This window comes from Sphaeramia orbicularis, chromosome 4 (genome assembly GCF_902148855.1).
Source record: "Sphaeramia orbicularis chromosome 4, fSphaOr1.1, whole genome shotgun sequence".
Lineage (NCBI taxonomy): Eukaryota > Metazoa > Chordata > Actinopteri > Kurtiformes > Apogonidae > Sphaeramia > Sphaeramia orbicularis.
Window position 1 is genome coordinate 23358673 of NC_043960.1, and position 256624 is coordinate 23615296.

The 256624-nt window shown below is 37.3% G+C and overlaps 2 protein-coding genes across 3 annotated transcripts; one reads left to right on the forward strand and one right to left on the reverse strand.

The window, feature by feature from the left end:
- The first annotated feature begins 57864 nt into the window (after nucleotides 1-57864).
- Nucleotides 57865-119056, forward strand: tbl1xr1a (TBL1X/Y related 1a). The gene is made up of 16 exons (XM_030132150.1): nucleotides 57865-58150; nucleotides 80223-80289; nucleotides 99353-99454; nucleotides 107843-107988; nucleotides 108076-108301; nucleotides 109193-109325; nucleotides 109798-109939; nucleotides 110415-110478; nucleotides 112740-112837; nucleotides 112928-112988; nucleotides 113069-113190; nucleotides 113385-113459; nucleotides 113554-113681; nucleotides 115064-115229; nucleotides 116613-116714; nucleotides 117825-119056. Exons 3-16 carry the CDS (start codon nucleotides 99397-99399, stop codon nucleotides 117849-117851), a joined length of 1548 nt encoding a protein of 515 aa, XP_029988010.1. The 5' UTR covers nucleotides 57865-58150; nucleotides 80223-80289; nucleotides 99353-99396; the 3' UTR covers nucleotides 117852-119056.
- LOC115417931 (uncharacterized) lies at nucleotides 109700-230728 on the reverse strand. 2 transcript variants are annotated; one of them, XR_003935224.1, is made up of 19 exons: nucleotides 230567-230728; nucleotides 223121-223162; nucleotides 221157-221230; nucleotides 220631-220699; nucleotides 220247-220352; nucleotides 216179-216317; nucleotides 202809-202874; nucleotides 199372-199495; nucleotides 179269-179368; nucleotides 176819-176877; nucleotides 172723-172787; nucleotides 156068-156202; nucleotides 136434-136476; nucleotides 134748-134862; nucleotides 133329-133428; nucleotides 132469-132538; nucleotides 128830-128933; nucleotides 125356-126200; nucleotides 109700-109715 (listed from the first exon to the last, which is right to left on the reverse strand). XR_003935224.1 is itself a non-coding variant. In XM_030132149.1 (18 exons), exons 1-18 carry the CDS (start codon nucleotides 230697-230699, stop codon nucleotides 125999-126001), a joined length of 1746 nt encoding a protein of 581 aa, XP_029988009.1. In that variant the 5' UTR covers nucleotides 230700-230728; the 3' UTR covers nucleotides 125243-125998. The 2 variants fall into 2 exon arrangements, 1 of the variants encoding a protein (XP_029988009.1); XM_030132149.1 differs by lacking the exon at nucleotides 109700-109715 and having other exon boundaries at nucleotides 125243-126200.
- Between the last annotated feature and the right edge of the window lie 25896 nt (nucleotides 230729-256624).

Genomic DNA, 256624 nt, shown 5'->3' on the forward strand with positions numbered 1-256624 from the left:
TCACTACATGCTCTTGGATCTACTGTGGATAGGGGCAACCAGGAGGAAATAGTGGATCAGACCCGGTAGAACCAAGTAAGCTTTATGCGCATGCTTCATATCTTCTCTGTTTTGCGAGACCATTACAACAGCACATACAGGCCTGGCATTTGTACTACATCAATTTCAGTTGTTTTCAGTGGTTTCGTGTGGACTCAGATATTTCCTGAAACGACTCCGTGTTTACAGAGCACTTTTCTGAAAACAACAAAGAAAAAGATCACATGGGAAAAGATGCAGTTTCATGTGGACATGGTGTAAATGGACCAAACACCATCTCTGCTAAAGACAATAAGAACTGGAATAGTCTTCCAACTACTATTCGAGAAATCTCCACCTTTTCTTCATTTTAAAAAAAGAGCTTAAAAAAAAAAAAAAAAAAAAAAAAAAAGTTAAAATCAAATCAAACCTGTGAACATTTGTGATGTCTGATCAGCATTTAATTTCCATCTCAATAGTTATTCTGTTTGGCAGTTTTATACTGTATTTATTGTATTAATGTATTATATGATGTACACTTGTGTATAGTAATATGTTGGATATATTGTATTGTCTCGTTTGTATGTTTAGTCTGTCTTTAAGCCTATAAAACCATTTGTATCATATTTGCTACACCAGGCACTGAGACCGCTATCTATTTAACAAGATCATTCATTCATTCATTTTCTGAACCCGCTTTATCCTCACTAGGGTCACAGGGGTCGCTGGAGCCTATCCTAGCTACTTATGGGCAAAGGTGGGGTACACCCTGGACATGTCACCAGTTCATCACAGTGCTGAACATATAAAGACAAACAATCACTCTTACATTTACACCTAGGGGCAATTTAGATTAACTGATTAACCTATCAGTGCATGTCTATGGATGGTGGGAGGACGCCAGAGTACCCCGAGAGAACGCACGCAGAGATCAACACTTTCCTTTGAATCCTGTTGTATATGATCTGATACATGTTTTCTGCTTTTATTTATTTATTTTTTTTCAATACGGCCACTATTCTTAAATCATCCACGCACATTTTGCAGAAAAGTCTTTTGTAATTTGCAAAAAGTTATGTTAAGAAGATTTTTTTTTTTCTTCATGTACTAAAACAATGAATGGTTACTCGATAATTGATTATTTTTAGTACAATTAAACTGTTAAAAACGTATGTATCAAATTTGATACTGCTGATATATAAGGTGCTTTATAAAAATACCCAATATATCAAATGGCCATGGCGGGTCGTCCAATAACCAAAGGGTTGGCAGTTCGAATCCTGCTCTGTCCTAGTCATTTGCTGTTGTGTCCTTGGGCAAGACACTTCACCCTCCTTGCCTCCAGTGCTGCTACTCACACTGGTGTATGAATGTTTGGTGGTGGTCAGAGGGGCCGTAGGCGCAAATTGGCAGCCACGCTTCCGTCAGTCTGCCCCAGGGCAACTGTGGATACAAATGTAGTTTACCACCATCAGAGGGAAAATGTGAGAGTGAATGAATAATGGATCCACTGTGTGCTTTGAGTATGCGTTCATAGAAAAGTGCTATATAAATGTAATCCATTATTATTATTATTATTATTATTATTAAATGTGATACAAAAATATGTAACGAACAAAATGATATGGCAAAATGTTTTGCTTGGATTTTGCTAAAACGTCTAATAAACATTAAAATTCCAAAAAAAATGTGAATTTTGTGGCTAGTTTTTGATGGATCAGGTTTTACAGGGTTAAATGTTGAGGACTACGGATGGAAAATAGCTTCCAGTTAAATTAAATGCATGTTCATAAATATGCATTGTCCTCATCAAATAAACAAATAAAAGCAAGAAAAAGGTGCATCTGTAGAAATCAGTGCCTTTTATAGTTTCTTGAGACTTTTTCAGGATGCAAAAATCTGTTCTGGTACATGAAAACATCCTGCACACAAGAATGGAAAACAGGAAAAACTGGAAAAGAATATATTTCATTCTTGAGTTTATCATCATGTTGTGCCAAACATTTTATTGTATTTGTCATTTTTACACAGGAGTTTGATGTTTAACCCATAAATATTCAAACAGCCACTGGCAACCAAAACCATCTACTGATCTAAGCTGTTTAATACCTGTTAATCCATTAATCCTATCAATATGTGTAAATAATTGGTGTAAAATACAGTTTATCATCTTTTCATGGTCATCAGATATGACCCATTTGGACGTTCAGAGGCTCTGTAGTTACTGTGGAAACACCGTCATCTTCTACAACATTGATTCACCAGTAAAACCCATGGAGTTGGATCAATGACAGTGGATGGAGGTGCTTGTTTTTACATTCAGTTACTGATATCTTTGCTGAAAAAGTCATTTATTCTTCAGTTTTCTGTGTATCTGATTGAATAACCTTTGAATTTACTCTGAGCTTTTATCAACATCTGCATGATCAGTGATTTAAATATTGGGAAATATCTGATTTACACTGAAAAAATGCAAAATACAGAGGATAACATTCACATCATCATTTCATTCTGTTAGAAATTTATGTAAAATTCATCACTTCTTTATGAAATTTTGTTCTATGGTCAAAACACTAATGTATTTGCAATGTCACAGCAAACACAGCAACTGACCTTTGTTTCTTTGTCCGCCAATATCTAATCAGTTCATCCTGGAGTCCACGTGAGTGTCAAGGCGTTCCTGAAATGTTACAGTCATAAGAATGGACAGACATGAGGTCTGAGTTTAGAAATTCTTTGGAAATGAGCATGAGGATGCATCATCTCATCCCATGTATTCACAATCAGACCATTCATTGATTGTGCAATAATGGATTTTCCAAAGTCTGGAAATGTAACCAAATTCTAGAGGTGTAACAGGCTGTAACAAGTAACATTTGTGAGGAAAGCTGGGTGAAATTACAGATAAATAGGTACATTCATTTAACCCATAAAGACCCAAACATCCACTGGCGACTAAAATCATTTACTGATATAAAAAGTTAAACAACTCTTGATCCACTAATCCTATCAATACATGTAAATAATTGGTGTAAAATGCAGTTTATCATCTTTTCATGGTCAGCAGATATGACCCATTTGGACGTTCAGACACTCTGCAGTGAATGTAGAAATGCCGCCATTGATTCACATTGATTCACCAGTAAAACCCATGGAGTCGGATCAATGACAGTGGATGAGGATGCTTCTTTTTTGTTTAGTTAAGTTTTAATTCAGTTTTAGTTACTTAAAAAGTTTTCCTCTATTTTCTCTGTTTTTGATAAAATAACCCTCAACCTTAATTTGAGCTTTTATGGACATCACTCATAATCAATAAATGAAATGTAGGAAAATACCAGATTTCCGCTTAATAATGCAAAATATTGAGCATAATTATAGAATAAATGGTGATAAATCACTTAAGAAAAGTAAAACATATCATGTGGGAACTGTCACTAAAGTAGCACTGGGTCTTTATGGGTTAAACATGAAACTTAAACAGGGATTAAAGCAAAAATTTTTCATCTGACTGAAAATTTTCTTCTGGTCAAAATCATTGGCCACTATTAAAAATGATGCAATACAATACTACTATAGCGTACAAGTTTATATAGTCAAATTTGGCAATACTGTAAAACACACTGAATGGGAGAGTGTACAGGTGTAGAAGATTAGTAACATGGATAGAAAAAATGTCATGAGTGGTATTGGTGGGGGGTCTGGGGGTCCTCCCCCAGAAAATTTTTGAAGCTTCAGGTCAATTTTGGTGCTCTCTGGTTAATTTTAAAGGGTATGAAAACCTTTGAAGCAAGTGAAAATAATAACTAGAAGAAAACCTTACTGCGAAAAATGAGTGAAAAACTTTTTATTTAATAATTTAGGAACTCCTAAAACATAACTCCTACTCCAACAGCACATGAATTTTGGGGAAAATATCTGTGTAAATGTAACCCTAACCAACTAATCATTTATTTTTTCTGCTTTTATATTTATATATATTCCGTTACAGATACTCTCTGAGGGTATTTAAAATACAGTGGCTTTGCAAATACCAAGGGTGTTACTCATTCATTCAATTTTATCTTCGTACTGTACCACACAGATAGACATAAGATGCTAAACGGGTCAAAATAAAGCACTTCTGCAGTTGGGCGCGTAACTGCGTAAGGCCGCGGCGCGCACAGCCGCACGTACAGGAAGGGCACATACACACAAACACACACACTAGTCATATACCGGCAAGAGGAGATAAGCTATGAACCCAAACATGAAGGTCCATGTAGATCAGTTCTGTCTTCTTCCCTTTTCGCTGTGGTTCTTTCATAATGAAAGCTACTTGTTAGCACTAAACTAAAGTTAGCGTCTGGAGGCTGAACTTCGGTAAAGCTGAACTTGTCCATGTGTTTCTGAGGCACAGAATGAGCAGCGTTTCCTTCCAAAGAGAAATAGTCATCAATCTCTCCTCCCGACATAAAAATAAAGAAGTCATCTTATGATCATCACTGTTAAACCTATCAGCCCCCTGTGCGTGGCGTGCCTGTGTTAAACACCTGCAGACCCAGGACAGCAGACCCAGGACAGGATTGCGACTGGACTCCGTGAAACACGTGGGGAAGTTACTTCAATATGACTTTTTTCCCCCCTCAATTTTTCCATTTGACGGAAATCCATCGTGGTGACGGAGAACTTTAATCCCTGAACTTAAATGAAAATGCCAATTTTATTGTTTGCTTGGTCTCATTATTCTTTGCTCTAATATAATTTCTTATTGTTTGCTGAAAAGATGGAAGAGAAATCATCTTTGAGAGTTGTCTGAAATCCAAAATTATATATAAATATGTAAATATGACAATGTCTGAAAAGGGTGGTGGTGGGGCTATTAACTAAGAGGCTTTTATTTGGTCCCCTTTTGCAGAGGAATGTAGTGTATTTTTTGGGTTAAATATTCAGAATAAAACATCAACTACATCTGTAACACCTGCACGTGTCATCTTGCTATTGGATGACATTTCCTCCTCAGAACATAAAGTACATTCTGATGTTTCACCACACTGCCTCTCGGTCACAGCTAATTGGATTCCGTGCATGTTTTTTGTGTTCAGCTTTTCGTTTTTGAATGATGAAAGTCAGCCTGTAATTTATACTGCAGAGACTCATTTAGGCTATGATGTGATGCATATGAGAGCACAGAACTATCAGAGTCCTTGGTGCATGTAACTACTATATATATTTTATATATACAACTGCATAAAGTGTCAGTACAAATATCTATGTTGCTAATTTAACTTCTTTTCCCACTAGGATGGTGGTAATGGTACTGTTTTCTACATCAAATAGCTTTTCAGTAATGTGATCACAGTAGTGTTGACAGAAGCTCCATTAAAGCTGTCATCTGAACTGTTTGAGTATGTGACGGTGACAAACCAATCATTGCAGATTCCAACTACAGACACATGAGCTGGAGTTTACATGATGGGAAGATGACAGAACGCCAGCTAATATCTAAAAGCTCCCAGCACCGAACAGATTCATTACACATATTTTTACATAAGCACATGAGTATGATTTCCCATATGTAACCTTTCACTTACACCTATTTGCACTGACTTTTAATGCAAGTGTTTGACTTCTATTTATTCTATCTTCTGTTTGTGTTTTTAGTAATGCTGTCAAATGATTAAAATGTTTAATCAGATTAATTACAGGGTTGCTGTGGATTAATTTCGATTAATCGCAATTAAATAGCATTCATTTTTGATCTATATTAATAGTGTTTCATTCTGCAAGAGCAAACAGACTCAAGAAAGAAGGGAATACATATGCACTTAATATGTGTGTCGCAAGCTGGGCGACACATTAGCCGAAGTGCTAGCAGAATCCCTGACTAATGTACAGTTGCAGAAAAAATTATCAGACCATCAAAAGTCATCAAAAACAATGGTTATGCAATCAAGTACTAACTCCTGTGTGTATCATGTGACTAAAACAGACAGAAAAGAAAACATGGAATGCCTAAAAGCACTGTTTTTGCAGTATGATGCAATAGATATTGATGTAAGAAGTGAAGTGATTTTGGTTATTATCAAGAAAACATGGAAAATGGATAAATATCAGCTCTGAAATCCAACTCTTATGAGCTATTTTTGTTATCATTATATTTGTCCAAACAAATGTACCTGTAGTTGTACCAGGCATTAAAATGAACAAGAAACTGAAGAAAAAAAAGATGGTCTAATATTTTTTTCCGCGACTTTATGCTTCGCATTAATGTGATATTTTAAGATGGACGTGCTTCGGTGAATACTTTATGTTGGTCAAATGTTCCATCTTTAGTTTTTTTTGTGCTCATATTTCCCCCCACAGGGCCAACGTGCTGTTTAGTGTCTTCCATCTTTATGGGTTGGTTCTGCTGAATGTCACTACTGGATCAACTGCTTATTTGATTGTTCACAATGCTAAATCTACTTGGGCAAACTGCCCCAAATGCGTTGGCAGAGACGTTCAGAGTCATTGTGTACCGCAGATGCGTTAATTGCATTAAAATTTTTAATCAGATTAATCATGGTGATGGATTAATCCGCATTAATGTGTTAATTTTAACAGCCCTAGTTTTTAGATACTACTTATCCTATTATTGTGTATCTGTTTTTATCAGTTTTAGTATATCTTATCTTGTATATCTATATTTTTTTTTTTTTACTAGTTTTATCATATCTTGTATGATTACCTAGATCAGGTGTTCCCAAAGTGGGGTATGTGTACCCCCAGGGGTCACTGGAAGAAGCCCAGGGGGGTACTTTAAATTTTTTTTGGGAAAAATACATTAAATAAGTCATCATGTACCAAATACGAAATCAATTATGAGAATTAATGCTGAAATATAAAACACAATAAATACATTCATATAATAATTAGATTGTCAATCATGGTAACATTTTAAGAACATTTCAATTTTGTACTTTTCAAAGTGAGTTTATTTGAGTTGACAAGTAATTATTTTTTGTTGATGAAAGGTTCATTTATTAATTAATGACAAATTTATAGATGTTTCTTATCAGTTAAAGAGGGCACTTTTCAGTTTATATTTTGCACACAAATTTACTTTAATTTTTATTTTATTTTTTTTAATCTTTTATATATTATAGTTAGATACATGTTGTTTGTTTACAAAGTTTTGAAAATATAAACAGACACCTTTGGCACAGGAATCAATTTTGCCAATTTTTTTTCAATCACAAATGCTGAAGTGAGAGTTGGGGGTACTTGAATAAAAAAAACAAAAAATAAAAAAAGTATATTTTAAGGGGCACTCCACTGTAAAAAGTTCAAGAACCACTGACTTATATATATCATTATAAAACACTTTGAGCACTTTGCATTGTTGTAAATGTGCTATTGTAGCAGCTGTACATGAGCATTGTCAATGATTTTCCAACACGATCCTTCTTCTTTCGTTGCCGTTTATTCTGGCACAAAAACAAAATTACATGTCTCATGAAAACCATGCAGTCTGCTCTCACTATCAGGCTAAAAATTAAAAAAAAAAATTAAAAAATCACAGTTAGCTAACACCACAACCAGACCACAAACATACACAAAGAACATTGCCACCCAAAAAACACACTCAACCAACACAGAGCCAGTCATTACACTAACACAACGGTACATAACAATCATTCAAATATGACATAAAAAAATATAAAAAATGTAAAATAATGATGGGACCAACATGTGTGTACTCACCAGGAGGAAAGGATAGCAAAACTGCTGCTATCTCCCTGGGGTGCACGACCCTAGTTTGCAGGGGTGTGGTGTTCAATGTCCCCAAAATAAAATTGTAATTAACACAACAAAACAGTCTGCGATGGCAAGTGGAATCCTACACTATATACATTAACTCTGTTACGCTGTGTGTACACTGTAAGCCCGGATAAGTAGAGTTTACTCAAAAAATTTGAGGCAAGTGATTGCACTTAAATGATCTGAGTAATGATCGACTAATTAATTGGTTTAAGTAGGTTCAACTTTAATGCTAAAAGTATTGAACTTAAACTATTCAGTAGAAAACACTAAAAGACAACTTATTTGTACTTTAAATCTGTTGTAAAATCAACCCCACTATCCAACCATTCAACTCAGCATTTTAGGTTCGACTGACTAATTTTCTCAATTGCAGTCAGATTAATTTATCATTGATTAAACAACTTTTTTTTAAGTTAATCAAACTCAAAATCCTATTTCTGACCAAGGTAGTTACGAAATTATTCAATTTCATATTATATAGCATGAATGGAAGTTACCTCAAAGTTATTTGCCAGTAGAGGAAGTACTTTTATTTTGACAAGACATTAAGATTTTCATTGTAAATAGCTATTTCAGATGAACAGGAAAGGGATTGTTCTTCCTCTGGCTCTGACTCATGGTGCAGCTCTAAAAAAAATACAAAAACAAACACAAAAAGGCCAATAAACACTGCCATACACACATTAAATTCAAATTAACACTAACACCACAACCCCGCTGAACCCCTGCACATAAAAATAACACATTTTCAACAACATGCCCAATACCCACAATGCAATGCGAAGATAAAAAGGTGCGGTCATGACTAAAACTTAGCGATTTAATTCCATTCAACTTAAACTTTTTCGTACTTTCAACTATGTCTACAAATTAGTAGAATATACTTAACATTTTATAGTAACATCATAAAACTTAAATCATTTAAGTGCATTGTAATTAAAGCATTTTAGTAAATACAAATTCCGGGCTTACAGTGTAAATAAACTTGACCCTTGACCTTCACTCAACTCAAAAGTGTAATGGCATCATATTGAACATTAATATTCTGTAATTTATTTGAGATGTGAATGAGTCAATAATTATGAGTGACTGTTGAGATGCTGTACTTATGACTTTGCAAACATTTATTATGTACAGTACAGAGCTTGGAATATGCATGAACAGGCTCATAAATTAATATATGCAACCATCTGAATGTGCTACCTGTGGCTTTTCAGCTTGTCAGATTTCATGTCCTGCACATTGTAGGGTGGTGCGATTTGGATATATGTCTTTTTTTTTTTTTTTCCCCTTTTGTCTTCCAGTTGAGCAGCTGATTATTAGCTCTGTCTTCATTAGGGTGCCTCAGGGTCGACTGGGACTGAAATTAGACAGTGCTGGTTTGGCCATCCTCCACCCCCCCCCTCTCTCTCTCTCTCTAAGACAATTATTTTATCCTGTTAAAGCTTCCTGTCAGCAACTGAGAATATACTGTAACTGCTTGTAGTAGCTTCCAACTGAAATCTGTTAACACTGTAGTTCATACTCCGGATTTCTGCAGCGCAATGAGAAATGCAAACAGACATCTTATCAATTTGCTAATGAAAGCACACAGCAGATTTATGAAATAAAACACCCCCAGTCTGTTACTGCATGCAAAAAATGTGAGCAATAGTCATAGTAGAGATTTTAGATTTACAGTAGAAACACCATTTATTTTCAGAACCTTTATTTTTGCAAAGCATGTTCCAAGAATAAGCACTGCAGCTATTTTTAAAGACCAACTTGGAGCAGATGGGGGTAAATTTTTTTGACATGTACTGTATGCATATTTTTCATCCTTTTGATTCTCCTAGAAATAGCAGCCTCATTCACAGCAAAGGTTGCTATAGTGTTGCCAAGGAAACTCAGGATATGTCTGTTATTGGCTCAGCTGTTTCCAGGCAGCCTATATTACTACACGTACACACAATAATGTGCTTCCATTTATCCAAACGCAGGACATATGCCACAGGGGTGAATCTGATCAACACATTCTAGAGCTGGAATATGAAGGCAGTGTCAATCTGTCAACATCATAACACTACATAGTAGAATAAATATGTCTTTTATAAAGATTAAATAAGATTCTCATGTATAATTAGCAGATTAGAGCAAAACCTAGAATATACAACATTAAGCAGTAAAATCTTTCCAGTGGGAGATTAAACAAATTAGGTAATTATGAAGGCCAGATGATCACGGCTAGCTGTTAGACTTTACCAGATGTCTGAAAAACACACAGAATTTGTAAATTTCAAGGTGTAATTCAAGGAAATCCCTTTTGAGGAAGGCAAGCATAATATTTCAACACCATGAGCGTCATTAGATGCTTGAAAACTACAGTTTCAATGCATTTTCATCTCTTATACTTAATATGCAGGATTGTTTAGAATAGTTAAAGGTACAAGGTTCATTTATTGTCATTCATTCAATGTAGCACATGAAGAACAAAATGTGTACTCAGGTCCCAATAATAAGATAGGAATAGAATAAAGTAAATAAATAAATAAGAAAGGGGCAAAGCATGCAACATTTTCCTTAACCCTTTATCGGGCAAGTGACTATTTTTGGTAATTTCCACATACATGACATAATGACATCAACAGTTCTAGTGAGGACAGTGAGTCAACAATCTCAGGTCCAATGTGGTCTACAGGGTCTGTAAGGTCCACCTCTGCATGAACAGTGAGTGTACCTGCTTTGTTAGGTACCATGAAGTAATGGTACTAATGTAAGGAATGATGTTCAAAGGGAGAATGTGGATGTGGACAGGGGTCTGGATCAGAAGTTATAATGTTCTAAAACACATGTTCCTTTCACCTTACATGTGTTTTTCTTTGTGTATTTTTTTAGATACACTTCTCAATTTTGTACTTTTTTAAAATTTTTTGCCACTTATGGGTAAGGGACCAAATATGGTAACGTCATTGAGCTTGATTTTCTACATGACGATAAAAGATTTTTGAAAACTTTCACAAACGTAATAAAGTCTTTTTATGTGCTATGATGTTCAAAGGGATAATGTGGATGTTGACATGGGATGGATCAGCATGTATGCAAGGTTATAATAGTTTTGGATTTTTCATTATAGGTTAGTTTTATTTAGTTTGGACTTTTTTTCTCTAATTCAGTTAGTTTTAATTAGTGTTTAGAGCAGGGTTGCTAGTTTTTATTAGTTTTTGTTATTTTCTAAATGCTTAGTTTTAGTTTAGTTTTAGGATTTTTTTATATATATCTTTTATCTTCTTCGACGTCATATTCAAATAAAAATCCCAGACAGGACTCTGCTGCTTTCTCCCAACTTTAGTCTCCATGTTTCCAGGTAGAGTGGGGACCAGAAGACGACTCTAAACCACAAGGGACGAGAAGAAGATAATATCATATGGTGCCAACAGCTAAAATTGCTTGAGGGAAATAAATTGATTTCGTATCAATCCAACATTGACAAAGATGAAAATAAAGGGAATTTTCTCCATAATTTTTATACGTTTTAGTTAGTTTTGTAAACACACAATACAGCTTAAGTTAGTTGTTGTTTTTTTTTTTCTTTTAATTATAGTTTTTATTTATTTCAGTTAACGAAAATTTTCTTAGAATTCTAGTTTTCGTCATTTCGTTAGTTTTCGTTAACGATAATAACCTTGCACGTATCTTGGTCTAATGTTCTTAAAAGTGATGTTCTATAATATATGTCCTTTCACTTTACATGTGTTTTTCTTGTATTTTCATATATTTATATATACAGCTTGGATTTTTCTTTCTTTTTTTTGCCCACATTCGGGCAAGGAACCAAATATGGTAACTTCACTGAGCTTCATTTTCTACATGACAATAAAAACATTTTGGAAATTTTCACAAAAGTAATAAAGTCTTGTTATGTCCTCCAATAACACATTAAGGTTGAATTTTTGAGTTTCAGAGTATTTCCATGAGTGCCCTATAAAGGGTTAAAAGAGGCGATATGTAGAGCCCAGTCATCATCTCTGGAACTCCATCAGTATATGGTATGTTATGTACCTGCAGACACCCTATGCTCTGTCTGGATTTTTAAAAATTTACTTCTGCTTGTGCTGTGTTTGGGTTGTTTCTAGGCGTCGACCTTCAGGCAGTGAGTTTGTAATTCTAGTCGATGATAATAACAGCATTTTGCAGCATGCATGGCTAGAATAATATAAAAATGAATTGAAGTTTTGTCTGAGACACAAAACTCTGGGCAAAGAGTACTCATATGCCAATAGAAATTTCAGCCAATGATTCACACAGCAGAAATGAATAAGCATGTGTTTGTGAATGTGTGAGTGTTGGTACCCCGCCCTAAGAAAGGGAGGGAAGGGGTATTATTTTTGGTTTGGTTTGTTTGTTTGCTTGCTTGTTAACACTAGCAGAAAAACTATTGGTTCAATTCCTACCAAATTGGGTTTATAGATTGCCAGTGACCCAGAATAGATGTGGTTACATTTTGGGAAAAGTAGGTCAAAGTTGAATTTTTTATGAATTAAAAAAAAAAAAAAAATCTTCTTTCATTTACTTATAATGTGCAAAATTTCAAATATCTATAAAACATCAATTTTGTTTCAATTTACTTCTAAATTAGCACATATATAGAGGCAATTGATATGCTGACATCAGCACATGCATAGATGTGATGACATCAGCTGGATCGATGCCAAATAAGCTACAACACGAGCAAGGGGCAGGGTTTGTTGTGCCTGGCACCACTTATTTGTGTTTTTAGAATACTATGACAGAATTAGGAAATGATTTTCTTTTTAAAATTCATGGATTTTTTTCTTGTTTTATTCTTGTCTACTTGCCCTCTCCATTAAAAACTTCAGTTTATAAGCATAAGCAAGAAATGCCATCATCTTTAAATAATACATGATGTATGATAAACAGAGAGTTTCAGACAAGCCCTATGATCAATGTGAACTTTCTTGTTCATTTTAATGCCTGGTACAACTAAAGGTACATTTGTTTGAATAAATATAATGACAACAACACAAATAGCTCATAGTAGTTTAATTTCAGAGCTGATATCTATCCATTTTCCATTGTTTTCTTGATAATAACCAAAATCACTTCAGTTCTTACATCAATATCTATGGCATTGTACTGACAAAAACAGTGCTTTTAGGCATTCCATGTTTTCTTTTCTGCCTGTTTCAGTAACATGACACACACAGGAGTTAGTACTTGATTGCATAACCACTGTTTTTGATGACTTTTGATGGTCTAATAATTTTTTCCACGACTGTATGCATTTACGTTACTGAATAACACCAGTGTGTAACAAAGTAAACCTGTTTAGTTCAATGTATGAACACACAAACAAGTAATAGTTCAACATTTTCCACTGTAACTTAATATTCATTTAATTAGATCTTTTTTGATGGTCAAATAATTTTTTTCTTTGACTCTATCTATCTATCTATCTATCTATCTATCTATCTATCTATCTATCTATCTATCTATCTATCTATCTATCTATCTATCTATCTATCTATCTATTTATCTATACTCTAGTGTAAAAGGAGGTTTGCAGAAAATGTCATGGTGTTGCAGTTCTTTTACATTGATGCATTTACAGATATCATCCACTACAGGGGTTGGACAAAATAATGGAAACACCTTCACCTCAAGATGATAATGCCCCAATCCATACAGCTAGAATTGTTAAAGAATGGCATGAGGAACATTCTAATGAAGTTGAGCATCTCGTATGGCCGGCAGAGTCCCCAGACCTCAACATTAATGAGCATTTATGGTCAGTTTTAGAGATTCAAGTAAGACGTCGATTTCCACCGCCATCGTCTCTAAAAGAGTTGGAGGGTATTCTAACTGAAGAATGGCTTAAAATTCCTTTGGAAACAATTCACAAGTTGTATGAATCAATACCTCGGAGAATTGAGGCTGTAATTGCCGCAAAAGGCGGACCTACACCATATTAAATTATATTTTGTTGATTTTTTTAAGGTGTTTCCATTATTTTGTCCAACCCCTGTATGTCTTCATGCAGGACTAAATGTCACATCCTTTGTAATTGTAGACAAATACCAATGCCCACATCAGCCAAATCAGACTGATATAATGTGCTCCAATCATGGCCAAAAAATATGGAAAAAAAAAAACAAAACAGGAACTTGAACATTTGTGTTGTGTTAAAGGTCCTGTACAGACTTTCTGCGTGATCTTAAAAAAGTCTCATTTTTATATATATGCCTGATCGTAGTCCGAAATTTAAAACAAGATTATCAGCACCAAAATAGGTTATTTCCAAATGCTATTTCCAGCATCCCTGGCCGGGTCAGACAAGACTGGACTGTTTTAAACACTGGTGTGTTAGCCGCAGGGCTAGCTCTGTGCAGTCGGTAATCTGTTTTATTTGGAGCATTGTTTCAGTCCAAACTAAGGGCTTTGGAAGGTGAGACTGAAATGGTTCTGTTTGGAGTTGAATGTTCATGCCGGGGCCTGGATACTAAACTGTCCTTCAGGAACAAGACGATTCTAAAAGTAGAAAAGTGTGAATGCAGAAGGCTGAAGCAGCTAGAGCTGAACTGCTAATGCAGAATGAGGAAGATGTTGAATGACTGAAGTCATTTCTGAAAATGACTGAATACTTTGTGGAAAAGCTAGTGCAAATATATATTATTGGGACACGTCTTAAACACCAGTCTGTGAGTAACACTTAGGACACAGGTGTCAAACATGCGGCCCGGGGGCCAAAACCGGCCCGCCAAAGGGTCCAGTCTGGCCCGCGGGATGAATTTGCAAAGCGCAAAACTTACACTTAAGATATTAACAATCAAGAATGTCAAAGTCGTTTTAGTTCAGATTCCACATACAGACCAATGTGATCTCAACTAAAAGAGTAGCATAATAACCTGTAAATAATGACTCCAAATGTTCTTAGTTTAATATGAAAACATAGTATTACAGTACATCTATAAATAAGTAATGACAACTCCAAATTTTTCTCTTTGTTTTAGTGTAAAAACTTACAGTGAATGATGAAAATATTAACATTTACAAACTATTCTTTAACAATAAAATGCGAAAAACCTGAAATTTTGAAAGTGAAATTTTAACATTATTCTTCCTGTTATTAAATATTATTTACCTTTGTAGATCCAATCCATAATATGCATGCATAAATGGTAAGTTGAGGTGTAATATTGTTAAAATTGCACATATTTTTCTCAAGAAATTTCATTTTTTTTTCAGATTAGTCACATCATTTTTGTTTGGATAGTTTGCAAATGTACATATTTTTATAATTTAATTTTGATTGCACTTAAACAAAGGGAAAAATTTGGAGTCGTCATTATTTACAAGTTATTATGCTATTATTTTACTGGTCCGGCCCACTGGAGATCAATTTGGGCTTAATGTGGCCCCTGAACTAAAATGAGTTTGACACCCCTGACTTAGGAGCTCCAGAGTAAAACAGACATAGAAGCAGGAGTCGGGCTTTCAGAGTTTTTTTTCACTTTTGTTTTCATGCTAGTAACTAAACTACACCACAAACAGACTTTATGACGTTGCTTGTTGCCTCATTTCAAATGTCACTTTGCACTTGCAAGGTGCTGTCTTGAAAAAAGAAATGCAGAGTTGTAAAGAGGATCCACTCTTCAGTCATTAGCTTCAAAACACCTTGGCCAGAGTTACGCCCTTACCACAGTAGGCGCTAGTGCTCATGGGAAGTGGAGTCTTTGTCCCTTAAAAACACCACAGATTACCGTCCAAAGTGTTGCTGTAATCCACTTCAAATGAATTCTCTGTACAGGACCTTTAATGTGGTTTTCGGGACCGTAATACTGATTACAGATGGGCCTTGTCAGAACACAGGTTTATAGGTTTCTTAAATAAAATCAACATCAATGAGACACTGAGAATCTGGTGTGAACTCTATAAAACAGGACGGTTTTTATGTTATATGTTAATTTTGTCCCATAGAGGGAAGCTTGTTTTTCTTTGGTGTGGACATAAATAAAATCATGGTTAAGACATATTGAGAATATTACTTGTAACTGGAATGTCTGCCTGCAGAGTTTACAAAAAAGCCTAGCAATATATAAAATAGCATTTTTATATGTTATTTTATGTAATGTATCAATTCATATCAGTCTAATTCACTCTATTCACTATGTGGACTGCCCTTCATGTCTTAAATCATTCATTGGTTCACACATTTTTTTTTTTTTTTTTCATTAATAATTACTTTGCCAATAACTCATAATGACAGAATGTGACTGAGGCCCAAAAGACATTACATTTGAGAAATGAGACCGTAAAATAAGAATCTCCCAGTACTTCTTAAATCATGCTAAATCTACTTCCATCCATGTGACGCAAGAAAAGACATTAAGTTTCAAATGAGAAACGAAAAAGCTCATAGGCAGAATATTAAAAGTCTCTGGTGGAGTTTGATGAGTTTCCCATATTGCCCAAGTTCTTGGCGGCCATTATCTGTGATGTGATGGAATATTATTTCTGAAGATGACAACAAATTTAAGTATCTGAACCGTCTGAGGAGCTCTCCTGTTCCAGACATAAGCCCTCTACTTATCTGGGCTGACTGTGATCTAAAAAACATACAGAAACATTATAGGACTTACATCATGTCATGGGATAAATTCTATATATTTTTACTATATTAGAGTTATTTCTGCAAAAACATTCATATTAACAAACTCTCTCCAACTTATACTGCTTGTCTTGAATAGTCTTCAGAAGAATCTTGTAATCATGGTTTTCAAGCTTTATAATTTTTTGTTTCAGTCACTTCATAGCACTTTGTATGAACAGAATAGAGATATCCAACAATATTATGCCTGTTACTATATGTTTTGTGCCTTTTTTGATCCACTGTGATCTGTAAGCTGTAATGCACATGTGTAAATAAAACACTGAAGCAAAATATTGAGAAAATTACTCTTATTTTTCATATAAAACCCCAGGTTGCTCACACTGTAAAAAATGACCGTACAATTAACACCAAAAAGTTAGAAAATTGCAACATTAAAAAACTCTGTGAAGTGAAAATACAACGCAAAGTTGATTATTTGAAAAGATTTTTTTGTTAACGATTAAATCAAATCTAGCTGTAGCTTTTACAGGAAGAGTATGTTAACAAAACCAGATTTGTACATAGTAATTATATATTTCTAGTGTTTTGAGAAAATAAAACTGTAAATTGTCGTTTAAAACGCAAGACCATAATGTTGAAATAACAGCCTACTCTCATTGTTTTTAGTAAAAAAGTAATTTTAAAAAAATGTTAATTTAACACCTCAAACCTGTAAATATCACTGAAATCTAATGTTAAATCTACATGTTACTCTGTAAATATGTTTACTGTTTGATGTGTTTTTTACAATATTGTTCTGGTAACCACAGCTGCCAGTTTTTTTTTCTGTAAAAACAAGTGGAATTTTTTTTTTTACAGTGCATAGTTGTTCAGGTTAATCACATTTTTTTAAAGGATAGTTTGCAGATGTGAACATTTTTACATTTACATTTATGCATTTGGCAGACACTTTTTTCCAAAGCGACTTACAGGGAAAACCAATCAAATCAATCAATATTTACATAGCGCCAAATCATAGCAAAAGTTATCTCATGACACTTTACATATAGAATTGGTCAAAACCAGACTCTAAGCCAATTTACAGAAACCCAACAGAATCCTTTTTTTACAATGTAATTTCATTTTTTCATTCTACAACATAAAGAAAAGTTTTGACATTATTTATAACTCATTATGTTGTTATTTTACTGGTCAGGCCCACTTGAGATCATATCGGTCTGTATGTGGCCCCTGAACTTAAATGAGTTTGACATCCCTGGTTTAGAATAAATGTCACATCATCTTACTCTAAATCAAGGCCCAAACAGAGTGAGAGAACACAAAAACAAAATCAGTATATCAGCTCCAACCTCTTCATCTGATGCTTTAATTTTGCTTTTTTGCAGTTTAAAAATTCATCATAATAACAGAGCAGAACCTCACCACAAAAAGGATCATGATTGTTTAAAAATGACTACTGTTTACATACATCTTTTGGTTATTTGATGCCAACTTAAAACAAATGAGTAAGTGCAGGAAATAAGAAAAACAGGGTTTCTGCAGGTATCAGCAAATCTAACTAAATGCTTTTTAATGCCACTTTAAACAAATTTAATGCCCACGTCCGACTGCAGATACAGGTTTATATATAGTTTTATGATGGTTTACTGTTGACAGGCTTTAACCAGGTTCTGAATAGCTCCTCCTCCAATCACTTCTGCTGAAACGTGCATTTTCCCATTTTTCTGACATTTGCTAATATTCCCTCTGCTCTTTCACCGCGGCATGAGCACACTCACAGCACGTTGCATTCCAAGCATCCAGTGTTGTGACTTCATGCATCGGCCATAAACAACAGCCAATTAAAGGGTTCTGCCTGTCAGTCATCACTTTATACTTCCAAACAAAATTATTAAATGTTTATATAATCAAAATAAATTGTGAATAACAATGTTTGGGTTTTTTTCCATCAAGTGTATTTAATTTTTTAATCCCTCTGAACATCGAAGTTAATGCTTTTTAATGCCATTTAAGGCCTTAATTTTCACAAAATCCATTTAATGACTTTTAATGCTTTTTAACCCTGTAAAGCCTGAACCATTAAATCATTGACAGAAAATTCCAGTTCTTTGAAATTGGAGCCTTTATTGGTTTTTCTGAACAACCCCCAATTTTTTTTTTCAAAATATCAATTTCTATGTTTGAGTTAAAATTTTGTTTCATATTTGATACATTGGGTCTCAATGCTCAAATATTATTATTAGGGATGCACCGATTCCGATACAAGTATCGGGCATCGGCTCAAATACTCTGTGTGTGTACTCGTGTTTGTACTCGTAAAAGTAATCCGATACACTGCACTGATACCTCTTATGGTCGTGTGACATTCACAGTTAAGTGCAGCAGGTACGCAGTGGTGGAATAATGTGTGTGGAGTGTGAAGAGTATGGAGATTTTTCAAAATGAATGACGGTGATAAAAGTAACGCTGACTGCAAGTAACATTACAGACACAGACAGATACGGACACAGCGTTCTGTCTGTCCTCTGCGTACATTCCATCTGTTTTCCAGGTGCTGGCGGATGAGTACCCAGATGGAGAATACCAGCGGGAGTACGGAGCGGTGCAGACCACCACCAGCAGAAGTGAAAATGAAACTTATGGCTCATTTCTCTTTTCTCTACCTGCTGAAGCTAAGCTTTTGAACCTTACTAATGAAAACGCTGCAATATTAGTATCACATTAGTGTTACTTCTGTTGTCTCCATGTTTGTTATTACTGACTTTCTTCTTCTTGTTCTCAAAAAACTTTACTCTTCTTCATGGTATTTGTCCAGTATGGTTAATTCAGAGCGGTGCCCCCTGGTGGATTAATTGAGAAAAGCTCATTCCAACACATTAAATGTCAGTAGCAGCACTTTGTTCCAGTCAGACTAATGACAACGACAATAAAGCACATTTACAAAAGGAACTAAGAACTGGAATGGGATTATTAAGTACTTGTATCGGTACTCGGTATTGGCAAGTACTCAAATGTAAGTACTCGTACTCATACTCGGTCTGGAAAAAAGTGGTGTCGGTGCATCCCTAATCACTATTTTTGAACAAACAAAAACATAATATAACACAAACATGTCTAAGAAATTGGTAATTCCTTTTCAAAATTGGCAAAGTTCTTCCTCCTTCCTCATTAATGACAGTCTTGCTGTGTCACTGGAAAGGCCTCTGGTGAATGAATTCCTCCCCCCTGGTGGATTATCTGTGTATTGCATGTATCTAATTGTGTACATCAGGTTTTTCAAGAAAAAAAAAATCACACTGAACATGTAGAGGGCTTCAAAACTCATGTATCTAATATGATGCGTTTGGTGTTATAGGGTTAATGACCTGCAGAAACCCTGAAAAAGTGACAACACCCTACAGATGTCAAATAACACAAGAAGGCAGTTGTAAACCTTGTAGACGTGCATAGAGCAAACCAGTGTTCATATCCAATTTCAAAGAAAGCAAATTCTGTTTTTCTTTTGTTTCTTTTCCTCTTTCTTGTTTTACCCGCTTTCCTCCATCACTGACAGTGCTATTCCAGCCCCACATAACAGCCCAAAGCTCTCCTTAACATTAACCTTCAAAGACAGATCCAGAATTGCATCTTAATCCCCTCAGCGCCCAGTAGATGATGAGTTGTTATTTCTTAAAAATCTGAAGTAAAGCCAAGGGTCCGTGGGGCTTTGTCAAGCTTTGGTTGGTTGAGCTTGGTTAATATCACTCCCTCATGTTGTACTGTTGGAATGCAAAAGAGTGGTTAGGGGATTTAAGAAGCAAAGAGTAAAAAAAAAAAGAAGAAAAATTAAAGTCAATTATAGTTGGTCAAGAGGGGCAGAGGAATGTGTTAATTTTAGTCAGAGATGAATACATGATGAACACATACTTATGTTCAAATAATGTGAGAAATGCAAGGCTATGCATAAAGTGTATGCACACATGGAGTAGTAAAAACCTATCAACGCAGCACATATGCAAAAGGACTGTCTTGTTAAATGATACGGTTTCTGAAAAATTCAGTTTCCACATATAGGCATAAAATTGGTTTTGCTTTATAGATAGATAGATATAGACTTTATTTCAAATATAAGTCAGCAAAAGAAATGACCAATTTAAACAGGACACTCCGATATATGGAATTAAATCAGCCAAAAAAGAAAAACAAATGTCACACAAATGTATAACTGTATTATTATAGGTCTTTAACAATACTTTACCCAAATGCCCCCCAGTCACAACCTTTGCCCCCCCCCCACCCAGATTTGGGCAAATCTTTGGGAAAATTCAGGAAACGAAGAAATATGAAAAATCCATCAATGAAAGCGTACATAACACATTTGGATACACTTATAATACAAGTTAGTGTACCTAAGCCTACAGATGTTGTCAGTGATTATATACATGTGCATGTAGTGGAAGCCATTGTATACATACGTTTTGTCTGATTAGTTGGTTAGGCTATTAGTTTTATTTTGTTTTCAACATTTATTAACTTGCATACATTTGCATTGCTGTTTGTTTGCTGCATGTTTTTCTGATGAGTTTAGAGAAATATGTGAAAGTAGATTGTACCTATTAAATAATCATAACAGAAAGTCTGAGTTGTTCATGCTGTAGTTTTTAACAAGTACCTTGAATACATTAAGTATTACCTGATTTTACCTAAAATTGCCCTCTATATAAAGTGTAACGGATAGGCTATACATTAAATATATATAAATATATACATATATTGTAGCTGGGATAGGCTCCAAGCGACCCCCGTGACCCTAGTGAGGATAAAGCGGATTCAGAAAATGAATGAATGAATATATTGCAGCCGCTAAAGCGCAAAATGTTAATTTCGCACTATGCGCAAAATTTTTTTTGTCTGCCCCCCCAACATTTTCTTTGCCCTCCAGTTGCCCCCCCACTTTTAAAATCCTGGTGCCACCACTGTCCAAATGTTCTGCCAGTGCGAGTAATTTATAATGGAAACCATCCAGATTTCCATACGTTCCCTAGGAGGTCACATTATTAATACACTGAGCCCGTCAGTTCATCAGTACCGCTGAGTTTGAACCTTGTGAACGTGTGCCTTAATGTCTCTATATGCGAAGAACTAATTCTCCAAAGAGACCCAGGATATTCAAGGCAGCCATCGTGCACATGCAGATTCTTGGTTAAAAGCGAGCATATCTCTAGGGTAAGAGGAATGCAGTGTGTGAATGTCCTCACAAAGACAGAGACGTGAGTGTATGTGTAAATACTTTGATCTTCAGAGCTCTTTAGAGTTAAGCTCTTCTCTGCCTGACTTCTGAAAACGGCAGCCTGTCATGGCAGACGCCGAGGACTGGGTGTAGGGAGACACAGTACAAAGAGACCCACGGTGCCGCAGAGCAAGTGCAGTTCATTGTCACCTGCCAAAATCTAATCTGACATTCACCGTGACAGTACAAGCGATCGTAAAACTGATGAAGGCAAATAAAATATGGCATGTCAGCGAAGGCCACTTGTAGTAAATGCCAACATAAAGGTGAGATAAGAGGTTAAATTCCCTGATATAAGTGTGTAACTAAAGCTGGAAAGGACTTCACCACTGGTCCTCATATTATAAAAAACAAAAGATACAGAGGAAATAAACTGCACTGTCCAGTTTGTTTAATCCTGACATGGCAGATTCAGAAGAAATTACGCACCGGCCGCAGCAATTATTTTCTTTCAAATCCACTTCTTATCAGATAATCAGCTGTGATTGGTCCAACCCATTCTAGGCTGAAGATCTGCTTGAACAGGCGCAGGGCCAGATGTATCTGCCAGACTAAATGAAAGGTGAACTCTCAGGAAGATGTGTCTGGTCTATGAATGATGGAGAAACACAATCCAGGACACCTGAGACTGCAGTTTGCATCCCAACTCCTGCAGATTTTTAGCTGTGATAATAAAAGAGCTTAGGTTAGGGTTAGGAACAGGCCACGGTTTGGTTTTCAATCTTTTTTCGCATCTTCTTAGACACTTTTAGAGTAAATTCTGGTATATTTTCCAAATGTTTACTATGTGCCTTCGGTGTCTAAACCTAAACATAAAAGCTGTTAAATATACATCATTTCTGTCACAGATGATATCATGCCATGCATATCCCTGTAATGAATAACACTGGTCTACATTTAAAAAAAAAAAAAACAAAAAAAAAAAACACAACAATAAAAGTAGAGAAACTTTTGAGTCACTAGTAAAGAAAAATTATGTCCAAAATGCTGGTTGGCTGTAGTAGGTTGTTTACTAGGGGTGTTAGAAAATATTGGTTCTGCAATATATCGCGATATTTCATGTCACAATACTCTATCGATATTAAAAAGTACTGTATCGATATTTTTAGGTATTTATTCAAATGCAGATATGGCGGAGGTTCATTTTTTTTGTTTTTTTTTATTGTTTATATCTTATTTATTACTATTTAACACTGTTTTATTAAATAATGGTTATTTTACGCATCCTAAAAGCACTTTTACCATCTGAGAGGCAGATGGTAGTTCCTTTGGAAACAAGGAGAATTAGAAAAATTTTGTAATATAGCATTAGATCCTGCTCTGAAATAAAAATGTGTTAAATATTTGTACATACAGGGTGGGGAAGCAAAATTTACAATATTTTGAGGCAGGGATTGAAAGACAGTGTATGACCAATTAGTTTACTGAAAGTCATGAGAATTTATTTGCCACAAGAAAATGTACAAAATAGAAAATGTTTTTATTCTATGTGTCCTCCTTCTTTCTCAATAACTGCCTTCACACGCTTCCTGAAACTTGCGCAAGTGTTCCTCAAATATTCGGGTGACAACTTCTCCCATTCTTCTTTAATAGTATCTTCCAGACTTTCTCGTAATAGTTTTGCTCATAGTCATTCTCTTCTTTACATTATAAACAGTCTTTATGGACACTCCAACTACTGTATTTTTGAAATCTCATTTGGTGTGACGAGTGCATTCAGCAAATCACACACTCTTTGACGTTTGCTTTCCTGATTACTCATATGGGCAAAAGTTTCTGAAAAGGTATGGATAATAGTGTTAGGTATGATTATGACATAAATATATGTTTGGTTTCAAAACAATTGACGTAGTGCCTGCTGAGAAAAAACAACTAAATGCTCATTGTAAATTTTGCTTCCCCACCCTGTATTTCTGGTGTAATTCAATCCTTCTGGGAAATAATCATTAAAAAAAAAAAAAAAAAAACACAGCCTTTTTAACAGTATCATTATATATTGTGATATATCGTATCGTGATCCTAGTATTGTGATTTGTATCGTATTGCCAGATTCTTGCCGATACACAGCCCTATTTTTAACCGTGTTTCTCTGTCCCGTTCAGCCACTTGTGTTCATTAATACAACCAACAACTGAACATTTTAGGTAATCAGCTCAAAGTTTGGACATATTTTCAGTATGGACTACAACCGCTGCTGGTGACAAACAATTATGGCGTACTCTGAGAAATGCCGGAAATCTTGACCTTATATGTGCAAATGTTGTGACGTAACTAGTTATAGACGTAACAAATTAAGCAGGAATTAAAACGGGTTGTGGAAATCCACTTGATTTTTGCCAAAATGAATATAAAGATAGCTTTGCAGCACCTGGAGGGTTTAAATTCAAACTTTTTGAACTATTAGGATCCAAATACACAAATAAATGTACCAAAGACTAATAAAAGTGGGTTTAGTGGTCAAAGTAGGACCCCTTTAAGATCCTACAGTTTCAATCTTTTTTCACATCTTCTTGGACATTTTTAGAGTAAATTCTGGTATATTTTCCTAATGTTTACTATGTGCTCTCAGTGTCTAAACGTAAACATAAAAGCTGTTAAATACACATCATTTCTGTCACAGATGATATCATGCCCTGTATATCCCTGTAATGAATAACACTGGCCTACATTAAAAAAAAAAAAAACCCCACAAGAATAAAAGTTGAGAAACGTTTGAGTCACTAATGAAGACAAATTATGTCCAAAATGCTGGTTGGCTGTAGTTTCTAAGCTACAGAATTGGGTCAAAGTGTGAAATTCTGAGAATTAATGAGAGAATGGGTTTTACTTAAAGGGAATATTTGTCTCAAAACTACCAGATCTACTTCAAAACACAGTCTGCACATTACAATACATTCACTTAACAGGTCCTTTCTAGTGGAATATTTATAAATCTGTTGTATAAATGTGCATAACACAATATATGTGTGTCATAGCATGTAATCATATACATGGAAAACATGAAATAACCAGCACTTTTGTCATTTGTTTCCAATTCATCATATAAAAATAGATAAGATTTAGCACATTCAATTTCTGAAGCAGAATTTTTATTAAAAAAATTGTAGACTGGTGTAATCTTGCTTGGTGCCGAAAATGAGTAAAACCACAAAGTCTAAAGAAGAACAATGTTGCTGGAAATGTCACAGTTGAATTGAACCCAAACTAGGGATGGGAATTGCGATTCTGATTCCTTTATTGTTTTTGCTTATTAATCCGATTCCTTATTGATTCTCTAATTGATTTTCATTGGGTGAGAGTACAAATAGGTTTGTTTGCATTAACTATATTTTATATTTCCATCTCTGCACAGAAAACATATCATATACAGCATGGACAAATATTAATAACAGATGACGCTGGGCCCAGTTCCGGGGGGTGTGTGTGTCATACCATACGACTGTACAAAGTGAAACTTAAGATGCTTTACTAATTCCTCTATGTCTCCCGCTTTTGTGCAGCTCATTTTCCTTTTCCCTACCTTTGGAAACTTTTATTTGAGGGGGCAGGACGTTTGTTGCCCCCCCCCCCCCTAGAACCAGGCCCAAATGATGCCCTGGTGTTTTCTCTGCCACTAGATTCACAAGCATCACTAAGTAGCATATCAAACACCTGACATTCCTGCAAATGAATCACATGCTGTGTGGACAAATGTTTTATCACATTAGAGGGATCTCCCCCCTTTGAAGAAATGGAAGCTTTGCAAGTGTTACAAGTGGCCCTGGTGTCATCTTTTCGCATGAAATATAACCATACTTTGGGGCATTTCTGCCTTGACGCCATGTTGGCTACATTCTAAACCAAAACAATGCAGCGTACGTGTGACATCATCACACATGTGCAACCAAAGTGGAATCGATAAGTGGAATCGTTAAGTAGGCAAACGATTCCAAGGAATTGAGCTACTGGGAACCGGTTGTCAAAAAGAACTTAAACACAAGAGTTGCATTGGGTTATATATAATATACTTGAGACATTAAAACACTGCCACATGCTTATGCACATACTGTATAGAGAAATGTTTACAATAAACGCATTTCAGACTTAGAAGCATTGATACATGTTCTACAAACCGTTTATATCGTAGTGGTTATGTCCGTCTGGGTCATGATCATAAAATGTTATCTTTAACTTGGCAGCGATCTTTGATAGTAAGACTTACCTTGATAATTGTTGGTAGTATTGGTTATATAATATATGTTGGTAGCTCATACATTACACATGGATCTTGTTGTGACTGTGGGAAATACCCAGATCTCTGAGTCACAGTATAAAGTGACACAGACTTTTCCCTCTTAGTTGCTTGTACTTCATACAATAAGACATGAACACAGCATTAGCCTAATTATAGCCCTGAGCAACAGCAGCTTCCCTGTGCAGTTGTTGACACTGAAAAAGCCATTGGTAACTCTTAAAGTGTCCACTTCCAGACTCGCTGTTGTCATTTTCCCCGGGCTGAACATCACATAGTGCACTTTATCGATCCATTTAACCAGGACAGCTTCAACCACAGGTGCACATTCGTTTTCTGTCCTTTTTCATTTAACCCATAAAGACCCAAACATCCACTGTCAAACAAGAGCATCTACTGATATAAACTGTGTAAAACCTGTTGATCCACTAAACCTATCAATACATGTAAATAATTGGTGTAAAATGTAGTTTGTCATCTTTTCATGGTCATCAGATATGACCCATTTGGACGTAATGAACGAGGAAACACCGTCATCTTCTACAACACTGATTCACCGGTAAAACCCATGGAGTTTGATAAATGACAGTGGATGGAGATGCTTGTTTTATGTTCAGTTAGTGACATATTTTACCGAAAAAGTCACATTTTCTTCAGTTTTCTCTGTTTTTCATATAATAACCCTCAACTTTAATCCAAGCTTTTATGAACATCTACATGACCAGTGAATTAAATATAGGAAAATACCTGATTTTCACCCAAAAAACCCCCGCAAAGTAAAGAAAATATCATGACAACAAATGTTGATAAATCACTTAAGAAAAAAAATTGTTTGGGAGCTGCCACAAAAGTAGCACAACATTAGCATCATATATGAATAGACCCCGAATGAGCACAGTGAAGCAAAAGCATCTAGTGATGGGAAGTTCGATTCTTTTTACTAATTCGATTCTTTCAGTTTGTTCATCCGTTGTGAATCAATTCAGGAACAATTCCTTTGATTCACCAATTTAACAAAACAAAAAAAAAAAAGACTGAGTCTTAATATCTCTCTTTTATGTCCACCTATGAATTTAAAAAAATTAATAAAAAATTTCCACTAGTATATTAATGTAGTATTATTTTAACAATAGTTAATTGTATTTAGTACTCTTTTGACTTTTCATCCATTTTTTAAATATTTTTTGTAAATGTCTGCCTGCCTGCCTGCCTGTCTGTCTGTCTGTCTGTCTATCTATCTATCTATCTATCTATCTATCTATCTATGAGTGATTCCGACAAGTTTATGTGATGAATAGATAATAATATTAACAAAGAGCCGCTGAATCAACTCAGTTGCGTTCGCAAATCGATTCAACTCATTCACTTAAATTAATCGATTATTTTCGTTCACAAATTGCCCATCACTAAAAGCACCGAAACTGCATATGTACAGGAATGATAATATCCTTGTTTTTTGAACAATGATCAGTATATGAAGCAACACGATCAGTTTTATGTAAGACAAAAAAAAAAATAAAAAATTCCCCATGCAGGGCCATATAGACAGATCTGAAGCTCACATTCTTCCTCATCCAGTCAGGACTGTTGTTTGTACAAAGCCTTTTTGACTAAGGGTGTGTTCGTAGTGAGCATGTTGGAGCAGATTATCTGAACTCCAGTGACTGCGTTTCATAACAGCGGTTTGCTGGTCCACGTGGGAACAATGCCAGTTGAACTTGGGTGGCAATGATTTCTGAACGACTGTCTCCGTTCCTTTTCAAAAGAGCTGCCGTGTGGTTTGTTCAAAGTGTTAGGGCGAACTTGAGAAGAATTCACATCAATGTGCAGGGGTTTAGGAGGTATAAGGAGGCAGCTGTTGACATTTGATAGTCTGGAGTTTGTCATGCTTGGAAAGTCTGGCATAGCAAAGCGAACAGAGGGCAAACCACAGTCTGGATACATGATAATTATCAGATATTTTTGTATCATTTTACCTTTTCAGATTGAGGGAGGGGAAATCTTAACCCATAAAGACCCAGTGCTACTTTTGTGGCAGTTCCAACTTTTTTTTTCTCTGTATTTTCAACTTTTCTCGAGTGATTGATCACCACTTATTAAGTTATTATTTATGTTTTCATTAGGGTTTGTGTGTTTGTTTGTTTGTTTGTCTGTCTGTCTGTTATAAGTAAGTAATGGAAGATACTGGCACAAGGAACAAATGATTACATTTTGGTGGTGATCGGCGAAGGGGGCTGATCTGCCTTGGCGGAGGTCTGCATTCTCAGAGTACTTTTATAGTTAAATTACCCTCTGTTTTTTTCTGTGAAAATCATGTATTTTCCTATATTTAATCCAATGATCATGTAGATGTTCGTTACATTCAGAGTAAATTCAAAGGTCATTGTATTAAAACAGAAAAAAAATGGAAAAAGTGGCTTTTCAACAAAATATATCAACTGAACATTAAAAAGTGTGTCCATCCACTGTCATTGATCCAACTCCATGGGTTTTACTGGTGAATCGATGTTGTAGAAGATGACAGTGTTTCCACGGTAACTACGGAGCCTCTGAACATCCAAATGGGTCACATCAGATGACCAAGAAAAGACGATAAACTGTATTTTACACCAATTATTTACATGTATTGATAGGATTAGTGGCTCAACAGGCGTTAAACAGTTTAGATCAGTAGATGGTTTTGGTCGGTGTTGGATGTTTGGGTTTTTATGGGTGAAGACATGAGATTGAAGTTCAGCTTGTGCAGACACAGGTGCTAAGAATGTCATTCGCAGGCCTACTTTTTTTTTTTTTTTTTTTAACTTTTTACTTTTATGTTCATTTCAGACTAAGCTCTAACTCCGTGCGTTTACATGACAACTTTTATTCCTGGTTTAATCTGAATAAACGTTAGATTCTATTTAAGATGCCCATGTAAACACCTTATTCCAGTTGAAAAAAAATAGTTCAGATTAAATTTAAATCCGAATAAAGTCACTGGTTTAATCCCCTTTTTATTCCGAACTAAATTATTCCTCGGACATGTAAACCCTTTATTCCGTTTGGACTTTATTCCTGCCATTCTGCTCATGCTCGTTGTCTTGTCCTGTCGCGATGACGCACACATTCTGCGCTGGTGGAAGAATATGCAATGCAGTCTAGTCTTACCAAACTGTTCCTGTGGGCTATTCTGATGGGATCTACCAGCCTCTAAAACCCTGAAGGAACAGTTCATCACCTGTTTTTTTATTAATTCATTTGTCATGCACTAATGAGTTTGATAAGTGGGCAAATCAGTTTGCACTGCAGTGCACTGATTGCTTTGTTCTCGCAGCCCTTCTGTTAGCTTAGCTTAGCCTAGCTTAGCATAATCGCTTCTTTCCTATGGTCAGACGTAGCCAGGCTTTTATGGGTGATCCGTAGTATTTTATGAGTGATTTTGTGAAATTCAGTTCTCCCTAATCATTACTTTAGTCCACTGGGGTCAGTATGATCACAAATTGAGGCTCAAATCATGGCGATGTGACTTACTGCACTAATAAAATCTTGGGAAATAAAAACTAATGCAAAGCTAAAACGGTAAAGGAAGGGCTGCGAGAACAAGGCAACGTGAGCACTGTAGCACAAACCCTTTTGCTCACTTATCTACCTCATTAATACCTCATGTAAACCTTTATTCGGGTTTAACATTTCCATGTAAACAGAAGAGAAAATACTTCAGTTCCGAATTAATTTCTTCTGGAAAAATAAATTGGATTTAAAGAACATCATGTAACCGTACCCACTGTGAAGTACCTCGAGATAATCATGCATTATGAATGGTTCTATATGAATAAAATTGATTTAAGTTGAGTTGAATGTCAGAGCTTTTTCACTTTCACTATAGTAAAGAAGATCATCCTATTTTCCCCTTTTTTTTTAAACAACTATCTGCGCTTCTACTGGAATAAACAATATATGGACATTTGCCACCAATGTGGCTTGTAGCAGGAACATGAGGATAATTTTATTGGGTCCTCCAGCGGTGGTCAACTCCTCATATCCCTGGTTTTAAGACAGCTCCAGCACCATGTGTACTGTATAAATGAGCCCCCACCCTCTTCCCCGTTAGGACCAATCATAAACAGTGCTCAAGCTGTTTGCTGCAAGTAGGCAAGCAAGCCGAAAAGAAAAGTTTCCATGTGCAGCAGCCCACAAGAGCCACAAATCAGAAGGACTGAAAAGAAGCAGCTGACGTTTGTTTCCCCCAAAAGAGCCACTTCTTTTTAAAGCATGGGTTCTCTTGAAATTCCACCCAATCCAGATTCAGGATGAGGTGCTTGCTAAGGAGAACCATCTGTGACAAAAGAATGTGAGGCTTGGATAACATGGGAGTCTTTTTTTTTCACCCTTTTTCCTTGAAAGGGTTTTATGGCAGTTCTTGTTCTGCCAAACATTCCTGAATGTATGATTTCCAGCAAAAGCATTTCCCCAGCCTCTAGGCATTTGAGACACTCCTCTTTCTACATGTTTTAACTTGGATATTTATCAAAAAGATCTTTAAACATCTCCAGTAGTATTGGAACCCCTACTAGGAAACGTCCTTTGTGCCGTCGTCTTGCACTGCTTGCGACTTATATGTTGTGGTTATCTGCAAAACAAGCTGACCAAGTAGATATCATGTTGTAGACAGGTCCACTTAGACTCCTCTTATATACTAAAAACACAATCACAAAAAGAGAGGTGGAGATCCGATTCATATATATGTCTTTTTCTGAAGAAAAACAACGATCAGCTCAAAATTTATCGGTACAAAGAAACACAATTATGGGTGTAAATACAAAAATACACGTTTATAATCATATGGATATATTGTGTACTGTTGCAGTTGTATTTTTTCTTAATTCTGTTACATTGTGTTTTAAATACTTCATTTTGAGACGGTCATTACTGTGTAAGAAGTGAAATTATGTAAGAATTTTAAAGGGGAAATGTCTGGTGATCAAATCTGCACTATAATTACAATATTTAGAAAAAATTAAGAAATTTAAAGGGGAAATTTCTAGTGATCAAATATGAACTATAATTAGAATATTTAGAAAAAAGTGTCTGTTATTTATATTGTTTTACCCTTTTAACACTACCATTATAACAAGTTGCCATAAGTGTCATCATGTTTTTTTTGTTTGTTTGTTTGTTTGTTTGTTTGGGTTTTTTTTGCCAATAAAAGCATCAGAAAATGTCTTTTACCCATTCTTTTTGTTTTCAGGAAGAATTTAACTTTCAATATCTGGCCATTAATCAACATTATTAAAAAGAATGAATGCCTGAAACAGTGTGTTTTAGATAAAAAAAAAAAAAATAGACTTGAAGGTTTTAGCATATTTATGAACTGTAAATGTCCATAATGAAACTTTTTGAGATTACAGAAACAAACTTTCAACTATTTTACATTTGCTCAAACATGTTTTATGTTCTTAAACATTCTGTATCTACGAGGGCCGTTCAATAAGTTCATGGCCTCACCCAGAAATACTGGTTGTTATAATACAGGATGTTACATTCTTTCGTGATGGGATAGTGATGCTTGAACATCGATGGACCAAGTGCATTGCTGTAAATGGAGATTATGTTGAAAAATAAAATATAAATTATCAGTCTGTGTTGTTCTGTTCTGGGTGAGGCCATGAACTTATTGAACGGCCCTCGTATATTATGGCTTCATTTTTTTATTTTTTTTTTCCGGGTGTTTTTTGACCTATGTGGAAGTCGCTGAAAGAGTTCCTTTCTACTTGTAATAGTCCCACATTGCTACCGTAAAGTGTTATGTAGTGTTGGAAATCTTAGGATCTCAGCTCTCCGATGCCATTTGAATTTTGTAAATAGCTCAAACAGTTTAGGAGTTAGAGTAATTTGAATGTTGTAATGTGCAAAATGTAGCGCCAGAGAGATTACCATAGTTAAAGGGTTAATATGACATCTTAATCTGCCAGTGTAATCTGCTCTTAAAGAATTATCTTTGAATCACACCTACAGTAAATGTACTCATTACTGACTCATTTTATGTCAAATTTCAGGTTGTATTGGTTCATGAGTTGGTCACATGGGTTTCCAGCATAAATACAGCTAACAAATGTCTGAGAGAAATTCAACTATCTGGCACCACTAGGATGTTTTACAAATGATTGGTTTCAGCAGATCTTGTTTCTGGTCATAGACTGTATATTCATAGTGGACTAACTCTGTGATGTCATGCATTGCTCTATAGGCTGTTGTTCTGAAGCCTCATGCAGTGTTATTAACAAATTATTAATTATTATTATTATGATTAACGAAACAACGAAAACTAGAATTGTGCACAGTGAAAGTGAAACTAAAGACACTTTACTAATTCCTCTATTGCCGCATTTCTACTACGTGGAACCGGTTCGACTCAGCTTGGCTTGTCTCCTGTTGTTGTGCACCTCATTTCCTTTCCCTTCTTACCTTCGGAAACTTGTATTTGAGGAGTTACGACGTTTGTTGCCCGCACTGGAACCGATCCAGCGTTCACTCTGCCGCTACATTCACAAGCGCCGCTAAGTAGAATATCAAATACATGACATTCCTGTAAATGATTCACATGCTGTGGACAAATGTTTGAGCATATTGGAGGGATTCCACCCTTTTGAAGACATGGAAGCTTTGACAGTGTTCCAAGTAAGTGGACCTGGTGTCGTCTTTTTAGACCGTTTCTGCCTCAACGCCATGTTGGCCACGTTCAGCGTGCGTGTGATGTCATCGCGCATGCACAACGAAGGCAGAATCAATAAGCAGAATCGTTAAGCAGGCAGGCAAACAATTCCAAGGAATCGGGCTACTGGGAACCGGTTCTCAAAAAGAACCGGTTCTCGATTCCCATCCCTTGTTAAGTAGGGCTAATTGGCATTCAACTTCAGAATCACTGATTAATTACAGTGAGCTTCAGTTTGACATTTGACTTATGGATTTTACTTTTGTCACATAATAAAAAAAAACAAAAACAGATTACATTCAGGATGACTGAACCCATTGACGTCGTGCTTGCAAGGCTGAATAATAATAATGATAATAATAATACATCGGTTTTATATAACACTTTTCTAAGTACTCAAAGACTTTATTGTGGACCATTTTAGTTGTGAGACCTTTTCAAGGACAAAACATTTGTATCTCCATTTGTCTTTTAAGTTTTAAGGCTCTACAGCTACAGTGATTATGCCTTATAAATGGGCGTTAAAATCCATCCTCTGGAAAGTCCCCAGTTATGATAGATTGGCTTAGATTAGTAGTTTAGACCAGTTTGAACATAGACTGAAATAAACCCTACTGGTGTTGTCAACCAGCCAATAGAACAGTGAATCATCTATTTTGCGCCTTTCTTGAAATCACATCTGTCTGAAGCAGATGCCTTTGGAGCTTTACCAGACCACGATGAGAGAAGTGAAAATTGGAGGCTGCTGTTGTAAGGCTGATATAAAAGCTGTGATGGTGGAAAATAGGAAAATACAATAAAAAGTAAATAAAAGCAGAACTCTTACATCATATCTCCGGCTAGCACATAGCGTCTAGCTAACAGTGAGCACTGCAGAGAACAACTGGACTCAAGGAATGTCTGATGATCACAAGAAGATGGTATTTAACTTTTAAGCTCATTCCAAACTCAGTTTTGGTCATAACTGTGTCAACACTGGTTTCAAGATCCTAGCGGTGCTCTAACTGGGTTTGACAAATCCTGGAGGAATGACCTGGCAAGGTTTACAGAGCAGGGTCTGGTCTGAAACCGTATCCTTGTAAAGGTAACTATAGAAAGCCTATTGTTTACTAGGATAAAACAGCAGGATATTGATGTTACATAATGGGGACAGTCTATTGTAGAACACAATCAGTCATCAGCAAGAAAGAAATGACATTATAATGAACTATAAATAAACTTTTACAGAGCAACTGAGTCATAATGAATATTGTATCTTGAAACTAAATTTTGCTAGACTGATGATGTATTGCATCATTATGAGTCTCACCTTTTTAGCACAGTTATAAATTCATTTCACTAATTCCCAACTGGGAAAAAAAAACTTGACCAAGGGGAATAAACTGCTTTGAAAATCCTTGGTTTAGATTTGCGCATTACTCTTGTGTAATTGCTGCTTTTTCCCTCTGTCCTCCAGGAAACACACACACACACACACACACACACATATACAGACATCCTGTGTATTACTCAGTCCTTCCACTTGGTCTTTCTCAGTCAATGTAGGTCAGTGTTGTAAGCAGGCCATCTGGGCTATCACTGCCCTGGCTCAGCTATGCATTGCTTGGCACTCTTATGCCAATGAGATGCTTTGTTTTCAAGCAGATTTATTCGTGTAATAGCGATAGCATGATCTGTCTCCGTCTCCTGTCCTGAAGAGTACTGTCTTTATATAGTCATAATGGCAGGTTATTATTTTCTCATTAAAACTGTGCTCACAAGGCCGGTGTAGATGGCTCGGATAAAAACCGCATTTGACAGAAAAGCCCTTCCCTTATAACCCTGACTTCATTTATATGCACAAAATGTTCTAGTTTTGGTCCTTATTCTGAAAAGGCAATATTCTTAATAAGCTTTTCACATGGCTTAGGAAAATGAAAATTCAACTAATGTTCTTGTTTACAAGCTGCTATACGTACTGCAATTAAAAATACAACTTTTTCAGAGTTTCCACTGGTGGCAGATAGCCTCCCTTTTTTCCATGTGTTGTTCAGCGGTGTGAGGTTAGTGTTATGGTACTTGCTCATGTCCTAAAACCTGATGGTATCCAAGTCTTTCATAATGTTTAGTCAATGATGTACTTCCTCTAACTGGAAACTGTGTTTTCCTTTGAGCGTCCATCTCCTCCAGAGAGGATCTTTGGCTCAGCCTTATCTTACTGACTGGAAATTCAAGAGTCAATCACAACCATTTATTTATCGGCTATGAGGTCAGTGTAAGCTAGGTGTTTTGGGGGTTTTGGGGTCTTTCCATGAAACTGGGTTTATTTTGGTATCTGTTTTAGACCCAATAATAAAAGAGACATTTATACATATTTCCCCCCAGGATGTACCTAATGATGACCTCAAATAAATGCAAAAAATTATACTCTTGCTCTGAGCCATCCCAAAATTAATGAATTTTTAACCCTTTCATGCATACTGGTCACTACAGTGGACAGCTATTCCACAGCTGTTCTCTTGTATATTCATGGATTTTGTTTTTTTGTTTGTTTTTTTTACACATATCTTTATTAAAGTTTTAAGACACTACATATCTTTTCTGACATGAATTGGTAACATTATGTAGATCTCTCCTGAGCATAAACCCCCAGAATCACAAGCCCTCCCCATAGTTTTCACACAATTTATCAGTAAATACATGTTTCTGTGCGTCAAAAATTAAATGTGTGGTGTCCAGCTGAGTGGACATTTTTGCAACTTCAAGAAAGATAGGTTCATAACAATTTTTTTTTTTTTCATTATTATGTTTTTTATGTTTTGTTTTGTTTTGTTTTTTATTTTTAAAATTATTTTTATTTTATTTATTTTTTTAAATTTATTTTTCAGAAGAAAATTTTCAATTGCATTGTTTTTCTCATGCCTAATGAGGAATAAAAACACTTAGGAAAAAAATTTGATTAAGGTTCTCACAATTCGTGCATGAAAAAGTTAATAAAATATTGGGGCCAAAAATAGGATCAAAACTGGGACATGAAACGCTACCTTGGTGTCAGTGCATTTGATCTGAAAACATGGCTCAAAATTGTCTTATATATGACTATAAATAAAGACAGTGTGTTAAGTTTGAGGATTCTAGTGGTTTTTCTAATCTAGACATGTGGGTTTTTCATGAATCAGCAGTCTCATTCTGGTTTTGCATGTAATCTATCATGTCCACTCATGTTACATGCGGAACCTGCCCATGTAAACGCAGTAAATTGCGAGTGATTTTGCAACAGTGGTTATTTTTGAGAAACACTTGCATAATTAGTTCGATTTCCAAAATGTACCTGTGAGAGAATAAAAAGATATTTTTTTAAAAATAGTAGCGTGTAATTTTTGAGTCCTTTTAACTGTGTTACATGTGGATTTTTGTATAAAAAATAATATAAAAATGTGTTTTATCTGAAAAATTGTTTATTGTATCTCAGTAACTATTTATTTTTTAAATAGACCCAAAGTGCTTCCAAACTTGCTTCATAACATTAGTCTACAGCTTGTTTAAATTTTTAACCCCATGTCCTGCTTTTAGGGACCAGTTTCATAGAAGCACCCTTTTTTCTATGGCTGACAGACAATAATAGGTCTGTATCTAGGCCTTGAGCTGTGGTTGTGTGACTTCTCCCAGCTCCTCAGTCAGTGGGTTAATATGGCATCTACTTATGCTGTTATGATAATGATGCCTTATAAACATGATGCCTTATTTCAGACTGAATTCAACTGGTTAAGTCTGGGAGAATTACTGTGTTAATCCCAGGTCAGGAAAAAAACAACAAAGACATGCAGTATTCATGCATACATTTTCAAAGAAACCTCCTGAAACCTGAATAATTTCATCCTATCATACGGGTGTTAATCTAAAAATGCTCAATTTAGAAAAAAAAAAAAGAACAACTGGAAATATCCACCTGGGATATGCTATTTCCACAATACACATTTTCAGTATAATAGCAGAATGTAATATAAAACACCAGCTTCCAGTCTATTTGTATATCGTTGCTGTAGTGCTCCATACACACTGTTACTGTTTCTTGACCTGTTATTTATAGTTCTTGCTTGTAAAGTTTGAGTATGAAAAAAACCAAACGGCAGTAGAGGATGGAAATGGGTTAACAGTATTATCTATCTGTGGCTGGGGACATCACCACACATAGCGTGTCAAGAGCCACTGAAACCTGAAAAGTTTTTTTTTATCTTTTCTGATTGTGTGACAGATCAAGACATTTTCATTTCACAACTGTGAGATAACAGCAAAGACTCTCAAATGTGAATCTCATGTGTAAAACATGAGACTCTGCAGGTTCAAGCAAAGACAGAAAAGGACACAGTGACTGCTCCTTAAAAGGGAGACCATGACATTTCAACCTCCTCCTTGTGCTTCATGTCATAAATCCCACCCCTTCAATGTTATTAAATTGGATCCAATGAATTTGACTTAAATTTTTTTGGTAAATTTCATGAAAATAATTTACCATCTTTCTGATGGCTTTGTTCTTACTTATTTCATGTTATATAAATGGATGATTGACAGCTGTAGTGACCAGTCATGGTCCAGAATCTGGTGCATGTAATGCCGCGTTTCCACTATGTGGTACCGGCTCGACTCAACTCAGCTGTTTTGCGCTTCCATTACTCAAAGGAACCTGGAATCTGGTACCCGGTACTACTTTTTAGTCCTTGCTAAGCTGAGATTTTAAAACAGGTGAAGAGATACTAAAACATGTAAACACTGCAGACCACTGATTGGTCAGAAAGTTGGCTCTGCGTCATTGCGTTATCAATGCGCAACACTCCATTAAAAAAAAAAAAAAAAAAAAAAAAACGGATTCAGAAGCTTACAGTAAATATACCGGTAGGCTAATTCATGATGACACCATGGTCGATCGAGGAGGTTCAGACATTTCTGTCCTTGGTGGCCGATGAAAAGATTCAGCATGAGCTTGACGGAGCACCACGCAACAAGTTTAGTTTATCAGCAACTCTCTGAGCAGACATCATGGAAGTTACACGCAGCGTCACTATGACGACCAGGTACTCTAAAGTTGGCAGTATCCTGTTATGGAAACAGTCTCCAGGAATAGTATCTGGTACCCAAGCTGAGTAGAGTTGGTACCATGTAGCATATGAGGCCAGAAACCAGTCAGACTATATAAATATGGATGCTGATGTTCTGTTTCATCCCATTGCCTTGCCTATGAATTCAAGAAGTGAATATGTCTTCATTCAAAAGGCATACTATCACGTGATGTTTCTACTCAGGTCATATTGATTAAAGAGGTGGATACTGACCTCTGTGTCCACCGCCAACAGGATGTCCTGCACTCAGACTGATTACTGAACTTTCACTGTTAAACTAAAAAGCACTATGTGCCTTTGAAAATGCCTTGAACTGACATGAATAGCAGCATTTTATTTCCCGACTATGTCTGTTTTATTTAGTCAGATTATATATCACAACTTCAGCCATACACTGTTCATTAGGTTTCATGTTGTGGATTTTAGGATCTTTTTGGATGCATTCACACCAACATGTGCATTAAATTTCCTGCACAGCTACAGCCAGCAGAGAGAACAGCTACAAGCCAGCGTTAGTAGGCTGTGAAATTACCTTAATTTTGTCCACTGTGCTGCCCATAACACACATAGTTGCAAACACATCACCGCAGCTGCACACACACCTCACTTCTACATTCACTCAGTGTTTTTGTATGTGAGGGAAGATGATTATGATCAGGTTTTTGCTCATTTCACACAGTATACAACGGTGCAGTCATGCTCTGGGTTTGTAGTGGCGGATGTGGAACTTTCTTAGCATCCGATTCTCTTTATATTCTTTTAAAAAAAAATCCTGGTTGACTGTTGGACCTAGTAAAGAGAAGACTGGAAACTGTGGTCCTAAACACACAAAACAAGTAAGTCACGCTATCTCCACCTCAGCAGCATGGGAGGAGAAATGTAGTGACCCAGTTGAGAAAATTTGCCCCCCCTTGTAAAAACAGTCATGTTGCCATCTGAGGTGGGCAGTCCACTGATGTGTCAAATCAATGGCAATAAGGATTAGGGAATGGGTATAAGAGACTGGGTGGAGGACCCAGGAGACTATGTTCTGGACAAATACTGTCAGACAGCAGTGTATTTTTTTCACCTCTTTCTCAATGGAATGCTACAAGGACAGCTGCTCCACCATGAACAGTCTGAGTCCAGTTAACCCTTGGGTGGCAGGAGATGTTTGTACCCAATGAATGAAGACGAACAAACAACTGCCTCAGAGGACAGCCTTCCAATATCAGAGTGTAAGTACCACAAAGTGCAGGTGCCAGAGAAGGAGTATTAGGTTGAGTTAAGGTGTAAGTAAACTTGACTGAGCTGTCCACACAAGAAATGAGCCAAAAAAACACTTTCATGGCCAATAAGTCTCACTTGTCCACATCATATTTCCTCTTGGTGGATGAAAACGGAGAGAACAGTGATGAAGTTTGTTATCCTCTGTAGTACATTAGAAGAGGGCAAAAAAAAAAAAAAAAAAAAAAACCTGCATCTCAGCAAAAACTGCTTCTGAGAGGTCAGAAGAACCAGAACTGAAGCTGTGGGGACTATAGACATAAAATTTTAAACATTTGGTCTAGTATTATGGTTCACTGAAAGCTGACAGGACAAGCAAGTGAGTAACATCAGTTGTAAAATTCTTAGAATCAGAATCACCTTTATTCGCCAAGTATCTTCAAAAAAAAAAAAGGAATTTTTCTGTTTGTTTTTTTTAACTATGCTCTCTCTGTACAACATAGTAAACAAGCACTAAAAAACACAAAACTAAAACAGAGTTTGAAAAATAAGAAACTGTTGTACAAAAGAGTGTATAAACATTTAAGTTAAGTTGTGCAATTTAAAAATGTGCAATGGAAGAAATGTGCAAAGAGAAAGAAGAGCAGTCAACAGGTTGAGGTTGTACATGAGGTACATGAATTATTGTTATATTGCAGGTTTAATTGTTCATCAGTGTGATGGCCTGGGGGAAGAAACTGTTCTTGTGTCTTGTTATTTTGGCGTACAGAGCTCTGTAACACCGACCAGAGGGGAGGAGTTTAAACAATAACTAAAAGTAAATAGGTTGTACAAATTTTCGCAAAAGCACTTTTTTTTTTTTTAAACTTCTATTTATTCAATTTTTATGATAACTTTACAAACAGTAAATAAACAAACATAAACAAAAGTTGGTAAAATTTAAATTACAATGATGCTATAAGACTGGTTTATGTAATGTATGCTTGTGCAACATCACTAGTACACTGAGGCAGTACATAATGTTTGCACAATAGCTCATATATATATATAGTAAGATAAAGCACATAAGTATGTGAATCAAGAATGTTATGTCTTTACAATCAAAGTGAAAAGGAAGACAAGCAGAGAAAACAAACAAAAAGTGATCAACGTCCATCATGTTATGTGTTTAAGTCCAAATTATACTACACTCCCAAAAGTTCCAGTGGCTTCCTCCATTTCTGCAGCAAAATATGAGTCCTTTTATTAATATAGTGTTCTAGTTTTACTAGTATCACAACTTCTGAGATCAGTGGTTTCCACATAGGAATGGAAGGGGTGTCTTCTCCAACCCATTCCACCATTATGGCTTTCGTTGCTAGTATTAAAAGTGACTGGGTCCCATCCTCATTTTCTTTTAGAAAAGCAGGGACCTTCCCTAGCAGACATATCAGTGGGTTTACTGGGACCTACTGACTTATAGCTGCACTAATACTTAAGCATACTGCCTTCCAGAACAACTGAATGTATTTCGTATTCCCACAAAGCACAACATTTTTAACTGGTACAGCACTAACCTTAGGAGGACCCAATGAGATCTGTCCCTCTGAAATGTGAATAATCACAGAGTGAAAATGTGTAGAAAGCCCTGGAGTATTTGTCTAGTATGTTTTGTGAGTCACCTTTACTCATAAAAGGAGCGTATGGGGATAATGTTTGGATAAGAGCTAACCGATTGACCATTTTGAGCATTCATGACACCATCATTGTCAACCTATTAAAATACACTATATTGCCAAAAGTATTGGCTCACCCATCCAAATAATCAGAATCAGATGTTCCAATCACTTCCATGGCCACAGGTGTATAAAATCAAGCACCTAGGCATGCAGACTGCTTTTACAAACATTTGTGAAAGAATCGGTCGACAGCAACTTGGCCACGAAGTGGTAGACCACGTAAACTGACGGAGCGGGGTCAGCGGACGCTGAGGCGCATAGTGTGAAGAGGTCGCCAACTTTCTGCAGAGTCAATCGCTACAGACCTTCAAACTTCACGTGGCCTTCAGATTAGCTCAAGAACAGTGCGCAGAGAGCTTCATGGAATGGGTTTCCATGGCCGAGCAGCTGCATCCAAGCCATTCATCACCAAGTGCAATGCAAAGCGCCGGATGCAGTGGTGTAAAGCACGCTGCCACTGGACTCTAGAGCAGTGGAGGCGCCTTCTCTGGAGTGACAAATTGCGCTTCTCCATCTGGCAATCTGATGGACGGGCCTGGGTTTGGCGGTCGCCAGGAGAACGATACTTGTCGGATCGCATTGTGCCAAGTGTAAAGTTTGGGGGAGGGGGGATTATGGTGTGGGTTGTTTTTCAGGAGCTGGGCTTGGCCCCTTAGTTCCAGTGAAAGGAACTGGGAATGCTTCAGCATACCAAGACATTTTGGACAACTCCATGCTCCCAACTTTGTGGGAACAGTTTGGAGCTGGCCCCTTCCTCTTCCAACATGACTGTGCACCAGTGCACAAAGCAAGGTCCATAAAGACATGGATGACAGAGTCTGGTGTGGATGAACTGGACTGGCCTGCGCAGAGTCCTGACCTCAACCTCATAGAACATGTTTGGGATGAATTAGAGCGCAGACTGAGAGCCAGGCCTTCTGTCCAACATCAGTGTGTGACCTCACAAATGCGCTTCTGGAAGAATGGTCAAAAATTCCCATGAACACACTCCTAAACCTCTTCCCAGAAGAGTTGAAGCTGTTATAGCTGCAAAGGGTGGACCGACGTCATATTGAACCCCATAGAATAGGAATGGGATGTCACTTAAATTCACATGCGAGTCAAGGCAGGTGAGCAAATACTTTCGGCAATATAGTGTATGACAAGCATTCCCAGATCTATCTTAGGAAACACCTTTGGACCTGGGAGAAGAGGGGTGTTTCTAGTCATTTGGCGATGTTTGGACCACGGTATTTGATGCAGCATGAAAGGGATTTGTCCAACAATAATCATCTAGGTCCACCAGAGGAAAGCAAATGATACCAGGAGCCAGTGAAGAATCCACATAGTCTGTCATAACTTCCATCTGAGGAGCAGACAGGCTGTAAAGCTATCCTTTGGTAGACATTCCAGGTAATAACTCAATGGCAAATATGGACAGTGAGAAGGAGATGAGGTGGCTCTAGTTTCACTGAAAACCTATTTACGGTCTAGAGAGCAGGAGGAATCAGGAAATTCAGAGTCAGGGGATTAAAGCAGGGAAAAAAAGCAGGGATAGAAATGGAAATCTCAGCAGGAATGAAAAAGGTGAGAGGAAACTTTGATGGAAACCAGTTTGTAAACATTCCATCCACCAAGCCGCTGTACACCCTGAGTAAAGTCTATTTGAGGGATGTATTGACTTAACTAAGGGATTCCCAAGACTAGGTGGTTGATGGGGATCATTTTGCAGGAAGACACTGAGGGTCTTTAAGGACATGAAGCACAATGCCTGAAGGTTAAAATGGAGACCACATTGGACCTAGGGGCTTGCCGAAATAGCCAGAGGGGCTGTTTTGGCCAAGGGAGGTGTGGAGCTTGGTTGGGAACTGGGGACAAAGGAGGAGCAGGGTCTGGAACAATGCTAAACTAGCAGTCAGGAAAGGAGCGAGTAGGGACTGGAGAGTGATTGGGTGCCAAGTCCTGGATTTTTACACAAGAGGTCACTCTGACAGTTCCACCTGTCAAATTATAACTTCATTTTTAAACTTTCTTGTTTGCCTTTATTCAATATTTGCATAATACAGCATCACGTACTGTGAGTCAAGTAGGTGCTTAATGTTTACTTAATTATTTATTGGGCTTGGACAGTGTCCCACATTAACCAGATTGGAAAAAACGATCATAAACCCTCATCCCTCTGTTAGTCAATGAGATATGTGCCAAGCTTAAAATTCAAAAGAGGCTATTATTTCCCTTGTGATTTCTATATTTTAGATTGGATTTCATCATAAATGTTGTTCTTAATATTTTTTAATCATGTAACGTGAGGGTCCGATGGTGGTTAATGGTTCATTCTTTATAAAATGAGACAGCAGGATGGAGATGGATTTCTTCTTAAAACAGTCCTTTACTTTTCACATACAGGGTGGGGAAGCAAAATTTACAATATTTTGAGGCAGGGATTGAAAGACAGTGTATGACCAATTAGTTTATTGAAAGTCATGAGAATTTATTTGCCACAAGAAAATGTACATAATAGAAAATGTTTTTATTCTATGTGTCCTCCTTCTTTCTCAATAACTGCCTTCACACACTTCCTGAAACTTGCGCAAGTGTTCCTCAAATATTCGGGTGACAACTTCTCCCATTCTTCTTTAATAGTATCTTCCAGACTTTCTCGTAATAGTTTTGCTCATAGTCATTCTCTTCTTTCCATTATAAACAGTCTTTATGGACACTCCAACTATTTTTGAGATGTCCTTTGGTGTGACGAGTGCATTCAGCAAATCACACACTCTTTGACGTTTGCTTTCCTGATTACTCATATGGGCAAAAGTTTGTGAAAAGGTATGGATAATAGTGTTAGGTATGATTATGACATCAATATATGTTTGGTTTCAAAACAATTGACGTAGTGCCTGCTGAGAAAAAACAACTAAATGTTCATTGTAAATTTTGCTTCCCCACCCTGTACCATAACTACTGCCACAACACCTCCTGACACATCACCTAACATGAACGAACCAACCAATCAGGAGCTAACAGTACTTACATCGGTAAATGTAAGTGATTGAGAAAGGCAGATTCAACAGATTATTTTAGCTGCTTGTATACAACAAATGAAAATAATTAAATGTCTAAATAATAATTCTGCAAAAACAGTTATTTATTTATTTATTTCGTTCGTTCATGGTTGTGCATTTCATCAGTAAACATTCAATAATCATCAAGTAAACAAACATGTACACACCCATGCTTGAAAAGGAGCAGGATGAAGAAAATCTTATATTTCCTGCCCCCTTCTAAATAATAATAACCATAATGGTTAGCCATACACAACTAGCTATAAAATCATACTGTATAAAGTCAGACAAACCAACTAAATACATCCAAAGATAGTACCAAATGAATACAAAACCAAGTGCAAAACTACATATCCAGAAAGTACAAAACATAGGTAAATATAAACCTGATGAAATTATGCAAAAACATTTTACCAGTCCAAAGCAAGTAAATAAATAACATAAATGTAAATAGTTATTTGAGTAAAAACTGTCAATATATTTTTAACAAATACATGAATTAACTTATTCCCTGTAATTTATTCCACTGTTAAACCTCATATTTCTTCAAAATAAATTATTTTGACTTCTGAGCCTTACAATCATATAAAACACAGGTGTGGAGTGGTGTGACTGTCAGCTATACTGACCAGCTGCTACCAAATACTCCTCATATATCAACAACAGGATTTTTTCTTCTTTTTGAGTTCTTGAACAAAAGACCTTGTTTGAGGTAAACGCTCAGTATTTTTACCACTTAATTTTTGTATGAAAAAACAAGAGTTTGGGTACTTACATCTGGATTTTTTTTTTTTTTTTTTGTAAAAATCTAAAGTGATGAGCCACCTCTTGGTCAGGCAACAGCAAACAGATTTTCGAGTGTATTTTAGAGATGCCGGTGCAGGGTAGCTATGGATTAGACACTGAGCCTAGGGCAGTTGATCTGACAGAAAGAGCCTTTCACTGAGGCCCCCTGCTACTCCAACATCTAAGCTTTTTACACATCTACACACATATACACACAAATCTTCCTGTGTGCAGTGGGAGGAAAGATACAAGCACCAGCCTGGAATGCTGAACCCAAGTGTGGAGAATTGATTGGAATGTTGTGTAGGCTGCGTGTGTCTGTGTGTTTAAATGAACCAGGGTTTGTATCTGAATGTGTTTGTAAAGAGGGAGGTTTGTGGACTTATGTCTGAGATAGTCATTGTGCATGTCTGCAAGTCTGTCTGTGAGGAAATAAATATAACGTGCACATTTTAAAACATTAAATATACACCGAAGAATGGAAAAAAAAAAAGTGAAAGTCAAACTATTTGTATCCAAGGACCATATGTGTGCAGCATTCTGATAGCTCGTAAAATGCCACAATCTGCTCATTCAAATCAATATATGTCAGCTCATACTATTATCTGGAGGCTGCGCTTAGAATTGAAGCATTCTCCGGTCAATATTAAAACAATACAATGTCCGCTAAAACCATTATTTAAACCCACGAACTGCAGAGTTAAGAGTCATCGGTACATGTAATGTGGGACTACATGTATTTCCTCATGTAGCTTAAATTGAGATAAATCACACCCCAGTTTACTTGTGATTTTATGCATTTACTGCCCATAGTTGTTCACCTTTTGTTGTATTTACTTAACATTTTGCTATATGTAGTAAGCTCTCAGAGCCTAAGCCATCAGTCCAATCTCACTGTGAAAATGGCCATATTGGTTGAATGGTGAAAGGGATGAAAATGACCCATGTTTACATATCTGTGTTGATCTTTTGGAGCCATTTGTATAAGTGCAGGAATGAAGATAAAGTGACATTCAGGTGAAATCATTCAAAAACATTAAATTCTCAGAGGGAAGTGGTTGAGGATGAATATTGTGGAATAAAAAAAAACATATGTGGACTAAAAAAGAGAACAAATCATTGTGTCCTATTCCTGAAGATGAATACTATGTTTATTTTTGTAGTGGATGTTTTGTTGTTGTTGTTGTTTTTTGTTAGGGTTTTCAAGTGGTTTTCTTCCCAAAAGTGCCCTAACCATTGGCACAGCATATATGCAACAATTAGTTGTGTTGTTTATTGCTATCAGCAGTATGTTGCATTTCTCATTTTCATGCACACATGTCATTGTTGGAGTGGCAGGGTATTTATGCAAACGGATGTGCAGTTTATTGTGTGTTGAGCTAGTTCAATTGCATCCCCCAGCTTTGTACTTAACCAGAATTTGAATTTCCTCATTTAATGCTCAATCTAAACCTCGATTCTAACTGTGTAAAGATCTTTTCAAATAAAGCTTTCAAACATGAATGTATTTGTGGGAGAAACAATAAAGTCACTGTTGCAGCATGCCAATTTCTATTTTTTGAGTATTTCCAGTGCTAAAATGCTAAAAAGCTAGTGCAGAGTTGGTGTATTCTAGAAAAAAAAACAAAGCTAGTTTTAGTTGCTGAGTTAGTTTAACCATGTCGTCCACCTTCATGGCTATACCCCTCAATAAATAGGCCTATTTTTCAAATATAGCGATATTTTTTTAAGCAGCTTTGCTTGCAAACGGGGTGGCTAGTCTGTGTTTCGCCTATCTTAGCTAAAAGACTAGCACTTAGCTGTTTCCCTCAATGTCAAGCATAATTATATTAGTGGGAGATATTTATTCACTATGCCCACCAGCTACTTGCCATTTTTTTTGAGCATCAATAGTGCAAACCAAATCAGCTAAAACAGGAAAATAAACCTAACATAACTTGCTGAGCAGCTCAAACCATATTCTCCAGTTACATATCTAATGTACTCACATGAATCTGTTTTTATACTTGCCATCAATCTAAACCCTTGTCAATATAGTAGATCTCTTTTCCATATATTGCTTAAAACACGGTTTTCAAAATCTCTGTGACGGGACATTTTAGAGACAATCTGACAGATTAGTGTTGCTAAATGACACACATTTTTACTCTTAAATTCATTTTGTCTTTAGTCGAACCATAATGGATTATCCAAAACAAAAAGCTACTTTATTTTGAAATAAATGTTGGAATGGCAATCAATTAAAGTTCGCTCAGTGACGGGACATTACTGTGTTTTGACCCATATGTGAATATTTCATATTTGTCTGCAAACGATTGTTAGCATTTATGTAGCCTAGCTTAGCGTAACAACTGGGGTTGGGGTTAGCATAAAGACTGAACTCCTCCAACCATGATTATATCAATAGAGGACCTCAGGTTTTAATAACCCATATGTGAATATTTCATATTTGTCTGCCAAAGATTGTTAGCATGTCTGTAGCCTAGCTTAGCATAAAGACTGGGGTTGGGGTTAGCATAAAGACTGAGCTCCTCCAACCATGATTATATCAATAGAAGACCTCAGGTTTTAATAACGCTTCATATCTGGTTGTTATCCCGTTACTACCTGCCAGTTTCTTGTTTTTAATATCAACATTACAGATTTAAGTACTTGTACGGACTGGTAGAGGCACTGTAGAAAAAGTGAAGCTAGCTATTTCCCCTTTTTCAAATCCTGCTGAATCAGTCATGTCATGTTCAGCTACGCTCACCACATCCTCCTGCACTATATTTTAATCCAGACATATGACCGATATCAGCATTGACATATATTTTAGGTGTGTATTTGTGATTTCGTCTGCATACACACTGTTATGCATAGTGTTCGTACAGTGCACGTGAAGGTGTGCGTGACAGTCCGTCCTTCTATCTCCAGCTGCATTTGTAAATGTGTGAGATATGCATCTTAGTCAGTACCACTGATATGATATGATACAGCCACACTAGACAGGCCATCCGTGCCCATCCCCCCACCCTGCTATTTCTTACACTCTCCGTCTGTCCACCTATCTCTGTCTCCGCATTCTGACCTGCATTCGGTTAGTTGTTGTTTGGCCCAGGGCCTCATCAAGAGCACAGTAGATATGTCTCTCATATGGCTGCTAGAATAAAGGCAGCACTGTATCCTACAAAACCAATGATGATGTCAGCTTGTTATTGACTCTCCCAGGTCTGAATGACTGAGCAGAGGATAGGGGGTGGGGTGGAATCTATCTATTGCAGTGAGGTGACCAGCCAGGCACAAATGAGCTTCAGTGTGTGTATGTGTGTGTGAGTGTGTGCATTTGTGTGAGTGTGTGTCTGTGTAGTGTGGGGGATGGGTGGGATCCTGCAGTCCTCGTTTCCGCAGACATAATCTGTCCCAGTTGCTGCACACCTCTTACAGTTTACAATAAGCTCTCTCTCTCTCTCTCTTTCTCTCCGTGCCCCTCCCCCACTTCTCTCGCTCTCCTCTTGTGTAGAAATGGATGATTCCATTTGAGTAGTGAGGCGAGGGATGGACATAATAGGCAGGAAGAAAGAAGAAAAACAGAACAACCATAATAGAGCTTTCACTTTTTTTTGCCTGCAAAAACTGCCTGTTGTAGGCTACAGGATGTTGTGTTGGTTTTTAATTCAAACGCACATAGAAATAGTAATGTTTATGTAAAATTCAACGTCTTACTTTATGTATGATTATATTTTTTAACTGTGCTGCTACGTGATTGAATTTTCATGGCCTTGAAACAGAAGAGCCATTTTCCTTTGTGTTTTCTTTTATTTACCAATACAATCAGTTGATGGTTCTCATGTTCTTTGTGTTTTTCAATGTAAACATACGCGACAAGGACAAAAATATTGGGACGCATCACATGTACAGCTTCTGCTTGTATTCCTGTTTACTTGAAATCATAATAAAAAAAATGTTCATGTCTGCGATTGTCAATAATTATCATGATGAATGTCAAATCTATATTTTAATAAGATGGATTTCTCTCCCTGGGTGAGAGTTGAAGAACCAGTTACTTGTGTTTTAAAGTCATTATTTACATCCAGTTTTATTAAGATAGATAGATAGATAGATAGATAGATAGATAGATAGATAGATAGATAGATAGATAGATAGATAGATAGATAGATAGATAGATAGATAGATAGATAGATAGATAGATAGATAGATAGATAGATAGATAGATAGATAGATAGATAAGCTTTTTAGTATTTTGTAGGTATTTTAAATGAAAATGTTAACAAAATGAGCATTAAAGACAAAGTAAAATGTTTATTGGGATCATATTTATGGTAATATGACATTTTATTATTATTATTATTATTATTATTATTATTATTATTATTATTATTATTATAATTATATCTGTGTTTTTTGCTCGTCTTTGGAGCCATGCCAACCTTTAGCAATGAAAGATCTGAGCTCAATGTGTCCCTATGCGTATGTCCATATCGCATATATCTCATTGTTAAAATACATATACTTCAGGATATCTACTGTATATCATCTGAATTCTCCCTCAGCTGAAACTGAGTGGCAAAACATGCAGCAAGTTGACTGTATTTAGTAAGAAAACAGTTATCTGCTTAAATTAAACCTCATTTATATCTGGTATTAAAAATATGATATGCATCTGGATACGTTATCTTGGAAATACACCTGGTATTTTATTTTTAATATGTTCTCATTACCATTATTGAGATTAAATCTCTGTCCTGCATTGTAAAACCTGTGTGTGAGTAATTTAAACTGCTGGAAAATCATGATACGAAGTTGTCAGCAATTTAATTTTGTTATGACAAAAGCCTAATTTTAAAATTTGTGTTACCAGGATTGCTCATCTTCATTATCTGCATTTGAGTTTGTGTCACTGTCAGTGTCTGGCTTGGCACTAATGTTAAAGTAGGCAAAACATGGATGTATAAAGAAACAGAAATGTAAAAATATATGTGAATATATAATGAATACACCCATGTTGCAAGCTCCCTATATGGGTTGCACTTACACCTGTCTAAAATCTGTACTTAATGTGAGCCAGACGACCTCCTGATGTGGTCAAACAGATCTAAACTAAATCCAGTCATAATACATCTAGTGTTCACATGTTGTTTCTAATGTGGATAACTTAGACACATAGAGACTGCAATTTAGGCTACATTCAGACAGCAGGACTTAAAGGCGTCATATTTTGCTAAACCCACTTTTATTAGTCTTTGGTACATTTGTTTGTGTATTTGTGGACCCTAATAGTTCAAAACGTTTGAATTTGAACCCTCCAGGTGCTGTAAAGCTATCTTATTCATTCATATTCATTTTGGCAAAAATCGAGTGGATTTCTACAACCCATTTCAATTCCTGCTTAATTTTTTACATTTTATAACTAGTTACGTCACGACATTTGCACATATAAGGTCAAGACTTCTGATGAACATTTCTTTAAATACGCCATAATTGTTTGTCAGCAGCAGCAGTTGTAGTCCATACTGAAAATATGTCCAAACTTTGAGCCAATTACCTAAAATGTTCAGTTGTTGTTTGAACGGGACAGAGAAGCACAGCCAACAACCTGGAGGGGGCGGGGCATGAAGTGGCTCATGTGCATTTAAAGGGCCAGCGCTCAAAACAACCTTTCTGGTGTCATTACTCAGAAATAGGGTTGAAGATGGACCTGTGGAGTTGAATTAATGAAGAATTCAGACCCAAGCATAGCATTTACAGTTTATGTAGAGCACAGGGAAATGTTTTAAAATGCATAATTCCATTTTTAAAAAACGCAAAATATCACTCCTTTAATGCACAGTTCGTATTTTTGGGTGAAATCCGATTTTTTGTGTGCTCGTTTACATAACACATTAAATGTGACTTCTATCAGTTTTGAATATGAACTGAATGTGACCCTGAAATGATCCTGACATAATACATGACCACGCAGGCACACACTGTGTTTACGGAAGTAAGTATGTTTTTCCTGCAGCAGAATTGTGATGTTTGTTGCACTTCAATTATGTAAAGGTCAGATAAATGCCGTTCAGACTGAAGTCGAATATCAAAATATCAGACACGTATCAGATTTAGGACCACATATGAAAGTGGCCTGGGTCGGATTTGAAAAAATCATATTTGTGCTGTTCAAACAGTCTTTAACAGATCGGATACAGGTCACATATGGGCCAAAAAAATCGGATTTGGGCCACATTTGCCTGCAGTCTGAACGTAGCCTTAGTATCAGGTGGAATTGGGCTCTAAAGGACCCCAAAGTTGCTAAAGAAACCAGTGGACCAATGGACAATAACTTACAGTATATCACTTGGAATTAGGTCAATGTCTCCATGTATCTGATTACAACCTAACATATGCTAGTACACTTTAGGTTTGTATCATTATGAAGCCATTAGCTTCGATTTGAAGAGGGCTGGCAAATGAATTAAATTGTGACACAAAGTTCAACACATCACATTATTTTTTGCATAAAGTAAAATGTAACATGTTAGCTTACTGGTACATAAAACAACATGTGTTCTTTGTTTTGTTTTTCCATTGGTGCCTAAAGGCAACCTCTTTGCAGAAAAAAACCCCACTAAGTCAGCAAGTGAAAATGCAAAATAAGCATTTCAGTATGTAAAGCCACAAACATATTGACTATATTTATTATATTCAAGTTGCTTCATATTTGTAACTCATCTTATAAGATCAACGATATGTAGACTGAATCATCAGATCAATTCTCATGAAAAACAATAAATATTTGATTTCCTGTTTTTTCTGTAGAATAATGAAGTAGCTGTCTGAAGCATTGCTATTTTAACATTTTTGTAAAGTACCTAAAATTATTGGAATATTTAAAAGAGTTCTGACATAATGCCAAATATGTAAATTTACTATATTGCAGAGATATGCACTGAATTGATTCACAGTGACAGGCCAAAGTGCTGCTGTGAGCTTTATTGTGATCAAATAGCCTCAAGGGATGTTAACTTTTAACTTAGTGAATGGGATAAGACATCACTGACTGGTGACCAAATGAAATGGATCCAGTTGATTAATTATGGATTTCTCTGGCAGTCGAGGGAAGCTGTAATCATAACTCCGACGTTAATTTTATCAGTGTATGAAATTCATAATGCAAATGTGGCTCATAGCAGTGGCAGAACAGCATTCATTTGAAGCTGTGTTGACAAGGCTTAATGCAGTATTTGCCCTTCTTTCATGTTATCCATGTGGGTTTTTCTTTTGTCTTTTTACTTCTTTTTTTGTTTGCACACTTTGGGATTTATAACAGATCGCTTCCTCTCCTCCCTCTACGATCACTTCCCTGTCTTTTCATCTCTCATTCACTCAGGAGAGTATTTAAGTGTCTGACTTGGATTTCCTCGTTGTAAATGTTAATGTGTAACGAGGTGAGCTGGGATCGATGAGGATATTAAACCGACCAGACTCTCTCTATCTTATCAGCCTGATGAGGCAGAACACACAGCGATGCTCCCTTTGTCCCTTGAACGCACAAACACACACTGGTGTATACACAAAGGATACCAGTCATTTTCTTCAGTCGCTCTGCTCTCCACCCGTACCCATATGAAAGCCGACACACAAACGCACACCATGCAATATCTGTTTCTCTCTGTCCATCTCTGCTGCGTTAAATAATTTAATCACTTAACAGCAACAGCCAACCACGCTATTCTAGTCTCCAGGGTGGAGGGTAAATTATAGCTCAGAAGGTAAGAGAAAAGCCATTACTGTAAGGTCTTATGAAGATGTATTGTGGAGCCATGCTTTGTTGAGACCTTGTCATTGTCAAAGCACTAAATATGCCAGAGGTGGAGTGAAGAATTACATGCCCTTTGAAGTAGATATAGTATAGTGCTTATATGGGGTTTTAACGGCTGATGCTGTTATTCTTAGATGCAAAATGGCCAAAGGAAGTGTATATGTGTATGTTTATGTGTACAGTACAGTGCACACGTTCAGTAAATTAGAGCTTATAATTGAATTACAGTAAGAATGATGAATGCACTCCTATATGGTCATAAACACAGACTGTGGATGCACTACTACGATGTGTCTGATAACAGATTTGTCTTCACCGAAGCGGCATATAATACCTCCCAGCTAAATTCGATGATGAGTCACGAGTTGTGTGTTGCTTTTGCGTACTTTCACATTCCACTCAAACTAGTTTTTTTGCATTCCTTCCATTCATTTACGCAGATCACAGACAAATACATGTGCATGTCCAGACAAACACACCCATGTTTACTACACCAAAAGTATGTACTCAGTAGCATTATCATTATGGAAAATGGCTTAAAATGACTGTGTTTCCATAAGCAAGATGTCTGCGATGTGTAAATACAATTCAGTCCATGACAAATCAATGTGAAATTTCTAATAATTCTGATTTGTGCAGCGGATTTAAATTAAGGACAGCTACGCTTATGAGTCATTCATTAAAACAAGTGTGAACAGCTGGAAAGATGTCATGTGAGAATAAAGAAATGCATTTACAGACCTAACAGTGTAAGAAATTTTCATATCAAACCTTCAGTTAAATAAATAGTCCAATACAAGGTAGTAAATGTACATGAAAAAAAATATCCCTATACTCTAAGGCCCTGTCCATATGAAGGTGGTTTCGGTCGTATCCGCAAAAGTTTTGTATCGGATAGGTCTTTCGTCCACACAAAACCATTGTTTTCAGTCTCTGAAACCGCAACTTTTTGAAACTAGGTCAAAGGGTGGATAAATTTGAAATCGCCGGTTTCGTGTCTTTGTCTGTACGACCAAACCACAACTTTTCTCAAACGATGATGTCATAGCCCCACGTCTCTAACCTTTCATCCTGGAAGCAAGACGCCACTTCACAACAACAACAATAATGGCGGACTACAGAGTAGTTCTCGTGCTACAACAGCTATTGAGCTTATTGGAAATACTAAATCAAAATCTTCGGCTATTCCTTCATTACAATGGGCAAAAAACAACCATAGCTAACAACATTCACTACATGCTCTTGGATCTCCTGCAGAGAGTTGTTGTTGTTCTTCTTCTTCTTCTCTAGCCTATGGTTTGTATACAGTGCGCAAGCTTTATGCGCATGCTCCACGTCTTCTCCATTTTTTGCAAAAGCATTACAACGCCACATACAGGCTGGGGCACCGTAAAGGGGGGGGGGGGGGGTAAAGGTGACAAATTCATGGGGCCCAGCATTTGTGGGGGGCCCACAGAGTAGTGGAGGGGGTCCAGTGGATACAGGTTAGAAGTTGTGAAAATTTTGTGTAAGATCCGCTGTATAATAGAGGCATAGAAGCAGGGAGTCGGAGATTGAAAGCATGTAAAGTTTCACTTTCGTTTGACGCCAGCGTTAGTTATGTTGGTTATGGACTGCACCCCCACATATATAACTGCTGCCCCTAACGCACATACATACCCCACCCCCCCGCATTCAAACAGATCAACAATGTACTGAATTTTATGAAGAGTCCACAACGTTTACCTTTTATTGGGCCCAAAATTGCTAGCAGCACCCTACCATGCAGGCCTGACATTTGTACTACATCGTTATCAGTCGTTTTCAGTGGTTTTGTGGATGCAGATATTTCCTGAAGCAACTCTGTATTTACGGAGCACTTTTTTGAAAACGACAAAGAAAAAGATTGGATAGGAAAAGACGCGGTTTCGTGTGGACATGGCCTGTACTCTGTTGGGTCAAAACACGGTATTTAAAATCTCTCTGATGGGACATTTTAGAGACAATTTGACAGATTAGTGTTGCTAAATGACCCATATTTTTACTTTTAAATTAATTTTTGCTTTAGTTGGACCATAAGGGATTATCCAAAACAAGGAGCTACTTTATATTGAAATCAATGTTGGGATGGCAGTCAATTAAAGTTTGCTCTCTGATGGGACATTACTGTGTTTTGACCCTATTACATTTCAAAAATCTTTCAGGGAGTGAGTTTTATCCAAAAGTAACTTGTGGACAAAGATGCAAAACACTCTCCAGCAGCAGTGCGTATACTGTAGGTATACCGTAGGTGTGCTTTGGTTGAACAAAAAGTCATTACCCAGACAGCGATCCACAAAACCCAGAGGCATCACTTCATGATTTGCCACTGAGGAGCTGTTTCTGTTTTTTATTCATTCAGCAGTGAAAGGCCACAAAGCAACAGAACCACTTACCACTACTAGGGTATCTATATTTCCTCCCGAAACAAAACAAGCAGAGGAATTTAAGTGTTTAAATGAGAACACTGTAGAATGATCACCATCATCAAAATTCTAAAGGCCCACTCGTACTGTACACCTCCCAGCTATGTGAGAGTAAAGGGTGAGGGAACACATTAATGCCCCCGTGTATAAAAGTCATTACCCATCCTCCACTCTCCTGTTACAGCCACGCTAAAGCTCACACAGCACACCACCCCAGGGCCTTCTGTCTGTGTGTGTGTGTCTATTTGTCTCAGCCTCGTGCCTTTTGTGCGCTGTAAGTATGTGTTGGTGTGTGTGCAAGTGTGCATGTTGATGAGCGTATCCTTTCATTTAATGTATACGTGCGCGCATGAGCAGCTGCCTCTTTTCATTGTTTACGTCTGCAGAATCTGTATTTGTGTGCATTTCAATGAAACTCAAACAATATCTCCTACAGCTTCCAGTCTGCATGTGATGTGTTTATGACTGTAGAGCGTTGCATTGATACCGCCACATCACCTGCTCCAGTGCTTATCCTCTACCATCTACGACCACCTTGGAAATCACCATTTGATTGAAAGCATTTATCTTAGTAAAAATAAATAAAATAATGTTTTGGGAGTATTCACGCCTGTACCATGAATGTATTATTAGAAATGAAGTGAGCAGACATATTAGAACTGTCATTGAGAAACAAAGCTTTTTATGCGGCAAGTTTTTTTTTTCATTATTAACCTGCAGTACTATGTATGGCCACTGGGGGAACAACACACTTAAGTCAAAACCAGTCATCGGCTACTGTCAAGGGATGATGTGAGCCACGCATGCGTAGAAGCATTTATCTCTGTCGGCTATCTTTTACGACTCACTACGCCAACCATGCTAGGACAAATCACAGTTGTATGAGTCAAATTATGTAAAAGTTCAGAGACTTTACCTTATCTTTCTAGCCGTCAGAAGTGATTTCGAGAGTTATCTTAAATGCCTGCTTTTGGTTTCTTTCACAGCTGAGAGCTTATCCAGCTGATAAAGGTTTTGATCTAAATCTGGGGGAAACTGAGCAGTGGAGGGTTATTGCAGCTCTATGCCAACAATGCGACCTCGTGAGATTGTCGTAGCAAGTCGTTTGTCCCAGCGATATTGTTGTAGTGAGTCATTTGTAATAGCGTGGTTGTCGTAGCTAATCGTTTGTCCTAGCAAAGTTATTGTAGTGAGTCGTTTGTCGTAGCGTGGTTGTCGTATCAAGTTGTTTGTCCTAGCAAGGTTGTCGTAGCGAGTCGCTTGTCCTAGCGTGGTTGTCGTATCAAGTTGTTTGTCCTAGCAAGGTTGTCGTAGCGAGTCGCTTGTCCTAGTGAGGTTGTTGTAGCGAGTTGTTTGTGTTAGCGAGGTTGTCGTAGAGAGTCATTTGTCCTAGCAAGGTTGCCGTTGTGAGTCGTAAAAGATGGCTGGCAGAGAGAAATGCTTCTATGCGTGCATGACTTGCATTGTTCGGAGACTCATATTGTTCCTTGACAGTTACTTTAGCTTATCATGGAATGTAGCATGTTATTCATTCATTAATTCCATTCATATCACAGCAATCAATAGGCAAAAGCGGGGTACAGTCTAAAGATGCTGCTAATTCATCACAGGGCTAGCATGTAAACACTTAAATAATAAAAACATCCAAATGATTTGATGTATTCCCACAAAGTGCTTAAACGTGGCTAGGAGAACAAAAGCTAACAAAGAAACTGCAAAAGACTACTTGATTTATTCTAATTTTAATTATGAAATCATGAGGCATGCAGTTTATAGCGCCACCTTCTGATCACACTATGGAGCTCAGTTTGGTTGCTCCAACTTTATTTATGCAAATATGTTTAGCGTTTCAAAAGTTTTATGTTTTATGGAAACACAGTATGATCCATGTGGAAATTTGTATTAAAAATGCACAAAAAAGTACATGTTAACAGAATCAATACAAATAGAATGGTGGAAAAATCATTAAAGCTGGATTTTCTATAACTACTTTTTTTTTTTGCTTCGTAGCCTATGTTTGAAATTAATGAGATGACTGAAAATATATTAAAATATGTCATAGAAGTGAGTTATACTTTCACTATGTACAAGTATTTTAAATAGTGTATTATTATTCATTCATTCATTTTCCGAAATGCTTAATATTCATGAGGGTGGCGGAGGTGCTGGAGCCCATCCCAGCTACCACCGAGCCAAAGCGGGGTACATTCTGGATGTATGTATGTATGTATGTATGTATGTATTTATTTATTTTATTCATTCATTCAGCATTTATTTATTTATTTTTAACCAGGAAGTCCTTTGAGACCTGGCCAAGGGGCTGAACTTTTGATTCTGTTGGGTTTCTGTAAATTGGCTTAGAGTCTGTTTTTTGACCAACTCTATATGTAAAGTGTCATGAGATAACTTTTGTTGTGATTTGGCGCTGTATAAATAAAATTGGATTGATTGATTGATTGATTTGATTGGTTTTTCCCTGTAAGTCACTTTGGAAAAACGCGTCTGCCAAATGCATAAATGTAAATGTAAATGAACTGGTGCTACAACAATAAAAAATAGCAATTGGACATTACAGTACAATTTAAGATAAGATAAGATCAGATAAGAGTTGATAAGATAAGACTTTATTAACCCCACCATGGGGAAATCGCAGTGTTTACAACATCAAAATACAATAAACAAAGAGCAGAACACAGGCAGAGCATCCAAGAGTGAAACAAAATATAAAAGAACAGCATGTGCACATTTTTACTAATTTATGTGTTAAAAGCGCCTTAAATTCGAGGAAATGAGGGGGGAATAAAAATATATATAATTTATTTATGTGTAGATAGATGTGGATACAATCATTTATTTTTGTGCAGCTTCCATTTTAATCATATTTTTTTTAAAATGTGGTGTTATTTTAAAAAATTAAGGTTTAGATAAAAAAAAAAAAAAAGATGCTCCAAAAAATGAATCTGTGACTGTTTTTTTTTTTTTTTTTTTTTTTTTTGAGGAGGAGATACCGCCAACCCAAGCCTTACTACACCATCCTTTTCCATACTGCGACACCCATTTTGATGTTTATGTGACTGGAGTGTGCTTCCTGCAGAGAGGAGCTCAGGCCTACCTCATTTTCTCCTGGCGGGTCAGCTGCTCTGTGTTTCAGTCTGAAGCCGTTGGCTGCTACTGAACCGTTTGGCTCTTTTCTCTACTAGCGAGCAAGCCTACAATCTAGACCCAACTGTCCATCCAGCTCAATTTTAAGGGGATTTATTACAATATATGCCCGTGTATTTAAACACATCGGTCATTGGGGATTCCCGGCACAGTTCGGCCCGGCGTGTAGGCCTTTATAACGCTTTTTTCGAGGTTTAATTAGAGCTAGAAAACAACGGTTGGTGGAGGAGGAGGAGATTCCATATTAGGAGCACAGAGGAGAAGGCACCCCCCTTGTGTGATTTGGAGCTTTTGGTGAGTGTTTATCGGCTTTTTTACGCATTTATTGCCGTTATAAATTATATCTCCGCGTAGAGTCACCGCATAGCAGCGTAAATACAATGTTTGGGCTGGTTATTGTGTTGTTATGAGGCTTTATTTTTATATTTTCTGTCCGGGTGGGGGATGGGCAGCGTCAGCGCGTGTGTAGGCGCGCGCGCACCGTGCAAGTAGTGTTCGTGGGGCAGTTCGCGTGCGTGGTTTGTGATTGTGAGCGCGCCCTTCCTTCCTGTAACTATTACAGTATTAGAATATATATATATATATATTTATAAAAAAGAAAAAAAAATTCTTATTCATTCATAACCCTTAAAGATTAAATTCTCTCCTACATATATTTAATTATTTTAGAATTTATCCTAAAAGTGCGGTTTGTTTTGCCCCCCCCCCCAACTTTTTTTTTGTTAAATAAGTATAAAATAAACGCTTTACATTTTTAATTCACGCCTACTTTTATTCCTTGTTCAGTACTTGTTCATCAACAACTAAATATAAATAAATTGTTAAAATAAAAACGGAATCTGCACTTTAAGCTTTTATAGTATTTTGTCCCAGGCCCATATCTGTTATTACTATTATATAAATTTAATTCTACTGAAAATACTTAATGTCATATATATAACTTAAATGCACTGGGGTGTTTTTTTTTTTTGTATTATTATATTTGACTGTAACCAGTAATACATTACTACATTCTGCCTTAGCCAGTCTTATTCAAAGATTACTAGAGTACTGTGCAGCTGGTTGCTCCAAAGCCATGGGCGGTGTGGGGGAAGGGTGAATACACAAACATACACACACACCAAGGAGGGCCACATGCCAACCTTGTGGAGCTCAACTCAATGACACAATGTACCAGTCCCAGATAAGCCCTCAGTATCTGTGCTGGGAAGGAATGAGTAGTAATACAGGGTCTGTGTGGCAATCAGGATCCACAGGTTATTGGGGTTAAGGTAGTCTGGAACCACTGGAATTAAAACTAAATGAATAGTTTGTGAACATACAAGTCCAGATTTTGGAGTGCATTGTTATAGCAGCCTTCTTCAGAACATTGAGGATGTGTCTGCGTACATACATGTGTCAGCTGACACTGATTCTACAACTTACTGCTATAAAATGGGAAAAACATACAAATACTTATCACAGTAGCAGACATGAAATCTACAGTAGGCCATGTTCATGGCTTGACCTCTTGGTTGGTCAGGTCCTGTTTTGATATCTTCTGTTCACATTTATGTTGGCCCTCACCATCTTCGGAGCCAGAAGTGATCATTTTTGGACTAAAGGGATGACACAGCGGTAAAATTTACTGATCCAACGCTAGCCGCACCGCTGTCACACTGCTAACTACAAAGTGTTGTGTTAAATGCTACCAAAGAATTTCAGCTACTTGCCACATTGACACATAGCTGTAACATCAATGTTGTCTCCATGCTATGAATAAAAACACTAATTGACAGGCTAGTTGGCAAGCTTTACCAGCAGGCTGGATATTTTAAGGAAGTAGTGATTAACATTATAGAACATCTACACTGTCTTATAGTTGTGATACTGTGTTTTAACTTTTAACCACAACTACATTGGATGTGTCTGTCAGGAAAATGATCATAAATGTCTTACCAGCAGATGTGCTGTCAATCAAACATGGGAAAACATTTGATAGTTGTAGTTCTGTTTTTTTATTAGGAGTCATTTGGTGTACATTAAGATACTCATGCACTGGCTTCATTTCAAGTGCTGCTTATTTCCCCTTGGCTGGCGCTTAAATCTGCTTGGCCAGTTGAGTATGCTGAAGATCCCATGTACGTGCAGTTTTCAAGATCATGTGAATAGTGTTTAACGTTGTGTTTTAGTGATGTTATTTTGGATCAGGGTTACTGATTAGTTATTTCCTCTTCCACAGGTGCAAAACAAATGTGTGTACTAGCAGTCAGCTGGCCACCAGCCTCTGTAGTGTTTTCAAATGCAGCTTTTTGCACAAGATTTGAGACAACACATATTCTCTTTTTTTGTTTGTGCCAGATCATTGGAGTTGGCTTGGTGTGTCACGCAGGGCCAATAGACCAACCTTCACAGATATATATTTTTTTTATGTCTATGGCTGCATGCAGTTAAAAAGCAGTATGTTTTTTACACATGAGCCTGGTAACTGCTCAGATCAGAAGATAATACCAATAATAATGTATTTATTTGCAGTACTGTCGTTTATACCAAACTCAACATCCTGATGTGGTTTCAATGTTTGTCCTGAATATATCAAGATTTATGACTTAAATAAAATCAGGGTCACACCTGTATGTTATATGAATCACTTTACAAAGGGTTAGAATGTACCCTAATCTGACTGGCAACATACTTTCTTACTACACTTGCTTGCTTTTGTGTAATGGATAGTCCCTAATAACGTCTACGTAGAATATGATATTGGCTCAAAATAATAACTGTAAAATTTACCCTCTGCAAATGTTAAATCATCCATAACACTGTGTGTGTGTGTATAATGGCTAAATTATGCTTACATATACACATACCACATTGTGTATCAAGTGCAGCAAGTTTCTCGTAATGAAATCCAGTCCAAATGTCATAGTGATGTAAGTCACTGTGACATTATTTGATTTTAATGTAACTCTGTGGTTATTCTGTAAATACCTGTGAGAAGCAAGCCCCTTTTCATGTAAGCATGTAGCCCTTTTCATTAATCTGATGGAAACTGAATGTGTAGCTTTATGTTAGCCATATTTGCAGGATGTATCGGAATAAGGCTGAATATTTTGTGGTGGGGCAGGATTGTCATTCTTCTTCATTCCACTCTCTGTGCCTTATCTCAGGGATAAGTAGGATAGCGACACACTGCTTTAATTGCCACTTTCTTTTGTAGAGATTTAGCCATATTACCAATACCACACACACACCATATTTCTGACACTTTTGCAAATGCACCACTGCAGCATCCCCTGCTCACTGCTACCTAAGAAGTAGCCAAACATTCATTCATTCATTCATTTTCTGAACCCGCTTTATCCTCACTAGGGTCACGGGGGTCGCTTGGAGCCTATCCCAGCTACATAGGGGCGAAGGCGGGGTACAGTAGCCAAACAATCAAGATGATTTTCACTTCTTTTCCATAACACTAGTGCTAACGTAAGCCACTTTTACACAGTGATCCTGGAAAAAAGGTGAGATGGTGATTCAACCTTTTTGCCACCATTGACCGATTTACACAGCAAAGCCAAAGGAGTAACAAAGGTCAGATAGGCTGGACTTATAACTTGCGCGTCGGAAATACCCCAAGCATAGTGGTGTTGGCTCTCAAAACAACAATGGTGGATGAACAGCGCAGAGCGGTGTTTATTTTAGTGACAACAACTCGTGGATCTTAGTGTCTCTCCAGTTCGACATCTTTCTGGTCGCATTGATATGTTTGTTTACTGTACACGGCCTTATTTTTAAATCCCCCCCCGTTGCAGGTGTTGCACACGCAAATACGTCATCAAAACCAAAACCTTGGTTGCGGAACAAGAGGTGTTCCTTTTACATGGTATTCCAAAATCATGATTTGGCCTTTATCATGACTATGTTACTACCTCCAGAGGCATTACAGAGCCAGATGATCCCACCATTTCGTTTACACAGACTTCGTTTTGGAATAAAGGTGAAATATTCCCAGAACAGAAGTGTAAAAGGGGCTAGTGCGAAGATAGATGTTGTTATATGAAGGTAGCATCATGTCTGAATTTTTACCCTGGTCTCTGTTCTGTAAATGTGATTCTGCATAATAAAAATATAGGATTAATAAAGAGTTGTAATACCTAGTGAACCATAATAAACGATAATAAAACAACGTGTAATATGATACCTGATTCATGACGTCTATGGGCATACTTTTAAAGGATATCTAAAGGCGACCTTGCACTGTGCGAGTTTAGAGATGATTTCTCACTTGTGCGACTATTTCTGGGATTGGGCCCGATGTGCCTCTAATCGTGTGTCGTGCTTCGTGCAGTGTACATGGGGTAAAGAGAAGCGATTAGCACCTCACGACCAGCAATCGTGTGTTCGCAAGGAAAACGGAGCTGTTTGAAATCCTTCTCGCTCCTCGTGAGTGTATCGTACTGTCAAAGCAGTGCCACGAACCGATGTGCCTCAAATTCTCACACTGTGCATGCACGAACACAGACGCGTACAGTAGCGTACAAGCTAACAGTAGCTGGCTATTGGCCTAGTGCAGTTTAGCTGTTGCAGCTTACCTCTAGTTCCTGCTGTAGGGTTGACAGCCCATACTGTCCACGTCTGGCCAACCAATGCCTGCACCAAACACATCGTTGTCTTTTCTTCTTTTTTGATTCCCCGCAGATAATGGCACATATTACCAAAGCAGCTCGTTGGTTTTTGTTTAGCACTACCATTTTGTGACTCACGCCAATGCACAATCGTCTATGCACTTTTACGGATTCCTTGGTATTTTAACGTTGTATTTCCGGATACAACACTCAAACGTGTCGTGCGTCCTGTGGTGTATGGTCCTACAGTGTGAGCAGTCAGGTCGCATACGAGCGTCGGTCCGTGCAGTGTGAGAACAGGAATCGTGAGCCTGACTGTACGACTGATTTGCACAGTTTGAGATGGAGCTGCGTGCAACGATCGAAATAATCGCACAGTGTATGGCCGCCTTAAGTGTTTTGCAAGGTGTGTTCTCTACTGTATTTAAGAGCAGAATTTTTGGATTAAATAAAAAGTGAGCACTTCCATTACCTCTACCCTCACCGTACCTTGGTTGTTGTCAGCTGTTTTGGTTCTACGAGCAGATCTTTGACCAACAAACTCCTGCTAACTATGCCGCTACTCAAGTTGTATTGTTGGCAAATACATCATATTAGGGGAGAAAGCGGCACCCAAGGTAATTTGTCCAATCATCAGAGTTGCATATTAGGGTTTTCAGCTTTAGTAATGGGTTGTTGGTGTAGTACGGTCCTAAGTTATGAAGCTCTGTGAAGCTATGTTGAAGTTTTGGAAACGCAGCAGGATGACATAAAGTCACAAAATCTGTACAGTCTCAGCAGTGAAATCTTTGGGTCTGTATTCTATTGTATAATGCTTGTCATTCATTTGATCATTGTTATGTGGTGATTACCTTAATGTCAGAGTAGCAAGGTTTCCGTACTGCGACAAGAATGTTGCAGAAAGGATGTTAATGAAGTAATGCTTTATTCAATGTCCAAATCACATTTCAGCTTGAGACTGACATTGTTATTTTCCATCATCATTGACCACAATAGAAATTTTACATGGGCGAGTAGGCCTATCTGGATTCTGATATTACAAACCAAATGCTTATGTACTGAACAAATATTTGAATAGTTGACTGGGTCCAATTCTTGTAAATTGTGATGTATTTTGATTGGCTGTCCGTGTTTCCATTGTTCCTGAAACTGATCTGAAACTGATACTAACAATATCCTCGGCTAGTGTTGTTTTAGTTGTGGTGGGGCATCTGTCATCCAGTAGTCAGAGCAATCTTGAGAAATGTGTATGGGTAATTGTTATATTCATCTCTTAGGTTGGGGATGTTCCTTATTTTAATACAAAATAATGGAGAAGTAGAGGTAGCTTTCCTAATCTCAGTGGGCAGATGTGTAACTAATAGCTTGATCACCATTGAGATTAACAGGTTTAAATCAGTGTAAGAAAAACACAGTAACAGAAATAATTTTCAGTCTGTAGAGCAGCGTAGGGTATTTCCTCTCATGATATAAACAGAGATTTAGACTTTTAATGTGTCTGTGAAAGCTTTAACTTTAACAGCTTGATGACACCATAAATATTGTGTACTCCAACTCTGAAATGGGTTTCATCAACAACAAGTGTATGTAATGTTATTTTTCTGATGTGCAAGACTGTAATTAGTCTTGAAAGTAGACTTCTTTTTCTGCAGTCAGTCTCTAAAGAGTATCATTATGGGATCCATTTGTCTTATTACTTTACGGCACTTGCTGTGCCATTGTTTAGGCCTTGCTGTATAAAAAATAAGGGGGGCTTCCAGCTCTGTAGTGGTGCTTGCAGGTTGAAGAACAAGTCATAGATGCCCTGCAGTCTTACTGCTGCTAAAAAAAACATCAGAAAGAGATGGAATTGAAATAGCCTGCTGCATGTGGCTACAGCAGTATCAGTAACAGTGTAGTGTGGACACTATTGTATTATTTTTGAGGAAAAGGTTGACCATCAGTACATGTAAAATTGTTTCACTTACCTATATATGAAATATAACTTTGCCTGACTTTAGTGACTTTGTCCATTGGTGGCTTCACTGACTCCATAGGTGCATGGTACTACAAAGCTTTAGCTGCACAATTTTCCAAGGTAAAAATAGGCCTAGAAGTTTTCTCTGTAGGGAGCTTTAGGAGCCATGACTGCCACCCTAAAAGTCCAGTATTTTTTTCCTTTTCACACCATTATTAGAGCAATAAAGTGCTGATAATTACCCCGCCTATAGTGATCTAATTTTATATTCTAGTAAATATCATCATTGGTATACATTTTCCCATTGTCTTTATGATTTATTTTGTTGGCCTAAAACACAAAATGTTCCAGTGCTTTGTTGTTTTACCTAATTTCATTCATGCATATAGATGTTGAAAAAGAGTTATTCATTGTTCAACTGCTAGATTCTGAAATGTGTTTACTAGTCCAGTGCCAAGAACTAGCATTTTTATGCTGCTTTTGGTAACTGAATTACAAAAACTATCCAGTAAAACAAATGAAAATAAATTTGTAAATCAGTGAATGAATGAAGACGCCTGTCTGATCTTATGAAAGCATTATCTAAAGAATGCTTTGAGGGAATTTCCTCAGAATTGGGATGAACATTCACTTGGACTCAGGGATGAAGTGATTAGATTTTGTCACAAAAGGTAAAAGGTCAAGTTATCTCTGATCTATCAAACATGAGAGAATTGCATGAACACATTGTGATTCATGTGATTAAACTTGCAGTTCTTGTTTTAATCAGTGAAACCTCTCCAGATTTTTCACTTTCGGCTTTTGAATTTAGCTTTGTGGAGACATACTTACATTAATAGGCCTAAAAAAACAGTTTATGGAGTATGCTTATTGATTATTTGAGAATACATTACATTTAAAAAAGTGTTATTTGCAGGTGTAATATAAACAGTTTTAGCTTATACTGGATTTATTTGTCATGGCTGGTGTTTTTCACAGCAAATGTTGAGCACAAGAATATGGTTAGTTACAGAGCAGGCAGCTGATTCATGTTATCCACACAGAACACATTGATTAGCCTGCCTTATTAAATCACAGAGGAAGAGATGTGGAGTAGCACAGTTATGTAACCAGTGCTCATCAGTGTTGTGAATTGAGAAGGGAAAGACAGAATGGACAAAGAAGTGCAGTGAGTGAAAATGTCTTCCCTGGTTAGGTAATGGCCTGACATGAGATGGAGATGCTCCGTTTTTGGAGTTGACATAGATCAGTTTGGCTCCTTGCCCCATTTGGTGTAAAATGTTTTATCGAAACATGACTAGCTTGTTTATATGTTTGAGCTGAAAAGTGGGAAATATGCAAACCTCAAATGATGTGGAAGCAATTATAACCTCCATTATTAACTATGTTCTAAAGTGGCTTTAAGTGGTTATTTGTAAAGTCTGTCGTTAGTTAATGCCATTTTCATAAATATACCAAACTGCAGGATGAAATTGGCAAAACAAATGTACATCCCGATGTGTGGAAAAAAAAAAACTGGTCCACATTTTGGATTTGGTCTTAAACAATAATCACAGAACATGTAGGATGCACTTATTTGAGAGGTGCAATTGAAAACATCTACACCTGGTGATCTTTGAATATTTATCCTGATATTAGTTTGTCATCATCAGCAACCGCCATTCTCCATAACAACATCTCATTATATGAAGCTGGTTCAGTGGTTAGTGTTCGGCTTCAGGGTCAGATGTAGTCCAAACATTATAACAACCTAATCCTCACATAATAGGAACACACACGGCTCTGTTTATAGTACATTAGGTGTCTGCACGCTTTAACATGTTAGAACTCATGTCGGTGCTTACACCTTCATGGTCATACATTATGAGCTGCATGAACAATGTTCTATTTGAATCCACTAAGCAGCCAGGGCCTCTGTGGTTTTGCACATTGTCCCCATGTCTGCATGGGTTTCCTTTAGGCAAAGACTGATTGTTTGCCGTGACAGCTATTGGATCTATTATTCACATCACATTCACATATGTTTTTTTTTCACATGTTATGACTAATAAGCTTTCCACATGTTGTTGACGGGTTTAAGGCACCATTTATTGCCAATACCCAAATTATTATTCATTATTTATGGATATTTAACAGTGCGATGTTTGTGTTGTGTGTTATGTCTTTAATTATAGCTTTTTACTGATCAGATATAGTGTTTTTAATTTAATTTTACTGCTTCTACAATAACAATAGCTATTCTATTGTAATGTTAACAGACAACCTTATGTTGAGATGAGTATGCTTATTTTTATGTTGCAAAATTATTTTGAGTGTATAAAAATACAACTGAGTTAAATGTGTATTTGTAATGTAATTGTCTCTGTCAAAATGGAGAAATGACTGGGTCAAGGTCTTGGTACTGGTATTGAAAATATTAAATGATACACAATCCTGATCAATCAGACTGGTGAATATCTGTGTAACGTCCGACTGAGCCCATGTGTGAATGGAGCAGGTCATTGCCCAGAGAATCGACAGCTATATTGTTGCCCTTAATCTGGCCTGACGTGTGATTAAGCATTAAGCCGCTCATAAATTCGTTGATATGTTCAGTTATTGACATGACACCAGCAGCTACTGGCAACTTTTATTGTGTAATGTTTTCTTGCATGTTACCTTATGCATGAGCTGATGTTAATTATTTAACACATTTTGTTGAATTAGTGAATCATCTGGTTTGATTTTACAATGACCGTTTGGTTGTACATTATGTCTCACATATGACAAATTTTACTATTCCATTAGTATTTTATTGGCTCTCTTGTGTGACATTAGTATTAACTGGATCTTCTTCTAGTTAGAAAAATGTGTGCGAATTTCAACAGGATTATGGGAAGTGTGTGTTGTTTTTGCTCTGCTTTTTGTGATATAGCACTTCACCTTTGTTTTCACTATTGTACATCTCATATAAAGGACCAAAATAGCTGTAATGCATTGTGGAATATCAAGACAAGCCTATAGTGTGATTTATCGCAATGCAATGTTGTTTACTAGAACAACTAGAACCAGCTATACTAATCCTCCCAGTCTTTCATCAGCCTTTTACATAAAAAAAAATGTAATTGGGCTTATGATCTTTGGACTTCCAAGTGTAACAGTCTCTGCAGAGATGTAGGGCTGGGTGAAATATACCTGATGTATCAGGGCTTATTTAAGTGCAAATTGTCCCATGATTTTTTGATGGTTTGGCTCCTCTTATTCTCTCTTACATTTCTCTGCCTCTTACAAATGCACATCCATTTAAATGGGCCAAGTAAATGGGCCAGTGTATTTTACAGAGAGCATTGCATCAAGGGTTGCTTGCAGCACAGATGTTGCTAGGCTTGCAAATTTATTAAAGTCAGATTATATCTTTTCTTCAAGATGAAAAGGGTTTGATTAGGGTATTTTAACCTGAAGGAGTTTGTGTAACGTGACTTGTTACCATTATGAAGCCATGATATCTGAGATGGAGTTCAGATTGTCTCCAGATGTCTATTACTGTAGAAATAACCCAGATCATGCACGATGAGCTCTGAAAAACTGAGAAGTGAAACTACAAGTAATGCATGGAGTTTCCTCACTTGTGTGTAGTATATTATAAAGGAAATTGTAGATGTACTTGGGTCTTTTGTTTTTTGTGGAACACATTGTCTCACTTTGCCGTTCACTTCATTGCAAACATGACTAAGTACCAAGTCTGTCAACAACTACTTTAAATTAGATTATATATTGGAATTGTAAACAACTACAGACACCCAGTAATCAAAATTAATATTCTATTGTGGTGCACTTCTGCCACTGTTGACCTTGTGATACCTCATGTGGGTCTGGGCCTCTGTACTGGGTGCAATGCATGGTGGACACGAGTAACACGCTAGTTTGCATGTTTTAATATGAACTGTAGGTCAACCTGAAATAAGACAATGATTCAAAAACAGTTCTGCTCCAATGATGGCAGGGACTTCACAGTTCAAGAAATCAGTCTGTGCAAAACTGAAAACTCTGTTTTGAAATATTTGGATTTTGGTCAGTAGACAGTAAAATTGTGAAACCATGGTATGAAGTTATACCATAAGCAAAGCTCAGACAAATAATCGATTCTGGCGGACTTTAAATTGGACTGTCATAACACCATGGACTGTCATAAATATTGGCGTAACTATATTTTTTATATGGTGTAGGCTAGATTTCACTACAGCACCGGTAGATTTGTGCAGACAAAACTCTACTACATGTAATACACTGACTTATCGGCTAATATATAATAAACAAATCTGTAGGCTATCGGTAGACAGGTCCAGGGCGTACCCCACCTTCATCCTGTTGGTTGAAGAAAAGCCCGAAGGGTTGAAAAAAAACAAAACAACTCGCGCATCACTACCGGACATACCTCAGAATGAGTATGCACAGAGTCCAAGTGAAATTTATAGACGCTTTAGTAATTCCACTAAGCCTCCCGCTGATGTGTAGCTACTTTTCTTTTTCCCTACCTACGGGAACTTTAATTTTAGGGGGCAGCAGCACGTTTGTTTACCCTCCCCAAGAGCTGATTGGCCCGATCTTGTGACTAAATCCAATCCGATCTTCTAAAAAATGCCAAATCGGCAGCCGTTACCAATCTTTAGATCAGATCGGGACATCCCTGGTATTTATAAATGTTGTATTGGTCTTGTTGACAAATTGCATCAGAATACATTTTAACAACACTACTAAGTACTGTTTGACTGACTTGTCAGTAACTACCTAAGTAGGCTAATTAATTTAGACAGTAGTAAGTACAGTGGTGTCCATGTTACTGACAGCTCATTATATGCATTGGTTTTGTTTTATCATTAAAATATTTTTACATCTGTGCAGTGGCTACATTTTCAATTAATTTTGGGATATTTGTTTTAGGCTTGTTGCTTTATTACATCCTGATTTGTAGTTTATATCTGCCCCAGTGTTATAGGAGGCACTATGGTTCATATATTCTAGTTCTGGAAGTTGTTTGTGTTGGGTTAGATATTCATTCAAGATGTACTCCAACCTTTATTTTGATAAATACATAACAAATTGTGATATTTTATATGGGTTTGGTTTACAATTGATATTTTTACCCACTACTAATAAATATCAAAGTATACTGTGTTTCTACTAAAATATATTTCCTATTCATTGTTCATAACGCCCTGTCCTACTTTGAGGGAATCATTAGCAACACACTGATGTAAAATTAAAAGCTACTGACACTGTTGGCAGTGACTGCAGAACAGAAAAATGATCATGCATGTGGTATACTTTCATCTTAAGACGTGTATTTGAATAAAAAGGACACAATTAAAATGTATCTTTCTGCATATATTCAGTTAATTTGTCCAGAAAATACACAAATCTTTGTGTACTGTTAGAAGCTGTGAAGCTTTTATTGCTTAGACACGCACACATACTACACACAGAGATAAGTGGTCACATGGTTTGTGCGGCAGCCCCAGGGGTCAAGTTCAACGTTGTGAAGAATGTGTCTGTGCTTGGTTACCCTCCCCCCCTTTACCCACAAGGCTTTGAAGTTCACAGGCCTGCAGCCCCTCTTCCATCCGCTGCAGAGAACTGGGTGTGATTATTTGTATCCTGCAGCTTCTGTCTCAGCCCCTGGGAAAGCCCCAAATCCCTGTTTAGTTTGCCACATGAATTCTAGGTATTTGAGAGTTTGATGCTGTTAGACATTCATAACATTCACCATATTTTAATACTGCCTCAATGTAAAACTTCCTTCTCCAAGGAGTTAATGGGTTAATGCCGGTTATTACCTGTGGTGTAGGCTTTGATTTATTATTCCATATGGATATCCCCAGTTGTGCTTTCATTGCTGAGTATGGACTATTGTGTGTAGATATGCATTTGTATTCATGGTTGGAAAGAACAGGTTCACAATGGAGGATGCTTGGTCTAATAGGGGTCTTAAAGGAGTGATATGTTGCTTTTTTAAATGGAATTATGAATTTTTAAACATTTCCCAGTGGTCTACATAAATGGTAAATGCTATGTTTGGGTCTGAATTCTTTATTAATTCAACTCCACAGGTCCATCTTCAACCCTATTTCTGAGTAATGACACCAGAAATGTTGTTTTGAGCACTGGCCCTGTAAATGCACGAGCCATTTCACGCCCCGCCCCCTCCAGGTTGTTGACTGTGTTTATCTGTCCTGTTCAACCAACAATTGGACATTTTAGGTAATCTGCTTGAAGTTTGGACATATTTTCAGTGTGGACTACAACCGCTGCTGCTGACAAACAATTACAGCGTACTTGGAGAAATGTTCGTCAGAAGTCTGGACTGTATATATGCGAATGTCGTGATGCAACTAGTTATAGACGTAACAAATTAAGCAGGAATTAAAACAGGTTGTAGAAATCCACTCGATTTTTGCCAAAATGAATATAAAGATAGCTTTGCAGCACCTGGAGGGTTCAAATTAAAACTTTATTAACTATTAGGGTCCAAATACACAAATAAATGAACCAAAGACTAATAAAAGTGGGTTTAGCAAACTATGACCCCTTTAAGAGGAAAAAAAAATGAAAGAAAAAGAGGCATGTATATAATGGTTCTTTGCTCATGTTTCTTGCCTTAGTGCAAAAGACTCATCTGCTTTGACTCTAGTGAACCTTGAGAAGGTGTGTGTGTTGTAGAGCTACACAAAAGTCATTGAATTGTCATTATTGTGGGAGATATTACGATAGAATCTATTTGCTTTGTTTATAATCCACTCACACATACAAGCGTTTAGTAAAACAGATACACAAAAATACAGATAAAATATGCAAAATAACTTTTATCACTTTTATTTGTGTTATGTGTATGGTATTTGTTGATACTGGTGTTTAATATTTTAGACCCAGGGCCTATTGAGAAGTTGGCACAAATTCCTAGTCTTTGTCAACCATGTTTGGGTCAAGCAATTTGTTCAAAAATGACATCAAAACATGTTGGTGACTCTCAGCATAATATTTTATTGCATAACTATTTTGGTACAAATATTTACACTTCAAACAGAAAATCTACCTGCATGTGGTACTTGGTGGGTGTAAATTTCAGAGCCAGTGTGTCACCTCCTGTTATGAAACCTAAATGTAGAAGTAACTTTAGGTAATTTGCACCAGACTTTTTTAAAATTTGAGCTCCACAATCACTGAGTCACTCACAGCAGTGTGGATGTCCTGTTCATTTACTAGTAAACTGTGGCGGGAATGCTCTCTTTGCTCATCGTCTCATGGTAGCATTGTAAAGGCATAATGCAAAAGACAAAGAATTTATTCAGAGTAATTAGAAACAAATGAGACTGATCATATCACTTTGGGATTTGGGTTGCTATATAGTGTTAGCGTGCTGATGGACTCCAATGTTTTAAATTACAAGAGGATGCTATTTTTTGCTGTAAATCATCAATTGTATGAAAATGTATCCTACTGTAGCTGTTTATTCTTACATGTGTAGTTGCCTGTTCTCATCACAGCATGTTTTTGCCAACATTTCTGTATAACCATATTTAATGTAAAGTATTAGTAAACTTTTGCCCAAAGTGCAGCATAGGTGGCAGTTATGTACCTTAAATGCAAGTTGCAGCCCACCTTTAAAGAAAATATGTCGGTGTCAGTGATGGTTGCAATGCATCAGTGGATTCAGATAGCTGAAATATTGGTCAGATTTAGTATCCCAGTAATAGCAGTGCGATCTTCTACAGACTGTCAGTGATTAATCAGTTGGCGCTGATGGGGCTTTTTTTCTTTACAAATATTAACAGCAAATGTAGCCTTGGTTTCAACTAATGGTTAATACCAAGTTTCTAAGCTGGAACTGCTGATTGTGACGGAAAGTAAGTGCTTAAAAATATAGCTAGCTGGGTGTTGAGTTCTTGATGTATTTATTTCTGTAGGCATTAATAACTTTGGTTTAGGGTACTTTCACCAAAACCGATTTTTTCGGAATTTCCATGTCCCAGATGACAACAAGAGCCAAACGGTCAGTCTTTGGTCTTACTAAAAGATTTGGCCATGGTTGGGATCAAACTGAGCCATAGATCAGTTCATTTACAGCATCTAATGCCTTTTGGATTTTTTGACCATTGGACTAATCACAAGGAGCTAAGCAAGTTACATCAGCGGTAACAGAATCATCCTAGGGTAACCTTTGATCTAAATCAGAAGACTAAATATAAATATATGCAACTACTATGGAAAAGTGTAGCTACATTCTGTGTCAAGAGCTGTGGGATTATGAATGGCTGAGTATGCTCAGTGATCTGCAAAACAGCTGTCAAAAACATATTTATACTCACTACCTTCCTGAAAGCACCTGTTAGGCTAGTAGCCAGAGTCTGCACCACAGGGTACATTTTCTACAACTTGCAAAGTCCACAGAGGTGAGTCGAATACTTCTTTCCTGACAGACCACTGAAAGGTAATTATGGCATTTTTGTCCAGTGACATCAAACAACATCAAAATTTAAGCTTTAAGAACATACTGGGAAGTCACAACACATATCTAAGATGATGGCAGGATGTATTTGTCCACTCCAAAATTGCAGTGTGGAAGCAAAGTGAAGTAGATCAAATGAATGCAGTATCAAACCTCACCTAGATGTTCAGTTTAGCTGTTTGCAATAAAGTCAGAGGTGATGATTTTTCAGCAATAGTTCTATAGGGTGATTAATCTGCTTTTATTGCTCCAAATTTTTGTTTTATTACTATTTGTCGACCTCTTCATTGTATGCTATTTCAAAGACGGCAATAAGGACGGTGGTTTCAGGGCATATGCCCGTCATGGGAATCCCTTTCACAGCTGAATGGTGGGTGCATGTTTCACTGTATTGTGAACTGATGAACTGTCTGATGACTGTTGACCATTTGGTACAATGAAATATTGTTTCAAACATTCTTGAATTTATTTCTAATTGTATTGTTACTAAAATTCAGGGAATCAAAGTCTTAGTTAAAGAAACGAAAGGAGTCCTGTTGCAGGTTTTATTTAACAGGTTGTCCATAATGCCTTAAAATAATATTGCACTATTGGTATTTTTATCCACATACTGTATTATTGTTTTTGTTATTATATTATTTTTAGACCATCTTCTGTAGGAAAGGGAGTATGGAGAAATAAAAGCTATTTAACCCCAGAAATTTGTGGTGATTTCCAAATTAACTGGTCATTGAGTAGGAGAACTCAAGAAGCTTTTTGTTAAGATTGGCCATTTTTTCAGCAGAAGGGAGACCTGTTTGCTCAGGCAATCTGGCCAAAAGATCATTTAACCTTTTTAAATCCACAGTCTGAGTTACAACTTTCTCAGCTCTTATAAAACATAGGGTAATAACAACTTAACTATGTAAAAACTGAAGTGTTTTAATGAATCACCAAGACTGTGGCAGTCCAGTAAGTCCAGCTGAAGTTTATAATGAACCAAAAGTGGTTTTACAATCGTGTTTTTATACCACTGGTGGAAAGCATTTATGTAAATCAGACTTACTGGATATTGGAGCTCAGAAGCTGGACCAGATTATGTATTCAGCAGCAGCCAAATGTGTTACAAAAAGTGGACTAAGCACCACAACATTAAAGGATTATTAAACACTGACTTAAATAAGGTCACTTAGCTGCATTAATGCAACAAACAATTCATGTAACACACTCTGTAGCTGGTCCATTTACTGTGAATGTTAGCTGAATAGGTAAGTTTTGACAGGGCTATATTTATTTAATCAAACAATTTGTATGATTGTTCTGAAAAGTAAATCATATGAAAAATTAAGATTATAATTAATTTAAAAAAAAAATATCTACTGTAGTTACCTAATTGTTGCCAATTCTGCTTAAACCTCTCCATCTTATTTTTTTAAATGTAAAGTACACTCACATCGTCCCTGTGGTGAAATTCAACCTCTGATTTTAACCCATCGTAATACATACAAGGAGCAGTTGGTAGCCGCTGGAGGTGCTTGGGGACCAACTCCAGATCGATGTCAGTACCTTGGTCAAGGGCAGTGACAGGACAGTTAACCTAGCATACATGTTTTTGACAGCATAGGGATACATGCAAACTTTCATGTGTTTCCAATTGGGAATTGAACTTGGAACCGTGTTGCTGTGAGGTGAAAGTGCCAACACTATATGAGAAATCATATAGAATAAAGCAAAATTAATAGGGGTGGGATTAAGTTAGTTTTCTTCTTCCCACTCCTTTTGGAGCGTAAATGAATGAATTTGAAATGTTGAACTTACATGTATTCTGTGAATGTATTTGCATTATCAGATACTGTATGCAGGGCTTTTATGTTGTAAAATGCTTACTCATTTTCACTCATACATTCATCGAAATAAATGAAATGAATGAAAATAACCCAGGCTGTGAATATCGAAATCATCCTGTAGCACACATAGAATTAAGGGAATAACATACTTGTATTGCTGAGAACATTTCCAGATAAATAGACTTGCCAAACTGACTGACTTGGCAGAGCCTGATAGGTCATCTGACCCAGACAGAAGTAGGTCTTTATGTTCACACCAGTATGTATGTAACACATGTGTTTATTGAATTAAATCACATCCTCTTGCAGCTATTTAATTAGACATGCTAAAACCACAATAAGATTAATTGTGCAGTTGTACAATGTGCTCTGCTTTTTAAAATAATGAGCCTAGAGTTTTTTTTTCCTCTTTTTCTCTTTTTTTTATTTTTTTTTATTTTTTTTACCGTAGGTAGCTTAGCCGAGCTTGTATAAGAACAGATAAACACACTGTTAATAATTCCTTACACTTTTGCTGATAAAGACATGACCACAAACTCAAAATCCCTGTCATCTGGGCAAGTTTTCTTTCATGCATGAGACTGTGCTAGTATGCTTGTTCAGAGAGGGGACAAGTGGAGAGGTATTTTGCTGCTAAATGTCATGGGATCTTTGCAGTGCTCTGATGTATTGTATTGCATTCTGATCAGGGATTGCCTGGGTTCAGCTTTGCCTCACAACTTGACGTGTTTATCTGAAGTGCGGGATTACATCTATGCTTTGGTGGAACTCTCATGAGGCTTTGGAGTGGCCCATATTAAAAGTAAACTGATCTCATCAAGGATTTGTGGTGTTAACATGCCCTTAGTGATATGAACCATGTTTATGATGTGGTATTGTTGATGGAAAGCTTGTGGTCTATTTTCCCTTGAAATTATCACATGTGGTGATTTTTATGTCCTCTGGAAGGTGTGAAGTTGCAGTTGTGGTCTACTTATTTATCATGATTATGGCTGAGATGGATTGTGCTGACTGTACTCATATTCTCTCAAACACTAAGACTGGTAAGTGTTTGAAGAAATATTTCCATTTTAATAACATTAATGGGTGCTGCATTGAGGCTCATCACAGAAAACCTATGTCTGAAATAAGCACCACAAGAGGCTATCCAGGTTAGTCGATATAAACACTGTCATTGCTGACTAACTCAAAAGATTCACTATAGAATGTATTTAAGGAATTCAGTTCACTTGCTCACATCACAGTGTCTATGCTAAAAGCACCCCTGATGCAATGGTATAATATTTAACATACCATATCACACCCACACCCATTTAAAGGGATTATTGGTGGAGTGCACTAGGGATGCAATGGTACAGGTTATCTATGGTTTGGTACGTATTGCGGTTCTTGAGTCACAGTTCACGGTATGGTTCGGATGCAGAGCCCGGCTGAGTGCCGAAATGCAACTGGGAGCTGATGGAGAGCCTTAAGGCTCATTTATGTTCGCTTTACGTACATAAATAGGTACGTCTGTTTCTAACGTTGTCATGCGTCACTGCCTTCATTCTTCCATGCGTCCTGGACATTGAAATGAGCATTTCTCAATCAATCTACCAGAAGGCACCGCTCTTAATTACCATACAGACCAAGTGTCACGAAGAAGAACAAAGTTTTTTGAGAAGAAGAAGAAAGTAAATAATAACAAACATGGCGACGACAGAGAAGGTTTTACTAATGTGGATACTAATGTTGATATTGAGAAGGGTAGTTGTCATAAATATGTTGGTAGTTTTTCACTAACACACACTTATTCTTTGAAAAGTTCTGCTATTTATGGAAATTATTCTGTTCAAATTTCAACACTTCCTCCATGATTCCTGTTGATACTGCTCCATATTCTCCGTCTGGGTACGGATCCGCAAGCTCTCAGAAAACAGACAGAATTATGCATGGAATGTATGCGGGGGACAGACAGAACGTTCTGTCCGTATCTGTCTGCGTTTTTAGTGTAGAGCACAAATGAGACCTTACTCAAAGCTGGATCTGAATTCCGTTGAAGTCGAACAGGCTGGGTGCAGCGCGTCCAGCTCCAACCAATGACGGTAAAATTCCGTAAGTCAGTCGTCTTGCAAAGCTCTAATATAAGCATGAATTGTTCAGAAATGTCATTTGAAAATGACAAATGAGCCATACCGTGATACATGCTCGTATTGAACCGCTAGAGACATACCGATCAGTATGATGGTACGACGTGTACTGTTGCACACACACAATGACTTTCTATTGTTAATGTGGTTCGACTATTTTTTATTGGTCGCATGGTTTAAGCCATGAAACTAATGGTTCATTGTTCATTTCAGAGACTTTGTATGCAAATCATTGTAATCTAGACATGGCCTCATGAGAATTTGTGTCTATAAAAGTATCCGTCTGCAGTGTCAAACCTGAAAATATGAAAATCACCTAAAGTCAGTCCTGTATACTGAGTTAAAAAAGGGAGCCATTGCAGAGCCTGATGAAAACACAACTAAAACACCTTCTTGCACTTATTTTTTACTTGTTCTTTGATTTGTGATGAGCTATGTTTGGGGAAAACAGATCTGGGTCTAACCTCAGTGTCAACTCTGCCATGCTAGTGTGTCTTACTATGTTCATGCTGTTGAATCTTTGTTTTGGAGTAAAAAAAATGTGAGTCGGCATGCATTTTTCTGTTTTTACCCTTAGAAACTCTTTTGAACTTGTATTTGAGACCAGCAGCTCAGGGCTCCGGCAGTAGGCTTAGTTATACTTAAATGCACTTAGCTTTAAATAATTCAGTGTGCCAAATATTCGTGTGGCTAGCCAACCCTCACATACTGTACCCCTCCTGGGCTGTATGAAAATATGTGGATACTCAACTCTTTCCTGTGGAATGGTAAACTGATGAAAGCAGAGATACATTTCATTTCAGGCTTTATCCTGACTCAGAATGAGGCAGAGGTGGCACTGTATCTCCCAGACTAAATGCGTTGTAGTGTATTTTAAGAATAATAATGAGTTAAGAAAATGGAAATATCAGGTTGAAACTGATACTTTATCAAATAGACACTTCAGGTACAAAATCAAATTGTTATCCCCAATCTGCTATTTAGACAGAAATATGTTTTTCCCTAGAAAAAAAAGAGTTCAGTAGCCTCCTTTCTACAGCAGTAGAGTAATATTTCTATTTATTATACACGTACAGTGCTGTCATATCAGCATAATGCCACGACTGTAGTTCCAAATGACAAAGTTCACCGAGTGTAGTGTTAGAACATAATTTTTCCATGAAGGGCCCTATCTAAGTGTACTGGAAATATGGAGCCATTTTTCATCATTGCTCGTTTTGGATATATACCAATATATGAAAAATGATTGTTAGTTGGAAATTTACAAGAATAATACATTCATATCTAAGTGCAAATGAATGCAACAACAGCCCTACAGCAGATGGGCCTCTTTCCGATTTCTCCCAGTCCTGGCAGCTTTCTGTATATCATTTCCCCGTACAAAGCACAAACAAACATGATTTTATGTCAGTGGCAATAGTGAATATAGCTTTTCTTGTAAACAATTGCAACGTCACCAAAGACGTGTTAGCAGATCCTTAATGAGTCGTGACATTTTCCAGATTTTAGAAAACAATGGAATATTTTTTCCGATGTTAATATGTGCTTGGTTTGTTTCATCTCCCTTTTTTAGGTATGTATTTGCAAACTAGAATTAAAATGACTTTGCACTTATCCTCATGACTGTGCATTACTTTACCTGCTCAAGTACTTACATCCCTCATTCCTGTTATATCCTCCAGAGTAAGCCAAATTCTCTGGTGGTTAATGCTATCGTGTCACAGCAATAAGGTTCCAAGATCAAGTCCCAATTGGACCAGGGCCTGTAAGGAGCTTGCATGTGCCCTTGACCAAGGCACTGACATAGATCTGGAGTTGGTTCCCAGGCAGCTTCAGTGGCCACCCCTGTGAGGGTGTACTAGGATGGATTAAATGCAATTGAATTTCGCAGTGGGGACAACTTTGTAATTTGTTGGCTCCTATAGCCTCAAGAGTTCACCAACCCTAAAGACAAGATGAATACAGAGGTTGAAGGGAAAGGAGAAGTAAATAAACAAGCACTGAGGGAATCGGTGTCACAAAAATAGAGAAGGAAGCAGTGAGCTAGGCGAAGGTGCCTGGTTTGCAATGCAGTGTTATGCAATCCACTGACAATGTAACACCACCTCAATCTGCAGCTGTAATAATAAGGGCAGAGGTGAATAGGAATGGGTAGTGAAACCCAGGAGAATATTGTTCAAGACTGTAGAATGGATAAGCCTCCCTGGTATGAGTTTTGCTGTCAGTACCGGAACTGAATGGAGAAAATAGATTATTATTGCATTCACATTATCTCACCAACTCTGCTTCTGATTAAGACATGGGTCTGTGATGCATTTTTTCTATTACCAATTCAGATGAGAGATTTTTCTGTCGCAGCCTGTGTGTGAGGGGAGGAGACAACTGTCTCACACATGCACATACACACACAGCACTACTGTCTGTCTTTCAGTGTGTTGTGCAGACACATACACCGGCAGACCTTGCCCTCAGTGATAATGACAGAGAAAATCAAATGCTCAAGTGTTTTTGCACTTCATTTCTCATGAGGTGATGCCTTCAATTGAAACACGTCATTTGTATGTATGGATGGAAGCGATAGCAATCTTTTGGAACACGCAGCCAAAGTCCACCACATATAGAACATTTTCATCTGCCAAGCTTTGCTTTCTAAATTGCAAAATGAAGTTATTCCTGTGATTATGTGTTGAGTAAGAAAGCGACCTTTTTGCCTCTTGAAATTTATTAATTTTGAATGTGCTAGCAAAGAAATAGTGATTTTAATCAAGCTATGACTTCAATTTGAGTAGCCAGAAAGCCATAACCCCATAACATTGAAAAAAAATAAAGACCTAATTTTTTTGTTTCATACTGCCCTACATTACTTTCTCTTAGTGCTATGTATGTTATGCATGCAACTTCATGGAGCTCTCCAATGTAGTTAATATGAACATTGATTAATGATGAAGAAACTATTATCCAGCTGACAGTCAAGCTATGGGTGCACGAATTCAGTCTAACGTGGTAATAAGAGCATCAGCTGAATTCATTCCTTCAGATAACATTACAGTATACAGTTTTGTATAAAACTGAAGAAGCCCTCGGCAGTTTGTTTCAATTTGGAATCATTTCAATGCAACACAAAACAATTCAGTAGCTGAGAGCAGATGCTTAATTCATATAAATAAAGTTATATTCAGGAAACGGCAAAGGGAATCCAAAATCTGTAAAGAAGTTATATCTGTGATTGTAATAGAAACTGTTAAATTCCCTTTTTACTATTTTCTTTCAGTTTTTACAAGTACGTTTGTTTTTTCTCCAGGCCCTAATGTTGTGTAGTTGCTGTAGAAGCCTTAAACTGACTCTTTTGCCTCTTGTGCTGTTTGTTGCAGGTTCTGAGCTGATGGTATTCGGGCCCTGAGTGAAAATAGTGGTGGTGAAAACAGACTTACTACTGTGGTGAGTGATGTTTTTACCTCCCTTTGAACCCTGCAGGTCTTCTAGTTTATGTATTTCTGAGACCATCTGTGTATTGTAGCTTAGCATTTACATTTTAGAATCTTTTTGTCTCACAAAAACTTGTTGTATTGTGGTGGGCACTAATTATGGTGGTTTCTTAAAGTTTGAGCTGAAGAAAGTTCCAGGTGTTGTATTGGTTTTCACTGGAGTATCAAGGTAGCAGATATAAAGAAAATGTACACATGGTTCAAGTTGCAAGATTAAACTCAGTGTTCCAGGTTTTGATAAAAGATGCAGCACAGTGCAGCTCAGCATGACTGTTTTATCTAGATTTTAGAGGAAACACACTGTTTGATTTAGTTTAGTGTCGGATGTTGGTGGTCCAGCTTCCCTATTTTGGAACCACATTTTCCAGTTGCTTCCTGTACTTTCTTTTATTCATTGGAATGGTGTTGTAGTTACCCCAAAAGTGTGGAGGAACAGCCCTCTCTTCCTGTTTTGCACAGTGAAAGAATCCAGCAGACTTCCTGCCAGCTCTACTTGACAGTAGACAGTGTAAAATACAGGACAACAACCACAGAAGCCATCAGTCTCCTTGGTGATGATCTTGTTTGTTTACATTTGGACACCCGAGGACTTTGTGCCTGACTTGCTGACATTGTTCATTTGTTTCTGTGGTTGAACCAAGATTCTTAGCTGTGACAGCTCTGCTGCTGCTCTCACCCAGTCTGGCAACTTGCTGTGTTAATGTCCGCCCAGCCTCATTGGCTTCATTTTCCCTCAGCTCTGTTTGTTTATTTCATTCTGTGTTGTAGGTCTTAGAGTTAAAAATATGTGTTAAAAATAGCTTAGAAAAGGTTGTTATTGGTACTGGCTGAATTTGGTACCGATACTAACATAAGGCTCCTGAACTAGAAACACACTTAAAAATAATAACTCAAAAGCTAAAAATCACTCCTGTCCAGGCCCTTCTCTTTTTTTTTTATTTTATTTTATTTATTTTTTTTGTACAGTTAGTTTGATGTTCAGTTCCATATTCATTAATAAATTTGCCTCAGTTTGATGCACAATTTCTTTGTGGTATTTATTACTTTAAGATGTTCAGTTCAATAGTTATCTACTTTCTAATAAAGTTAATTTCAGTTCTATGTTAAATGACAAAATTGGTGGCATAGGTAGATGACAGAGGCAGATTCATTAGCTCTCACCTTTTTAAGAGGAAAGTCATTAAACTAAATACATTATAGCACTATCCCATCTCCTTACACCATCCAACACCATCTCCTTTAGTATTCATTTTAATTGGGCCCAGTAGTGGTATAATACTGTATTTGCATACTGCATACTGTATTTTACATAGAGCATTACATTATCGGTTGATTGTTGCAATGATGCCACTTGGCTAGTGTTACGTAAAATCCATTATTCATAGAAATCACATTACACATGATTCCTGTTGACCTAATTTTATTTCTCACTTTGCCCTTGTACCACATGTGAGTTGAGACTGTCCCACATTCATCTGTCTCTGTGAGAGTTCAATTTGTACTTGAAACAAACGCACACATGCATCTGTGTCACTCCAACAGCAAGCCTATGCAAATGGTTAACGGTGTCTCTCAAAAATCACTAAAATTTCACCTCAACATTTCTGTACTCTGGAAAAAAGGAGGAAAACATAAGTCATAATTAGTGGTTATTTTGTGGTTTAATGTAACAAAAACTATAAAAACAAAGAGCTGGAACTCTGGTGCTTTTTTGACAAGATCTTTCAGTCCAAAATGGTGTAGCTGCTATGCACTAATGTTGCCTTTGAACAGTAAGTAGGTTTCACTTTTCATCAGTGTAAGTTGTTTTACAACAGCAAAGGGTATAGACACAGACCTTAGAGATAGATAAAACTGTGGTACTTTTTGAGAACTGCTTTCACTTTGTAACGGCAGAAAAAAAGCTCTGTTGCTGTGCAGTTTTGTTGCAGTAGAATTATATATTGAGTTTTAGTTGTTGGCCATATAATGAGAAGAAGAGTAGATTATTGGTCTTTGCAGAGGCCTGTGGTCTCTGAATGCATGTCTGATTTGTTGTGATAGTAGTGTCTAATGTACACATTGATGATGCGATGATGTGAACTTTATGAGTCCCTTCAGGGAAATTCACTTGAATTTGTTCATTATTGACCAAAGGTCATTGTGGTAAGTGGAGATGTGCATATTAAATCAAAGCATAGTGGCAGTAAAGTAGTCAAAACTGTTTTCTATTTGAAGTGTTTAGTCTGTCAAATACTGGTTAAGGTGTACAGTCTGAGGCAGTGGTGATGAAGGAGCCTCTGAGGTGAGATGTCCATTGCAGCTTTTTCTCAGGTCATTTACTACAGGCAAGTCAAGGCAAGTTTATTTATAGAGTGTATTTCATAGACAAAAGCAATACAGCGTGATTTATACAAATACAAGGAACATCCAGAGGGAAATTCAAAGTGCTCAAACAAAAAAAAAGATTAGAAAATTAAAAATATAGTTAGAAGTGGATCCAGAATGCCTTAAACAATGATAGAAAAGAAGGAAAATAATTTTTATAAAATTTATATTTTTAAATGAATATACAAAAAAATATACAGTCCTATACTTATGTTTTGAGTGCATTAGGAAAATAGTGTATGTTGTAGACCTCATTCACAGACAAATAAAAAGAGAAAATATCTGGATTTAGAAATGCCTACAGTTGCTGAATCTAAGCTCTACTAGCAATTTGTGTTTTCTGCAGCATTGCAGTTAAATGCTGCTAATCCATGTTTATTCTGGACTCTGGGTTTGACTAGCTGAGTCTAAGGCCATGTCCACCTGAAACCGCATCTTTTCCTATCTGATCTTTTTCTCTGCCGTTTTCAAAAAAGTGCTCCATGAACATGAAGTCGTTTCAGGAAATATCTGCGTCCACACGAAACAACTGAAAATGATGTAGAACAAATGCCAGGCCTGTATGTGGCGTAATGCTCTCGCAAAAAATAGAGGAGGAGATGTGGAGCATGTGCATAAAGCTTGCACGCTGTATACAAACCATAGGCTACAGAAGAACAACAACAACAACTCTCCATGGTAGATCCAAGAGCATGTAGTGAATATTGTTAGCTATGGTTATTTGTTGCCGAGTAGCCGAAGATTTTGATTGAGTATTTCCAATAAGCTCAATAGCTGTTGTAGCGCGAGCACTACTCTGTAATCTGCCGTTGTTGTTGTGAAGTGGCCTCTTGCTTCCGGGGTGAAAGGTTAGAGAGGTGGGGGTATGACATCGTTGTTTTAGAAAAGTTGCGGTTTGACCGTACAGACGAAGACATGAAACCGGTGTTTTGTAATTTATCCACACTGGGACCCGGTTTCAAAAAGTTGCTGTTTCAGTGACTGAAAACGCCGGTATCCGATGTAAAACTTTTGTGGAAACGACCGTCTTCGTATGGACTGGGCTTAAGAGTCCTACTCTGTTTATATTCCTTCTAAACCTCTTGTACTGTGAGAGGGATGATCTGACATGTCTGTGATGGCCTCCACATGGGAGTATCATGATGCTTGGAATATCAGTGTTCATCTGTTTTTGATATGTTATCAGCTTTATGTTTTGCAATGAGGAATATTCAAAGCTGTTTTGGACTCAATCTAATGATGAACAACTCTTATCTCTGATTTCATGCTACCTCCTTGTATTGTTTTCTACACGAAAAAAGAGATTGATAATTTCAGGAGCTCAGACTGAAGGGCAATACAGAGCACATATCTCCTCACTTTCCTTGTTTTAGGAAGAAGGTTGCTCATGAGTGCAAAGTCTATTTGTTCAATTTTATTGATGCGGTCATGTACTGTAGAAATAATGTGGCTCCCATGAGGCATTTGTATGAAACAGAAGAAGAAAATGATTGTCTTTGAAATCACCCACAGTAGTGAATCATTTTGCCTACAAATGAGCTTGCACGCTATGTGTTTTGAGGGAATGAGCCTTTTTTTTTCCTCAAAACACACCACAAATATGCCAGTCTCCTCAAGAAAGTCAGAAATTCCACACCTCTTGCAAAGGGCTTGTCCCTGATTGACCCTGATACTTTTAGGGAGAGAGGAATTCAGACAGAATGTTGGATTGTTAATTGCAGGTTTGTGGTATCATCTGTTTGGGTTGATGTGAACCTATCAGTTTTACCAATTTGTATCTTTTGGAAGGAGTGGTATTAGTTTAGGGTCAAATTAAATGTGGAGTCAGTGTCAACTTGGATTTTGTTCATACGTGGGAGGAGGGATTCACTTTGGTTTTTTTTATTGCTTGTTTACATTTTCAAATATATTCTTTTGTTATTATGAAAAATAATATTCCTGTTGAGTTACATACCCAGTGAGAATCTATATTACACTAAATTCCTGTTTATATGCAACTTTAACTGCTTTTCTGAAAGGATTAGCATCAGAGTATTTGCATACATCTCAAAACATGTTATTTCCACTGATTAAAAGTAGGTATATCTGACAAGCAGGCAAAATGCTAAGTGTCAGAGACTGCAGCCAAAACCACAATGGTTTCAAATATTCTGAATGTGTATATATGGGTGCTTCTATGAAACTGGGTTCATTTTGGTACCTGACACTTTTCCAGCTTTTTAGACCCAATAATAAAAGAGACATTTAGACATATTTCCCCCAAGGATGTACCTAATGATGACCTCAGATAAATGCAAAACAAATTATTCTCTTGCTCTGAGCCATCCCAAAATTAATGAAGTTTAATAAAATATTGGGTCGAAAAATAGGAACAAAATTGGGACAGGAAAAGCTACCTAGGTGTCAGTGTGTTTTATCCTGAAAACATGGCTGTAAATGGTCTTATATACTGCTATAAATAAAGACACTGTTAAATTTGACAATCCTAGTGGTTCTTCTAATCCATACATGCAGGTTTTTCATGAATCCTCAGTCTCATTCCTGGTTTTGCATGTAACCTATCGTGTCCACTGGCGTTACATTCGGAACCTGTCCATTTAAACACAATAAATCATGAGTAATTTTGCAACAGTGGTCATTTTTGTGAAACACTCTGCCTTGCATAATTAGTTTGATTCCCAAAACATACCTCTGAGAGAATAAAAAGATCTTCAAAAAAAATAGTAGCACACAATTTTTGTGTCCTTTTTACCAGTTTACATGCAGATTCTTGTATAAAAATAATATAAACATGTGTTTTATCTGAAAAATTTTATCTCTTTTATCTCCATAACTATTTATTTTTAAAATGGACCTAAAGTGCTTCCAAACTTGCTTCATAGCGTTAGTCTACATCTGGTTTGAATGTTTAGCCCCTCTGTCTTGTTTTTAGGGACCAGTTTCATAGAAGCACCCATATATTCAAAGAATGCTCCCAAAACCTGAATAATATCATGTGTTTTAGTCAGAAAAGTGGTTCATTTGGAAAAAGATGTGGAATATATAAGAAGTATGCTGGTGAGTGTGTGTACTCAAGACGGTAACAGAGTTCATTGCTTGTAATTGTCTTATTCGGACTCAACTCACTCACCTATCCACTTCCACCTCAAACCCTTAGCTGTTGATAAATTGGCTCACCGCGTTCATCTGTCGCACTGCATTCACTGTCTCAGTCTGTTCCCGGAAATAGATGCTCACCCAGTTCTTAGGTAAGAGCATGAGGATTAACAGCTTACTACAATCAAACCACTCAAAACAACAGACAAGCGAGCTTTAATCCATGATGTCATCACGTTGTACAACCACCAGTAGGAAGCCCATACAGAAGAAATCCATCAGGATCAACCTGAACTCACCGAGAAACCTGATCTGAAATATTCAAACTACTGTCTGTTTTGTTTGATGGATAATGCTCAGCTTTGGTAATCTTTGTATAATAATAAGACTTTGTCAGATGATGCTCCTGACATTAATCAACTGTGTGATAGCATTGGTTTAAACTTTTCTTGCTGAAGGTGTAATGTTTCTCCTGTACTTCTGTAGCTCTGTTGGGTCGTTGCTGATCTCAGTGTTTACCTTTACAAAGAAGGTTATGTGATCACTCTCTGTCAGATGGCTAATGCAGAAATTATAGCGCTGATATTTCATGAACAAGCAGGGCATGGTATCCTTTTATTTTGTAGATATGTTAAAAAAAATCTGACATTTCTTTGCAGTTTGTAACATTATGTGGTGTATGATTGAGTTCCTGTGCTGTGGGGTCTTAGTGATTCCTATTTTCACTGCAGAAACACAACCTTAAATGTTCACCCATGAATGCATAGTGGTTATTACCTCTGCCAGGAGGTATTGTGATTGCTTTGCTTTGTGTGTTTGCGTGTTTGTTTGTTAGCAGGATAACTCAAAAGTGCAGACCTCGACCAAGATCTGTCTTGGTGGAGGTCTGCGCTCTCCAAGTGCTTTTCTTGTTTTTAAACTATCTCCAATTGTTCCTTTTATACTGTGCTAGCAAAATAGATTAGATGCCATCCAATATCAAAAAGCATTGCCATTTAATACCATTTTCTTTGTTTGAGTAATAAATCTCATCAGCATCATTGCCTTGAAACTAGTTTGAGTGGAAAATGCTAGGGGCTTGAAACATGAAACTAAAGACTAAATCCACATTGGGGTAAACACAGGGCTGGGTGTTTTTTGATACCAGTACCTGGGCTTGAATAACAGTTCCTAAACAATACTTACTTTAATCTCCCATTGTAATGAAATGAAATTTAAAATACACATTACATTACCCGTAGGGAAATGGGTATATTTTTCATGTTATGAAACTGATTCGAGTGTTTTAAAAAGCAAAGTGAATAATAGCACTCTACCTTAATGCTTCATGTAAATTTCTTTATATTAAAATAGGAAATTAATATAAAAAATATAGGGAGCACTTTCGAGCTGAGGCATAAGAATAGAAAATATGCAGCCACAATTTTTGGACCAACATACTGTATTTCCATTACATTACTCAGTGTGGCTGGTTGCCATAATGGCAGATTTAAACAAGTTTTAGCATTGTCTTTAGCAGGACGGCAGCTACAAGGGAGGCATTAAGGGCAGAACAGGAAGCTTAGAACTAGTGCCGCAACAACGAATTGATTAAATTGATCCAAATTGATTCTTAAAAAGAGTTGGCAATGGATTTGGCAACCAATTTGTTGGGTCTTGAGCACGTTAGTATTGAGGCATGCACTGTGTAGTGTAACAGAGGAAAACACAAAGCAGCATGGCTGAGGCTTCAGATGCCGGACAGCCCCGTTTGACCAAAATGTAGTGTACTGTTTATGTAACAAAACTTGAATATGGAGAAAAAAATGGCCAAAATCCCACGGCGCAGTATGTTTCAGGCAAACAGGGCTGCTGTGGCCACCTGGAACATAATGTAAACCTTGGTTAAGATAGCCTACGTGTCGTGATTACTTTAGCCCGCTAGCTAGTTAGATACTATTTTCGTAATTAATGTTTTCATCCATCTCCGTTTATCAGGCCACCAGAGTAACGTTACCTATTGTTAACTAATACATACAACACTAGTTTGATAGCCTTTAACCGGAGCAGGTTGAAGATTATAATTTGTGAGTCTGTAGCCATAACAAGTCTAGGTAATGGACTAGAGCTCGCTAACTATACTCGAAGCTATTGCAGGGATGTAATCGTTAGTGACTTGTCTGCAGCCTGTTTTGCTTTGGGTTAAATACGATCTTTGAGAATTGAGTCTTTTGTGTTTAGCCAATGAATTGATTAGTTATTAAAATAATCTACAATAATCTATTTATTAAAATCATTGTTAGTTGCAGCACTACTTAGAACTGCTAGTTAGAATTTCCAAATTGAAACATGGTGTTAAGATTTCTGTCACATAAAGATAAAGTCTATTTGAAAATTGGCTGCTACTTCTTTGGCTTAGCTTTTTAAAAATGTCCTGCATTGCATCACGATGACACATGCACATATTGATGCAGCAATGACTCTCAATCGACCAGTCTTTGATCTACATGGTTTTACATCACACTTTTGTGACTCCTGACCAATGCAATACTAAAAACAGTACCTACTAATACTGGGTTGTCTTTGCTCTCATAATGGAAACACAAAAAACTCTTTGCCAAGTGCAGGTGAGTTGAGCCAATACCATCAGTGGAAAGCAGCATAAGCAAGCAGCTGTTCCTGACATGGATAACAGGCTGGACCTTGCAAAAGGATTGTGTAAATGATTGGGATTGAGACTTAGATTTAATCCGAGGACCACGGCTGATTCATCGGACCACTCTGAGCTGCTGCATTCAGATGGACACGAGCTGCCTAGAGCTGCTTTAACGGTCCGTCAAGTGAGGCACGCTGGCAAGGCCTGCATGCTACCATCTGTTAGCTTCAGACTGTTACCCTCACTGACCTCACAGAGACCATGTGAGGCAGAGCTAGGCCTGCCAATGCAGTCTGTCAGTCCCAGATACCAGGGGCAGTACATAAGAGCCACAGTCAGAATGGGCTTTGTGTTTGTCCTGTTTGTGGTCACTGTATCTAACTGTACTGCACAAATGTGGTTCTGCTAATTTTGTTTTAATATGAGTGAAAATCACAGGCTTACTCGCAATACTCTGATACTAATATACCACTCATGGTGCTATGTAAAAACAAATATGTTCCAAAGAAATCATCTATAATATTTCACAACATTAGCAACCAATAAAGTAGAAGTGCTAAAATCAGAGGTGTTCTTGTAATGCAAATTGATTATTATCAATACATCATTTTTTGCAGAACAGAAAAATTGTGTAAGGTTGTCAGTCAATTGCAGTTTACAAGACATGCTTCAGGTGTTTTAAGAATGATGTGATTGGCGAAAGTGACAATTCTTATCTTAAAACAGTAGGATAACAACCAGTGCTGTTCAACCAGTTTACTAAAGATGATTAAAATGTATGGTATGTGTTTTTTGCTGCTAAGCACTTCAATCAAAACAATAGCAGATGTCTGTTGCTGTGCATTGCATCATAACTCTTTCTCTTTATCTCAGTTATTTCTTCTTCATCGTCATCTGTTCTGGATTCCTTTGATGCAGCATGCTTAAAATACTAAGGCTGTGATCTGTCATTACTATATGATTTAATATTTTCATCTTCACTGTTGTTAAAATTAATATTTATCCATGCATTTTTGATATGCATTAACATGACTGATTCCCTATTGTTACATCTTCCAACTTTTCTTGTTTCTCCTACTCATTAAAGATCTATGGTTGATTACCTGCAGGTTTTAGTTTAATTTAAAGATAGATGCTGTCATTACAACAGACATGATTGTCAGTAAATATGTCATATGAGAAGAGTTGTTTACAAACAATCCTTATCAGGTCAAGAAATTAATTAAAATGACAGACTCCAGCTGATCAAACTCTAATACTTTTGGTATTGTGGATTTGTACATCACACAGAGGTCACTATAGTACATCTGACAGCAGAGTTTTTTTTTAAAATGAGCACAGAACTTACTTTATTTAACTCTATTCTATCTACATTGTATTGTAATTCATTGTAATTATTTTTACCAGTGTTTATACATTTCCTACAAACTGACCCTGCCTGTGGCACCCATGTAAGTGAGAATCTGTTTGTCATTTGTGAATCAAGCTGAAGTGAGAGACAATACTAAGTAGCAGTGTTGCCCTAAATCATCCCATCCCCCGCTGCCTGGATTTCTTTTTTGCTACTTTCTGAAAATAGCGCCAAACTGTCAGGTCACAGACAGAAGCTTAAAATAGCACTGAGCCCCATTTTCACCTGCAAAGCAGCAGCCATCGCAACTTTGTCTCCTTTCTGCTATGTACAAGTACCTTAAACTTAAAAGATGGCTGCTGTTGGTCACAGACCTGCAGAGACTGAGGAACATGCATGATTCAGTGAGGGCTGCTCATTAGAGCGTCTTCTTGCTTCCAGGGAAGTTTTAAAGGAGTCCTTTCACTGCTGTAGCCTGTTAGGTAGTTTCCCTATGTGACTTGGAAAAAAACAGATGCCTGAGGTGACAAAAGAACACACTTTCTTTAATCCAGTAGAGGTAAAAAAGGCTCTGATAAAAGTTGAAGTAGTGATTCAAGTTCATTACTTCAGTGGAAGTATAGATGTACAGGCCCTGAAACAAGTAGAAGTAAAAACTAGGTTCCTAAAGGACATTTCTACTAGTGGTTTCTATGTAAAGCCAACAAATGGAATATAACATAATAGGAATTGTAAGATCAGTCAAATATGTTCAGTATCCTTCCATAACAATCTACAATCTTGAGTTGGTTCTAAAACATGTTTTGTGACGTTAGGTACAGAAATCTAATGTGTTCATTTTTGAGTCTAAGGCTACGGTCAGACTGCAGACAAGTGTGTCCCAAATCCGATGTTTTTTTGCCCGTATGTGACATGTATCCGATTCGATTTTTTAAATCCAACCCAGGCCACTTTCATATGTGGTCTTAAATCCAATACGTATCTGATATTTTGCGATACAACTTCAGTCTGAGTGGCTAGGTCGCGTTTATCCAACTTTTAAATCATTGAAATGCAACAAACATCACAATTCTGCGTCCCAGGAGGAGGAGCGGTGGGAAAAACATACTTACTTCCGTAAACGCAGTATGTGCCTGCGTGGTCACATATTATGTCAGGACCTCTTTTGCACATGTGGGTCACTTCAGGGTCGCATTCAGTTCATACTCAAAACTGATAGAAGTCGCATTTAATGTGTAAAATGAACGAGCACAGAAAAAAATCGGATTTCACCCAAAAATCCAAATTGCGCATTAAGATCTGCTGTCGGAACGTAGGCTAAGGTCCTGAGAGATCACATTCAGATATTGGACCTAATCCTAAACCTAAGTCCAAGTGTATGCTAAATTTTGTACCAATGTATCAAGCCATTCCTAAGTAAAGCAAAGATGCCTGAAAACTATACTTATGCACAGTAATGAAGTATTTTTACGTCGTTACTTCCCACTCTGACCGTGACCTTTATGTACCTGAACATGTCCAGCATCTTTATAACATGCCGCTTATACGATGCTGTGTCAGTGCTGTACTATTAATACATGCATCATGATAAATGCACAGTTAAATTTGTTGTGACAGTAAGCAATGCTTCACCAATATTGATACAGTGTTACTTTATTTTAATCATATCCTTGTTGCATGTTTCACCAGCCTGCATTTGAGCTGTGAAGGGGTTAATGAATAATGTACGTCTAGCTAATAACTGAAAGCAAACCTGAATTACTTAGTGATATTGATTTCATGCTATACAAACACAGCCTCCCTCACTCTCATCAATATTTTGTCAGTGTTGTCCTGTCAGTAACACGTCATGATGTGGGAACAGCCTGCACACGTGTGATCGTGGCATCCCGATTTGCTTATGGCGATGAGTGATTGTCTGCGTTGTTCCCTCCCCCTTCCTCTGCTGTTCGGCTGTGACTCGCCTTAAGATTTACTGTAAGGCCGGTTTGCCAATGGCAGCAGTCACAAGGGGAGAGGAAGAGCACAGGAGGAGGAGGAGGAGGAGGAGTGGGGAGAGAAATGCAGAGACAGAGATTCCCTTCTCCTCTCCCATCCCCCACGTTCTCCCACACTGTCAACACAGGGCATCCTGGCTGTAGCCGGTGGCTCCACAGCGCCACTGCAGTGGGATGGTGGAGGAGGGTTTTGCAATGCATGCTGGTCCTCAGGCAGACTGCTGTCAGCTAGGATCTAAGCACTGGCTCTGAGTGATATGTGACTCAAGAGGCTGCAGGTCTGAATGTAAACCAAACACAGCAGCCGCGGCGCATACTTGGCATCATATCATGTGTAGTTTAGATCACATTAGCTGTTGTGTTTGGAGCCTGTGTGTTACTCTTCAAAGCTTTAACATAATCTGTCACATCAGGTTATTAGATTCTGCTTCTCTTTGGACATTTTTTTTAGTTGAACACTAATGGAAATGATCTTGTTTGAAAGTGTATAGATCTAGATTTAGCCTTGTTTATTTACCTGACGTGGACATAATAGTAGCATTTGAACTGAAAAACACAGTATGCTTGCAGTGAAATACTAATTTACAGCTCCTGTCCACGGGAGGTCTTTTTATTAGAAAAGACGGATACAGATAGAATCTATATTATGAAAGCTAAGTGGCCTCTGTGTGCATGCATTCTTGTATGTGTGTCTGGGGATTCACACAAAATCCGGAAAGAGTTGATATCTGCAGTTTGGGACTCTTATGTATTTTTGGTCAAGGAACAGACTAGTGAAAACGGCAAGTTGATCGGACCAATATTTTGGGAGATATTAGTAATTTTGGAATACAATAGCCTTACAATCACAGTGCTATACCCAGAACACTTTGGTGGTGACTGCTGGACAAATACGGTACAGCATGCACGAATACACAACAGCATAAAAACTACCACATCTAGAACCCGTGGATCCCCATGGGACAACACGCTGGTTCAGGTAATAAAACCCTATAATGTATGAGAAAACATCACATGTGAGAACAGCATTTATGTCTCAGCCTCAATTAAAGCCATTAAAATTGTGTTGTGGTTTCAACTTTGATGGTAGTTCCACAGTTTTGCTTTTTTAACAGAGAGGTGTGATTCAATTTTTACACCTTGCAATGTGATATTTAGTTTACTGTGGTTTAGAACTGGGCAAATTGACTGAAAAAATTAAATCTAGATTTTTAATTTTTTTAATTTTTTTTTTGCTTTGTTATGGATGATTTACTATTAATTTCTGGCAACATGAACCAAAGACAAAACATCATGCAAAAAATACACTTTATTTACTAAAACTATATGCCATATCTGGCTGGATAAACAAATTCATAATTTATATATTATAAGAAACGAGGTAGCAAGAAAAGTCACCGTAGGTGTAATCTTCAAATCAAGCAAAATCTCAATTAATTGAATCTATTCAATATATTGTACAGGGTGGGGAAGCAAAATTTACAGTATTTTGAGGCAGGGATTGAAAGACAGTGTATGACCAATTAGTTTATTGAAAGTCATGAGAATTTATTTGCCACAAGAAAATTTACATAATAGAAACTGTTTTTATTCTATGTGTCCTCCTTCTTTCTCAATAACTGCCTTCACACGCTTCCTGAAACTTGCGCAAGTGCTCCTCAAATATTCGGGTGACAACTTCTCCCATTCTTCTTTAATAGTATCTTCCAGACTTTCTCGTAATAGTTTTGCTCATAGTCATTCTCTTCTTTCCATTCTAAACAGTCTTTATGGACACTCCAACTATTTTTGAAATCTCCTTTGGTGTGACGAGTGCATTCAGCAAATCACACACTCTTTGATGTTTGCTTTCCTGATTACTCATATGGGCAAAAGTTTCTGAAAAGGTATGGATAATAGTGTTAGGTATGATTATGACATCAATATATGTTTGGTTTCAAAACAACTGACGTAGTGCCTGCTGAGAAAAAACAACTAAATGTTCATTGTAAATTTTGCTTCCCCACCCTGTAGGTACTGTAGGTACTACAGGGGTTTACAGACTGTGAAGCTAGCTGATACCAGTTTTATTTTGTCTGTTTTGTTTTTAATATTATTTACTCTCCCTTGTGTAGTAGAAAAACAGAAATCTTCATTATGTAAATAAATGAACTTTCTGCCTTTTGTCACACTCTAATAATTTTGGTGAAATTAGTTCTTGTCGGCCAATCACTGATATTGGTCGATACAGACCCAGTCTATTTATCTGTGAGACGGTTTGACAGTGACAAGTTGGCTTTAAGTTAGTAACACATGCACAGTGTAACATGAGAACACTCACATACTTTGTCTACAACAATGTACATAAATGCATTCTCATCATGCCACTAAATCAGCATAGTTGTTAATGCTTTGTCCATTACAATATTGTGTTGGGAGATCAGAATCTGAGTCACTGCAGTCTTATTTTAATGAAGTAAAACCGAAACAGTGTGTGTGATACTGTTTCATTTTGCCTCCTTCACCACAGTAAACAGCAGCAGTACATTTATGTCCACAAACACACAGTAACCACAAAGAAACATGCTGAAATGTTTGCAGTATGGAGCTGTTGTAAATTGGAAGTGAAAGCAGCCCAACAGCTGCATATGATTTAATAAGAGGCCTAATTTAGAGCACAGTGTGTCTGCAGTGTTAGTGATGGCTCAGTACAACGTGACCAGTATAACGAGGCTTCACTTTATAGTAGAATTAGGATAATAAAAGAGCTTAAACCTCAGCATTATATAACTCTATTGTTGTTGCCATCAATGTCTTTTGTACTTGAACTGTTTTTATAAGCAGTCCTTTCTCATTCCTAAATGGTGTCACTTAGCATCGAGCTGTGTTTGTAGCAGTGGCTGTGATTGTGATTGTGATTGTGAGTTGTTTCCCTGGTGGTTTCTGTTATTTTGTTTACCCCCTCTAGATCTAACGTCGCAGCAGCCCACTTGCTGACACTTGTCTCTGTGGATAATACAGTTCTCCTTCACTAGAGACACAGGGTCCAGGCGCAGATAAATATCTCTGAGCCAACATGCCAGAGAACAACATCCACTCTTCTGCTATCTGGGCCACAGAGTGGTTCTGTGTCTCCTGGGTCACTGACTGATCCCCAAACAGCCTCACGACAGCTACCAGAGTCTCTTGTCAAGGTGATGCAACTAGCTCTAAACTTGCTGCTCTGTTTTTGATCAGAAGGCTGCTGCTGTTGTGTGAGCAGAGATTAGAGTTAATAAACATAAAATCAGTATCAGTAACTATAACATTTTAAATTGTTACAACACTATATCATAGGGCTGAGCAAGATATTGACTTCTTATTTTCTCCTGTCACTCAAGGGTCCGATCAAGCAAAAGGGAATGTCAACATGAAAAAGTACATTTGCACACATCATTTATCAACTGGGCTTATTTTTTATTTTAGCTAAAGATCTCTATTTTATGGAACTGTTATCCTTTTTAAAATGCCACTTACACAGTAAAGGAGAAGTTCCAAACCTTCTGCTAGGCTGCATTAAATTAACAAAAACAAATGCAAAAGACTGTCTATTACTTTGAGAAATTAAAATTTGAATGATAAAGTTTGTGAATTCATACACTGGTCACATTTAAAAAGACTATCTGTGAACTGTTACCAAGAAATTACTCTTTATTTGTAATTTACCTACATCAGTATGGACCACCACAAGTTGTAAGTGACACTGTTAGTATTAAATACATTAAATAAAGCATTGTGATTATATCTGGCTTGTTGCTTTAAAAATAAGTCAACATTTTGGGTGATGCATACAATGGTAAAGAGTTGTCCACATGTTACTATGGCAACCTGTCCACATGTTACCACATTGTCATGTCAATAAAACAGAGACTTTTCAATATTTTACTCCAAAATATATTTTTCAGCATAGTTGAAAATAATATCTAAAAGGTTTTGTCCTACTTCATATCAATTTCTGTCAAGAACTGCATGTTTTGAATCTTTGCGTAACGCTTAAAAAATTGATGTTTGTTTCAAATCCATGTGTTACCTCAAATATATATAATACATGCATATAAGTTACTTTGTTTACATGACAGAGACTGTTGAACATGAAATGTGTCCACGTGTTATTGCTTGATTGGACCCTCAAACATCAACACCAGCAGATCTCCAAACCGTGTGGTGACCCATTCTATCTGTGCTAATGTAAATTACACATTACACGGTAAACCGAAATGTAAATATGATACAATAGAACATAGTAATTACCAGGATGTACACTCAAAACAGTCCAAATATGGAGTGTGGACCGCTGGAGATTTCTCACCCTCACTAATTGGTGTGCTAAAAATACAGTATAATACAAACAATTAAAAGTTAGTTCCAGGTACTCTGGCTTGTTCCCACCATCCATAGACACGCACCCCTAAAACACCCATAGGTGTGAATGTGAGAGCGAATGGTTGTTCATCTCTTTATGTCATTCCTGTGACTGTGAACTGGCAACGCTGCATTTGCCTGTTGGTAGCTGGGATAGGCTGCAGCATCCTAGCAACCCTCCTGAGAATTAAGTGGTTTGGAAAATAAATTAATGAATGAGTTGGGGAATAATGCAGCACATAATGAGCATAAAGGTACATTTAATAGTGCAAATACCAATTAACCATTAGAAGCAGCAGCAAAGAGTATTGTGTTTGCTGTTTACTTTAAGTGTGCAACAGCTGGATTTATTTGGGCTGCACAAGTAAGCACATGATGTATGCAGTGTTCTACGTGGAAGTATACGCATTCTGAGAAACACTGTAGAACTTTCCAGACATGCAGCGATTATTTTTGGTAGATAAGGAAAAGTATTTTTGAATAATAAAAAAGATTAAAACCTCATAGTGTTTGTTATTTTTTGGCCACATCACTCAGACCTGCTATATTACCTCAACATAATGCAGTTTTAGAATATTACGTAGCTGGATCATGTTTACTGTTGCAGTAGCCAGGTGTCTATCAGGTTTCTGTTAAAGCATTAATCCCATCTTCCTTTAAATATCAACTTCACAGTGCTAAAGCTGTCAGCGTGGGTTGTCAGAAGAGCTGTCATTGTCTGAACCTGACTGCCTCAGCATTATTAAGGCCACAGGTCCTGCAACATGTTTTGCTTTGAGATGATTAAAATCTAACATCCTGGGAAATGAAATGTAAGCCAGCGATCCTGGTACCCAGGGGACAGCGTTCCATCCACTTAAATGCCATTAAATGCAGAGAGTGGGTTTCTTCTGGGAGAGGGGGCACATACTCAGCTGCAGGCGTTACATGGCTGATTATTCTCAGGGGAAACAGGCTTTGAGCTGCCTCTGATTTGGAATGAGCCCGTAGGCTGTCAGAGAGTGTAAGAGCGGTAGTTCTCAGCCTTTTTAGATTGTGAAACATCAGATTTAAAAAAAAAAAAAGAAAAAGAAAAAACAGTGTTGAATGATGAAAATGTTGTAATGTGGAAACACACTGGCTACATTTCAGCAGCAGAACACACCCTGTGTTAACCAGCTTCAGCTTATTTGGGCTGTGAAAGGTTATGTAATTGTGTCTCGGTCTGCCCACTTCTTCTGAATATGAGAGATTCTGATGTGTGAGAACACCAGGGAGAAATGTTGTTTAGGATCAGTGAAACCTGTTGTGATGTCTGTTTGTTGCATCCACAATGTGCCACCGGTACCCACATGGATTGTCTCTGCACCGAGCTCTGATCACAGGGCTTTACATTTTCACCTGCTGTTATATATCCTGCGTATGGTTGTTATTTTTGCTGATGCTGACACCTTTGCTTCAGAACTAGTGCTTAGATTATATGTTCTCTAATGCATTTGTTTTTAACAAAAAGCTACATCACACAATATAAATCTGTATTTTTTAGCTCAGTCTTTTTTATACTCTCAAAGCAGTTTTAAAACTGCTGCTGTAACCTTTCCAAAAACTTGAGATATTGTCAATGAAATTGTACCAAAGCCATTTATACACTTGCATTTAATGTGAACACATTCCTCTTGTGCAATTTATGTCATCAAAACTCAGTTTTCACATTTACAGAACAGCTACTCAAACAATATTTTGTGCATTCAGGGCTTTTCCCTCAGAGATTGTGTATGTAAATATTGGATCTTAGGTAGATTTACAGAGATACATAACAGTATCATAAAACACATTAGATCTTAAATGTTAATATTAAAAGTGTAAAAATATTGCAGCATTTGATCTATATATTTAATATATTCAGTAGAAAATATTTCATGTTCTTTTCCATTGTGTTATCTTTTACTTTATCACATGTAAACAAAGCATTATCAAAAACGTGACAGCAAATCTGATAAGTGTAGTACTTTAGTCCTGCAACTCCTGTGGATTAAGTGGTTCAGAAAATGGATACATGGATCTTTTTTGCTATTTTTATGTTGAATTTAAAGTTTTAACACTGAGTACTGGACTGAAGCTGAGCTCTACGTTGGCATGATATAGTGTGAATAAAGTGATGCTCTACTCACTGTTCAAAACTAAACTTCCCTCTATATTTTTGATTCATTGTAATATATAGAATATAGCCCAATGAAACTATGGCTATATCAGTTCTCTTCTGTTGAGTTAATTAATGACACTTTGTGTATTTTTGACATGTTAAAATGCAAAGAAGAAACACTCTCTTTACATATGTCGAAATCAGATTGGAAGGCTCGTACAGTCAGTTTGTCTGATACCAGATTACAGTAAATGGGTTTCTCTTTTGCATGGCAAGTAAAAAAAATAGCCTATTATTTGGGGAAGCTGACTACAACCTTACTGCTTACTTGTTGCTTTGTCTTTGTGTTGTCTGGTTGGGCTGTAGATTTTGCATTGCAGTGTGTTCTTTGTGCATTTACACCTGTATATAAAGGGGGCTTTGTGGAGTAGTTGATCCATGTTGAACTTTGTGAGTAAATTGAATTTATTGTCTCTGTTAATGAAGATGGTGACATGGTGCCCCATAAAATTTCTGCTCCTCTGAGATAGGATGGTGTTATGCAACTAAATATTGGAACAACAGTAACATGGTTAGAGGTCTGTTTTTGTTTTGCTTTTGTTTTTTGCCTCTGCCAAAGAAGTTATGTTGATGTAATTGTTTATCTGCATGTGTCCATTACTGATTTTCAAAGATCTGGGCCACGGACTAACCCATTCAACAGTTGAGCAAATTCATAGAAATTTAACTTTCACCACATTATAAGATAGAGTATTTAATTGCTCACAGAATTGCACTTTATAATAATATTGACCTTGAACAGATTTACTTCGCAGGAAAGCCTATAGATTAAGTCAACCCTGCAAACTTCCATTTAAGCAGATCCTGCGTTTGGATACGTGTTTGCCTATCCTCATTATTTCGCAGCCAAAATAGCTATTATGTTGTCCATGCTGAGACTGAAAAGGCATCAAAAATTGAATTTAACCAGATAACTGTACTGGTCTGTAAATCCCATTCACTGAACAGCAGGGGACAGAATGAGGAGTCCCCATTCACTAATGAATCTCTCTGTCTTTTCTTTTGCAGGCTAGGTGTGTGCGTGCTGACCTCATGGTGTAACAGGAGTAAAGATGAGCATTAGCAGTGATGAGGTCAATTTCCTGGTCTACAGATACCTACAGGAGTCAGGTATTCCCCTAAAGTCCCCTTATATTTAATGTCTTCTTATCAACGAGCAGACTGAGACTTCAAGAGGGCTGAACTGGATTGTTTTAATGAATCTGTTTCGTGTGCATTTTAATATTCCCTGCAGTTAAATTTTTTTTATTATATTCAGCTGTGTGTGTTGGTTTTAGCTGCAACTACCTTCCAGTAATTTTTCCAGGAGTCATTCTGGTCTGATGCGCTTTATGTGGAGCATCTATTAAGAGTGCCGGTGGTTCTTTTGTTTATTATTACTCTGTTAATAAGGTTTAAGGGCTGACAGAAGAGTTTGATGTCTGATTGATGGCACTTCTGGACTCCCACCGAACGGAAGATTTAGTAGAACATTTGTGCTGTGGTTGTGGTTCGGGAGACACAATAACAGGACCCTTGAGCAGTGTTGTCATGTAATGTTTCGATATGTTTTAGGTTACTTGTGGTGGAACAGACCATAGTTGACTCACTACTTCCTAGTCTTTGATATACATGTGGATTATACATTAAAGTGAAGCACAGTTTTACTGCCAAATTTTTTTTTGCTCTAAAAATTTTAAACAATTGCGATACCTAATAATCCCCCAATTCTCAATGTAGGCTTACAGTGAAACGGTGCAGACTGAATAGTGTTGGTTGATGTAAACAGAGCATGTTAAAAGTCTGCAGTCATGGTTTGTGCAGCATCGGAAGATCACAAAAAGACTCCTGTGTCATTTTCATGTGAGCATTTTGATTCACCTGTAAAATATGATGGTATGTTTTGGTTAAATGAGCTAGAGTTTGTTTGTTTTCCAGTTTTGCAGTTCTGGTCTGGTGAGAGCTCAAAAATGAATGCTGAACGGCTGAACAGACATTTGTGATTATGATAGGTTGTGTCAAATTAAAAAAAAAAAAAAAAAAAAAAAAGTGTCCCACATTAGCAGTCTGTGTTAATAGCATCATGTTGCTAAATCTAGCTTGTTTTGCTTGAATAAGCAATGTGACAACCTGTGATTTACTCCTGAGCGTATGTCTGTATCATGAAAGATTACATTTCAGCAGATGGAGGAGGAAGATGGGCACGGTGAGCACTGGTTGTGTATTAGAAAGTTAATGTGTGTTTTGGGGCGATAGGATATGGCAATAATTTGAGACCGAAAAACGTAGAAAACACATGTAAACAAAGCATTATTAGAAACGTGACAGCAAATCTGATAACTGTAGTGCTTTAGTCTTGCATGGCCCACCCTATTTCAGCAGCACTGAAGATGGTGCTGCTCCACTCCTACTACTTCTTCTCATTATTTAGTGTTTATTGATGGTTGTGAAGCCAGTTTAGAGATGCATTGGTGCCACCAGGTGAAGTGGAGTTTTGTTTGTTTATTTATTTTGAATATAACATCAAAATCATACAACAAAAAGATTTATATTAAAAGAAAGGGAAACATTCAAAAAGGATCAGGAGGAAGTTTAACTTATAATCTCCTGCCCCCTTACCCCATCCTTCTACCTACCCTAAATTCCCATGTCAGATCCCATAAGTAACTCAAAAATCCTGCACGTATCGGAGTAAATTCCTGACTAAGCACAAAACACAAAAATTCTATACATATCAAGGATAGACTGTCCATTTTGCAACAGCATTTCACATCAAAATAAACTGTCCCTTTCGTAGCAGTAATACACGTATCAAAAACAAAAATAAACTATCCGTTTCATAACCATAATGCACAAATCAAAATAAACTGTCCATTTCTTAGCAGTAGTATTACATATCAAAAATAAACTCTGTCCATGTTGCTCAACTTTTAGTCCGTGGTTTTGCCAGTCTCATTTCTCCCCATCTGCATAGTGGAAGTTCAATACTTACTGGTAGGGCTGCTCAATTATAGAAAAAAAAAAAATCACGATTATTTTAGCAATAATTGAAATCACGATTATTAAAAACGATTATTTGTTAACCTTAAAGTTGTTTATTTTTTTCTTGCAAAACAATGTAAGATATACTCTTTAAACATAAATAGAGCTTTTAACCATTAAAACAAAGTATGTTCACTTTTGTACGAAACAAAAAAAATCTTTGAATGCAAATAAGTATACTGTAAATTCAAGTATGTTTCCTTTTGTAAACAAATAGTACACTGGAATTAAACTGCTCTAGACTTGCCATAGAACTGGAGCAATAAAAAAAAAAAAAAAAAAAAAAAAAACTCACGTAAAGTGCAAATTATAAATTCAAGTATGTTCAGTGTAGTATGAAACATAGTAAATTCAGTGGCGTGCCGTGAGGTTTCAGTTAGGTTAATACGGGAGTTGCAGCATAAAGAGATTCGGAGACTGAAGATTGCATTGCGGACGAAGTTGTAGACGGAGTTTTTTTTTTATGTGTGTTAGTTTTTCATAAGATTATGATAAAGGTCGCGGTGGTTAAACTTTAGATGGTTAAAAAGGTTTGCTGTGTTACCGGTCGGTGCGGACACACCTACGAAACACTTTTTGCACGTAATGGGTTTTTGCTCTTCATCAAACCCAAAGTGATTCCATACAATTGAATTTGACTTGCCTTTTTTGTTTACCAAGCACTCTGCTGCGATTCTCCTGCTATTTTTCCAGACTGCTAGGTACAACTTTCCTCTTGGGGTGGACCTGCCGGCTAGCAGGCAGCTGTAGCTTAGAGGGGGGCGGGGCAGAGCAGCTCATGGTAGCTTGTGTGCGTGTGAATTAAACAACTCAAAATTAATAATTGTTTTTTCTCGATTACATAATTTTTGTAATCGTTGCGTGTAATTATTGAAATCGTAATTGAATTTCGATTAATTTCACAGCCCTACTTACTGGTAAGATCTGGTATAGTGGTCTGGTGTTTGGCTTCCTATCAGACCGGATTGAAAAGTTTCACACAATAGTAGAATGAGCTCATCTGATACAGCTGCTGTGCTTTGGAATATAGCATGTAGAACGGAACTCCACCAAGTTTACCAATTCAGCCAGACCTTAACTGTGTAAAATTAATTAAAACAAATTAAATGCTTAAAATAATTAAATCACATTTCTGTTTTTTCTTTGTGCATCTGTTGTCACACTTTATGGGTCAGCTCAGCATTTTTTTGCATTGGGAGTAGGTTTAATCCTGCCAAGAGACAAACCTGAGTGATTGTGTTACCTCTGCCCCCAATAATGTAGGATAAAGTCTACTACAGTTCATTTCAGTTGAATAGTATTTGTAAAAGAAGCCTCTCCAGTAATATGAAACACTTTTCTGAGATTAGTTTGAGGGAGAATAATAGGAAGTCCTGGTGGAAAAAAATGTAAAAGTTCTAGAATAATGTTTTATTATAAGCACACAATTGATTTTTCCATTAAAGAAAACTGAGAAAGTGTTTAATGTGATTTAATTTTTTTGCAATATCGTCCAATCCTACTGAATTTACAACCCCCTGCCTGCCACATGTTTTTTCATATATTTAATAATATCAGAATTGCTTTCAAATGAAACTTTGTGTTAACAGAACATAATTTAGATGACATTCCTTGCCAGTGTGAAAGGAGTGGTATTTTGTTTTTTAAAAAACACTTCCCTGAGGTCTACATAAACTGTAAATGCTATGCTTGGGTCTGAATTCTTCATTAATTCAACTCCACAGGTTCATCTTCAACCCTATATTTGAGTAATGACACCAGAAAGGTTGTTTTGAGCACTGGCCCTTTAAATGCAAATAAGCCATGCCCCACCCCTTCCAGGTTGTTGGTTGTGCTGCTCTGTGCCATTCAACCAACAACTGAACATTTTAGGTAATCAGCTCAAAGTTTGGACATAATTTCAGTATGGACTACAACCGCTTCAGCTGACAAACAATTATGTCGTACTTGGAGACGTGTTCGTTGGAAGTCTTGACCTTATATGTGCAAATGTCGGGATGTAACTAGTTATATACATAACAAATTAAGCAGGAATTAAAACAGGTTGTAGAAATCCACTCGATTTTTGCCAGAATTAATATAAAGATAGCTTTGCAGCACCTGGAGGGTTCAAATTCAAACTTTATGAACTATTAGGGTCCAAATACACAAATAAATGTACCAAAGACTAATAAAAGTGGGTTTAGTGGTCAAAGTAGGACCCCTTTAAAATAACATATGGCAGCTGTTTAGGTAGCAGTGTGATTGGAAACCATGGTGTGATGCCCATCTTTATATACCCGTTTGCCCCAGATCCTGACAGAAGGTTAAGTCTTGGTTTGTCATTGGGTGGCAGTTGTTAGTTTTCTGCAGTGTTGACACAACAGTATCAGTGTGGTTCAGTTGTGTTTATGCTGCTGGTGGTCAAACAGCCCTGCATGTCTGTGTCACAGTTTGACGTTACACTTTACAGAGGAAGGAGAGATTGTGTCACGCCTTGTCTTAAAAACAGTCCATGTCACACATGTAAAGGCAGGCATATTCCTGCAGAGCAGCCGTGCAGAGCGCTGACCTGCACGGCAGCAGTACATCTGGATCTATGTGATAAACTGTTAGTTCAGACACAGAGAGCCATTGATACTTAAAGGGGTCATTCATAAATTCAGAGGGTAGGGAACAGAAAATCAGTTCCAAGTTACAAATTATGTGCTGATCGCTCCCTGAACATGCATAAATATCTGTAAGGACCATATATACAGTAGGTAGTGAAGCTGAATGCATGGCTAATACTGCAACAGTGTAAAAGAATGACTGCGGTAAATGGTCTCACTTTAAGGGGGGAAAAAAATGACACCAAGGCGAAGTGCAATGCATGTGGGAAGCTAATTAGGTGTTCATTGATTATTGGGACGGGTAGAGTGAGGGGAGAGTAATCAATGGCATTACTCTCATGGACACTGAAAAAATACATATAAAAAACACATAAAAATGCAAAAATAAATTTCCACATCACCTGCTGACACAGATGCATTATATTCACTTATTCAATCACAGAATTAACTTCACCTTAGACCAGTGTTTTTCAGCCTTGGGGTCGGGACCCCACCAGGGGTCGCCTGGAATTCAAATGGGGTCGCCTGAAATTTCTAGTAATTCATGAAAATAAAATAAAAACTTACTAATAAAAAAATATATATGGTGAGTTGAGAGAGACAACAATACATAAAAGACATGACAAACTCTGAAGCTTAAACTGAAGCACTGTGGTACTGTTTCTTTTAAATGTTAATTGTGGTTGGTTTCAGATGCTGCAGCTCTTTTATAATTCATAGATTGAGTTATTGTTTGTTCAGTATTAATTTGCAGCCTTTGGACTGACTGTACAAAATTCTGACTTTGTGCACTTATCTCAACCTGGCTTTTCTGCCTCTGTCCACAATAATATACATTATATAGCCTTAATGTCATGGAAAATTAGCGTTTATTTGCAACATAGTATAGTAAACTATTACATGAGCAAAAACAAATACATTTTAGCAAAATAAAAAAAAGTCTGCGTTTTGAATGTCTGGGGTCGCCAGAAATTTATGATGTTAAAATGGGGTCACGAGCCAAAAAAGGTTGGGAACCACTGCCTTAGACTATACCAGTTGTTTAAAAATATGCTGCATTGTCTATCTAGTCTATGTATCCGTATATTTCGCAGACTCTTTATGTCTTCCACAACTTAGCACAGTATGATACAATAACAAATACAGAGACAGTTTGAATTTGTGTTTTATCGATTGCAGTCCTGGGTTGTGCTCCAGTCATGTTATCATGCATTATGAGTGTGTTACTCTTTTGTCTGAAATGCAGGGAAACTGTTGACCCTTATAAACCCAGGCCAGTATTCCACTGCTGATGTGTGAAATTAACCTAGAGCTGCAACTGATTAATCGATTAGGTGCTTGAAGCCAATGCAAAAATTCACGATTCGTTTAATCGACTTGAACCGATTGAAGGGAAATATTCTATTGCAGTTTCCCTGAATTGAAGCTTCTTTGTTTGTCACAATAAGCGTCCATGTGAAACAGAACAGTGGAACCAATGTTTAACAGCAGAGAAATGAAGGAAACAAAGCTTTAATTCAGGAGAATTGTGGTTGAATGTTTTTTTTTTTGGATCACTTTGAGTCGATTAATCATTTCACCTCTAAATTAATCTCTTTCTCTTTATGAAGTTGCAGAAACCTCTACGTGTTGGTGCATTGAATAAAACTGTTTTTTTTGGGGGGGAGGGTAGAATAGTATCTATTTCCCAAAGCATGCTCCCTTTACAAATTAAAGTCTGTCATGTTACAGCAGTTCAGTTTCAGGAAAAACAATGTGTTCTGATGATGGATGATGCCACATACCATAGTTATCATCATTCTATTCACTCTATAGGTGCAATGATTATGTGAACATGTGTAACACATTACTTTTTTGTCCTTAATCCGTAAAAGAAAATATTCTGATCAAGTTGTTCACATTTTCATTGCTCGCTATCTCAAAAGATCACATATCATGCTAGCAGTTCTGTCTTGTAACTTACATCGTATCCCATTGTCAAGCTCATGTGAGTACTAAGGCTACGTTCAGACTACAGGCACATGTGGCCCAAATCCGTTTTTTTGCCCATATGTGACCTGTATCTGATCCGTTAAAGACAGTTTGAACAGCACAAATCTGATCTGTTCCAGTCCAACCGAGGCCACTTTCATATGTGGTCCTAAATCCAACACACATCTGAAGTCGCATTGTAAAATCTCAGTCTGATTGACCAGGTCACATTTATCGAAACTTTTCGTCATTGAATGCGACAAACGTCACAATTCTGTGTCCCAGGAGTGTTACTTTCGTAAACACAGTGCGTGCCTCTGTGGACCTCTTTTGTGCATGTGGGCCACTTCAGGGTTGCATTCAGTTCATATACAACTGATAGAAGTCGCGTTTAATGTGTAATATGAATGAGCACACAAAAAAATTGGATTTCACCCAAAAATCCTGCTGTCTGAACGGAGCCTAAGTCACTGCTCTGTCAGTCGGGCATGGTCAGCGACATGTTGCCTTCTTCATGGGCTGTTCCATGAAGTGACGAAAACTCTGTATTGTCGGAATACCTGGGCTGAGATGAACCGGTAACTGACTGGTGTGCAGCAGAAGCAGGCATTATCGGCCAGTGCAGGGTTGCGTCTCTAGAACAATGGCAAAATGCTAACCTTACGGCTACACAAACAACAAGCGCGAACGCCTGTTTTCCACTTAATCTGCTCACTGACTCCTGCTTGTTTCCTAGTGACGGGTACGTCACTTACATCCGGCAATGACTGCTCCCCATGGGTTCTGCCCATGGGTGAAACTTGTATAATAAAAAGGTCCTGTGTGTCGCATCTATGGTGCTTATAAGTGATATGCAAAGCACAATTAATGCCGTAAACATGACCAGTACAGGTACGCTTTAAGCAAAATTAGTATTTAACTAATATTTCTGATTTTTACATGTGGCCATAAATACCATTATAAATAAGTTTATTTATTTTATTTTTTTTTCAGTTTTGGGCTGGTTACAGATATCCAGCTCTGTGAACACAGCCCCCTTTCATTCCTTTAAACATCTTGTAGACAGGCAAGCGTCATAGTAAGGAATGCATGATCCTAAAAATCTAGGCCAGTACTGATAATGACATAACAGTTTGGTGGATAGCCAATGCCTGTGCTTTTTCGCTTTGTTTTGACATTGTTTTGCTTGTGCTACCAGGCTAAAATCACATTTTATGTCAATGAATTTGATGTCAACTATACTTTAAGTTTTCCACACATGCCATCAGAGTTGCACACAGTTCAGCACACAACACTGGCCTTTTAGCTGTAACAAAATAGAACTGAACAGCAGATTAAAATCAAATGACTATCGTCTTACTGGTACTGATATTCAGCCAATGGATCACTTCATCCCTATTTATAACATCAGTGCATTTCCAAAAACCTGTTGATATCCTCTTTCATAATGCTTAAATGTAGGCATGTTTCTGGTTCCAACCAGAATTTTGTCTGCTATTCTTTTGGGCATGTATCTCTAAGAGATGTTTGTCTGTACCCCAGCTGACAGCTGGGAGCTGTGTGTCATAAAAACCCCAAATGAGCCTCATTTTCTGAATGTGATGTATACACGTCCAAAGAATGCTCCTAAAACTTAGTAATATCAGCATGTCACATGTTTTCGGAAGAAGCTTGGGATATCCAGATGGAATATGCTGTTTACACAACACCTGTCACATTCAGGATGTTTGGAATAACAGTGGAATATTAGTGTGTATGTTAACGTAGTGACTCCTGCCATTTCTAAATAGATCCACACTGTAAAGAAACATGGAGAAATTAATGCTATTATTGTATATTTTAACTGGTATGTTAAGAACATTTTATGTACAGTGTCATATTTTTTCATGTAGTCTTTGTGTTTTTCTGTCCTCAGGGTTCTCCCACTCAGCATTTACATTTGGTATAGAGAGTCATATCAGCCAGTCCAACATTAATGGTGCTCTGGTTCCCCCTGCTGCCCTCATCAGCATCATCCAGAAGGGCCTGCAGTATGTCGAGGCTGAAGTCAGCATCAATGAGGTCAGAACACACACAGACTCTCATCAAGCTGCCCTGCTCTTCTCTCCACACTCTCCAGTCTGACTGATGGTCTCTCCTGCTCTGTAGGACGGCACGTTATTTGATGGGCGGCCGATCGAGTCTCTGTCCTTGATTGATGCCGTGATGCCGGATGTGGTTCAGACCAGGCAACAGGCATACAGGGACAAGATGGCCCAGCAGCAGGCTGCTGCTTCTGCACCAGCGTCGACCACTGGGGGCAGCATTGCCGGCAGTGCCAAGAATGGAGAGAATACTGCCAACGGGGAGGAGAACGGAGCCCATGCCTTAGCTAGTGAGTTCAAGCCTTTCAGGGTTTTAGCAGCAAACTGACTTTTAACCCTTGCTTCAGGTAAAATGTGTGAATTTTGTTGGTGGGCAAAAATTGACCCCTGTCTAAGGTGTGATAAAATACACATTGTTTACATCTTTTTTTTTAATCCAACATTAGCCAGTGTCATTGTTGCAACTTTTACACTTTTTTTTTTAAATTTATGGTTAATAGGCCTAATAGAAAAACCTTGTTTTTGAGGAAAATAAAAGCACAAATCATAATTTAAAATGGCTATAGTTATGATCATTATATTAATGTTAATATTAATAGATGCAAAAGATTATTATCTCTTCTGCCATTCTTCCAGTCTTCCAAACTATAAATTAAATTTGATTGTCTCAAAAGCATAAAATGTACTGTACAACAAAAGAGTATGGAAAGATCAATGGTCAAACTTTTTATTCCATCTTCAGGTACAATTTTTTTTTTGCTCGAAGTCTTTTTAATTGATATTTATGCAGAAACTGTACAAACTAAATATGTTACAGCAGATACAATATTTTAATCAGGTTTTTTTTTTTTTTTAAGTTTTGTTTAATGTATATATCTTACTCAATTCTGTGGTAGACCTGTCTATCAAACTACACTTAATCTCATAACTGCAGCTTTTATACTTAAGTTATAAAACACATTCAACACACAGCAGACAAAAATCACTATGCTTTACTGAAATGTTGATTAATTATTTCTGTGCAGAGCATACCATTGGATGTCCATGTTTAATTTGGAAAACTAGATGAAATAAAATCATACTTCAGAGATCAAATGTAGAGATCAGTTGTACCCCAGGACATCAGTAGGAGAACTTCTCTGCTTCCTACTATTGTTTGACCCATCACACTGTGCTCTTAGACAACCATGCAGACCTGATGGAGGTGGATGGAGACGTAGAGATCCCTCAGAACAAGGCCATGGTCCTCAGGGGCCACGAGTCCGAGGTCTTCATCTGTGCCTGGAATCCAGTCAGTGATCTACTGGCATCAGGGTTAGTCCAAACCATTTTTAACCTAATCTGATCATTTAGAAAAGATGGACAGAAATATTAGAGTTGCCAACAGTGAACTTTGGATGCTTTTATAATAATCAATTTTTTTTTTTTTTTTTTTTTTTTTTTTTTTAATGTATGGTCTCTTCTTTAATGTGGCAGAAATTTGTAAAAGTCAGATGGAGCAATAGCAAATGTTCAAAGGATTTGTAGGGGTTGGTATCATTGGAATTATATTGACTATATATAGATTTGGTGATTGATTCTTGTTTCAATTCCAAAATAAACAGTACACTAGTATTTACTAAATGCATTCAGTACAAAAGTATAATAACAAAAAATTATTAAAAAAGTTTCTCAAATCAATCTGCATAATTAAATATTACACCACTGGTTCTAGTGATGTTGATGGCTGTACAGTGTATTAGTTGTGTTTTTGTCTATCTAATTGAATCACCTTTGTGTGTCGCAGGTCTGGAGATTCGACAGCTCGGATTTGGAACCTGAGTGAGAACAGTACAAGCAGCTCGACACAGCTGGTCCTGAGACACTGCATACGAGAAGGAGGACAGGATGTCCCCAGCAACAAAGACGTCACCTCACTAGACTGGAATGTAAGGACACACATGCACAATCAATCACCCAGTCAGGGGTGTATCAAATTCAAAGTAAACAAAGTGAAAAGTGTAGAAATAGTCGGAACTGTCTTAAATAAACTGCTGTCCAAAAGTCATTTCAGGGTCTTAATATATACTTTACCTCGCACAAGCTGGGGGAAATGTTGAAAATGTGGCTCTAGAAAGTGAGATCGAATTTCAAACGCAGATTACTACAAACAGAAGAGCTCCCAGTGCAAACTGAACACAAGCGATAATGACATCTAACAGAGTGCAGTGTTCCCTCAGCTGTGAACTGGAGCCAAAGGCAGAGGCACACATTTCCTGGAAAGTCTCCACACTGATGGAAATAACAGGCCTCACCTAATTCACTTCAGTTTTTTTTTTTTTTTTTCATACTAGCACTAGATCACAACATATGCCATATTGTGAGGTTTTACATTACTGATGTATGTGTGTGTGTGTTTGACAGAGTGAAGGCACGCTGTTAGCAACAGGCTCCTATGACGGCTTCGCTAGAATATGGACAAAAGATGGTAAGGCACTTTTGATTTCTTTAGATATATGTGCTGTTTGTGGAAGTAAACCTAGATTTCAGTTTGCCAAATATTTCTGAAAAAAACAAAAAAAAAAAAACAGGATTGTAGTTTTAAGCCTTTATATGGCCATGTGTTGCCAGTTTTTTTGCTCATCTCACAGTCGCAGAAAAAATTATTACTACCAGCAAATAATTCATACCAAATTGGGTTTATACAGTTATACAGTTTATACAATTATTAGACCATCAAAAGTAATCAAAAACGATAGTTATGCAATCAAGTACTAACTCCTGTGTGTATCATGTGACTAAAACAGACAGAAAAGAAAACATGGAATCCCTAAAAGCACTGTTTTTGTCAGTACAATGCCATAGATATTGATGTAAGAACTGAAGTGATTTTGGTTATTATCAAGAAAACATGGAAAATGGCTAGGTATAATTTCTGAAATTAAACTCTTATGAGTTATATTTCTTGTTATCATTATGTTTATCCAAAAAAATGTACCTTTAGTTGTACCAGGCATTAAAATGAACAAGAAACTGAAGAAAACAAGGGTGGTCTGATATTTTTTCCCATGACTGTAAACTCTAGTCCTAATGGGTCTTTTCTAACCTTAGACAATGCTGCCACCTAGCGGCAGATGTATATACTGCTCATGAATCCGTTTGAGTGATTGCTTTGAACTCATTGATCCTGGTCACGCATGGCTTTAACATGCAGTTTGATATGACTACATGTGTGAATCCACTAAGATCCAAACACTCAGACCACATATAGAAGTGCTCTAGGACACATATGGCCACATTTATTTAGCAGTGTAAACACAAACACATCCTGGACCACACTATCCTCTGAGAAAGTGTGCAAGCTAGAGGTGGATGGTAATGTTTTTTTGTTTTTTTTATGACAGATAAAATAATGATAGTTTGGAGCAGAAAGAAGTTGATAACTGATTAAAAAGCTGATATCTTTAACACCTTTTTAACATATTAGACATATCTGAAATGGACTACTGTAATTTAATTAAAAACAAGGTGAGTCTTGATTTGAACGCTACATCAAGGTATTACATTTCTATATAAGTCAGAATCAAGTAATTAATGAAAAAAATGTAGAGATGAACATTTAACTAATATGCACTTTTTATCACTTGACCTATTCTTATTTACAAGTATTTTCTTTCAAATATGACAACTATTGGCCCCAACTTCTCTCTCACCTAAGGTACTGAGTGCCTTGTTAACCCATAAAGACCCAAACATCCACTGGTGACCAAAACCATCTACTGATCTAAAATGTTTAATACCTGTTGAACCACTAATCTATCAATTCATGTATATAATTGGTGTGAAATGCAGTTTGTCATCTTTTCATGGTCATCAGATATAACCCATTTGGATGTTCAGAGGCTCCATAGTGAACATGGAAACACCATCATCTTCTACAACATTGATTCACCAGTAAAACCCATGGAGTTGGATCAATGACCGTGGATGGAGACACTTGGTTTATGTTCAGTTAATGAGAGATTTTACAGTAAAAGTCATTTTTTGTTCAGTTTTTTCTGTTTTTCTAAATAATAGGCTTCAACTTTAATCTGAGCTCTTACGAACATCTACATGATCAGTGAATTAAATATAGGAAAATACTTGATTTTCACTGAAAAGCCAAAAAATACGGAGGATAATATTGTCATAAATGGTGATAAATCACTTAAAAAGGATTAAATATAGAGAAAACATCATTTGGGAACTGATGCAAAAGTAGCTCTGGGTTTTTATGGGTTAATGCTATTGCTGGGTTCTGTGTGAAGGAGGATGGGTAAAATGCAGACACTGAATTTCCCTACGAGGATAATAAAGTCAGTTAATCTTCAATCAGCCAAACTGATTACATGGTCTATTTTTAGTGTAAGTACATATGAGTAGTGCTTAGACACTGTTTTGGCGGGCTGCTGCTCACATACACGGAGAACTATCAGCTGATCATGTCTCTAAGTCTGTCCCACGACACATTCATGTTCAGACTGCGGGAAAAAATGTGGACATGTGCATCCTAGAGCATCACTGATGTCTCCATGAGTGATAGAATCTCAATGCCGATCCTTCATACCTTTCATTAGAGCTGTCCACTTCTGATCAAGTCACTAAAGAGACATGTTCCTGCCAGATCTGAACCAGACCATGGTGTGTTACTTCCTTTATCATGGCTTTTATCTTGTATTCTTACACAGTGTGTTTTTTTTACACTTTCAGGTAACCTGGCCAGTACACTCGGCCAACACAAAGGTCCTATCTTTGCTCTTAAGTGGAATAAAAAAGGCAATTTCATCCTCAGCGCAGGAGTAGACAAGGTAAACCAGGATCGTCTTTCTCAATATCCAAACCAATTCAGGAGTGTGTCATCAGTGCCAGCCCTAACTTTACATGCGCATTTATCTTAGACAACAATCATATGGGATGCCCACACAGGAGAAGCCAAACAACAGTTTCCTTTCCACTCAGGTAAAACAGCTTCCTCACAGCTCTATGTGTGTCTTGTCCCATGTCCTATTGATTTATTCACTTGTCCCTCTGTTCCACAGCTCCAGCACTAGATGTGGATTGGCAGAGCAACAACACATTTGCCTCTTGTAGTACAGACATGTGCATCCACGTCTGTAAATTGGGACAGGACAGACCCATTAAAACATTCCAGGGACACACAGTAAGTGGTGTGGAAATGTGTGTGTGTGTGTGCGCGCAGTTGTCCTCCCACAGTTAAAAAGACTGCCATGATGTTGTTTTTTTTTTCTTTTTGGGTGGCGATGTTACAATGTATTTCGCAAAGTCAGGCCAATTGGACAACTGAGCTCAGATCCTTTGGCTTACACTCATTTGCTATTTTTTCTCTGCTTTTAGAATGAAGTCAATGCAATCAAGTGGGATCCCACAGGGAACCTTCTGGCCTCCTGTTCAGACGACATGACGTTGAAGGTGAGCTGCAGTACAAACTGTGCATATGTGAAATTTAACAATGCAATTAAAACAGGCAAAGGATTAAGTTGTTGTTGCTTTTGTGTTTTTTCAGATCTGGAGTATGAAGCAGGACTCGTGTGTTCATGACCTGCAGGCCCACAGTAAAGAAATCTACACCATCAAATGGAGTCCAACTGGACCTGGAACCAACAATCCCAGCGCTAACCTTATGCTAGCAAGGTGTGCTGCCTATTATCCTCATTTGATTAACAAAGATCTATCTTCTCATTTATTTTCGCTGTTTCCAAACTTCACACATAAACCTCAGATTTATCAGATATTACACAGATCATCATTTAATAACTTGAAATGTAACATAATAACTGAACGTCAACAGTCTTGTAGAGCTGTGTAACTGATGGGTAATATCAGAAACGTACAGCTGTGCAGACTGAAATAAATGACTCCACATGCTCCATTCTTCACTAACAGAATGTAAATGTGACCAAATGTAACTTCAGTAGCACCAGCGCGGTGAAAGAAGACCAATTTATGAAACCAGAACCGGAGTCACAGAGAAAGGTGTTTGGTTAGATACAAACATCATTTGATCTTGTTCACACTGACGACTCAAAGACATGGTGGTAGAGAATGAATGAATATTTTTATTTTGGTTAAGTAAAAAACACACATATAAAGAACATACAATTGACACAATTAATAACAGAAAAAGGAAGAAGCTGAAGCCAGAGGCTTATTTATGCTTCTCCCATCCATTGAATTACGTGAAATTGCAGCAAATAAAACATTAACACAAATTAAGTCACTTAGAGATCATTTTACTTCCATTGCCTTTGAGAATTTGACAAATTAAAGGTTTTTTAAAACTCAACAAGCTACACAATTTCAATCTATCATTCAGTTGATTCCATAATTTAACACCAATTACAGAAACACAGTGATATTTGACATTTGTTTACATGTTTCAAACACAAACAACCCTCTTAAATTATATTTCCCTTCTCTTAAATTAAAAAAAAACAACTACAAACAGGAAGACTTTTGTTCTTAACACGAAAAATGATTTCCATTGTTTTTAAATATACAATATCAGGAAATTTTAAGATACCAGGTCCTACAAAAATGGATGACTTGATTGAAGATGACCAGCTTTTTTTATTACTCTAATAGCATGAAGAAGTACAAATGTAATAATGCCTGGTTGGAGAAAAGATCATTCTCCACCTGGTTGACACGACTGTAGGGGAACTCAGAACGATGGGAATTAAGACATTGGAGTAAATATATACATTTTCCTAAATTTGAGGAGTTAGAAATTTTTGCCAGTATGGCTGTGAAATAGGCCATGACATGGGCACTGAATTCTGTTAAAAGAGTCTTAAAAAGTCTTAAACTGGACTTGTACAAAACCCTGTTAAATACTGTTGTTAAAATAGTGATCTAGAAGAAGAAAGATCACGTCAAAATGTCAGCGCATGATCCTCATGAACCCAGTCCCACCCGCTCCATCACATGTTTAATCCAGTACACTTACACATCTCTGTTTGCTCTTTGGTTGTTGACCTTTAACCCTTTGTGTCTCTGTGTGGTTCTGTCCACAGTGCATCGTTTGACTCCACAGTCCGTCTTTGGGACGTGGAGAGAGGCATCTGTATCCACACGCTGACTAAACACCAGGAGCCAGTCTACAGTGTGGCTTTCAGCCCAGACGGTCGGCATCTGGCCAGCGGCTCCTTCGACAAATGTGTGCACATCTGGAACACGCAGGTAAGAAAAGAGTCCTGCATGGGAACATGAAGGTTTGAAATACAAGAAGATGCAGAAAACTTAAAATTTAGAATCAAAAAAGTGTGTAGTGATCGTATTACTGATTAGTCTTACATAAGTGTCCAAATCTGTAATAAAAACACAAGGACATGCAGTAATTTTCCTTTTAACCTCCCTGTTTGTATAATGTTTCACATCCACTGTAAGTAAAAAGCATTCACCACCTTGGATGTTTTTATTGCTTTTGTAAATGGAATCAGTTTCAATATACTGTCGGTTTTGAACAGAATTTTCAAAAAATGCTCTTAATTGTCAAAGTGAAAAACATTTCTACAAACAAATGTGCATTACTTAAAAATATATAATATACAATAAGTAATTGCATAAATACTCACCCCAAAACAACACAAAAACACAGTCAAATTTGTAGCTTTAAAGTCTGCTTTATGGTCAGAACAGAAACTGTTGTAGCTGACAATGTAAATAGATTAAATGCTGAAGATATACCCATAATAAACTTCTATTTCTTTAGATGTACAAGTGCTTAAAATCCTTGAAAATGCTTCAATTTGAATGTTGTGTTTTCTAGGTCTGAAAAGTGCTTGTCTTTTATTTAGTCTACTCAGGGCTTTTTTTTTTTTTTTTTTATTCTGATTTTTATCTTTTGCTACACTGTCGGTGTTCAGTCGATTCAGTTTTAATCAAGTGCTTAAGTGCTTGAAAGTGCTTGCAATTATAACTCTGTGATGTGATTTATTTATTTATTTTTAATATTAACTCAAGGTAAAGCTTACAGAGAGGTGATAGATTTTGAAAAATAAAACTTTTTGTCAAAAAAGAAAATTAGCGGGTGCACTCAGGTCGACTCCAGGTACATTTTTATCTTAGTCTAGTGGCTTCACTTTTTTTGGACAAAACTGTGTTCTCCTTTAACCCATAAAGACCCAAACATCCACTCTCGACCAACAGCATCTACTGATGTAAACTGTTTAAGACCCATTGATCCACTAATCCTATCAATCCATGTGAAATAATTGGTGTAAAATGCGGTTTGTCATCTTTTCATGGTCATCAGATATGACCCATTTGGACTTTCAGAGGCTCCGTTGTTACCGTGGAAACATCATCGTCTTCTACAACATTGATTCACCAGTAAAACCCATGGAGTTGGATCAATGACAGTGGATGGAGACACTGGGTTTATGTTCAGTTAATGATAGATTTGACTGAAAAAGTCATATTTTCTTCAGTTTTCTCTGTTTTTGACATAATAACCTTCACCTTTAATGTAGCCTTAACGGGAGAGAGTGATGTCCTTAGAACCAGAGGTTGTCATGGCGATGGCCCTGATGCTCACATGTGGTCTTTGTCCACTCTATGCAGACGGGTGCTTTAGTCCACAGTTACAGAGGGACGGGGGGAATCTTCGAGGTTTGCTGGAACGCAGCAGGAGACAAAGTGGGAGCGAGCGCGTCAGACGGATCTGTAAGTGGCCTTCCCGAACTTGCACATTCAGCTCCATCTGTGAACACACACACTGATAACAGGGTTCCTACGCAAGTATGGAAAGTATGGATTTTGATTTTATACATTTTCAGGTCTGGAAAAGTATGGAAAATGGAAACAAATGTATGGAAAAATATTCATGTTTCCAAGACTGTTACTCTATTTTGTAAAACATCAAATTATGAATACCTTATAAAAAAAAGAAATGGATCAATCTGTTTTTTAAGGTGCTTGCTAGCTCAGCTAAAATGTTTGTGTGAGAGCACATACAGTAGGCTACAAGTCCCAGAAAACATTTGGGCAGATTGACAAGTTGAATGCCCAGCCTTCTGCTCTTATCCTCCTCCAACCCATTTTAAGGCCCGCCCAGGTGTCGTCATGTTTCACTGCTGCTGCGACGGACAGGTGATGTCCACGCACTGTTCATGAGCGAGCTACACTGGAAAAAATCAAAATCTTACCAAGTGTATTTTTCTCATTTCTAGTCAAAATATCTCATTACACTTAAAATAAGACATAATCACCTAAAGAATAACTTTTCAGTGAGATATAACAACTTATTTATAGACAGTAGAGCTTGAAAATCTTAATTTCAGAAATCTTACCAAGATAATTCTCACTTGTTCCATTGGCAGATTTTTTTCTTTTTGCTTAATTCAAGATAATTTTGCTTAATTCAATAAAAAAAAAAAAATCTGCCAATGAAACAAGTGAAAATTATCTTGGTAAGATTTCTGGAAATAAGATTTTCAGTTTTCATTGACTCAAAGTAAGTTCTTATATCTCACTGAAAAGTTACTCTTTTGGTGATTATGTCTTACTTTAAGTGTGATGAGACATTTTGACTAGAAATGAGAAAAATACACTTGGTAAGATTTAGATTTTTTTCCAGTGTATTCAACATGCCTTGTATGATCGTTGGCAGAACTCATAATGGGTAGATGTAAATTCTCTGACGACTGGCTCATAAATCCCAAATATAAAGACTGGTTGGAATTTTTTTACCAAGACGTCTGGAAAAAGTATGGAATTTTGAAATTTCAAATGTGTAGGAACCCTGAGATAAACACGTGTTCATCTCTTCCCCAGGTGTGTGTACTAGACCTTCGGAAATAGTGCTGCTGTTCGCTGGAAGCCATGGACCGACCATGAATGTGTACATAGCCAAATGACTGTCCCTGCCTGCCCTGCGTACTGCTCACGCTTACGACTATGGCCCCGCCCACTGACAAGACAGGAAGCAGGAAAACAGGAACAGGAAGCGAGCACTCGGCACAGCAGGTCCAGACACGGGGATGATGAACACACGGACGGACGGATGGATGGACGGGCAGACGGACGTGGCCCTCTATCTGTGCAGACTCTATCAGAGATGCAGAAGGGACGCGCAGAAAAAAAACAAAAAAACTCATAGACAAAAAAAAAAAAGTTCCAGATCCGTATATGTACCAAAATTTGGAAGCTATTTTGCTTTTTTTTTGATCTTTCAACCATGCTCATCGTCATCAAAAGGAAAAACAATGAAAAAAGTGTTGATCTTTGTTACTAGTTGGATCTCATTGTGCAGACATATCAACTTCTCCACCATACTATAGGATGGCACTTAGTTTTTTTAAATTTCCGATCTCTCGTTTCAATGTTTTTATATTTTTTATCTTGTGGGGATGGGGGAGGGGCCGCTCAGCTCAGAGTTTTATCCAGTGGAGAAGTACATAAAAAACCATACTGGGACATGCACACCAAACAGTTCTCAAACAGTGTCCTCTTAATGATTTCAATCCTCAAGGCTTTTTCTTTTTTTTTTTTTTCTTTCGTCTTTTCATGGGTGTCACTAGCTCTTTCTCTGCAGCGGCGAGTGGTTCCGATGTTTACCTTGAAATGCAGTAAAATCATCTGTCTCCATTCAACTCGGACGCCGGTACATCTAGACGCTTCGACATCAGTTTAACAAAAAAAAAAAAAAAGTCTCTAGATGTTTTCTCTCTGTAACTGTTAGCCGTCGCAGCTCGAACTGGCGAGAAGACGACTGTTGTTCGGAGCAGCTGGGCGGAGTCTGTCCGCGGTTAACGCAACAGGAAGTCGGATTCCTAACAGCTCTTTTGTAGTCCTACAAAACATACATGAATAATAACTGTGTTACACTATGAATAGAGTCCTCGTATTATTACATAGACGATAAAGGCTCAGTTTTTTTTACCTTCAAAGGCCTCAAATGGAAAAGCAGATGCAAAGTTGGTCGTGACGCTCTGCAGGCAGAAAGAATCAAACCGGAGAGAGTGGAGCCGAAAAGGGTCAAGAACTGATCAGCTGTAGAGTCGGGGGGGGGGTAAGAGGATGTGTTTAGTCATACATGTAGGCTCGCTACGATGTCAGACCAAATATGGAAAAAAACAACGTACGTACTGTAATATTGGGTATTATTCATGAAGAGCGGACGGCACCGCAGGTGTGTGTCAGACTTATCAACGGCTGCAACAAAGTCAGAAAATCTCAGAGAATAAGGAAATAACATTAGTTATATTTTTAACCCTTTAGGCGCCAGTTTTTACCCCGGCCCCCGAAGGAGAGGCAAGGGGTATTGTTTTTGGTTTGGTTTGTTAACACTTTAGCAGCAAATCTATTGAATTCATACCAAATTGGGTTTATAGATTGCCAGTGACCCAGAATAGATCTGATTATATTTTGGGAAAAGCAGGTCAAAGTTGAAATTTTTTATGAATTTTTAAAATATTTTTTCTTCTCCCATTTACTTATAATGGGAGAAATTTCGAATGTCTATAAAAACATCCATTTTGTTTCAATTTACTTCAAACTTGGCACATATATAGAGCTGACATCAGCACACGCATAGACATGATGACATCAGCTGGATCGATGCCAAAATAAACTACAGTACGTGCGAGGGGCGGGGTTTGTTGTGCCTGGAACCACTTGTTTTTTTGGTTTTTTTTTTTAATATTACATTTTGATATCAAGATTTCAAAATGCTGTAACTTGGAAGTGGTTAGAGATAAAGACATACTGTAAACGAGAAAGATGTTGGATATGACTCAAAGTTTATGATGGGAGCAAATTTACACATCTAATTTGCATATTGTGTCAGCGGCCATATTGGACTGCCTAACTTTTAGTAAAATTGAACATATTTACATGAAAGTTTTCTTTGTGTTTTTGTTTTTTGGTCGTCTTCTCCATAAAATAAATGGGTTGAAAGTAAAATGCAGTTAGTTTTAGTGGGTTTTTAGCCAAATCTGCCCTTATCTGTTAAAACTAAATAAGCTTTACTTACGATCTTACTAAACCGGCTCGGAGACCACGCCTTTCAAAGTCAATTTTCTTCTTCACTTTGAATAGAAACGTGCCCTGAAATGTTGTTTAGACTGAAGGGGCACATGTCCGCCATCTATTGGTGGGAGGTGGTAACAACATTTGGCAACTCCACCTGGAACTGTAGTCTGTTTCAGTCAGTTATGTCAGTTGCTGGAATGTTGCAACTTTGGCGCTTAAAGGGTTAAAAGCTAAAAGCAGGATAGTAATAGTACAAGTGGAGTCCTGTTTATTAAAGCTACGTTCTGACTGTTCTTTCCATCAAAGTGTGAACAGCATACATCACAAAAAAAGTTTTTTTTTTTTTTTAAGTTGTTACATTTAGTTCTAATTCAGATCCAGATTTACCTGTATCTGTTCAGGCTAGTTATGCTACCATTCTGCACTGTTGGTTATCAGTCTGGTTCTCTTCTTTTCTCTTGTTCTCATTTAATCACATTTTATTGTAAATGAGACTAAACCCAGACTTCTGTAGGCTCCATGTTCACCTCAGTAAGACTGTTGTTCATGGAGTTCACACTACATTCTAACATAGGCCATGTGCAAAAAAAAAAGATCTGAACAAAAAATGTGAGTCATAAGCCCAAACGTGATCATAATAAACCGGAGAAACATAGAATAAGCTCAAGTATCATCAGTTTTTTTAACCAAATTCTCGCTGTTGCTCTTCAGTTCACCGCTTCGGCTCCGACTCTCTTCGAGGTTTGATTCTTCAGTGCTTTCAGACAAGGTAGTATTTTGTATTTTTAATTCTCCAAACATTTAGCCACTAACGCTTGCCGTAGAGAGCGCATCATCAGACAGGAGGAGACAGACACGCATCAGACAAACTCCCAAAAAAACACTCAAAAACATTTATCAACCCTAAGAGAAGATCTGCATTAAAAGCAATATGTGGACATTTGAGGTTTTAGTCTGTTTTTACTGCCCAGGTACTAGAGGTTCAGGACCATTTAGAAGCATTCAGAACACGCAGAGACTGAAAACAGCTCAAACAAACACAGGTTTTTTTTTTTCCCCCTTCATCGCAGCAGGAAGATGAATAAAAACAGTAACGTCGTCTTTATCTTCACCTGGGCTGCTCTTCTTCTTCTTCTTCTTCTGGAGGGTCCCGAAGACATTTTATACTCTTTGAAAGAAAAATGGAAAAGTTACATTTTAGTAATTTCTTTGTAAATTTGACAAAATGTGAACTGATGATTTCTCGGCAGTGTTATTTTCCATGTTCTGTCCGTTTTTTTTTTGTTTTGTTTTGTTACTTTGATTCTGTTTCAGTCAAAGGTCGACTGTGTAAATGGAAGGCTGACTGAGCTGAGCCGTCATCCTGAAGGCACCTTTTGCCTGGGAAACGCTTCCCCAGGAGCAAATTACCACTAAATTTGTCTATGTTTGAATAAATGAAATGTTTAACTTTTCCTTTTGGCTTCAATCTTTTTGGGAAGCGTCTGTCCCGGAATGTTCAGAGGCTGCGATCGTCGTCTCTGCACACGGATGAGACGGTTCGCAAACTCTTCGCGCTTCATGGAATTGTAATTTCGTCAGTCAAGCCAAGGCTCTGGGGATATTTCGAATTGTTTTTCTTTTTTCTTCTTTTCTGCAGCTGGAATCGTATGAGCGTTTTGTCAGGAAAGTTGCTCTGGAAGCAGAAATTATCACTATGTTTTTTTATCTAAATTTTGGGGAAACTGGGGGATATAAGGACACAAACTGCAATATGTAAGGAGATTATTACGAAAAGAATTTGTGCAAATAATCTTTGATGCCAAGTTATTTATATTTGTCATAAAATAACCTCACCAAAATGTAGTCTTACATTCATGATGACCCAAAAATCCAAATATTATTACTAAATCTAAGTCTGCGTGAATGTCTAACTACAAAAGCATACAAATAGGAACAAAAGGCTGCCCAGCATCATGGATTAAAGTCCTGGAAAATTAAACCCAACAATGCATCAAATCAACAAGAACAATTTGCTTCCTCAGACTAATTTCTCTGCATTTGGCATTTTGTCCTCTTGCTTTTGGAAAAAAAAAAAAAAGGTTAAACAAGAATGTAAATTCAATTTATTGTGTTAAATTGAACAAAAATAAGCTTTAATCAGAAATATTTTCCCTTTGAAATGACAGGAGGCTCCTCGCATTACTGTACAGTGTTGGATTAAACTGATTATTTTTTAGGGTTTTTGGCTCCGTTGTCCAATTTCTACATTTGTTAGAAAATAAACAGTCTATGAAATAACTAAAACAGTTGCATTGCTCAATATGTTTTTACTTCTCTGTTAAATTTCACATTCACGCCAGTATCAGAAGTAGGTTTGACTAGAAGTTCAGTTAAAATTGCAGACGTATTTGGATGAAATGGACTTGAATCTGGTTGAGTTTAAGTTTATTGTCTCAGTATTTGGGACGTCAGGTAAAGGATCTAATGGATGTTTTGCGCAAAAATAAACTTTTTTTTTTTTTTTTAATGTCTGTTGTAAGATCCGAATTCTGACACAAACCCTGCCTTTTCTGTGGACCAGTTCTGCCTCCAGAGTACCTCTCCTCCCCACAGACCCTCCGTCGCTGCTCACTTCACTGTCCCCTGGAATAAATTGGACATTTCTACCCGTTCAGATTTGACGTCTTCCAGTTCAGAGTCCTGTGAACTGTTAACGTTTCCCTCTTTTGTATTTCAAGCACTTGAGCCGACGAGCTTTCAAAGCGCAGTCTGTGACGTGTCCACGCTCTGCAGAACCACGGCCAAAGTCACGGAGTCGGCCTTGAACCTGTGCTGCCATAACCATGACCTCCTGTCAGCCGCGGCATTCAGTGGCTCTAAAAGCCTCTAGGTTATTATTATTATTATTATTATTTTTTTTTTTTTTTTTTTTGTTCTTTTTGGCAACTTTGCATCCCATCGATCTGTTATCATTCAAGTCAGATCAGTCCAACTAAAGTCCAGAATAAAATCTATTTTGATAAGACTTTGGGTTTCTTCATTTATATGTGTGTGTGTGTGTGTTGGAATACAACCGACAATCACAATCCACTGTTAACATATGTATTTATTTCTGATCAAAACAGTATTAAATATAACTGGCTTTAAAACCCCAGTTAGACGTGGCTCATGTGAACATGTTCATGCTGCCACCGCCTCATGCTTTGTTCTATTTGCACATTTTCACAGCAGGAAGTCTTATTTTTGCACTTATCCGCAAACTTTAAGGTCAAAGGTCATAGAAGGGAGTTGATGTTTCTTCCAGGTTGAACAAAATAAAACCACTCAAAGATTAAATATACTAATCAGCAAGTTTTCCAGCCATTCACTTCATTTATTTCTGGTAAAAACTTGAATACCTTCACGTAGTTAAGTCGTCAAATTCACTCCTAAATATCGCATTCATTCCAGCTGGTGTCATAATACTAACCAGAAAGAAGGAATTCACCACAAAAAACTTGATTTCCTGTGCTTTTTTTGCTCGCTGATGATCGAAATTTCAATAAATGTCATGTTTCTGTGAAGCCGCTCGACTTCTATGAGTAAAAAGGCTGAAACAAATTAACTGAGTAGCAAAGATGTATAAATTTGCACTTAAAAATGCAACAACTGAAGCTGAATTTTAAGCATAAATCTTTCAACACATACTTAGTTTCTTTCATTATCTGGTTTTAAGTGGCACAGTGTTCCTAATTAAAAGATTAGAAGGTGCGTAGCGCCGCATTATGTAATAATGGAATCATTTTTCACCTCATTATGTAATAATGGCGCATTTTGTAACAAGTGTTCAGAGAACGCAAACCTCCACCAAGCATCCCGGACGCTGTGCATGTGTGGATCGACTATTTCTTTTAAATTAAACAGTTTCAAGGTTGTTCCGTACAGCAGAACAAGTTGAAGCTTGGTACCAGCCATGTGTATGTCAAATTATATTCAATTCAAATCAATATTTGTTGAGTTAGAATGAAAAATGTGTCATAAATGGGATTTTTAATGTTAAGTTGAAATGTCCACAGAGTCCACATTCCACAGTGGATGTGGACAATTTTGTACCAGATACAAGATATTATTATAAGCTGCGGGTGGATCCAATTGAAGGCTAATCGGAGTCGTTTTGAATTTTTTATGGATTTTCGAAAATTGCTCAATGATGAGAGATAGGAAAATTGTAGATTTTGTGACCTTCTGTGACCTTGAACTTTGGCCCAAAATTTAATGGGTTGGTCCCAGGGCCTAGGCCTATCTGTGGGTACAATTTGGTAAAGATGGTTGGAATAGTTTTCCCGTAAATTTGCTAAAAAAACAAACAAAGTGACCACAATACCTCCTGGCAGAGGTAATAAACTTTGCCTCATTTTGTAATAACTTATTACATATTGCAACAGTTATTACAAAATGCAGGTGTACCACTTTTTGTGAAAGAAAATCCTGGGGGGGCGTTGTTTTTATTTGTTGGTTTGGTTTGTTTGTTTGTTTGATTGTTAACACTTTAGCAGCAAAACTAGAATGAAAACTTGAATTCATACTAGATTGGATTTATAGATTGAAAGTTGTCCAAAATAGATGTCATTTCATTTTGGGAAAAGTAGGTCAAAGGTCACATTTTTAATGAATTTTTTTAATCTTTTTTTTTTCTCCCATTTACTTATAATTGGTGAAATTTCAAACGTCAGTAGAAGCAAAACTACTGGTTGAATTCCTACCAAATTTGGTTTATGAATCTAAAATAGATGTCATTACATTTTGGGAAAACTAGGTTAAAGTAAAATTTTTAATGAAATTTTTTAATCTTTTTTTTTTCTCCCATTTACTTATAATGGCTGAAATTTCACCCATGTATAAAAACATCAATTTTGTTCCAATTTACTTCAAACTTGGTACATGTATAGAGGTAATGGATACGCTGACACCAGCACATGCATAGACATGATGACATCAGCTGGATCGATGCTAAAATAAGCTACATTACGTGTGAGGGGCGGGGTTTGTTGTGCCTGGCACCACTTGTTTGGTGCATTATTTAATAAACCATCAAAACTGAAGCCTTGACTGGAAAAACCATCATACCAGCAAAACAACATTTAGTATTCCAGCTTAATTACAATTCATTTAAAAAAATCTAGTCAGATGTTTCATTGGTCGAATGTAAATCAAATGTAACTGTATTTATTATCATGGAGAATGTGCTGAACTACTTAAGTATTACTGACAAAAAACTTACTAGTGGAAATTTGGAAGACACAATATGTAATAAGTTATTACAAAATGCGATGTTATTACATAACGAGGTGAAAAACGATTACATTATGACATGTTACATAATGTGGCGCTACAAGGTGCTTCTAAGAAAAAAAAAAAGTGCCTCAACAGAAATGACACTGAAATAGAAGTGATAATATCGAGTTAAAAATAGAATTCATGTCTTTTGCATTCTCTGCATAGTGCATCAATAAGAACAATCTGGACTGAACTGGACTTGTCTATATATGGACAGGTTTCCTACAGTACAGGGGTTTAGGCTCTATGTGTTGCAGGCGTTAAAAGAGTTTAATACTCATCGATGATGCATCTTTATATGATGGGTCTATAAGTTCAGAAAGTGTACAGACATTCCAGTGTAAAGTCAAAACAAGCAAACAATACAATTGTTGGCCTCTGAATAATTCACTACTTTCAGACTCAAATAAAAAAACCTAAAAAAGTATTCTTAAAGTGAAAGTGAACGTCTCGTGGTGGGTTTTTAAGGCGACACAGTCCACGTGGTCAAACGCACGTGCTCAGTAGCGACCTCAAACACAGAGCGGTGTGCGTCGCTCAAGCGCCCGAATGAAAAGAGAAGCTCGATGAGTGTGAAGAGAAACTGAAAGCACTTGTAAGAGTCTCATTTGGCAACTTGAACTGGTCCAGGTCTGTGTGGGACCCGTCTGCTGCAGGTCCGGTCCCGTGCGGTCCGGTCAGAGCAGGACGGACATGTTGACCGCCGCTGAGCTGTCGGTCAGGCTGTGGTTGTGCGGCCACTCGCTGTGAGGAAAGTAATGGGCGACGTCAGCCACGGTCTGCAGCACGTCGTACACCACCGCAAACAGGAAGTAGGTGGGAAGGAGCCAGCTGAGGCTGAAGACGAAGTCACCGACCGGCAGAGGGACGGACAGGTTTCTGTGTGGACGAGGACACAAAGGTCTGACACTAGAAAAAAAAAAACTGGGTTCATTTTGGTACCTGGGACTTTTCTAGCTTTTTAGACCCAGTAATAAAAGAGACATTTAGACATGTTTCCCCCCAGGATGGACCTAATGATGACCTCGGATAAATGCAAAAAAATTATACTTTTGCTCTGAGCCATCCAAAAATGAATGAACTCTAATTTAATATTGGGGCCAAAAATAGGACCAAAATTGGGACAGGAAAAGCTACCTAGGTGTTTTATACACTGCTATAGATAAAGACACTGTGTTAAATTTGTTGATCTTAGTGGTTTTTCATGATTCAGGGTTCTTGTGTAACCCATTGTGTCCACTCGCGTTACATGCAGAACCTGACCATTTAAACACAAATAAATTGTGAGTGATTTTGCAACAGCGGTCATTTTTCTGAAACACTCTGCCTTGCATAATTAGTTTGATTCCCAAAATGTACCTGTGAGAGAATAAAAAGATATTCAAAAGAAGAGAAGCGTATAATTTTCAGGTCCTTTTTACTGTGTTACATGCAGAGTTTTGTATAAAAATAATATAAAAATGTCTTTTATCGGAAAAATAGTTTCTCTTTTATCTCAGAAAATATTTCTTTTTCTAATAGACCCAAACTTCATAACATTAGTCTAAATCTGGTTTGAATTTTTAGCCCCTCTGTCCTGTTTTTAGGGACCAGTTTCACAGAAGCAAAATAACTAAATAACTGAACATTACAAATCATACAATTAATGAAAACATGGAACTGATCCTCAAACTAACTGTGAAACCTTTAGGTCTGGTGACAAGACTGATGTGTTTTAAAGTAAACTTTTTCAGCTTCATTAACGTCACATTTTATAGAAGTAAGTATTTAGGTTTAGTTTTTTGTTTGCTGTGAGTGGGTTATTTCCCACTTCTTTTGTTTTGTTGTCAGTGTCTGTTGTGTTTCGAAGGTATATGTTTGGTTATTAGAAGTGTTGTGTTTTTCTAACAAGTTTTATTATTATTATTTATTCCATTTTTATTTATTTATTTTTTAACTTTAAATGTTGTGGAGCTTGTTTTACTGTGTGTTTTAGTGGACTTATTCCCTCTGTGATGGAATATGAGATGCAGGGGTTTGAGTTCTATGTGTATATACTTTGTAATCAAATATGGAAAAATATTTAAAAAACAAACAAAAAAAAAGAAGTATTTAGTTTGCATGGGTTCACAGTCTAGAACAGGGGTGTCAAACTCATTTTGGTTCAGGGGCCATATTTAGCCCAATGTGATCTCAAGCGGGCCAGGCCAGTAAAATAATGACTTAATAACTTATAAATAATGACAAATCCAAGTTTTTCCATTTTGTTTTAGTACAAAAAACCCCAATTAAATTCTGAAAATATTTAGATTTTTAAAAAAAAGATGTGAATAACCTGAAAAAACAGAAATTTCATTTGAAAAATTTGTGCAATTTTAACAATATTATGCCTGGACTTATTATTTATACATGTACATTACATGTACATGTACATGTTTATGTACAGTTTTACATAAACAAATGTTTATGTGTTACATAAACATTTGGTAACAGGCAGAATATTGTTAAAATTTTGGAGTTTAGAACTAAAATTTGAACAATTTCTACAATATTCCATCTGTTATTATTAACACAACTACAAATCACAGTGGATCCATAAATGAACAAAACATTTATTAACAGGCAGAATATTGTTAAAATTGCACATTTCAGGTTGTTCATCTTTGTTTTTAATTTACGTATTAATTTGCATTTTATTGTGAAAGAATAGTTTTGTAAATGCAAATATTTTCACTGTGTAATCTTATTTTTTTCACTTCAATTTTTTCTACATAATTTTTCACAAAGAAAAGTTGTCGTCATTATTTATGGGTTATTGTGTTGTTCTTTTTACTGGAGATCACATTGGTCTGTCTGTGGAACCTGAACCAAAAGGATCTGGACAACCTGGACTGTTCAGGTTCAGTTTTGCACTTTCATCCCGCGGGCTGGAATGGAACCTTTGGCGGGCCAGATTTGGCCCCCAGGCCGCACGTTTGACACCTGTGGTCTAGAACATAACACTGATTAACTTTTGTCTCCTTCAGTCACAGTTAAATTATTCATTTTTATTTACATTAAACATTAAACAAATTTTTGTTAACAAAGTAAAAAAAAAAAAAAAAAAAATCTAAATGTATTTTATTGTTATAGTTAATAGACACTATACATAGATACAAGACCCAACTGATAATTAATAGATAATTGCACATTTTATATTTTTATTTGGAAACATATTTTCTCAGGGAACAGTCTGGCTGAGTTTATGTGTATTATTCAAGCAAAATTTTAAGTTTCAATTATTCATTACGAAAAACAAAAAGAATGGTTATAATATTAATGTTTAGTTCGATAAACGTTATGATTGAAACATTCTGTTGTAGTTTGGGGCTGGGTTTTTCTTCCTCTAAAACGAATGAATTATGAATTCTCCGTTCCAGTTTTGCTTAATCCCGTGACATTTTCCACTGGAGGAAAAGCGGTTATGAAAAGCAGATATGAGTTCATGTTTGGACTTTTCAGACACACACAGTGTCACAGACAAACTTACTGAAACCGGTCTTCTCTGGATTCTCGTAACATGATGAAGACAAACAGTCCCACTTCAGTGTTGAGAGAGAACGACACAACTTTGTCCAGCATGACGACAAAACCCTGCGCAGCAGAGAAATAAGTGTTGACTGAGTGGGATTATTAGTTCAGATTCAGTCCATAAACACAAGCTGTAAACTGTAGCCATTTAAAAGGTTAAACAGATTATACAGGGTGGGGAAGCAAAATTTACAATATTTTGAGGCAGGGATTGAAAGACAGTGTATGACTGATTAGTTTATTGAAAGTCATGAGAATTTATTTGCCACAAGAAAATGTACATAATAGAAAATGTTTTTATTCTATGTGTCCTCCTTCTTTCTCAATAACTGCCTTCACACACTTCCTGAAACTTGCGCAAGTGTTCCTCAAATATTGGGGTGACAACTTCTCCCATTCTTCTTTAATAGTATCTTCCAGACTTTCTCGTAATAGTTTTGCTCATAGTCATTCTCTTCTTTCCATTATAAACAGTCTTTATGGACACTCCAACTATTTTTGAAATCTCCTTTGGTGTGACGAGTGCATTCAGCAAATCACACACTCTTTGATGTTTGGTTTCCTGATTACTCATATGGGCAAAAGTTTCTGAAAAGGTATGGATAATAGTGTTAGGTATGATTATGACATCAATATATGTTTGGTTTCAAAACAATTGACGTAGTGCCTGCTGAGAAAAAACAACTAAATGTTCATTGTAAATTTTGCTTCCCCACACAACAGCCCTGAAACTGCATCACTTTAACCCTTTGTATACCTGACACTTAAAATGTAAAGGTCAGAAGGTCAAGGTCAAGTTTATTCATATAACACATTTACAATAACGCAAAGCACCCAAAGATATAGGATATAAGTAAAAATAAAACATAAAAACATATATAGAAGATATACTAAAATGGATAAATAGTATCTAAAAACACAACCAGAAGATAAAACAAATAAAAGTCACACACTTGTATTAAATGAAAGGCTCTCTGTTTCATTGTACATTTAATCTTTCTGGGGTAAAATTATGAACCTTGTTTTTAAAATCACTGGCAAGGAAATTCCTCTAAGTCCTAAAATGTGTTTATTGAATATTTATCCAAAGGACCTTATTCTGCCTCTGCTTTTGTAGTAGTAGTAGTAGTTTTATTTTGAGTACATAGAATCATCAATCAGATAACAAAGAATCATACAACATGGTAAAAAAAAAAATAAAAAATTCTGCGCTCAAAAAGGAGTGGGAAGAAGTATAACTCATTGACTCCCACCCTCTTTTTACAAACTAATAATCAAATTAGATCCACTTCCTTTTCTTTGCTAACACACATTTTCCTCTGTATATTTTTATAATAACACAAAACATCCATACAAACCATTCATATACACTTTTTTAGTCACCTCACACACTATCAGATTGGCATAATCAACTGATTTTAATATAGACTATAATATTTATATGCACTTTTTTATGTGTGTGTGTGTGTGTGTGTGTGTGTGATAAGTAAGGCAGATAAGTGAAGCTTTGGAAAGAAGTTTGACGTCCGGCTTTTCTTGGGAAACCTGTAATCTAAGACTCACTGTAAAACTGTAAAACATCCATAATATGTCAGAATATGTCAGTTATGTTCGTTGCTATGTTTACATGGTATTATACATTAAAGTAGTGTGTTGATGCACAGGGAACCACCGGTGCTAGATGTAGTTTTAATGCTGGGGAGAGCTGACTTTTGGGAAAATATGTTCGTCTATATTTTAAAAGTAGTGACATAAAAATAGTTTGGTAAATCATTCTTTAACCTCCAAAGACCCAGGAAATGTCAGCATAGTACAAGCTTTTTTTTGTTTTTTTATTAAATAAGTACCTATATTGGAAACATCATGATGCAACAGTTTTTTCATATGCAGTTTTTAAAATTTTTATGGAATGTCCTTTGTGGTGGACAGTTGTGTTTTGTTTTTTTTTTGTATAAAGTTGTGAAACTCTTGTCAACAAATGTGAACAGAAAACCCATAGCTGAGTCTGAGGAGGTTAAAATTTAAACAATAATTAATTTATTATTACTGATATCTAGGGACTGAAGTTAGTAAAAGTGTTGTTCCTGTTTTTAACTTCATTTCCCATCATGCAGCTTGGCACTACGATAGAAAGACCCTACTGTATTCCAAAAGTACTAATATCTCCCAAAATATTGGTCCTATCAACTTGCCGTTTTGCTAGTCTGTTCCTTAACCAAAAATAAACAAGTATGACAAACTGCAGCAGACAACTCTTTACGGATTTTATGTGAAGCCCAAGATACACACACAAACACACACACAAACACACACACAGAGTCCACTTCATTTTTAAGATAGATAGATAGATAGATAGATAGATAGCTCAAGGCTAACTTGAATGAGAAATTCCATATACATGCTAACGATTAGCATTTACACATTAAAAAGATTTACAATGTCCCTTTAACAGAGACATTTTTAGTATTATTTCCTATAACAACTGAACGTAAAAATACTCACAGGTAAATGTTTTCCATATAAACTGACTGTATTTAGTTCCTTCTTAGGTCTGAACTGACTACGGAAACACCGAAAGTACAAAATATACATTACTGCATCTTATTCTGACCACCAGAGGGCTCCCTTTGCTTACGTTTATCAACAGAACATCACAGATCTTACAATTTCCAAAAATGTTTCATTCTTGATGAATATTGGGTTTTTTTGGAAGCTAGAGGTCATGTAAATCTGATACCTCCAGTACTACTTCACCAGGGTTGACTATCTTACCTTGGAAAAGATAAGTTATGCAACAAAGAACAGACTTAACAAGTTTCAGGAAATATGGACCATTTTCTACAATTTTCTTGAGAATCATTGTTTTTTTTTTTACTTTTTTTTTTATTTTTTTTTTTTTTATTTCTTGAGAATAATAATATACCTGTAGATGGTTGGACAGACAACACAAATAGATTTTTTTTTCTTATTTATTTGATTGTGTGTGTGGTTTTTTTTTTTTCCCTGTAATTTTATTAGTTGTTTCTTTTTTGGGGTGTATTTTGTATTTTTATGTACATATACAGTCATGGAAAAAAATTATCATACCATCAAAAGTCATCAAAAACAATGGTTATGCAATCAAGTACTAACTCCTGTGTGTATCATGTGACTAAAACACACAGGCATTCCATGTTTTCTTTTCTAAAAGCACTGTTTTTATCAGTACAATGCCATATTGATGTAAGAACTGAAGTGATTTTGGTTATTATCAAGAAAACATGGAACACTTTTAGATATCATCCCTGAAATTAAACTATTATGAGCTATTTTTGTTGTTATCGTTATATTTATCCAAACAAATGTACCTTTAGTTGTACCAGGCATTAAAATGAACAAGAAACTGAAGAAAACAAGGGTGGTCTAATAATTTTTTCCGCAACTGTATACTCTCTATGTGCCTTGTATTTATTGAGATTTTCTTTTATTAACCAAGAGAAGAAGTTACAAAGAAATAACATGTTAAAAAAAAAAAACAAAAAAAAAAAAGTGTTGACTTAGTGGTTTCTGCCGATTCGCCTGATGTTGATCCTGAGTGTATCAGTAGTGCGTCATTTACCCTGGGATCGCACGCCGCCACGATGAAGATGACAACAAACCCCAGCAGTGACACGAATCCTTTAGCCACGCTACGACAGAGGCAAGAGAGGAAGAAGAGCATGAAATCAACTTAATAAGTCAAAGTAAACATTAGCAAAAGTGTTTCCGATACATTATGTCGCGCGCCGAGCCTCTTCCTCTTCATTTCTGCGACTGAACAAATGAGCGAGCAGATAGAAAATATAGAGCAGATTAAAGAGGAAAGCAGGAAGGCGAGAAGAAGAGAAGCAGCGGCAAACAGCCTGTGAAATAGTCTGACTGGCTTTAGGGGAAATGTGATGGAGGAGCAGTGGAAAGCCTTCTGCCTGAAGGACGTTTCCTCAATAGTCTAATATACTTTTTATGTTTGCTTTAAACTAAAATTATTCCAAGACAGTGACATTTTTCATATAAGTAATAACTCTGGCTGGAACAATGATTATTGGTGCTTAAATAAAAAATGACTCGGGATGTGTTGAGTAGATTTTTTTACTTCTGACTAGTGAGAAATGAATGTTTGAAGCTCCGACTTTTCACTTAGTGAGGCAATATTTGGGGAAAATATCAAACGGAGAAACTTCAGGACCAAAGTGGAGGATAGATAAAGTAACAATGGGTGTTGCTGTTTCTGGAACCATGATTTAGTGTGGAAAAGCTAAGTGTGTTTCTGCATTTGTTACTAAGCAACCAGCCCAATATCAAACTGCCATGTACATCCAGTTAAGCAGCAAAATAGGAACATGTAAACAGCACAAGGAGTTGTCACTGTCCTATTCCCTATGCCCTAATTTCAGGAAAAAAAGGATGAGTTTCATTTATAAAAAAGAAGCTGACACTCACCTCAGAGCTGAGCAGACATGTTTGTTGGGCAGATGTTTTTCCCAGGCTTTAGACAGGAAGTCCAGTCTGCCGCTCCACACCGAACTCACCAGACCATCAACTGAAAGCAACACATCCACTCACAACTTCACTGTTTTCAGTCATGGACTCAAGATTGTGAAATTATGCTGCGTTCCAGGCAGTTTTTTGACTTCAAACCGCAACTCATGACTTTGTAACGTTCCAGATAAGTCACGCCAAACTGCCTGAGCGCAAGGAATTCTGGTAGCTATATGTAAACAAACCAGCATGGTGGACTGTTGTTCATTTACAATCATTTCTATCCCAGAGGTGCTTGTTCCTTGATTATTTGAGGGAAATAGAGGCGTAAAAACGGTGCATACCTTTTATGCTGTTACACTTTTTATGTTACGTTATTACGTATTGTGATCGCTTTGCTTTGTGTGTTTGTTTGTTTGCGTGTTTGTTTGTTTGTTAGCAAGATAACTCAAAAAGTTATGGACGGATTTTCATGAAAATTTTCAGGAAATGTTGATACTGGCACAAGGAATAAATGATTAAATTTTGGTGGCGATCAGGGAGGGGACGACTGATCTGCCTTGGCAGAGGTCTACACTCTCCATGTGCTTTTCTTGTTACTTTATCTATCCTCCACTTTGGTCCTAAACGTTCTCCTTTATTGATATTTTCCCCAAACATTGAGTTACTAAGTGAAAAGTCAGAGCTCCAAACACTCATTTCTCACTGGTCAGAAGTAAAAAATCCACCCAACACATCCCGAATAATTTTTACCTCCGCCAAGGACAGCGGATGTTATGTTTTCATCAGCGTTTGTTTGCTTGTCTGTCTGTCTTCTGTTAGCAAAATAACTCAAAAAGTTATGGACGGATTTTGATGAAATTTTCAGGAAATGTTGACACAAGCACAAGGAACACATGATTACATTTTGGTGGTGATTGCGGGGGGGGGACTGATCTGCCTTGGTGGAGATCTGCTCTCTCCGAGTGCTTTTCTAGTTCATATATTTGAATACGTATTTGGTATTAATTTATTCTTGTCCTAACACTAGAACAGTTGCTTATTATGCAGAACATTTGCAGATAAATTACGTTATAGCATTAAATACCTTGTATTAATAAATCATTTGGCATAAACACCGCATCCATGGAGGCTGCCATTGTTGTTTCACAGGCTATGTGACGTCAGAGCTCAGAACTGGGAGTACATCGATCTAGTACGAGTTCACGGGTGGGAAGTCACAGGTTTGACTGCCATTCCAGTGCATTTTCACCGGTAGAAGGTTGGAAAAACATGAGTTACTGGTTGCCTGGAACGCAGCGTTAGCTTCTGCACTACTGGTTACTGCTGTATTAACCCCAACGCTTCTTTGCTGATTAAGAATGATGACGTTGAACTTACTCGTGTGCTTCATGGCCGATCCCATCACCAGGAAGGACACAGTGACACTGATGGCTATGAAGACCTGGATGAGCCGGGCCACCCACGAATACACGCTGTAACGCTCGGTAATGATCTACGAGGAACAGTGGGGGGCGCAAAACAAGGACAGAGACGGGGGGATACACACCGATCAGCCATGACATAATGACCACAGAAGGGTGAAGGAGTAATACTGATTATGCATGGAATGCCTAAAAACACTGTTTTTGTCAGTACAATGCCATAGATACTGATGTAAGAACTGAAGGAATTTTGGTTATTATCATGAAAACCATGGAAAATGGCTAGATATCAGCTCTGAAATTAAAGTATTATGAGTTATTTTTGTTATTATCATTATATTTGTCCAAACAAATGTACCTTTAGTTGTACCAGGCATTAGAATGAACAAAAAATTGAAGAAAACGGGGTGGTCTAATAATTTTTTCCACGACTATAGATTGCCAGTGACCCAAAATTGATGTCATCACATTTTGGGAACAGTAGGTCAAAGTTAAATTTTTTTTAAATGAATTTTTAAAATCTTTTTTTTTTCCCCATTTACTTATAATGGGCAAAATTTCACATCTGTAACAGCAAAACTACTGGTTGAATTTATACCAAATTGGGTTTATAGATTGCCAGTGACCCAGAATAGATGTGATGACATTTTGGGAAAAGTAGGTCAAAGTTCTTTTTTTTAATTAATTTTTTAAATCTTTTTTTCTCCATTTACTTATAATGGGTGAAATTTGTAATATCTATAAAAACATCAATTTAGTTTCAATTTACTTCAAACTTGGCACATATATAGAGGTAGTTGATATGCTGACATCATCACATGCATAGACATGATGACATCAGCTGGATCGATGCCAAAACAAGCTAGAATATGTGCAAGGGGCGGGGTTTGTTGTGCCTGGTACCACATGTTTTAGCTCGTTACTGGTTCAGTAAATTCATTAAGATAAGATAAATGAACGTACAGTAAAGTCAAAGAATAAACTGCAAGATACCAGCTATTATGAAGACAGTAACAGAAAAAAAACCAATAAAATTTCAGATTATTTCAAATTAAAAACATTTAGAAAAAAACTAAATTTTCATCTAATTCTTTAACTTTTGCTATTTTATGATGCTTTCAGAACCCACATTAAAACTGCTTACAGCTTTGGCCTATAAGCTTAGCAGTATGTCAGAAATAACACGGGTCTGTTTAGAAAACTGAAAAAAAACAAAAAAAAACCACCTGAAAACTACAACCTCTTCTCTGCTGTTGTTTTCCAAACAAACAGAGGATTTCTCACAAAAAGGAAATAAAATTCCATCCACCATTAGATTTGTGTTAACACTGTGAGTAATGTCTGTGTTGTGCCAAAAGCATCAGAAATGTAATTTTACAGCATCTGGTTTCATGTAAATATCTGCAAAAACTGAAACCTCTGCTTTCTAATCTGAACCACGATCTTTAAATATTCACTGGACATAAAAATAAAACAGTAAAATGAGGCTCGTAGAGGCTTCATTATCTCCACTGACCGTTTGGTATTTTAGGTATCAGACTCTTAAGTGCAAATTGAAAAAAAGATGACCCACAAGAACATTTTACAACTGTCTGAATGTGAATATCTTTTACAGAAGCATAAAAGGAGTGTGCAGTCGTACCTTAGTCAGTGGAATGGTTGCGATCTCTCCTGCCTTCTCCGATCTTGGAATGAGGAGAGGGTGGAGACAAAGAAACAGAAGATGTCGGTTAGTTTATCTGCTTCCTCGAGTGGCTTTAGAAATATACAAACTGAGGTACAGTTGAGTAGTGTGAGCTGGATTGGGTTCTTTACATCATGACCTGCCCTCGGAGGAAATCCACTATTGTTGCTCGTTTTTGGTCTCTTAAAATCTGAGGATATCAGGTCAATCCACACAACAAAACAGAACATATGACCCACACATGGTCTCAAATGGCTTCAGTTTGTGTAAAAGAAGAGCACACGCTTATTTATTTTACAGAAATTCTGTACACTATATTGCCAAAAGTATTGGAACACCACTCCAAATCACTGAACACAGATGGTCTGGTTCCTTCCATGGCCATAGGTGTATTAAAGTCAAACACCCAGGCATACAGACTGATTCTACAAACGTTTGTGAAAACATGGGTCAACTCTCCGGAGCTCAGGGAATTTAAGCGTGGTAATGTGATAGAATTCTACCGGTGCAATAAGGCCATTCATGAAATTTCCTGGTTCCATGGTCGACTGTTAGTGGTATTATAACAAAGTGGAAGCAATTTGGAACAACGGCAACTCAACTACTAAAAGGTCAGTCACGTAAAATCACAGAACGGGGTCACAGCATGATGTCGTCAACTTTCCACACAGTCAGTAGCTACAGCGCTCCGAACTCCATGTGGCTTTCAGATTAGGTCAAGAACAGTGCATAGAGCTTCATGGAGTGGGTTTTCATGGTCGAGGAGCTGCATCCAAGCTCTACATCAGTGTTTTTCAACCTTGGGGTCGGGACCCCATGTGGGGTCGCCTGAAATTTCTAGTAATTGATAAAAATTTTTTAAAAAGTACAAAAAAATATATATATATGGTGAGTTGACAGAGACAATGCCAATCCATAAAAGACATGACAAACTGTGAAGCTGAAACTGAAGCACTGTGGTACTGTTTATCTTTCAAATGTTCATTGTGGTCAGTTTCAGATGCTGCAGCTCTTTCATAATTCATAGTTTGAGTTCTTGTTTGTTCAGTATTAATTGTCAGCCTTGTAAATCCCAGCTGGACTGACTGTACATATCCTGACCAAGGAAAATAAAATTCTCACTTTGTGCAGTAATCTACACCTGGCCTTTCTGCCTCTGTCCACAGTAATATACATTACATAGACTAAATGCCACCTAAAATTAACCTTTATTTGCAACATAGTATAGCAAACTATTACATGATCAAAAACAAATTAATTTTAACAAAAAAAAAAGTCTCTGTTTGGGTTTGCCAGAAATGTGTGATGTTAAAATGGGGTCATGAGCCAAAAAAAGGTTGGGAACCACTGCCCTACATCAGCAAGTGCAGTGCAGACTGTCAGATACAGTGGTGTAAAGCACATGCCCACTGGACTCTAAAACAGTGGAGGATGTTCCCTGGAGTGACCAATCATGCATCTCTGTCTGGCAATCCCATGGACCAGTCTGGGTTTGGTGGTTCCAGGAGAACAGAACTTGCCTGACTGCACAGTACCAAGTGTAAAGTTTGGTGAATGGGGGATTATGGTGTGGGGTTGTTGATCGGGGGTTGGGTTTGGCCTCATATGCCGCGTTTCCACTACGTGGTATCGGCTCGACTTGACTCAACTCGACTCGGCCTTTTTGCGTTTCCATTACGAAAAAGGACCTGGAATCTGGTACCCGGTACTAGTTTTTTGGTATCACCTCCGTTGAGGTTCCAAGACTGGGGACTAGATACTAAAACATGCTGTGTAAACACTGCAGACCACTGATTGGTCAGAGAGTTGTCTCTGTGACCCATCGTTTTACAAAAAACAGATGCGGAAATGGACAGTAAATATAGCGGTAGGTTAATCCACATGATAACAGCCTGCAAAACTACACCATGGTTTATTGAGAAGGTTCAGATGTAAAAATTCAGCATGAGCTTGACGAGACAACATGCAACGAGTGAGTTTATCAGCATTTTTGAGCAGACGACATGGAAGTAATGCACCGTATCGCTATGACGTCCAGGTACTATAAAGTGGGTAGTATCCAGTAATGGAAACGGTTTCCAGGAACAGGACCTGGTACCCAAGTCAAGTCGAGCCGAGTTGAGCTGGTTCCATGTAGTGGAAATGCGGCATTATTGGCCACCATAGTCACTTGAAGTAGCCGAGCCACACAGGTAGTCAGAGCTAACAGCAGCAGCCATGAGCCGTGGACAGATGTGGAGGAATGAGGAGACTGAATGTCTCATTGACATTTGGTCAGATTCCCATATTATGAAACTAGCTCCGAATGAGCTGTTCTTGACAGTTAACATTATTTTCGTAAATTTGTATCTGTAAAAATAGAATACATATTCTGAAAACGATAACTCCATATTTATTTTCATCAACACCGGCCATCTCTGACTGACCCCGCCCCCAACTTTTTTGTCCAATGCCAGCACAGCTCGTCACATGTGCTTCTGTTTACAAATTTTGGTCCACCAACAAAAAGGTGCAATGAGAATGCGATCCGACCCAAATAAAAAAAAAAAAAAGAGTCTGCATTCAATCCGAATCAAATAAGCGAACCAAAGGACTTTCCAGATGTGAATACACCCTGAGCGTACTCGCATAATTTGACTAAGAAACTTTTTTCCATACATTATTAAAACTTTCACACAGTCTGGAAAACCATGTTTCAAAATTCCATGCTTTTTAAGACTTTCAAGACCTGCACAAGCACCCTTCCTTGCGGAAAGCCTTCCCAGAGGAGCTGAAGCTGCAGCTGCAAAGGGTGGGCCAACCCCATATTAAACCCTACAGATTAAGAATGGGATGGCATTAAAATTTATGTGTGCAAATGTGGTCCCAATACTTCAATATAGAAGTTCCATTATGTTTAATCTTGCGAGCCAGACTAACAGGAATGTGTAAACTGATTTATCAATGAGAGTAGGTGCTACGAGAATCACACTGAACCTATTGTGAGGTATTGATCCACGATGCATTTGATGGATCTGAATGAGTAACAGCCCGGTATCATGCCACCGTCCTCCTCCACTCCCACATTTCCTTATTTGATCCTTCTTCCTCCTATTCCACTGCAGATTTTTCTCCATCATGCTGAGTCACAGCGAGGGTACAAGAGGAAACTAAACTAATTACACAAACAAGTCGGACCACAGTGGTGTTCTGTGCATCATTCTTAAATCACCAGAGCTAATTTGGCTTATAAATATAGGCTGTTTGTTACTGAATGGCCTTGAGCAAATGTTCCAGAGAAAGGAAGACGGGTAGAAAATGACAGCAAAATCCACGTTTTGATGAGAACAGATGTAGCTGGTGTGATGAAATATCTGTAGATGCACCAGAAATGCATCAAAATGGCATCGTATTGAAAATCCTAACTCGCTCGGTTGATTTAGAAACATGAAGGAGTGACACAGATCGAGGTTTTCAGAGGTCCAGCTGTGTGGGATTCTCCCAGAACAGCTGTGGTGATGAGTTCACAGGGCTTATCACACATTTCTCTGTCAGCACATTTAGCTCTTGTATTCTCCTCTGAGCCTGCTGTGGTTACAAAAAAACAAGTTCCTGAGCTCAAGGCCATGTTGAAATCATTACTTTCATAATATATCATAGAATATTTTTTTAACCTTATTTTAGTTAACAAAATGGTAAAAGTAATTTAAAAAAACTCATGCTAACCCTTTCAGAGTCTCTTCAGGTTCTGTGTAAGTGTTGTTGTGATTCTCTATTACACAGGTGTCCCTGAATTGAGTGGGCCGAACTAATTCCTTACCGTGGCTTTTACTGTGAAATTACAACAGGAGCAAAATGTAGGGAACTTTCTGTCCACATTCTAAAGCTGATACTGATGTTGTATGACCTGAGGTGTCAAGTTACAAAGTACAAATACTTTGTTACTTTACTTAAGTAGAAATGTTGGTTATCTAAATTTTAATGATAATAATAATAATAATAATAATAATAATAATAATAATAATAATAATGGATTGGATTTATATAGCACTTTTCTAGACACCCAAAGCGCTTTACATTATTGACCCATTATTCATTCGCTCTCACATTCACACTCTGGTGGTGGTACTTTACTGGAGTAATTATTATTCAGCCGACTTTTTACTTCTCCTACTTACATTTTCACGCAATTATCTGTACTTTCTACCCCTTACATTTTAAAAATAGCCTCATTACCCCTATTTTATTTCGGCTTGTTTTCATTCCAGCTTGTCATCGTTCAAAAAAAAAACAAAAAACTATCCAGATAAATGGCGCCATCCGGATAGAGTGAATTTGATTGTGGTTGGATGAGAAGTATAAACATATACCATTCCGACACCCTATTGCAGGGGTGTCAAACTCAGATCTTCGAGGGCCGGTATCTTGCATGTTTTAGATGTGTCCCTCTTCCAACACACCTGATTCAAATGATCTGCAGAAGACTGATAATGACCGTCAGATGTGCTGGAAGAGGGAAACATCTAAAATATGCAAGATACCGGCCCTCGAGGATCTGAGTTTGACACCCCTGCCCTATTGGTTTGTATGCGATCCATCACACCTGACTTTTTGCTCCATTCCAATACTTATATTCAACTATATCTTCTGCTCCATGAAACACGTTAATGCTCATATATGGTTCTTTAATATATTTGCATTGGACTAAAATGCGTTCATTTTCAATGGGCATATATAAGGCTGAATCAGGTAGACTAGTGCATCCCAAATGTTTCAACATTATCATTTTAATACAACATTATAGTCATTCTGGCCTTAAGAAAACTGTTTTTTGTGGTGCCCGTCGCCTAAGCTTTTGTCCTAATGGCATTTTTCCTCCTTACATTTACTTTTATACTTTAAGTAGTTTTGAAACCAGTACTTTTACACTTTTACTTGAGTAAAAAGCTTGAGTTGATACTTCAACTTCTACAGAAGTATTTTAAACCATAGTATTTATACTCCAATGTCATCAGAATAACAAATGTGAATACTTTTGACACCTCTGTGTCATTAATGATAAAACTCTTGAAACTTGATGTTTGTGCCACTTTAATATAATACAAGTACATATGGTAATGTGTGATGCTTTGTGCGACAGTAATCAATCTATTCGTAGCACTTTTAGTAATAAAAAGATGATAAAATGCAGACAAGCTTTTAATAAGGGGACTGAGGTCAGAGCTTCATTGTGAAACTCATATTTAAAGTTAAGTGCTGAGTACAGGTAACGTAAGGCCATTGATTCATTCATTTTCCACAATTACTTCATCCTGTGGAAGATCGCAAGAGGGCTGACGTCCACCCCAGCAACCACTGAGTGAACTGATAAGATCAAATCTGAAACATTTAAGTAGAATTGTCATAGACAGATGTGTATGCATGCACCAGACTCAGCTCATCTTCTCTAATATAATTCTGCAAAGAGTGTCTTCAGCTCCTCAGATCCACTTTAATTCTTGGAATTTTAAGTCTGAAGATTTGGCTGATACCTTGGATAGAATCACTTCCATGTGAGTCAGTGTTTTGGTCGTGTTTGAGGTTTTACATCAAATCAGTGACACTAATAGCAAATGAATCGTGTAATTTAGTGTCCTCAAAGCAGTTTTAATCCATTCTGAATCCATTTTGTCAAAGACTAAGTGGAAAAACAATGATTAAATATATGGGTGATTCCAAGATGAGACCTTCAAAATGATCTCAACAAGCCAAACACTAACATTAAACTTCGGAGGAACTGGAGAAGCATCGCACCATTCGATAGATGTGTTATTACATGTACAACAACAGAGGTCTATTGAAACTTTATTTAGTACTGTTCTTGGAAATATTCTTGATTTATTGACAGCAGCGACACGGTGGTGCAGAGGATAGCACTCGCAGAAAGAAGGTCCTGGGTTCGATTCCAACCCCAGTCAATGGGGGTGGGACCTTTCTGTGTGGAGTTTGCATGTTCTCCCCGTGTCTGTGTGGGTTCTCTCTTGGTACTCCGGCTTCCTCCCACCATCCAAAGACATGCACTGGGTATAGGTTAATCAGTTAATCTAAATTAGGTGTGAATGTGAGAGTGACAGGGACATGTCCAGGGTGTACCCCGCCTTTGCCCATAAGTAGCTCCAGCAACTTTAGTGAGGATAAAGCGGGTTCAGATAATGAATGCTGATTTATGTATTTATTATAATTTAAATAATACAGACCTGTTAATAATAATATACACTTTATTTTTTGTTGATTTATCAATGGGCACTATATAAGACTACGTTTCCCATGATCCCTTGCGTCTCTCATAATTTTTGCAAACAAGATGGTCATTGATGCTAGTAATTGGTAAATGTGTTACAATAAGAAGCAATAATTTATGTTGTTTGTTGTGTTTTATACACCCATCTTGAAAATGAGATGAAGAACTGTAATTTTCCCACTTTGACGACCTGTTCTTTTTTTATTATGACCGTGAGTGGATTTGGTACAAGGTCAAAGAGTAAACTTTCTTCAGAGGTGACTTTTTAAATAGCTGTAACCCATGAGTAAATAGCTCAAACATATCGTAGGCTGTGTTCAGATAGCAGGTGGCTGTCCCGGGGCAAAGTGTTGACTCCATGTTTGACCTCTGAGAAGTGCTTTTTGTTGAACATCTCCTTAGACTGCACCTGGTGCATCTGTTGTCATCTGAACGCCCTCGATGAAAGCCAACGCGGCTCGTCGTCATCCATCCTGATGAAGAGCTGTCACGAGGCTGCAGCGAAGCTCTCTGCTCTCTTTTAACAGTTTGACTTGCTTCAGTTTACGACAGAGTGACTCACTAACTGTTATTCATGTCTTCCTTAAAACATTTATAGATGAGAGGATGAGATGGAGTATGAAGGTTAAATGGCAAAGCAGCAGAGAATAAAAAATAGGAAAGAATAGAAAGATGAACTAATATTTTGCGGTAGCTCATGATGAACTGTCTACTTATACACTTTATGTCCTTTGCACTCATTGTGTATACTTGTCCATAGCACTTACACCTGCATATACTGCATTGTATCCATTGTACATAGTGTAAATATTATTAATACTGTATATTCTGTGCTTCCTATATTTGCTGCTATTGGACTTCCAGCTAGATGCTGAATTGCATTTTGTTGCCATGTACTTATGCATGTGTCATGACAATAAATTGAATCTGAATCTGAAATAGTGTTCAAAAACCAGCTCTATGACTGTATTTATAGCTTTTTTGATTTGTCTTTATTTTTTATTTTGCTCTTTTTTGCTCATGTGCTTTGTTTGTACTCCACTATTGCTGCTGTCAATTTGGAATTTTCCCTTATCTTTACCTCCGCCAAGGAGGTTATGTTTTTGCCGGCGTTGGTTTGTCTGTCTGTCTGTCCGTGTGTAAGATAACTCAAAAATTTATGGACGGATGTGGGAGAAAATTTCAGGAAATGTTGATACTGGCACAAGGAACAAATGATTAAATTTTTGGTGGTGATTGGGAGGGGGGCACTGATCTGCCTTGGTGGAGGTCTGCGCCCTCTGAGTGCTTTTCTAATTTCTTATCTTATCTTATCTTATCTTATCTTATCTTATCTTATCTTAACTTATCGTATTTTATCTCATCTTATCTTATTAACCCATTATTGGATGCAAAGTATTTACGTTTACCTTTACAACCACTTATGTGTATTTACTGGATGAGAAATACATGTGAGCCAAAGTTTTTCAGATAACCCTCAGGTTTTATGGGACTGTTTTCACACAATACTCATGTTTTTCAGTCCAACATGGCTATAAACACGATCATTTTTATTTGTAGTAATGTGCTCAGTGCTCATTTTAGGAGAGTCTGTACTGGATGAGAGGGATTATGGAGTTTAGCCAAACGTATCATATTTGATACATGAGTTTTGAAGCCGTCTACATGATCAGTGTGATATTTTTGTTTCTTGAAAAACCTGATGTATCCAATTAGATACATGCAATACATAGATAATCCACCAGGGGGGAGGAATTCTCTTTCCAGTGACACTACAGGATCGTGATTAAGGAGGAAGGAGGAAGAACTTTGCCAATTTTGAAAAGGAATTACCAATTTCTTAGACATGTTTGTGTTATATTATGTTTTTGTTTGTTCAAGAATAATAATATTTGAGCATTGAGACCAGATGTATCAAATATGATACAAAATTGAAACTCATACATGGAAATTGATATTTGAAAAAAAAAACATTTTTTTTGGGTTGAAGGACCACTAAAGGCTCCAGTTTAAAAGAACTGAAATTTTCTGTCAATGATTTAATGGTTCAGGCTTTACAGGGTTAAATGACAAAACAGCAGAAAAAAAAACAGGAAAGAAGAGAGGCAAACTCATTATGACTGGACACACGTTTACCTTTCCAACCACTTGGAACGTGTGGGAATTTTTAGCTAGTGTGATGTTTGCCAGTTTTTATCTTTAAGACTGGTCACCGGCTGAGAAATACATGTGAACAACACTCAAGTTTGATTGTTTTTCAGAAGGTGCATTAGGTCACAATGGGTTAATATGTCCAACATGGCTATAGTTTTGATACATTTTATTCTACGTCAGGTGGTGCTTGTTGTTGGAGTCTATCTAAATATTGGAATACGAAGAATTTCTTGCACCAGAAGTCTCTAAATTGATCTTTTCTTGCTTTGCTTTACTATTCAAATACAACAAAATGAGTCAAATACAATGAAGCATTTTTTTTATGTTTTATGTGAAATATTTCCTCTCTCCTGGCTCAGAAGACGGCTCTGCTCTTGTGGTGAAAGATAATCACTGCTCAACTGCAACTGCAATGGCTTATATGGAATTGAATCTCTAAAATACGGAGAAAGAAATCAGTTTAAACCTTCCTATTTAAATGTTGACCCTAAGCTACTTCACATTAACTATTTTGACTACAGTTTGCTCCACAGAGTAAAATCAATACTGTCAAAGGAAGAATAAGATGCACTGAAGCCCCAAGTAGTAACATTCAGGCCCTTGAACATCAGGCTTTGAAGGGCTGGTAGAGGTCTTCAGGCCTGGAATCTCATCCACAACAAAATATGTGGGCAAAATGTTGAGTGTTTTCAAGCTTTTCTAGGTCCTTAAAAATAGCTTCTGACAACAGGTCGCTAAGTGCTTTTGCTGGAGATGCTCTGGTCCAGAAATTGCACAGAAGAGTACTCAAATCAACTGTTCTGTGGCAGCTTTTTAAAATGTAAAACCTCCATTCACTGATTGTTATTTGTCTCCATTGTATTTACAGCAAAGAATAGAGAAGAAAAATGACCAAACTGTGATGATTTTCAGACATGAGCATCACGTTTATATAATTTTAGTGACACATGGAGTAAAGGGGTATAATTTTGACAAGAGCACAATATATATATATATATATTGTTTGAGCATCGTCATCGCAATATACGTGTGCACAATAGTCACTTCGCAGATTCTGCAAGGTAGGAGGCAATTGAATTTTGAATTTCAACATAGGTACCTGACACACACTGTGCGCAGTCATCCACCAATCACAATCATTCTTAATCAGTTTGCCGAAGCAGACCACGCCCCTGCACGTAGAGTGAGTCGCTGGTAACAACATTGAAAAACTAGAAAAGCACTCGGAGAGCGCAGACCTCTGCCAAGGCAGAGCAGTGTGCCCCCCCCCCCCCATTCACCACCAAAATTTAATAATTTGTTCCTTGTGCTAGTATCAACATTTCCTGAAATTTTCATCCAAATCCATCCATAACTTTTTGAGTTATCTTGCACACGGACGGACAGACAGACAGACAGACAAACCAACGCCGGCAAAAACATAACCTCCTTGGCGGAGGTAATGAGCAACGAACAAGAGAAAATCACCAAAAACGAAGACTTGGTACCAAAAAGAAGAGCAACATCGGTTATCTGGAATTATTTCAGCTACAAGAAGGAGGATGTTGAAACACGTGTTCTATGTCGACACAAGAGGAAACACAACTAATTTGTTTGACCATTTACATTGGTGCCACACAGCTCTTATATCCTCCTGAGTATTTTTTCATATCGCAATATATATCGCACAGTTAAAAAAAAAAAAATCACAATGTTGTTTTTTTCCAATATCGTGCAGCCCTAATTTTGACTAAGCTGCAGAAAAAGCAATGGGTCAAATTAACATGGAGACTACCATCCTTCATAATATGGAGCCAATCTGGTGTTGATCAAATTCTGCCTCAATTTTGAGTTGGAGCTGATGAACCTGTTAAAAGTCATTTATGCTCTACACCAGGGGTGTCAAACTCATTTGAGTTCAGGGGCCACTTTCCCCCCTATATGATCTCAAGTGGGCCGGACCATTAAAATAATAACAGTGGAAAAGGAAAATTACATTATGATAATACTGACATCTACAATGTTTCCTTAAAAATTAATAACATGAACTTGAAACTTGAACTTGAAATGTCTTAAGAAAAACAACAGCAGTTTTAACAGAAACAATATTCTGCCTCAGTTTATCAGTTTTTCATTTACACACGTGCATTACAACTTATATTACAATTACAAATACACAAAACATTAAGTAACAGGCAGAATATTGGTAAAATTGCATTTACTTCTCTTAAGACATTTCAGGTTGTTCATATTTGTTCAGGTTATGCCTGTTTTTTTGTACAAAGATAGTTTGTTAATATACACATTTTCATGTAGTTTTACTTTTTTACACTAAAAGAAAGATAAAATCTGCAACTGTCATTATTTATAGGTTATTATGATACTACTTTACTGGTCTGGCCCAGTTGAGATCTAATTGGTCTGTCTGTAGAACTTGAAATCAGTGTAATTTTTGCATTTTATAAATTCATCCTGCGGGCCAGATAGGACCCTTTGGCAGGCCAGATTTGGCCCCCAGGCCGCATGTTTGACACCTGTGCTCTACACACACACAAACAGCATCTATTCTTCCATTTGTCCACTCTGTTGGAATGAGAGTTTCACAATAAATCCACTAGAGGGAGCCACTCTGAATGAACAAACTGGTCAAATGACAAGAGTAGAGAAAGAAAGTCAATAAGAACAAACATGGCGACGACAGAGGACATATTAAGGGTTAGTTGTTCACACAGTCGCTATTTGAAAAGTTCAGCCATTTCTGGAAATGATTTGCTTCCAATCTCAACACTGCCCCCTGCAGTTCCCGGTGATACTGTTCCATATTCCATATTTGGTCTGTATCTGTCTGACAGAGATACGGACAAAACGAACATAGATTATGGACCGACGGCTCCATGCATATCTGTATATCCTCCTGAGACCCACTAATGCATTTTTGTCCTCTGTAGTGGACAAGAGATTCACAGCTTTACTTTAAAATAAATAATTAAAAATATCCACTGAAAAGGACATTATATTAAAAAAAAAAAATGTATCTGTAAAAACTGTTGCATCATGCTGTTTCCAATTAAAGCAATTATTTAATGTAAAATGGCCACAATGTTTACTTACTGGGTCTCAGGAGGATATCTACCTAACATAGAGCTTACAGTCGTGGAAAAAATTATTAAACCATCAAAAGTCATCAAAAACAATGGCTATGCAATCCAGTACTAACTCCTGTGTGTATCATGTGACTAAAACAGACGGAAAAGAAAACATGGAATGCCTAAAAGCACTGTTTTTATCAGTACAATGCCATAGATATTGATGTAAGAACTGAAGTAATTCTAGTTATTATCAAGAAAACCAGGGAAAATAGAGAGATATCAGCTCTGAAATTAAACTATTATGAGCTGTTTTTGTTGTTATCATTATATTTGTCCAAACAAATGTACCTTTAGTTGTACCAGGCATTAAAATGAACAAGAAACTGAAGAAAAACAAGGATGGTCTAATAATTTTTCCTGTGACTGACAAAGAATGCAGAAGTACATCACTTGTAAACTTCTTGTTGCCAGTAGGTGGCACTATGTCTATAACATGACCTACAGATGTGTTCTGGCTGGGACAGTTACCAACTATGACAAGTCCTTGGGCAATTTTGAAAACTTCTGAATGAGTTACAGAAATTTCTCATTTCATGGCACTACATTGAAATCTACCATGTTGCCATAACAGCGGCCTTTAAGAAAAAAGGCACACTTTTAGTGACTTTACTAACTATTCAAAGGTGTTTAGAAGAAAACGACCAAATTAACTACATTTATCTTGGGTGAAAGGTTCAATATCTAATATTTGCAAAAGCTTGCGACAGATTAAGAGCTCTAACAGCACTCATCTTATAGAAAATCTTTATTTAACTGTAAATTTAGACCACGTGTTTCAGCTTGTGACTCGTGGTCACCTTGGAAGCAGGTGAAGGTGCTTCTACTTATGGGGCTTTTCCACCTGTATTTTTTGTATGTTAAATTACTGCATTTCAAAGGTAATAGTAGCTAATATTGCCCACCGTTACTGAAAAACTTTGGAGTGAAAACAGATCTGTGTCCTCTGTAGAAATCAGTGCACTGGGCCTGTTATGATGAATGTAGGTGACAGAACCAGACAATAGCTTAGTAATAGAGTTACCCAACATCAACTCCAACACAAAGAAATAGCTGAGGCAATAAGAACATAAGGCAAAGTAATCAGGGTGAACAGTCAAATGTAAAGAAATTAAAAATTATAATTACCCTATAGATGAAAAGCCTTTTCTACATGCTGTTCCAGGTTGCAGGTGCACGATGAATAAAACTAGATTTTCCACATTCAGTGAAAACAGACAGCACCTGCAACCTCATGCATCATTGGCTAGGTTTAGGTTACGGCTGCAAAAGGGTCTGGACATGATACATGTGCGTTCCAAATGTCATACATCTACGTCAAACCTGAAGTAGGGGGCCTCAAATTTGTAGTTTTATAGGGGGTACTAGCAAGACAGTTTAGTCTATCTATGTCCAAGATCCATCTAACATAGAATTCTACACAACTTCTTACATATGAGCAAAGATTCCCGGGTTTTCAAGCATGTTTGGCCTCTAAAAATGCAGAAAAATAAGAAATTCTTCAGATACAACAGAGCTTAATAAAACTACAGCTTGAAAACAAACACATATTGCATATATATTAGCAGAAATCGACCGATTCATCAGTTTGACCTTGAGGAAAATTAATGCACACCTCAAAAGATAAAAACAACAGCCATCTACATTTTTTAAAGTCACTTTGATGTTCATTTCCACATGTATGGTTGCTTTTAGTCTAATGTACAAATCAGATATATTTAGGTATTTATTACTTTGACTAAGTGTTCATTACAAGACTCACCCTGTTTTTAATAAAGTCAAGTCAATTTCACACATGGATAATGTGTTTTCAATGTTGATGTGAGTGGGGAAGGATGATATTAGACAATTGATTTGCCTCCTGCTTATCCCTGTTTTCATTACCCCGCCCCCCCGAAAGGGAGGCAAGGGGTATTGTTTTTGGTTCAGTTTGATTTTTAACACTCTAGCAGTAAAACTATTGTTTCAATTCATACCAAATTGCGTTTATAGATTGCCAGTGACCCAGAATAGATGTCATTATATGTTGGGAACAGTAGGTCAAAGTTTCAATTTTTATGAATTTTTTTAATCTTTTTTTTTTCTTATTTACTTATAATGGGTGAAATTTCACATGTCTGTAGCAGCAAAACTATCAGTTGAATTCATACCAAATTGGGTTTATAGATTGCCAGTGACCTGGAATAGACTTGGTTATATTTTGGGAAAAATAGGTCAAAGTTCAAATTTTTTATGAATTTTTCAAATGTTTTTTCTTCTCCCATTTACTTACAATGGGCAAAATTTCAAATGTCTATAAAAACATCAATTTTGTTTACATTTACTTCAAACTTGGCACATATATAGAGGCAACTGATATGCTGACATCATCACACGCATAAACATGATGACATCAGCTAGATCGATGCCAAAATGAACTACAATATGTGAGATGGGTGGGGTTTGTTGTGCCTGGTACCATTTGTTATATATTGGCATGTAAAATACAAAAAAAGGTTAAAAAAGGTGGCGGTAGTTCATATCAAGTAAAACACTAAACACTAAAACAGTAATTATTTAACATCCAAGTAAATTGCATGTATTCATTCATATAAACGGCTTTAACAATACAAAAATATTTTATTAATGCTACTTATGTTACTAACAGACTATTAATTTGACTATACTGCTAATTTTGAGTAGTTCAGCAGTATATTTGATCAAAATTACATCAATTGTCACTGAATTTCTTAGCTTAAATGAAACTGTACTTGCCTGACTTACTGATACACACATCTACATGTAGTTACTGGTAAACACAAATGCTAAGGTTTTTTTCCTGAAAATGTTGATAGTAACAGTCCCAAAAACATCAAAAAATGTGATTAAAATTCTGGGAAATATATTACACTCTGCACTCAGTCCATTCATGTAATGACGTCCACATTTTGTAATAATGAAGTGAAAATATTCTGCATTTTGTCAGGTGTCAAGTAAATAATGCAGCGTTGTTACATAATGTAATAGATGCTCGAGGGCTGAGATTTCTGCATAACCTATTCAGTTTGCATTACAGTAGATAATATCATATTTGTGCTCACGTTTTCCTCAATACATTTTTAGTATTTTGCCACACGTCACACTCATCCTTCATCACCTCTACCCGAGCAGTTGCCACTATTGCTAAATCCCGAGAGCTTAGAAAACTGCAACTTGTCTAAAAGCCAGTCGTTTCAGATCCCGGTGACAGAACACATGAGGCCGTCACACAGGCTGACGAATCCCCCAGCCTCACTTTGATCTTTGTTATTACCTCCTTCAACCTGAAAAGGCTTTAAAAGCACATAGCTGCTCTAAAAGACTCAACAGACAAGTAGAACAAGGTTAGGGGACAGGGATTTGAAGGTCTGTAACAGCCAAATGCTCCTAACAGATGCTTTCTTGAAAACTCAGACCATGAGGGGGCAATGTTGGTCTATGAAAGCCTCAACGAGAGCTGAGCGGAGAGAAAGGAGGACCTGTCACTGAGGTTGTTTCAGCCATGTGGGTCACAGGAGCTCTGCTTTTTAAAGAGATGAACAATGAACGCTGATGGGTAGGGGGTAAAAGAATAACACAGAAATAAAAATTCATGCCAAGCAATCAAAAAGACAAACGGTTGTTCTGCAAATCAGTGGAATGAAGGAGGATTTAATGGAATGGGAAGGTCTGAGCCAGGCCGCTATTAGAATTCAAAGATGCTTTGAAATAATCACATACTCGCTACAAGAGATGTTAATTGCACACATTCAAACCATTCTGTGCTGATGTATCATCGCTGTCACCTTTGGGTGTCAACGAAACAGCACGGTATGTAATTCTGATGATAAAAAGCTAACATACTTACAGAAATTAAAGTGGGACGCTTTTGTTAAATACTCCAAATGAGACTGAACAATGTAAAAGCTGATGGAAAGTCATTAAAGCACTGACCACGTATCAGTGGGTTTAATGTTTTTTAACCTGAGATGACAGGATGATCTTAGAGTGAAGGGAAATGACGCTGCTGAGGGGTTCTATTATCCCTTTTTGACATGGAATTGCTAAAATGTATTTCAGTGGAGTTGCTCTTACAGGGTTCCTACAGGTTTCTACCTTCTAAATTTAAGACTTTTTAAGACAAAATGTACTGTCCTTTCCACAGCTGTTCCCCTCCACTCCTGTCAACCAAGTCGATAATGATCTTTTCTTCAACCAGGCATTATTAAATTTGTACTTCTCTGTGCTTAGTTTTCGCTTGTGAGCCATCCCTTAAAGGTGCAGGAGACTTTTGTGACCAATTTTTCATCAAATCTGTAAAACCTCAGCCTAAGTATCATGAATCTGTAAGTCTTTCTGTGATTACTCACCTGAATCTCTTGCATTACGGTGAACATTTTCTTAGTGCCATTCACCATAAACAGAGTCGGGAGGTAACTCGGGCATCTTTGGAATTTTGTCGCGACGTGCATTGTGGGAAAGGGAGGTTCACACAGCCGCCTGACAGCAGCAGATATATGGATGAAACAAACATGATGCGGAAATGGCTGAAACGCAGAAACAGCATAGAGGGAAGGGAGCTCCTGCTGTTTCTGCGTTGTGTCTGTAGCAGCTGCTGCTGTCAGGCGGCTGCGCCAAACTCCATTTCCCACAATGCACGTCGCGACAAAATTCCAAAGATGCCCGGCTCTGTTTGTCAACACATGGTTTGTTTATGGTGGATGGCACTAAGAAATTGTTCACCGTAATGCAAGATATTCAGGTGAGTAATCACAGAAAGACTTACAGATTCGTGATACTGAGGATATGACTGAGGTTTGACAGATTTGATGAAAAATTGGTCACGAAAGTCTCCTGCACCTTTAAAGTTTTCGCCTTTCTCGGGCGATGCGCATGACTAACGGCTGCACATGTTGGGCTGAATATTCTGTGATTATTTCTCACTGGCGACTCTAAAGTTAGTGATAATTAGTTTCTAATTTCAACATAAACTGTCAGGTTGGAACAAGTGGAGCTAAGCAGACTAAATTAACTTCTTTGCAGCTTGGACATTTTCCAGACACATTTAAACACAATACAGCCAACAAGTTAATGGCAATGTAACTTAAGAACGAACATATTACATTTAATACCATTTAAAGACTTTTTTAAGGTATTAAATGCAGATTTGTAAATGGGTGCTTCTATCAAACTGGTCCTTAAAAACAGGACAGAGGGGCAAAAAATTCAAACCAGATGTAGACTAATGTTATGAAGCAAGTTTGGAAGTACTTTGGGTCTGTTTTAAAAATAAATATTTACTGAGATAAAAGAGAAACCACTTTTCAGATAATGCACATTTTTCTATTATTTTTCTATTATTATTGTAAAATCCATGTGTAACACGGTAAAAAGGACATAAAAATTACACGCTACTATTTTTTCAAATATCTTTTTATGCTCTCACACGAACATTTTGGGAATCAAGCTAATTATGCAAGGCAGAGTGTTTCACAAAAATGACTACTGTTGCAAAATCACTCCAAAAATCACTCAAAAACCTGCATGTTTGGGTTAGAAAAACCACTAGGATCGTCACATTTAACACAGTCTATTTATTTATAGCGGTAAATAAGACCATTTCAAACCATGTTTTCCAGATCTAATGCACTGACACCTAGGTAGCTTTTCAATCCCAATTTTGTTCCTATTTTTGGCCTCAATATTTTATTAAAATTCACTTATTTTAGGATGGCTCAGAGCAAGAGTATAATTTTTTTTGCATTTATCTGAGGTCATCATTAGGTACATCCTGGGGGGAAATATGTCTAAATGTCTTTTTTATTATTGGGTCTAAAAAAGCTGGTTAAGTGCCAGATACTAAAATGAACCAAGTTTCATAGAAGCTCCCAAATTCAAGACTTTTAAGACTTAAAGACTCTGCGGGAACCCTGTCTTATAAGCGTCCCACATCGGACGGATAACAAAAATTTTACCATGAAAAGTTATTGCCCAGATCGATGGTGTGTTGTTACAACTGATTAATTAACTGGGCTGAGAAAGCTGCTCTTTTGACTGTATTTCATTTGATTTAAATGACAAATTGCAAATTCCTGCACTATATTTAAGGGTCAAAACATGGTATTCGAACTCTCTAATGCGACATTTTAGAGACAATTTGACAGATTAGTGTTGCTAAATGACCCACAATTTTACTTTTAAATTAGTTGAACCATAAGGGATTATCCAAAACAAGGAGCTACTTTATATTGAAAGAAATGTTGGAATGGCAATCAAAGTTCACTCTCTGACGGGACATTACTGTGTTTTGACCCTTAAAAAGGAAAATATCGTATGATTTACTATAGTCACTGCATTTGTCAGACTGTTTCAGTTAATAAAGATTCAAGATACAAATTGTATGACTACACTATGAAATATTGCATAAAGCTTAGTTATAGACTGAGTTCTGTGTGTAATATAATGCTGTGTCTTCTGTGTATGAGTAGAATTGCAATATTTAACCCGAACATTTAACAGAAAATCTTTTTTTTTTTTTTCTTGGAAAATAAATATCATGGTTTTGAGTCTTTTTAAATAAGTGACATCGCGACTTTGACTTTCAGTGGTTTTCAGATTAGAAAGGTTTATGCTGTTGGGATGAAGCTGCATTGTGATGGTGTCACTTTGAGCTATTTTCAGAATTTGTACAAATCACTCCTTTCAAGTGGAATATTACACAGACCTATCATTTGTGAGTCAGTGTCAGGGCTGTAAAAATAAATGCCTTGTTACAAGACATTTAGGATGTGAATGTTCTGACTGAAAAAGAGTCTTTCAAGTACAACTTTGCATTTGAAAGACTATCTATCTATCTATCTATCTATCTATCTATCTATCTATCTATCTATCTATCTATCTATCTATCTATCTATCTATCTATCTATAATATAAATGGCTCTTTTTTCAGTCAGTTTACTATTTGCTTTCTTCTTAATCAGAACCAAAGAAATAATTAAACTATTTAATTGATTACACAGAATAATTATTTTACATTTTCACTGTGCTAAATCATGTCGAATCATTTGCATCGCATTAGTGGAGTAGGGAAGAGGTACAAAACTTTAATCTGATAAGAAAAAAACGTAGCTCCTATCTAAATTAAAGCTAGATTAATGTGTTGTGTCATTGGCAGTGCATCGAGGTGTGGATCCCAGTAGCATCAGTGATGGACATGCACATTACTACTGTCCATATGTTTAGCTGTACGCCTCCTCCTGCTGTCTGCAGATGACAACTCTGTAGCTTTAGCTCAAATCTGCCCAGGCAGTGTCCTTTTTAGCTGGTTAATGAGTGAGACATCCTACTATATAATGCACGTTCTGTGTCCGTCCGATGTCCACTCGATGTCCGCTCGATGCGTGATCGATGTTGCATCACAGGAGGGCGTTTTAGTCTCTCATGCTATCGTACAACGGCACAATGGGTACAATGCCGCTAGTTTGATAAATAAAGACTTTGGTGATATTAGGTGTTAACTTTGGAGGGGTTATATGTGGTATTGACATGGTATTGTTATGTTTTCTCCATAAAACAAAAGCACAGTTGGTCATATTAACCCTGTATCTCATAGTCCAGTCGTTTATTCTATAAACTAGTCCAGGGTTTCCCACAGAAAGTAATGTTCACATTTCTTTTTTTTCTTTTTTTTTTTTTTAAATTTCATTACAACTAACTGAAATGCACGGCATACAGTAGTGATATAAGTAACATAACTTTATACTTTCATAAGCATCATAGTTAAAGGACAGATTGTGATTTCAGCATCAAACTCCTTTTTTTTTTTTTTATATATATATAGCTGTGTTTCTACAACTCTGAAATTGCATTACCAGTTTTCATCCTCAACTCGGCCTTGGTGTTAGATTTCAGTGCCCTACCAGACCAACAGATTGAGTTCATCACTTTGCAGAGATGTGAATATTCATACAACTGTACGCTACAGCAAGAGGCCAGTGATGAAAACACCAAACAGGACCAAACCGGACCAAACACGACCAAAGTGAAAACAGACTCACTGCTCCAGGGAGATGTTGTTGTACAACAGAGGGGAGGCAGACGCCAGAGGGACCGGTGGGCTGCTGGGGTCAGGGGTCATCATGTGCCTCTCAGGTAATGAAGTCTGTGGGACGATCTCCAGCACCGCCCAACACCTAAAACACACAAAAACACATCCATAAAAGCACATTAGAATTAGCACAACATGAAGAGAAACATTGTATTTATTAGAACACACACTGTTGATGTTTGACCCCAATTTGTTGCATCTTAAGGTGATTAACAACTACCTGTAGAGCTGTGCATGTATTTATATTTGTGGAATTGTATAACTAAAGCTCTGATAGCAAACTGTCTGGCTTGCAGCAAACAGGACACACACACACACACACACAGTAGCTACAGCAACAGTATTTCACCACTGCAAGGTAATACATAATTCTTGTGAAGTTTTTCAAACATTAAAGTTCTACTAGCGCGTTGACCCGTGGGGAACTGTGGGCTCTAGATGTGGTAGTTTTAATGCTGGGGAGAGCTGACTTCTGGGAAAAGATGTTTGTCTATATTTTATAAGTACTGACATAAAAATAGTTTGGTAAGTCATTCTTTAAAATTTAAACAATAATAAATATATTAATACCGATGTTTAGGGATTGAAGTTAGTAATTGCGTCGTCCCTGTTTTTAACTTCATTTCCCATCATGCAGCGTGGTACTGCACTTCCTGTCAACCATCATGGATATAGTAACGTGATTGTAAGGCTACTGTATTCCAAAATTACTAATTTCTCCCAAAATATTGGTCCTATCAACCTGCGGTTTTCACTAGTCTCTTCTTTGACCAAAAATACATAAGTATGCCAAACTGCAGCAGACAGCTCTTTCCGGATTGTGTGTGATGCCCGAGATACACACACAAACAAACACACAGAGTCCACTTCCCTTTTTTAATATAGAATATGATAGGGCACCTGATTTAGATGTCCTTTATGAGGTATCATACGCTGCAAATATCCCTACTAGAAAGAAGAAAAATGTTAATGTGATCAAAAATATTAATATGATCAAAAATGGTCCTGTATTAAGAAAATCTACCACTGGGATGAGCACATTTTATTTGGCTCCTTGTTTTCAAACTAGAGTAAAACTATAGTCACTAAAAAAAAAAAAAAAAACAAAGCTGGCAATAAAACTAAAAAAATACCAAAACATATGCAAGTAGGGAAGTAAGTCATGACACAAGCAATTATTTAAGACATACAGTCGCAGAAAAAATTATTAGACCACCCTTTGTTTTCTTCAATTTCTTGTTCATTTTAATCTAAAGGTACATTTGTTTGGATAAATATAATGATAACAACAAAAAATAGCTCATAGTAGTTTAATTTCAGAGCTGATATCTAATCATTTTCCATGGTTTTCTTGATAATAACCAAAATCACTTCAGTTCCTACATTAATATCTATGGCATTGTACTGACAAAAACAGTGCTTCTAGGCATTCCATGTTTTCTTTTCTGTCTGTTTTAGTCACATGATACACACAGGAGTTAGTACTTTATTGCATAACCACTGTTTTTGTTGATTTTTGATGGTCTAATAATTTTTTCTGCGACTGTACTTATTGTTAATAGACAAGCTCATTCTAACATTAAGGAAAACAGTCGTGCTTCTCTGCTGTGACATTATGCGAACCAGTGTTTTACTTTTTTACTGGGTAAATTTGGTTCAGTCTTAGCTTAATAACTTATCAAGACAAAGTTCGACCCATTTTCTTAAAAAAACACTTAAAACACTTTGCTAATGAAAAACATGTTTGACAAGATTATTGTTCTTTCAAAAAAAATTAAAATTAAAAAATAAATAAATAAATAATAATAATAATAAAATTAAATTAAATTAAAAAATATAAAAAAAAGAAGAAAAAAGAAAAGAAAAAAAAAAAAGAAAAAAATACCTATTTCCCTGAAACAAAGCTTTTTTTTCACTGCCTTGGCATTCCTTTATTGCAGTGCAGTCCATGATAACACATAGTTTGGTTTATTTCACATATCTGCCTTCAGGATTCTTGCCTATGTACGTCCTTCAAGATGGTAGTCACACTGAAAAACTGAAAAGGTAGATGTTCTTAATATATGTTTCTAAAAAGACCTCACTCTTGTGTTCTCCACGGTCACTGTTCAGAGGAAAGCGGTGAAAATAAAAATCTCTATCGTAACTCATTTTCAAGTGACATCTTTTGGTGCTTAGTCTGACACACTGACAAACTGTAATAAACACAAATATTACATTTCAGATTCCCCTGATTATTATGATGCATGTTTGTAATCATCAATGACGTGCGGTACAATATTTGTCAAGATGATCAAAGATTCAATTGTAAAAAGAGGATGCAAACTAACACACACTGCCTGAATGTAGGCGGTCATGTTATCTGTCAGTTTTCATTTATGGACCCATAACAGATTAGAATGTGCATATGAGGTACATGTCACATGTCAACACGGCAACGCGATATCTAGATGCAAAGTTGTGACAAAAAAGTGCAAGTAAAATATCTTCATACCTGACAACTGCCATCATAGTTTCAATGTGTCACATGGGAGAAAAAATCCCCTCGTGTAACCTTTCTCTTTTTCTTTGACATCGTAATGACAACTATTACCAATGGAAAACGCAGTGTATGAAGTGGGGTTGACAGCAGAAGCAACGTACAACTGTAACAATGATTGATCCAGTTCACACAAGCCTCTCAACACGGCCATTAAAACACCAACTCACACAAATGAACAACTTCAAGTTCCCCATTGTTTTAAAGGGCTCATATTTTGGTAAACCCACTTTTATTAGTCTTTGGTACATTTATTTATGTATTTGGACCCTAATAGTTCAAAAAGTTTGAATTTGAACCCTCCAGGTGTCAAAAAATCAAGTGGATTTCTACAACCTGTTTAAATTCCTTCTAAATTTGTTGTGTCTGTAACTGGTTATATCACAACATTTGCACATATAAAGTCAAGACTTACAATGAACATTTCTCCAAGTGCAGAGAAACAGGACAGAGCAGCACAGCCAACAACCTGGAGGGGGTGGGGCGTGAAGTGGCTCATTTGCATTTAAAGGGCCAGCGCTCAAAACAACCCTTCTGGTGTCATTACTCAGAAATAGGGTTGAAGATGGACCTGTGGAGTTGAATTAATGAAGAATTCAGACCCAAACCTAGCATTTACAGTTCATGTAGACCACAGGGAAATGTTTAAAAATGAATAATTTCATTTTTAAAAAAGCTAAATATCACTCCTTTAACAGATGTTCATGATAAACATAAAGTTACACTGTTTTATGAGTCTTCCAACAGCGGTGCTGTGATGGAAAGGAAAGTGATAACAATTCTAAGGCCAATAATTGACAGGAGCCCTGGACTTTAGAACTTAAGTTTTTAAAAAAAATCTATTTCCATAAAAGAAAGTTTGATTCACAAAGCACCAATCAATATATTTGTTCTTTGCATTAGTTTTGTTTTATTTTTGGAAAAAATAATAAAATCCAATCAGTCTCTCCATTATGCTACTACCTGGAAACCAAAGATGATTACATACTCTGCACAGCTACAAAAAAAGAATGGCATCAAGTTTTTTTCATTTTTTCCAATTTTTCGCAGACCATTTTTGTCTCAACAACAATTATATGATAGGTCAGAAATTTGAAGTGGGTGGAGTTAATTCAGAAAATCTGAGGACTGCACTTGAGTTTCCTGCAAAGTATGAAATGTCCTGGCGAGAACGAACTTAGTTCTTTCGTACCCATATGAGACAGGGGCCTACTGAGGTAGTGTTTGTCATTAAAGTGCAAAACTCACCCTGTCCAGTAGGATGCGCAGTTGCGCTTTGAATAACCACTTCACTTACTTCACTTCAAAGCACATTCTGTAAGGATGTCTGGAGCTAACCAGAGCAAGTAAGTAAGAAAATCCGCAAGTAACATCAAATATACTGGTGTATGGGTATTAATAATCTGTTGTAAACAGACTTTACACCTTGGCAAATGCCTGCGAGCTGTGAGAAGTGACTACCTGTTGAGAAATTACATGTGAAAATCCCGGTGAGTGTACAACATGTTCGTTATTAGCCGGAAGCTAATGTTATGCTATGAACTTGACATTCTTATCAGATATCATTCTAAAAAACCTTTCGGGAGTTACATGACCTTGTCATAATGTTTTACCTAGTGTTTTACCTGCTCTGGTGCATTTTGTATCACTGCAAATTGTGTGTAATGATTAGAATAAGCTAATGCACTAACACTAGCTGCTGATGCTAATCGCTAACGTGCTCCATGCTCTTATCTAGGCCTGAGTTAGCATGACTACAGTGTGGAAGCACGTGCTCTTTGCACTGTTAATAAGTTTAATGATGAAATATACAGCCATTCGGTTGGAAGATGGTTTTGGCTGTAAAATCATAAATATTGTATGAATACTGTTAAAATTTAATTTCATTGTTATTGTAAAATACAGTTAAAGGCCATCAAAGTTAAAAAGGAATAAAAAAAAGTTTATTCTGATTAAGGAAATGTGGTTAATTTACAATTTCATGTTAACCAGTGTTTTATTAGTTAAAAATAGGAATTCTATTGTTGTTTCGATACCACGTGTGTTACTACTAAAACTATATGGTAAATCATCATAACTCTGTAAGCTGACTAAGCTTAAGTACCATTCATTCATTTGGATACAACTGTCATGATGACATTTGAATGTTAAATTTTAATGCACTTCAGACAGAAACATAATTATAAAAGAACCAGAACTGAATGTTTACTTTCTGCACACTTTGTGTAGATTGGTTTTATAGTGGTCTTCAAAATCTGATGGTGAGTCCAGCCCATGGTGACTGCGAGGGGTGTTAACAGTGTGGCCAGCCTGAATCCTCTGCCGCAGAAGAACTTCAACTTGAACTATTTCCATTGGATCCAGATACGACACAACAGCACTGTAATACACTACCCGGGTAGCAACAGTAGCAAGGGTTGCAACTAAAGACACTTCATCAACCAAACTGAACTCAAATCATACTTTTTTGGGGAAAGAGCTCCATTTTATTTTGGGGTTTTATTGTTGTATTTTTATTTTCATAACATTGTACTCAAACAAATGCATTTCTCTTGTGGTGGAGTAATAAATCACCATTGTTCATTTTTCTTAAATCTTGGCAATTAATTCCAACCTATCATCTCCTCTACCGAACCTAGTAGATGTGAGTGCCTCACCTGCATTGGTCCACTCTAAAGGTGCTACACTTTGTTTCGCCATCTCAAGAAAACAAGCAAATTTCATATGTAATATTCTTTAAACAAAAGGGCCTCCTAATGCCACTTTAGTATTTTTGCGCATTCATTTATATTTTAAAATCTACTTATGAGAAGATTTTCCTACACATTAAACCTCTGTATGACTTCTGTCACCAACTTTTCATCAAATCTATAAAACTCGTGTCATAGCCTAAGTATCACAAATCCATTACTCTTTCTGTGATTACGCACCTGAATCACTCCCCTCACGGTGAAGAACGTTGAAGTGTACTCCACCACAAACAGTCCATTTGTTTACATACCAAACTGAAATGAGGCTGTCACTCGGGTTTTTTCAGAATTCCATGCAGCTGCAGCAGCAAGAAGCAATTGAAATCAGTTTTGTGTTTGTTGCTGCTGCGGTCATACTGCGGCTGCGTCGAATTCCAAAGTGGCACTTTAATTTCTTCTCTAACATGACGCTCCATGAGACAGTCATTCCCAGATTTTGTTATTAGCGCCTCATATTTGTGATTGATAAGCGATGAGTCCTGCAGATCTGACGTCAAAGCTGAGACAAGGATAGAACACTGAAGGTGATAGAAACTTGAGCAAGTCTTTGAAGGTTTATTCAAAAACAAAATCATAAGACCGAGCAACTGAGGATGAAATACAAGTTCTTTGTTTGAAACCAAAGGCCATAAAGTTCTTCTGCAGAGTAAGAGAAAGCAAGTCATGGACAAGTAAGTTTTCTCGTCCATCTGCGGCAGTGGATGCTGGTCTCTGTGAGCCGGCAGTGCAGAGTGCAGCTCCGAGAGATTTATCCATTCATTTGTTGTGGCTACGCTTGAATGCACCCAACAACATACCATTTCTATTTTATTCTACTAGTCTTTCACTCTGCTGGGTGGCTCAACAGAATTATGTCCCCAACGATAATTATCAATCAAAATTATGGTCTGAAAAATGGAGGCAGAGGAGATTGCTTACTGGGACGTCAAGCAAGGAACAGACGCCCGAAAAAGGAGGAGTGTGAGGAGAGAGAGAGAGAGAGAGAGAGAGAGGTGAGGTAGAGCGAAGGTTGGGAGAGGATTTGCATCTCTGCAGTGAAAGCCTTCACAACTTCAGACATCTTCAATTAACAAACGGTGCCGATCTGTAGCTTTTTGGCGAACAAGTAAATCCATTATATCTCTTTACGAGTTCACTTAAGGGTTTGAGCTTTCAGATTATATAAAAGGTTTATGATCTCTGGGATTCGTGCGGAAAGGGGAGGGACTGAAAGATACGTGATGAGGAGAAGGCAATTAATCTTTTAGACAATGGCTAAATTCTCTTCTCTTCATTTGTATTTAATTGCTTGTAAAGTCTTAGTGATTAAAACACGATAGAACTCCAAGTTAATAATTTATCAGGCTCTCAAAGATGTCTTAAATAAAGTTGAAATTAAAATGCTTTGCAGGAGAAGACCGGACTATGGCGAAACAAAACACTGCTCTTCTTTCGTTAAAGAATTTTGTTCCATTGTTCTGCACTAATTATTGCATCCATCGAGAGCATCTGCTGTACGAGGAGCAGAAACTCATGACGTTCATACAACTACTATTATGCACGATCATTGCCCTGATGCACACACTGCAAAAATCAAAATCTTATCAAGTGTATTTTTGTCATTTCTAGTCAAAATATCACACTGGAAATAAGACATAATCACCTAAAGAGTAACTTTTCAGTGAGATATAAGAACTTATTCTTAGACAACTTTTGCTTCTGATGGGCCAATTGTTAGTTCATTACATCATAGCATGTACAAACAAACTTAATGTAAGCAGTTGCTCAAATCCATTTACAGTCATGAAAAAAATGATTAGACCATCAAAAGTCATCAGAAACAATGGGTACGCAATCAAGTACAAACTCCTGTGTGTATCGTGACTAAAACAGACAGAAAAGAAAACATGGAATGCCTAAAAGCACTGTTTTTGGCAGTACAATGCCATAGATATTGATGTAAGAACTGAAGTGATTTTCAAGAAAACATGGAGAATGGCTAGATATCAGCTCTGAAATTAAACTACTATGAATTATTTTTGTTGTTATCATTATATTTGTCCAAACATGTGTACCTTTAGTTGTACCAGGCCTTAAAATGAACAAGAAATTGAAGAAAACAAGGGTGGTCTAATAATTTTTTTTGCGACTGTATTTGCAATGTGATGAGGACTGACTGAGAGAGGAAAAAATATAATAAATATAATGACTATTATCAGATCTGTGTATTTTGCCCATTCTGTTACACACACACCGCACCTAGCTTTAACATTGAGCACATTAGGAGCAGTGTGGTACCATTGAAGGTGTTTGGGAACCTATTCCAAATCATAAAGACCTCAAGGGCGAAGGCACTGACAAGAGAATAAACCTACAAATACCCAATGTGCCATGGAGAGAAAAGGCAAACTCGGCGATATCGAACTCCGAACTTGGTAGTGTTAACCACCAGAGTTTAGAGTTTGAATCCAAGATGAAGTCCATGTTCATGTCTGTTTATGTAAACAAACAAATAGCAGACACTGCATCTATAAGTGAAACAAAACACAGTACAGACTCTCAGCAGAGCTTTAAAACATGATGACTTTGATAAATTACTTGTCAGTGTGCTGAACAGCCTTTGAGATTTTCCTTCCATCAACCACGTGTCTGTAGCTGAGAGATCCATTATGTCAAAGAATGTGGTGGTAGTGGAGGAAAAAATCCAGTACTAGTGATCCTCAGGCTAACCTTCATCATTTGTATAGTTATGTCGAGTAGTATTAGTCATGTGGCTTCAAACAAAAGACAAAGCTGTCGACTGCCATTGCAACTCTACTGAGGACATAGAAAAAAAAGTGGTGCCAGGCACAACAAACGCCGCTTATTTTGGCATTGATCCAGCTGATGTCACTGTGCGCTTTGACTATGCGTTCATAGAAAAGCGCTATATAAATCTAATGCATTATTATTATTATTATTATTATTATTATTATTATTATTATTATTATTATCATTATTATTATTATTATTATGTCATGTCTTTGTGTGTGGTGACGTCAGCATATCAATAGCCTCTATATATGTGGCAAGTTTGAAGTAAATTGAAACAAAATTGATGTTTCTATAGACATTTGAAAATTCGCCCATTATAAGTAAATGGGAGGAAAAAAACGATTGAAAAAATTCATAAAAAATTTGAACTTTGACCTACTTTTACCAAAATATTACCACATCTATTCTAGGTCACTGGTAATCTATAAACCCAAATTGGTGTGAATTCAACCAATAGTTTTGCTGCTACAGCCATTTGAAATTTTGCCCATAATAAGTAAATGGGGAAAAAAAGATTCTAAAAATTCATAAAAATTTTTAACCTTGACCTACTTTTCCCAAAATGTAATCAGGTCTATTCTGGTTCACAGGTAATCTATAAACCCAATTTGGTGTCAATTCAACAAATACTTCTGCTGCTATACTGTTAAAAAACAAACAAGGAAACAAACAAACCAACCAAAAACAATACCCCTTGCCTCCCCTTCGAGAGGTGGGGGTCATAACAAATATGTCATGGAGGATAATGGCCAGAGAAGCAGACAAAACAGCTTCCCCCTCCAAATATCCGTCAAAGTAGGGTTTTACACAAACCAATGAAAGGGCAGTGAGTGTGCAAACGTCTCTCATGGTAGGGGATAGAGGGCAGAGAGGCCCAAATGAAAACAGCACATAGGTGTTAGCTGTGCCATAGGTGGGGCAAACGGGGCAGTTGTAAGTGATAGCAGTGGCAGTAAACACTGCCTGCGGGGAAAGACTCAGCTCAGCGGGGGTGAGTTTCTTCTGGGAGAAAGCCTCAGACACTGTACAGAAGAAGATAAAAGAGCCCTTCACCTTTTCTTGAAGGCTTAAGTTTATGTTGCTGATAACAGCTCAGTCGGGAGCGGATGGATGGTCGTCTCAGGGGCTCATTCCCCCTACAGCTACCTGAATGTCACACAAACTGGCTGGACATTTCTGACAGGTTTTTTCAGATTACTTACTGATTGAATACTGTACAAAAGTATCAAAATAATAGCCCCTTTTCCACCAACATTCCCAAGAACTTCAATTAGCAGGAACTGTTTACCCAGGTAAATGTAAATGTGGTTTGTGTTTCTACTGCACCTTAAAGTTCTGGGATTTATTTATTTTTTTAATTTATAAAAACATTTGAGCCTAATTTGTTGTTGAAATCCAGCAGTATTTCTTCTGAGCATATTCAGTAGGGTGGTCCAATAATTTGAGAAAAAAATAAATTCAATGAAAGAAGTCTAGGCACCTTCCCAAATTGTTCCAAATGTCACTTTATTTTATTTTGCAAAGTTTTAGGTTGATAGATTCAGTGAATGGCAGTGCTCAAGATAGGTCAACCTCTCAATGTATTTTCGATATTGTCATATTGTGATAAAAAATAATCACAATTTTAGAGAACTTCTTTTCTCTCAGATGATTAACTAAGAGTGTCAATCTGACTCAAAGTACATTAAATAACCATTTGCTAAATTGTATTATCCAAAACAAAAAAGGAAACAATTAAAATAAAATATTTATATTTAGAGGGCTAAACTGACAATGCATATACTCATACTTACAGATCTTTGTTTTTCAGCCACTTGTCATGTACTTTCTCCAGCTTTTCAACGGCATGTTTCTTCAGAGCTGTCGGAATAGATGCATTTTGCCACACAACCAAGAGCTCGTCAATTGTCTAATGACTGGCATTTCGGATGGATTTGCTCTCCTTCAAATGGTGGTGGAAACACTGCAATACTTGCTTTACAGTTGGTAATGGTTTGTATCTTGTAATAGTCTCTCTGTCAGCATAGCCAACCAAATAAATTTCATTAGTTTGTCATGTGGATGCCATAGTGAATGATCTAAAGACAAGAACAGTGGAGAAGACGAGGTAGGACGGTTAGAGGAAAGATGACATCTTGAGCACTGCCTTCTTTTCACCCTATCACTTAAAAATTTCGCATAGATACACATTTCATTGAAACACACAAATTGAGAAGGTGCCTTGGTTACTACAATGAAGTTGGATTTTCTGAACCACACTAATATTCAGCAAATATGCTCTTTGGCGTATTTGGACGGACAGACAGGAGGTTGCAAAGCACTTGTTGGGGTGAACCATTTACACAAGGCTCAGCTGAAAATGGAGTTCATCGTCCATCCACGTCTCGTAGCTTCTCCTCTTTTGCTCTTTTTTCCAAATGATCAAAACAAAAACAAATGGTGACGCTAGTAGAAATGGAATGAAAAAGTTTAGAGCTGCAAAGGGAAAGTTGGCACGTTTCCGCCTGAATTACCCAGGTAAAAAGCTTTCCCTCGTCCCTGTTTTTTCTAAATTCAGGGTAAAGTTAAAGTTCCAGCGATGGAAAAGGGGTTAAATACTTTTAGAACTTTGTGCAGTTTTTGTACCTTTTGTTTAGGGCACACTTTAACTGGTTCATACTTTATAATACTGCAACATCCTTCTTGCTTAAGACTGTTTCGTACTATTGGACACTTTGACGTATGTTTTGCACTACTTTGCACCACTTTCTATTACTGCTTTGCCAGACGGGGGCATTTATTTTCAGGGATTCTTTTTTCTGTGTGAAACTCGTAATAAAGAAATCAGTACAGCAGCTTCATGCAATCAGGCTTCATGCACTCGTCTCCTCAGCGGGGCCTGTAGCCGACTCACTGTCAGTTCAACGTGTGCTCATACATCTTTCGGATTCAGTAATCTACTAAATGAACTCTGATCATATAACCACAAACATAAATCACCTTTAAATAGTATTTTTCCACCCTCCAGCAGCAATTGTTTTTACATTTTATGTACCAATTTGGTGTGAATTCAACCAATAGTTTTGCTGCTACAGACATGTGGAATTTAAGTAAATGGGGAAAAAAAAAAGATTTAAAAAATTCACTAAAAATTTTAACTTTGACCTACTGTTTCCAAAATGGAATCAGATCTATTCTGGGTCACTGGCAGTCTGTAAACCCAATTTGGTAGGAATTCAACCAATAGTTTTGCTGTTAGAGTGTTAACAAACAAACAAACCGAACTAAAAACCTCCCCTTTGTGGGGCGGGGTAATAAGACAACATTTGGAGATAAAACATCTTACTTCTAAATCAAAATGAAACACTTGTAAATGACTTTAAATGCTAGAAAAATAGCATTTTGCTAACAAAACGATCCACAGATGCACCATGTCGATGACTCTTAGCACAAAAGAGCAGTTTTCTGTATATATTACATTACTGTGCTGTTGATTAAAATGTAACTTGTTGAACTACACTTTCAGAAAGGCCTGTTTAAAAGCATCAACACAAAAAACTTCAGAAAAATATATAGGCCTATATAGATTTCCTTCTCTTTTACCATTGGAATTTTAGTGACAACAAACATAATGAATAAAAAGTAACACCACAGAACAATAATACAGTACTGTAAACTCAAAGAATAAAATTATATTATAGCAAAATTACACTGCAGTGGCAAACAAAAGTGGGTCTGTAGGGGATGAGAAGATGGTTTATAGATCTTGCCTTCTGTGAAGTTCACATCAGTTCATCCACATTACAAACAATGTCACCCCTAGATAGAAAACGAGGAAAATATGACCTGATATCGTCCAATATATCTGCATCTGCTGCCTGGTCCTGGTCATTACACTCTGTGATCTTATGTTCTGATAAGTCTCAGGCACACTCGGTGTTCAACTAGAATAAGTAAGAGTTATTGAATGAAGTGTGTAACAGTGTGTAGTGTTTTTCGATTTGCCAAAATAGTGCAAAACAGAAATGTGTACTTTTAATGCATTTCTACTTCAGGCCTGGTTACCATAGTTAACACTGCAATACTTCAGTTTAACATTCATTTTTCTTGTGTAAGTAGCAAAACCTGCGACTTTAAAAAATAATCATGAATCGATAAATGGAGCTCCCCTGTGGAAAAAAAAAACCTGGCATTATAGAGCACTGCTTTGACACACAACGCTGCTTTTATAATCTGGTGTGTGGGTTGGACACACAACAAAAAACAGCCGCCTGGAGCTCATAAATCTCAGCAAAGAATCCCAAAGGAGAAAGACTTATTGTGTGGAGCTGTTCTAAGTTGTTTTGCCAGAAGCTGATCAGCAAAGTACACTAAAGGTCAGATACAACCAATTGTTAGATGTAGCTTAGTGGAATTTGTCATGGGTGTGCAAAAAAACTGTCTCATGCAGCTGTGCAACAGAGCTTCGGCTCCAGCTTAAAATGGACTTGACTGTTCATTTCATATAGCGTTGTGCTGATGCGGTAGGACAGAAAAGTCTACATGTTTAGTGTAGTATTTCAAGTAGCACCCACTATATGGGTGCATAAGAAATAAAGCCCCCTCCCCCATTCAGTTCCATCCATTATGTTTAAATGCGATATCTCAGGAACACTTTTAGTAGACAGATTTGGCATGAATGTTCACTATAAAATATTCAAAGGTTTAACATTAGGGTCACTGAAATTATCATTGTTTATGTCACATATAGAATGTTTAATTTCCCACCATTACCATCACTACTATTACCACTACTATTACAACTATTACCCCAAAGGGGAGGCAAGGGGTATTGTTTTTGGTTTGGTTTGTTTGTTAACGTTCTAGCAGCAAAACTATTGGTTGAATTCATACCAAATTGGGTTTGTAGATTGCCAGTGACCCAGAATAGATCTGATTACAATTTGGGAACAGTAGGTCTAAGTTCAAAATTTTTATGAATTTTTCAAATCTTTTTTTTCCCCATTTACTTATAATGGGTGAAATTTCAAATGTCTGTAGCAGCGAAACTATTAGTTGACTTCATACCAAATTGGGTTTGTAGATTGTCAGTGACCCAGAATAGATGTGGTTACATTTTGGGAAACGAAGGTCAAAGTTCAAATTTCTTACGAATTTTTACAATCTTGTTTTTTTCCCCATTTACTTATAATGGGCGAAATTTCAAATGTCCATAAAAACATCAATTTTATTTCAATTTAGATCAAACTTGGCACATATATAGAGGCAACTGATATGCTGACATCAGCACATGCATAGACATGATGACATCAGCTGGATGGATGCCAAAATAAGGTATAATACGTGCAAGGGGCGGGGTTTGTTTTGCCTGGCACCACTTGTTATTACTGTTACTATTATTACTACCACGTCAATAAATAGGTTTTTTCAAAGTAAGATCAATAATAGATTTTTTCAAAGTAAAGTCAATAAATAGATTTTTTCAAACTATTATTACTACTACTATTATAGAGCTCATACAGGTACGTGAATGTAATAATCTTTCTACTAGTAGATGGTATAAACGGCCATTTTTATAACTTTTTGAAGATGAGTAATCACATTTATATTGATGGACAGACAGAGCAGGGGTAAAAACTGACCCAGAAAGGGATGAATCACTAGTATACCATTTAATATTTTAAAACACTTACTTTTTTGGACCAGTTTGTGTATTTGGCTGCACTTTGCCATTATGCCACGTGCTCCTAACCACTTGATGTGATACCACCACCACCAACAACTTGATCTTTTTCCACAAAATGTTATTTTATTTTATTAAACCTAACTGAGAACCAGCTTTCGGTGTTAACCTACTACATCCAGAATGATAAAATAGATGTAAATATTGGTATCACTGTCGTGATCTTACGCTGAATAGGATGCTACACCTGGAAGACTCAGCATCCCAGTAACATTATAAATATAAAGTTTAGTATAAAAGCTGCAGTCTTCAACCTAAAATCGGAGCCACACATTCAGCAGAAACTACAAAAAAAGAACACAGTTTGTAACAACTCAAATAACAGTAAATAAATACTACAGGTCATGTCTCTTCACATTTTACAGGTGCAGGATTTGGAGGAAAAGTGATCTTGCTCTCACACCTTAAGCAGTCTGCTATCCCTGAAATGCACCTGCCCGAGACCCTTCAGCTGCAAAATAAGTTTCAATTTTCAGTGAATCTCCAGTCCTCAGCAGACCGTTGCTATTCCAGATGGCCTCCTTACACACTGAACCAGATTAACTCCATCAGCGTCTGCTGCTGCTCCAACTCCTGCCTCAGCTCTCAGAGGATCTTGTCCTTCAAGACACTTCAACACTGATGTACATCATCCAAAAGAGCTCCTTAAGAAAGCTCATTATCAGACGCCTGTGATTCATTACACGGATCAATGTTCTACTGCTGAACGTGGGCGACACTTTAATAGTGCTACAACAACACACTGTAAGACAGCTATCAATTTGTCATCATACCATATTCATATTGTTATTTGCCGTAATTCTGTTGCCGTGTAACTGCTTGTTGCATTCTTTTGTGATTAAGTAGTTTTAATCGAAACAGGACCCAAGTCTGTGGTCAATATTTATAAAAAAAATATGAATAAGATACAAAAAAATAAGTAAATGGTAGTTTTTTCTTCACTGTTGACTTTGTTCTGGTACGCAACTTCCTCCTGATGCTGAGAGTTCTGAATATAATTACTACATATAACTGCTTTAACACACTTATGACTGCCAAAACCACCAACAAATCAATGCCACGTATCCACAGATTGCATCACTCATTGAATAAAGTATTAGCAGGTATTGTATTGTACCATCACATTTTTTCCTTCATCAACAACTCTGTGTTATTTTGACCAAATGTCAAAATAAGTAGCTGTCTTATAATTAGGGATGGGAATCGAGAACCGGTTCTTTTTGATAACCGGATCCCAGTAGCCCGATTCCTTGGAATCGTTTGCCTGCCTGCTTAACAATTCTGCTTATCGATACCGCCTTTGTTGTGCATGTGTGATGATGTCACACCCACGCTGCATTGTTTTGGTCAGAACGTAGCCAACATGGTGTTAAGGTAGAAATGGTCTAAAAAGATGACACCAGGTCCACTGGTAACACTTGCAAAGCTTCCATGTCTTCAAAAGGGTGGAATCCCTGCAGTATCCTCAAACATTTGTCCGCGCAGCATGTGATTCATTTACAGGAATGTCACGTATTTGATATGCTACTTAGCGATGCTTGTGAATGTAGCGGCAGAATGAACGCCGGGCCCAGCTCAGGTTCCGGTGCGGGCAACAAACGTTGTACTAAAATACAAGTTTCCGAAGGTAGGGGAAAGGAAATGAGGTGCAAAACAATGGGAGACAAGCCGAGCCGAGTCGAACTGGTTCGATGTAGTGGAAATGCGGCAATAGAGGAAATGGTAAAGCGTCTTTAGTTTCACTTTCACTGCACGCCCCCCCCCCCCGTACACACTGTATATGTTATATTTTCTGTGCAGATGGAAATATAAAAGACAGTTAATGCAAACACACCTGTTTGTACTCTTTTATTCCCTCACCCAATGAGAATCAATAAGGGAATCGATAAGGGAATCGATAAGGAATTGGAATTGGATCAATAAGCAAACTCGATAATGGAATCAGAATTGATAAATTCTTAATGATTCCCATCCCTACTTTCAGTTCTTTCCAGATTTTGTGTCAATCCTGAGACACACATACACACACAGAGGCCACTTGGCTTTTATAATATAGACAAGCCTCATAATCAAATTCATCCATGCTCACATTTTTATTTATTCATTTAGGAAGTTTATTTGATAGGGACAATGCAAATTACATAGTATAACTTTTGCCTGTTACAAAAAGCTGTAGTAACAACTTTGTATGTATGTACTTTTAAATGCAGTAATGACTTCAGCATCAAACCATGTTTTTGTTTTCCTGAAAAAGCAACAGTTCTTCAATGCGTCTCTGGCTAAAATGTCAGAAAGTGATTAGACGGGATGAGAACTACTAAGAAATGACTTTTAGTCATAGAAAAGTCAAAAGGCTCCATGGCATTAGTTTTCCTCACCATGGGAAATTGGCAGATTGACTCACTACACCCTCTAGTGGTGACATAAATTCCCTGGACCGTCAGAATGAATGGAACACATACAATTCAACACATTGGCATCTTCAGCATGACTTCACTCTTATATCCTCCAGAGACCCAGCAATGCATTTTTGTCCTCTGTAGGGGACAAGGGTTTCACAACTTAAAAAATAAAAGCTGTCCACTGCAAAGGACATCCCAGAAAAAAAAATAATTAAAAAATTCTATCTGAAAAAGTGTAGCATTATGTTTTTTCCAATCAAGACAATTATTTAATGTAAAAAACTTTCCTGGGTCTCAGGAGGACATGACTCTGGAGTGTTCAGAATAGCTAAAGTTAATAGCTATTTGGCTGTAATAAAGAAGGTAAAGAGCAAGACAGTGAGAGACCATTGAACTCACCACAGGATGTTGAGCAGAGTGCAGGTCGTCAGGCCTCCGAGAACAGCTCTACGAAACCACAGGATCTGAATATAAGGCACACCACATGCTTAAGGATAATGGTATCATCATTAAGTATTAATTAGAAGTATAATCATTAAGACATTTGGATTATGTTTAGGTGTGGAAATGGAGAAGTATTTATGGTTTATTACCCAGATCAAACAAACATCCATCTGTGGGCTTGACTTTGTCTTTGTAAGTGTTGGATTGTTCATATTTTTAGTCTTTAGTAATAGTCGGGAAATGTTTGTCACAAATTATCAAGACAAAAACAAAACTCATTCCACTTCAGGATTGATCTCATTCATTTCCATTCACTGGTTAACAATGAACAGTGAATTCAGAACACATCTCACTGATCAAGTCCTTGTTGAGTACTCACTAAAGTAAAACACATAACTGAATTGGATTAAATTTCAGGTGCACGTGTGTTTCAAACTATTCAGGACTCTGTAGTAACTGTTTCAGCCTATTGAACAAACCAAAAAACGTTCTCTATTGACTCCACGGTTTTAGACAACGATCCACCCTCTAATACTGTCATATCAGTACCTGGACTCTTGTATGTTTTGTCTGTCTTGTGTGTCATTTCCTGTTTTATTTTGTTAATCCTCCTCTTGTGTCATGTCTGGTGTCTTTGCTTCCTCTCCCTGATTGTTTCACCTGTGTTGATTACCTGTCTCCGCCCTGATTTGTTCCACCTGTGTCTCATTGTCTTCCCTCCCTTCTGTGTATTTAAGCCCTGTGTTTTCCCCTGTCCTGTGCCAGTTCGTATTCCTTCCTTGTGTTGTGATTACCTACCAGCGATTCCCTGAACCTGTTCGTCTGCCTGTCTGTTCGTTCCTGACCCGGTTTGTTTCCTCGTTTCCTGAGCCTGCCTGATCCCCTCCTGATACCTCTGCCTGATTCTGCCTCACTGGTTTTGACCTTTTGCCAGGACTCACGGTTAGTACTGTGCCTTTCCCCCATGTACCGTCGCCTGTTTTTTGGACCCTCTGTGTATGACCTGGTTTGTCCCCTGACTCTTCTCTGCTTTATCCTAGTCGGGTTCCCCTCGTGTGCTCCCGACCCGGGCAGAGAGATTCCCTTGCTGGTTTCAGACGCCGTGACGAATTCACACAGTCTAACCTGCGAAGACTCCTTAAGGAAACCTTTTTGTGAACTGTTAATTCTGTCCGTGTTTAATAAACACTCTTTAACTTTATTCCTGTTTGTTGGTTGTGCATTTGGGTCCAAGTCTTGTGTCTCTGGTTCTAACAAATACCACACTCATTTCATTCCATCAATACCGTATGAAGGACTACTGTGGCAAATTTATACTGAGGTTTTGCAGACAACAACAATTCAACGAGGTATTGTGCTGCAGTAATAATAGAGTATGCCCTCGTCCTTATGATTTGGATACTCTTTCAGGCATGATGTGAAATCTAAATAGAAGACTTAATTTTGATTGAATTTGCACTTCTGAATACATCAGCTCAGATGAACCCGGCCTCCAACAAAATATGTGCATTATTGTTCTTAGTCTAACATTAGAATGTGATGTTTTAAAATAATTTACCAAATGCGTCTTGCATTAAAACATGCTGAAAGTAGTTTTCTGTTCAAGGCGTTGATTCGACACAAAACATCAGAAAGACAAAGGGCCAGATTAACACAGCCATACTCAATAGTAGTTTTTTTTTTTTTTCTTTTTAGCACCAAATGCCAAGTTAGTGTTGGAAAGGAATGAACAGAGTAACTTTCGTGCCTGAATTAACTGTTTTGGAATGGGAACTCCCACAAATACATCTGCAAACTGTATGAGGAAAGTATGTAAATGAGGCAGACTTGATAACAGTTCCTAGTGACCACATCTGCTTTTCTGAACTGGTTACACGCTAGGATTTTAACCCTTAGGGGTCTGAGCCTATTTTGGCTGATTTTGAATACTTTTGATTCTGCCTTTATATACTATATAAAAGTTTACTAAACCCATGTTTGTATCTTTTTTTTTTCAGCACACCTTCGTCTATCTCATCTACCTATTATTTTTCATGCATGAATTATGAGAACCTTAATCATGACTTTTCCCCCCTGTTTTTATTCCTCTTTAGGCATGAAAAAAATGCAACTGACAGCTTTTTATGGACCTGTTTTTTATGGAGCTGCAAAAATGTTCACTCAAATGGATATGATGCGTTTAATTTTTGAAGCAAAGAAACATGTATTCACTGATATACTGTGAAAACTATGAAATATAAACACTTTTAATGCGGCTAATTTGATGTTTTCTCATATTTAAACATACTCTAATACTACAGGGTGTCCCATAAGTCTCCACACATAGGAAAAATAAACGTTTCTTGACATAAACCATTTTTATTTATATAATATGCTCTATATGACTGCCATTTTGTCGGGAACACATTTCAATGCGTGTCCTCCACTGCTGAAGAACTATAAAGAAGAAATATAAAGAAATACATGTTAGAACCATATATGTATGCAATGTATTATGTCTCCTATGTATGGAGACTTAATGGGACACCCTGTAGTTATTACTCACTTCATGGAGATAATATACAAAAAAGAAATATTTTGCTAAAGAAAAAATGATAATTACAGTCTATTAACAATTGATTTACACTCAAACATGTTACTGCAGATCAGGTTTATCAAGAACAGCAAAGTTACATTTGCATAAGTGTCCACTGTGTTGGCTGATAAAGAACTACAGGGTGGGGAAGCAAAATTTACAATGAACATTTAGTTGTTTTTTCTCAGCAGGCACTACGTCAATTGTTTTGAAACCAAACATATATTGATGTCATAATCATACCTAACACTATTATCCATACCTTTTCAGAAACTTTTGCCCATATGAATAATCAGGAAAGCAAACGTCAAAGAGTGTGTGATTTGCTGAATGCACTCGTCACACCAAAGGAGATTTCAACAATAGGTGGAGTGTCCATAAAGACTGTTTATAATGGAAAGAAGAGAATGACTATGAGCAAAACTATTACGAGAAAGTCTGGAAGATACTATTAAAGAAGAATGGGAGAAGTTGTCACCCAAATATTTGAGGAACACTTGCGCAAGTTTCGGGAAGCGTGTGAAGGCAGTTATTGAGAAAGAAGGAGGACACATGGAATAAAAACATTTTCTATTATGTCAATTTTCTTGTGGCAAATAAATTCTCATGACTTTCAATAAACTAATAATTGGTCATACACTGTCTTTCAATCCCTGCCTCAAAATATTGTAAATTTTGCTTCCCCACCCTGTAAAACAACAAAACCCATGAATATACAAGAGAACAGCTGTAGAATAGCTGTCCACTGTAGTGACCACTATGCATAAAAGGGTTAACCTACTATATAAACACAAAAGGCCAAAAAACACACAAAAAATATAAAATCCGATTTGAAAATTTTTTTTTTGCATAAATAACACAAAGATGCTTAACAAACCTTTTCAACGACTTTAAAAGTGAATAATGGTTCCAAATATTAGGTATGTAAAATCAAAATTGTAATAAATTAAAACTATACTCGAATATTTGACATAAAAGCACATCTTTACTTAAGTGTTTTCTCACAGGGCTGTGACCGTGGATCCCTAAGGGTTAAAACATCTGAGCCTCCATTTCAGACTAAATTACATTCATCCACTAAGTCCTCCAGTTTTGCCACAGAAAACTCGTTCTGCAGCCTCTTTAGTCTGTGTTGCTGTTTCCATGGAGAAACGTGTAAAACCTGGTATTGGTAGAACATTATTAAAATAAACTGGCTGCATCCGCTCATATGTTTGTGAATCCTTAGTAAATTACCCACTGAAAAGCAACCTGTGTGGGTGCTTTTTGTGGACTGCCTAAGTAAATCTGGCCCTAATCCTACAAAACACCCTTGGTTATGACCAATAGGGATGTGTGAAGATACACTCACTTGAACAGTTGGTTTTGTTTTACAACCGCCTACTGTTCCAGTTAACCAGAACTCCTTCAATTCAGTGCACGGAGCATACAGACAAACAGGCAGAACAGGTTATAGCGGAGTTAAAAAACACTTACCTGTGTCTTGTTGTGTGAGATCTGTGAGAAGAGCAGTGGCATCACATTTACAATCCCTCCTGTTGAGACAAACACAGTATAGCAGGTATTCACGCAGACTGGATGGAGATAAAAGCAGTGGCGTCGGCCTTGTCACACTGTGAAATCTGCAGCAGTGATCGAACCAGTGTTGGCAGTGAAGTACAAAGTTTTTATACTGTATCTACCTTTAGAAAAAGTTTATCCACATGTTTATACAGAAAAATAGGAGCATATGCTTCCAATTGACCTTTAATGTATGACAGTTCCCAGTATACTTAACTATATCTTGATCAAAAATACAAGTATGGGTCAAATAAAACAATTAAGCATCGTTTGACTCAGCTGGCCATTATTTAATGGTGTTTTTTTTTTTTTTTTTTTTTTTTTTTTAACATATTGGCTTTTTGATTTTAAGGCTGAGTGGTGTGGTAAAAATTGCCAACAAAGAGCCTCTGTTCCAGGAGTGGATGAGGGAAGTGGGAAAATTAGCGGCATATTAAAGAATGTCATATAGGATGCAGGACAAGACAGAAAAATATCTTTTGAAATGGAGCAAATACCTGGAATCTTTAGATTTCAAAGACTAAAGGTTAAGAGGATTCAAACTGAAAATACAATGATGATGACCTTATGTATGCATGTGTGTATATTATGACTAGACACCTGTATGTAGATATTTATGATGTATGTACAGGGTGGGGAAGCAAAATTTACAATGAGCATTTAGTTGTTTTTTCTCAGCAGGCACTACGTCAGTTGTTTTGAAACCAAACATATATTGATGTCATAATCATACCTAACACTATTATCCATACCTTTTCAGAAACTTTTGCCCATATGAGTAATCAGGAAAGCAAATGTCAAAGAGTGTGTGATTTGCTGAATGTACTCGTCACACCAAAGGAGATTTCAATAATAGTTGGAGTGTCCATATGTAAAGAAGAGAATGACTATGAGCAAAACTATTACGAGAAAGTCTGGAAGATACTATTAAAGAAGAATGGGAGAAGTTGTCACCCCAATATTTGAGGAACACTTGCGCAAGTTTCAGGAAGCGTGTGAAGGCAGTTATTGAGAAAGAAGGAGGACACATAGAATAAAAACATTTTTCTATTATGTCAATTTTCTTGTGGCAAATAAATTCTCATGACTTTCAATAAACTAATTGGTCATACACTGTCTTTCAATCCCTGCCTCAAAATATTGTAAATTTTGCTTCCCCACCCTGTATATATTACATACATGGATACTCAAAGTTGATGGTTGTGGGATAAAAAGCCACTATATTGATAGTGGTTACAGGTGGGTGGGTAATTTTCCAAACATATCATATCATCACATCAAATATTAACAGAGCATTGGTAAAAGGAATTAAAAAATGCAAGTCATAATAAAATTGCCAGAAAAAAAGTTAAAATTAATATACATAATAATCGTACTGTAATGGACGTTCTGGGTCCGACACATGTCCCGATGTTGCACCACGGGAGGGCGCTATTGTACAATGGCACCACGGGTACAATGCCGCTAGCAATAATAATAATAATAATAATAATAATAATAATAATAATAATAATAATAATAATAATAATAATAATAATATTATTCAGGCTTCCACAAAATCTGGTTGTAAAGGCTGAATATATTTGACCCATTTGGTCCAGAGTTTAATAAAAACAGTTTTTTTAAGATGAAAAGAAAAAGTAATCCTTTCAATTAAATAAAAGTCATTCACTATATCTCTCTACTCCTGTATGACGGGGGGTTCAGGAAGCAACCATCATCTGGTGAGTGCTTTTTTGCAGGCCATTATCAAAATATTAAGCACATGTTGTCTTCTAAACATTGGTTCAATTTTAGAGTTCGATATTGCATTCCAAAACTAAACCCTACTGGGGGGAAAATAACCCAGTTCTTTCTATACGCTGTGTTACTCACTCTCACAGATCAATATTAGGTTGATTTGATTCATTTTACCTGCACCACAGTGGGTAGATTTAGAGTCTCACCGTAGATTAAATACTCTTTTTGAAACCAGAATGAAACTGAGCTGCTCTGTGGCACTCACTTCAGGTGTCTGCTCAAGGAGATGTGGATTGTATAAATGTATGGGGGAAGATGAGTGGATAATGTGTTTTTCAGATCATGAATGCAGGCCAAAGTTTTCAGGTGTTTCCAGAAAAAGCACCGCGATCTTTGTTGGTGGCGCTTCACATTTAGCTTCAAATCGCCCACTTTTGTCTATTTCTGAACTATGTGCTTTGTATCTTCTGATGTACATGAACATTTTGGCCACAGTGAAGATGGAGCAAAGGTTGGCAAAAAGGAGGAAATTCAGAAGGGCACGGAGATGAAAAGATGAAGATAAAACGACAAAGAGACACAATCGGAACAAAGCTGCCAGAAGAAAGTACAAAGTGGATTCTCACCCAGAGCCACGGTGCCCATTAGGAAAGGTTTGCCCATCTGACTGAAGTCACTGCTGCTGTGAAGGCCGACCTCTGACCCCACTGCAAATGTCACAGCCACCTGAGGTACACAGAAAAACCACACATATACTTCAAGTCTGCAACAACAGCTGCAGGCTGAGGCTGATACAGTACAGTGAGGAAGACCATGCAGATCATGGAACCAGGGTCTAAAAGTAACACCTACAAGCACCAAATAAAGGAAAATACAGGGTTTAAATTAGGGCGGCCAAAATTAACGAGTTAACACAGATTAATCTATCATGCTGCAAATGAAAAAAAAAAGAAAGAATACTGGTAAAAACAATCTCATTGGTGGAGGATGTAACATAAAAGACCAGGTTGTTTACAACAGTTTGAGTACAAAATTCTGCATATACAAAGCACACTTGAATGCACCATGAGTTTCCTTTGCTCTGTTTGTCAAACTACATGTGCCACAGCAGCAGACTGTCAGATTTGGGACACAGGCTATATGCTGCATTCAGGGCAGGTCGTAAATTCTGCCCAGAGAAGAGGAAAGAAAGCGATAGGAAACATTCCACTATGGCAGCTTTGACAGTGACATGCAGTGCTTGGTGACTGGTGGAAAAAGCGGCAGCAAGTCGAGTTGAATACTAGTATATATGATGGATTATAGGCTTTAGAACCTAATGCACAAAATTAGAGACCACTTCTATATATGACTGTGGGAAAAATACAATGTTAGACTAATTCTGAAAGAATGTATGTGTGTGATTTGTGTCATGGTGACATTGAGTTCTGAGGTACAGTATGTGTGTGATCTGTATCTGTAGTGTCTCCTCATGGGGGAGCCAAGGACATCATTAAGCAACAAGTGGTGCCAGGCCCCTCGCAAATATTTTGCCTATTATAGGTAAATGGGGAGATTTTAAAAATTCATAAACAATTTGAACTTTGACCTACTTTTCCCAAAATGTAATGAGATCCATTCTGGGTCACTGGTAATCTATAAACCTAATTTGGTATGAATTCAACCAATAGTTTTGCTGCTACAGACATTTGAAATTTCACCCATTATAAGAAAATGGGAATTTTAATTATTATTATTATTTTTTTAATTAATAAAAAATTTAAAGTTTGACCTACTTTTCTCAAAATGTAGTGACCTCTATTCTGGGTCACTTGAAATCTATAAACCCAATTTGGTATGCATTTAAAAAAAAAAAAAAAAAAACTTTTGCTGCTACAGATGTGAAATTTTGGCCATTCTAAGTAAATGGGGGAAAAAATATTTTAAAAATTCATTAAAAAAATTTAACTTTCACCTTCTTTTGCCAAAATTTAGTGACCTCTATTCTGGGTCACTGGAAATCTATAAACCCATTTTGGTATGAATTAAAAAAAAATACTTTTGCTCCTTCAGACATGTGAAATTTTGCCCATTCTAAGTAAATGGGGGGAAAAAAATATTTAAAAAATCAATAAAAAATGTAAAGTTTGACCTACTTTTGCCAAAATGTAGTGACATATATTATGGGCCACTGGAATTCTATAAAGCAAATCTGGTATGCATTCACCTAATAATTTTGCTGCGACAGACATTTGAAATTTCGCCCATTTTAGGTAAATGGGGAAAAAATATATAAATATATGAAAAAATCAGACTTTCACCTATTTTTGCCAAAATGTAGTGACCTCTATCACTATCACTGGCAATCTATAAACCCAATTAGATATGACTTCAACCAATTGTTTTGCTGCTATAGACATGTGAAATTTCGCCCATTATAAGTAAATAGGGAAAAAAAAATTAATTAAAAAAAATTCATACAAAATTTAAAGTTTGACCTACTTTTGCCAAAATGTGGTGACCTCTATTCTGGGTCACTGGCAATCTATAAACCCAATTTGGTATGAATTTAAAAAATTGTTTTGCTGCTACAGACATATGAAATTTTCCCCATTATAAATAAATGGGGAAAAATATTTTAAAAATTCATTAAAAATGTAAACTTTCACCTCCTTTTGCCTAAATGTAGTGACATCTATTCTGGGTCATTGGCAATCTATAAACCCAGTTTGGTATGAATTCAACCAATAGTTTTGCTGCTAGATTGTTAACAAATAAACAAACTGAACCAAAAACAATATCCCTTGCCTCCCCTTCACGAGGCAGGGCAACTATGCACAAATCAGACATTGTTCCTGTGGAGAGGAGCCATAAACCTTATCACCAGACACATGCCATAGTCAAAGGAAGCCATGAACCACAGCATGACATACATGAAACATTGTTATGATGACCAGTGGGTGTTATACCTTTTTCCCACTCTGTAAAGGAAACAACAGTCCTTTTTCTTAGTCAGTCACCTACTGCAGCATTTTTTCTATCAATGACCAAAAAAAGATAAAAAAAAAAAAAAAAGAAAACAACCTCAATATATTCATAAAATGTGAAAGGGCATGGGAATAGGAATGTAAATGTGCTTTCTGTACTAATATTCCACAGGCCAATCACTGATTTACTAAGTCACATTAAGCAATTAGCCGTTTTCTCCTCCCATCTGTGCAACTGTCATTGTAGCTCAGAGGATTTTCGGTGGCACAGGACTAATAATTCGGGTAGGCAGCAGTGATACAATGCTCATTTTGGTTGGAGAAGTTTGAGTGGAACTGTTTTACCATGTGTTCTACCTTTCTTTTGTCCATGTTTAGAACTTATATGTAAGGGAAATGAAATGCATGTGAACCGTCTGCACTGAGAATGTTTTTAAGAAGGTTCTGATAAATGTGAAACTTGTTTATTTACTTTATATGTATTTAAAGAAACTTGATTATTGTAGTTATATGAATTTGTATGAATTTAAAGTAAGTTGACCACTGTATTTGTATGAACTTAAAGAAACCTGATCATTGTATTTATATCAATATAAAGAAACTCAATTGTACTTGTAATTGACACATCTATTTAAAAATGACTGTTAACATGAGATAATTTGCATTACCTGTCACATATTACTGCAATTAGTATTCTACAGTCTTTCTGTGTAAATATGTCATGTTACAGCGTGGACACCTGTGGCTTATAGTCAGGTGTGGCCTATATATGTACAAATATTTTTTTCTTTTAAAATTTGGTGGGTGCAGCTTCTATTCAAGTGCGCTCTATAGCCCGGAAAGTACGGTATTTATCTGCAAAAACAATGCTCGGTGTCTGCTAATGTTTAGTTGATTGAAATTACATTGATATATAATTGTGAAATATATCTGACCATTTATAAAGTTTGCTAAAAACTACTTTTTGGGAGGAACTGCTAATTGAACCAGGTCCTGTATAACATGTATATTGTTCTTGTTTTGTAATTATGATGAATGTTTTTTAGTTGTTGTTTGTGTTGTTTTGTGTGTGGGTGTTTTTTGTAATTTGTGTATTACAGTATAAAGACAATTGTGATGACCTATGTTGTGGAAATGTTCAACTGATAACCCACACACAAAGAGGAGGAGAGAAAGTTAGAGTTAAAATAAATAAATGTATTTATTGAGAAGTCAATCACAGAGTAACTCTGTAAGTGAAGTCTGATTAACCATGAAAATATTAAAGATTATATAGACCAAAATCCAACCCCCCAATGGTGACACCCAAATGACAACCCCATATGTTAATCATACCACTCCATACCAGTCCTTCCGGTTCCGGGGGGAAAGAGGCCATATTGGCCTCTTACTCTTACCTTGTTTAAATAATATCTAGCATGCAGGCGCCATCACATATCCAAACATTTAGGTGTTTGGGTTTTAACTCAAGGTAAGAACTCTGTTCCCGAGTTGGGGGTGTTACAGAGTGGTAACCATCACACATAAGCATATGCATGAAGAATGACTCAGCATTAAAAGAAGATGTACTAACAGTATAAAATATTAAAAGTATAAAATACAAAGAGTATAAAACATAAAAAGTAAATTTTTCCACCACACCTAAGCCAAAGCTAATGGAGCTCCAAAGAAATGAAATGAAATGAAACAGTAACTAAAGTGGTGGCCATCTGACTGGATTTAAGATAAAGCTCTGTAGAGTTTATTAGATCCAGCATGAGACCACATGTAACTTATTTACTTATTTTAGTTATATAGTTATTTATTTATTAACATATTTATTTATTCATTTACTTATTTATTTAATTAGTTAGTTACTTATTTATTTATTTATTTAATTTATTTACTTATTTAGTTATTTAATAATTTATTTAGTTGTTTATTTAGTTATTTATATATTTATTTAACTGGTTTATTACTTATTTAGTTAGTTATTTACTTTATTATTTAGTAGTAGTTAGTTATCTACTTATTTATTTAGTTGTTTGTTTACTTATTAAATTATTTAGTTAGGTATTTACCTATTTATTGAATTCATTATTTATTTAGTTAGTTATTTATTTAGTTGTTAAATAACTAACTAAATAAGTAAATAACTTATTTATTCATTTACTTTATTATTTAGTAATTTAGTTATTTATTTAGTATTTTATTTACTTTATTTGGTAGTAGTTATTTACTCTTTTATTTAGTTATTTACTTATTTAGTTATTTGTTATTTATTTACTTTATTATTTAGTATTTTATTTAGTTGTTTATTTATTTACTTTATTATTTAGTAGTAGTTAGTTATTTATTTACTTATTTTTTTATTTAGTTGTTTATTTACTTGTTAAATCATTTCTTTATTTATATATTTAGTTATTTACCCATTTCGTTCTTTATTTGACCATTTATAAAGTATGCTAAAAACTACTTTTTGGGAGGTACTGTTAATTGAACCAGGTTGTTTTTGTTTTGTAATTGTGATGAATGGTTTTTAGTTGTTGTTTGTGTTGTTTTGTCTGTGGGTGTTTTTTGTCATTTGTATATTGCAGTATAAAGATAATTGTGATGGGTGTGGACTCCAGGAAGGATAGCGATGGCCTCAGCTGAAGCTAATGGAGATCCAAAGAAATGAAATGAAACAATAACTAAAGTGGTGGCTATCTGACTGGATTCGAGATAAAGCTCTATAGAGTTTATTAGACCCATCATGAGACCACTTGATGAAATGTTTAAGTTTATTTTTCCTCAAGAGGCAGACAAGCATATTTAACACTTTTGAAAGATTGTCTGGTCTAACTGTGAGCAGGTTTCAGGACGACGGAACACATTTAGCTGAAATACCGACCGCATACACAAACACACTCACTGTCCTCCAGCACACTGCAATATTCTCCTGCTGTCATGGAAGCCAGCAGTATTAGAGGTTCAATGACAACTTCATTAGGAGGTGAGGGTCTGCAGTCTTAACCAATTATAAAGCCTGAATAAATGTCACGCTAATTATTTCTAGAAAGCCGTGAAATTGTAGTCGATTCTCTGTGAATAATCTACCTTCGAACACAATCCCACAGCTCGGTGCATGAGTCACTTTAAACCGTGTGTGTGTGTGTGTGTGTGTGTGTGTGTGTGTGTGTGTTCATCCACGAATATGTGACTGTTGTAACGGTCGGAGCTTCGCTGAGATCCAATTCACAATGACTTAATGGAGCTCTTATGGAGGTGTATGAACGTCACATGGGCTTATTTCATTTAGCTGGAGGTTTGTGATCGCAGCCATCAGTCAGACGTCGGGTTGATAGAAGCAGCAAATACAGCTCATTGATTTGGATGAAATTATTCCCTGTGCTGTCCACAACGCTCCTCTATAAAGTGTTTTCATAATTAGTTAGAGCTTCAATATAAGGGGGAGGGAGGGGGAACTTTGTCCCTAATAAATAGAAAACACTGCTGATTTTAAATTAAGAACAAAAATGTATGTTAAACCTTAAAGACTTAGAACTATCTTGTGGTCACCACCAAAAGCCTTTACTAAGTATTTTATATCACCATTTATTACAGTACATTTTCCTCTGCATTTTTTATTTTTATGTGAAAAGCAGGTATTTTCCTAAACTTACAGATCATGTAGATGTAACAGATGTATACAAAATGTGAACCCTTCATCATTTATTTATTTAGTTGGTCATTTATTTAATTAGTATTTCATTAATTTATTTATTAGTTATTTATGTAGTCATTTATTTATTTAGTTGGTCATTTATTTATTTATTTAGTTAGGCATTTAATCATTAACTTAGTCATTTATTTATTTAGTTGGTCATTTATTTAGTTTATCATTTATTTATTTAGTTAGTCATTTATTTATTTAGTCTATCATTTAGTTCGTTAGTCATTTATTTATTTAGTTGGTCATTTATTTATTTATTTAATCATTTATTTTACTTAGGTATTTTGTTATTCATTTATTTATTTAGTTGGTCATTTATTTATTTATTTAATCATTTATTTTACTTAGGTATTTTGTTATTCATTTATTTATTTAGTTGGTCATTTATTTATTTAGTTAGTGACATATTTATTTAGTTCATCATTTATTTATTTATTCGTTATTTATGTAGTCATTTATTCATTTACTTAGTTATTTGTTTAGTTTATCATTTATTTATTTATTTATTTAGTTGGTCATTTATTTATCTATTTATCTATTTACTTAGTCATTTATTTATTTAGTTGCTCATTTATTTATTTAGTTAGTCATTTATTTATTTATTTATTTATTTACTTAGTCATTTATTTATTTAGTTGGTCATTTATTTATTTAGTTAATCATGTATTTATTTAGTTGGTCATTTATTTATTTCGTCCGTCATTTATTTATTTAGTGATTTATTTATTTAGTTGGTCATTTATTTATTTAATTAATCATTTATTTATTTTATCTATTTCATCATTTATTTAGTTAGTTATTTATTTAGTTGATTATTTAGTTACTCATTTATTTATTTAGTTGGTCATTTATTTAGTTAGTCATTTATTAAATTACTCAGTCCTTTATTTAGTTAGTCATATATTTATTTAGTTAGTCATTTTCTTATTTAATTAATCATTTATTTTACTCAGTTATTTTGTTGTTCATTTATTTAATTAGTTGGTTATTTATGTATTTAGTCATTATTTATTTTAGTCTTTTTTTAGTAAGTCATTTATTTATTTATTTACTTATATATACTTATTGGTCATTTATTTTACTTAGTTATTTTGTTAGTAATTTATTTTATTTAGTCAGTCAGTTATTTAGTTGGTTATTTATTTATTTAGGTAGTTATTTAGCTAGTTACTTATTTAATTAATTAATTATTTATTTAGTTCGTTGGTTATTTAGGTTACTTATTTATTCAGTCATTTACTTAATAATAATAATAATAATAATAATAATAATAATAGATTAGATTTATATAGCGCTTTTTTGGTCACTCGAAGCGTTTTCCTTTGATCCACTATTCATTTGCTTACATTCACACTCTGGTGGTGGTAAACTATTATCGTTAGTTCATTAGTAACTATCTATATGTGGATCCCCATTAGCTGATGAAGGACATCTGCTACTCTTCCTGGGGGTCCTCCAACATTCCCAGTATCACCCACCCTTACTTGAAGGTGGCTGTTGTGGATGTGGTTGGAGGGGGAAAAATGCAAATGATAAACCACCTCTTAAACAGCACACACACTTTATATTTAATAACAAAATAATTAAAATTAGACAGTACATGTACATAACTGTACTTTTGTCACATTATGTTTACATTGGCATATACACAGAGAACAAAGACCTGATGGCCTTCACAGGTTAAACTAAACACAGACAGCAGCTACACACACTATTAACCACACAAATCCTCCGTCACCTTCCACCGGAGGAAAACAAACTGCTAATGTGTCTGAGTACATGTAGATATCTGAACACTGGCCTTTGTCTCAGCACAATCAATCCCAATCACAGAGCTGCCCCAAGCTGCTTCCATCTCCCTCACTCAGCCTCTACAGACTTGTAGGAAACAGTTCTTTAAGTCCTGCTGGAAACATCACTCAGCCTTGTTTACTGCAGACTCTTCACATTTGCTTTTCATAAACTTAAATGCATCAATCTAACTTAGAATTTCTCAAAAGGGCTTTGCAGTGGAGTACCATCTGCCTAAGGCCAATGTTTGGGAATTGGAATAATTTATGGGCTGCTTTATATAGGATTACGCTCCTCAGAGGGGAGGCAATCAAAAAGACTACATGGATTTCGGTTTGAGAATACACTGAAACTCTGACAAACGCGATCAAAGCTATTTCCATATTTTCTGGCAAATGCGAAAAAGAAAACATAAAGTTAAACTTAGCTATCACTAGGACTCTGAATAACACAAATCTTCCGCTCTGGTTCTGGCAGATTAAAGAATCAACTCGTTAACACTTTCATTAATTTATTACAATAATCTTTTCATACTGAAATTCAGGGCAGATGATTGTATTTATATTCTATTTATATTGCTTCAATATTATTTTATTGCCCCTGATATGAGGGTCGTAAGATGACTTATTTATACTTATTTTTTTCTTATTTCGAATATGTATTATATGTCTTATGTCATATGTTTAAGTGTTTTGTTTATTTTCTTCTGTTTTGACATTCATATTCAAAATAAATACATCAATTAATCAAAATACCATGCCGCAACATCGCTTTGACATGCTAGTAATAGAGTTATAATTAATGTCATCCTAGTCGTCAATACAGATACAGATACAGAGACAACACAGTAATTTTGTGAACTCCGGTTAGATTTTCTGCAACATCACACTCCCTAGATTCCATCATTCTGCTCTTCTACAGCAGTGACAGTGTGCAAAACTAGCTAGCATTAGCAATCTCCTAGTGCAACACATACCAACTTCACACAAATACACAAACTTATGTAAAACCTGCATATTAAACTTAAAATAAAGTTGTCATTTTGTCATGAAATTGCCCCATAAGTGTTTTCTGTGATACAGTATGTTATTGTTGTTGTATTAATGTGTATTTCATTGCTCTACAAGTTTAGGGTTAAAGACATTTTAATTACTTTGTGTACTGCTTTATAGTTTAATCTACAGCAATGTATCATATTATACAAGATCATAATGTCTGCAGTATCACTGTCCTGTGAGAACCAGGCCTCTGTAAGTCACCTTTCCTGACAGTAGGTACCTGTACAGTGATCATAATTCTACAGTCATTTAGGAATAATAAAAGCCAAACCTTTTAAAATCATTTAACTACTTTTGTGGCAGTTCCCAGATGAGTTTCTCTCTCTATTTAACCTTTGAGTGATTTATCACCATTTCTTGTAATATTATCTTCTGTATTTTGCATTTTATCAGGATAAATCACGTATTTTCCTCTGTTTAATTAACGAATCATGTAGATGTTCTTAAAAGCTCAGATAAAAGTTGAGGGTTATTACATCAAAAACAGACAAAACTGAAGAAAAAAAAAAAAAGACTTTTCAGTAAATTATATCATAAACCCAGTGTGTCCATCCACTGTCATTGATCAAACTCCATGGGTTTTACTGGTGAATCAATGTTGTAGAAGATGACGGTGTTTCCACGGTAACTACAGAGTCTCTGAATATCCAAATGGGTCATATCTGATGACCATGAAAAGATGAATAACTATATTTTACACCAATTATTGACATGTATTGATAGAATTAGTGGATCAGAAGTCATCAAACATTGTATATTGGTAGATGATTTTGGTCGACAGTGGTTGTTTGGGTCTTTATGGTTGAACTAAAAACAGGGTCTTTCATGGATCTTCATCCACTGGCTGTTCTTTGAGGCCAGGTAATGTAAAGAGAGCTGTGTGAGATTAAATGCATGTGTATACCAGAACGTATCAGCAGACAGGTCATGTTATGTTTACAGTTTAGTCTTAAATCATGTTATGTATGCAGTGGAAGCGTGCTTTAATAAAAGACATTGTTTTCCGATCTGAAATCACATTAAATTAACCTAAAATTGCCACTGATGTTTTACAGTTGTTCAGTGGTTCCCAACCTTTTTGGCTCATGCCCCCATTTTAACATCATAAATTTCTGGAGACCTCAGATATTCAAAACGGACACTTATTTTGCTAAAATTTATTTGTTTTTGATCATGTAATAGTTTGCTATATTATGCTGCAAATAAACAGTAATTTCAGACAACATGTAGTGTAAATTATGTATATTATTATTATTATTATTATTATTACAGTCCCACAGTGTTTCAGTTCCAGCTTCAGAGTTTGTCATGTCTTTTATGTATTGTGATAGTCTCAACTCACCATATATTTTTATTAGCAAGTTTATATTTTTTATCAATTACTAGACATTTCAGGTGACCCCATTTGAATTCCAGGCGACCCCAAAGTTGAAAAACAGTGCAGTAGTCGCTGACTGAAGTTATTCTCGTCCATCTCGTCCACCTTCCTCTCAGAAACCTGCTGTTTTCTCCAAGTATACCAAGATAGAAGCATTAATATTTCAACCTTAAAGGGAGAAAAAAAAAAAATTGCTGTGCCATAAATGGCTGGTCCTTGATGATAGTGTCTTGTCTTGTGACGCATTTGGCCTTACTCTCATATTCATGCAGAGCGTGGCCTGCCCCACGACTGAACCTCTAAATCTGAACCCCCTCCTTATACATGTTGGAGTTTGTGTCTGTCTCCATCTACTGGGTGTAGATGAAACGACAACCTTCAAAAAACAAAACCAGTTGGCAGCATGTACTGGTTTAGAAATATTCGACCCTGGCAATAACATTTTTTTTATTTTTACAGATGCATGTAGCAGAAATGAAAACAAAAAACAACCAATGATATGATGAAACAGTAATTTTTATAATCAGACAAAAAAAAAAAAAAAAAAAAAACAGTTCTGTGTGGGCGACTGTTTCAGCTTTTAACCAATAAAGACCCAAGCATCCACTGGTGACTAAAAGCTGATACTGAAACTGATAAATATCTGTTGATCCACTAATCCTACCAATGCATGTAAATAATTGGTGTAAAATACAGGTTGTCATCTTTCGTGGTCATCAGATATGAACCATTTGGACGTTGAGAAGCTTTGTAGTGAATGTGGAAACACCGTCATCTTCTACAACATTGATTCACCAGTAAAACCCATGGAGTTGGATCAATGGCAGTGGATGGAGACACTTGTTTTATGTTCAATTATTAATATATTTGCTGAAAAAGTCACTTTTTCTTCAGTTTTTTCTTTTTGATATAACCCTCAAAGTTAATCTGAGCTTTTACGAACATCTACATGATCACTGAATTAAATATGGGGAAAAAAATAAATAAATAAATTTAAAAAAATCACAAAATACAGAGCATAATATTCAATGATTAATTATTTGATTGATTAATTAATTAATTATGATATTACATGATGATAAATCATATAAGAAAAGTTACATAAAGAGAAAAAATCATTTGGGAACTGACACAAAAATAACACTGGGCCTTTATGGGTTAATATGAAAAGGCAAATTGAATGGGACTAAACTCTGAGTTGTTCTGGAAGGACAGACCATCCTTTAGGGGTTCAGGGAGGTTCCAGTTGCTGCTTCTTGCTCCACAGGGAGAAAACTATTGATCTGATCCTGGTCTATGGATTGTAGCTCTCCTACGGCATCAACGTCTATGCATATGTCTAAAATGCAGTGGTGGAAATAAATGTATAGTTGGCAAAGTGATTGAACTCTTTTAAGTTCTGAGTTCAAATAAGATAAAAAATATATATATTGAAAATAATGAACATAAACTGCAGTTTTCAGTGGCAGCAATGGCACAAATTATGATGCCTTTTCTCTGTACTCCAGTCTCCCTTTATTGTCTGTTGCATCATATTATACCTTTTATATAGTTTCTAACTCGCACTGCTTTTCTCACATCATTGTACTTCTTTAAGTTATTGTTAATGTCAAGAGTGCTTTCACACAAAATACAATTATATGGTAAAAAATAAATAAATAGAAAAGCCAATTTTTTTCACAACAAGGTGGATATTTCTGAGTTTTAACACTGCAAATAAAGGAATCAACTGATTATTTGTGTGAAATGGATGTCAGAGGGTAATGATGTATGTATGAAAGACAAATGGTAAAGACATGATCTAATTTATTTTTTTTCCCCCGTTCCTTTCATTTTAATCTCGCTATATTTTTCATGATGAACAGATCCTTTTCTGAATCCATTTAGGTTAAAATCAGTCTTAATATTATGGAGGTGCACAATAATAAAAAAAATTATAATTCCCTTAAAAAGCATTGAAGAAGACTGCTGAAAATGTAAGGAAATTTAAGTACTGTAAGTACATTTATTAGGCACTTTTCACAGATAAAACCGATGAAGTGCTTCACAAAAATCTAAGGAACATAAACTATAAATACCCCACTAATTAAAAGCTTGTCCAACTTAATAGGTCTTTACCTTAACAAAAAATAAACAATAAAACAGGAAGCTAGTGAGTCAGCACAAAGAAAAAAAAAAACAAAACAAAACAGGGGGAGAGTGCATTTTCCTGATGAAGTTTGCACAATATGGTGTTTCACACACCCTACACATACAAACAAAAAAAAATCCCCCCCCCCCCCCACACACGCACCAACCATCTAATAATGAAGAAAAGTTGAGAAACACCACCTTACCCAAATTATTTAAATGTGTGGATAGGATCAGCGGATCCAAAGTTCTAGAATATTTTATATCAGTAGATGCATTTGGTTACTGTTTTGGTCCTTGAGGGTAAAATAAAACTTGCAATATTAACCTATAAAGACACAGTGATACTTTTGTGTCAGTTCCCAAATTTATTTTCCTTTATTAATAACCTTTCTTAAGTGATTTATCACCATTTATTGTAATATCATCCTCTTAATTTTGTTTTTTCAGTGTAAATCATGTATTTCCTATATTTAATTCACTGATCATGCAGATGTTCATTAAAGCTCAAAGTAAATTCAAAGGTTACTATATCAAATCAGAAAAAAAAAGGAAAAGTTAGGATTTCAGCAAAAATGTCATTGAATAAACATAAAACCAAGTGTCTCCATCCACTGTCATTTATCAAACTCTATGGGTTTTACTGGTGAATCAAGAATCAAGTAGAAGATGACAGTGTTTCCATGGTAACTACGGAACCTCTGAACATCCAAATGGGTCATATGTGATGACCATGAAAAGATGACAAACTGTATTTTACACCAATTATTTACGTGCATTGATAGCATTAGTGGATCAATAGATATTTAACATTTTACATGTGTAGATGGTTTTGGTTGGTAGTGTGTGTTTGGGTCTTTATGGGTTAGTTCCATTTCAACTGATTGTACCATTTTACATAAAAAAGTGCCTATAAAAGTATAGGGTGACAGTACTATGTGTCAGTACTTCCCACTTGTCAAGAGCAGACTATTCAGCTCTCCTCATTGGACGTGATGTTGTTAAATGTACTGTGGTTCCAGATAGAGTTCCTACTGAGCTGTTGACGCTTCCTCATGTTGGCATGCACTGACCTGGAACTGCAACTCAAACACACACAGAGGGAGCTCAATAAGGATCACAACTACAGCAGGAGGTGACAAGGAAAAAAAACAAACAAAAAAAAAACAATGTTGTTTGGAAGTATTCCATCAGTCTGACCTTGTACGACGGTCACTGCAACATGACAAACATCTGATGTACACTTTTAACAACTGGACAAAATAAAGTTGAAAAGCCTGTAAAGTATGAAGTGTGAAGGTGAGCAGAGTTTTGAAGTTTTCCCGGTTTCTGCTTTTGTCAGACATGAAATCAAACATTTTCAATAGTCACTTTTCCATTGACCCTAAAACTGCGCGAATATAACTTGCGCATAAAAATTTACCTAATGAAAAAAATTACCATTTCGCCAAAACTCTCATTTTTCAATTAAAAGTTTTTGCACTGGCAAGAGATTTTTTTTTTTTTTCCTCTGGGTGTAGCACAAATGGTATATCACGCAAAACCGCAATGGAAAGATGTTTTTCTAGAGTCACGTGAAATTAAAAAAAAAAACAAAAACAAAAACACACAGGATATTGACAGACGTTACAACAAGCAAAGAAGAGTTTTAAAAGAAACATGGCGCGGTATGTGTGGACACACCAGGAAACTGAATCATTTTTTAAATTTAGTATGGGATAGAGGGGTAATATATAATAATAATAAATATATCTGTAAATCATCACCATATTTACGCTTGTTCCCATGTTTATGGAATCACTTCTCATAATAATAAATAATCATTGTATTAGTGATTAAATGGGAAAACCGTCATTATGCACTTCTACTTTTTTGACATTTAGTAAATATCGATAAAGTTTTACACATATGCCCAATGTAAAAGTGACTAGTGATGCTGTATTACTGAAGCCACAGGCTACAGCATTATTGTGCATTTGACTGATTATTTGATTTGATGTATTAGAGGCCAAAGGTGGGCAGTCAGCCGAAGTCTGCTTCATTCAAGATGAGGCAGGTCAAACAGCAGGTATGTTATTGTGTTGTTTGTAATGTTCTCCAGACACATTGTTAGCAGTGTTTTGAATTTGTCTTCAGAGGTGGAAGGAAAAACCGTTTCCATGAAGGAGCAGTTGAGTGAAAACCTTTATGAAGAAGATATCTTAGACATGCACATTTCAGCATTAATGCAATATGATGGAACTTTTAAGGTATGTTGAAAACCACATTTTAGGTAGGTGTCTAGTTGGGATAGAAATATGTCTAAGAATGTTGTGTTAGAGGTTTTAAATGTAAACTGGATGAACATGGTTTGCACTGCATCTGTGTGGTTTTGAGGATAATCAAAATTAATATGTATAACCAGGTTGTATGTTTAATTTTTCAAAGTTGTGGTTTTCTTTTTTTGTTTTAAATTATAGAGGGAAAAGGAACACCAACATCCAGTGGAGCTGAAGGTCAGACTGATCTTGTTCCTGCTGTTACTTTGTGTGTAGCCAATGTAGATGATAGCAGTTGCATTAGGTCAGTCAGGGGAACGTTTCATCAGGGTGATTGTTACAGGGTTAGATTACCCCACAATCGTTTTCCCCTCGGGTTCAAGATCTTGGCCACAGGTCGTTGGGGATTATCAGGTTCACCTGCCATGGTTCCTGCACCTGGATGTAATTAGTCAGGTAGGCTTTAAAAGGAGCTGGAACTTCCAGCTCAGTTGGCTGTGAGCTGTCAAGAAAATAACATCCCCTTTGGTTGTCTGACAGTCCTCCTCACTTAGCTTTGAGTTGGCCACTTCCCATCCTTTTACTCTCCTCTCATGACTCCCATTTCCACATTAGACTTCAAGGCCCACCTTTTCATTCTTTCTATTGTTGTGATAGACTTACGGGGTGACTGAGAATTTCATTCCTACTTTGGTTTTACCCCGTTTCCTTGGTTATAGTGCAGTTTGCTAGTTTCCCAACTTGTGACCCCAGTCCATGTTTTGTTGGATTTTGTTCAGCTGGTTACCATGAGCAGTGTAAATCTAATAAAACCGCAATCTGTGTTGTGGCCCTCCCATCCAATCGCCTCCCTTGCAAAAGCTGAGGCCACCCAACAGTGGGAGGACACCATATCGTGCCTCTCAGTGCACAATTTCCAGTGTAATTTAAATGTGTACATTGTACGGCTCCTCCAAGGCTATTCAGTATGAAGCAAATTGTCTCTTAGCCTCAGTGCATCGTCATACTGATAACATGAGTGTTTTACTAACAGCACCCACAGATATGGCAGCATATAACTTGAGTGCAACCACACTTCACAGTGCTTTTAGCATAGGAATGGATGTCAAACTGAAGTGCTGGATCACTTAACATGGACATTAGCTTTGTCTGACACCTACACAGTCATATACATTGTATCGTATATTACAAAACTGGAGAGAAATTGGCCTGTTATTGAGCAATGTGTAAAAAGAATAATCAAAAAAGGAAATCTCTCCACTAGAGGTGCTCTGAAGAAGCACGGCAGTGTATATTTTCACAGATTTCTGCACTCAGGAGGCAGTGTACAGGCCAACCAACACGCACTTGAAGGAGTGTTCCAGGAAGGTTGCGTTTGCCCCTCCGTTTTGTTGCAATAAAGGCATCCTCATGGTCTTAAGTCAGAATATGTGGATGACCAGGATTGTATATGGGTACAGGACCAGGCCTGAGGGTGATGTCTTTGAGGACATGTATTAGCCACGTTTGTGTCGGAGCATTGTGTTCTCAGTGAGAATGCCGCGTTTCCACTATGTGGTACCAGCTCTGCTTGACTTGGCCTTTTTGCGTTTCCATTACGAAAAAAGACCTGGAATCTGGTCCCCGGTACTATTTTTTTTTTTTTTTGGTATCACCTCCGCTGATGTTCCAAGACTGGGGACCAGATACTAAAACATGACGTGTAAACACTGCAGACCACTGATTGGTTAGAGAGTTGTCTCTGTGACCCGCTGTTTTACAAAAAACAGATGCAGAAGTTTACAGTAAATATAGCGGCAGGTTAATCCACATGATGACAGCCCACAAAACTACACCATTGTTTGTTGAGGAGGTTCAAACGTAAAAATTCAGCATGAGTTTGATGAGACAACACGAGTTTATCAGCAACTCTGAGCAGACAACAGACACATCGCTATGACGTCCAGGTACAGTAAAGTCTATAGTATCCTGTAATGGAAAAAGTCTCCAGGAATAGGACCTGGTACCAGAGTCAAGCCGGTTCCATGTAGTGGAAATGCAGCATTTGAGAGCTCCATTGAGTTGCCTCCAAATGCCAATTGGATGAAATCAGCATGGTGGATCATAATCTGTGTGTATGTACATTGCCGGTTGAGGCAGGATAAGCAGTCAGGTGACTTTTCCCCTTTTGGTAAAGTTAGTATGACAGCTGTGGGGGACTTCTGTCAGGTGGTTGTGGACTTGTGGTGTCACTTTAAAGTGGATCTTAGAACAGTGGTTAGGTAGAAGGATAGTGTTTACAGAACATGAAGCTAGACACCAGTGACCATAGTCAAATGCATTCCGGGGGCCTGGGCTGGCTAAGGATAAACGTAAATACCATAAGATTGTAATTCACGTTGGCAGTAATGACACACGATTACACCAATCGGAGGTCACTAAAATTAATGAGTCAGTGTGCACCTATGCCAAAAGTGTGTTGGAATCTGTAGTTTTCTCTGGTCCCCTACCTAATCTGATGTTTAGCCGCATGTTTTCGCTCCATCGCTGGCTGTCTAGGTGGTGTCCTGCAAATGACAGTTTGTGGACATTTTGGGGAAAACCCGGTCTTATTAGAAGAGATGGCATACATCCGACTTGGAATGACGCTGCTCTCTTTAGTGAAAACCTGGCCAGGTTTATTACTGACCCAAACCCCTGACCCAGAGTTGCAGTCTTAAACACTTCTCTGCACTTCCTGGGCAGGTGCCCACTATAAACCGTATAGAGACTGTCTGTCCCCCGAACCTGTAAAGTTCAAGTAAATGGAAAAACAGCTCCACAGCAAAATCTAATATAAAAAAAAAAAACACCAACGCTACCACAGTTCCTAAGCACAACAAAGTACAATGTGTCCTCCTTAATATTAGATCTTTATCTTCCAAAGCTTTATTAATTAATATCATATTAGATCATCACAGATTTATTTTGTCTGACAGAAGCCTGGCTTTGTGAGGAGGAGTATGTGTCCTTAAATGAAGCTACTCCTCCTACTCACCATAATCAGATTCCTCAAGGCTCAGGCAGAGGAGGAGGAGTCGCAGCTATTTTTAATTCATGTCTACAAATAAATCCCAAACCTAACTCTAACTCATTTGAAAGTCTTAGTCTTGGCCTATCCAACCCAATCCATAAACCACTCCAGCCTATACTATTTACTATAGTGTATTGTCCTCCAGGTCCATACACTGAATTTCTCAGAGTTCCTAGCTAGTCTAGTCCTTAAAACAGTCATTGTTGTTGGAGATTTCAATGTTCATGAATGTGGACAACAATAGCGACAGTCTTAGTAATGCATTTATGCTGTTATTAGACTCAATAGGCTTTAGTCAGTGTACATAAACCCACTCACCGCTTTAATCACACCCTTGACTTTGTCCTGACTTACGGTATGGAACTTGAAGACATGGTAATCTTTCCTTTAAATCCTCTCCTTTCTGACCACTGCTTAATAACCTTTGAATTTATGTTAGTGACTCCCCACCCAAAAATGTTTACTAGACATTTATCAGACCATGCTATATCTAAATTTGAGGAGGAAATCCCAGCAGCTCTCAATCTAATCCCACATCTGAATTACAGTGGATTCTTCCCCCAATTCAATCTTAATCCCTCTCAAATTGATGAGTTTGTTGATAATACAGCAGACTCTCTGCGAAAAATATTAGATCTAATCGCTCCACTAAAAAAAGATTATAAAACAAGGGAAGTGTGCTCCCTGGCTCAATTCTCATACTCACCAATTAAAGCAGCATATCCAAAAACTTGACAGAAAATCAAGTCACAACGCTCAGGTTGAGACTTGAGTTCTACATTGGAAGTTTGCTGCAGATTGCACAAGGAACAGCTAAGTTATACAAGTTTCATGCTTTCTAAGTTCAAAATGGCAGACTTCCTGTTCATCATACATAGGGCCCACTGACTTTGTAGATCTCATTAAGATACAGATGTGTATCCAATTTTGTTCCAGTCAGAATGTAGCTGGGAGCAGCAGTCTGTAGGGGACACAGAGTTTCAGCTCTCCACATGCCACGCCCAGTCTGTTATGTTGAGACTGGGATGCTTCCGCTATGTGACATTTGATGCAGATTGGATGAGGCACACTTGAGTTAAGGTTCATTTTTTTGGCGAGACATCAGAAGTCACCACCTCACCCTGAGCCAATAGAGGGACTAGCGCCTAACCTTATAACAATTTCTTCCTTTTATGGTGAATCAGAACTCGTGCCGCACCATGATGACATTGTGTCACCAAGTTTAACATAGTATCAACTTAAGGCTCATCTTGCCAAATTTTAGTTCATGTTAAACATGCTAGGAATAGTACTTCAAAAATGTCATTTCCTGTTACCACTAGGTGGTGCTATGAGTCATATTCAATATTGTCAGGGCTTTACAATCAAAACACATCAAATTTGGTGTCCATTGAAAAAGAAGCTGGATTAACAGTTCCATTGCAAGACATCAAAATTGGCTGCCCTGTCCTGAACACTGCTGACAGGTAGAAATGGGGATGAAATTATAAATGGCTAACTTCCTTTTGACCTGATGTCATTGGCCAAATTGACTTAGTAGATTTCATTGATATAAACTGTTCCAAACAGAAGATGTTATTGCAAGTAGCGGACTTTAGGGGGCACTACAGAGCCATTTTGAAGGCTCATTTAGAAAGCCTACAAAATATCCAGTTTGTTGCCATTACTCATGAGTTTGCTAAAAAACATGCAAACAATAGATGCATTTCAGATCCCAGACAAGACCCCAATTAGTTAAGTTTGGGACAGAATTGAGGGACACTAACAAACTATGCAGTATGGGGCCAAAGTTGAGTTGTGAAAGGCAGTTTGAGTAGAAAACCTCACCAGACATTAAGTCTATCCAAAAGGATAGATTAAAATAAAGATGTTGGACCCAGAAACCAAAAATGAAGAGGGACTCAAATGAATGGGGGAAGGGGACTAAATAAGTCAAAAACAACACACCTTTTCTTTTTAGAATACAAGGAACTCAAATGGAGATGTTTCCTCCTCAGAGGTCACACCTGAACTGAACACTGAGTTGCCTCCTTATATCTCCACCCAGTCTGGACAATTGTCCTCAGCTCTGGTGCATCACAGGTTCATCTAATCACATGTCATCAGCAGAATCTGGAGTCCTTAGAATGTAGGAAATGCATGCTCACCCAGCCACATACACATCTGTGATAAAGCAAATGATCAACCAGAAAACTACCAAAGCATAATTTGACCCAGGTACACTATAACTACAGAAATGTGATCAATTATCAGAAAGCCTGAAATAGATATCTAAAAAAAAAAAAGCAAAAGTCTCATAAGTATAAAAATCTGCATCACCCCAGCGTTTGTTTCATTGACAAGGCAAAATCACATTAAAGGAAAACAGAAAAACTTATATAGGAGGTAAAGCGGAAATGTACCGTGACAATAAGCAGGATTCCTTTCAGCAGAGTGAGCAGTGAAGTGACTGGTTGGATGACTGGGTGGGCGAGTATGATGGCAAGTGTAAGGAACCAGGTGAAGACCGGGATCACGTAGATGTGGCTGTGAAGTAAAAATACAAGGTTACCCAAAAATATTCATCCACATATGGTTAATGGAACACAACGTGTCTTTTTTTGTGAGCAACCAAAACCTAAATACTGCCAAAATTTTATATTATATATATATATAAAATATTGTTTTTTTTTCTTTTTTTTTAACAGGTTCTTTTATTCTAGCCTGAAAGTTAAGAATCTGTAGAGCGCTCTGAAAAGAAGCTATGGGTAAAGGTGCAACCACTGTGCACAATGGACAGGACAGTTTTCTTTTATATTTTACTAAACGGGAGCAAAATTAGCATCGTGGAGATCTAAATTAAAGATATTGCTCCAATTTTATTAGCTCCTTTTCTCTCATGTGTTCTCCAATAGTATCTCAGTATGCCATTGTTGAAATTAAAAAGTCTCAAACTAAAAATACTGTGGTTGTGCTTTTTGCGTATTATGTTTAACTGCTCTGAAATATAAAGACTAGGAATAGGAATCGAGAACCTGTTCTCAAAAGGAACCGGTTCCCAGTAGCTCAATTCCTTGGAATAGTTTGCCTGCCTGCTTAACGATTCCGCCTTCGTTGCGCATGCGTGATGACGTCATACGTATGCTGCATTGTTTTGGTTCTGAACGTAGCCAACATGGCGTCAAGGCAGAAACGCTCCAAACGCTCCCATCTCTTCAAAGGGGGTAAATCCCTCCAATATGCTCAAATATTTGTTCACACAGCATACAATTCATCTGCAGGAATGTCAGGTGTTTGATACACTACTTAGCAACGCTTGTGAATCTAGTGGCAGAGCAAACACCAGGATGTCATCCGGGCCTGGTTCTGGGGGTGGGGGGGCAACAGTGTGAGACACAGGAATTAGTAAAGCGTCTTAAGTTTCAGTTTCACTGTACGGTTGAATGGTGTGACCCCGCCCCCGCACCGGGCCCAGCATCATCTGTTATTATTTTTGCATGCTGTATGTTATATTTTTTTGCAGAGATGGAAATAATGCAAACAAACCCATTTGTACTCTTTTATTCCCTCACCCAGTGAGAATCGGATCGATGAGCAAAATCGATAATGGACTCGGAATCGTTAAATTCTTACCAATTCCCATCAATAATAATAATAATAATAATAATAATAATAATAATAATAATAATAATAATAATAATAAAAATAATAAAAATAATAAAAAAAAGACTGACAGTTAGTGTAGTAACCTACACTACCACGTTTGCGTCTCCAGTGCAGTTTTCCAGGTTAAACTGAACTCTTCTGAACACTTAGACATGATAATCTAAGTCTAATTCGCACTGATGCTGTGAATCATGAAAGCTCTGTGGGGTTTGCTTCCCTGACACCCACTCTTCTGCAGAGCTGGTACCGAGGAGGCTTTTGCGCAGAGACCTGAGGTAGCCTATTGATTGGTCCCCCTGGGGAGGGGAATAAGTTGGTTTATCCGAAGGAGGCCGCCTAAGATTTTTTTTCACTCCACTAACCCTGCCTTCCCACTCCCACAAAGCATCACAGCATCTCCCCAGGTGCTGAGCTGCCCGATAATGAAGCGGCCAGGCGTGCCGATGAAGCGGTCCGACCGACCCCCAGAGTGTGAATAATATTATTTAAGTCAAGTATTTACTGGGGCATGACAAAATAAATTAGTCCCGTTAACTGATAAAGGTAATTATAGGCTTCGAAAAGGGAAAACAGAGCTGCTGGGCCAGGGAAGAGACAATGATCACTTACAGTTATGAGTTATATTGAATCTGCTTCGGTGACTTCAGAATGTGTCTGAGATAACACGTCTTTCTGAACATTCAGTCAGATTCAGCACAGTTTTAGATTGAACTTTTTTTTTTTTATGTGGATTTTGTCATCACCATATTCGCTGTAAAAATAAGAAGAAAAAAATACGTGACATTTTCCTTCAAAAACACTATATGGACTCTTACAATAGTAATTGCTCTCAATCATCAGTCCTGACCCTCAGTCGGAGTGCAGTGTGCGGTGTGTTTACCTGCACAGACCCTGACCCCTGCCTACATGTTTCCGTCTTGTTTTTCCAGTGTTCGAGATGTTTCTCAGCATCGACCCTCAGGCAGTGAGTTTGAATCTCTAGACGACCAATAACTACATCATGCAGCCTGAGTGTGTGGAACAATATAAAAGCCAAAGGACAGATCTCAATTTCTACTTTCCTCACTTTCTCAATAGTTCTGTTTTGACAGACAAACTCTGGGCAAAACACACACACATATGCACACACTCCTATCAGCCTGTTACCTCTGATCACCTGTTGAGTTTATTTATTTATCCTTTATTTAACTCATTGAAATCCACTTCTTATTTCCAATGATGACCTGGCCAAGAGGCAGCATAAAGGCAGACATCTCCCACATAACTACATATCTGTGAACTGCAGCCCTCTTACCATACCTCACTCTTTCCATAATTCCAACCTCCCCCCCACCCCCAGAACTTTTGCAGGGATACAGTCCTTGTCCTATGTTTGATGCTAGTTTTTTGCACTTTGGAGTTGCATTTTAATTTTGCTTTTGTATTGTATTGCCATGTCTGCCTGAAAGATACTTGAACTTCAGCCTTGTGTTTTGTTTTTTGTTTTTTTTTTATACAGTGACAAAGTATTAAATCGAATCAAATTGAACTGAATTGGGTAAAACAGTAAAAACGAATGAAGCTGTGTGTATGCTTCGGTTGTCTTTTCAGAATATAACCAGTTAGAAAGATTCAGGGACTGGACAGACAGATAAATACACTACACTTTTTCTTGCACGGCCAAACAAAGGCATTGTTATGGAAACTTATGAGAATTCTCAACTTTTATCTTTCACTAAATTCAGTGTTCTTGGTTGTCAAGATACCTGACTATCCCGCCCCCCAAAGCGGTGGCAAGGGGTATTCCTTTTGGTTAGGTTTGTTTGTTTGTCAACACTCTAGCAGCAAAACTATTAGTTGAATTCATACCAAATTGGGTTTATAGATTGCCATTGACCCAGAATAGATGTAGTCACATTTTGTGAAAAGTAGGTCAAAGTTACAATTTTGTATGAATTTTTTAAATCTTTTTTTTTCCTCCCATTTACTTACGATGGGAAAAATTTCAAATGTCTATAAAAACATCAACTTTGTTTCAAGTTACTTCAAACATGGAACATATATACAGGCTATTGATATGCTGACATCCCCACACACATGGAAATGATGACATTAGCTGGGTCGACGCCAAAATAAATTACAATATGTGAGAGGGGAGGGGGTTTTTTGTGCCTGGAACCACTTGTTGGATAAGATGTGCTTGTAGAACACTTACCTGACATTAAAAAGTGCTGCATAAGCTTCACTCCCAGCTAGGACATAACTAATTCCAATAGAAATGCTGGACAGAGACAAAAACAAAAGGAGAAAAATAAGTGAGAGACAAGGAAAAGTAAAGAGGTTATTAGCATTAAACACTTCTTGGTTGTCTATAAGTGTCTTGGGTACTTATCTGGCATAAAAAGTTAAAAGTCAAACAAGCACCTCTTAAGTGTAGGTCACAAGACATTAGGATTTTGTCTTTCTTTACTTAGAGGCTCTCAACAACTTTGTGATTCCGTTTAAAATAATTCCTTGTTTGCAGCACAGCATCTTGATCCTCTACAAGTATGTTGTTATGTATTTGCTGCAAACAAAAGTTGCCTATGGGGGCTCCATCGAAGCAAATGTTTTGATTGTATATTTCATCTGTACTTTAAGCATCCCAAACAATCAATCAATCCAGAAAGCTGTGCTGTGATGAAAGAGCTGAATGCTGGTTGATAACAAATGTTTGTTTTACTGTAGGCTTCAATTGGAAGTGAATGACAAGACAGGCTTTTGTAGCTCAACATCTGTTCTGTTTCTTATAAGTGTGAGCCTTTAATCTCAAAACAGTTGGTTGTTGAAAATCCATTAGCTGTCTGGAAAAAGTGTTATTTTGAAAACTGAGTTACACCCACTCTTCTAAATCTGCTATCTTTCAAATCTTTAACAGAACAAATTTAGGATTTTTATGCACGGCAGTTCTTCCCTTGTCTACGGATAAAATATACCACATTTGGAAGGCAAAAAACGGATCATAAAAAAGCAGTATGATAAAGTTGGATAAATCTCTTACACTGTATAGTATTAGGCAAATTATTACTGCTCATGGGATTAGAGGTCAGGCAATTCAACACTTCACTTCACACCACTGGGTCGGTTTATTGGCCCTGACCATAACATGGATATTTTGCAAATTTAATGGTTTTCCCCTGTGTCTGACCCTGTCATCCACATCTGACCAGCAATTTAATTTATGTATGTTTATGCTGTGATATGGTGTGTGCCTAAACATGCTGCAATTGTGTTTTTTGTTTTTGTTTTTTTTTTGTTAAAGTTTCAGTTCCAGTAAAATAAATGCAATTATGCGTTAATGTTGTCCTTTCCATATATCCTAAAGAGACTTCCAATTTAAAAAAAAAAAAAAAAAAAAAAAAAAAAAACTTTTTTCAAGGAATGCCCCAAATTTTCCTCTCAGTTGTATAAATATTTTTGGTGTGAAGTCAGTGTGTCCCAAACATCCACTAGTTCGCAGATCTGGAGGGAGTTCTCCTGGAAAAATCTGGTGCGTTTCTTTACTACACCTAAGAAGAAGAGTAAGCAGTTAAACAGACACCAGAAATGTTGGAGGGAATGTGGAGAATTTGATGTAGATCAGCCAGACATGTCTTTTGGAAATGTGATAAAATAACTGTTTTGGGAGATGGTGTGTGGAGTGCTATAACAAATAATGGGATATGAGATTCCAATGTGATGTTCTGTATTTGTGTAACTTCTCTGATGGAAGTGCAGTGGGAAACAACACATACTTCGCTAAGATACTTTTAGTAGCTTGCAAAAAAGCTATTACAAGGAACTGGGGAAAGACAAAACCACCAACAAAAGACCAATGGATCACAATCATTGAAGGAATAGAATGGAAGAAATAACTCAAACTGTGACTAGAAGAAGCACAAATGGAAAAAAAAAGGAACAACCTGGAATGTAGTGTTCCTACCCAAGCAATGTTTGTTTGTGTTGTTTTTGGAGACTGTGTGTATAAAATTACGATAAAAACTTAGACATATTTCAGCCATATCCATATCAGCATAGACATATTTGAGAAATGAACACGTGTACTGGTGTCATGGTGAAATGTAAAGAAAAGACCTTAAACTTACTGTTAAGTTTGTGACTTAACTGGTCTTTGAACCTTCAGATCATGAAGTTGAGCATCACTGTGTTTTAAGTCCACCAGAAACAATGGTTTGTCTGAGTGGTCGCAGCAGGAAGTGGTTATTTTTGTGTTCCAATTTAGACAAATATCTGTATTTGTATGGGCAGAACATCAGACCATTTACTTCGGTCAAATTGGGTGTAAACACTGTGAGGGACTAGATAGGCTGTAGCAAAATAAGCCCATAAGAACTAATACCAGCTGCCTTTTCTACAGTTATAGTCTTACAGAGGGATGTTTCAACTGTAGCTCAAAACAAAGTTCTTCTGCTTTCTAAAAGTTTTTACCATCTATAATGTCTCAGTGTGAACCCTGAAATAAAACACCCAGAATAGACAAAACAAAGACTGGCGCTAATGAGGGCATTTCATGATTCTAATGGCCACCATAGGGGAAGAAAGGAGGGTCATATACATTTGTCTACAATCTGAAACTTCACCTCTAGATACAATTACAGACACTGAACCTTTAAAACAATGTGAAAAGATCAGGTGACACAGGCACTGCATTAAAGCGCAAATACTACATATGCACATACTGCTGTCGCGGTGAAATGTAAGCAAAAGACCAAACTTACTGTTGAGTTTGTGACTTAACTGGTCTTTGATGCGCAACTTCATGATCTGAAGGTTCAACTGTGTCTGAAGTCCACCAGAAACAATGGTTTGTCTGAGTGGTTGCAGCAGGAAGTGGTCATTTTTGTGTTCCAGTTTAGAAAAATATCTGTATTTGTGTGGGCAGAACATCAGACCGTTTACTTTGGTCAAATTAGGTGTAAACACTGTGAGGGACTAGATAGGCTGTAGCAAAATAAGCCCATAAGAACTAATACCAGCTGCCTTTTCTACAGTTATAGTCTTACACAGGGATGTTTCAACAGTAGCTCAAAACAAAGTTCTTCTGCTTTCTCCAAGTTTTTACCATCTACAGTGTCTCAGTGTGATCCCTGAAATAAAATGCCCAGAATAGACAAAAGAAAGACTGGCACTAATGAGGGCATTTCATGATTTTAACGGCCACCATAGGGGAGGAAAGGAGGGTCGTATTCGTTTGACTACAATCTGAAACTTCACCTCTAGATACAATTACAGACACTGAACCTTGAAAATAAGTAGGTAAATATTATTTATATAGCACTTTTCACAGATAAAATCACCAAGTGCTTTACAGTTTAGAATAAAATGTTAGTAAAAGCTTAAAATAAATAAGATGTCATACATACACCAGTATAAAAACAAAACAGTAGTACAAGGGAACAGACAATAACACAATAACACAAGCCCATAAAACATCAACCCGAGCTAAACGCCTGCCTAAAAAGATACATTTTGAGCTCCTTCTTAAAGGAGTCAATAGACTCGATGCTCTGTAGAGTCAGAGGTAGTGCATTCCACAGGTGTGGAGCACTGGCTTGGAAACAGCACTCTTCTGGTTCTGAACTGGGTGCGGGGAACCTTCAAGAGCCTCTGGTTTGATGACCTTAATGATCGCAGGGGAGAATAGGGTCTCAGGAGCTCTTCTATGTATCGAGGGGCTTGATCGTGAAGGGCTCGAAAGGTAAGACCTAAAATCTTAAACTGAATTCTAAAACTGACTGGTAACCAATGGAGGGAATATAAAACCAGGGTAATGTGATCCCATTTCTTGGTTTGCATTAAAAGTCTTGCTGCTGGATTTTGCACAAACTGTAGGCGATTGACAGCTTTTTTTGTTAAAACACATAAGCACATTGCAGTAATCAATGCGGGAGGAAACAAAAGCATGTATGATCATCTCCATTTCAGGTTTAGAGACCACAGACCTCAGCTTTGAAATATTTCACCAGTGATAAAAACTGTTTCTTACTAGCTGCTTACAGTGACAGTCTAAGGACATAGCTTTGTCAAAGAAAACTCCCAAATTACGTAAGTTAGACTGGACAGAAATCGGTGCGAAAAGAATGGCTGACACAGACACTGCATTAAAGCACAAATAGTACATATGCACGATTCGTAAGAACCAACCTGTATGTACTGTATGACATTATGTAAGAAATGCATTGTGAATTCATGAACTGTGGTTGTTAATTCATCCTCCCACAGGCTGCATACAATATAAATGCACGGTAATGCACCGTACCACAACTCTATACCATGTAGGACAGTATATATAAAGATCAAGGGGTGTGTGTGTGTGTGTGTGTGTGTGTGTGTGTGTGTGTGTGTGCGTGCGTGCGTGCGTGCGTGGATGTGGCTCAGCATTGATCGACCACTAAACCCCCTTGAACACAATGTGGGAACTATTGATTCTCCAGGTGCTACAGAGCTGCTGACACACTGATAACAAGACCTTTCACCGCAAACACAGAAAGCCCCGTCCCTGTCTTCTACATCCACGACACACACATACACACTTACAGCCAGTTCTCCAACCATTACACACTGTACATACACAATTTGTACCACAGGGTTAGATTTCATTTATAGTAATTTTACAGAGAGCACTGCATCATGGGTGACTGCTAGCATTACAGCTGCAAGGCAAGTTTACAGTAGTTGCTTTTCCATTGACCCTCAAATTGCGCAAATATAACTTTTGCATAAAAATTTACCTAATGGAAAAATGACAATTTTGCCAAAAGTTGACGTACGTTACAACAAGTGAAGAAGAAACATGTCGCACAATGTGTGGACACACCAGGAAACCCAATCATTTTTTAATTTAGTGCGAGATAGAGGAATAATAATATCTGTAAATCGGCACCATATTTACATACATTGCCATGTTTATGGAATGACTTCTCGTGTCATCTCGCGATAATAAATAAACAAATCTTCGCATTTGTGATTTAATGGGAAAAACGCATTTCTGTTTTTTTGACATTTAGTAAATATCATAAATATCGGTAAAGTTTTGCGCAGATGTCCAATAGAAAAGCGACTACTGATACTTTAGAGCAGGGGTGTTGATACAGGCACAGATGTTTGTCCAACTGTTTGTCCTTTTGGTTTAGGATTTTGGCCACAGGTTGTTAGTGGTTATCAGAGCACCTGTCCTGTTTCTCCTCACCTGCCAGCAATTAGTCAGGTAGTCTTTAAAAGGAGCTGGATTGTCCCAGTTCAGTTGGCTGTGTGCTGTCCAGACCTCAACATGCCTGCTTAGTTTTTGATTGGCCATGATCCAGCCCCTAACTAAAAAAAACATTTTCACAACCACTTAAAAAAGCCCTTTTTTGTTTTTGTGCAGTTTGTTAATTTCCTAATTTGTGACCCTGGTCCATGTTCTACATCTAGTTTGTTGGGGGAAACTTAATAGTGCATAAAAGCCTTTTTAGTTCAGAGGCCACATACAGCTCAATTTGATTTGGACCAGTGAAATAATAGTTTGTAAATATTTTCATAATGAAATTCAACTTTTTGCACTGGAAAGAAAAGTTAAATTTCTCATTATTGGTTTTTGTGCTAAGAAGATGATTATGTCTTGGCTTATGAATTACATGTGTATCACAACTCGCAGATCACAGATTTAGAAAGGCATAGAATATTTAGTAACTGGCATAACAGGTTGGTTGCTCTTCCTGCTACGTCCGACGTACTGCAGTAAGTGTCTTACATCATTTCCTGTTGAGTGTTTGCTGCGGCAACTTCGTAGTTTTAGTAGAATCACTGCTCATATCTGGTGCTGTCTGGGGGGGGGGGCTAGCTAACTATAGACCCATATCGAACCTTCCATTCATATCTAAGATTCTGGAGAAAATGGTAGCCAATCAGTTATGTGATTTCCTTCAAGCCAACAGTTTATTTGAGAACTTCCACTCAGGTTTAGGGAACATCATAGTACAGAAACGGCACTGGTCAAAGTTACCAATGACCTTCTCACTGCTTCAGATAAGGGTCTGGTTTCTATACTGGTTTTATTAGACCTTAGTGCGGCTTTTGACAGTGTCGACCATCACATCCTTCTGCAACGTTTGGAACAATCAATTGGTATTAAAGGATCAGCATTAATGTGTTTCAAATCCTATCTAACAGATCGTTCTCACTTTGTTAACATTAATAATGGCTTCTCTGCACTGGCTCACTGTAAAAGCTAGGACAGACTTCAAAATACTCCTCCTCACTTACAAAGCCCTTCATGGCCAGGCACCTACTTTTCTGAAAGAGCTTTTAGTTCCATACAATCCATCTAGAGCACTACGCTCTCAACATACAGGCTTACTGGTCCCTAGAATCTCCAAAAGTAGGATGGCGGCCAGTGTCTTCAGCTATCAAGCTCCATGATTGTGGAACCACCTCCCTGTCTCGGTCCAGGAGGCAGACACCCGCTGTATGTTTAAGAGTAGGTTAAAAACGTTCCTTTCTGATGAATCTTATAGTTAGGGCGGCTCAGGCTGCTCTTAGTTCTGCTGCTATAGGCTTAGACTGCTGGAGACTCCTCTGGATACACTCACCTCTTCTCTGCTCCTCCTCTCTGACCTCCCTTCTGCTCCTCTTGCTCCCTGACCTTTTCTCTCCTAATTTTCTCTCCTATTTACACCCCATGTTACTGACTTGACTGAACTGACTTCTTTCCCGGAGTCTCTGTGCTTTATCTCACAGGTTCTCACGGGATCATGACAGGTTTTCCTTGGATCATCTCTGGACCTGCTGCTGTGGTCCTGCCTCTCTCGTGCCTTCATCGTCATCACTCATTTATCCATATAGTTATGATAGTATTTATTACACAGTTCCATAGATGTTCTAGTTCAGTTATCTGTGCATCAACTGCATCCATGTATCTCCTACTTCCCCCCTTCTCCCCCTCTCCCCCAGTGTCTCTATCTCTATTGCTCTCTGTTTTTCTCCTCCTTTACTCTCTTTAACCCCAACTGGTCAAGGCAGATGTCCATCCTCCAGGAGTCTGGGTCTGCTCCAGGTTTCTGCCTGTTAAAGGGAAGTTTCTCTTCACCACTGTCACCACTCACAAGTGTTTGCTCATGGAGGATTCTGTTGGGTTTCTGTAAACTGGCTTAGACTCTGGTTTCAACCAACTCAATATGTAAAGCGTCATGAGATAACTTTTATGATTTGGCAACACTGTTCAGTTTCTTTTGCATGTGTCCTGGAATGATAAAGTTTTCTATATTAGTGGAACTTGTTAATCACAATTGAGTTGTCTGGGAAGCATATCTTACTAATAGAGCAATAATTTAAAGATGGACCTAAGTCTATGGGAGCCAGGGTGTTTTTGGAGCAAACCCTAGTAGTTATCACTGGTATTACAACTTTAACTTCATTTTGGAGCTGCGGTACTTGACTGTCGGTATTGATTAAATCATTTAAATACTGGTACTTAAATTCATAACCTTGACCTCATGGAAATTAATTACTCACGAAATAAACTTTAGCACCCTTTAATACACATCTGCTGCCCATATTGGGAAGACTGTGTGTGGCAAACACTGATACAGTACAGGTGCAGACTAAAATATGCAACACAAGTATATCATAGTGGAATACAACCCAGCTGAGCCATGTCTTGTTTGTGTCTGTTTTAAAGTTTCTCTTCAGGAAGGCAATATGTATCAGCCTACATCATCTTCTTTTTTTTTTTTTTTTTTATCTTAAGGCCATTGGCTTTACAGGGTGACATAGACGGTGAATATTAATACATAATGAGTTTGCATACAAGAGAAACAGCCACAGCTGTTCAGTTCTGAGAGAACTTTAAAACTCTTTGGGCAGAAAACAGACAGTAAGTGGGTGGCTGAACTGTAGATGCTGCAGCAACAATCATATTTTACCAGTAAATGGCTCAGGCTTGTAATTCAATATGTCAAGACTGTGCAGCTGAAGCCAGTCGTATAAAGTCTGAAGCTCAAGGATAATTTTTACACAAGTCCTTTGCCCTGGCTGAGTTCAGAAGAGTTTGTGCTCGTCCAGAACACCAACGAACACACTGTATTTCTCAACCCCTTCACATGTAATGTTAAATCCTTGTCCATTAACAGTAGATGGGCATAAGTTGCTCGATGATTTTTGATACTGCAGTAAGGGGTTATGTGTGACACTGATTTGACAATAACAAATCAAAATTAAAGCTGCAAGCAGCATTGGGCGGGACCTCGCACTAGGTGTTCCGCCTCCTATGTGTTCTGCCTCCTGTGCTTTTTGCCTCCCATGACCGTTGACACCTCAGCTCCACGAACACCTCAGCTTCATGGACATCTCAGCTCCAAGCCAAGCCCAACTCTTTGCTCAACTCCTGCTATATAAAAGCCTACTCCACCATGTTCTAGATTCCTAAGCTCAGACAATTTGGGGTTACTGCTGCTGTAAGACAGGGCTCGAGGACGACTGTGGAAAATGTAACAGTCAATGTGAACACTGTTTGTTGAGGATTGTGCAGTGAGCCACGTCTCTGTCACAGCAATACAGTTAGGCGGTAAATGCTGTGAGCAAGACACCAAATGACATAGGTGACGACTTAAATTTTGAACGTTCATTAAATACACAGAGAAACTGTGTGTATTTAATGAAGGCTGTGGCTGCTCTAACAGAAATGGAGGCATGCTATCCAAGGCCTCCTTTATGGTATCCCTACAGTAAGTAACCTTCTCTTCAAAATCCGTGATGATGAGTCCAGACAAAGCCCTGACACGGTTAAGCGCTACATATACCTGCCCAGCTGCAAACATCTTATCAAATGACACAACGGTTTCATCTACAGTTAACCCCTGCACTTTATGGACAGTACATGCCCACGCTAGCTTCAGAGAAAACTGACGATGCAGACCACCCCGTGCAGTGGCCGACTCCTGAACGGGATCAATGGCAGTAGAATTAAGACATTCTGCTGTAACATGTGAACGTTGTTTCCTCCTCTGTGAACCAATTTTTTCGTCATCAAATTTGACAAACTGAGAGGAAAGTATTTGTCCTCTCCAAACTCAATAGGAGTAACTGTTCCACATGCTCCATTGACCAGACTGTCTACAACATCTATGTTTTTGCACAGCATTACATGTGCGTTCCGAGCCAAACACAATTTCTCAGGTAAACGCGTCTTCAATGCTTTGCTGTGATGCCCTACCATCTCCTCTAATTTGCCTGTTGTCTTGCTATTCATAAAATCTTGAGCCTCAATGGTAATATAATCTTTACAAGTTGCAAACAACCACTTAAGATTATGCTCACTGGTTTGCATATTTGTTGGAAAGATATGCAAAGCTGAGCTCTCTTCCCCCGTCTCACGGGACTTTAAAATCGTAATATCACTCTTTAACAAGGGGGTTTTCTTCGAACGCACTCTCAACCTATTCAGCAGCTCAGCAAAAACACTGTCCTTCTGCCTAATTATTGTTGTGAGCTCCACCTTACTAAAATGAAACCACAGGCCCATACCATCCTGACTAGTGTACAGAGGCTTCCCTTCAACGGGTGGCAACTGATAAAAGTCCCCCACAGCTATAACACTAACTTTCCCAAAAGGGGATAAGTCATGTGGCTGCTTAATCTGCCTCAACCTGCAATGCACATACGCCAACAGATTGTGATCAACCATGCTGATTTCGCCAATAATGAGAATTTGGAGGTGGCTCAATTGAGCTCTTAAAGAGTTTAGCTTATCTTCACCCAACGGAATGTAAGGTAAGATAAGCTGTTGACCAATACTTTATGCATGATGAATTGTGACTGCACTTAAATTATATGCAGCCACACCTGTGGGAGTGGTTAACAAAACAGAAATGGCACCTGGTCGATCACAAAGTCTTGACAGCAGTCTACCTGCCTCATACTGGATAGCCCTGATTCAATGACTTTTGCCTGTCCCTGCGCCACCTGTCACAAATACATGCAAAGGTTCTGGGTTTTTACCCATCACCTTATCCAAACACCACTTCCTAATCCTATCAAAAACAGCCTTCTGTGTGTCATTCAGAGAATGAATCGAGGCTAAACCTTCACTCTGAGGCAAAATGTTGGTGTTTTTCTGAAACTGTGCTACCTGTCTACTACCAACAAACAAATCTGGGACATTTTCTTCAGATTCAACTAGCTGTTCATCCTGTATCTCCACCTGCTGCTGTCTATCCTCTAAACATTGTAAACGTTTGACTTCCTGCTCAGGACACAGCTCCCCCCCACACATCTTCGACACCGTTCAACTTCTCCACAATTTCCTGAGCATGCTCTAAATGAGGACAGTCCACTTCAAACTTCACCCTATTGTCATCGACAACGTCCTGCACCGAATGCACGGAGCCGTCGCCCAGTGTCACCTCCCCTTCCTCATAGAACTGTTTGGAGAGCGCAAAGCCTTCAGGCTTGATGTCTGAATCAGTTCCATAGGGAAGGAACAACTGCAACAGATTCTGAAAGTGGGCTTCCTCCTGTTTTTCTAAGTCAAAACGCATGTACCATTCAACCGCAAACTGAGATTGTGTTTTCCTCAAGATGAATCCCAAACCACCTTTCAATTGAATGTGGTTTGGAGATTTTTCATTCTTGCTGAGAACACGATACTCTGACACAAACGTACAAATACACATGTCCTCAAAGACATCACCATCGGGCCTGTTCCTGTATCTGTCTACGATGTTCGTCATCCACATATCTTCTGACCCAATACCATGAGAGGCTGCTTTCTGCAACAAAACACCGAGGGGCAAACTCATTTTGAGAATATTGTTCCCTGTTGGAACAAACACAACTTTCCTGGAACACTCCTTTAAGTGCATGCCCGTTAGCCTGTACACCGCCTCCTGAGCACAGACATCTCTGTTGTGTAAATATACACTGCCGAGCTTCTTCAGAGCATCTCTTGCAGAGAGATTTCCTTGTTGTGATGATTCTTTTTGAGCATTGCTCAATAACAGGCCAATTTCTCTCTCTGCATTTGTAATATACAGTATTATGTATATGATGACTGCGTAGGCATCAGTGACAAAGCTAATGTCCATGTTAGCATTCCAACACTTCAGCAAATTCTTGTTATATTGATTAACCCATGTTTTGTTTACCCCTTGCCTATAAACCACCTTATTCTTCTTTTCCAGCTGCTTATATGCCATCTCAAAGATTTCCTGATTAATGCCCACACTGGCAAACAACTGTTCTACACTAGCAAAAGACTCATTCCTCTCCATGGCATTTTTAACTCTCGTCAGAATGGACTGAGCTAGCTCCTTGGGCATTTTCTTCTCTAAGTCCTCCAGACATGTACACAATGGCTTGTCATTTGAATCAGAAGGCTCCCCTGTCTCCTTTGCCTTCTTTGCACAGTGGCATTCCTGTGTTTACAAATGAATGTGCGTGCAGAAACTGGTTCGGTGAAATTAAAACATGTTTGTTTTTTCCTTGCACGACTTTGAATGTCAAACTAATCAAAAACAAGGAATCTCAAATACAAAATTCCTCAGTCTCGTATCAAGCGCACAAAGTCAGCGAATCAGCTTCAGCAAAAAATGTTTCTACACAACAAAGAGCTAGCATTAGCACACAACACAAAATGCTAGCATTAGGACACAATGTGCATTCATTCACGTAGCCATTTCTCACACTAATAAATAACACACTCCGACTTCAACACAAGCAAACGCCGTACTTACTGTTTGCCTGATGAGGAACTTGAAAAATCCAAGTAAGTCCAAAGAGCAGGAGAAGAAGTGTGCTGATGAATAAAAATCAGTTTTATCTCACAGATGATTCAGAACCAACCGCAGACAAAATGGAGGGACGTCAAGTCCTTCACCATTTATATACAAACACTGACTTGGAGCTCTGACCAATCAGAACACATGTTCTGTGCCGCATAACCTATTGACCCTTTGCACGTTACGTTACGCTCTGGTTGCATCGCAAACGTGCGCCATGATGGACGGCGGAAGTGCTGGACTGGACAGTGGACGACAAACCGGCTAATATCGAATTCGATCTGAACATTCTTGTGTTTTAACCCTGCTTTACATGTACAGTGGTCGCACACAACAGTTTCATCCTTCTTCAGACACCCATGGTTTCAGCTGGGTTACAGACAAAGCCTGAATATGATGGACCTGATATTAGAGATAGAGCAGGCTGTTTGTGTCGATAGCATATTAGCTCCACCAAATACTAGCTAGGTAGCTAGACTGGGTTAACTATTATGAGCTACTCTGTTCCAGTGGCTGTCATAAGTAGCCTTCAATATTAGCTCTGTTGTAGTGTCTGCCTTTGTACCAGCCCCACTATGTTCTATGTCCTACTGTTATTGTCATTATGCTGCTCCATATGTTCTAGTGGTAGAACTTTACATATTACTGTGTGTAGATAGTAGAAAGGCAGACACTTCAACGACAGAGCTAATACTGTAGGATACTTATGACAGACACTAACATTATTACACAGTGTTAGTTAAATTAGACTTTTTTCTGCTTTTAGATCAGCACCTGTGTATGGGGACACTCCATTTAGAACAGAATGGTACAACACTAACTGAAATATTATAGTAAGTTTGGTGAAAAAATACGTTTTACAATTTTCCGCCAGAAACTAACATGTTTGTATTCCTACTTCCGCACCCTTATGGTTGGTGAGAAATGGTTCTTTACTGAAAAATATGGAATGTTTTAAAGTTATGCTTGGCTGACTGATGGACCCCCACTGAACAAAAATGGACAGACATGCTGATCACTATATCCCCCCCTACTCTATAAAAAAACATGAAAAACTAGAAAAGCACAATCATCGTCCCCAGATCACCATCAAAATTTAATCATTTGTTCCTTGGGCTAGTATCAACATCTACTGAAAATTTCATCAAAATCCTTCCATAACTTTTTGAGTTATCTTGCTAACAGACAAACAAACCCTGATGAAAACATTACCTCTTCTTTGCTGGAGGTAATAAGCACTAAATCAAAAAATGACCAAATTAAGTGTCCTCTAATATGGTAATGATGGGAAATATGAGCATGCATTTGAACTCAATGGGACCTTTTTTTGAGGGGGGAGATTCCAGTTAATGGCAAGAGATGTGTTTTTTTTTTATCCCTTCTGAATTGTGACGTGTTACAAATATGACTTTCATGAGCAAGCATTCATTTTCAAAGTTGCCGTTTGTGGTAAAACCAAAACTGCATAGACTACACACCCTAAAGTCACAAAGGTAACAAGTGTTATTGGTGTGCATCACATCCAACAAGAGATGCAGTTCACTAAGCTTAACTTTTTAACTTTAACTTGTCCAGCTTCATAACAGCAGAATGGTGGTCTTTACTTTAACATAACACTAGATGCTTCTTTACTATCTTTATGATGTTCTTGGTGTGGAAAGGGTGACATGATTCAAATAGGTCAAACTACTTATAATTGACATTCATTTTGGGGTCCATGGGGTACACCAGAGGTGACAGGACTTAGATCTGTATATTAAAAAAGACACAGGCCCTTGTTAGAGTAACTTACAACTGGAAGAGAAGTATACAGTTGAAGGCATGGCTCATGGGTCGAGAGAGGAAGAGGCGGCCGAGCAGATGAAGGTTTGGCTGCAGGTTCTCCGCTTGGATCTGCAAAGCTGCTCCATCCGGCTGCAGTAAACCTGTATCTGCAAGATATTCACGCAGACAGAGCACCATTTGTTGTTGTGTTGTAGACAAGTGCTATGTTATGTAAGCTGCATGAACAGGCAGAAAACTCAAACGAGCAACTCCTTCTGATTTTGACTGTATATGTCCCAGAACGAAGTTGCCCTGCCAGTAAGTGTACACTATTTAACCTGACAGTAGAATGTGATAAATCACATTAATTCCAATTAAAATACTAACACTCTAAGATGTAAACAGTCTCCGGCAACCAAAAGCATTTACTGATCTAAATGTTTAATAACTGGAACCATTAAATTTATAAATATATGCATTTTCTCAGCTTTCCATCATCAGATATGACCCATTTGGACATTCAGAGGTTCTGTAGTGAACATTAATTAGTAAAACCCATGTAGTTTGACAAATGACAGTGGTAGTAGACAGTTGTTTATCTTCAGTTAATGATGGGCAGTGAATTTCTCTTCAGTTTTCTCTGTTTTGATATAAATCTAAATATAAATGAATTTCCACTGAGCTTTTATGAACATCAACATGATCAGTAATTAAAAACAGGAAAATCCCTGATTCACTAAAATGCAGGGGATAATATTGTAATGACTCTCATGGCAAAAGGTTAAATATAGAAATTCTGAAGGTTCCCACAAAAATCATTCTAGGACCCAGTGTCTCCTGTTCATTTAAGGTCTGGCCTCATTTTAACACACAGACTGGTCACTGTTGCTGTGGCACATCAATGCATTTGCAAGGCATGTCTGGTCACAACTGTTGTGTGAAATCATTCAAGGAAGTGGAGGAGCTGTGATTTTTTTTTTTTGTTTGTTTTGTTTTCCAATAAATATTACAGTAGGTGTGATCAGCTTTGGTGAATCACACAAATCTGAGCTACATGTTAGTGTTTTATAACCAGAAAAATGGAGCTTCTTGGTTTACTTGTAACCAGACCTGTATAGCAAACGTGTTTAAGAGTTTAATGCAGTATTTCTTCTATTTGTTGGGGTTTGATTGAGACTTATGGAGGTATGGTATAAAGTTATTATGTTAAAGTGATTCATGTCTTCACTAAGCTCACTGTTGGGCCACAGTGCAGACTAAATTGACAGTTCTGACCTTGTTTTGATGATTCCAAACAGAGGTTTAGTGGTAACCGTAAAGAAAATGGAAGTGATTTGTGCTCTTTTGTAGCTATTTTCTGTCTAAAACAGCTACAGTGTAAACTATCAGCTGACACAGCATGACTGTCAAAATGACCAGCTATAAGTTTTTGTTTGAAGACTTATGCCACATTTCCACTACGTGGTATCGGATCGACTTGACTCGGGTATCAGGTACCATTCCTGGAGAGCGTTTCCATTACAGGATACTACCTGTAATGGTCTGAGTACAGAAAAACTGAACCCAATTGCAAGACCCAGAGACAGATGTAAAAGTTCAGTGTTTATTAAACACAATAACTGACAAATCACTGACAATATAAATAAGCAGATCCTTGAAGGCAATGAGTCCCGGACTCTTCACAGGATCCAGAGACAGGACTGGAGATTGGACTTCACAGCCCGGACCGGTAACACGCGTCGGTAGCCCGACTAGGGGAAAGCAGAGAATAGTCAGTATCCAAACCAGGTCATTCACGGGGAAGCAAACTGAAAGGCAACAGGACACTAGGAACAGGCAGGCTCATGTACCAAAAATACAGGCGACAAGGTCAAACACACGTGGAATCAGTTGGAGGCAGAGGCACAGACAAGGGTCGGGCAAAAAGGCAATCCAAGTCAAAAACAGGCAAACAGACAGACGGGATCCAAAAACGCTGGTAAGTATCACACAGAGGAGAATACGAACTGGCACAGGACAAGGGGAAACACAGGGCTTAAATACACAAAAGGGAGGGGAGGAAACGAGATACAGGTGTAGCAAATCAGGGCGGGGAAAGGTAATCACACAGGTGGGAGTAATGGGGAACAGGAAGCAAAGACACCAGACATGACACATGAGGAAGACTTAACAAAATAAAACAGGAAATGACTGACAAGACAGACAAACCCAGACTAACGTCTGGAGGCAGATGTGACACTACTGACGTAGAGTACCTGGTCGTCATAGTGACGCAGCACATAACATCTACAATGCGACACAGCTGGTGGTAAAAACAAAGAGGACGAGGAGAAGAACAACGACGACAACCACGCAATACAAGCACAGAATGGAGGATGTCAATGGGATTATATTTTTTTTATCCTTGGTATGTGGTTGTTTGTCACAGCTGGTTCTGACCAGACACCACCAGCCGGTGGTGGTGTCTGAGCCGGTGGCGAATTTTCTTTATCGGTGGTGTTGACACTGCAGCTGGTACACACGGGGTGTCTTCAAGAGAGCCCTCTTCAGTCGTCCATGTGTTGTCTAGAACAAAAATCAGAAACGGCTTTGGCTTTACAGCTTTAAAACAAATATTTCAAATCATTGTAATCCGGGGTGGCAGAAAACATTCATATTATTTGACCAAAACAAGAAAGCTTTTTAATATCAGTTCAGACCACTCTATCAACAAATCAGACATGTGCTGTGATTTTCATCCGTCCATAATTATATTTAGCTGAGAATGTCAGGTATTGTCGCCCCTCTATTAAATGTAAATACAGGTTTTTAACTGCCGACCCATGCTGGGTTACATACGTTATCACCCCCCCCCCAAAAAAGGGGGTATTGTTGTTGGTTCGGTTTCTTTGTTTAACACTTTAGCAGCAAAACTATTGGTTCAATTCACACCACATTGGGTTTATAGATTACCAGTGACCCAGAGTACATGCGATTACATTTTGGGAAAAGTAGGTAAAAGTTCAAATTTTTTTGACTTTTAAATCGTCCCATTTACTATATTGGGCGAAATATGTGCGCAGGATTTGTTGGGCCTGGCGCCACATGTTTTATGTTCAGTTTATAAGTAATATAAGCTCTCTTTTAACACAAGTCCAACACAAACTCAGTTTTTAACCTTGTTTGGTTACTGCCATGGTTGTGATGCTACAATACAGAAAAGAAACTTACCATCCTCCATCACGGAATTTAACGCAGCGGTGGAGTCGACACCACCCTCCCTCCCATTGTTCGCAGGTCTATGGCCGTAGATGGAGTCCATCACGTCGAACCACTCCCAATTTTTTCTGTGAGAACCACTGCTGCCATTGTGGTCCTTTACGGCACGATAATCACTTTTTAATTTCTTCAGGTTCTACCAGCATTGTATGAAGGTCCTTTGGTAGCCATGTTGAGTCATCTGCTCAGAGTTGCTGATAAACTCGTTCATTGCATGTTGCCCCGTCAAGCTCACGCTGAATTTTTTTTCGTCGGCCACCAAGGACCGAAATGTCTGAACCTCCTCGATCAGCCACGGTGTAGTTTTGCGGACTGCCATCATATTGTTTTGCAGACTGATTAACCTAAGTATATTTACTGTAACCCTCCGAATCTAGTTTTTTAAAAATGGAAGGTCGCACATTGATAATGCAATGATGCAGAGACAACTCGGCCAATCAGTGATCTGCAGTGTTCACACGTCACGTTTTGATATCGGCTCCCCCATTTTGGAACCTCAACGGAGGTGATACCAAAAACCTAGCACCGGGTACCAGATTCCAGGGTCCTTTTTCGTAATGGAAACGCAAAAAGGCCGAGTCGAGCCGGTACCATGTAGTGGAAATGCGGCATTAGATACCATAATAGAGATAGGTTTTATACTTTAGTGAGCGATAAATGTCTGTGGATACATAGTGTTAATTCATTGGTTGTTTTGGTAGTCGTAAGTGTGATCTGGTACATGACTTTGTCCTGCTGTTCAGACTTTAGAATATCACTACTACATAGAACCCCTTTAAATCAATAATTGTGAAGGTGTAGCTGTAGGAATATTAAATACATATCAATGGGGTCTTACCTGCTTCTGCATTCTCATTCTCCTCCTCCTCCTCTTCATCTTCCTCTGTACATGGTGCATCCTCCACATTCACAGAATCCATCACAATACACTCTGCAACCCCAGTCTACAAACAACACAACACAATAGTCACTAAAGTTACTGTTGACATTCTATTTCAGCTCCAACTAAAACTGTAAACTGGATGTACATAAAGCACACACTTCAACGCTTCATAAAAGTTGCCGCTTCATAATCAACCTTAAAAACCTATAGAATAATTTGTATAGCATTATCTGGGTAGTTGACTTTCCAAAGTAAAATTTGCCATTTTCAGTCATTTAAATTTGGCTTACAATGGGCTCCAGTTGTGTTATTCACTGAATGCTACATCCAGCCACTTACCTTTAGAGCCTCCATCTGCACCACCTGACATTTCTGAAGAAGTTCCACAAACAGGTAGATGAGCAAGGCCTGCAGAAGTACAGGGAAATGGAGATTTTTGTGTTCTTTAATGTGATTCTAGTCAATACACAGTAAGAACAAGTACAGCAATGTAGATTTCAGTCACTCATACAAACTATATACTGACAAAAAGATTCTTTAAAAATCTGATGTAGTTGGATTTAATGAGAATTCTTTTGATGTGTATACAGTGTTTTCGCAAAATTAATCCATGTTGTGAATTTTAGGGTAGTATGCACGAGGCCCTATTTACAGTCAGGTGGAGTAAAAACCAAGATCCTTTTTAGTAGAGATGGACACTCCAAAGAAATGTTTACATCTTCAATCAGGAGAAACACACATGTAGTGTAAAGGTCATCCTCCTTATTTAATATTACTTTTTCATGTGTGCTCGCATGTAGTTTGTTTTTCCCAGACAACTGCATTCTTTTGGGAACACACATAGTTTCTGAAGGCCATAACTTACCTGGACAAAGAATCCAACAAGAAACGATACCAGAAAAGGCAACAGTCCAGCATGGGCTATTGTAACAGGAAGACCTAGAAAATAACAGAATCGTGAAACACAGGACATGATGTAAAACTGTCCATTGCACCAAATGATGGTATGCACATGAGGTTTGCCTTGATGTTGGGAGGGGGATGGGAGCTGTATCTTAGACATGGGAAGGATGTAAATATTGGGACACATCATGAGTTGTGTTGCCAATATGGATTTTGGAATCAGCAGTCCACAATACTAGACCAAGTCGCTGGTACCTCAGGTTTGTTCTAGTTAGCCCACTCTTACACTCGACTACAGCTGTGGAAGAAAATTCCAGGGAGATGTTGAGAGGGGGATGGGAGCTCTATCTCAGACATGGGAGGGATGTAAATTTCGGGACACATCAGTAGAGTACCTTTTGAGTCATAGGGTGTTTTGGCCTTTCAACACTAGACACCCTCATCAAAGGTGGCCAGCTACAAGGTGATCAGGCCTGAGCTTGTGTCCCATGCACAACTGAGAGGAATGCCTGGATGTTCGACTGGTGCAGCTCCTGGGACTATGAAAGTCAAGCCTCAAGCTGACCGCATATTTTGTGTGTATATAACGGTTTCCAAAATTACACATTATTTCTGGAATAAGGGAAAAGGCAATAGCACAAGTTTCAGGCCAATTTTTTTCTTCATCTTGCAAACTGTCTTTAACTTTAACAGATTCAGTGCTGTCTTATTTATTACAGTTCCTGTCTCTTTGTCTTCACTCGCCTATTTCTTTTGCAGTCACTGCTTTCCATTCTGCCTCAAATTTATCATAAAATTTAATGGATGGTGCTGATTTCAATACGAGATTTAAGTGATTGAACAAGTATTAATTTAGAAGGGTTCCACCTTTGTGGAACTACATGAAGACCCTGCTGAAAACAAAGTAGTTAAATCTAATGTCCCATGTAATTTCAGCCTCTACAAAACTCCCTCTGGCGTTAACTACACTTCATAAACCACCGTAAAATTTGCTCTGCCAATGAAAGCTAAGAGATGGACAAAGCTTTGATTATACTCAAATGAACTAATATTATAAAAAAATAAAGCCTGGTGAAAGGAGCTATATAATTTGCAGAAGTTCTTACTTTATAGTTGAGCTAAACATCATCAAATTCTTCTATATAATTCTAATTTAGTTCAATAACTTTAGTGTCATCAAGTGGAAAGAGCCTGAACTATGTTTCACAGAAATTTATTATAATTTATCAAGTGTGTTTGTTAAATCCAATTTGCCACAGTGAGCTTTTAAGATTAATCTTGAACCCAAGTAGTGGATTTTTAGAGGCCAAATTAATGCTAGTTTGCAATGCAGGGAAAAGCTCATAGCTTGCAAATCAGTAAATATCAGATGGTTCATTTCTGATCAATATTGGCTATTAAATATGTATATATGGGGTGTCTGACTTACATTAAGAGTCCTGAAGTCTGTTGTTTTACACAGTATATGCATGGGTTATCTTGTACTAGTAGGAGCAACTTGATAATTATTTGCAAATAATACAATTATCTGCCTTCACTTACTGCTGCAATTCATTAAGAGATTGATTTCACAATTCTGTATGAAATTACCATTGTAAACAGACATTTGTATTGCATGTTAAATGGGGCAGAAAATATAAGTTTGTTCTTTCTGCTCCTTTTCATTCATAATGTGGTCACTTTGTTGACATGTAAAAGGGGAGGATTTTTTTCTGTCTTTTTATCTTGCGTAAACAAATTTAACACAAATGGTATCTCATGTTCTTGTGTCTGTGTGGTTAATGTTCCAACAAGATATTGGGAACACCATAAATAAACCAAATAATCCATCAATCTCCAACCCAGATATTTGTTAGCTGTTTCAAACTTGGATTGTGTATACTTGTAAGTCAATGTAAAGTCAAGTTAAAGAATGGGAGTGCTCACCTAAGATTCCAGTTCCCAGTATTGTTGCAATGGTAAGGAAATCTAGGAAGATAAATAGAGCACAGTCAGATCAATGACAGCATTCTGACAAAAAGGAATCCAGACATAAATTGAAATCACTTCAGTACCAGCTGTGATTTCTCAGCTGGTATTACAGTGACTTCAACTTGAGTTTCCACTGGAGCTGGATCTCTTTTAGTGCTCCATCTGTTGTTCCACTTTAATCCAAGGGATTCACAAGAGTTAAACACCTTCTAGGGACCCTCAAACTAAAAACATACATGCCCAGAAAACTGCTATAATCATCATATGTCAGTATTTCAGCTTGTTTCCCATATAAATCTCTTAAACCACTTCAGCTCTTCTCAAAATGACCAAATGTGAAATAATTTCAGGATTTTAATGCTTTCAACCACAACCCATCCAAAAATAATGGCATCAAAATAAAATGCTGGGATCATCCAAAGTTTGCACATCAAGCTGCAAAAAATATGTAGCACCAATAACTTTAAAATGATTGATATATAATAGGATTTCAGGTAAACATGGTGGCTGTCAAAGTGTTACTGATGGATTTTGTATAAAATGTTTTAGAATGTTTTCACATTGTACTTTATATTAAACACTAAAATGACTGTTGAAGTGCAGTGAATGAGTCCCATTTCTGAAAGCATTTAAATGTACTGCATGTATCCAAAGCACAAAATATCTTATTCCTCCACACCAGAAATCCCCATTGCTGTCCAATATTTTAAAATAATAAATATTCACTGGTGAATCAACATGTTTTTATGTGCAAATACAGTCCCAGCAATTAACAAAATCAGAATATTTATTAATCAGAGGGAAAAGCAATGATATCTGGTAACAATTACACAGTGGTGGAAAACAGGTTTTAGACACCCCATGCATTTGCATGCATGGGGTTTACGCATGCATGCATGCGTAAACCCCATGCGTCAAATGTTTACGCATGCATGCATGCGTAAACATTTGACGTACTGAATTAAGAATCACTCTTCAGTCATTAAAGTGTGCTAAGTTTTGTTCCATTCTCCAAACCCACATACTCCCTCCCTATGTGCTGTTTCATCAAGGTCAAAAATGGACGTTTCAGTGAGATAATGAAACTCATCCAACCAATTAAAATAACAGGCAGGTTGTGACTGAGTTTCCTTACACCTATATCTACATTACTGGCACTAACGTGCCGTCCTGACCTAACCTGAACCGAACTGGCAGTAGTCTCAGTATTCACAAACGTCCCCATGCACTCGGGCGGTGTAAAGGGGGGATGAACATGACAAACTCATGGGGCCCAGCATTTGTGGGGGTCCATAGAGCAGTGGAGGGGATCCAGTGGATACAGGTTAGAATTTGTGAAAATTGTGTGAGATCCGCTGTGTAATAGAGGAATAGAACCTGGGAGGTGGATGTTGAAAGTCTGTAGTTTCATTTTCGTTTCATGCCAGCGTTAGTTGCGTTAGTCATGGACCGCACCCCCATGTATATAAGTTGCCCCTCTGTTTTTTTTTTGTTTGTTTGTTTTTTTTGACAAATCGCACCATAGTAGTAGTACCATCTATCTCAAATCCAAATCTTGTTGGATTGTGTGAACTTATGAGTCAACAACAAAAATCAAGTTAAGGAATGTGAGTGATCATCTAAGATTCCAGTTCCTTGTATTATTACAAAAACCCCATGCACAAAAGTTTGTGCAATATCTTAATATGTGCTGATTTGCTCTAAATAACAAGTATGAAACGTGGAAAAGCCAAAGCCCTTTTCATTAAGTCAACTGATTACTATGCTGTTTATTTTACTAATGAACCCCGCTCAGACATAAAAGCCTCCATGCAGTTTATGTATCAACGGTCCACTCTAACGCACCATAATGAGCGCACTGAGTCAGTTTTTGTGATGACAATTATGGTGATGAGCCACCCTCTGTTGTCACACACGCTGATGGCTGCATTGACAAGGAGGTCACTTTTCAGTCGCATTCAAATCCATCACTTGCTCTCTGCGGACCTCCAATCATCACTAGAAATGACTTGTCATTTCAAATCAGACCGATCATTTTTCATGTTTCTCTTATCAATCCGTTTTCATTCTCTCTCACAACGCCTCTGAAGATGACTCAGGGACATATGGTGCCGATAATTAGACATGTCATTATCATCTTTTTCAATACTGTCTGTTTTCTCACAGCTGTCGAGGCATGTAATATAATGACTTAATAACATTACAGACACACAGAATTACAACAGTAAGACAGGAACATGGACAAAGTGCTCTTCATGGACATTTAATGGCTTTTTGATGTTGACAACTCAGCCCTTTGTTCTTTGTATTTAAGCTTCATTCTTTCCTTTCTTGCTTCTGAGACGCACAGTACGATTACAGCCTAGCCACATTGGTTTAAATGTCAGAAAGTAGCTAAAAAGTCGTTCCAAGTCAGAGCCCATAGCCTCTGCTACTTGAAAAAAGACACTGCTAATCCCAATATTAAAAAAAAAAAAAGTAGCTGAAAACTAAAGAACTGAACTTTCACAGTAAAAATCTACCAAAGGACATCAGTCTTGTTTTAAGTCTCTTCTTACCAGTAGGCATTTCCTGGTTTTATCTGACTTGCATCTTTGTTATTTATATACTTATTTAATTCTCATACTTCGACGAAATACAAAATAATTAAACACAGTTTCCTGTCTAAAGCTCTGAGAGCCTGATTTACTAAGCTAGCGCAAATTAGCAAGGGCAAAATCTAGAAAAAAAAAGCACTTTTTGCAGGTGATTCACTAATAATTTGCATAATTACAAACACAAACACAGCCAATTCGTTTGCGTAATGATCTGCACTGCTATACTAGGGCTGGGCGATATGTAAAAAAACTATCACAATAATTATCATATCAGATGATATCGATATGTATAGCAATAGAAATCAAACCACTATTGTTGTCAAGCTTAAATTTTCTGTTATTCATTAGTTAGTTGTGAAGACAGAGAGAGACATACAGACAGACACACCCAAAGTGAAACAACATGCTTTCAACATCCAACTCCTGGCTTTTATGCCCCTGTTGTACACCGGAACCAAAACGTTTCGCACCCTACTTTTCAGTAACCCGGTCGCCTGAGTTCTCGGTCTAATTTTCTCCCAAGGGAACACTCATTACCTCCCGCTGCAGCCTAAACATTAGCGTGTCTGCTGCGGCTGCTCTTAAGCCTGTGCTGTGTACGTCAACCTAACCTGACGTGGGTCTAGTGTGATTGGTTCGGTGAAGTGCTACTTAATTATGATTGGCTGTTCTTATCTGTCAAAACATGGACGAATGAATTCTATCGAAATTGTATTGAGCATGTCGCATATTTCTATCGAGGAAAAGTTATATCACGCTATATGTAACTATTGTTTTATCACCCAGCCCTATGCTATACTAAGGCCAGTGTAAATTAGCACAGAGCCAGAATGCACATAGATACACCTAAATGTACAACACTGGCACAGTTTGTTACTGTAATATGACAAACACAAGCGTAGGACTCACAAATGTGTTTGTCTGGAAACAGCAACACAGACCAAAGAAAGTTAGCAGAAGAGGTGGAGGAGTTAGTGGATGAATGTAACCTAGTCTAAAATGGGGGACTAAATATGGTTTAAATTCACAATGTCCAACCAGGTCAAAAAGGCAGATACAGATCAACACTGGGAGGTAAATAGATTACAGGGTGTACAAGGAGCATGCTTTTCTTTCCATCAAATTGTTTATTTAATCAGGCAAGTCAGTTGAGAACTGATTCTCATTTACAATAATGACCTGGCCAAGCAGCAGCACACAAACAGAATAAATAGCAGCATAGGTTGCATGTACAGCAAACAGAACAGATTAAATATACAACAAACAAACAGGATGGACAGCAGAACCAACCAGAATGACAGATAGCAAATATAAAAACTAAAAACAGGTGTAGTGGTCCAGAACTGTATCTCACACTGACCTTTTAAATGTCGAGAGTGGTATGAATGAGGTGAGTTTTAAGGATCGTTGCAAAGAATTCCAGTCATAAACGGCAGAAAACTGGAATGACTGACCAAGAGTGGTACGGGCTTTGGGAATGAGGAGGTTAATGAAACTGCTGGAAAGAAGAGTATGGGTGGAGTTTTGAATGGTGAGTAGTAAGCGAACATAAGGTGGTGTTTTAGCAATAAGGGTTATGTCGCAACCAGTGTAATTGTCTCTGGGAGTGAGGGGAGGGCCAGTTGACCATTGAGTATGGACCGCAATGGTGAGTGCTGTAGGGAGCTCCGGTAGCAAAGTGGGTGGCAACATGGTAGATGGTGTCTAATTTCTGTAGGAGGGTTTTTGAGGTGGATCGGTATACTACATCACCACAGTCAAATAGTGGAAGGACTTTACTAATTCCTCTAAGCTGCTGTTGTGTAGCTTTTCCCTTCAGAAACTTTAATTTGAGGGGGCAGGACGTTTGTTCACCCCCCCAGAACTGGGTGAGGATCGGCCTGATCTTGTGACTACAAAATGCCAGATCGGTAGCAGATATCGATCTTTAGATCGGATTGGGACATCCCTAATTCAAAGTTGTTGTTTTTTTGCAACAGAAAATAGCCCAATGCTGCAGTGAATTCACTCATGGTGTCACAGGTTTGGCAATCCAACTTATATTTACATAACAAATAACATTCTAAACTACATGGTAGAGGTGAAAATATGGCAAAATAAGCTGTTTCATCAAGTTACAGACATTGTGAAGCTTTCTCTGTTTTTCCCACTGGGACACACCGCACAGTCAGAGCCACAAATGTTTGACACCGGCACAGACACTCTGTTCACTTCAACCTGTAGAATTTTGTGTAAAAACACTTATAGAGCAGAAAGAATCACTTCAGACTTAAAGACTCCCACTAGCCTATGACCCATGATGCCTTGTACAACCTTGACACCACAGGCTTTTCTCGGTTCCCTATTTTTCACCTCCTCGACACTAGACTCCGACCCCAAAATCGATCTCGCCATGCCAACTTCAAGGACGTCTCAGTTCCCTAAAAAGCCCACTGAGGACTGAGGGTACATCTGTGTATCCATCAAAGCACCGTGGAAGTCTTTTTAATGATTGGATGTGGGAAAGAGTGACCCACATGTGGATTAAAGAGTCCATGGCAGGAATAGGAAATACCAAATACATAATCAAACTTTTGGGTTTAGTAAAATACCAAAAATCACCTTACACATGCAGATAATTTAAAATAATAACAATAATAAAACGAGAGGAAGTCTGTTCAGAGCTACACACGGAGGGCTCAGGGTCCCTCTGTATACAAAAATGACTTTTTAATGTAACAAACACACCAGTTCTAATTTTCAGGTGAGTGTACATTAATGATAGTATAATTGATTTATTAATTTAATTTATAAAGGTTGCTGAACCCTGGCCTACCTTAACTCAAGTCCTTCATCAGTGTTAGTCTAAAGTCCTAAAAACTGTGGCTTAAGTCCCAGTAGTAGCAGTAGTAGTAGTAGCAGTAGTAGTAGTACGCTAAAAGGCTAATAAGTAGAGCCCCCCCGACCCCAGCGAAACTCACAGATCGCTACCGCGCGCTCTGACGAGGTTGGACCACTAACCCACATACATACATACATACATACATACACACACACGTCCGTGCACTTCCTGCCTACCTCAGTTTCATTCTGCCAGCAGGCCTGGGTGTTAATAGTGTAGGGGAGACTGGGGACAGTTGTAACACATGTCAGTTGTAACTCTTGCAGTTGCTCCAATCAGGAACAACTTAGGACTCACCTAATTCACTCTGCACATGCTCAGTTTAGTCCTTAGTCCACATAAGAAGTTGTAGTGCCGTGAGGCAGACACATCAAAATTTGTGAGTGAAAACATAATTGTGTGGTCAGTCATATTTTTTGCTCTAATTATTTTTGTGATTGCATAGTATGCATTTGAAAGTTGTGTAAATTATATTTGTGAGATAAACAAAGATTTATGCAACTGTTTATCCACCTGTCCACAATTATCTAATAGAAGATTATTATATCCAGTGTAGATCAGTGTGCTTATTTCATATTGTTTATTTTCTGACGCACCTTTATTTTTCCCCCTTTGTCTTTTGTGGTTTTTTTGTTATAATTCTTACTTGACACTTTTGGGTGACTATTGCTCTGTTATTTTTTTTTTTGCCTTGATAACATTTGGGAAAATATTACATATTTAGTGTGTTTCTTTAATAGATGGCCAATTGGTTTTCCCACCAGCTAAGCTTACAAACTGTACCAGCGCTGGGCTCTCGGTCTCTCTTGCATCCTGGTCTCTCCACCTCCTCCAGCGATGCCGGCGTCCGAAGTGTGCACATCGAGGCGCACATCCACTCCACTCCTCCACGCAAGTTGCTCCACGCCAGGGGGGTTTCTGTTAGCTTATCCTTTTGTTTGACCAGGTGGATCCGGACATCCTGTTTTCGCTTTTTCTTTCGTTAGGGCTTATTTTGAGGGTTGCTTTATTTGATAGGGTAGCGGTGCGCTGGCAGCTCCTACGGCCCTGTACAGGGTTGGCCTGTCCAGTGCACCGTCCTTATGTTTAGTTTGCCGGTCCACTCTGGTCTTTTCCTTTGTTACTTTGGGCACGGGGTTTAAGAAGGGATTTTGATTCTGCTGAATTAAAATCATGTTGTTTACAACAGAAGAGAATCGCCAAAGAACAAAAATAAATGCAAATAATAAAAAATGTTTTTTTTCGAATTATACTCCTTGACTCCCAGTGTCCTTTTGTAAATATGTTTCACCTTTTGGGTTGTAACACATATATCGGTTATTGGCAAATATCGGATATCGGCCGATATAATGGATATCGGCTTTTTTAGCCCCCAATATCGGTATTGGCCCCAAGAATCCCATATTAGTCGGGCTCTACTAATAAGCTAATAGTGGTCATCCCTGCACTAAAGTCTATAAAATAACAAACTAGTTATTCTAATTTTTTTTATGTAAAACTACTTTAATGTCTGAATAAATCATAAATCATGTGTATTTCCTGTATTAATGGCAGTTGCAGTAAAACTACAGGTAACTTTCTACAATGGTTTATTTCAGACTCTATACTTAAATCACATATAAAACCAACTACTGAACGTCTATTGAACGCATCCCAGATTGAATAACTATGACATTGCCAATTTGTTTTTGCTAGATGCTTTATCTGAGCATACTGTTTGTTTATTCATTTATTTGGTGGTATTTCTCTGTGTTTTGGGAACGTCCCCCTTCACGTGCAGGAGACTCGTTCGTTTTTAACACCGCCTTCGTCCTGTTTTTCCTCTTGTGTTTGTTTGTAGGTCATTGTAGCCTGTTAGTGGGCAGATAGAGCAGCCTCCGGCCGGGCTCTGGATGCTAACAGTCGTCGTGTGTGGGTACTCACAGCACTGCAGGTAAATAAACCGCAACTTCCACTGTCTGTCCTGGTTTTTCCGCGTGATTTTGATGGACAGAGGGTCTGGGACGGGGCACTGCTCTGTTTGGAGTCTTATCTCCTCTGCATCGGTCGCCATCATTTTTATCACCCTTTATTTTGCTCCCTCCCTCCCTCGCTCATCCTCTCTCTCTCTCTCTCCTCCTGCTCTCTCGCGCTCTCTCTGTGGCGAGCCGAGAGCGCGCACGGTCCTCCGGAGGATGCGCATACCCGGTGCTGCCTTCACGGTCTACGAACAACACAGCATCACGCAGTTGGAGTTAGAACTACACTGTAAAAACAAAACAAAACAAAAAAAAAAAAAAAAAAAAAAGGATTTTAGGGGTTAGTAAATACAAACTATGGAAATCAGTTACATTTAATCAACAGTAATAGTTAGCCAGCCAGTGAAATCCAAGGTTATTACAGGGTGGGGAAGCAAAATTTACAATGAACATTTAGTTGTTTTTTCTCAGCAGGTACTACGTCAATTGTTTTGAAACCAAACATATATTGATGTCATAATCATACCTAACACTATTATCCATACCTTTTCAGAAACTTTTGCCCATATGAGTAATCAGGAAAGAAAAAGTCAAAGAGTGTGTGATTTGCTGAATGCACTCGTCACACCAAAGGAGATTTCAAAAATAGTTGGAGTGTCCATAAAGACTGTTTATAAAGGAAAGAAGAGAATGACTATGAGCAAAACTACTATGAGAAAGTCTGGAAGTGGAGGAAGCAACAAAAAACGTACCAAAGCTTTTATTAAAGCTCTCTAATCCAAAATCCTAAAGGATCACACCAAATCCATGAGAAAAATGTAAATTGAACTTGAGGTAGACAACAAGACTGTTAGAAATGCAGTAAAATCTGATTTGAAGATTTAAATTCTCATGACTTTCAATAAACTAATTGGTCATACACTGTCTTTCAATCCCTGCCTCAAAATATTGTCAATTTTGCTTCCCCACCCTGTATCGTTAACGAAAACTAACAAAATGATGAAAACTAGAATTGTAAAAACATTTTCGTTAACTGAAATAAATAAAAACTATAATTAAAGAAAAAAAAACAATAACTGACTGAAACTGTATTGTGTGTTTTCAAAACAACTAACTAAAACGTATTAAAAATATAGATAAAATTTCCTTAGTTTTCATCTTTGTCAATGTCGGATTGATATGAAATCTATTTATTTCCCTAAAGCAACTTTAGCTGATTCCATGACAAATGCCCACAAGACAAATGCCCACAACCTTAATGAAAAAAGAGAGAAATGCCCACAGTTTGTAGTATAGCATTATTCCAATGGGGGAACTATATGAAGCATGCAAATACTGCAGGTATTTTAAGTACATATGTAGTGCAGATATCAACATATGTAATCAGTATTCAGTTGTTAAGCAACAATAGTCCAAATAGTTATGTCATTGTAATATTATTGATACAGGATCAGAATTAAGCCTTTATGATGTGTGAATACATTAACGCAAAAGGACAGATTAATTTTGATTTCTTTTTCTGGAGAATATTTTATGAATACTCAGGTGCTACACGTACACATAAAAATATAATTTTTAAACAGACTGTGGAAACCTAAGGTGCTTCATGGTATGTGCTACACGAAATAAAAGGTATACCTCACAGGTATGAAAAAAAAATGAGATTTTGGTCCAAAATTTTAATTGCTTAAAAATACTTCAAAATATACCAAAGGAATCAATTAGTCAAATGTGAGGTATTTCAGACATTTTGAAACCTTTTTGAAGAGGGTCGTTTTTTTACCACCGGTATAAAAAAAAAAATTAAGGACGCGGTATGAAAAAAAATGAGATTTTGGTCCAAAATTTTTTTTAGCCTAAAAACAACTTCTGAATAATCCCAAAGGCATCGAATAGTCACTTGTGAGGTATTTCAGACATTTTGAAACCCTTTTGAAGAGGGTCATTTTCGACCACCGGTAAAAAAAAAACGTAAGGACGCGGAATGAAAAAAAAGAGATTTATGTCCAAAATTTTTTTTACTTAAAAAAACTTCTAAATAATCCCAAAGGCATTGAATAGTCACTTGTGAGGTATTTCAGACATTTTGAAACCCTTTTGAAAAGGGTCATTTTCGACCACCGGTACAAAAAATCGTAAGGACGCGGAATGAAAAAAAATGAGATCTTGGTCCAAATTTTTTTTTGCTTAAAAACACTTCTAAATAATACCAAAGGCATCAAATAGTCACTTGTGAGGTATTTCAGACATTTTGAAACCCTTTTGAAGAGGGTCATTTTCGACCACCGGTACAAAAAATCGTAGGGATGCGGTATGAAAAAAAAATTACATTTTGGTCCAAAATTTTTTTTTCTTAAACACTTCTAAATAATCCGAAAGGCATCAAATAGTCACTTGTGAGGTATTTCAGACATTTTGAAACCTTTTTGAAGACGGTAATTTTCGACCACCGGTACAAAAAATCATAAGGACACGGTATGAAAAAAAATGAGATTTTGGTCCAAAATTTTTTTAGCCTAGAAACACTTCTAAATAATCCCAAAGGTATCAAATAGTCACTTGTGAGGTATTTCAGACATTTTGAAACCCTATTGAGGAGGGTCATTTTAGACCAGCGGTAAAAAAAATCGTAAGGACGCAGTATGAAAAAAATGAGATTTTGGTCCAAATTTTTTTTGCTTAAAAACACTTTAAATAATCGCAAAGGCATCAAATAGTCACTTGTGAGGTATTTCAGACATTTTGAAACCCTTTTGAAGAGGGTCATTTTCGACCACCGGTACAAAAAAATCGTAAGGACGCGGTATGAAAAAAAATGAGATTTTGGTCCAAATTTTTTTTTTGCTTAAAAACACTTCTAAATAATCCCAAAGGCATCAAATAGTCACTTGTGAGGTATTTCAGACATTTTGAAACCTTTTTGAAGAGGTTCATTTTCGACCACCGGTACAAAAAATCGTAAGGACGCGGTATGAAAAAAAAATGACATTTTGGTCCAAAATTTTTTTTCTTAAAAACACTTCTAAATAATCCGAAAGGAATCAAATAGTCACTTGTGAGGTATTTCAGACATTTTGAAACCTTTTTGAAGACTGTTATTTTCGACCACCGGTGCAAAAAATCGTAAGGACACGGTATGAAAAAAAATGAGATTTTGGTCCAAAATTTTTTTAGCCTAGAAACACTTCTAAATAATCCCAAAGGCATCAAATAGTCACTTGTGAGGTATTTCAGACATTTTGAAACCCTTTTGAGGAGGGTCATTTTAGACCAGCGGTAAAAAAAATCGTAAGGACGCAGTATGAAAAAAAGAGATTTTGGTCCAAATTTTTTTTTGCTTAAAAACACTTTTAAATAATCGCAAAGGCATCAAATAGTCACTTGTGAGGTATTTCAGACATTTTGAAACCCTTTTGAAGAGGGTCATTTTTGACCACCGGTAAAAAAAATTGTAAGGACGCGGTATGAAAAAAAATGAGATTTTGGTCCAAATTTTTTTTTTGCTTAAAAACACTTCTAAATAATCCCAAAGGCATCAAATAGTCACTTGTGAGGTATTTCAGACATTTTGAAACCTTTTTGAAGAGGGTCATTTTCTACCACCGGTACAAAAAATCGTAAGGACGCGGTATGAAAAAAAAAGATTTTGGTCCAAAAATTTTTTTTTCTTAAAAACACTTCTAAATAATCCATAAGGCATCAAATAGTCACTTGTGAGTTATTTCAAACATTTTGAAACCCTTTCGACGAGGGTCATTTTCGACCACAGGTATAAAAAATAAGGACGCGGTATGAAAAAAAATGAGATTTTGGTCCAAATTTTTTTTTGCTTAAAAACACTAAAATAATTGCAAATGCATCAAATCGTCACTTGTGAGTTATTTCAGACATTTGAAACCCTTTTGAACAGTTTCATTTTCGACCACCGATACAAAAAATCGTAAGGACGCGGAATGAAAAAAAATGAGATTTTGGTCCAAAATTTTTTTAGCCTAAAAACACTTCTAAATAATCCCAATGGCATCAAATAGTCACTTGTGAGGTATTTCAGACATTTTGAAACCCTTTTGAAGTAGGTCATTTTCAACCACCGGTACAAAAAATCGTAAGGACGCGGTATGAAAAAAAATGAGATTTTGGTCCAAATTTTTTTTTGCTTAAAAACACTTCTAAATAGTCACTTGTGAGGTATTTCAGACATTTTGAAACCCTTTTGAAGAGGGTCATTTTCGACCACTGGTACAAAAAATCGTAAGGACGCGGTATGAAAAAAAATGACATTTTGGTCCAAAATTTTTTTTCTTAAAAACACTTCTAAATAATCCGAAAGGCATCAAATAGTCACTTGTGAGGTATTTAAGACATTTTGAAACCTTTTTGAAGACAGTTATTTTCGACCACCGGTACAAAAAATCGTAAGGACACGGTATGAAAAAAAATGAGATTTTGGTCGAAAATTTTTTTAGCCTAGAAACACTTCTAAATAATCCCAAAGGCATCAAAAAGTCACTTGTGAGGTATTTCAGACATTTTAAAACCCTATTGAGGAGGGTCATTTTAGACCACCGGTGAAAAAACTCGTAAGGACGCGGTAGGAAAAAAAATGAGATTTTGGTCCAAATTTTTTTTCGCTTAAAAACACTTCTAAATGATCCCAAAGGCATTAAATAGTCACTTGTTAGGTATTTCACACATTTTGAAACCTTTTTGAAGAGGGTCAATTTCGACCACTGGTACAAAAAATCGTAAGGACTCGGTATGAAAAAAATGAGATTTTGGTCCAAAACTTTTTTTTGCTTAAAAACACTTAAATAATCACAAAGGAATCAAATAGTCACTTGTGAGGTATTTCAGACATTTTGAAACCCTTTTGAAAAGGTTCATTGTAGACCACCGGTACAAAAAAATCGTAAGGACGCGGAATGAAAAAATGAGATTTTGGTCCAAAATTTTTTTTGCCTAAAAGCACTTCTAAATAATCCCAATGGCATCAAATAGTCACTTGTGAGGTATTTAAGACATTTTGAAACCCTTTTGAAGAGGGTCATTTTCAACCACCGGTACAAAAAATCGTAAGGACGTGGTATGAAAAAAAATGATATTTTGGTCCAAAATTTTTTTTTACTCAAAAAAACTTCTAAATAATCCCAAAGGCAATAATAAGTCACTTGTGAGGTATTTCAGACATTTTGAAACCTTTTTTAGGAGGGTCAATTTCGACCACCGGTAAAAAAAAAAAACGTAAGGACGCGGTATGAAAAAAAAAGATTTTGGTCCAAAATTTTTTTTTTGCTTAAAAACACTTCTAAATAATCCATAAGGCATCAAATAGTCACTTGTGAGTTATTTCAAACATTTTGAAGCCCTTTTGACGAGGGTCATTTTTGACCACAGGTATAAAAACTAATAAGGACGCGGTATGAAAAAAAATGAGATTTTGGTCGAAATTTTTTTTTTGCTTAAAAACACTAAAATAATTGCAAATGCATCAAATCGTCACTTGTGAGTTATTTCAGACATTTGAAGCCCTTTTGAACAGTTTCATTTTCGACCACCGGTAAAAAAAAATCGTAAGGACGCGGAATAAAACAAATGAGATTTTGGTCCAAAATTTTTTTAGCCTAAAAACACTTCTAAATAATCCCAATGGCATCAAATAGTCACTTGTGAGGTATTTCAGACATTTTGAAACCCTTTTGAAGAAGGTCATTTTCAACCACCGGTACAAAAAATCGTAAGGATGCGGTATGAAAAAAAATTAGATTTTGGTCCAAAATTTTTTTGGCTTAAAAACACTTCTAAATAATCCGAAAGGCATCAAATAGTCACTTGTGAGGTATTTCAGACATTTTGAAACCTTTTTGAAGACAGTTATTTTCGACCACCAGTACAAAAAATCGTAAGGACACGGTATGAAAAAAAATGAGATTTTGGTCCAAAATTTTTTTAGCCTAGAAACACTTCTAAATAATCCCAAAGGCATCAAAAAGTCACTTGTGAGGTATTTCAGACATTTTAAAACCCTATTGAGGAGGGTCATTTTAGACCACCGGTAAAAAAAATCGTAAGGACGCGGTATGAAAAAAAATGAGATTTTGGTCCAATTTTTTTTCGCTTAAAAACACTTCTAAATAATCCCAAAGGCATTAAATAGTCGCTTGTTAGGTATTTCAGAAATTTTGAAACCCTTTTTAATAGGGTCATTTTCGACCACCGGTACAAAAAATCGTAAGGACGCGGTATGAAAAAAAATGAGATTTTGGTCCAAATTTTTTTTTGCTTAAAAACACTTCTAAATAATCCCAAAGGCATTAAATAGTCACTTGTGAGGTATTTCAGACATTTTGAAACCTTTTTTAGGAGGGTCATTTTCGACCACTGGTACAAAAAATCGTAAGGACGCGGTATGAAAAAAAAATGAGATTTTGGTCAAAAATTATTTTTTACTTAAAAACATTTCTAAATAATCCCAAAGGCATCAAATAGTCACTTGTGAGGTATTTCACTTTGAAACCTTTTTGAAGAGGGTCATTTTCGACCACCGGTAAAAAAAAATCGTAAGCACGCGGTATGAAAAAAATGAGATTTTGGTCCAAATTTTTTTTGCTTAAAAACACTTCTAAATAATCCCAAAGGCATCAAATAGTCACTTGTGAGGTATTTCAGACACTTTGAAACCTTTTTGAAGAGGTTCAATTTCGACCAGCGGTACAAAAAATTGTAAGGACGCGGTATGAAAAAAAAAGAGATTTTGGTCCAAATTTTTTTTGCTTAAAAACGCTTCTAAATAATCCCAAAGGCATCAAATAGTCACTTGTGAGGTATTTCAGACACTTTGAAACCTTTTTGAAGAGGTTCAATTTCGACCAGCGGTACAAAAAATTGTAAGGAAGCGGTATGAAAAAAAAAGAGATTTTGGTCCAAATTTTTTTTGCTTAAAAACGCTTTAGAATAATCCCAAAGGCATAAAATAGTCACTTGTGAGGTATTTCAGACATTTTGAAACCCTTTTGAAGAGGGTTATTTTCGACCACTGGTAAAAAAAATCGTAAGGATGCGGTATGAAAAAAAATTAGATTTTGGTCCAAAATTTTGTTTGCTTAAAAACACTTCTAAATAATCCGAAAGGCATCAAATAGTCACTTGTGAGGTATTTCAGACATTTTGAAACCTTTTTGAAGACAGTTATTTTCGACCACCAGTACAAAAAATCGTAAGGACACGGTATGAAAAAAAATGAGATTTTGGTCCAAAATTTTTTTTAGCCTAGAAACACTTCTAAATAATCCCAAAGGCATCAAAAAGTCACTTGTGAGGTATTTCAGACATTTTAAAACCCTATTGAGGAGGGTCATTTTAGACCACCGGTAAAAAAAATCGTAAGGACGCGGTAGGAAAAAAAATGAGATTTTGGTCCAATTTTTTTTCGCTTAAAAACACTTCTAAATAATCCCAAAGGCATTAAATAGTCGCTTGTTAGGTATTTCAGAAATTTTGAAACCCTTTTTAATAGGGTCATTTTCAACCACCGGTACAAAAAATCGTAAAGACGCGGTATGAAAAAAAAAATGAGATTTTGGTCCAAATTTTTTTTTGCTTAAAAACACTTCTAAATAATCCCAAAGGCATTAAATAGTCACTTGTGAGGTATTTCAGACATTTTGAAACCTTTTTTAGGAGGGTCAATTTCGACCACTGGTACAAAAAATCGTAAGGACGCGGTATGAAAAAAAATGAGATTTTGGTCCAATTTTTTTTTTGCTTAAAAACACTTCTAAATAATCCCAAAGCATCAAATAGTCACTTGTGAGGTATTTCAGACATTTTGAAACCTTTTTGAAGAGGGTCATTTTCGACTACCGGTAATAAAAATCGTAAGGACGCGGTATGAAAAAAAAATGAGATTTTGGTCAAAATTATTTTTTACTTAAAAACATTTCTAAATAATCCCAAAGGCATCAAATAGTCACTTGTGAGGTATTTCACTTTGAAACCTTTTTGAAGAGGGTCATTTTCGACCACCGGTAAAAAAAAATCGTAAGCACGCGGTATGAAAAAAATGAGATTTTGGTCCAAATTTTTTTTGCTTAAAAACACTTCTAAATAATCCCAAAGGCATCAAATAGTCACTTGTGAGGTATTTCAGACACTTTGAAACCTTTTTGAAGAGGTTCAATTTCGACCAGCGGTACAAAAAATTGTAAGGACGCGGTATGAAAAAAAAGAGATTTTGGTCCAAATTTTTTTTGCTTAAAAACGCTTCTAAATAATCCCAAAGGCATCAAATAGTCACTTGTGAGGTATTTCAGACACTTTGAAACCTTTTTGAAGAGGTTCAATTTCGACCAGCGGTACAAAAAATTGTAAGGACGCGGTATGAAAAAAAAAGAGATTTTGGTCCAAATTTTTTTTGCTTAAAAACGCTTTAGAATAATCCCAAAGGCATAAAATAGTCACTTGTGAGGTATTTCAGACATTTTGAAACCCTTTTGAAGAGGGTTATTTTCGACCACGTGTACAAAAATCGTAAAGGACGACGTATGGAAAAAAAATGAGATTTGGTTTCCCCAAATTATTTCTTGCTTAAAAACACTTCTAAATAACCCCAAAGGCATCCAATAGTCACTTGTCAGGTATTTCAGACATTTTGAAACCTTTTTGAAGAGGGTCATTTTAACATCGCTTCAAAAAAATCATAAGGACTCAGTATGAAAAAAAATGAGATTTTGGTCCAAAATTTTTTTTGCTTAAAAACACTTCTAAATAATCCCAAAGGCATCAAATAGTCACTTGTGAGGTATTTCAGACATTTTGAAAACCCTTTTGAAGAGGGCTATTTTCGACCACCGGTACAAAAAATCGTAAGACCGGTATGAAAAAAAAGAGATTTTTGTCCAAATTTTTTTTGCTTAAAACACTTAAATATCCCAAAGGCATCAAATAGTCACTTGTGATGTATTTCAGACATTTTGAAACCCTTTTGAAGAGGGTCATTTTCGACCACCGGTACAAAAAATCGTAAGGACGCGGTATGAAAAAAAATGAGATTTTGGGCCAAATTTTTTTTTGCTTAAAAACACTTCTTAATAATCCCAAAAGCATCAAATAGTCACTTGTGAGGTATTTCAGACATTTTTAAACCCTTCTGAAGAGGGTCATTTTCGACCACTGGTACAAAAAATCGTAAGGACGCGGTCTGAAAAAAAATGAGATTTTGGTCCAATTTTTTTTTTGCTTAAAAACACTTCTAAATAATCCCAAAGGCATCAAATAGTCACTTGTGAGGTATTTCAGACATTTTGAAACCATATTGAGGAGGGTCATTTTAGACCACCGGTACAAAATATCGTAAGGACGCGGTAGGAAAAAAAATCAGATTTTGGTCCAATTTTTTTTTTGCTTAAAAACACTTTTAAATAATCCCAAAGGCATCAAATAGTCACTTGTGAGGTATTTCAGACATTTTGAATCACTTTTGAAGAGGGTAATTTTCGACCACAGGTACAAAAAATCATAAGGACGCGGTATGAAAAAAATTAGATTTTGGGCTAAAATTTTTTTTGCTTAAAAACACTTCTAAATCATCCCAAAGGCATCAAATAGTCACTTGTGAGGTATTTCAGACATTTTGAAACCCTTTTGAAGAGGGTCATTTTCGACCACCGGTACAAAAAATCGTAAGGACGCGGTATGAAAAAAAATGAGATTTTTGGCCAAATTTTTTTTGCTTAAAAACACTTCTAAATAATCCCAAAGGTATGAAATAGTCGCTTGTTAGGTATTTCAGAAATTTTGAAACCCTTTTTAAGAGGGTCATTTTCGACCACCGGTACAAAAAATCGTAAGGACGCGGTATGAAAAAAAAATGAGATTTTGGTCCAAATTTTTTTTTTCTTAAAAACACTTCTAAATAATCCCAAAGCCATCAAATAGTCACTTGTGAGGTATTTCAGACATTTTGAAACCTTTTTGAAGAGGGTCAATTTCGACCACCGGTACAAAAAATAATAAGGACGCGGTATGAAAAAATAAGAGATTTTGGGCCAAATTTTTTTCTACTTAAAAACACTTCTAAATAATCCCAAAGGCATCAAATAGTCACTTGTGAGGCATTTCAGACATTTTGAAACCTTTTTTAGGAGGGTCAATTTCGACCACCGGTATAAAAAATCGTAAGGACGTGGTATGAAAAAAAATGAGATTTTGGTCCAAAATTTTCTTTGCTTAAAAACACTTCTGAATAATCCCAAAGCCATGAAATAGTCACTTGTGAGGTATTTCAGACACTTTGAAACCTTTTTAAAGAGGGTCATTTTCGACCACCAGTAAAAAAAAATCGTAAGGACGCGGTATGAAAAAAAATGAGATTTTTGTCCAAAATTTTTTTTGCTTAAAAACACTTCTAAATCATCCCAAAGGCATCAAATAGTCACTTGTGAGGTATTTCACACATTTTGAATCATTTTTGAAGAGGGTCATTTTCGACCGGTACAAAAAAAAAATCGATAGGACGCGGTATGAAAAAAAAATGAGATTTTGGTCCAAAATTTTTATTGCTTAAAAATACTTCTAAACAATCCCAAAGGCATTTATTAGTCAAATGTGAGGTATTTAAGACATTTTGAAACCCTTTTGAAGAGGGTCATTTTCAACCACCGGTACAAAAAATCGTAAGGACGCGGTATGAAAAAAATGAGATTTTGGTCCATGTTTTTTTTTGCTTAAAAACACTTCTAAATAATCCCAAAGCCATCAAATAGTCACTTGTGAGGTTTTTCAGACATTTTTACACCCTTTTGAAGAGGGTCATTTTCGACCACCGGTAAAAAAAATCTTAAGGACGCGGTATGAAAAAAACATGAGATTTTGGTCCAAAATTTTATTTACTTAAAAACACTTCTAAATAATCCCAAAGGCATCAAATAGTCACTTGTGAGGTATTTCACACATTTTGACACCTTTTTGAAGAGGGTCATTTTCGACCACCGGTACAAAAAATCGTAAGGACGCGGTATGAAAAAAACAGGAGATTTTAGGCCAAATTTTTTTTTTTGCTAAAAAACACTTTTAAATAATCCCAAAGCCATCAAATAGTCACTTGTGAGGTATTTCAGACACTTTGAAACCTTTTTGAAGAGGGTTTTTTTTCGACAACCGGAAAAAAAAATCTTAAGGACGCGGTATGAAAAAAAATGAGATTTTGGGCCAAAATTTTGTTTGCTTAAAAACACTGCTAAATAATCCCAAAGGCATCAAATAGTCACTTGTGAGGTACTTCAGACATTTTGAAACCCTTTTGAAGAGGGTCATTTTCAACCAACGGTACAAAAAATCGTAAGGACACGGTATGAAAAAAGAGATTTTGGTCCAAATTTTTTTTTGCTTAAAAACACTTTTAAATAATCCCAAAGGCATCAAATAGTCAATTGTGAGGTATTTCAGACATTTTGAAACCCTTTTGAAGAGGGTCATTTTCGACCACCGGTAAAAAAAAAAATCATAAGGACGCGGTATGAAAAATAATGAGATTTTGGGCCAAATTTTTTTTGCTTAAAAACACTTCTAAATAATCCCAAAGGCATCAAATAGTCACTTGTGAGATATTTCAGACATTTTGAAACCCTTTTGAAGAGGGTCATTTTCAACCACAGGTACAAAAAATCATAAGGACGCGGTATGAAAAAAAATTAGATTTTGGGCCAAAATTTTTTTTGCTTAAAAACACTTGTAAATAATCCTAAAGGCATCAAATAGTCACTTGTGAGGTATTTCAGACATTTTTAAACCCTTTTGAAGAGGGTCATTTTCGACCACCGGGAAAAAAAAATCGTAAGGACGCGGTATGAAAAAAAAATGAGATTTTGGTCCAAATTTTTTTTCTTAAAAACACTTCTAAATAATCCCAAAGGCATTAAATAGTCACTTGTGAGGTATTTCAGACATTTTGAAACCCTTTTGAGGAGGGTCATTTTAGACCACCGGTACAAAAAAATCGTAAGGACGCGGTATGAAAAAAAAATGAGATTTTGGTCCAAAATTTTTATTGCTTAAAAATACTTCTAAACAATCCCAAAGGCATTTATTAGTCAAATGTGAGGTATTTAAGACATTTTGAAACCATTTTGAAGAGGGTCATTTTTTACCACCGGTACAAAAAATCGTAAGGGCGGGGTATGAAAAAAAATGAGATTTTGGTCCAAAATTTTTATTGCTTAAAAATACTTCTAAAATATACCAAAGGCATTTATTAGTCAAATGTGAGGTATTTTAGACATTTTGAAACCATTTTGAAGAGGGTCATTTTTTGACACCGGTAAAAAACAAAATCACATGAAAAAAAAAGAGATTTTGGTCCAAAATTTTTATTTGTTACGGTCCGGCTCGAAGACTGCAACCACAAAGAAAGCAGCGTTCGGGGTCGGCGCAAAAAGCGCTTAATTTATTTTACAAAGTGCAGGTAAGAAAATAACAAATAATCTTAAGAGTCTTATCATGGTCCATGGTGGAGGAGCAGGAGCAGACACACGCATGGAGTGCAGGCAGGTGAGTGGGAGAGCGGGCGTTCCAGCGATGACTGACAGGTCGGGGCTTTTAAGGACGGCAGGACACTGGGCCCAGGTGCAGCGCATCTGATGATTACTGGATGAACCCCGCCTTGGTCAGATCCTATAAAGGAACGAAGAAAAAAGACTAACACGCACCTAGTGGTGTGGAGGGGTCGTCACACTCACCCCCTTAAAAGGGTTCCATTAGGAACACAAACAGACATTCACTCAATTAAATGTACGCCTACCATATGACTCAAGTGACTATAAACACAGACTATAAGTGGAAAACACCAAATTAAACCCACCACCATTACCAACTGTACTGACCACTGAAGAGGCATCACTTTACCAGCCAACCAGTCACCAACCTGTCCTTTCAGCAACTCCGGCACCTGAAGCAGCAAAGAGGAACAGAACAGAGACATAGCAGACCAGAGGGAATAAACGGTCAGTAACATTATGAGCTTGGGGCTCTAGATAAGGCATCAGCCACAACATTATCTGAGCCTTTGATGTGGCGGATATCCAAACAATAGGACTGTAAAAATAACAGCCATCGCATCAGCCTACGATTTGGAAAAAGTACCGACTGCAAGAAGGTTAGAGGGTTTTAATCAGTGTACACAGTCAATGGTACACTGGAACCAACATATACATCAAAGTGTTGTAATGCCCAAATTAACGCAAGGGTCTCCTTCTCGATCACGGAGTAATTCAGCTGGAAGGGGTTGAACTTCTTGGAATAAAAACTCACAGGACGATCTACCCCATTATCGTCTGCCTGGAGCAGTACAGCTCCAACCCCCACGTCGCTTGCATCCACATGCAACTTAAAAGGCTGATCCATGTGAGGAGCTGCAAGGACAGGAGATGAGCACAAAACAGATTTAATGTTATCAAAGGCCATCTGGCACAAAGGTGACCAGACAAAAGGTGTTTTTTCCCTTCAGCAGATCTGTCAGGGGGGCTACTACTGCAGAAAAGTTTCTACAGAAACCACAGTAGTACCCAACCAATCCAAGAAATCGCTGCAACTCTTTCTTTGTAGTGGGTGCTGGATAATTCTCAACAGCGCTCACTTTTGCCTGGACTGCACACACCTTCCCCTGTCCCACAACCTTACCAAGATAGGTGACCTTAGCTTTAGCAAACTCACATTTAGCTAAGTTTACAGTCAAATGTGCATCCCTCAGACGCTCAAACAGGGCTTTAATACGAGCCAGGTGTTCTTCCCACGTGTCACTGTAGATGACCACATCATCCAAGTACACGGCACAACCTTTCAGACCAGAAACCACCATATTCATGAGTCGCTGGAATGTTGCTGGTGCATTCCGTAACCCAAACTCATCACTGAATATGAAAATAAACCAGAAGGTGTTATGAAAGCAGAGATCTCCTTAGCTCTCTCCGTCAGTGGTATCTGCCAATAACCTTTCAAAAGGTCAAACTTGCTGACAAAGCAGGCCGCACCAACCTGGTCAACACAATCTTCAATCCTGGGTAAGGGATAAGCATCAGGCTTAGTAACTGCATTTACCTTACGATAGTCTGTACAGAATCTTGGACTTTTGTCAGACTTTTCTACAAGCAAACAGGGTGATGCCCAGCTCGAACATGAAGGTTCAGCAATGCCATTATCAAGCATGTACTGAATTTCAGCATCCATTACCCTGAGCTTCTCCTCAGACACACGGTAGAAATGCTGGCGGATGGGCTGCACATCCCCTACTACAATGTCATGCGCTACCAAATGTGTCCGACTTGGTGTATCACCAAACAGCTCTGGAAAACTACGTATGAGAACACACAGCTCAGTTCTTCTTTCTACAGACAAGTGACCCAAGAATGACTCTAGTTCACTCAGTGTCTCAGAATTCCTCAATCTGCCACGCAACAGACCCTCATCTGGAGCTGCAACCCCATCGTCCTCCCCCCCAGAAAACTGAGGCCCCACCGCTGCAACTGCTGATACTGGTTTATCTGCACGAGCATAATATGGTTTCAGCAAGTTCACATGGCAGAGTTGGGTGGTTTTACGACGGTTTGGGGTTGACAAAACATAATTCTGACCAGACACCTGACGTAACACTGTAAAAGGACCTGAAAATTTAGCCTGAAACGGTGAACTAACCAATGGCAGCAAGGCAAGGACCTGATCACCTGGGCTAAATGCATGCAGTTCTGCCCTTCGATCATTCAGCCTTTTCATGTTCTTTTGAGCAGAGGACAACTTCTCCCTGGCCATTTCCCCAGCAGAGTATAACCGATGCCGAAACCCGTTTACATACTCAAGTAAATTTGGAGGTGGCTCAGACGACACAACAGAATCATGCAGTAGTGCAAGTGGTCCACGAACTGTGTGGCCAAAAACCAGCTCATTAGGGCTAAAACCAGTACTCTCCAGTACTACCTCCCTAGCCGCTAACAAAAGCCATGGCAATCGTTCCTCCCAATCTTGACACAACTCAACACAGTAGCTCCGCAACAGTGACTTAAGGGTCTGGTGAAATCTCTCAAGGACTCCTTGACTCTGTGCGTGGTAAGCAGAAGATCTATTGTGTTGTATTTTCAACTGTTTTAATGCTTGTGAAAAAAGTTTTGATGAAAAATTAGAACCCTGGTCACTCTGAATAACCTTTGGAATACCAAAAACTGAAATAAATTGTGTTAGTGCTCTCACCACTGACTTTGTTGTGATTGTGCGCAAAGGGTACGCAGCTGGATAACGTGTAGTTTGACACATTACTGTAAGTAAGTAATTGCTACCTGACTTAGAACAAGGTAGGGGACCAACACAGTCAATTACCAGGTATTCAAATGGCTGTGCCAATGCTGGGATGGGATTAAGTGGAGCAGGACTGATTACCTGATTGGGTTTACCTGTCATTTGGCATGTGTGACACCATTTAATGAAATGTGACACATCTTTCTTTAAACGAGGCCAGAAAAAGTACTTCAGTATGTAGTTATAAGTTTTGCGAACACCCAGGTGTCCTAACTGGTTGTGAGATGTTTTAAGAACCTCATCGCTAAACTTTTCAGGAACCACAATCTGAAGAATAGGCTTTCCAATAAAGTCCTCACCGTGCGGCAACCATTTTCTCACCAGAAGACCTTCACGCAGCAGATACCCACAAGCAGCACTTCTCTCCTCATCTGCAGAGAGAACAGCATTAAACAGCTGACTCAAAGAAGGATCAGCTCTTTGTTCTGACACTAGATCACAACGAGAAACAGATAACAATGAGTCAGGGACATTTACAACGTCCACCTCACCAACCTCTTCACCCTGCTCAGGCTCCCCCTGCCTGCGAGTCATAGCCCGTGTCACAGCACAAGCTGTGAACACTTCAGGAAACTGCTGAGGACTCTGATCCACATTACCAGACACAATAGGTGAAGATGACACTATAGGAGGTGGTGGACCTTCAGCCCACACACGGGTGCCAGCCAGACCGTTTCCAAGGATGACATCCACTCCCTCAATTGGCAGCGCAGGTCAGACCCCCATGGCAACCTTACCCTGCACTAGACCACAAGTCAACATCAGAGAATGCAATGGAACAGGCTCAACATTCATTCCCATACCTCTCATCAGGACAAAGTCTCCTGTGTCAGAATTCTCTGAAAATGGTAACACAGAGCTCAATATGTAAGAATCATATGCAGCAGTGTCTCTCAAAATTTTTACTGGCACACTGGTGTTACCTCCAACCAATGACACGCTGCCATCTGACACGAACGCTGAGAAGTCAGGCTCTTCTCTTCTCTTAGGCTGTATGGGAGGAAACACAGAGACAGGCTCCACAGACACAGCACAAACCCCAGAGTTAACCTGACCTCCACTGTTCCCCCGACCAGCATTAGCTTTGGGACAGTCAGCTTTAAAGTGACCCCTGCCCTTACAGAAGTGACACACTTTTGAATAGTCTGAATGCACCTGACCCCGTACAGAATGTTCAAACTTACTATAACGTGTATGCCGTTTCTCCTCCCCTCTAGAGGCACGATACATACCCCCCTCTGGAGCTCTGAAATCCCCCCGGTGTGTTAGCACATACTCATCAGCCAGTGCCGCAGCCTCAGCAGCAGTCTTCACTTTGTGCTCGCTAATATAAACTGCGATGTGACTGGGAACAGAATTTTTAAATTATTCTAAAACTATCAAGTCACATAAGGAGTCAAAAATGCTGACCCCCACCGCAGTGCACCACCGACTGAAAAAAGTAACCAGATCCCTGGCAAACTCAACATGACTTTGCCTTCCTGATTTTTCCCAGGACCTGAATTTCTGGCGGTAAGCCTCAGGAACCAACTCATATGCTTTTAACACAGCTGCTTTAACACGTGAATAGATTCTGCTGTCTGCCACTGACAGAGCTGAATAAGCTTCCTGTGCCTTACCTGTTAACACACAATGAAGTAGAAGGGTACGATCAGAATCTGTCCAGCCCCTACTAGCAGCTACACGCTCAAATAAAGAGAAGAAAGTATCTGGGTCTCGCTCACTAAACTGAGGAACTAACTGCAAATTACCGGCAACATCAAATGAGTGAGAGGTTCCACCAGTGGAACCAGAGGCATTGACTGCACCTGCAGTATGCAGACTCAACCTCTGCTCTTCCATCTCCAGCCTCCTAACTTCAGCCTCTCTTCTCAGTTTCTCTACTGCCACCTTCTCCATCTCTGTTTGCAACAGCAACAATTCTTTTCTCTGCTCAAAAGTCAGTCTTACATCCTCAAACACATCACCCCTGTCCACTGCAGGACCTTCATCCTCAGGTTTAGAATTAAACAACCCTTTTTCAGACAGACAAGCCCTAATAATACTTTTGTTTTCCTTCATCATTTTATCACCAACATCTAAATTAAAGTACTCTGCAATACGGAGTAACTGCTCACGAGAGTAGACCTCCAGCAGCTCCTCTGATGGTGCTTTCAAAAACTCATCTACACTCGCCATGTTCGCTAATACTCACTTACCTGCACACACTAACTCCAATACACAACACACTTTATGCTCCAAGCTCACACAGTCCGCACACACAACCCAAACGTCAGCACGGCACCGTCCCTCTAACTGCCTAAAACACATCGAACTAAACTCCCCCCTAGTCTTCGGGCGGTACTTGCGGCGGGTTTTTATGCACAAACTACCGCAAGCCCGGTGAAGCAACCGGTAATCGGCGACCTCCCCTGCAGCTTCGGCCGTGCTCCCGAGCTAAGCTCCAACCACTTTCACGCCACATAAACCACCCCCCACACGAACTCCAAAAGGGAAATCCGTGTTAAGCCTAACAGGGACTAAGCACCGGCACCTGTGGGCTGAACCGGACACTGAACTCACCGGAAACAATTATATCACCAGCACATTAACTCGGCTTCACAAAAAAACAGCTTAGTGAACAAAATCCAAACACACTTAGCCCATGAACGCTACTCAATCACTAAACACTACGCCGTCTAATCAACGCCAACGTAACTCCCGCCAGCTGAGCGGTGACGTCACGCTACAACTACTTTCATTCACAAAAAGTGGACGAGCCCCCATCTGTTACGGTCCGGCTCGAAGACCGCAACCACAAAGAAAGCAGCGTTCGGGGTCGGTGCAAAAAGCGCTTCATTTATTTACAAAGTGAAGGTAAGAAAATAACAAATAATCTTAAAAGTCTTTTCATGGTCCAGGGTGGAGGAGCAGGAGCAGACACACGCATGGAGTGCAGGCAGGTGAGTGGGAGAGCGGGCGTTCCAGCGATGACTGACAGGTCTGGGCTTTTAAGGACGGAAGGACACCGGGCCCAGGTGCAGCGCATCTGATGATTACTGGATGAACCCCACCTTGGTCAGATCCTATAAAGGAACGAACAAAAAAGACTAACACGCACCTAGTGGTGTGGAGGGGTCGTCACATATTGCTTAAAAATACTTCTGAACAATCCAAAAGGCATCAATTAGTCACATGTGAGGTATTTTAGACATTTTGAAACCATTTTGAAGAGGGTCATTTTTTACCATCAGTACAAAAAATCGTAAGGACGCGGTATGAAAAAAAAATGAGATTTTGGTCCAAAATTTTTATTGCTTAAAAATACTTCTAAACAATCCCAAAGGCATCAATTAGTCACATGTGAGGTATTTAAGACATTTTGAAACCATTTTGAAGAGGGTCATTTTTTACCACAGGTAAAAAAATAAAAATAAAAAAAAAATCGTAAGGGCACGGTATGAAAAAAAAGGAGATTTTGGTCCAAAGTTTTTATTGCTTTAAAATACTTCTAAAATATACCATATTTTTTTACTTTTGTTGTTAATAAATTATTATGAAATAAAGTTGTGGGCATTTGTCTTGTGGGCATTTGTCTGTGCACCGCTGACACCATATGACAGTTAACGGTCCGTCACTGCTCATCACTTTTGGTTTCCAGTCGTCTTCTCGTCCCCACTCTACCTGGAAACATGGAGACTAAAGTTGGGAGAAAGCAGCAGAGTCCTGTCTTGGATTTATGTGAATACGATGGAGAAGAAGATAAAAGATATGAAAAAACTAAATTAAAACTAAGCATTTAGAAAATAACAAAAACTAATAAAAACTATTAAACCTGCTCAAAAACAAATTAAAACTAACTGAATTAGAGGAAAAAAAAAAAAAGAGTCAAAACTAAATAAAACTAAACTATAATGAAAAATCCAAAACTATTATAACCTTTTGTGAAATTTATTACGACTGGTTAAATTCTACCTATTTGTTAACAGTAACAACTGCTACTTAAAATAATATAATAAAATCTACCCCATAATATTGTGATGTGTTGGAGGAGCAACTGGGGGGAGTTTCCCACCATGCATTGGGACAAACTAGTTGGGACAGTTTTTATGTGCTTTTACAGTGTTTTGAGGTGATAAGAAGTGGTGTTCCTTATATATAGCACGGTTATAGTGTGTTTGACTATTTTTATTAGTTTTTTTTTGTTGAGTAAATATTTCTGTTGAGTTGCATATTCTTGCACAATGACCTAAGTTACTCCTTTGTTTCATTGTTCTCTGAAATGGTGTTCCATACAGGGGTGGGTAAAAATAAAATATAAGATTCAAATCTTCACCTCTCATTCTTCACATCCTCCCTAGGGCTTGAGTTGCATGATGAATGCAAATGAGTAATTTGCTGGATGTATAGAAGAGAAACTGCAACAAAAGAATCAATCTCATCACACTAGTATCGATACCATTGATATTGAGATTGATACACCCAGCCCTAAATTAAGTAGATGAACATATTCCTATTAACAATTGAGAGTTAATATTTCTCACTTTTTATGATGTTGTGTAATCTACCGGGATATGTTAGGTGGATTTTACCTCATTTCCTTTAGTGTGTTATAGCGGTTAAATTTAGTCAAAATAACTCAAAATATGAGTTAAAATCTACTGAACCATAATGAGTGCAAATTGTTGCCCCACTTTGAGTAGATTCCAAAGGCTTATTTTTACAGTGTAGTTTTGTTTGTGACTTCCAAATTAATTTATTCTCTATATTTACCCCGGCCCCCGGAAGGGAGGCAAGGGGTATTGTTTTTGGTTTATTCTGTTTGTTTGTTTTTAACACTCTAGCAGCAAAACTATTGGTTGAATTCATACCAAACTGGGTTTACAGATTGCTAGTGACCCAGAATAGATCTCATTACATTTTGGGAAAAGTTGGTCAAAGTTAACTTTTTTTTTTATGAATTTTTAAATCCCCCCCCCCCCCCATTTTGTATTTATAATGGATGAAATTTCAAACGTCTGCAGCAGCAAAACTGTTGGGTGAATTCATACCAAATTGAGTTTATAGATTACCAGTGATCCAAAGTTCAAATTTTTTAGGAAATTTTTACATCTTCCCATTTGTTTATAATGGGAGAAATATACGCAAGGGGTGGGGTTTGTTGTGCCTGGCACCACTTGTTAACCTTTATTCATCAAAGTTTTTATAATATTGTGCTCTGAATTTTACATTTTTCAGTGAGAATCAACTGTTTTATTGAGTCTATTGACTGATTCTTTTACTGATCATGTAGATGTTCGGAGTAAATTCAAATGCCATCCATCCATCCATCCATCCATTCATCCATTATCCACCGCTTATCCATGGCTGGGTCGCGGGGGCAACAGTCTAAGCAGGGATGCCCAGACTTCCCTCTCCCCAGACACCTCCTCCAGCTCTTCCGGGGGGACCCCAAGGCATTCCCAGGCCAGCCGAGAGACATAGTCTCTCCAACGTGTCCTAGGTCTTCCCCGAGGCCTCCTCCTGGCGGGACATGCCCGGAAATTCAAATGTTATTCATTAAAACAAAGAATTTTTTTTGTTTTTTTTAAGTCACTTTCAGCAAAATATATCATTTACTGAACATGAACACAAGTATCTACCATCACAGTGTTAGTAAACTGAATAAATAAATTACACATTCATAAGGGAAAGCAGAGAAGCATGATGGCCATAATCCAACCATTACTTACCAGGCTCTACCAATAGCAGCAACAAATGCACATGAAGTCTTTTTTTTTTTTTTTTTTTTTTCTTAAGATTTTTTTCCTAATGACAGGTATGTAACAAAAAAACAAAAACAAAACTCTTCAGTCAAAAAGTATGACTCGGATGCATTTTGGATCCTTTTTTTTTGCTTATGCAGCTGTTACCACACCATAAACTCATGCACCTACACACACCCACATTTCATTTACATCTGCTGCCTTATAAGAATCAAAATCTCTACTTGTGAATTGTGCCATCCTTTCATTAGTGGAAACAAAGGATACGGAAAATGTATTTTATTGCATGAAAAATTGAGTTACATTTAAACAGTAAAAAGGACAAAAAGTCATGCCAGAAAATCCCTGCATAAGATACATGCATACAGAAACCAAGCAATGTCGAACTATTAAATGATTCAAATAACAGTGTACGAAATGTTAGTCTTGTCACTTTAAAGTTGTTGTTGTTTTGTTTGTTTTTTTACATTTCTTTGTGCTTCAAGTCATAAGTATAATTATATGTTACTGTGCAAAAGTCTTAGGCCACCTTTAGCTTTGTTGTTTTCGCAGGGTTGAAATGAGCACACATTTGTTTCTCGCACTCTTTTCTTCATATACAACAAGGAAATACATGCACAGTCTTAAAAGACACCCAAAAAAATGAACTAAATTGGTTCTAAAGGTTAAGGTTACTATTTACTGTGACCCCTGATCCCATGATAAGAAGCAGCACGAACAGTTTTGAATGACATGTATGAAACATGGTATAAAACATCAGAAAATTAATGCAATAAAAGACAAGCTAAGTGCACAGGGAGGTTACTCTAAATACTACCACTTTGGTTTAAAGAAACTGTTTTAACCCCCAGAAACTTTTATTTTTACCGCTGTACATACTTCACACACTACATCCAGATTATTACAGAGACTGAGAAATACATATGTGTGGTCATTATAACTTTACGAAACAAACAAACCTAATATTGGCCCAGGACTTTTCCATAGAACTGTATATTTCTGATGCTTCCTCCTCAAAAACTGCAAAATGAGAAAAAAAATAAGTAAAATGGGAGATTGAACAACACAGACTATTTTGTGCAAATTTCACAATACTGCAGTCTTCCAGCATTCAATCACAATTGCAATGTACATTCAGTTGACCAAACTGTCCAAACGTACAGATAAATACATATAATGGACATATAATGGGGTTAAGCACATACTTTTCAACGTGTGGGGTTTAAATGTTGGAATCATGACTAACTGTTTTTGTAATTTTTACTCATATTGAACCATTTATACTCAGCTGACTCAATAAAATATTCAGAACAGAGGTGTTCACAGACAAAAAGGTTGAGCTCTTTATGTACAGCATTGTAATATAGTATAAACAAAGTCCTGTGTATGTTTTACCATGCAAATATTGTATAAATAAAATAAAAAAGGATTATTGCAGTGATGCAGAATGTTCCATACTGTTACACACCACCAATGACACCTGTCACAGATCTGCTAAAAAAAAAAAAAAAAAAAAAAAAAAATGTAAGTGGCAGTTATACGTTTGTAGTGTACGGTCCTCAGTGATTTCAGTGATGGGAAAAGTCACTGCAATGTCCTCAGTAGTCGCGTTTCCATTGACTCTCAAATTGCACGAATATAACTTGTGCATAAAATTTACCTAATGGAAAATGTCAATTTCACCAAAACTCTTGTTTTTCGCTGAAAAGTTTTTGTGCTGGCAAGTGGTGGTTTTTCAGGCGCAGAAAAATTGGTATATCACGCAAAATAGCAGTGGAAAGACCTTTTTCTGCAACTAGTCACGTGAATAAAAAAAAAAAAAAAAAAAAAAAAAAAAATGGATGTTGATAGATGTTACAACAAGCGAAGAAGAAGACTTAAAAGAAACATGGTGCAGTATGTGTGGACACACCAGGAAATCAGGTCATTTTTTAATTTAGTACGGGATAGAGGGGTAATATATAAGAATCATAATGAATATATCTGTAAATCAACATGATATTTACGTTCGTTGCCATGTTTATGGAATGACTTCTCGTGTGATCTCGCAATACAAAATAAACAAATCATTGCATTTTGTGATTTAATGGACAAACTGACATTACACACTTCTGTTTTTCGCAAATATCAGTAAATTTTGCACAGATGTCCAATGGAAAAGCGACTACTGATACCTGTGACGTTTCTGCTGAATGGTCCAGAACCCGGTGGTGTGTACAGTATGAGTCTGAGCCACAGTCACAGCCTCCTTTAGACAACATATAAACAGTGATTTTACCAATTGTGTAAAGACGAACCAACATTGCAAAGTTTTTCTAAAAGCAGAATGTATGGAAGCAATTCTGTCACACCAGATTATTAAACACAGATATAATTTACCCAGTACTGATTTATTTTTTTGGCTCTAAATTCAACTTTTCACTTTTATTTTCCCATTTTTACAAATTCAAAACAGAAAGCTTCATAAAATAATAATACGTGTTCAGGGTCATCCCATTTGTGTCTAATAACTAAAAACCAACCAGAGTAAAGTTTAACAAAATGGCAAAACTGTTTTGTTTCTGATTTTTGTGTACATCAAAACACAAAACTTCAAAGAGTTGAATTCAAGGCTTAAAGGTTTCAATAATCCGGTGAGACAGGGACTGTTTTCAAAGGATTTAAAGCAGATGAACTGTAATGAACATTTCTACAACAGCAGGCATATCGTAAAGTAGCTTATTTTTTACACTAGGGATGTAATGACTGACTCATTGGACTTGAACGCAGATTATTTATATAAAGATGTGGCGACCCCTGTTGAGATTTGTTTGGAGAACCTCTGAGCTGTCTGATATTACAAAGGGTATTTTTAGGGCGAAGACGCACCAACCCGATTTTCGGCGGCCGGACGTCGTCAGGCAGTTTGGCGAGGTTGGTGACACAAGTCTGTTTGGTGTGTTCTGTGTGATCGGCCGTTGTTAATGCTGTTGCCATTATTTTCAGCCAATTCAACATGTGTAATGGGCCATTACCCAGTCGTTCAGTCTGACCAATCTGATTGGTTGAGGGATAGCCCTTGACTAGCGAATCAGTGAACAAGAAGACTGGAATCTTCCTTCTTTCACAAGAAGCCCGAGGTCTGAGAACTCCATTATCTTATTACTAACAATCTGTTCGACGAGTACACCAACAATCCTTTTTGACGACTCAACACTCTCTGCTGACAACAATGACTGATGACAGTAAGCTCTGTGTTTTGGTCTTGAGAGATGTTCTGTCATTTCATTTTTTTTGGGCCACCATACAGATTAGCGCTGCCTGCTGTTACAGAGGCACTGCGTCTCACTTAAGTGCAGAACGTACAAGTCGGTAGTTGATTTGGTGTGTTTTTCGCACTTTGACCGTGTTGGGGAGACAAGAGCCGACTGATCTGGTGAAGATCGCCAGTCGATTTGGTGTGTCTTCGCCTTTACAGTACTCTTCCAGTATTGCCATTTTGTCTTGAACTAAACAGCAAGCAAGCTATGTTCACAACTTTATTTCTGACATACAGACTTGTGACAAATTTAAGGAAAAAACAAAATAATCTTCAATGCTTCATACTTCGTTCGGTGTTTTGACGATGGAGGCAGAGAGGCCGTCTAACACGCTGCTCCAAAAGCTCCCATTGGCGTTGAGTTGTGTTGATATCTAGTGACTGTGAAAGCCACAGTATATGATTCATGTCACTTTCATTTACATCAGTGAGACCATGTACATGTTGCTCATTGGTCCATATTACGCAGATACATTTCTGGCTTTTTCTATTGCTTGCCAGTTACGTCACATCACAGATTATGCGTAATATCCAACCTTTTTTTTGCTGTCTTAAGTGACATCAGCAGTTTATCATTGCAGTCCAAAGGGAAATTCTTTTTGAGCCAAATTATTTTTTTTTTGGGTGGGTGGGGGGGGCAGAAGTGCAAGTGTCTCCTGGAAGTAGAGGCAACAGCTTCTGTGTGGTTGCAGCTAATGAACAATTACAGCTGCACGGGAACTGACCAATCACAGCTGAGAAGAGCATCCTCCATGCAATCCGCCCCTTGCATCGGCTGCTATGGATGGACACGATCTTATCAGGTTTTTCCTGCATTGTCACATTTAACTGTATCAGCCACAAACAAAGTCGTATTCAGATTTAATGTACAGCAAATATTCAACTTGATAAAAACCTGGATATTTAGGAACTGGGGTATTTTTATGATCTATAGGTATTTGCACCTCTAGCCTCTGCAGGAGAGGTGTCAGTTGTGTTTAGTTAACAGCAGAGTGCTGTGTTTTTTGTGCATATTAACAATGCAGGAGTTTTGTACCAAGAGTGTGTAGTTACATAGTTTTCAAGCACTGACCTAATCAGATATAAGTGCGTCAAACATCGGTTCTTATTCAGTTTTTTGGTATACCATTTTAATTACTTGCAAAGTAAAGCATTTTTTTTCTCCAAATAGAAGGCACATGTTTTAAAGCAATGACTGAGTTTATTTTTGATCCCTGATAGTCTTTTTTTTTATTTATTTTTTTTGTTTTTATTTTGATTTATTTCTTATTGATCACTGCAAATCTACTTATTTACACACTGACAACTAAGTACAAATTATCGATTTATATTACAAAACTGTATCAAATTTAGCTTTAAATGTAGACATAGTAAAAAGACATAAAGATAGCTTATTCAATACATGACATGACTTCCAATATTGGATATATTCAGCAATGCTACTGGATTTTATCAGTTGCTATCAATTTTTTTTTCTTCTTTGAGAAAAAATTTAAAGGTGCATGGATGTTGACAATTCTACAAAATTCATGTAACAATTTTCTAACCACAAAAATCTAAACCACCCCATGCCGTCACCATCATGCTAAAAAACGTTATCACATTCAATCTATTACAAATATGTGAAACCATTTTATATACAAAA

Coding starts and splice junctions, on each gene's coding strand:
- tbl1xr1a (XM_030132150.1), top strand. CDS start 99,397: ATGAGCATTAGCAGTGATGAGGTCAATTTCCTGGTCTACAGATACCTA. Junction 109,940..110,414: donor TCACCTCACTAGACTGGAAT/GTAAGGACACAC, acceptor TGTGTTTGACAG/AGTGAAGGCACGCTGTTAGC. Junction 115,230..116,612: donor TGCACATCTGGAACACGCAG/GTAAGAAAAGAG, acceptor CACTCTATGCAG/ACGGGTGCTTTAGTCCACAG.
- LOC115417931 (XM_030132149.1), bottom strand. CDS start 230,699: ATGATGGCGACCGATGCAGAGGAGATAAGACTCCAAACAGAGCAGTGC. Junction 220,700..221,156: donor TTGTTGGATTCTTTGTCCAG/GTAAGTTATGGC, acceptor GTACTTCTGCAG/GCCTTGCTCATCTACCTGTT. Junction 133,429..134,747: donor ATCGGCCATGAAGCACACGA/GTAAGTTCAACG, acceptor TGTTGCTTTCAG/TTGATGGTCTGGTGAGTTCG.